The 288358-nt window shown below is 43.3% G+C and overlaps 5 protein-coding genes and 2 long non-coding RNA genes across 12 annotated transcripts in view; 2 read left to right on the top strand and 5 right to left on the bottom strand.

Moving 5' to 3' along the window:
• The first annotated feature begins 62966 nt into the window (after window positions 1–62966).
• On the top strand, window positions 62967–255111 carry tenm1 (teneurin transmembrane protein 1). Of its 2 annotated transcripts, XM_037076300.1 has the most exons (38): window positions 62968–63362; window positions 77434–77705; window positions 81551–81880; window positions 119056–119299; window positions 128129–128367; window positions 149722–149895; window positions 162941–163143; window positions 166234–166441; window positions 171492–171593; window positions 174523–174717; window positions 176794–176994; window positions 178867–179052; window positions 179222–179251; window positions 179396–179542; window positions 184650–184884; window positions 186130–186249; window positions 186348–186609; window positions 187736–188021; window positions 198529–198672; window positions 200354–200606; window positions 201376–201396; window positions 208250–208482; window positions 228622–228776; window positions 231631–231714; window positions 232131–232325; window positions 235262–235349; window positions 236976–237172; window positions 238989–239302; window positions 240184–240356; window positions 242014–242258; window positions 243040–243333; window positions 244618–244862; window positions 245609–245751; window positions 247458–247669; window positions 248621–248922; window positions 249870–250576; window positions 251298–251440; window positions 253529–255111. In XM_037076300.1, the coding sequence occupies exons 2-38, from the start codon at window positions 77489–77491 to the stop codon at window positions 254282–254284; spliced, it is 8283 nt and encodes a 2760-aa protein (XP_036932195.1). In that variant the 5' UTR covers window positions 62968–63362; window positions 77434–77488; the 3' UTR covers window positions 254285–255111. The 2 variants fall into 2 exon arrangements, with proteins under 2 accessions (XP_036932196.1, XP_036932195.1); XM_037076301.1 differs by lacking the exon at window positions 201376–201396 and having other exon boundaries at window positions 62967–63362.
• LOC119007036 lies at window positions 196966–208073 on the bottom strand. The gene is made up of 4 exons (XR_005070987.1): window positions 208005–208073; window positions 202752–202827; window positions 201331–201430; window positions 196966–197601 (listed from the first exon to the last, which is right to left on the bottom strand). It is a non-coding gene; the product is annotated as an uncharacterized LOC119007036 (long non-coding RNA).
• Window positions 255112–256398: 1287 nt separating the features above from the next.
• Window positions 256399–259865, bottom strand: LOC119007032 (SH2 domain-containing protein 1A-like). Its single transcript, XM_037076327.1, has 3 exons — window positions 259191–259865; window positions 258644–258707; window positions 256399–257064 (listed from the first exon to the last, which is right to left on the bottom strand). Exons 1-3 carry the CDS (start codon window positions 259325–259327, stop codon window positions 256789–256791), a joined length of 477 nt encoding a protein of 158 aa, XP_036932222.1. The 5' UTR covers window positions 259328–259865; the 3' UTR covers window positions 256399–256788.
• A 2514-nt stretch (window positions 259866–262379) lies between these two features.
• agtr2 (angiotensin II receptor, type 2) lies at window positions 262380–267715 on the bottom strand. Its single transcript, XM_037076325.1, has 2 exons — window positions 265741–267715; window positions 262380–265148 (listed from the first exon to the last, which is right to left on the bottom strand). Exon 2 carries the CDS (start codon window positions 265080–265082, stop codon window positions 263829–263831), a length of 1254 nt encoding a protein of 417 aa, XP_036932220.1. The 5' UTR covers window positions 265083–265148; window positions 265741–267715; the 3' UTR covers window positions 262380–263828.
• A 697-nt stretch (window positions 267716–268412) lies between these two features.
• Window positions 268413–270218, top strand: LOC119007035. Its single transcript, XR_005070986.1, has 2 exons — window positions 268413–269399; window positions 270005–270218. It is a non-coding gene; the product is annotated as an uncharacterized LOC119007035 (long non-coding RNA).
• A 3350-nt stretch (window positions 270219–273568) lies between these two features.
• Window positions 273569–282457, bottom strand: apool (apolipoprotein O-like). The gene is made up of 11 exons (XM_037076324.1): window positions 282328–282457; window positions 281285–281383; window positions 281059–281184; window positions 280505–280559; window positions 279699–279797; window positions 278191–278282; window positions 278000–278113; window positions 277209–277410; window positions 276375–277100; window positions 275835–275966; window positions 273569–274234 (listed from the first exon to the last, which is right to left on the bottom strand). The coding sequence occupies exons 1-11, from the start codon at window positions 282337–282339 to the stop codon at window positions 274146–274148; spliced, it is 1746 nt and encodes a 581-aa protein (XP_036932219.1). The 5' UTR covers window positions 282340–282457; the 3' UTR covers window positions 273569–274145.
• A 2192-nt stretch (window positions 282458–284649) lies between these two features.
• The window catches only part of si:ch211-26b3.4 (connector enhancer of kinase suppressor of ras 2), an 82671-nt gene continuing 78962 nt past the window's right edge, over window positions 284650–288358 (bottom strand). For 3 of the 5 annotated variants that reach the window (XM_037076314.1, XM_037076316.1, XM_037076315.1), the window contains one exon: window positions 287834–288043. In XM_037076314.1, the coding sequence (XP_036932209.1) occupies window positions 287834–288043 (210 nt within the window). Of the gene's footprint in view, window positions 288044–288358 lie in introns of all 5 variants that reach the window. The other 2 variants (XM_037076313.1, XM_037076317.1) reach the window with 1 other exon arrangement.

The raw sequence follows: 288358 nt of genomic DNA, 5'->3' as shown, positions 1-288358 counted from the left end.
TCACGTATCGGGTCTATTGATGACAAGTTTTTGATTTTCCATGTAAACGTTGTGTTCTGAAACCAGAATAGACTTAAAAACAGGATACTGATGTGAATGCAAATGTAGAGATGTGTGTGGACTTTCGCATGAATTACACATGTGAGTCAGAAGAAGATATTTTATCACAGCAAGCAGTAAAAGTATTGAAAACAGACTTAATGTGCTGAAAGTGAAAGTTATCATTATGCAGAATGGCCAATTTCAGAATAAACTGTGTTATTATATTATAATTATTGACACATTAATTTAATGGTAATCACTGCCATATTGCAGCTGGTAAATGTGCAGCGAATGTTCATTTATTCATAAACTTCAGTATTATTCTTTTTGTAGATACTGCCGGGTTTGTGATTTTGCCCTTGGGCGTCAGTAATGTTCTGATACAATAATATCATATGTCACCTGTACATATCTGCACATTAACTAAAGCTGGAGTAAAAACTACAATATTCCCCTGTAAACTGTTGTGGAGTCTAGTAGGTATAATTTTGCGGAATGGATCTTTACTTTTACTTAAGTGCAGTTCTTCATAAATGTACTTTCCTGTACTGCACAGGTGTAATTAAACCAGCGCTTCACCAGGCGTCACAAGATAAATGTGATTAGTGTTGACATGAGTAACAACAACAACAACAACAACAACAACAACAATAATAATAATAATAATAATAATAATAATAATAATAATAATAATAGGGAAAACGAGTATTTCTGTGACTGAGTAACCTAAATAAAGCAAAAATACAAAAATACCAAGAACACCTTAATTTTATTATTATTCTTCAGTAGACCTGGTTATAATCTGTAGACATGCGCAAATGTTAATGATGGATCACAAAAAGACGTTTAATCAGTTTCCGTGCTGTGAAGTTCATGTGTCACTGCCTTAAACTGACTTCAGTCGCTGGGAGAAAAATCAATGAGGATGGACAATGCGGAGAAGACCTAGATGTATCGTCTGTGGGATCTATCAGGCAGGCAAAACAGAATCAACCGAGCTTCAGGATACATTTATATCAAGAGTTTCTCCCTAAGATAAATTTTTATGCTAATATATCAAAATCATTCTAATGGCCAAAATGTAAATGTTCTCTGAGAGAAGCTGAACAGCTTTCGCCCGGGGCAACACGCTGTACTGTATTTTGCAGCAACAGCAGAAATCACACCTCTAACTTTTTAATTACACCCTTGAGAAGCGCAGTTGACCTGCACGGTGATGTCTGCCCGTCTCCGCGTGGGCTCCCCAAGCCAACCTCGGGTCATCCTGTCCAGCCCAGACCCTTGAGATCTTCTCCTCAATGAGGCCTGGAGTGCTGATGGAGTCTAGAGGTGTGACCCATGAAGTGGTCCACCATTCCCTTTTCCTCGCAACAGAGGACCCACTCCTCCTCTAATTTAATCCTCTGAGCTTTGAGACTGAAGTGGACGCATTACACACACACACACACACACACGTGCGCACACACACACTGCTTTTTTTGCGGCATTGAGTGAACCGTAAAGTGTATATAGATGTTTTTGCGCTCATTTGAATTTGAAAAATCATCTGGTACTCATTTTTCTGTATCTTTTCATCGCCATGTCTCGGATACGAAATGTAATATTTTCGAGGTTAAGGTGTGAATTTACGTGATGTGTCATACTTGAATAAGAAACAGGCTGTTTTTCCCCTCAATATCCTGTTCCTGTCGGTATTCATCTCTTGTAAATGATCGTGAGGGCGACTGTGCATGGATTTACAATATGCAGAGTTATATGGGTGTTTGTGTATGCCTGCATGCATTAGCATTACTTTTGTATCGGGAGGATAAATCCAGGCGCTCACCTTTGTCTATGCGTGCCATGTCATGCATGCGACCGTGTGTTTATGTATCAGACCAAGCCTATTAGCATCCAACTTTTACTGCCATTCAAATCATTTATTCACCTCCCGGCCTACAGCACGGCTCCTGGCCCGCAGCTTTGTACCAGCAGCTGGGTAGCACAGCCTTCCCCAGGCTTCCCCCGCAATCTCTCGCTCTTTATCATGCATGGCACACCGCTGGACTACTGCAGGCACAGAACACTTCATCACCACAGCCTGCAGAGAGAAGCAGAGACAGACAGGAAGATGGGCTCAGGGTTCAAGAAGACCCCTATTAGGATGGGATATCCCATAGGCTGGCTCAGCTCGGAGCTATGTTGTTTTTTTTTTTTTTTTGCCCCACTTTCAAATATAAGTATGGGGTAAAATAGAATGTCAGTGTTTTAAGATTATCGGCAAATTGCTTGGTGATAAGGTTACAGATCAACTTCATTTTAATTCACTCAAACCAGCAGGCGTTTCCCTCCTTAAATTCCAGCCCGAGGGTATATCTGCAGCTAACAGCCTTGTGGAGTGGTTTCAGCGCACAAATCTGTCAGAGGACATCTCCGCTGAGGAAAAAAAAAAATGTTGAGTTGAGACAGAGGGGAGCGGAGGAGGGAGACTGTTTCCTGGTGTCAGCTCTAACTGGGCTGGGACTATTCAAGCTTCTCTCAGGTACACTGATATCATCCCTGACTGCCTGCTGTGGAGAGAAACAGTTGCTCCGAGGTGTCAGCTTTAAGTGGGTAGGGGAGTTTTGTCACCGATCAGCTATCAGCATCTCACTGTGACTCTTCACTGAGGTGTTCTCTGAGCCCACTGGATGTGGATTCCTGCCACCCCTCCCTCCCTCGATTTTTATTTCTCCTCCTTTCATCGCCGTCTCCCTCTCTGCCTTTATTTCCTCCCTTTTCAGTGTTTCCTCTCCTCTCTCAGGAGAGTGAATAATCTCTTTCAGTATCATGGATAATGGCCGCCCTCCATAACAGAGCTGTCTCTCCAATTCATCAGGTCTGACCTTCAGAGTGCATCTTGATGAGTGCTGGAGGTAATGACACCGCTCTTCTCCGCGGCACCCCGTATAAGAAAAACACCCCGAGTGGTAAAAGGCTATAATCAAATCAACTTTGCATCTAGTGTGATTGTTTATCTGATATGATTTTGTCTGTGATGTATTGACTATTTCTTTATTAGGAGTTATGATATGATGCCACGTACTCTCGGGCCTCTCATCGAATTTTTATGGCATCGTTTCCACCGCAAAGTCCTTGAGACCGCTTTGAAATCTAACAAAGCAGCAAAATTAATTTGTCCGTGTTTTTCAAGATGTATATGTTAAAGGGTTACTGCGTCCCTGCAGGCATGGAGACCGGAGAGAGAAGTGTCGGCTGTGTCGCAGTGAAGGCTGATCTCTATAGAGACGGCTCTATTGTCTGTCTGTACGTCTGTTCTGCTCTCTGCCAAGCCGGCACAGAGACAGAAGCATGAGCAGAGTCGCTGCCTCATAAAGGACATTCTCTATCCGCTCCTGGTTCTGGGCTGCCGTTCAACCGTAGGCAGACTGCTTCCTGCATGTGTGGGCAGAACAACTCTATATCATCTGTTGGTTTGAATAGACAGCTCTTTGTAGAGCGGCTTAGTGTATGTTTGTCACAGACCCAGCCAACACATGTTTGACAGTGATCAAATATTTGTGGTGTGTGTGTGGAACCTCCTACTCAACGCAGTGAAGGGCAGCTCCGTCAAATCAATAGGTATCAGCTTTAAGGGATGAAGATGATGATAAATGGGTGAGGAGAAATTGATGAGAGATGGCCTGTTGTCTCACGGCTGTGTTCACCACTTTTCTCGTGGGGGTGCGCACACACACACACACACACACACACACACACACACACACACACACACACACACACACACACTGGTGCAGCAACACATTCACCTTTTAGAATTTCAAATTGTTTAAATCCTGATTAGCTGGGGCCTTAATTACTGAGGCAGGATTATTCTGGTGCATAAGTAAGCAGGCTTAATAGTAAGCAGCATTTAGTTTGTCACTGTGTTAGTGCACATGTCCATCTCTGGCAGTGAAGAATCATCTCTTCCCCCAGAATGATCGCTGATGGTGCAGACAGCAGTCTTCTATCTCTGAGCTAATGAAACCATCCTGACACATCATTCTCCCAACACTAACTTTTATCTCCTGTCCTCCTGCAGACTGCAGTAAAATCACCATTATTCTTTCTATGAGTGCGGCTCTCTGTGCGCGCGTGTTTGTGTGTGTTTATGCCCATTGCCTATGTATGCGTGAACAGCCCCCGCTATTCATCAAGATGTCACCTGTAATGGCTGCTAAATTAACCATGTGTTTCGGGGAGCAAAGCTGGCTTGATAAATCTCTCTGTGGCAGGAGGTGTGTGTGGTCCACTCCCATCCACCTCTACGGTGACCTTTCTCAGGTGAGGAATCCTCTGCTAACTGGATTTCCTATACAGCATCTTCCACAGAAAAGATGTTTTAACGGATGGCCAGTTGATAAACTGCACGGATCCGGGGAGCCAAAGAGAAAACCGATCTTCCTGGTTCTCTCCCAGAAGTAAGACAAACTAATTCCAAATTTCACCTGCGCTTGTAAATAACTAAAAATGGAGCCCTACAACTTGGCCTCGTTCAACAACGCTTTCTACTGTTTTAGTTTGGGTGACATTTTGAGAAGGATGACATTAATCACAGTCAGTGACACAAATGTCCAAGACTATTTCTGTCATGGTACTCTGTGACCAGGCAATGTCATTCTGGTATTTCTCTTGCTTTATCTAAACAGGGATGGTACATAAACATAAAAAAAAATTAGTATCAGTTATTTAAAGAAGTCACATCATGCTCAAATAATTTTATTTTGTGCATCTATTTGAATAGGTTTGCACACATGTTCTCAAACTCAGCAGTGCTGCAGTCCTGCATGTTCCAAACACTGTTTTAGCTCCTGTATCTTTAAGGCCCACCCTCCTGACCGCCCAGTCTGCTCTGATTGGTCAGCTCACACACACCTGGGCCAGCAACGCTAACAACAACAGAGCAGCTGCCTTAAATAGATATTCATTTGTACGTGTCTAACAACCTGCTAGCTACAAATGAGGCAAATGTGTGACATGGTGACATAGTGCTGCCATAGTAGTGCTATCACTGTAAAATTAAAATGATAACTAAAAAGAATTTACATGGACAGTATTTTTGTAAAGTTTAAGACTATTGATAAACATCTCCAGATTGACAGACTGAGGCCAGTTGTGCAGCCAGCTGTGGACCGAGGGACGTAGATGCTGTTTTTAGACATTTTTACATTTTCAGAAATCACACAAATTTGTTTCACATGATTAACATGATTTCACAATTCAAAGTGGTTTTACCAGCGTGGGACACATACATTTACATTGCTGAAGCAAGTTTGACATAAAAACAAACAACAGCAAAAAAGCAGATAAACAGAATAAATGTGAGTCCCAGTCGCTCTCAGCACTGTCGAGCATTTTAGCACCTTTCAGCTTACTGTTATGATTTCATGGCTCGCGGTTTTAAAATCTGTTGAAGTTGTGATGAATGCTTGAGCATGATCCCGTGACATCACACGTTTTCTAAGCTAATCACGGTCCAATATTTAAATCACACACAAGTGTGATGTGGTAACTCGAGTGCACACATACTGAGCATGAACTCACACACACACACAGTTGCAGTTATTCATAGTCATAGATTCTGGGTTTTCAGTGGGGGAAAAGGAGCAGATATAATTTAAAGACTTGTTAACTAGTTAGAACCACGGTTTCAGAGAAAACTGGGACGCGGTATAAAACATAAATGAAACAGATTGTGATGAAATGCTAACCCTTCCTGACATATTCTCAATTGAAAACAGTTAGAAAAACAAAATATTTAATGTGTCACCTCATAAACCTCATTGATTTTTGTAAATATATGCTGATTCTGAATTTGATGCCAGCAACACATTTCAAACAAGTTGGGACAGGAGCAGCAAAACACTGGGAGAGAACATTTGACAGGTAAACAGGTTCTCTTGTGACAGGTGATGGTGCTACGACTGAGAATGAAAGGGGGCATCCTCAAAAGGCTCAGATGCTCGCGGGGCTCAACACTCGCAACAACACGTGACTGTAAAGGAGACATTATTATATGGGCCTGAGAACACTGTAAAACTGTTATCATTTAACAGTTTGAATGCAAATGACTGCATCCTGTGTTCATTACATTTTTGCACAGTGTCCCAACCTTTTTGGAATCAGCCATTTTAACTGGACTGAAAAAAAAAAAAAAAATAGAATTGAAACATTACTCCAGAGTACTTTCATACGACATAAAAGCAATTCCATATCCAGCAGCACAGGCAGCTGTTTTCAGAGAAAAGGCTCCGATAAACTGACTGCATGCCACCTGTCCAGCAAAATAATGATGCTTTAAAGCAACATTATGTTACTATTTTACTAATATATTACTTTTTTTTTTTTTTAAATAACAGCTTCAAAATCAGTTTAAAGGCCATATTAGTAAGAATTTTTGAGTGTCATTCCCAACCTGTCAAATAATGACGCTCTAGGTTTCCCAACCTGTCAAAAACTTTGAGATTGTAGGACAGGCCAGCTGCCATAAACGAGATTGTCCACATGTCACCACCACATCTCCAGAACGACCATGCCCCATTTTGGCTGCAAACAAACGCTGTGAAAGCGCTGGCGCAAGGTTTAAAACTGCTAGCAGTGACAGGTCAAAATTTGTTGCATTTTTCACATTAAACAATAAAAAAAATCCCAAAAGGTTATGATTTTATTACTACCCCAAAGAATGAAGGGCAGTGAAGGAGGAGATTTGAGGCGTCCACAGAGAGGATGAAAATTGTAAACCATGACACCTGGGGCTAGCCTATAGGCATCTGTCTATGTCAAACCCTTTATCACAGGTTAGTTAATGATGTCACTGAGTGACTGACATGTTTGCCCACTGTGTCTGTAGTTTGACGTGAATCAAAAATGCGCCTTTGTAAAGTTGCAACTACAGTTTTTACTGTGAAAAAAAAACAAGGCTTAACCTTAAAACACCAGCTTTTAGAATGGAGCTTGGTTTACAGCAGCAGAGGGTATTTTAATGTTAATAATACACATAAATGGAGTTGACCTACCTTCCGATATTGAACCTTTTAAAAAGCATAAAGTGGCACTGGGAGTGGAAACAAACCAACCTGTTTTCACCAGCGATGTTATTACTTTATCAGGTCCAGCTTAAACACTCTGGTCTGCTCTCCGCTCGCTGCCAGATTGTTTTTCGACTCCATAACGTGGTGGATGGCTGACTTACTTGTATCTCTCTCTGTGACTTTTTCGCCTGCATGTGCTTTCGCTCTTTGTTTGTTCTAACCTCAGTTCTTCGCATCCTCTCCAGTGTTGCTTTACCTCCGAGCCCTTGCTCCACAAGCCACCCTGCCACCCAGCCTCTACTCAGCCTTCGGACCTTCGTACCACAGCCCAAAGCCAGCGACGACTACCTCTGCACTCCACTTGAGTTTGTTTCATAAATTCCTTTAAACATTTCCCCAGTCTGGTTGTCTGCTTTTGGGTCCTGCTACAAACACCTTATCATCACATCGAACAGATTATAAAACAGCAACTTAAAGAGTCTTAATGACAGAAAAGATTAAAGATGACCTTTAATAATAATAATAATAATAATAATAATAATAATGTAGTTGTGTGCGTCAGGTTCGTCCTCTTTGACGGAGACTGGGACTGAAAGGACACTCATCATCCACTTTTACTTTATTTTCTACATAACGCCGCTGATCATAGATCATATAATCAATATAAGATAATATAATTGCATACCTGACTGATCATAGCGATTTAGATCCCGGGACCTTAAAAGACATGGTTTTCTCTCTTTATGCTGTTAGTTTAGCAGAGTTGTTAGAATTTGTATTGATTGTCATTCAAAAAAGTTGGCCATTCTGCGTGCTGACTCGGCTCAGACCACTGCTGGGGCTCAGCTGCCTCTACGGACGTCACGACAGAGGGGAAGAAACCAAAGAGGACATTGATGAAAGAAGCTAAGAGGAGAATAAGAGACCGTGACCAAACAAGGGGCAAGCAAAAAGAGAAAATTTCAGACTTGCTTTTTCTTTCTGTTGTTGACAGCTTTGCTAAACTTCAGTTCAATGCAGTTTCAGGGCTGCAGTTCTGGGACCCTTTTATGATGTGACCCAAGGCAGCGAAACAATGTAAAACTGATTCGGGTCGGGTGGCTGACAGTTAATGTGCGGTAACGTCAAACAGTCAACACAGTTGAAATAACATGATTATTTTAATCGCAAGAAGTGTGAAACAGGCATTTACACAGAACAGCAGGCTGCTGCTGAAACAATGTAGGCGACAAACATATTTTGTCAGCTAGAAGGAAAAATCACAGTCATTCAGTCAACTCTTATCTAATAGATGCGCGGTTCGGCTGGCTGAAATTGCGCTGTGGTTTTATTAACACTGAACGAGAAGGTTAACTAACTTTTTAATTTGAATTAATTTGTAATTAGAATAGCTACGTACTAGGTAGGTGGACAAACTGAGGGTCCTTGAACTGCGATTCTGAACCTGCCGCCTCCTCTTCTGCAGGAAGCTTCAAGGTAATATATTCAGCATTATACAACACAGGGGTGAATAAGGAAATGGAAGTTTACAAACTTCATGCTACACACATTTCAGAACATATAAGCATTTATATACATATTCACATAGTGCATCTTTTGAATCTGCGTCAGGGAGTATGAAGTGAAGTGAAGTGATGATGTTGTGGTCGAATCTTCATATCAAGAGTTCTGGGAACCACCACATCGACTGTGTGTGAGCACCTCTATGTTCATACACCTCTCCTTTTCCAGCTGCAGTCCTGCGCTCTGTCAACTCCCAGCATGAGTCCCACTTTGGTAATGTCCTTTTCCTGTGACCAGACATTAGCCAGGAGCAGCCTTAATCCAAGACGGACTAGCATGGCTCTTATCTAAACTCTCTTCCTCCCCGGGGCGGTCCGAACAGTCAGGTTGGATGTAAAAGAAGACACCGCAGGCCGCGATGCTCTCAAGGTCTGCTGCTCTTAATCCCAAACAATGGATCAAAACAATCCTCTCAAATGATGATGACAGTCTTTCTGCAATACTTATAATAATGAGTTTCAACAATAAAGCGGAACATTTTTTGCATAGTTTAAAGGAGCTACCGACTGCTGTATCTTCATGTGTTACAGTTGCCACTTGCCAAGAACATGGTATCGTAGTGTTTGGTTGTTAACTAAGTTGTCAACTTGCTATTTTTTGTTCATAAGGCATGTCAGCCCTTTTCTATAGAGGTTTAGATGGTAACATGTTGTAGCCAGGTGCTACTGACCGTGGTTGAGGTGAGTTTTGCGCGGCGTCACTGTTACTGATTTGAATGCCACGCATTTGCAAAGTGTGACAGCTGAGCATGCATGTTTTCTTCAAGACATTTGAGATTTAAATAACAGTTGTGCTGCAGCCAGAAACTCTCACAAAATACAATTTACCAGATAATGTTGCTTCAAGACAACATGGGGGGAACATTACGGACGAGGGAAGAGCGACTAATGTGTTACAGTCTATGTGTCTACTGGTACCGCGACGTGAGCTGCAGTGTTGTGAATGCGACCAAATTGTTCGGCGAAAGAATAAATCATTGCTTTTAACTTTGTTTATATTACACAAGCAAGTGCTGTGCAGGAAATTTGAAAACATGACTTCCTCCCCCTTATCTTCCAGCCAATTTCATTTAATATCTGAACGAACAGATAGCCATTTATCTGTGAATATGGATAATAAATCAGAGGAACATGTTCATTTTGGAAAAGCAGATGTACGAAACCATTAATGCGAGATTGCATTGAGTTGCAGAGGCTAGTAAAACAGCTGCTAGCCTGGAGATGACGTCGAGACGCCGGGGCTCTTTGCTGGTTTCCAAGCTGTTTTTGTCTGCTCGCATGTGAAGTATGAGTGATAGGTCCGACATGTTGCGAGCGTCTTTACAGAGCACCCGGTGGTGTATGCTGAATAAAATATGGCAGAGAAAACACACCATTCAAATGTTGTAAGAGGAGTAAAAAGGGGTCGAGGGAGTGCGCCGTAATGATTTTTTGGCATTGCCTCAGAAAAAAAAAAAAATGGCGAGGATTTTCAGTCAAAGGAAAAATAAAACAACAGAGAGGGCCTGTAACAGAGAGGAAAAAACACAACAAAAGGAGCGGTATCCTGGGGTGCAGATTGATTCCTATCAGCTGGTACATAGACAGTGACCTGCGGGGAGAGCTTATCTTGGCTCATGCTCTATCTCCCCTACATTTTGATCCCGCTGCTGTAGGGTCTGGACTGGGTTGGGAGGAACCGGGGACGAGGAGTTGGCCGGACGGATAGATGCATGATGAATGGATAGCTTTGTGAGGGAGATGGAGGGAGATGGATGAAAGAAGTGGAGTGAGGTTGAAGGAAAGGAAAACAGGGTGAGGGAGGCAGTCGGGAGAAAGGGGGAAAAAAAGTCTGATTGATAGGCAACGGAGTGGGGGAACATCAGGAGAGAGGGACGGTGCGAAGGGGGGGGGGGGGGAAGAGCGTCCCTCCGCAGAGTTATCAGGGCATGATCAGCAGATGGGAGGGCAGGCAGAGAGGAACGAGAGGGACAGCTGGAGAGATGGAGGAGATAAAGCAGAGATAGGGATGGGGGGGGAAAGCAAAACAGAAGCATGGAGTCCGGCCAGCACATAAAAAGGGAAATAAAAGATGAAAACAGGAGAGCAGGGATGTGGAGAAACAAAGACAGTGGATGCTGACAGAGGAGAGGATGATAAAGTGTTCATGTAAACAAGGCTGGTGCGGTCACTGCAGCGTGGTGGGAAGCTCAGGCACGCACTGTATCTTCACATGACCGGTCGAATGGACAGAGGGATGAGTAGATGGAGTAGACGGATGAAACGGCGTTTTAGCGTGTCTAAAAAGGGAACATTTTATGCCACAGGCACCCGATAGTGGCAGTTTTTCCCCTGCCTCTTGACAAGTTGACTGGAATTTTCCGGCTTTTCCCTTTATAGTAATTAGCACGATCGAGATCAGCGCTGATTCACTCATCCTGACCTTCCCTCCCAGCTCATTACTCCTTCACAAGTAGATCCAGTTCACTGTCAATTAACCAACTTTTAATGAAGGGAAGGGCTGTTGAGCAAGACCTACAACAGTTCTGGCGGCAATGTAACACGCCACTACCTTTTAATGACTACCTGCAAGCTTAGCCCAAGAATACAGTTTCAAGAAGAAGGCAGTAAGAGTTGGGAAGGGCAGTCCTGGCACAAGAAAAAGAAAGCTCCTGGGTGTCATAGACTGATGGCGTAACGAGCAGAGGACAATGCCATGAAGGTATCCCATGCATTTTGTCGCTTACTTTTCAGACTGGAGACACCCAGTCCGTGACCTTTCTGCGTGCATGTTCCTTTCGTTCCTGTGTCGTTTGTTGCTCTTGTACTTTTTGTGAGATCACACCACACGTTTAATTATCCATTTAATTGGCCAGAACCTGCAAACTTCTAATGCTCATGCTGTACTGAATAAATGACTGCCCACAACTTGGCTGCTCACAGCGAACACGGAGCGTGAACAACCAAGTTGGTTTTGTCGGACTTTATTGAAACAAGACGACCGCGTCCCTAACGATGTTGAAAAGAGAGAGAGAGTGAGAGGCAGCGTTCGAATACAATAGTGAGTTTGTCAGATGTTGAGATAGACAGAGGCACCCTTCAGCGTCTGTGTGCGACGCCCCGCCGGCAGCCTTTTATGCCAGAAAGCCTCTGAACCATGTGGTAAATATTGTGAAACCGTCAGGTTTAGTTAGATTTAGTTTAGCAGGCACAAAACCTACTTGGATAGGTTCACGGGAAGCTCACTGATGTTATGTTTTAGTGGGAATTGAACCCTTAGTCACGTGGGTGAAGGTTCTTTGTGCAACTCCACCACAGCTGAGAATTTGTCACTCTGTAATGGGAGTGTCATATTGCCATGAATGGGTTTACACTGCAGTTATAGAAAGCCCTTAGCGTGTCATTCAGGCGATAAAGCACAAGGAAACCTTTTTCTGTATGATTGGTATTTGATGACCCGGGCCAGCAATTCTACTCTGAATGGAGAGAAAGTAAAAAAAACCACAAAAAAACAAAAAAAACAAAACAAAAAGTTTTAACAAGAAAAAACGATGGATCCGCAGATGGCTGAAAGACATACAGCATGGTCTGTTTTTATATCACAGCACAGTCTCAAGACTACAGTTTGAGCTACAGCAAATATTATTAAAACACGCTCACCGCAGTTTACAAAATTTTGACAGCGGCCATATGGAATCGGACTGTGGAACCGCTCAAATGGCAAAGACAGCGGACCAAATTTTTTTTTTTTTGACGTGCCAGAAATCCAGCAGACCGGCTGAAAGCCAGATTGTGTATCGCTCGAGAAATTTAATCAGCTGTTAACCCCTCAGCGTGCGCGACAAATGACGAGAGATCGTGCAGAAATTCCTCATGAATCTAAAATGAGTCGGTGACGACAAATATGGGGTTAAAATCAGTCTTCCCTGCTAAATCAACATCACCAGAGAAGGACGACAGTACTGGACATTTCTACGAACTAGTGTTGGTCAAGATTGGTTTTGGTCTCATGACCACTTTTTTGAGGGTCTCATCTTCATATTGGACTCATTTTACTTGATACATTTTTACTCTGCCTTGTTTCGCTCTTGGAAAAGAGGATTTTAGTTCAAGACCAGTCAAGACCATGACTGCAGGGATATCACTGTATTAATTGATGCAAAAATGCAAAAATAATTGATGCATTCTGTAGAGGTATGTTTGAATGTATGAGTTAGTGTTGAATAAAAAATGTTAAGTTAATCCCAGCTATGACTAGCGATGGATATTGTTAGGATTTTATCGATACCGATACTGATACCGATACTCCTTATTGGTACTGATACTAATCGATACTCTTATTATCGATAATACAACATGTAATTTTGTGTAAAAAAATAAAGACTTTACAAGATGTTAAGAATATTCAACCTTATTATTATTATTACAAAATAATGATAACGCTTCAACATAACAGAAACTATGCGATTACAAATACTCCTGAACACATTACCAGGACCAGGACCAGATATAAAAATCTGGCACAACGCAGCAAGTCAGCTGAATTTAGCACCGAGCAGACAGGAAGTCAAGCACAGAAATAACAATATAACATCCGGTTACATTTCAAAATAAAACATTCTGTGTTGACACCAGCACACAAATCTCAAAAAAGAGACAAACACAAGTTCTTCTGATGTCCTTCGGTTGGGAACACTTAATGTTGTTGTTTTTATAACATATACCTATAACCGCGGTCGACAGTGATTATGTGATTATCACGGAAACTCCTCGGCCTCGCGACACCAGCTGCCTACCGTACTGCGCGTGGCGGAGTAACGTTGATGCAGCCGGTGAGGGTGACGGACGGCGGGCGGCAGAGCAAAACCGGATCAGAGCCGTAATGCAGCTGACAGTATCCAGTGCAAATTCCGGGTAAGCAACATCGCCAAACACTTCGAGTGTGCGCCAAGTACGAAGCTATAGGAGTGCAGTGTGTTTGCTGAAACAAAGTAAAGTTAGCAGCCCGGCCAACGCTAAAGACTGCTGCGCCTGGCAGCAGCACCCGGTTTCGTTTCTGCAAAGTCAAGTCACAGAGTTTGTTGTTAGGTTTGTAGTCATTACCGTTGGCTAGACGTTCAGAAACCATCCATGTCAAAAGCCGTTAATGAATGATCAAAAAAAAGTTTAAAACAAAAAAAAAAAAGTACCGATAACAGTACCGTTTGTCCAGAATTTTAATAGTACCAGGATGTACCAGAAAGTACAGGTCTTCGGTACACATCCCTACCTATGACGCAGTTTAGGCGCCAACACCTACAAACCTGGACGAGGGTTACTAGTGTATACTAGAGGCATTTTACTGTGTGTTATATTTGTTGAAAATCTCTTAATATCCTGATAGCAATCAGTGAATGCTGGGTGAAAGTCTGACCACCTACAAGCCTAACACTGGAATTATATCTAAATCATGACACGCAGAATTGATCCAGTATGGCTGTAATTCATTGGGATACTGGGCTGGACTCAGTGTGACCGGCTGTCAGCTCAGTGACATACTGGTTGCAGAGTATTCATGGCAGTTTTGCTACAGAGCCGTAGAGGTCGTGATGTAGTAGCAGAAGCAGTCGAATCACTTGCAGATGTTGAAAATCAGGTTTCGAAAAAAGGTGTTCGCCAGTGTATATAAAAACAATATTTTATGCTTGTACTGCTTGGTTTCCATCTGCCATCCCAAATTGAATCAGCGGAGCTTGTGTATTCTTTTTTTTTTTTTTTTACATCTTACCTAGAAACAAACTCTATAAACATTGTTTTCATACAGATATCCCACTGGAGGGGTAGAATTGCTGTGAAGGGGAAGCTTAAAGTATTTTCTTCTTTCTTGCATTGCATGCAATTTGTCATTAAACTATCTGTGCCCACACAGTTGTTTCTTGAACTGTTCAATCATTAAGATGGTCCCCGTAATGATGTAGAGCTGTATCTTCTAGTGGGGCCTCATTATGCTGTTCATCAAGTCGTTTTAGCTGTTTTGACAGTAAAGTCTGAAGCTTACTTGGTTAACAGCGAGCACAGAGTGAAGAAAAAAAAAAAGAAAAAAAAAGCGACCTCGATCTTGCATACTTGAGCTCGAATGCTTCTCCCGTCATCAGTGGAGATAGTGGATGTACTGTTGGGAGAACACTTAGATTGGTTGGCTGGTCTTCTTGGCTGGTATTTTGCTCAAAATCCATTACCCATTTGGTGGAGGCAGACGAGTAGAACAAGGACAGGAGGCAAGCTCGAGTGAGTCAGACACCCAAGGCTTTTTGCCGTAACTAGTTAAAGCAGTGTGTGTTATTTGTTGCAAGACACATAATCTGAGAGCAAAGTGAACACATTTCATTTAATGGACACTCATTCGAAGAGTCTGCGTGAACGCAATTCATACATTCTTGACGCGTCAGTCCCAGCGGGAAGCAAGTGCTCGCATCTCACTTAATTACACAAAACCAAACACTATGTTCTTTTTGGAATTACAAGTTGACCCTGGGCTTTGAGAAGAACTTCTTAAGGGCTTGTTGATTTGTTGTTGCTTTTCCAAAGACCGAATTGGAGACACTATCGGAACATTAAAAAAAAAATGAATACAAAATTGCTTTACGAATAAGCAGTGAAATCTAATCTTTCGGAGATGATGCACGCCTTTCACCCATTATAATTGCAAAGTTCATTAAAGGTTTGTGAGCGATGAAGAGAAACTCTGTTAACGTTATTAGTTGAATAGGCAGAGAGAAAAACTTCGCACAACACGTGACACAACCTGCAAAGAACATCTGGTGCTGCTAAAAGTTTAATCTTTTCTGGCTTTTCTCAGCCTCACTGCATAGTATGAAACTGGATTGGAGGGAGCCCAGTTTACCTAAGAGATTAAAGAATAATGTTTATATTCCAGGCAATTCACTCCATTGGCAAACTAACAAACAATGCATAAATCATCTCAGTTATCCTCATGCAGAGCAGATGGCAGCCAAGAGGCTGGACTGAGGTCATCTTAGGATAAATATGATGAGGTAAATGTTTAATAGACTGCTGTACTGTATATCTGTGCTCACTGAGAATTTAGGTTAAATTCTTCTTACAATGAGATTTGGGATCCGATAGTGTCGCTCTGCGCCTGCTGCGCAGGTAGACAATTATTTCCGTGCTCACATGAAGGAGAGATTGTCTGCTCCGTTTGAAGGGTTGGTGGAGGGCAAAAAAATCATCAGCATGCACGCAGAGTAAAATATGTTTGCCAAGATTTGTTGTTTTTTTTTTTCTTTTGTCTGCCTCCATTACACCCTTAACCTTGACCTCTCAGCTCTTCATCTTTCTTTCAGCAATTTCCAAACTTTTGAAGCTTTGACCTTTGTAAATATTCATAAACAAAATAAAATATTTGGACGGCGCAGAGAGTTAGCAACAAGCAAGTTTGGGGGCAGTGTGTTGTGAGGCAAGGTTGTTGTGCGCCGCTCTCAAACTCTCTGCCTCGGCTGACGCGCCTGTTTCTGTGCGAGCGCCGCTTGCCTTGAGTTTCTGTGCCGCTGTATTATCTCTGCATGTTGGATGGGAGAGGTCGCAGCTGAAGGCTAAGCTCTGCTATTCCATGTGAAGAGGCTGCTTGTTGTGGACCTCAGCTTGCTGCTCTAATGAACTCTTTCACCTGCTACAGCCTTTACTCTTTTGCCATGAGCTGAGGGGCAAACCAGACCGGAGCAGCATGATACTGCATGAAACTGTATTAAGTGAGTAATCAGCCACAGAGGCGGCAGCAGCTGCAGCGCTATTTTCTGTGATATATTTTTTTCTTCCACGTTATGACCCACGGTGATACAGAGATATTTGGATTTTTATTTATTTCACAGTAACTGTCTTCACCAGAAAAACAACAGAATTGCCTGTTCAAACACCTGAAATGACCTATGGTTATTGTTTCCCTGACAAGCGGCCTCTCGCGGTTTTTTGGCGAATAATGATTGTCCTCTCTCAGTAGCAGAGGCAGAAGTAGCGCAGGGCTGTTTTAAAACTGCAGAAGCGCTTCAGGAGGAGGTCGGGTGGCTTTCTCGGAGTTCAAAGTGTGTAACTTCAACACTAGAGCCTGTGTTCTCGTCGCGTTTTCTTACTTAAAGTCCACAACCATTTCTTTTAATCATGAAGAAAATGTTTCCCTAACCTCAGCTATGGAGTTTTGCTTTCTCAAACTTTTGATGAAAGGCGAGGCCACTGATATTCTATTTCTTTTGTTAGTGTTAACAAATCCCATGATAAGACCAAACCCGCTAATGTGGAAGACATCTCAGCCTGTCTGTAGCACTACCCTGAAAACATAAATTGTTGAAGGTCCTATTTGTGGGAAAAGTTGATTTTCGCATCTCATTCCCAACTTGTCAGATAATGTCGCCTCGAGATTGTGGATGGTTCGACGTTGGCAGTAAGGCTCAAAAATCAATATTATGGCCTTTAAAGACAGGTCACAAACATATACATCTGCATTTTAACTTTTTTGAAAGACTAAAGTATTTGCTCACACAACCGGGTCATTGGAGGATTGACTAAGAATTAACTACAGTGCTTACATCCTTTGTAATAAAGGAACATGTAACACATTGCCTTCCTTCTACACGTACAATATTTCTTCAGTTTGACTGAAATCATTCTGATTAGAGATTACAACTTGACTGTTTACGTGAATGCGAAAAAAGCAATCTGATAAAGATGTGTGTTTCCATGCCACAGGCATCCAATCAGAATATAACTTAGTGGTTCCGCTGGCTGTGAGGTGTCTAATCTGCCAGAAATATAACAGAAGAAGTTCCAACAGTATTGAGAACAGTAGGTTTATTCATTCATTTGTGCTGTCTTTCAGTACACTCAGTGGATTCAGGCTTTTTCTTAATTTATTCAAACACTTGTTTGAACAAGTTGTTGTTTCGAGGCTTTCAACTTAACTCCTTTAAGGACTCCAGCATATAAGTTTATCTGCAACAGACCAGTAGTTTTATTATTAGGAGAGAAACGATCGGAATGAGTGCTTATTATATGTGGCAAATATTTTCCAATTAATCAATCGCTATCAAACAATACCAAAGGTTTTCAGATTATCCCACTTGATCTGATTGAAAGTTAATTCAGATTTTAGGCCAGATCACATCAGCGTCTTCCAATGGAGGTGTTAACATGAGGCATTTTTATTCCGATTATTAGAGGAATATGAGGGTCCATGTAACGCAGCTTGTGTGTCTCATTTACGTGGCTCAGAATCAGTGACAGTACATCCATCCAATTCAACTGTGTTAATGTTAACATTGCACATTTTCTACAAAACACAGACATTTTGAATTTCTGTGTTTCAGTCTTGATGTTGTGGCAACGCTAATGTCCAGTAATATAATGATTCGGTTCGGAAAAATTCATTATTTGGATGAGGTTTTACTTGGTTTTGTCACCAGAAAGACACGAGTGCGAGACCAACAAAACTGTTCTTTCCAGGATCTTTCCAGGACCCAAAACATGATGTTTTCCTGACCCCTACCAAGTGTTTTTTGCACCTACACCTAACCAGACCATATGCACAGTGTTGTCACAACATAAAATTTAGAATTTAACCTTAAGAAACATCAGGTTGCAACACGAAGAAGTGTAAAGTTTTAGCATATCTGTGGTTTACAGAAATGTACATTGCCAACCTTTCTGGTGATTGAGGGGGTGCAGCCACATTACATGCCTTCCTCCTCTAAATGAAGACATCAGCTCACATGTCATCGGAGCTACTTTCCTTCAATACAAGTAAAGTACTAGAGAAAGGGTAAAATGATATGCATGAGTCAAAGACATTGAATGTGTCCGTTGTTTGCTGAAATAACAATGCCACCATTTTTTTCTTGCGAATCAGACTCTCTAACCCTTGGTACAGCACTTCTTACAAGATAGTGGTCTTGTATATTTCAGCAACTCTAAATATAATTCCCATTAGAGTGAATCATTTGGCAAACTAAGTTGTATTATTATTATTTTTTTCAGAAGTTTGACTGAATTGTTTTTCTGGCTGTTCGAGCCATCTATTGTTTTCCAATTATGAGATGAAATTCTGTAGGCAGACTCTCGAAACTTGTGAAGTTATGTGACGCACCACATTGAAACACTGAATGTAAAATCCAAGGTTTTTCTTGTCGTTTTTATTTATTTATTTATTTTCTTCAAGTTGTTACTGTAGAGTAACTCGGTGCAAACTTTCCAAGTCAGTCTACTCAATCATACAACCACAACCACAACCATACTGTGTACTACGAGAGGAATTACTTTATCTCTTTTGTCAAACTGTTAAATGTAATGAGTCAGAGGATGATTAGTCTTCTAAATTAAAGCTGGTGAGTGACTATTGTGATGTTATTTTAACCACCGATGACTGGGTTGGACGATGATGGCTTCTTCTGTATATTGTTTCCTGTGAGCTTGTGCAGGAGGTTTTATATATTTCTATTGTAGGTGTTGTGCATTGTGCTGTGTGTTATGTTCGGGCCTGTGTATTCTGTATTTTACACACAACTAAGGACGTTTCAGGAGTCTACTTATCGATAAATAAGAGCAAACCAATGGGCTCCTGGAAAAAATACAGGTGCTAAAGCTATATAGCTGTATGGGATCACACAAGCCATGTCAGCATGTTGACATTCCAACCCAAGAGTGCTCATTGGTCGTTGCAATGTTATTCACTAAATAATCAGTATAATTGATTAGTTCACACCTGTAATATTTAGTGACTGAATGCTAGATCACCTCAACCGAGACCAAGTCATGGTCGAGACCAGAGTGTATCGAGACCATAACAAGAGCAACAGTCTGAGCGTTAAAATCAAGTTCAAGTCTAAAGCTATGCAGTCTCCTGCTGCATTACACACTAATGCTAAAATGAGCTAAACATCCAAATCACAGTCAGTCTTCAAATTGATCCAAAGCAGCCACATTCTGTTCTAGCATATTTTGATAAATCACCCACGTGAAGATAGAAATTTTTTGTGCATTCATTCTTATCTTTCAATAGAAAACATCATTAATTATAGAATGAATAAAAATAAGATGTAGAAAAAGCGGCATCCCTGAAGCTGTGGACTGGTTTGAAATAAAATCTAGAGTCCTCCATGTCTGTGACCAAGACAAGACTGAGTAAAAATGCATTCGAGTCTGCCATCTTGAGTACTACAGCACCACAGGATACAGTGGGTCTTGGTGCATCTCAGCACCGGCAGATTAAGTCTGTCCTCTCACTCCTTCAGAAGCATCACCGATATTCCCCATTGTCTGAAAATAGATGTTAAACCAAAGAAGACGGCCCCATCGGCGCTGCTAGATCTGACAAATCCATGGAAGTCAATAGGTGTCAATGAGGTGCCGAAACTCAATTGAACTTCTCAACTAGCCAGGTTGTCTCTCACATATCAATAGGTGTTTGTAGCTCGACATCAACTTTAATGAAGTCTGTCCCTTTCTCTGCTCGCGCCTTTTAATCTTGTATTGACGTTTCTTTCCGGCCTTGTGATAACAGCTTATAAGTCACCTTTATGGAGGCAGCAAATAAAGTGGTAACTACAGCTGTTGAGAGGCCATCAGAGACAACAGAGCTAGTAAAAAAGAAGAAATATGTAATGGGATTCTCTTTATTCTTGATGGAGGAGAAGTACTTCGCAGACAACTTTTGAGGGAAAATTGAGGCGAGATTGAAATAGTTTTTGATGTCTTTCTTTCCCATCTCTGATGGGGGGGAGGCTTTTTTTTCCTTTTTTTCTCCTTTTTTTTTTTTTTTTTGCCGGGCTCATTGCGAGTACATACTGTCTGGCTGTTTTTTTTGTTTTTTTTTATGGTTGGCAAAGCAGGAGCTGGGCTGGAAGTGCAGGTGCAGCACAATACAAAACATCTGCATCTGTGTCTCGGCAGAAAAGCGCCGGCATTAAAACTGAAAAGCCAAAGCAAAATGGAACGGCATCTGTCCTCTGTGTTTAATGCGGTCCGACCCATCCATTGTGATGTAGATAAGCGTCACCCCGGCAGCACCTCAGGTGATTAACCGCACAGTGTTTGTGAAAGATTGTATAAACAAACAGGTGTCCTCCACTCCCTCTGCAGCTCATTATAACTCTGCTCGCTTTGTTTATGCTTTATTTTTAATGCATCTTTATCAACTGTATGGTGACTATTTTGAAGCCACAGCACGCCTGCTTTGTGACTAACTATGTGATGTATGTGGGTGTAAGTGCACCTGGTCGAGAGAGAGAGAGAGAGTATGAGTGTGCATTCGGTCCCTGGCTTACTGGAGCTCTTTCCTGGTCTCTAATGGGGTGTGGAGAGAACAGTTCTACATCCTCCTCTCTGTAAAAATGCGACTCAGGCAGATGGGGCCATGTTGGCTAATGGCAGGTGAGAGATTGAAATGCTTCATGAAAGGGACAAAAGCAGGACACTCCTTTGTGCTAATGTCAGCTTTTAACATACACCGAACAAAAGACGGCTGGCAAGAGAAATGATACGGAAGGCGAGGAGCAAAATGATGTCCAATGTGTCTCACGGTGAGCTGAGGCAGAACAGAGCATTGTTAAGCAAGCGAGGTACAGGGGCTGTGTCAGACTCGCGCGTGTGTGTGTGTCTGTGTGTGTTTGTGTGTGCGCGCGTTTGTGTCTGTTTTCTAAGTGTGCACGCTGGCCTCGGAGCTTTTGTGCGAGTCATCGAGTGGGTGGCTTTGCAGCAGCCTGCAAAAACCACCGCATCAGCATCTTCTCTCTAGCGACCAATTAGCTCAGACGTTCGGAATTTTTTTTTTTTTTCTCCCTTTCTTTTTTCCAAATAACTTTTCTCCATTTGCATCTTTTTCATTTGCTTATCTCTCATTCAACCGGCAGCACTTTCTCTGCCTCCCAGGCTTTCTTCAGCTTCAGTGATGTCACACCTGCGAGATAATTGGATAAACTCAATTCAAAGCGAAAGCCCATGGATACCAAGACAGCGAGGCACCGTTTAAACCGCCGCAGAAATGGGGCATCGTCGAGTGCGTTCGGGATTGGAAATGTGAATGCTTGTTGTGATTTGGGGAATTGCAAAATGCATCATCATTATTTAATGATCCCATTTATTCTGATATTAAAGTGTAGTTGTTCAGCCTTTAAAAGCTCGGTGCGACTCACATGTTGCGGCGCCGACGTGTTTCGTGCCACCTCCTCTCGTGTGTGAGCAGGTGTGCGTGTGCGCGTCTAAATGCAAAAGAGGTGTGAGTGTGCACGAGCGAGCAATTCTCCAACCCCTCCAATCCCAGCCGTCAAGACGCTGCCATCTCTGCGGATCAATTCCCTCTGAATCTAGATGAATTATTAATGCCCACATTCTGTTTTTTACTGATGGGGAAATCATTCGGGATGGATTTCTTTCTTCTTTTTTTTTTAGCCTACCAATGAATTCATCAGTTGTTTAAGGTGTCAATATTATTTCCCAGATATTGCCCCGGCGCAGAGAAGCGCTGATCAGGATTCTTGACACAGTGACATTGTCACTCTGACCTTGAGGTGGATACTTCACCCAGGACGCGTCGATACATATTCATCGACGCCACGCCGCCGGGCTGCCATGTTTACACAGAACTGCCAAGTGTTACATAACGGCGGCATGCTTTTGTGGCCGCAGATGTTTAAATCTTATACGGCTGAGCGGAACTGCAGCTACAGGAGAGTTAACATTGCTTCCACTCCCAGTTTCATTATGACTTAATTAAAATTTAAATTTAATTCCGCATCTTTAGAGGCTCAATGAAAAGAGGATTCCCCTGCGAGCGCCCCTATAATTCTGCGGAAAACTGACTTAAGAGACAAATGATATTGTTAGCTTAATGTCAAGGGTGGTGCCAATGCCGCTGCGAGGCAGTGATTGACGGCTCTGTTTGTGCGAGACCTCAGCCAGAACAGGATGAATAGAGCTCAGTTAGTGTTGCCAGCTGAGATCAATAGGCTACAGTCTCAGGTAAGCACTGTGGCTTCACCCTTTGGGCATTTCCTGAAACGATGATAAATGCGAGGTGCTGCTTGCTTTGAAACGTGATATTTTTCATTTGTCACATTATATCATGTCATATCAGTGATTATACAGGAAAAGAAATGAGGAACGGGGGCTACCGTGAGACATTATTCCATTATCTCATAGAATAGTGTTTTGCAAAGCCTCGGTGGACCTCGATAACGGTGAGGCAATATCAACACCAGGATATTAGAAATCCATGTGAAAAGTTTCTTCTGGTGGAATATCAAAGTAAACCAGTCACGCTCACTCGGCATCAGCTGCACATTCTGGTTGGTCCCACAAGGTTTTAAGTGTTTTGTGCAGACTTAATAAGATGCCATGGTAAGACACGCATTGCATGTGGAAAGGAGATGAGAAACCGGGGGGGGGGGGGAGGAATCTCATTGCAACATGACCGCCCTGCCGGAGCAGTGAGCCAACCACACCGGCTCCCGGGGGAACTATCAGGATCTTCGGCGGACAACAAATGGCTTTACAGCCCCGGTCCCGTATAGCGACCGCAGAGGGAGAGGGGCTCTGGGAACGACCTGTAAACCAAACACATCACCACATTCAATCTGTTGCCTTATTAATCTAATCAACGGCTCATTCAATGCCCCTCAGAGACGGCCATCACAGTACTGCAGAGAAACCAAATCCGACAATGGCAGTCTGGTCCGTTGCAAACAGTTTCGAGGATGACTTCCATTTTCAATTAAAGTGTGAAACAGTGATGTGAGGGATTTAGAAAGTCAGCCTCGCTTCGGCGAAAACATGTTTTATGAGATTAAACACTGAACGTATTGCGTGTTTGCCAATATCCCCATCACCTCATATTTTCATCAGCTGGAACAATGCAGCAGCAGACACCTTGAACAACTTCTCAGCTTGTTTTTTTTTAATACGTCGCCAACAGAAATCAAAGAGGAGATATGACAAGTCTGCATTTGCAAATTATTTAACAGCAACTAAGATTGATTGGAGGCATTTAATATTGGCTTGATTAATGAACATATTTCCTTTTTGTTTAGGTTTTTGTGTTGACTATCATTCATGCAGAGGACAAATTAATATTTTTATCAAAGTCATAGTTTGTTTCTTCCAACACGCTTCTCAAAAAAAGAAAAAAAAGAAGAAAAGTAGTTTAACAGATATTTTCAAATTTCAAAGATACTGTTGCTGTGGCAGAAATATTACTTATGGGTGCACAATGTATTGCCATTGATAGCTGACCCTGGCCTGTGCAAGGATGTTCAGACAGTCTAGTCGGGGAAGATAATAAGCCCTTCGGGTGTCGCAATATTTTGATATGCTGGAGGGGGAATGTATTCTTTCGTTCAGACTGAATAGCTAAGAAAAACCATACACGGCTCCATTTGTGACCTTGTTTTCTTCGGCACAACACGGCTGTTGGAAAAAAATCTTTGGCAAGCGAGTTCCTTGCCACCAGTGTTGTGCGGGGTCCGTTTCCTGGTAACAGAGTAGTAAATAAAAACATTCTTTAAGACAATGGAGACTGCCCAGAGGGCCTTTATTTATTCATCAAAATAGAGCCTGACCTGAGGGTGCAATTGCATTCAACAGCATAATGTCCTTCATCCAATGGGAATGAGAGGGAAGAGCAGCAACTCTCGATTTAAACAGTATAGCTCGTCCGGGAAGGAGGAGCGAGGAGGTGAAAGTTACCGTGCCTTGTTTTGCTTTGGGCAAGAGCGGTTCTTGAATGGGAATATGAGGGATGGCAGGACTGGACTTAGTGCAACACAGTAAAAACTAAAAACTAAACTGGATAATAATTAGCGGTGTAGGAAGAAATTTTGAAAATTTGAGCTAGTAAAGTCAGAACAATCATCTTCTATGTATGAATGAATAGGAAAGGAGATGATCTAAAGGTACTTGTGATGACTAAGATAAAACCAATAATTTGAGCTAATAGCCCCCACCCAAAAAACAGATAACAGATCAGGCACATTAAGGAGGATGTTATCTATGAGTGAGTACGATTTGATGTGGATCCAGACAAAAAATCTGGATCTAGCGGATTTAATTATGTGCAATTTGATATTGGATTAGGCTTGCTTGAATTAAAGGGAACTGTTGGGCCTTGGCAGAGGTGTGCGCTCAGAGCTCCGGGAGAACTCCTGATGGCCTGGCATGCTGATGGGCCAGGACTGTCAAAGCAGTGTTAAATGCACTAAATTAAAATTGGGTAAAGTCTGTCAGTTTTGAACCTAATCATATGATCTCTGTCTGCCCTGTACACATAAATGAGATAAAAACAAAAAGTCGGGAATGAGATGCCTCGGATAATAAGTTACCTGTTGATGGTTCATTGCGTTTCCCATTTCCCGTCCCTCTCTATTGCATTTTTCACATTTGCACATTGGCACTAATTTGCTGCTGCTTCTTCATGCCCACCCCAACCTACCGCAAAACAAACACTCCAAACATGCACTACAAATATATATACCGCATGTGAATTTCTATCGCCTTAATTATGGTGCAACTGACTGAAATGTTGTTGCAAATCTAAAAGTAAAAGATGTGTTACTGGCGGTAAACAGTGAACGAGTGAATGAAGACATTGGCCTGGACCGATGTTAGATCCCCAGCCTGAATTATCATCCCAGTGCGCCCCTGTATGCACTACATTGTGTTTCAATACAGTTTTGTTTTGGACATACAAGTGGATTTTTTTTTTTTTTTGTAATGATCAGTAAGTCTTGAAAAAAAAAAAGAAAAATTGTGAAAAATGCTCTTTGCAATTTCCCAGATTATAAAAGATATTCCACCAACAATGACATGAAACCAGGAAAAAACCCTGCAAATCCTCATACTTTAAGAACAGGAAACAGTGGAACTCTGTAAGGACATGGCAAGTGCACTGTAGAAAGAGCACTGATCATCCTTTAAGAGTGGGTTTTATATTGCACAAGACCTGAGGCATGAGGCGCTCTGGAAAAGAAATGCCTGATTTGAATTTTGAGTATCTTAAAGCGTATCTGTAAAAACACATCAGTGAGCCAAACACACACAGAGAGATGAAGACAAACCTTACGATGAACAAGGGAACTGTCGTTTTATTTGGAGTCGATCCACATCCACATTGCCTGGTGCTGCAAATATTCATCCACAGCTGCAAATAGTCCCAGAGAAACGCGCTATTCAGTTCTGTTTGAATGTTTAAGGAGTTTTCTTTTTTTTAAAGATGAAACTAGACATTTGTGACCTGCTCCTTCCTCAGACACTGAATGTGTTGAGATATGGACTAACACACTCAATGTTTTGATGTTTTCCTGAAAATAATTGGCATTATAAACTGCTAAAATAACACAATAAAGTAATACAGGGCTAACTGAGGACATAGAGCAAATATGAGAAATAAGCATCCGCATGTTAATTAAAAATATTACAACTGATTCAAAACATTTAAAAGTTGCTGGGTTAACCATATGTCATTTGTAATGCAAAACAATTACTAAAAAGGTTAATAAAACATTCACATTTTTTATCATGCAAGATTTGGTCTGAGCGATCAAGGTGGAATGAAGGGGGGGGCTAGAATCTGACTGCTGACTGGGTGACCTTCGTCATGTTAAAAGCGCATGTGTAAAGTGTGGCGCCGCACGTAAATTGGCCGGCAAACGGGTTCCGTATCCTCCATAGTAGCCTCGGGGTGGACGCTGGAGATTCATGGCACTAATGCATCCAGCTGGAAGAGCAACAGGTGTATTCAGCCCAGCCATAAAATTGGAAGCTTTGGTTTCTGAAGGCGATTTAGTTATTTATTTATTTATTTATTTGTCATTGCGAATGAGGATTTTCCCTCCAAACACATGGTGACATGTTCATTTGTTTTCTGCTCAGGACGGACAATTAAAACTGGCAAAACTATGCAGTTGCATTTGTCGCTTCGACTGACGTCCTCTCTGATCATGTATTAAAATGCAGATGCTAACTATCCGTCAGCTCGCTGTGGCGTTCGCTAAATCCCTAAATTCACCAGCTGCTCTCACTGTTTTATCCCACAACTAAATAATGGCTCTGGCTCAGGCTGTATTTACAGGATAATGAAAGGGTGCGGTGCTCGCTTTCCCGTGCTCACACACGAAAACAGCCCAGAGTCACATTCAGGCCACGCTCAAACAAATATGGCGCGCACACACTCGCTTGTAATCGCGGACGCACACCTGTTCAAGCGATGATCACAGTTTGTCTGTCTGCGCTCGCAGGGTTCATGTTTGTCTCATTTAGCCACTATTGTTGTGGGGATAGACACTGTAGGTAAACACATTCGAGAGCCGAACACGAAGTCAGACAAGTCAGACGAGGTGTTTGACGTCCGGAATTGAAATACAAAACAACAGCAAATTAGATGTTAGCTTGTCTTTATGACAAGCTTAGTCCTTTGAGATTTTATTTGCTCAAACCCGACCACTGTCTTTAGTTTTACCTAATTAAGTTGTTTGTTTAGTGAACAGTGCTCGAATTTTCCACAAAACTGAGCTCTGCAAATAGTGGAGGTAATCGGGAAATGAGTTTGATTCGAAATCAGTAAACAGTTTAAATATAAAACACAAGCACTCCGCTTTGTGTTTTAATTACTGTGATTTTTGTTGCGATCTGAAATTGATTTTTCCTCAAACTAATCAGAAACGTAGCGCCTGACCAAAGTGAAACAAGGCAAAACATTTTAATCAGAAGAATACTTTTCACTGAGAAGTCTCTCTCAGTCAAAACACTGAGGCGATTTCTCCTGTGAACATGTACTATTACAGCATCCTCGTAGTGACCTGTAGTGACCTCTTAAATGAAACCTGATAAAAACATGGATGAGCGTTCGGGGCCGATTGTTTATAAGACAAGACAACTAATGAAAACGGGCAGAAGAAACCGAGAAGGACGAACAGGAAATATATCGATTCCAAAAAGAACATTTAAGAGCAGCATTCATAACAAATATGAAACGCTTACACAAAAATGCCATAAAGATTAGATAATATTAAGTATTCAGCAACACCCTTTGGCTATACAGAGCTCCTGTTGGAAATAAATGATACAAAATACATTTCCACACAAGAGGTGTTTGCAGTCATTTTTTTCACGCTGTACATACAGTACAGCAACATAGAATATGAGTAGGACGTGCAACTAGTGTACACACTGCGAGGGCACTTACTGTATATTTTAACATAATTTGTAACTGGCATGATAACTGAGAGACGTGACTCACAGAGAAGCTTCCAATGTCAAATTTGTTGATGAAAGAAAACACCCAAGTCTGGTGATATTCTGTTTTTTTTCGTTCTTTTTTTATTATTTATTTTCAACAAATCACATGAAAGGACAAAAAAAAAAAAAAAAGAGTGAACAGATCCTCAGAATTGCCAAAGTCTTACTGGCCGAGCCTGCACGTTAAGGAAGGTGGCGTAGTTACGTGTGTGTGTGTGTGTGTGTGTGTGTGTGTGTGTGTGTGAGAGAGAGAGAGAGAGAGACCGGCAGATTTGTTGTAGAAAGTGAGTCTCCCCCAGCGTGTGAGAGAGGTATCAGCGGGTTGCCACTCTAACAGAAAAAGTCCATGCTATCATTACTGTAGTCGGCCATAAGGTGTGTGGGTAAGCTCAGTTTGCAGTTTAATAGTCAGCCTATTGAAAGTCTGTGCACTGTGTGTGCTGCCACAAAAGAGAATTTAAAAAGTCCCTGTTTATGCACCATGTCTGCCGAGTCTTCCTGTGTTCTCCTCAGCAGAGCTAGTGACCGGCTATGAGACTATAATGACAATAGAGCGGCAGATCTGGGATATGGAGGACTGAAACTGCTGAAACCAGGGATACATAAATAAATAGCTATTGGTATTTGAATAAATGCATCAAAAATAATATTGAAAATACATGTAGGTATTATACAACTTACATGAAGTGGAAAAGTAAATGGGAAATAAAGCAGTTGAATTAATGCAAAGGTGAATGACTTAAGGTGGAAATATCCATTTATGTCTTAGTTCATATATTAAATAGTGGCTTATTAAATCATTTATTTATATAGTTATTTATTTATGATTTTGGCGGTTTCAGTGCTCCATACTGGAAAGCTAACATGTGCAATCATGTTAATCAGTGGATCAGTTTGATCAGTTGTGGAATTCTTTGTTGTCTCTGGCGATTTCATTTTGCTCTCGGTACGAATCATTACCGGCGGAGACACTCATCCCTCCTCTGCACCTGCAGGCTATCACAGCCACGAGGAAACCACCCAAACTCCACTGGATTCGTGGTTTCCTCACGACGCCGTCAAACATTACCTACCTTGTCTGTTCCTTTGCATCCATTGCTTCCACCCTGTTGCAGTGGAGGGCTTGTTGCTTCCTTTACGATGAACTGCAGCTCCAGTCAGTCTGCATACTCTGGCTGCGAATATTCTCTGCAGGCTTGTATATTAATCCACAGCTGAAAGTAGTCCCAAAGAAATGCACCGTTAACTCTTCTTTTAATACTGTGTGCTAAAAAACTACAGCGCCCAGCTGTTTTATAAAATTACCGAGCCCCTTTTCAAAAGATGAAACAAGACATTTGTGAACCGTTTTCATGGATTTATTTCTTCAGCGGGCTTGCGGCTGCCACAGACAGCATGGGAGGACTCTAAATGTGTTTAGAGACAGACTAACTTATTGTTTGTTTTGGTCTTTTCATTGGATTTGTTGACAGTCTTTAAAACATATAAAACTCCTCCGCTCAAAAAGGATTGAAAAGGATTTTTCTAATACGCCGGCGCTCTCTATCACGGTCCCACTGCACTCTGTGTGGGCTCGGAAGCATTTCGGGAGACAGAGACGAACAAAGGGTCAGCAGGGTCACCCAAGGTCACAGCACCTGTCCAACAGACCAATAATGCATGTGACAAATGTCAGAGTGTCTGGTGTTACTGTGAACCTGCATCGATTTATCGATTCCTCCTCTTTTTGTTTCCGTTCGGTCCGACGCAGCTCCAAAGAGTTTTATGCCCGCTGTGAGTCATAAATATTTCCTCGAGTCAGCAGCATCCCTCCATCTTTTACACCGTCGCTCACCTCTTCCTTTTTGTGCGACTGGCCTCTTCCTTTTGACTGGATTTGTTTTGTCCCCCTTGTTTCCGGCGGGGCTAATCTCCCTCATCGGCGCAGCTCTGGCCTGCTCTTTCACCCTCCCACTCTTGGAAGGACTGTTTGTAGTAAAGATTGTAATCTAACTGCTAATCTTTATGGCTTTCTCCAGGGCAGGGCACTGAGCTTCGCTCAACGATTTTGCCATGAGATGCAGAGACTCTCTGGAGTCTTGAAAGTTCTGTGCAAAGCTGAGTTTGAAGGGAGAAGTTTTTAAGCTGTCACCAGCGCTCTCACATGCGAAGCCAAAAGGTGTGTCAGGTTGTATTTGTTTAATGATGATGCTCATTACTTATAGCTTCTCACAGTGTTCCGTTTTCCTCACCGCATAGTGAGCCAATTATTTAAAAAAAAAAAAAAACGCTCAGGAAGACGCGTGTGTGTGAAACCTTCCTCTCCCGCTGCTCCGCCACTTCTGGCTAGCAAAGCAACATATATCTGTCATAATGAGGAGCAAGCAGTGCTTTACCACCAAGCTGCCTCTCATCGCTAACATAACACACAAAGAGATTTACTAATGCAGGCTGTTAACACTGCCAGTTTTATACACGGCCTGGTTTTATACAGCAGTACAGCAAGCAGTCCCTGGACAGCATGCATTATACACATCTAATTAAGTCTTCACATGTCTATAATAAACCACATTATGCCTTTGGGGCTAGAGGGCAGGTCAGGAGCTGGCGTTGAGTTTGTGCGAGACAGCCAGTTGTCAGTGCGGTTGTGTGCGTGCGCCGCGTCTCCGCGCACACGCCTGTTTGTGGAATCATGCCTGTGATAGCTATTTAACTTTCACTAATTAACCCAGAATAAATCAGGGCAGCACAGTAAATATTTGTCGCCGGGGAGGGAGTAAGGAGACGGAGATTGTCTCTATAGTACCATCGCGCGGCGGGCCCAACGCGGGGACTGCCTGTTTGAGTGAGAGATGCACAGAGGAAGGGGGGACAGATTGAGGCGGAGAGACACAGGGAGGGAGATGGAGAGCGAGCAAGGCTGAGGAGGGCAGCCAGCCAGCTGTTGGTATAGTTTGATTGGCCTGCGGAGAGCTGCCTCTGTCTTTTCATGGCACCAGTAAAGTGCAGTGCTCCCAGTGGCAGGTGGCTGCTGCCCATCGTCCTCCTCCCCCGGGGGGGACGACAGAGGCAAAGATCATCAGCAGCCCTGCTCTTTTTTTTATTAAACACCTTCATGGTCTGCAGCTCCGTAGCTACACACAAGGAAAAAAAAAAAAAAAAAAAAAGAAAAGGAATTTCACACAGAATACCTAATCAGCACATAAAAGTCTAGAAAACAATTTTTAATGGTACAGCTCCAGTGCGCTCACTTTCTGCTTTTCTGTAACATCTAAGGCTCAGAAGACTTGACGCTACAAATCAGAGGCCCTTCAAACAGCCCACACAGATTTACACAGGTCGCCTCAGACGGGGCATAAAAGTACGCCGCGCTCGTCTGTCCTTCACCAAGCCGGAGTTTGGCAGCTGGACGGATAAGGGTACAGTAAACCGAGGGAAGAGAATAGGCCTGTAAGTGCTCTGAGTGCTTTTCCCCAAGCAGCTTGACAGCCAGGTCTCGGTGACCGTGTTTGTGACAATCAGGCTACCTCACAATCGTCAGTCGGTTTAGCTGTTGCCATGGCGACATACGGTACAGTAGCTCCTGCTTAGGTGCCAGCCTGGGCTCCATCCGAGTTGATGGTCCCGGTGTTTGCTCTGTGCGGCGCCAGAAAAACTGTACCTCCAAATTGCTAGCCTCACACGGCAAAGCAAACTCCATTTTTTCTCTCTGTCTCTGTCTCCATGTCTCCTTTTTTTTTTTTTTTTCACTCTCTCTTCTATCCTCTGTCTCTCTCCAGAGGGGTGTAATTCAATTCTCTGAATACACTTCAGGGAGGAGGAGTGTGAAGACTCATTTAAGCCTCCATAACACTTGTGAGTTTTTTGTACCAAATGTTACTTATTTTCATTGGCATTGAGTCCTGGAAGTCTCACATTTTTTTTTTCTCTCTGCCTTTTGCACAGTAATTCTAATATTCTGAAGATTATTTTTCTTGGAATCGAAGATGGAATTCGAGCAAAGAAAAAGTACAAACTTGGTCCCTTATTTGAATATTAGCGGAGAGAAATGTCATTTATTGCTGGAACAACTTGTCTGATTTGTCCTCAAGTGGCCCATTCTTTCAAACAAGAGTTTTTTCCAATGACAAACAGTTGCCTTCTAAGTGTTTGCGCAGCAGCCTGACCTCTGCTGCCATGCAAATATGTGTTGTTTTCAAAAATTAAACGTATAGTGGGAAGAAAAAAAAAGGGGGGGGGTTGAGCAATAAATGAATGATAGTTGCTGTATCAGGCTGTGTGGCTATTATCCTCAGAAAATGAGTGTGTGGTTCACTCCTTAAACGATTCTCTTTGTTATTCAAATTCCTTCCTTTGTACAACCTTGGCGCCGTGAAGGCAGAGCAAAGAATCAAAAGTTGTCCAGTGAATTACGCAAAGGTGAGACAGACTGACGGGACAAAAGCTCTGAAAGGCATATTGTAACACTGCCGCTCCTCAGAAAAGGTTATCTCCCTCGCCTGTCCTTGAGCGGTTTTCGAGCAAGTCAGCGGACATTTTCCGGAGCAAGGTCCATTCCTGTAGATATATACGCTTATATATAGCAAGTGGGCAAGCTCTTACCGAGCGGCTGTCCATACGTAATTAGGATTATAGTCACATTCAAATGGAGTGCTTACTTGGCTCTGCGTCACGAGCTGTGGCGCTGAGAGCTTTCTGCTTGTGGATATGAGCTGGCAAGGAGGGCAGGATGTGGGCTGGCAAGAAGGGCACCGTGTCACTCCGACCTCTCCGAGGGGTTTCGCTGCGAGCGGGGAGCGATGACATGCGTCATGCTCCGCCAAGTCCGGCTCCGACACTGTAATAACATCCAATTATAACCTGGGCTAATTGTGACGGCGCTTTGTTTTTCTTTTCTGTTATTTCAGAAAGCTGACAGCAACAACTCATGGAGGGGATCGATGGCGGATTACGAGGCTCATGGAGCTGCATAGAGAGGAGGGCTCAGGCTGAGGCTTCAGCTCTCATTAAAAACGCGGCCTGATCTCAGCCAAGCCCTGGGAAAGGAGGGGTGAAAGAAGCAAGAAAACCCAGAAAGACAGGGGAGAAGGAACTGGGAAGCTAGAGGAGCGGAGAAAAAAAAAAAAAAAAAGCACAGAGAGAAAGTTTACCGTCCCCTTTGGACATGGCCTCTGCTGGACTCTTATAAATGGGTATTGTTCCCCATGAAGCACACAGCGAGTGTTTACAGTTTCCCATAAAGGAGGGCTTTATTCCTGCTCAGGGATGCATTGTGACAAGATAATTTGAATAGCCGAGGTCTTACCACAAAGCCATAAACATTTACGGGCAGTTGACACGGAGAATAAAGAATGAGCCACGTAACCTCTGCAGGACGCTCCCTGACTTCCTGATGACACAACCGACGCTCAGATCCCGACCATCATCATCATCAACGCTCTGAGGAGATGGAGTGGGGGAGTGTGGGGGGGGGGGGGGGGGAGGGCAGGGACGGACGGGGAGGGAATGCAAACAAGTTGAAAAACAGACGCAAAAAGGAAAAGACAGATAGAGCGAGCGATAGCTAAAGAGAGGCGACGCGGGTCTTTGATGTCCCCTCTGAGTCGCTCCACAATGAAATGGCGGTGTCTTGTTTTTATGTTTTATCACAGGAGTCGACCGCCAGAGCAGACCCGCGGGAGCAGCCAGACATGAGGCTGAATTCGATTAGACAGTAATCGGAGATGGACAGGCAGCCGTGCAGTCAGTGTCAGCGAGCCGAAGGGACTCCGTAAGCAAACTATCGGCACGACTTCCCATTCCTCAGAAATTCATGGCGGTTGGCCGTTAAGTGTGTTTGTAATTCACGCTCCGTGTCCCAGAGCCGGGCTGCTGTTTCAGGGTTTGTTTTTAATTCGGCCGGCCTCTGGAGTGCAAGCAGTAATAATATCAGGTGATAAGGAGGGGGGGACTCGGAGTCATTAATGAATTACCTTTGCAGGCCCGGTCTCAGTGCTGCATGTGCCGTCTCCTTGGGCGAGGGAGCAGAGCCTGAGATCTCGGGGAGTCGCTCGCATTGTGCTGCATTTTTTTCCCCGAGACTTCCACATCCACACGCGCTCTCTCTCTCCCCCCCTTTCTCGACGGAACCGAGCTGTTGTTTTCCCCTCGCCTTGCTTGGCATTCTGTTCATTCTCCAAGATGTTTCCAGCGTAACCAATGATTAACAATTATGCCAGTGCATCTAATTAATGCCGGCTAATTATGAGGTTGAGATGCTGACAGGGAAATGGGGGGTAGGACGGGGAAGATTGCAGCATCAGAAATAATCAGGAGAGAGGAAGAAGAGGTTGTGAAAAGAAAGGGACGGAGAAAGAGAGAAGATTGCGAGTGAGTGTCTTAATTGGCACGCTCAGGACCCTGAGCTTATTACGTAAAAAATATGGATAACTTGTGCATAAAATTATGGATGGTGCACTCACTCATCTAATTTGTAGGCCATGTGGATCACATTGAAGAAAAGAAAGAAAGCAGGATGTCTTTTTTTTTTTTTTTTTTTTCCTCTCCTCTCGCTAGATATTCAAACCACACGAGGTCCCTGGAGTGGCAGGGAAACTCAAGCCATAATTACGTCCATAAAATGCCCACAGATTTTTTTTTTTTAAATCTTAAACTAATTTGCCGTTCGTCTGTCGCCAACTGGTAAACCGAAATGGTGAACACAAACACCCTGCAGGAGACGCAAACGGAGACCTTTTAATATATATCAACCGCATGAGCTAATGATAGCTCTCTCTCCGCTCTCTCAAGGTTTTTCCTTGCTTTTACAATCCTCTGAAGAGGCGTGCCACAGACCTCAACCCACTTCCCCACCTCCAGCAATACTTCATCGGGAAAATAGCCAAGAAAAACGACCTCTCTCCACGGCTCGTAATGAGGCTGCGTGGAGCATTCATTAGCATAGTCAGTGTCTGCAGCCCTACGGTATGTCGGAGCTTTATGTTCTGTGACGTTTTTATTCCTACAACCATTCTGTACGGGGCTCCATAATAACGTCCAAGGAAGAAAACACATCATATATTAAAGGAACGGTATTTTTTATTTATTATTATCTTTTTTTTTGCTTCCTATTCAAATGAGCACATCTGAAGAGAGCGGAGGCAGAGGAACAAAAGGGTTTGGGGAATTACCCAGGGAATAGTAATTATATTCAGAGGAGCCTGTGATTTAGAGTGCATGTTTGTTGTTCTCGTCTTCCTGTGCGGAGCAGAGGTAGGAGGCTGTGGCAGCTCCAGAGCGGTGACACCGGTCGTCCCTGGTCTTCCGAAGTGCATTAAACTAAATGATTGACAATGATTGAAACCACACGGAGCCTGAGGCAAATTACCAGGGCTGGGGCTCACTTCTGCCGATCCGCCGTCGCTCTCTGCTTTTACAACCCCCTTTGAAGCTTTTTGAAAAGGATATTTGTTTTTTGTTTTTTTTTCTTGTTCATACTAGCGCATGGTACGAGAGTGACAAGAGAGGACGGCACAGGGAAGCCCTTTTTACACCCTGTGAGGCAGGACAGCACCCGATGATTCCCGTGCGAGAGGCTGAGCCCGACTCCAGTGATGTTTGTCAATATGGTGTTGAACACGAGGAGGGTTATGTTTAGCAGTTCCAAGGCAGCTATTTGTGTTCGAGATGTTGGATTCAATAGTGCTTCCGCCAGGCAGGCAGACTTCAGCCTGAGTGGATTCCCATCTGTTCTCCAAGTCCTCGCCCTTTTAGTGTCAAGGTAGGGAGCATTAAGTTCGATGAGGAACTTAAATAGCGAATCGATGGCGCCGCATTTTTATTCCAGAAGTCGCATCTTGGTCAATATTCTACATCATTCATTCTCACCTCTGTCTTTCACCAGTGGCATTAGCCCCGCATTCATTTTCTGACCTTGTTAACGCCAAATAAAAATGGACAAAATAACACCCGGCTGTCATCAAAGCCGAAAACCGAAAGACATATTTCTTGTGCACTTCAAGATCACGTCTGAAATAAGACTAAAAATTCAAGCATTGTGCGCGAGCCTTTTCTAAGACCGTCTTTACTTAAAAGTCCATTAAGCTGAAGCGAGCTCTGAATGGTGCAAATTTAAATGCAAGCAGAAGCGCATATTAAAGCCTTCCCTTTCATAAATGACATTTTTGTTAACCGCAGCTTAAGAATGATTTCTTTTGGAGTTGTGGGAAGCTGAACTTTGGGCGTTTAGTTGCAGGCTTCCGACAGAACTAAATGTCCAGTTAATTAGTTTCCAGCGTGCAGGGGTGGCTGCAAATGGGAGGCGAAAAAAATAACGTCAGCCACGAGCTGCTTTTCAAATTTGCGCAGCGGACGCCTTTGGGGGCAGCCAGATGTAGTTGTCAGAGGACAATAGATGAAAAATTCCTCTAATATCATTCCTCTTCTAAAGCATTACATTACAACTGTCGTGCCATGAGGCTCTCTGGCAATTCGGCCTCCTGTGAGACAAACATTTTTATCTTGAGCAATAAGCAGCAACAGCTCCGCTCATGTAGGTACAGCACATTTCATTTATTGTGTATGATGTAATAGGCATAGCCAGTGTGGTAAACATTAGAGGGGAATAGCTCACTGAATACAGTTATGAAAGTCAATAGGGCTGCAATAACATAAATCAATGGCGGACAACAGCCCAAAGCTCATGCAGCGTTCTACTAAATTAGGCATGTAACAATTACAGTGGTGCGTTTTTTTTGTTTTTTTTTCCCCTCCCTCATGTGTGACCTTTGATTAAGGCTCTGACAGTCGCGGGGTAGAACACTTCACGCATGGCCGGTGCGATTACCGCAGGTAGAACGAGGTTTGAAATTTACAAGCTGAACGTGTGTATATGTTCAGTTTTGCGTGCACAGGCATACATTTATGAGGTAGGTTTTGAGCAAGTTTGTGCAGCAAGGCAAAAGGGGGGGATGGCTGGAAGGGGAAGGGTGGATTAGTGTTGTGTTACCTGATGTCATTAAGACGGGGCCCTGCACAAATAATTTCACGGGTATTTGCTGTTTACAATCTTCTCTTCCGGCCGGGCTTAAACTGCGCCGCGAATTGCAGACATACCTCATATTCTCCTCCAAAATGTAGCCCGGGGGAGACAGATATTCTTTTCCCAAAGCCTTAAATAATGTGCTCCATAACATTTTTCATGTAGTGACCCTCTGTTCAAGGCAGCATGTTGAATATTTTAATACAGCGAGATCTTAAAACCTTTTCTTTTTCACGGCACTTTCCCTCCGCGTTTTTATTCCCCGGCCCCGGCTAAAATCGCAAAAGAGTAGTGTATCAAAACAAAAGGAATTGTCTTTAATCCCTCCGCCCGGCGTTTACAAGGGTCATTATGGTTACTTTTGAAGACTTTATGCAAAATGATGAGCTAGGTAAAGCACCTTCAGAGGGGAACCCTTGGTAATTGACCTTGCTGTCTTGAGCCTAGTCAGCAAGCAATAAAGAATGGTTAAATGTTAAGGCAGAAACTAAAGTGCTTGAAGGGCTACACGTACTCTGCATTAACGAAATAATGGCCCAACTTATTTCATATTCTGTGTGAAACCAAGGTCACCATTCTCTGTTGTTTAATAGGCGTGTGAGGGTGCAACGCTCCGGCTCAAGCAAGTGTGTGTCTGTGTATGTTTGCCTGTTTGAGGGAGAAAGAAGCAGGAATGTGTGTGTGTGTGTGTGTGTGTGTGTGTGTGTGTGTGCGTGCGCGCATGTGTGTGTGTGCTCATGCGTGCATATCTAAGTATCTGGGAGGCTTTTCATGCCAGGGAGAAAATGAATATTGGAATGATTACCAGTTGATTAACGATCCGGTTTAACAGGTATATGAAGTCTCTGATTTAACAATGCAGATATATCAGCTCAGTGATTAAAACTAAAATTAGAAATGCTGTGACAGGGCACCTGAAGCATTTAAATGATAGTCTCTTTGGGGAAGGGGGGGGTGGCGGCGGGCTAACATTTGGTTGGTGTCACATGCCGAAGATGAATTCAGTCACAGCCCAAACTCTTTTATTTCAACTCAAATCACAAGGATATCCATTTATTTATAATACTCCCCCCTGCAATCACAAATAAATGTGACAGACTCTAAAAGGGATAAATGGGCTTATATTGCCAAGAGCCACTTATTCCACCAGTGTATTTAACTGCAGATGGAATGAATCAGCATTTGATTGTTTCAAAATCCAAATCAAATTGTTGCTAATGGAGCAATCCAGCTGTCAAAACTCCTCAGCGCGTCCCTTTGGCCAGCCCTGACATAAACGGAGCATGTGATTGGCCTAATTGAGATGACATTTCCCTGTTTCTATGGAGAAGGTCACCTCGGAGTCAGTCTGAGTAGGTGCTGATGTCGCTGCCACTTTTACTTGTCCCGTTGTACAAACAGACACATCCATCTGAAGCTATTAAAATCGTGTCGAACCACCCTCCTACGCCCCTATGTGATTATCATCTATTAAGGCCCAGCACCACTGTGAAGGATCCACTGTAAAGACATCCTGCTGACGAGTTAACGGGGGCGCGCTATAGGTTACACCTGCAAGTGTTAATGCAGTCGGTGACACATGAGAGACACCGGCAGGATCCCCTCGGGGAAACGCATGGAAACCTGCACTGACACCGCAAAATGTTTTGCTTTATGTTTGCAGCAGTCTCCTAGGACTTAAACAGGGGGAATACAGATGATGAGGCTGGAATCAGTAAACACACATTTTAACTACTCCTGTCAGGGAGGCAGCAGCACAGGATGCATGTAATTCACTTGTAAAAAAATATTTAAATTAAAAAAAAAAGTTTTGGTTTTATTTTTTAGTTTAAAACCCTTCAAATGTTTATGAAAATTAACAGAATGTCAAAAAAGTAACCATATTTTTTCAGTCCTCCACAGCAAGGACTTAAGTATGCAATGGAAAGATAAATTCATAATGTAAAGATTTAGGAACATGGCTAGACAACGCAAACCAAGACCGAGTCACTCTGGTCTCAGCAAAACAAGACCTTAAACTTTTCCACCTAACGATAATTCATGTCATCTTAAAAATAAGCCATCTGTCCTTTTCCAAGTTATTTAATATCATCAAAGAAATAAGGAAAAAGCAAACCTGACCAACACTGTTGATCTGACATTACACTAATGCATGTTGATGTATAACGTCAGCCAGTCGTTATATGTTAGCCAGCTAGTTGGACAGCGTTCTGCTAACATTAGCTAACATAAGACGTGTAATATAAAATGTGATGTGTCCGTGAAGATCACGGCATCAATATGATGTGACTTTTCATCGTTACGTCATCTTTGAAAAGGTTTCGATATTCAGCTGATGGTGTGTGCTGCCGCATGCTCACCCGCTCTTTACCACGGCCAACATTCCTCTATGAACAAAAACTGTTCGCAGCTAGTTGCACATCGTAGTGCATAGTGTGCGTAGTGCATCGTAGTACTGTGGACGGCAATGAAAAGAAATGTTGGTGCTTCAGTTTGTTTTTTAAGCAATTCTTTCATATATCTCAGGAGCAGATATCCGTCTGTGTTTTTGTCATTTGGGTGAATCAGCCCTTTAAAACCTGCACTGAACCACGACCCTCTCTGTTTCATTAATCTCACCACTGAAAGACAAAGAGTTACACGTACAGGACTTGACAAATAACAAGTTCAAGCCTCTCGTGTTGTGTCATTTGGCTGCTCATTGTTTTTCTCCGCCTGTCCCCCCTTGACGCAGTGTTTGTCTCTGCAGTTTTTTCGTGCTGTCTTCATTCTACGTCCCATTGATATGTTGCGATCAATAGGACACAATTCAATTTACAAGTCTGTCACTAGGCAAAACAAAACTCTGAAAATGAATCATTGGGTGGCACTCATTGTTTGCTTTGTCCAATTATAACTGATTCTCCACCTGTCATAGTGTCTTCTCCCTCAATACTGTTTTACACACACACACACACACACACGCGCGCGTAAACACACCAAAAACAAGCTGATCCCGGCATACCGCGGGCACTTCATTCATTATTTCATGAGCAAAGCAGGGATCAGCCCCGCAGGACCGTCAGCCGGTGTCATGTGAGAGGCAGATCACCGTGAATCCCGCAAAGAGAAAATTACAGCGATGCATTCAGGTGTCCCCTCAGCCGTGCGCTCGGAGTGCTTCTGGGGGCTGAGGGGGAGGCAAAGTGGATGTGACAGGCTTAGATTAAATGCCAGAGACGGGGCGTTTCTCACACACACTACAGCCTCCTGGACAGCAGCCTAATTAGGCACTTCCATGCTCTGCCATCAGCTCTTCCAACGAAATGCTTCCTCCAAAAACACATTTGTTAATGTACCAAAATGGAAAGAGTGCAGCACAGTGCCGCTCTGCACAGGAGAGACAAATCCTCAGCGCTTTTAATGGTCCAATCAGCTTTTTGAGATTCATTAATTGCGGATTGATTTTGCAATTTTCCCCTCTTTTACACCTGTTGACCAGCATCATCTCCTCCTTTTTCCATCTTCACGAGCCCATTTGCTTCAGTAATCTAGTAAGCGAGCGATCAGCTGCTCTGTGACACCCTGCAAGATTAAACGTGAGGCGTTTTTTTTTTTTTGTTGTTGTTGCTATCAGTGCCCATATTTCTCGAAGAACTTGTCAGTCTGTATCACCAAGAGAAGGTCAGGTGTTTTTCTCAAGCACAACAAACGTAAATACCGTCTCTCCCTCTCAGATAAAGTGTTCTCTCCGTGGATATTATCACGCCGAGTATCAGACGGAATACTCTCCTTTATATCTACTCTGATATCTTCTCGTATGCCTCGGCGCAGACATGCTGGACAGGAAATAAATCTGATTATGGAGTGCATGGGGTAATGTTCAATAATAAAAAGTATTATTTGCCAAGATCAATGTGTGTCGCCATGGCGATAAAGCACAATGAATGGAAAGTGCTGGAAGCCTGCAGTAAATTTTGATGCGTTGTGATATTGAACACATTGTGACAACATACTGCTCACCAGGGCTGTAAAACATCTTCCAACAGGCTGTTGAACATCAGCCCCGTTACATTCTTACACACCGTGACTGCCATACATCACGCCTGGGCCATGGCATGCAAAGGCTAAGTGTGTGAGGGATTACATGGCAAGAAGCAAAATAGGACGCCGCCACATATTCATCAGAGGAGAGTGGGCCTCCGAGTGTGTGTGTGTGTGCGTGAGAATGAGTGGTGTGCCGTGTTTGTGTGTGAAAGGAGGAGGGAAAGTTCAATCAATCACTCAATTAAAGCCGCGTGTGACAGTGACATGAAACCGTATGACTGATGGATGGACCAAATCTCCTCAAGTCGGCGGCTTAGAGCGCACTGCGGCTCGGCGACATTCACGTGAAACGATCAGCAAAACCCCGGTCACGTCGAGCGCGACGGACACGCGCGCAGGAACTTCTGCAGCACCCCCCCGTCTACCTCCCGTTGCCCTGGACTGTGCGAGCCACGCTGCCCTCAAAGCCTCCACTGTTGGGAGGCTCAGGGTATTTAAGAATGTTATCTCTAATGCACAGATGTCTTAAAGGTCCCGGTGGAATGGGCTTGCAATTTTCCCTCCTAATTAAAAATTAATTAAATCGGCTGTGGCTCTAGCCAGGCATAAAGCTGAAGGCCGCGGCAACCGCCACTGGAAACGTAATCATTTATTTAACTCAATTACAGGAAGCCACAGCAGGCTCCTCTGCCACCGAGTCACCTGGAGAGTCGGGGGTGGCTTTACCGAGCACGCCTAGCACTTGACCAACCCGTCCTCGCACGCACACACACAAACACACACACACTCCTCTGTAAGGTTTGATGCAACTTGCCATCGCTTGAGGATTCAGCGAGAAAACTCGAGCCAGACGCTGTTTGTGATGCTGAGCGCATCACCCCCCCCCCCCCCCCCCCAGTTGTGATTAATACATACATAGTCATAGAGATATCCTTTGTCACCTGTTTTCCTTCCCTTCTCCCTGGGGGCTGATTTGGGGTGATTGATCAGAGATTCAGACACAGGATCAATAAGGCTTTCACCTCTCCGTTGGCAAGAGCAAGGGGCTCAGTGATGGCCCACTATGCTGTCTAATTATTCAGTAATGGAATACTGGAACCTGCCCAAGACTATTAACACACTGGACACTGGGGACAACAAGTAGCAGTGCTAATTGTTGGGTTATATTGTAAACTGTGACAACGGTGCACTGCCCTAATTCCCACTTTTTGTGTCTTTAGCTGCTGACACAGAAGTGCATACGAAAGCACTTCTCTGTTAGACCTGAATATTCCTGGAAAGCAGACACAATTATTGCACTGCAGCCACTGTCTGTGCACAGCAGTTTGCGACCCTTGCACTCGTTACGTGCCCAGTCGTCTGCAGTATTGACAGTCAGGGAATTTAAGCCCACAATGAGCTTACACTAATTGTCATTCGCAGACGTGCCTCAAATGTGAATGAATTCAGGTTAAAAACTGTTCATTAATTAAAGTCAACACGTCTCGTCCATAGGTAAATTCAGTTTGAGCTCTGCTCAAGAACTTCGCACAAAATCAACATGAATGTGAAATGTCTTGCGCGCCGTGACCTCACTTGTGGAGTTTGCAAATGTCATTAGCAGAGGAAACAAAGGAAATCAAGTTTAAAGCGATGTTGTAGGCCCTATTTGAAAAGGGATAAAGATCTCGCTCCTAGGCTTAATCCTTCTCTTGAAGGAGACCCATTATGCATATTTTCTCTTCCCTCTATAAAACACTTAGTATGTTATAGAAAATTATAAAATCATGTTTTCCAATTATGAAATTATACATTATATAAAATATATAAAACACTTAAAGTATAAAAGCATAAAAGCTTCTGTTGGTGTAGGCTTGGACTTTTTTACATGCACAGAAAACACTCGTTCTTAAACGTCTCATCAGTGGTCCCGTCTTTAATTCTGTGACTTCTTGACATCACACATCTTCGCCATCAGCGGTACAGAGCTATATGTTAAAGTACCAGAGTGCACCTGACATGTGCATGCAAAGGGCGTCGATCTGCTGAGGTTTTTAATCATTATTTCTTAACAACAGCATTGTGAAGTTTTACATTTTTAGCTGTTCGAAAAATAAAAGAACGTTTGCTCAGACATGTGTGAACTGACCAATCAGAGCTGACTGAATATTTGGGAGGGGGGACCTTGAAGAGACAGGGAGCTAAAACAGTTTTTCAGACAGAGGGGGGGTTAGAGTGCTGCTGTAGGAGCCCAAAATAAAAATTATGAACCTGAAAACGAGCATAATCTGTCTCCTTTAAAACTTGATTTGACTTACATTTTTTCTAAATGTGTCACAGCCTGGTGTGAATGAAATCAGACTCCACGGTTGAAGACTTGTACAACAGAGCTCCTGGCTATATTGACGGGGCAGCACTACGATCGTAAGAAGCCTAGCTTAGTCGGACTCACCGCATCATCTGGTTGTTTCACTGCTCATTGGTTTGTTTGATTATTAGTTAGCCTGGAGTGAATTCATGTTTTTTTCAGACGTACATTTGTATGTATGAATTAGTTCTGCTACATCAGGACTCAGTGAGATGTCAGTAATCATGGCTCTTAGTGTGATATGCTACACCCTTTCTCATTATGAGCAAATCACATTATTCTGTTCTGGTGATCAACACTGTTTACAGATTCCTTTTATTTTTCTTCCCTCCTCTGCTTTCAGGTTGCACCACGGCGGAGCTCAAACAACCAAAGACCACCTTCTACTACACTTGGTAATGCTCGATTTATTCAAGTTATCTTTGAGGCACAACACAAACCTCCAACAGATACGTTGCTGTTTCATACTCCCAGTATTGTAATGCAATATGTTCGGGCTTTGTTGAAGAGAAAGCGGTGCTCCGCTGGGAATCCGAGCGTTTGGATGTTTCAGTACCCAGTGTTACAGAGCTCACGATGATGTACACCAGCTCCAGACAGATACGAGCGTGTGATGTAGCTGCCTGCAGATATGCCTTTGGTTGCCTGCAAAGCAGCCTCTGTGGTTCAGGGACCTCGGGTGCTCTGTGCTCCCTGAGTTTTCTGCTACATATCATCATATCATCGGGGCAGACCTTTCAGACTGAATGCTGTACTCTATCTCATATGCAGTACATGAGAATAATGGAGGGAGTGTTTGTGTGTGTGAGTACGGTGTCACCTCAGAAACATACCTTTATACGTTGAGATGCAGCCAGTCCTGCCGATGTATGTATGCACTATCTGTATGTGTTTTGTCTTTCCCTCTGCCTGTTCAACCTGCACACAACCTTTCAAAAACAAAGCAACAAATGAGCAGAAAAAAACCCACAAGCAATAACATGGATATTGCTGTTATGAATCAACAAAATGTTCTTCGTCATCCTTTATTCAGCGTGTGTAAAAGAAACAAGAAAAAAATAGACACGTCAAGCAGTCATGCTGTACTATTTTTGTGGTTAGCCAAGTGATTCAGTGTGTTTCGTAACCTGCTGTTTTCAACATAGCCACACACACAGATAGTGCGTAGTGTTGTTGTTCATACCGACTGGTTATACTCTTCTCCAAAAGATAAAAAATAAAAATAAAAAAAAACTTCAGCTTTTCACCACCTTGCTTGAAGCCACTGAATCAAAAATGCCATCACCAGTCTGTGTCAGTCTGTCTCATCCAGCCAGACTGGCCCTTGGGGTCCAGAATCAAAAGGCAGGCACTGCGAGGTGGCCAGTCAATGCTGCTTTTGTGTGGCGCCCAGTTCTGATCTTTGCTTTTTCTCGAGTAATGTGGGTGATCATCCAATCATCTACCATGGATAAGGCAACACAGATGGGTGGCAAATTGAACGTAAAAGCATCATTAAGTGTCTGTGTCAGGTGTTGGGCCACCAGTCTGTAAGCCTTGGCTTCGATTCTCATAGAGTGATTGAACTCCCTGCAGAGATGATCGCCGATCTTCCAAACATTACTCTGTGTTTTGATGGTGCAAAGACACTGTAACTCCCAATCTTTCATAGACTCTGTGCTGGAAAATAACACGATGCATTTACACTACGATCCACATTCTGATGTCCATTTATTAAGAATAAGTACCATTACAAATTTCAATCTTTATATTACGCAGAAATACTGAAAGTCTACTCCCCTTATGTGATGGCCATTAGTTACTTTGTAGATCTCATGTGTAGTTTTTACATCACATTTTATCAGCTGACATGATTCTGTGTAATAGATTCAAATAACCGCAAGAATTAAACCGGCTCCCTCTCAGCCAGCTACAGTGTTGAGTGCTGCTTAGCATTTGACATGAGTTACGCATCAGTTATGATAATCGAACACAGCGTCATACCAAAATGACCGAATAGCTTAATTGTGAGCGACTCCCAAAACAACATATATCACCATTCCCCAAAACAACATGAACGTGACAGATGTGCTGGACCTTCCTGGTTTGGATAGGGTTTAAGGAAAAAAAACTTGGTAATTTAATATGATCACATAACTGGGGCTCACAGCTGTCTCCTGAATAAAAAAGTCCTGTGTTTGTTTAACCCAACCATCCATCCCCAACCTACGTGGGCTTTACACTCTCTGGTCTGCTTCTTCTCACTTTCTCCTTTGCAGCTGTGATAATCGCTGCAGCCGCTAGAGGTCACAACACGCATGAATACGGCCCGTAATAAGCTTCTTCCTTAGTCGACCTAGAGACTGAATCAAAATGTTTTGGTGACAAGAACTTCCTGGGTCACACATTATCTTACATACTGTTCAATGTGTCATTGTTCACGTGAAGTCTAAAGGTGATGTCTTAAGGTTAAATGTTTGAAATATTGTCTCTGTACTATTTCAACTGGGTCAAAAAGGACTTGGATGGAGGATGGGTCTTGGCCCAGATGAGACCCCATTCTGATCCACATAAAGGGATAGATCCAATAATTTTTTCTCACTTTCTTTAACATTAAGACAGAAAGACATCAGCTGGTTTTAGACATTTCAATTATTTCTCAGGGAAACAACCATGAACCTTGATGAAAAAACCCAAAAAGCAGGGTGCAGGTATGCGCTTTACTGAGTGCCATTCTAGTTTATATCGGGTTTATCGCTACGACTCTCTAACGTGCACATTGTAATTTGATGTATTGTGGAAAAGATTAGCAGCTTTCAGTAACCTTTTCACTCGTACTCTGAAACTGAAGCACCTAATGGAATTCAGCCATCACTCATGTCGTTATTTAGACCTGCTGTTTTCCTACTGTGACAAATGATCATGCAGTACACCTGTATTGAAGCAACAACATATTTTATGTGCCTCCACTCATTCATTTAATGGCAGTGTGGAGCTGTGGAGCTGTGGAGCTGTGGAGCCTTAAATACTGGACAGCTCTGCTGTGGTTTAATGCAGGTTTACATTAAAAGCAATAATTAGATTCTGTTTTTCATTATGGGAATTGTAATCAAGAAATCAAAGCTTTCAGGCTTTTCTAGTTCCACAACACATCAGACTTTAAATGGACCCATTCTAAGTGTTCACCTCCGGTCAAATAAGAATCACTTGGGGACTTTGAACAAAAAGGTTGGATAAAAAATTGTAATGTTTCTGCTCATGGAATAAACTGTCTAAATGTTGGCTCCCCGACGCCTGATAACAAAGTGTCATTTCATGACTTTTGGCCGAAGGCAAAGTCATTGGATTGACTAGAGAGTAAGGGATCCCAGCAGCATAGTTTGTCATCACTGCCCTTTGAGTCTCATTGGTTCATAAGTTTACTGCCCAAGGCCTTTTATTGTGTGACGCAGTTTTTTTTTTTTCAATCAATGAATAATTTTGATGCCTAATATTACAGGCTGTGAGCTCTTCAAGCTGAGCTCGTACATGTGGGAAATTGGTTCTGGAAATGACTTTTTTTTTTTTTTTTGTATTTATGTAAATGTCACATTTCTCCTATTCAAAGTCCCAACCACTTCTGAAAAGTAATATTCAAACAAAATGCTGTTTTAAATCTCACACAATTGCTTTATTACAGACCTCTCGCACACTGTACACACAAAGAAATGTCACCGTGCGTGTGTGTGTGTTGGGTTTTGAATTGCTTTGATTTCCCTTTTTTAAAAAAAAAAAAAAAAAAAGCACTTCCACTGCTCCATGGGGCTCACGGTCAGAAAAAGGACACAGGAGCAAATCTGTAAATTCAATGCAGCTTTTTAAGTGAGATTTTTTTCACCAGCTGAATGAATTTTTTCTCCATTTCCCGTGAATGTTTCTGTTATGGGTCCCAGGATTAGCACTGAAATAACAAAATAGTTGTTGACTCCTGTTTTAGAGGCTCATAGGGTTGAGGTCAGGACATGCCCTGGTACCAACCTGTCAATCACAAAGTAGCCACACCCTCAAGAGTGCCCTGATTCATCAGCTGTTTTACTCTAAAACAGATCATCCTTTACAAAATGAACGTAGCACTGTATTGAAGAAGACTTAAACGACTTAGACTGAAACTATAAACTCATTGGAGAACTGTTGACTGAGGTTATGAATAAAGTAAGCAGCCAGGTCATTTTCTCATAAGATAACATACAATATGACTTTTTATTCTTAAACCAGGATAGTTGGCCCCTGCAGGCCACTAGAAAGAAAGAAGGTTTGAAGCAGTTCCGTAGTGGGAGGACGCAACGCATGTTAACCGTTCGTCATCCAGATTGCATCTGGGAATTTATTCCTCAGTAACACAGTCAAAACACAGTTTCCTGAGTGCTAGCTTCTGTTTCAGTCCATGTTTATCTCAAGTGCATATAAAGTACATATAACAATATTATTCAAGTCAAATCTAAATTACCTCACAATATGTGAACCTTTCCCACATTTCTAGTGAGAAAATTACAGTTTCAAGCATGTCAGGTAGCGTGCAAATATAGTCTCATGCATTTTAATGTGAATCAAGGCTTCTATATCGCTATAGTGCAAATTACAGTAATCCTTAATTGTCTTTAAAACGAACAACACTTATTCTAAAGTAACTCTGGGCCTAGGCACTTACTTTCCACATAACTATCACTCATGAGAAAATATAAATCATTTCAAAGAACTAAACATCACATCAAGGTTTCACATTTATACAACTGCATCCTGTAAATTCTCATTTTAACCTTTTCCACAAATGAATACAGTTCTGTTAACTGTTCGCTGAAGTTAGTACTTGTGCAGGAGCCCAAATAAAGTCTTTGCACTGTAAACATAAAAACTAGCAACCTGCCTGCGAGACTTTGCACAGGTGAAACAAACCCACTAAACCGTGTGCAGCAGCGGTGTCTACCTGCCGCGAGACAAAGGCAGAAACTTCGGTTCATAAAGTTCGACAGAAGTATCCGAAACGATCTCAAAATATCTTCGCAACACTTGCTTACATAGAGTTAAGCTTATAGAAGTTGATATTATTATTCTTTTATCAATTACCGACCTGTAAAATACAGATAAAGATCATCAGCAGTTAAGACACATATGTTAACCTTCGTCATCCAGGTTGCCCCTAGAATACCGGCAAAATTTCCCCCCAAAACAACCTGGGACACAATAGTTCCTGTGTCACGTATTCCAGCTGTGTGCTGCTCACATTTTCCACCATATTATTAGGCAAAATTTTAGGCCCAAGACATTAAAGGAAATTACATTTTATCAAATTAAATACCGAAAGTGGTTACTATATTTTTGGGGTGCACCACATTTCCATCCATCTGGAAAAACAGCATGCTGTTTTTTCCCAGCAGGGCCGTGTGCGACACAGTAATGGTAAAGATATCAGGTGTTATCTTGAATCCACTGGAAAGGTCAGGTGGTGAATTAATAAAAACATGCTGCAGTCGCTTTTGGCTTTAATAATGTCAGCGTCTTAATTAGCTCACCTATCACATGTCAGGCAGAAAATCCGTCTCCACTCAGAAAAATATCCGTGAAACAATTTAACAAGGTTAAATCCAAGTGACAGAAGAGTTTACGGTATGTGTGCGCGCGTGTGTGTGCGTGTCCATCACTGCCTTGGCTTGTAGGCTTTCATTACACTGACAGGCTGCGTGTGAAAGTGTTAACGGAGAAGTGTTTCACACCTTCCAAACTGATGCCTCATCACAGGGCCACAGCACCGTACTCTCACCCCTCTGCGATCGTTGATGCCTTCTGCATCAAAGTGATGGTCTCAACATTGACACATTCATTCAAATCCAGTCCAGAGCGTTATCAATTGATGTGTTTTGAAGTTACCATCCGCACAAGCAAACACACACAGACACACACACACCCTCTCACTGTGTGGATGCAACTCAATACCGCGGACTTTCGAGCCGGACGTGCCCCTTCACTTCTTGTTCCCATCAAACTTGGCATGAGGCTGCAGGGTTTTTTGTGCCACAGAAGAGAAACGCTCCATGAATAAAATACCACGTCTGTTATTTTTAATTTGACACACTTTTAAAAGAAACTGAAAACTTGATTTTGAACTTCAAGAGACACGGTCACATGGAAGTTTATAAGAGCGTCCGTTAGGTGGCGTGTTTCCGTGTGAAACAGAATATATTTACAGAATGAATATGAACATTTTAATTGGATCACTCACACGTCTAAACACACTGTGACATCACCCACTGGTTTGTTGACTCCTGTTTTAGAGGCTCATAGGGTTGAGGTCAGGACATGCCCTGGTACCAACCTGTCAATCACAAAGTAGCCACACCCTCAAGAGTGCCCTGATTCATCAGCTGTTTTACTCTAAAACAGATCATCCTTTACAAAATGAACGTAGCGCTGTATTGAAGAAGACTTAAACGACTTAGACTGAAACTATAAACTCATTGGAGAACTGTTGACTGAGGTTATGAATAAAGTAAGCAGCCAGGTCATTTTCTCATAAGATAACATACAATATGACTTTTTATTCTTAAACCAGGATAGTTGGCCCCTGCAGGCCACTAGAAAGAAAGAAGGTTTGAAGCAGTTCCGTAGTGGGAGGACGCAACGCAACTCCTGGTCCAAGCTCCGGTCGTCTCCCGACTGGATGACTGCAACTCGCTCTTGGCTGGACTCCCAGCCTCCGCGACTAAACCGTTGCAGTGTATCCAGAATGCTGCAGTGTGCCGCGTTTTCAATCTACCCAAATTTTCCCATGTAACCTCCCTTCCCCTGCGACCTTCACTGGCTTTCCTGTTACAGCCCGCATCTGATTCAAGACAATGTTGCCTCAAGGCCATTAACAGAACTGCACCTGTCTACCTTCAAACACCAGTACATGTGTAAGTATGTGCACTTGTATGTTATTACACTTAGCACTTAAAGCATGGCACGTATGCACTTGAGGTATCCTTGATAAATAGCTACGATGCTCAGATGAGGGCTTGGAAATTGTTTAGATTTTTTTCTTTTTTACGTTATTGCAGTGATATGTCGTGGTTTCTTTCTTGTGACAAATGTACTCATTTTAAATCTCTTTGGACAAACGCTTCTGCTAAATTCACTAAATGTAAATGTTTCACATTTCATCCAAATTCTCTGTGCATATTTTATGCAGTGACAGCGATCACTCAGAAATGGGCCGTAGCTATACATCCCTCGGACTCTTCGGACGCTCCCAACAGTGATAGATCAGGGGACGGAAGAAGTATGAGACAGTCTGCTTGCTACTATGACTGCCGAGCTAACAGTCAAGTGTTCAATCCAAAACATATTTACAGGATAAATGTACAGGAAGGCCACTGATTTCAGAATGAGGATATCGAACAAACAAGCTAAAAAAAATGATCTTTTGAGTCTGCCTCGAAACCACAGTCAGGTGCCCTTGTGAAGGTCGCATCAGGTTGTGTCGCAGTTCAAAAACAAAAAAGGAACCTGAGAGCACGACTCATCAGGCAGATGTAAGACGTTAAGAGAGAGGAAGGAAAGTTCAAGGATACTAGAAATCCCTGCTGTCAAACAAAGTACAAAGGGGGTCAGGCCAGGGCAGAATCCGAAATACACAGGCTGGGTCAAAAACTAGCTCAGGATCAAAAAACAGGCAGGTAATAATCAGAGTGCTGAAAGCTAAGGCACAAAGACAGTCTGGCAGAGAGTGGAAAAGGACTGGTAATTATATAAGGGAGCCAATGAGGGAATGAGAAACAGGTGAGGTCAGAGCAGGTGAGGTGATTCTACCGGCGCGAAGGGCAGGATCAGAAATGAACATGGATGTACTGACAGCCACACTGAATAACTGAATGATGAAGGAGCAGATTAAAAACCATGGCTGCTGAAATCATTCCTCCTATTCCTTCATGTGTCCTTTCATAATGCACTTCCACTGTAAGTGACAGGGGACAAATCCACCGTCCTTATGTAATAATAATATAATGTAATGTGGGTCTTTTTGTGTTATTCGTGTTTTCAAAAGTTGCAGACTGTATTGTACAAAATTCTCCCTTTGTGCCGACGTCCTTCCACTGGAGTTCAAGAACCATTCTCCAGGGGAACACAAAGGAAATTCTGTACTAAAAAGACAATAATGGGGGACTTCCGGCAGGCTTAGACCAGGATGGCGGAGAGACCACTGGTAACACGGCACTCCTACAAGCTGTTCAGATTCAGCTTCTTTCATTACGTAATGAAAGGAGTCATTTTCATAGGCCAGCCCCCTCTCCGCAGTGATAGGAGATATCAGAGAGGGGGGCGTTCATCCCCGAGGTGAAGTTTGGTGTGTCCAGCAGTAAGATAGCAGTGTTTTGCAATGCCGTTGCTCAGAGCTCGACACGCAAATGATTTTGTTGTTGGTTGTAAAAATCAATATAAGCGCCTATGTTCTGTCCCAGCTACAGAACAACAGAAGAGACAGTGGTTGTGTTTCATTTTTAACGACAACATGCCGGCTACGGTTTCTGTTAGTTTGTATGTGTGTGCCAACCACTACTCATCGGACTGCTTCAGTAACGAAGGTCAGTATAAAGCTGGCTTTGCCTCGACACTGACCCTCGTAAAAGGATCAGTCCCAACCACACCAGACCCAGCAACTGTACCCGAGCCACAGGTAAGTGCCGCCATGTTTTGATAGTATTTACAGTTGCCTACCAGTATGAAGTCACCTTGAAATTAGCTAACTAGTTATCTCCGCTTCGGACGGCTATGAGCTAGTGAGTTTACTGTTAATAATATTACCAGTGAGCTTGGTTGTCACAGTAAAAAGTCTGGAGACACGTGCAGTCCAACAAATATTCCCCCAAATTTCCACTGGATATGTGTCTGCTGCGTTACGGCTCCGATCTGGTTTTGCTCCACCGTCCGCCATCCGGCAATCCCCGCAGGTTGCGTTTTGAGCCCGTCACGGCGCAGTACGGGAGACAACTGGCGTTGCGAGGCCAAGGAGTCCCCGCAATAATCACATGATCACTCACGACCGCAGTTACAGGTCTGTGTTATTAAAAACAACCACACAATGTGTTCCCGACTGAAGGATCAGCAGAAGAGCTTGTGTTTGTCTCGGAGGTTTGACACGGAGTGTTTTATTAAATAACCGGAAGTTGTTTGTTATTTCGGCGCTTGACTTCCGGTCTGCTCCGTGTTAAATTCAGCTGAATTGCTGCGTCGTGCATATCTGCTCTGGAGGGCTCCGGACTGCCAGAGCTGGGACGGAGCAGATAAGCAGCGCTCCGGACCTGGTGGAAATTAACACACAGACTATCTGCTCTGCTGGCGTGGCGGAGACGTAACGCAGTGGACACGTATCCAGTGGAAATTAGGGGCTACAGGTTTTGGAGGGAGATGGGGGGTGGGGGGGATTAGAAGGGTTCAAGGGTGCACATTGTTGTGGGAGGTTGTTGTTAAAGTGTCCTCAGGTATGTACATGTTTTTTTTGTTTGTTTATTTTTGTCGCTCTTTTTTTCTCTTGTATAAATACGTATGCATCATGACTGCAATTCCTCTAACATTAAAATCACAAGCTGGAATGTTATTAAATGTCAGAAAATAACTAAATTAAAGCAAGTTATGAGTAGGATTAGACATCTCAAATCTAAAATCATATTTTAGTCACCTGACAATTTCAGACTTGAATAGCATACATAGCAGATGGTCTGGCCAAGTAATATATGCATGGTATGATAATTATGCAAGGGGAGTGCTTATCTTTATTCACCGGACGATACCATTGCAGATTGTTAAAACTATTCAAGACCTAAGTCGAAGATACGTCATCATCCAATGCAATGAGGATAACCCCAGTTTCTTTAGGAACATCTTTCTTGACTTGTCGACCATGAATGGATTTTTCATTTTAGGAGGGGACTTCAGCTGTGCTTTAAATCCGACAATAGATCACTCAGTGGGCAAAACTCAAATTACTGAACCAGTTTATAGCAGACCTTAATCTAGTGGATGTTTGGAGAGAATGGAATCCTGATGAATAGGACAGTAACTTCAGAAGATATCCAGTTGATCTGTATGACTTAGACTGCTGAAACCTTTTGTTAGCTTCTGTGGACCACAGTCATCTTCACATACGTCGTAAAACGCGAACAATGTGACCAGAAGGACTGTTTATATGATTCACATGGCAAAGACGTGCACAGGTCTTTAAAGGAGACTTGCGGTATTTTTAAACCTGGGCCCTGTACTTATATGTTTTGGTGTGTGAGTGATTCTGCCAAAAGTTTTTGGAATCGGTCCAGCAGATCGCCTCGGTCGGCGAGCGAGGTGAGCATTTACAGCTGTTGCCTCATCTAGATTGTCAAAATCAGTTAAATATCTAGCCATGAATTTGGAAACAAAGTCTTTCTGGCAGTTCCTGTAAGTAAACGCCAAACTCCGCTCTCAAACTCGCTGACTCACGTTTCCAGAGCTGCATCGCTGCAGCAACTCACTCCTCTGGTGAGATTTCAGAACGAGACTTCTCCTTGATCCTTGATCTCATTAGTTCACAGAAAGGGACTCCCTCTGTAGGACCTGTTCCTGTCCGCCTTTCAGTGGACGTGACTTTGAAAAGTCGCGGTTGCCCCAAAGGATTGCATTGCAGCTCTGGCAGGTTTGTCACGACTGCCAGCTGAGGCGATCTGCTGGAGTGAACACTTGGGGTGAATATGAATCCTTTCCACACCAAAGCATGAAAATAGAAGTGCCAAGGTTACAAAAATCCAGAGTTATTTTTTTCTATTAATGAATACTCATAATTGAATAAGAAACAAAAGCTCAATTAAATAAACAGAGACGTTATAACACTTCAAAACTTTGGTGTGTGCGGTTGTGGTTCAATTAGGTTCCGTGGCCCTGCAGCATCAGCAGACAACCCAACGGCTGTCAGCAGATTCTCATCCAAATGTTGCCAAATTTTGATTGATGTACAGAAGTGCCTACCCACTTCAATCCATAGATAAGAGCACAAATAAATACACACTTACACAAATCTCAAAGTTTAGACAACCTAATGTGCTCCTCACCAAGTTTATGAAAAAATAAAATAAGCTGTCTGAGGGAAATGTGTTTCCGGGACCTTTAAGCAGGAACTCAAAACTGTTTTGGCTCATAGCCCTCTTCGTGAAAGGGATGAAAACATTTGAGCAGACGCATTTATCTTTAATATATGAAGAAATTTTAAACACAAAGAGAGAGAGAAAAAGAAATCCTCCGTCTCAAGGCTTTGTAAGCAGTGGGAACATGATCATTCAGAGCTGAATTGATAAGTCACGTAAGTCAAGAAACTATTGTTGTTCTCTAACCCATCCACACTCTTCTCAGTTCATCTGAGTAATTCGGAGCCAAAGGCAGTCACAGCTGAATTCTCTTTGTGATACATTTAAATAGACAAACAGTGCAAAAATAACTTATTGAGAGTCTGGCCCAGAGACCAAGGCACAGCTAGAATTTTATAAAACTACATGAATTGTGACTTTCTGGTCAATACATTATTAATCTGCTTGAATAACTTGATCCCTTGGAAAGACAGAAATTGCAGTCTGAGTCATAGAGCTTCTTTCAAGGACCGGTGGTTTATCTGATATCACTGAAAATCCACCTTACATGCAATTGGTGGTCTTTAAAAAACAGGTTAAGGAGTTGATGATAGCCATACCTGTCACTCTCAAGATCATCTTCTCTATTCACCTTTTAAAATGTTGATATGTAAAAGGAGGCATATTTTCCTTATTTTCAGTTTCCTTTATTTGAATAGGGTTACTACTACAATAGGTATACACAGGCGCATCGCTAGGAGTGCAAAACATCCGGAGACAGTGTTGCCCCAGTTACCTTGAAAGAGTAATCTGATTGCTGATTACTCCTTTAAAAATGTAACTTTACTGATTACTTGTTTTTAAAAGTAACTAAGTTAGATTACAAGTTACTTTATCAGTTACATTCAGCAACTGCCGACTACCCCCACCAGTTTTGCCAATAGTCACTTTACTGGAAGTGCATTTTTAACAATAACGCTTAACTGTCCTGCGACTCCAAATGTTCCTTCACATTTGATGTCTTGTTTTTGAAGCTTGATAGTACTTTGTTGCCTGCACAGAGTGTACAGCGAACCTTAATGTTCTCATCTTTAGCTGACACGAACTCAAAAAAATAATGACTGTATTTCCAGCTATAAAACGCGCATCTCTCTCCTCCCTCCATTGTTGTTTGTGTGTGTGTCACTGCGTGGTGTAGCAAAACTAGAAGAAGAAAGCAAAACTATATATTTTTACTGAGGAAAATTACAAAAATATTAGTAACACACAGCGACCTGAAAAATTAACATTAATCTGGTCACTGGTTTGGAAATACTGTTAGATTACATGTTACTGAAAAAAGTGGTCAGATTAGGTAACACAACCCGGCATCACTGCCCACAGATAGAGTCTTTTTTTTGACGGAGGTCTGGGGGTTTTAGCCGCAAGACAGAAAAAGGGCCAATGTGTCATAATGTGATGTCACAGAATGAAAAGGCGGGACCACTGTTGAGGTGTTTCAGGCACTTCAGGAGCAGTGTTCTCTGTGGGAGAGACGAGCTCCCATTAGTGTCGTCATCGACTTTTTGAAGTCCTTTTACATGCCCAAAAAACAATATAACACACTGAAAGGAAGAAAGCAAAAAGAAAAAAAAACGCTGCCTTTAAGAATTGTTAAGTATCATATAGTCACAAATAAAGTACTTAATTGCTTTGTCCTAATTCCACACCCAATACCCATAGTGTACAGTATTTGACTAGTGGAGTTTCATAGTGGTTTTGATGGTGGTATACAGGAAAATCACATTGTTAAGAGGTCTGAACAAACAAGAGATTCACATCAATCAGTCATCAGTCAAACTGAGACCAAACAACCATCATCAAATATAACACAAAAAACATTTAACTTAAAAAATGGCACCTACTGATTTTTATGTCACTTCCATAGAGCTTGTGAGAGGAGCATTTTTATAAAAGATCTGTAAAAACTGAAACAGCAAGACTGAGATATCTTGACTTTTTGCCCCGAGTAAGAGTCAAGCTCAAGAAAGGCTGGATGCTAAATATCCCATAATGCAACTCAACAGCCTTTTTCATTAAACCCCCCTCTGCTTCCTAAATTCCCAGATCTTTCACACTCCACACTAATAAATTCTTACATCTCAAGCCCGAGCCAAGATAACCCCGATGGCATCATAAAGGTTACTTTTTCTAAATGTGGAAAGCTATTCCTCCTGAGCCATAGAGCGATTATTCAACTATTTTCACACTCTCACTCCTCGTGATGAGTAAACTGAACTTCATGTGTAAAAATCGATGAAGTGCCCATTTAAAAAACACGTGCTTTTCTGGGATCCTCTTGCAGCTCTACCACAAATTGTTTTAATTTTATTCCGACCGCAAACAGCTCCTCCAATTCATTTGTGCAGTGCATTGTGGGATAATGGTGTCCATCAACAGCACACTCGAACACAAGTGAGTTTAGTATGCATTCTGTTATCTTTGAGTATGCTTAATTTCAGCACTTTATCAGTGCGAATGCTCTGCATACTGAGAACCATTTGCACTCAAGAGTGTGAAATGGAGCGAGATGCAGCATATGTCTGGATTCCTGCCGTTGGATATCAGCACCACGGACAGAGCTCTCAGAGTGCGGCTGCTCCTGCTGGAGCTCCGGTTCCTGGAGGAGAGAAATTCATGTTCCACTTGCCTCCACACGGAGCACAGGTTAGCACCACAACAGCGCCCCTAGAGCAGGTGGGGATTAAGCAAAATGCTCAAGGACACTTAAGCACGGTAAATGCTTGCTGTCACTGGGGCTCGAGCTAAAGCTCTCCGGTTGAAAGATGGCTACTTTACTCAGAATGCAATGACTGCTTTATTAGATCATGTAGAAAACTGGCGGAAAATGGGCTGTGGAATTACAGTATTTGTTGTGGGATAGATTTAAATCAACAGCATTACCAGACCATGCTTGATATGTGTCTTCAGGACACCCCAAGGACAGCACCCGCTGACCAGTAATACCATTAATATTTTTTATCTTTTATGTGCTCTCATGTAATTACCCTTCTCCCCGCAGGCGAAAAACCTCCCTCCTTGGCATTACCCTTCTGTTGCTCCTCTTCCCTTTTGATTCAAACGCGCAGAGTCACACACATACACAAATAAAGACCCCTTCTAACAGCTGGGCTACTGCCAGCCCGTGTTTGTGTTGCTGCTGATAATGTGCCACTGGTATATTTGTCACCCCCCCCCCACACACCCCCCAACACCACCCGCTTCCCTACTCCGAGGGGAAACGGCTGTGCCAGCATCTACACACCAGCGCAGCACGCACACATGTGGGATACCACATGCAATTGCAACCTTATCCACATGCAGGTACATCCACAAGCACACCCCGTGGATGCTTAAATGTGAATGTAGACACACACACAAACGCACGCTCTCTCTCTCTCTCTCTCTCTGCCTGGCGCCGCACACACATGCACTCGAGAGCACCTGTTGAGAGCCGAAAAAACAAAGAGAAGAGTAAATATTGAGTACAGCTGGAATAAATTGCCAGATGGACGTGCTGCAACTCTCACTTGTGCATGCCAGCCTAATTTCCCATTCAAATTTTACATTCATGTCTAATTAGGAATAGCTCTTTCTGTCTACTCATTATCAGTGTTTGACCTTTCGCTTTGGCTGTTTGAGAAGCTGAGCAGCAGTCGATGGGTGGTCGGTGATAATGGCTCGTCGTTCAGCGCGACGCATGCTGATTAAATAAGATAGGGCCCGGCGCGTATGGCAGCCTGTTGTTCGCGCGGCGCTCAGTCAATATGGGCCGCCTAAAGATACTTGGACAACAATGTGGTTTCCAAGAGCAGAGCAGGAACAAGACGACGCAACAAGATCAAACACTCCCTCTGCTTACTGGGACATTTTACTCCCTTTCAAAATTTTTTCCCCTGTCTCCCTGTTGCAAAGTCTCATTGGCATGAATTAATAATACCACTTCAAACAGATGCAAATTCATTGTACTGTGTCCTCTCCTGCTCTGACAAATGCTTAGGTATGTAGGCAGAATCCGTTCGACTCTGTTGCTGCGATTAATTCTCTCGAGATCGGGTTGCCTATGCCAAAACTAGACTCCTCTGGCCTTTTGTACCCCTAAGTTTTATAGAGAGCGTATTTACATAATGCATATTGATCCCTCAGACACAGCAAAACAAGCTACGTGCTATGCGTTCTTGCACTGAAATACAAGAGCAGCATTTAAGTCTATCTTAATTTAGCATATAAAAAACGAGCCGCACACAAATGTACGTGGAGAGAGAGAGAGAGAGAGAGACATGCACGACACGCACACAAACGTTGGCAGGGAAGTAGGTTCGGTATGTCTTTCATAAGCTGTATCTGTGTGTGGGCTGCTGTGGCATGCATAAAATATTATTTTCTCAACAACTCGAGGTTGTGGAGGAGTTAGTTCAGGAAGGGGTGGGAGAGAAGGCCAGGGGATATACAATATTTGGGCAGCTGACAGCTGCGTGCGTGTACGTGTGTGTGGGAGTCTTAGAAACGGGAGTGGGAGTCACTGGCGTTTGAAATGCAATGAGGTGCGTTTGAAAGGCGCTCCTGTCACAGGTAAGCAGGGGAGCAAGAGCAAGAAGTGTACGGTGATAAAAGGAGAAGAGGAGAAGTGCCCATGCCTTAGGGTGGCATGCGGTATCTGAAGGCTTTTTGCACAGACTGAGGAAAGCACTCAGCGCTACACACACCTAAATACAAAAGCCACTGAAACATACACATACACTTTGATCCTTACAGGAACAATCCTCAGATTTTAGGGGTCCAAAGGAAAAAGCTTTTTTTTTTTTTTTTTTAGCCCTGATTTGGGGACCAAAGAGCATGTGTGTGAGTGTGTGTTGGTGCTTTGTTAAAGCTCAGAACAAAGACTTGATTCCATTGTTCAAGGTGATCGAGTGGTGCTCTTGATGTTCTCTTCACTTTCATGCATACTGTAAGGATAAAGATATGCCTTATAAATCAATAATTCCTGCATCACGTGCTCGCTGCCTGTCTTTGGTGCAGTGATGTCCTCTCCCTGTATCGCTCTGTGTCCTCTGTAGTGCAATCTCCACCTGCTCTTCACTAGCTATTGAATGTCACAGCGCTGCTGGTTAAAAATATTGCTTTCCTTCAAATCCCCCTCAGTTTATACATGTGGTTTGAATGCAGAATTTATTAATGTCATGCCCTTTCAGGGATATGACTAATTACAAGAGAAAGGCTTGAAGGGGAATGTGTCACGGGGTTTAGGTTATATAGCTGTTTCATCTGTCAACACACTGAAACTGGTTCACATCGCTCGCACATCAGGGCTCTTACCGTTAGCGATTAATCAATAGATACCTCTCCATGCTCGCTTCTTTTCTTCCCTTTCCTCTTTCATATGGGAAACTGATGACAGGCTTAGAAAAGGACAGCCTTTGAAACTGCTGTCAAAATGTGTGTGTTTTCCGGGACAGATTATACCACCCTTTTTAGAACTTCCAAAACACTTATCTGCCTCCAAAAGTGCCATCTGAAAGTAAAAAAAAGTCATAATTGAAGATGGAAATACTGGATCCTCGCCCGTAGGTTGAAGGCTGTGGAGGTGTAATTTGGTTGCGAATGCTTTGGAGGAAATGTAAAATGAAATCTGCGAGAATTTATGGCTGAGGAGTGCGTGCATCGGAAAGGTCATAGCTTTGTCATTTAAAAAAAGATTTCAATAAATGGTCGGTTCCGTCTCCTGTGAGACACTTGCGAGCTGTTCGGCTGACTGGGTGGAGCCGGAGCGCTGGTGGAGAACAGAGGGAGAGAGAGTGATGGAGCACATCCCTAACACCCTTCCAGTGGAAGAATACCCTAGTTAACTCTTAACACCCCTGGAGATCAGGCATCCACTGCGAGGGCAGAATAATACTGTAATGCTGGAGCTGCATCTGGTGAGCACTGTTGACAGCATTGATCCAAGATCCCTCATTACAGAATGAGAGAAACCCCTTCAGCAACGTCACCCTGGAGAGGGATGGAGCTAGGCAAGGCAAGGCGGAGGGGGGGGGTTAGAGAGAACGAAATGAAAAAAAACGAGGACTGGCAAAAGATAGAGGGAGTCTTTTAGAGGAGGAGGCGAGGGACGGAGGAGGAAATAAAGAGGGAGATGGCAAGAAAACTCGGCAAAGACGAGCGCAGCAGACGAGAGGAGACGATGATTGTTAGTTTGTAGTTACAGAAATGCAACGTTCACCTTGTGTTCCATGGCGGAGGGATTGATCAGCGTCCAATCGATTACAGCCTACGAGGAACGCAGAGTTCCGTGGAGACAAAAAAAAAAAAAAAAAAATCTGTGTTGGCTTTGCAGTTTGCGTGTACCAGACTAAATGATGCTCAGCGAAAACTGCCTCCAGCTGTGAGGTGAAGTAGTGCAGGGATACTTAAAATCCGATATTACTGCGAAGGCTCCAAGTGGCATTAAGGTGCGGGTGCATCGCTGATCTGTCTCCCAAGGTCTGATACATCCCAATCAGTCGGGGCCTTAACAGACGTGTCACACGGAACAGGCGTGGGTTGTTCGCAATCGGGGAAGAAGGAAGGGATATCCGGTCGGCTTCCCGTCAAACTTATTCTCACCTGACTCCGTTTTAGCATTCACAGCAGCAACAGCAGCTTTCCCCTCACTCTCGCGCCGCTTTTATGGAGTACCGGCTCTAAATCCACCTCTGTGCTCCCCATTCCTCCCAACACGCTCAAGCTGTGCTTCCATGTCATCCAAATAGGGCAGGAATAATTGGATCAGCGAACGTGGTCTTATTATATGGTCTCCTATTTGTTTCCTCTGACTAGATGGGATACTGTTTACTTAGGTTATGGCATTTTAATGCAATTTACATTCTAATCTGATGACATCAGATATAATGCAGCTGACATTACGTCTGCAATGCACTCTAAGAGCATCTGCAGCTCTAATGATGCTTATTATCCAATAAAATGTTGACTGGTTCTACTCCGCAAACTTTCCCTCCCCGCCATGGGAGCTCCGTGCTGGGTGTCTCACATGCGCTCCCATGATGCAAAACGTCACTTTCGCTTTCCATTTGTCACGTTTCCTCAAAATAATATGCAAGGTCTATGTCTATCTCACAGCAAGGCCGCCGCTCTTCCCCCTCTCCACATCTATTATCTCTCCTCTACAGACCACGATGATAAAAAAGAATTACAGTAAAAACTGTGACATTTCAAATCCCTGTATTGAGCCGGTTGTCAAGGAGATGTCTCAGTGAGATGTGTCGAGGCAGAGAGAGGAGCCGCTCTTTTAAAACAGCGTTTACCCGGCTGCTGGAGGTGTAATGTGCCTGCCATTAGGACTCTGCAGGCAAACATGGAGTCGCAGGAACACGCGGCTCTCCACCGTGGGGCTACGCTCTCAGGAACTCGGGAGGTCTTTGAACTCCTGATCAAAATCCATTACAATCTTCCTCGCAGTCATCGTTCCAAGGAGCAGTCTGGCAGTATTGACAACCCACATCCACATGACAAATACACTGGTAACACTGTATGTCAGAGGAGCTCTAGAAGGCCCTTTCTCTCTCGCTGTGCTCCCCTCTTTCATGAACCGCTGGACTCGCAGCCCACATTAAAGAGACCCAGTGATGAAACTGATGGAAAGTGCCAAAACCCATTGTTGGTTAGGAGATGCACGCTGCCGTGTTGTGTTGGGGATATAGCGAGACAGGCGGAGAGGCAGATAGACTGAAGCAGCTGTCAAAATGGTTGTTTGTAGCCCCGCGCGTGCTATGCTTTGGGGAAATAATAAACTGCATCATTAGAACCCCTGTCATTCACAAGTTGTTTGTACCAGCCACAGACTGGCTGTAAATACCCCAAACGGATGCAGGCGCACACATATAGAGAGCACGGGTCAGAGTCATTAGGCGGCTAATTTAGCAAAGGAAAATAGATATGATGAGATGATCTGCAGGTGCAATCACCAACCGGGCCCACCGCAGCAATAAATTACTGTCAAACTCCATCTTCTATCAGCTGTGAACACCATCTTTTGCCTCGCTTTTTCATCATCCCGGCCTATATGTGCTTCAGCAGCCTCAGCCCTGCCCGCCCGCCTCACATTTTATCACCTGGATGGTGGTTTGGCGATGGAGATGCCACTTGAGAAAGCTCTCAGGCCCTGTTGCCGGTTGACATGAATTTGCTTCCGATACATCTAAAAGGTTTTCCAAAAGCAGTGAAAAAAAAACCCCAAACCAAACCAAAACAAAACAAAAAAAAAAACTTTCCCCCCCTTTGAAGCCATATTAATGAGTCAGCATTCCGGCGCGGGACCACGGCGCGGCCATATGGCATCACCTGAATGAGTCTAACGAGCGATCCAGACGACCTCCCGACGAGAGGGAGCCTGTGCGCGTTTTGTGTCTGCGGCCGGTCTGTGCCACACCCCCTTTCTCCTCGGTGCGGTGGTATGATCCGGGGATGCTGTTATAGCGGCACCGAGCCTCACCAGCAACAGCATCACCCCGTCAGCGTCCTCGGGTTCAACTGCGGCTAAACGCAGCGCGCCGGGCTCCCTGTCACACGGCGCAGCGGAGCTGGCTCGCGTACAGCCCCTGCAAGGAGAGCGCTCTCTCCCCCCCCCCCCCCCTCCACCTCCAGCCCCCCTCTTCTTCCTCCCCGCGCAACCAAATCGTTTCGTCGTCCTCCATCGGCATTTCGAGAGCGAGCATCATCAGCATCAGCACCGCCGCCTCGGAAAAAAAAAAACACCCCAGACCAGCAGGCACAGAGAGGTGTCTCGTTCACATTTCCTCCTCCTCTCCCCCCTCAGCACCACCACCACCTCCCTCTTCTTTACAGCAGGAGCACCGCGTCTCAAGCCTCATTTCTTACCGGCGGGGATTGGCACAGTCAAGTCAGTTCAGCGTTTCCGCAGGCTTCACATAGCATGGAATCGGACTAAAGGAATGGCTCTACGTCGGGAAGGTAAGCGACACGTTCAGTTCTGGCCTGTTTTTTTTTTTCTTCTTCTTCTTCTTTAGCTGGGCTCACTCCGGGCTGAGATCGGCCACTATCTTGCCGGGCTAAACGAGCCTCAGACAACGTGAGTTCACAGGATACGGTTATTATCAGCTGTTCGGATGTGCCCGTGCGGTGTTACGGCCCCCCCGCGCGCGCGCGTGTGTGTGTATGTTTGCGTGACCGTGTGTGTATGCGGGTTTTTATTTATTTATTTATTTTAATGATAACGATTGCGCCTCCTTTTTTATGAAGTGTGGGGATTGCGGACTTTTCGTGCGAGTGCCAAACAGTGACGGTCCCCAGGGTGCTGGAAGCGCTCATGTGTGTGCTGCAAGTGTCGTGTCCGGTTCGCGGGAGCTCGGCGGACGCTTTTCCCTCTCGCAGCCTCGCAGAGTTGCTGTTGCTCCAGTTGTGGCTCGCACACTCCATCTCGATCAGCTAGAAGGTAGCCTAATGATGCCAGCAGGCCACCGGAGATCCAGTGGGGTATAGATCTCTCTGACGCGCGCCTTCTGTCTTCCAACATTGAACGCAGCCTGCCGGGGCCCGGGCCAGACACTGCTGCTGCTGCCCACCAGCAGCACCAGCAGCACCACCACCAGCAGCAGCAGCAGCAGCACAGGTCCAACAGGCACGTCAGGGCAGCACACATGTCAACACTGTGACCTGCTTCACCCCAACACCCGCCTCCTCCTCCTCTTCTTCTGCTTCTTCTCCTCGCACGCCTTCATGCTGCTGAGGCTGAAGCCATCTCCCTCCACTAGATCATTTGAACTGCGTGGTATTCCTCTCCTAGGGGTAAATAATTAACACCAGCCAATGCATTTTGATAAATCATAATTATTGTGAAGGCAAGGGAAAATTGCACCGGGATGGATATGCTCCGATAGATTTAAATTAGACCCCCCTCACTCCTCTCCTTCACACTAGATTATAAATAATTGCTCAGGGGTAAAGCACTGAAGGCACATTTCCAATAAATAAATATTACATAAGCAAAACAAATAAATAAATATCCACATAAATCACATCTCTGAGTAATTGACCGAGCCTGTTTTTCTTCCATTAAGGACAAACTCTCCAAAAAAAAAAAGCAATCCCAGACTTTCTCTTGCCTGTGGTAATGTAAAGGGAGAGGCATGAAGGTGTATTTGAAAATGCAAACGCATTGTAACCAGAAGCTGCATTTGCCAGTATGTCACATACATGCATCTGATGCACCGTGCTGCACTCCAGCCATCTCTCAGAGGCTATATTGATGTTTGGATTGTTTCACCAGACATCAGACATGCTTGCTTTCTGCCCTCTCCCGCCCTCCCTTACTATATAAGATCCACAATAAAATAAGAAAAGAAAAAAAAAGAAAAAAGAAGCCGCTTTAATCACCACACACTTGAATGTTGTGTCAGTGTGGCATTGTGTGTCGCTGCCCTACCTCACAATGACGCGGGGCGCCGGGCTCAGTTCCTCCACGGCTCGCGCGTTATTGATAGTGATGATAAAAATGAGGCAGTTTCTCTCTTTGCTCTTTGTGATTAATAGAGAGCATCTGTGTATGGAGGTTAGATAATACACACACACACACACACACACACACACACACACACACTCTCTCTCTCTCCTTCTGTGTCATCCCCACACACAAACACTCACAGACACATGCACACAGGAGCAGGAGAAGGGGATGATGTATGGGAGCCAGGGAGGTTGATGATTGTAATCCCACATTCATTTCTCCCACTGTATTGCTACTGTAGCGTTGATGAGCTGTGTGTCATAGCTGGGGGCCGCTCGTGCTATTGTCTGCTGAAGTGTGTGCGTGCGTGTGTGTGTGTGTGTGTGTTGTCATTGTCCGCGTGTTGGATTGGTGCTTTTCCGGGGGCCCTGCAGGGCCGCTGCACCGACTGGAGGTGGTGATGAGCGGCGATTAAGTGCATTTTTTTTTTTTTTGAAATGGCACACGCATTATGGCAACGCCTTCACAACGAGAGGAGAGGGGCTTTGAATTGAAATGTCAATCCACCAATTATGTTCTGCACCCGCACATGCCGCTGATAAGGCACTGGCATTTGTGTCAGTCAGCCCACCGAGCACATGACTAATCAATCAGTCAGATATTCGGAGTTTTACATGCTCTCCCGTGCCAGAACACTCTGGATTCATCATTCAGTGGTCAGCGGTCCCAGCTATGCTAATTATCTCTTTCAGCTGTTGCAGACTCACTTTTTAATTTTCAGACTTGTTGTTGTTAAGCGTCTGCTGCATATGGCGCCCGGGAGATCCAAAAAGAAGCCGCCGAGCTGCTTGGCGTGGAGTCCCATCATTATTTCAGCGTCAACTTCCTGACAATCGAAAAGGCCCAGAGTGCCAACTGTGAGGAAGCTGCCGTTTTGCTGTCAGCTGCTTCCATTGTCCTGAGTCAAGAAACCACTAGCGAGAGAAAACGAAAAAAAGAAATACAAAATCTTCGCTTGTGTCTAATAATTTGTGTTTTTCTGAGATTTGAGTGATATTGCATGGCCTTTGGATAGCGCAGAGCTGTGCGAGACAGCGGGGGAGTTTCTTTTTGTTATCCAGGCCTGCATTATTTATGAATTTTCATTCCAGGAATGCAGTAGCCCCTGGCACTGTAATGCTCCCTTCTCCCATGGAAGCGCTCACCACACTTCCCTCATGCCCTGCAAGTTTCTTCGACAAAACTAAATTTCCTTAATAAAATTGGGGTCATGAATTAGTGAGAGGACAATGTGAAATGCATCAGAAGGTTGTTTATAATATTGAGTACAGCGCTTAGTGCTGCAGTCAGAGTTTAAGCTCGCAGGCACCATGAGGCCCAGTGGGAGTTTTTATCCCTCGCTCTCTCCCTCTCTCTCCCTCTCCCCCTTCCCTCTCTTTCCCTCCCTTTCTCTGCATGTCCATCATATGGTTAGAGTGTAATTGCTGGAAAAGCATAAAATGTGTCAGAGCGGTGGCCACCCCGCTGATAATTTCAAAGTAAAAGAGCCCGTGCCAGTCGGGGTAATCAGGCTGCTTGGACCGCCAGACTTGCAAACACACGCGCACGCTGACGCACGCGCGCTCGCAGACACTCGGAGATGTAACCATTGTACAACTTCAAATATTTACCTTCTTGCTGCAATAGTGCTCCATCCTCAAGAGGAATTGTTTAACAAATCCTGCAGTGCTAATTAGGGTTCCCTTCCATTCATCCGTCTGTGGCCGGCCTCTTCTTCTGCAGTGAGGAAATTGCCAGGGCTGCGAGTACCAAAAAATACACAGGCAATATAATATCACCAAATGACCCTGTACAAATCTCATATGGCTGTATAGGCAGTGTTTACAGTTGTGTCTACAATTAGTGCACTTAGCAGAGCGTTTTTTGGCGATGTGACATTTCTTGCTGATAAGCAAGCAGTGAATGTCAGAAAGCTTTGGTCCGAAGTATAGTCATTATTTTTCATGTGTTGACTGCAAATTATAAACGAAAGTCTTGATATTGTTTGAATATGTGTTTCATGGTGTATCTAATGCATTTCCAAAGAACTCGTTTTTAAGACATGAATTCTTTGCCATAGACTCCACTTGTCTGAAACAGTTGGCTCAGTTTTTGGTGCCCTGTTCACCACATATAGCTCTCAGTTTATAAAACATATGTCTCCATCAAATTATGCAGGCCTCCTTTAGGTTTCTTTTTTTTCTGTGATGGAGTATCCAAACACACTGTTTATTTTAGCTTTTGGAAAAACAAAAGCAGAACCAACAGCAACAGACAGAGGGACAGAAATAGTATCAAAACCCAAATCACCGTCAGTCACCAATGTTGCGCACACACACACACACACACACACACACACACACACACACACACACACACGCACACACGCACAAGCAGTATATGCCCGAGGCGTTCTTCTTTAAAGCATTTGGCTATGTCTCAACTGGCATCTCCAGCTCTCTATTCTCTCTTGTCTTCTTCCATTGGGCTATGGGCAAGAGTCAGGAACTATATATACGGTTTAGAAAGAAAGCGAAATGTTATGTGAGATTTGTATTGTGAAAATTCACAGCCACAGCCTCCCCTCTCTCTTCTTCGCTAACTTCAAACTCTACTACCAGCGCGGCCCCCTCCACCCCCCCCGTCCTTTGATATTCCAGTCAGAAGACAGAAGGATCAGAGCCTCAAGAGGCTTACTGGTCAAGCCCACTCTACCTCTCTTTAAAAAATATGAGATTAATTTGTCAAGAGGGGTGTGTGGGTGTGTGTGTGTGTGTGTGCGTGCGTGCGTGCGCATGTCTTTATGTGCGAACAGCAGTGCTGATGGGACACACCTAGCTAAAGGGCTGATACGGGAGACTGATAGCAATTTAAACACACGTTAATTTTTGAGGACTTCATTTGTGTTGTTTGTGTCGGACTGTTTAATTCGTGGGGCTGCAACAAACAATTATTTCCCATTATGGATTCCTCTCCCTGATATTTTCCCAGTCAATCGTTTAACTGCTCGGCCTAAAATGTCAGCGAATTGCGAAAAGATGCCCAGCGAACGTTCCCATTGTCTAAGATGATGTCGTCAGATCTCTTTGTGCAACCAGCTGCCCAAAAACCAAGGATCGTTCGGTTTACTGTCGCAGAAGGCTCGGGTAGTATTCACTGTAGAGTAGCTTGAACTTGTGAATGAATGCTGTTTTTGCTTGAAGTGTGACTTAATTTTTAATCAGCTATCAAAACTGTAACAGAAGGGCTGGGCATAAAATATTGATATTGTGCTGTTGTCGTGATATGAGACGATTTATCATCCTAGAAGTGTTCCTGGTTTTGAACGCTGCGGTACAGTTTGGTTATTGAGAGTGACTCACCAGTCGGTTGTACATCTGTTCTGCTATATTCATTTCATTGTGTCCATGTCTTGTCAAGGTACCAATAGTCATCCCTGCACTGTGGTTGCAGTATCGATATCCAGGCATTTGGTGAAAGAAAATATGGTGATGTTTGATTTTTGTCATCCAGATATCCTTTTTTTTGTGTTTTGCGATACAGCCCTAAAATACTGCAGTGTTATTTTAAAAGTGCATTATGTGGGTTTGGGTTTGGTCACCACTGAATAAACAAGCTGTCCTCAAAGGACAACATAGTTTCATGCTGATTTTTTAGTTTCTTTTTCATGTGCAGGACCTTTGTGTTCAGTGTAGCTGCTTTTTTAAAATTTTTTTGCTTTAAACAATGCTTTTGGGACCTTGTTCCTGTTGAGGACAGCTCATTTGTATGGAGAGAAATCAAATTGCTATTTGAGTTTGTATTATTACTTCATTAATATTGCAAGTGAACTTTCTGATATTGAATTTTTAGCCATTTTTTTTCTAAATAGTGCGCTTTTAAGGCCACATCGCTGAATCATTGCGTCGCAGTTAATGGACAAATTGTTGCTGCTCGAAAATTGCAAGATGTTTCTTTCATCAGGTCCGCCATCTCTATAAATATTCCACACCCACATCAATGTTATTCTTATTCTGTTGTTTTATTCATGCTGCACTGGCGTTCATTTTGTTTTGTCCAACCTCTTGTTTTATAATACACACATGTGTACAACAAAGTGGGGCGCCGCCAGCTCAGTACGCAGTGTGCCCATCGTGGACCGTCGGATACAGAGGTGGACAGGTACATGAGGAGGTGCCAGTTCACTACTGCAATGCCACTGAGCAACAACCCATCACTCTTATATCTCCATAACAGTTGTGCGCAGGCGTGTAGGTTTCTGTGTGTGTTCGCTGTTAAAACACCCTAATATGAGTGAAAAGATTAATCTCCCCAAGGGGACGAAAAGAGTAATAATTATCATTAAAACCTGTGTGCACTAATATCCAAGCAGACACACACACACACACACACACACACACACACACACACACACACACACACACATATACACACAGGTTCGGGTACGAATGCACACACACACTCTTGGCACAGTATCTCTCTCAGACACACACGGAGAAAGCCGAAGCACACCTACAGGGACACATTTCTCACCGTGAAATTTTTATTAATCAGGACAGTGGACAACTTAAGAAGAAGAAAAATCAATTTTTGTTTCTTCCCCAATTTATTACCACATAAATTGTCCTTCACTTGAAAGTGCACGCCTTGGCTCCGCTGTCAAAATAATTAAGTTAAAATCCATTATATTTGCGTTGATTTTATCCCGCTCCTGTTGACACGGAGGACAAAAGGGATGTCGACGCTGGCCGGCGCTTACTGACAAAGACGTACGGCAGCTTTTCACCTTTAGCCGAATCAATGCGGGAGAATGGCTGGGGAAGGGTTCTGTCGAAGTCACACCTGAGAATATTGAGAAAAACTTTGCACATCATCAACATTTAGACAGCTGGCAATTAGACTCCTTTAGTAGCTTCTGTAGCAAGGTGATTGATCTGGGGGCAACTTGACCGTACACCTGCTGCGCATGAGCTCCAGGCGAAACATCACTGCACACCTCAAGACCGTGATTAATACCTCGCCATGAATAAGTCGCATCTGCAGCTTTGTTGAACGCCTATGAAGTGATTTATTTCGCAACATAAAAAACAGTGACGGTGTACTGTACATCTCTCCTCTAAACGAGTTCATCTGTTTCCTGCTGACTGGTAAATAGCCTCATGTGTATCATCAGTAATATTCATAGCTCTACTTTCTAGATGATCATGAATTATTAACTCATTTAAAAGACGAATAGCTCCAAAACGGTGTTTGATGCATCTCTGCTGGAAGCCATGCACACAATACAATACAGTACAGTAGAGTACAGTACAGTACAATCCAGCTCAACGTGTTGTTTTTTTTTTTGTGTGTATTTGCAGGGGGAGCTGTTTTGTTGTCGGGGTTTAATTTCAGAATGAGTCTTGATCCAGCGTGAACTCTGGGATGTATTTCAAGTGTGCGTATCACTGCCCAAATTGACTTCTGACTGCAGAGACACATATTCTCCGCTGTTTGCCAGCCAAGACGCCAAGGCAAACTGCACAAAAGAAAAAGTGGTTCGAGCAAAGAAACACCCCAAATCTACTCCGGGAAAATCAGTCGCAGCAGTGTGCAGCCGTTTCTCAAGTAAAGCACACCGAATATATGTTGTCTCCAGATGTAACAATCCTGAAATCTGTATTTTGCAGCATTCGCTGCATGTCATCCCGGCCCGATGTGCCTGGAAAAGGAATTGTTTGGAAAATTCACATTTTGTTCTCTTTAATGTGCTCAGACGACACAATGATTCGTCTGACAAGCAACAAAATGAGGAATGCAAATTGTTGAGGAACATGCCCGACGCGGTTCCGCTGAGGCAAATTTTAAGAAAGAAAAAAGGCTGCAGTGAAAATAAGATACGGGGGGGGGGGGATACAAACACATATTGAAGAGAAAAGTGCTTCAACAGACTCACCGCCATTTCTTAACTGCAAATACATTTTACAGTATGTGCTATTGATTTCAAGCTTAAATGATTTGTTTATCTGGAAAACTGCGGCTCCTCTCCTCGCTGTTATGCATCTCACACATGCAGAAGGCGAAAGGCTCCGGGGCTGAAATCACCATTTCGATTTCTAACCGCTAACAACTTGTGTGAATTAGCCATATTTTTCCGCCAACATAGTTAACTAAACTTTACAGCACAACCTTGAGTTGCATTTACCTGCGTCTATACACTGCACAGGCGAGTGGAGAGAATGTATTCAGCCCCCACACATCTCCGTCTCATCATCTCACAAAAGAGCACGATAGTTTGTTCCCGACTGAGTCCTGTGGCCTTTGTGAGGGCTGCTACTCTCTTTGTAGAGAAGCCTTTTCCTGAGCGAGGCTGCTGAATGCCGCCTGTGTCCTCAAACTGCAAGAGGCCAGGAGAATCAGAGAGGAGGTGAGGACTGAGAACAGATCTAAGGGAAGGGAGGAGCCGCTGCAGGGAGCGCTCGGGAGACTTTTTTTTTTTTTTTCGCAGTGGGAACATCCCCCCCCAAATCCTCCCCCCTCTCGTGCACTTCTGAGTTTTTCCAGATGACAAGCGTCTCATCGTAGTGGTGTAGATGGGAGATTAGCCCACTTAGCATTCAGAAATCAATCTGCAATGCTACTCAACAGCTACTAGTAGATCTTTTCAGCTACTCCTCTGCAGGGCTAATGCTCTTTACTCATTCATTTCCCTGTAATCAACAACTTCATAAAGGAGGTGCGCAGGAAATGCTGTCGAAATCGCTAATCACCAAATCCAATTTCTCGAATCAATGCCATTGATTCATCAATTAATTCTGCATCTGCAGCGCTGCGACTCAGCTTTGCTTCGGGTGTCGGAGGTTTTAGCGGTCAAATGCATTATTGAAAGAGGCTTTTTACCAAGCAGTGGCTGATGCAGAGAGCTTAGGAGGTTGTCAGTCTTGATGTAAAGCTTTATTTGCAAAGCGAGTTAGTGTGAACAGCCTTTTAGTCCTGCTAGGAGGACAGTGACATGAATTTATCTTGCGAGAGAAGGAGGAATATCAGATGTGTTGAACGAGGCTTTGCCTTGTCAGGAATATTGATTAAGTGGTTTTGGGTGGTGTCCCTTGCTCCGTGTGTTTGTCTTCGTGTCTGCGGTCAAGCGCGCAAGTGAACATGTGAACGCACGCGTGGTTCATTCTCGTCCCTTTTTGCGCCTTTTGTTTGCTCCTCTGCCCTCTGTGGAGCGATTCAGCTTCAGATCAGAGAGAGGGAGCAGAAGTGGATATTATGAAAAGAAAGTGGTCGTCTGAATGGGAAAAAAAATCCATACCTTAGTCAAGATCTAAAAGAAAGAGGAACAGTTTTTGCTGAGGCCGAGATACAAAAACGGCCTTTGAAAAGTTAAAGCTGTGCAACTCCCTCACTACAGGCCACAGTCACAGGGCATGAATAGTGTAGGACCTTATGGATTTCTCCACACGGCTCAGACATGCTGTGCCCATGTGGGATTTGACCCATGTCCACTATAAATAGTCAAATGGTCCAGGATGGCGTCCGGGCTCCTGACAGCTCCTAACAAGAGCCGATCTGGCTTCTGCGGAAGGACACACACGCGCGCACACTTTTTTTTTTTTTTTTTTTTTTTTCCTTCCGCTCCTTGGTCACGCTTTCATTCTGACTCCAGTGGGCACACACTGAGTCTCGCTGGGCTTTTGTGTCACCTATATGATTTGATTTGTGCATACAAGCATTAACCTGAGGTGCTGCTGTGTGAGGAATAATGGAGGTAGGCAGTGCACTGGAGGCTGAATGGTAAAGACACTGCCGCGGCGCATAGAAACAACGTGCAAGGGCACGCTTTGCCGAAAAAGGCCAGGAAAACTGTGTTGATTCTCTATGGCGTGTGGGTGTTCGAGTGTGTTGTTTGTCGATTAGTGTGAAACGCTGTAAGTGTGTGTGGGCGCAGGGCCTTTGAGTGTGTGTTTGTCTGTGGATGATTGTCAGTATGTGTTTCATCTTTGAATCTTACCAGGGATGCTGTATGTATGGTAAACTTCCAGGCTTGTGTGTGTGTGTGTGTGTGTGTGTGTGTGTGTGTGTGGGGGAATACACTACATTATGTGTTCTGCCGGTAAACTCGGCATTAGCAGCAAGAGATTTCAGGCTTGGTCAGCTATGAAAGCACAACTACGTGACGAGAGTGCTGCCGCTGCCGCCGCCCACAGATAGCTAGCCCTTATCCACTAATTAAAACCCTCTATCACTCCATGTCTCACTTGGCAATCTCTCTATCCTTCAATTCCCCCCATTTTCACTGTGAAATCTCTCCATCTCTCATTATCTATCCATCACTCTCTTTATCCTCATTCTCCATTCATCCCTCCCTCCCTCCTCTCTGCAGGCACTGAGGGCTCCCAGTGGGCACCGTGCTGTTTTGTTGTCTTTCAGGTCGTTTAGGTATAACCCGGTCCTGTGGGTCCTTCAGGACCTCTGCTTTGAGGTGCCCCTGTCATATGCCTGAGGAGCCGTGGTGGCGCTAACGAATAGAACAGATAGATTATTTTTAAGCCCCATCCCTGCATCACACACACCCTGACTCGAGGAGAGGCATCCCTCTCTGACAGCTCACTGTTTACTCCCCCAGGACCTGTAGCCTGGATCTGCATTTGCAGCAGCAGACTGCACACAACCTCGATTCCGTCTGATGATTAAGCCGTCATAATGGTAGACAAAATGAAAACCTGCAAACAACAGCGGTGTTGTCATGACTTCACTTTCGTGGCATCTGCAGCGGTGACGGGTTGATGCTGTATATATCTCTCAAGGTTCCTCATCGACATTCCTGCGGTTTCCAAGGCGTGTTTAGTGAGCGGGATTAGCTCAACCCTGTGCAAACAACCTTCTCGGAAATGTGTAAAGGCCAGAGCTAACTACGATAGTAGCTTCCTACTCACTGGGGGTCTACAGGCAGTTATGAAAATAAGACCTTCTCTGCATGGCAGAAATGCATTTGTAATCCTGGAACTATACTGTATCAATAATCGGAGAAGCTAATATTGTTGGATGGCACTCTGCTGTCCCAGTGCTCCTTGTTTATTTACCAATGTGAAACTCAATTTCTCTGCCACTGCCTGGCCCCAATCCTCTCCCAGCCTTTCTCTTTTCTTTCCCATTTTGCATGCTCTCGCTCCTCCCGTTCGTCATGATTTTTCGCCACATTCGTTTGAGATTGAAAAGTGTAAATCGCTTTCGACGTGTCCTCATGGTCCTTGCCTTTTACACATGCCGATCTCCGCCTCGCCGATTTTGCCATTGTTGTTATTGTTGGACATCTGAGGGACTCCACCCCTCTGGAGATGACTGGGAGCGTAAATCCTGTTTTAAAGCAACTGTGTATGTGAGCCTCTATCACTTCTCTAAGCAGATTTGCAAAAAAAAAAAAAAAGAAAAAACACAGGCAACTGGTCTGCGGTTGCAGTGTTTGAGCAAATGGATGGATAGGAGGGGATCAAGTGAGTGATGAGTCCCATTAGATATTATTGTTACTGTGTAGCCATGGATTATCACTCCCTGTGTGTTTGTGCGAGAGAGAAAGTGATAAGAGACTGAAAGAACGGGGTTAGGAAGGGAGGAGGAGGGTAACAATGTAATGCGATGCATGTGTTTCACTCAGTGTTGTCACTTTGTATTAATTTTAAACCGAGCGGTGAAGAGTTCATTACACACTGATGAATTATAGATTAGAATTAGATTAGAAATAAAATCACACAATAACATATACATACATTGTCACCGCATGCAGGCTGCTCACCGCTAATCCATTCGAAGCGCAAACACACCGACATCAGATGCATCTCAAATTTTTCAAACAGGTTTTTTTTTTCCCTTTTTTTTTTTTTTTGTACTTTGCTGCATTTTGTCACAGCAGTCTATCAATAAATAACAGCCTCACTGAGACATGTACAGTACAGTGCCGTGCTGTTAATACAGTAGGTAGGACATGCATAAATCATCGCAGTCTATGAATTTTACATACTTTGGTCTTGCGTGGAGATGATTAAGATCAGTTGTTAGTATATAGTGATGCAATCAGTTAAGCACTTAGTTTCATTCAGGGATCCCTCAGAGCGCCGTGCGGTCCTCTGCTCCACGCCTATACATAAAAAAATGATGAGAGAAATGATACAAAATCTTGTAGCGAAGGTTTTGAAGAAATAGTTTGAAGAAATATCCCCTGGCATGGTGCTAATTATTTCAACATCCTCAGAACCTTCCAGGGCCGTCTTTGTGTGTTTTTTATGCCTAGCGACCCGCAGCTAGATTTTCGTGCCCGCCATGCCCCGAGGTGGCGATTCCTCAATTACAAATCTAGGCTGGTGTTGCGCTCAGGTGGCGCATGCTGACTTGTCCTACAGAACGCCCATGTGTTTTGTTTGAAGTGAGCTTGGCTCTAGGAAACAACCTCCAGGTTTTGACATCAAACCCAAGAATCAAACCCCCTAATGGGCACCCCACTGTGGGCTAGAATTAGCGCGAATAACCCCCGCCAGCAGGCTTACTTCTCTAAATGCGGGGGCCTCGAAGGACGAGGTGGAGGAAGGGGGAGAGCATGTAAGGTAGGGGAGGATGAGAGGAAAAGAGGAGAGAGAGCAGAGGTGGACGGATGGTGAAAGAGGAGTGAAAGATGGGGAAGGGATTAACCAGGAGAGAGGTGTGTTTTTAAAGGAGGGCCAGGCGGTTTTTCACATCGCAAACGTCGATTTACAAGCAGGACTACATTCACGAAGCGAAATGTTCACAAGACAGTCGGCGTGTGTGCAGGGAACAAGATGGTGCTCCCGTGTGCAGGATCGCATGCTTTCATTCTCGCATGTAAGCGAGTGACAGACATAAAACGGGACAGAGAGCCTCTGTAGAGGCAGACAGTAGTCAGTGCCTGCAGCAAGCTCAGAGCTCACAGGGTAATGTATACTTGCTCCTCGCCGTACCAGAGAGAAGGTGACACCAGTCAATCCCATTCTGACAGGGCAGCTGAGATAATAGCGGGCTTTGATTCCCAGCAATAACTCCTGCCAATCAAAATGAAAGGCATCGTGATTGCAGGGGAACCACGTGTGTGTGTGTGTGTGTGTGTGTGTGTGTGTGTGTGTGTGTGTGTGTTTGTGTGCATGCGTGCGAGTCGTAGGGGCTTACAGTATGCCGGCTGCGCCACAACTAAGATGATTGGATGCAAAATGTGGTCGTGTATTTTAGACGCATTGTTGCGCTCTGTGGGATCATTGAGGAGAAAACACAAGAAATGGATGGGAAGGGAGACAAGCGAGGATTGTTACAGATCATCTGCGCTATGATAATGTCTGCAGGGGACGAGGGCGTGTGTGGGATGAGCGTGCGAGCAACTTGGCCCACTTTTTGACTGCGCGCCGTCAGGGGTCGGCCGGCGGTCCGCGTGTGAGCGCGTACGCCGGCCCGTGCGTGTGCATGCGTGCGGGGGAATGAGGCGGGTGAACGCCAGGCCAGGGGAAAGAGTCTTTCAGGTGGAATAAAAGCATTACCGCGGTGGTAGAAAGGTCAGCTGTAAACTTGTATCAGACTAGTGGTGATCACCCTGTGCTGCAGATCTCTGAGGTATTGAGCAGGCACGCTCTAATGGCTTTGATATATGGACTACAGGACTCCCTGAAGAGGTCAATACCATAGCACTTTGTCTCTATGAGCAATGACCCTCTCAAGCTCCATTTAGAAGCTTTATATCTGCAGGAAATAGGCTGGAAAGGCCTCGGGCAGGGCACGTTGAAAGAGAACTAATATGAATGAAGTATTTTCTAATCACTTCTTCTGTGCTCTAATCGTTGTCCCAATCAATCATCGGTTATGGCGGTATAAGCATATTCGCGCCGGACGTTATCAGAAGTAGATTTTGATGTGGATGAGAGAAGAACAAGGGGAATCGGAGCTGAATAGGGCTGAGAGAGCTGATTTATCACGTCTCCGTTTGGAACAAGTGACACTGGGAAGACTTGTGTCTAACAGTGTTTCATCGGTACTTTAGAATCTGGTGAGTCACAGTGTTTAATGAGAGTGACAGACGTGGGGCCCGGCTACAAATTTGTTGATTCATCCGCAACTTGTCACTTGTTGTCTGTAAAAGGCAGATAAAGACTACAGTAGCGGGGGAAAAAAAACAAAAACAACAAGTGACAGAACAGAGAGCTGTGCTTGATTTTGGCCAATTTCTCTTGAAACGCGATTGGACATAATGGCCACCATCGCGGTCCCTTCTGAGTGTATTGATTTGGAACTAACCTTTGGTGTGAAATATGAAAGGAGCCAAATACTGTTTATGAATGTCTGCTGTAATTGGAATGAGCAGATGTTGCAATATTGTTCCACTGTGTTCAATAACAGACTTTCTTGTGCTATTTTTCTTCCCTACCCTGTCTGTTCAATCCCCCGTTTCCTTTCATTTTCCTCTGCTGGCTCATCCCTCCACCTCCTCCTCGTCCTCCTCGTCCTCCCCGCTGTCTTTGCCTCCCTCCCTTGCTATGCCTCCCCCTCCATCTCTCTCACCCCCAGACTCTGTGCTCTGTGCTGTGGCTGTGCTGAGTGACTAAGCGGAGCCCTACGAGCCATGGAGGAGATGGACAGTAAACCCTACCAGCCGTTGTCGAAGGGGCGCCATGAGATGGAGATGTCCTACACCAGCTCGTCTGACGAGAGCGAGGACGGCCGCGCCCATCACCGCTCCTACACCTCACGCGAAACCCTGCCTGACTACACGCACGAGCTACGCCTCACCCTCGGCTCCCACCGGGAAAGACAAAGCAGCTACAGCCAGCCGCAGCCAGGTAGCACACTCGGGCCATGCCTAGGCTGGATGTATTTAACTGAATCTGAACAAATGTCAGTGTGTATGCACAGAGATGATACTGGCACACATATGGTGGACACACAATCATGCACACACAAACACGCGCACACCGAGGTCTTTAAAAGGACCTATGTGAATTACCTATTACAGTCCACAATGAGCCAGAAGGACAGTCGGAGGCAGCCAATTACCTCTTCTCCACGGAGGTGATATTTCTCTCCCACAGCTAAACTAGGTCAACCCCAAACCTCTCTGGCCTCACCTGGGGTGGAAAACCACCCTTCATTACACACACACTCGCCGACACAGTCGTGGGCGGACATAGGCACACATGGAGTCGTACGCTGACACATACACACCGAAAAATTCTTCCCTGCCGGTGACAGGAGGAGAAATGGGCCAGCGCGTGCTGTGATGGATGGCCTTTATGCGGGTCATGTGTGGTGTTAAGAGAGAAGCCGCACCTCATCAGGAGGACGCCGCTGTGCAGGGTTCACAGTGATCAATAGATACTTTTTCTGCTACCCCAACCTCCTGCTACTCTGCAAGACCGACCCACCATGCTAACAAGCGGCATTATCCATTCATAACAGTTACAACTCCTGACAACCCGGCCGCTCCGGGGATTTCATGCTTTGAATGCCACCTTCTATGGATTTTGTCGTATTGTTTCGCCACGCAGCAGCCCGTCAGTGACCATGAGCTATCGTCATGCATCTTCAGTGGCTCGCGCGACGACGTGGTGTCAAAGAGCACTTCCTTTTTTTAACGGTTACGCTGGCTCTCTGTTTCCATAACAAACAACATCGCCTGCCATCAGTGTCATATGGTGAGGTGCAGAAAGACCCCCCAAAGCAGCCTTTGAAATGTCAATGGCAGCCGGTTCTGCGAAGCACATCTGTTCATCTTTGGGCACCAGAGTTATATATAGTATACCCTACCTAAGTAACCAACTGTTAAGGGGGGACATTGCCTCAAGTGACATTTTTTAATGGATTACGCTGTTCTTGACAAAGATCAGCCAATTTGTTACTCCTCTAATTCCCCTCCCATGTTCTTCGCATTTCCCTTCATCTTTTAAAGCGGCCCATCTCGCCCTCTCCTCCCTTCTTTCCCCTCCCTTCCCGACTCCCATCTGTTTATTTTTCCCGATATTACAAATTCCTCACCATCCATTTAGTCCCACGCCAACTCGTTGCTCTACGGCGCATGAGAGAGCTGACCACAATAATTACGTTTTTGTTTGCCTTATTAATTAACTCAAATGAATTGCTTCACGCCTTTCAACATTTTGATTACAAAAAAAAAAAAATCACAACTGAGTCGCGGCATAAATGTTTGAATCATTCGAAAGTAGAAGCCTGACACGAGGCTGATCATTTGAATATGTATGGACATTTTTTTACCACCTAATGCATGAAGTAGAATTATATTTACATAAATGGTTACATGTGGCCAAAAACAAGGATGTTGGTTTGGTTCCAGTTGTGGTTGTGACACTGTAATAATAATAATAATAATAATAATAATAATAATAATAATAATAATAATAATAAAAGTAATAATTTGATGTCAGTGTAAAATAACAACTTAAAATAAATTGTATTGCATGTTTGAATAGACTTTTCAAAAAATTAGAACTTATTTAATTAGTAGATGATTAGTAGGATGTTTTATCAGCACCAATTAATGTATGGCACCCTAAATGTAGCCTGAGAGACAGAGCTCGGGGCAATTAATACTGATCATAAAGCTTATTGCTAAGAGCAGGAGGATAATTAAAGTCGCCTCAAATGAGCGTGTCAACCACTCACAGCCACGCTCATATGGATTATGGTGGTTGGACAGTAAAATTACAATGTTTATAGATATAATATCAACTCAATCTGTTAGTGGAAATAGATTACTAAATGTGACGCGCCACCCAGGAGTGCAGAAATAAGTCAGTTTTATTCATTTAGGACAGAGGTTCCCAAACTTTTTAGACTGTGTACCACTAATTTCACTAACTACCAACAACTGTACACACCAAGGAAAACACTGAAAGAGCTACCTTACGTATGATAGCTACAGCTAGCCTCGCAAAGTCTTCTTACTTTTTATGCTAGAAGCAGCGGCGCCCAGCCCCAGCGGCTCGTCTGTTGACTCCAGCTTATCTTCGGCATCAAAGTCATCTGAGCTGTCCGGGCCAGTGCTGGCGTTGCACTCAACCTACAGTTGATTTTATTTTGAAATTTAAGATATTTGATGTATAACTTTTGTCTGTAACAAAATCAAATCAAATGACGGATATGGTCTTTTGGAGTCCAGTTTAAGCAAGGCTCTCGTGTACCACCAGTCGGTACTTGCGTGCCACAGTTAGGGAATCTCTTAGGAATAATCAACCTGTTGGACAAAAAAGAAATTATATTAGTCTATAATAAAAAGGACCCTCCTCAGTGCTAGGCAATACTATTAAGCCTGTTTTGCCTGCTTAGCTGCTCACTTTGTGATTACAAATCAATCAGGCAATCAAAATTACACCACTGGGTGAACTGAATTTATATGTGTTTATCCTCGATCACATCCAGTGCTGCTGACAGAGAAATTATAACCCAGACTGTGTTACCAGCATCTGATTTCTTGTTTATGACAAATGCTAGCAACACTGGGTGGAAGTGGTGTTAACTATATACATTTTTCTGTAGCGGCTGACAATAATGGCAGGAGATTGGCTGTTATTTAAAAAAGAAAACAATGTTTTTCCCTCTAATCACTTCAAAATCTCCACTCTGCTCTTCAGCGTACAGTCAATTCATGTTTGTTGCTATGGGGAAATAGCCTATTTGCTCCTGCCTTGCCCTCTTGCAGCCAATTTGAGCTAAACAGTGGTGGATGGTGCTGACCAATCTTGCGCCGGTTTAATTCCAGTGGAACAGTGTGTGAGCCGCAGTTGGTCTTGACCCCATCAAACAGGCACAGCAGGACACATCGCTGGTCAATGGAGTGGTCAACGGGACTGTGGCTTTTATTGAAACACTGCGGTTTGTGTTCAAAGGACCTGACCTAACACACATATTAACTGCACTAAGTGAGAAGAGGAAGTCTTTTTCTTTTCTCTCCTCAGCGAGATCTGTAGAGTTCCAGGCTACAGTGGTGTCTGTATAGATTTCAATTTATTCCATCAGCTCCCTTCACTTCCACTCGCACATTCTAAACAGAGAAGTCAGGTGGTGAGGAAGAAAATTTACTCAACTGCCTCTGTAGAAAAAAAAAAAAAAAAAAAAATGGAGCTCAATTGAATTGAATTGAATTGAAGTGTAACCAGAGGACTAACACAGTATATCTGATGTTCTCAGATAACAGGTTGATGCCTCGGATTGGAGGGCGTTCTAATACCTGAAAGCATATGAGGCTCAATTTTTCCCTCAGTCTGAGTCAATATTAATAAGGTTTGATCTTTATCTGATCTCTTCACCCCACCAAGGAGAATATAGATGAGATCAGTGCTCTGTTTGAGCAGCAGTTCAATACATCTCGAGCTCGATAACACACGTCAGGCAGCCTGAACAGGATATAGCTCCACTGCAAATGGTTAAGAAAAATCGAGGGTGGCATTTTGATGTGGAGGTGCGCTGCGAAACTTAATATATGCTTGCTCAAATAACAGCCTGTCTCTTGACATAATTTGGGAAGTGTTCGGTGTTTGGCTTGTAAATGCCTGCCTCTGACAAACACCTGGTCAGCTTAGTTGCCGAAGCAAATAAAAACACATGCCGGCATTAGAGGATTTACAGCTCCTGAGTCCGCATGATCTCAATCTGCATGTCTCTCCTCTTCTAGAATTAGACTTCTGTAAGGCTGGGCAGATGAGGAGCCCAGACTACCACATCCACCAACAGCAGCAGCAGCAGCAGCAGCAGCATCAGGAGGAGGAGGAGGAAGCGTTGTGCTCCGGGCCCGCCGCTCACATCCACGGCCGCGGCTACTCCCTGGGGGTCAGCTCGGACGTGGACACCGAGCCGGAGGTGGACCCGTCTCCGAATCACGGCCTGCAGCACATGTGGATGCGCGGCCTGAAGTCGGAGCAGAGCTCGTGCCTCACGAGCCGCGCCAACTCTGCCCTCTCCCTCACCGACACGGAGCACGACAGGAAGTCAGAGCCTGACAATGGTGAGTCAAGTGTTCTTCGTTGTCCATCGGTATGCAAAATGCCCAGTGGATAATAGTGCACCTTTGATGATTCGTTTGTGTGCACGTGTGCAGAAGGCGGGCCGCTCGTGCATTTATTCACTCCGACTGTGCTTTCACATTCCATCCTTGCAGTCTCATATTATTAAGTGGATAAAGTTTCCACCAACTAATGCAAAGAAAAACAACATACAAATTATAACTCTTCTCAAGTTTTAAGTTACAGCCTTGGGCATTTACATGATTGAAAGTCTCAGGTTTTTTTTTTTAACTAATGCTAATGCTCAAGTTCCTCTCTCTTTGAAAGCTCTTTGATGTGACTAAATACAGAAGCTGTGCTATTGGTTATTTGCTCTCTGAAGTGAGCTCGTGTGGGAGGTGAACCTGAGGTTGACTGGGGATGGAGCCCGAGAATAGTCCGGCGATGAACATCCACAGCATACGGCTTGGAAAGGATTGAATATCCATCGGAAGCTAGGGCAGATTTTGGTTTAAAGCTTCGAGGAAAAGGAATTGTCAGGTCGGACATCTATAGCACCTGACTGGCTGCCTGAGGGCAGCTGACACCCTCCTCTGTGGGAGAACTGCAGCCTGGGAGGAAGGAAGAAGTTGAGAGGCGGGGGTGAAGATATGGGGCCAACTAGAGAAGAGTCTGGGATGGTGCCAGCTATCTGTCTTGCACTGCTGGGCTTGGCTTGGCTCCCCGCAGATGGAGAGTTAGTTAGAGGTGCACACAAACAAAGACAGAGCTCTCCAACCCATCCCCAAGGGCACTGTCTGTTTATGTGCCGCAAAAAAGGTGGAACGCGTTCAGCAGCTGGGAAGTGGAAGGGTGATAGAGGAAGCGGGAGAGGGTGAAAAAAAGAGAATGAGAGAGGGGAAGAATAAGAGACAGGGAGAGCGAAAATGCTAATGAGAGAATAGAAATGGTAATGTAATGGTATAATTAGAATGAGAATAAAAGGGAATGAGTGGTTGAGGGTAAAACAGGTGAAGGAGAAGCTGGTTTCGAGTGAGTGTTAGACAAAGACGGTGGGAGAAGGCGAGGGCTCAGTCAGAGGAGGAGAGGGATCATGCGGGGAAGGCTTCAGGGTGTGCTTGTTTACGTCCGGGTTGCACCCAGGGGCGCCGTTTAATGACGGACGGATTGGACATGGACTCAGCCTCATGCAAAATCACAAGATTGGAAGAAGCGAGCGTGAGAGGCAGAGAGAGAGTGAGAGAGAGGGAAGAGAGAGAGAGGGAGGGAGTGCTTGCAGCATTACACAGTAATCAATTTGTGATGGCTGTGTGCATATGGACCAAAGTTATTACCATTTGAGATGAGGGACTCCATCTCTATCCGGGGTCAGAATGAGCGCTGCAAAAAAAGTGGAGAGGCAGATGGGCATGCAGCAGAGGAAACAGAAGCGAAATGAGGATGGATGAAGTCGCAGAAGTGAGAGGAAAGGATTTTGAATGTTCAAAGCATTTGGCTTCTCCGCTACAATGCACCAGGAAAGCTGGTTTATGTGCAGATTTCACATGTCACATGAAGAGCCGTACAGTGCGTTCTATGGCTCTCCAAACCCCCGACACAATCTCTCTCAAGAACATGTTCTTCCCTTCCGCTCAAGCATCACCCCTCGCAGCTCTCCCTGTCTCCACTCGCATTGGTATAATTTACTTGGCAACCTCTTTCTCCCTCTCCACCGCCAACACCCCATTTATTCTCATCCTCTTCCTGTCCATCTCTTCTCTGACACGTGGCCAGGTGTGTCCATGCGTGGCATCCTCTAATAGGAAATGCATTATGGATGTCACATTTCTCTCCATCAGCACAACAAAGTCTCACACGCCCCTCTGTTCCCAGTGATAATGAAAGTTAGAGCCACTCGCTAAAAGACGTCGGCGTAAAGGGGCTGAAATCAAAAAACTAACGTCCCTGCCAAAATGAAAGTGCATTTTAAGTCGGCCCGACCTTGCTCTCCCTTTGTCTTCGGAGCTCGCCCCCTCCCAAACCCATTAATGATGTCAGCTTCAAACTGGCAGGAATCCTTTTGTTCCTGGTCTGATTGAAGCTGACAAGTCAATTTAGTCGGTGTGTGTGTGTGTGTTTGTGTGCGTGTGTGGATTTGAGTGTGAGAAAAATAGAGGGAGGGCAGGGACAGATTAAGAAAGAGTAAAGCAGGGAGCAGATTTCGGTTTGTGTGTTAAGCCACGTCTGTCCAGATTCTGTCTTTATTCCCCTTTCATGTGTGTGTGAGCGAGTGTCTGTGATGGGTTGGTGGGGGGTGCATGTCCAACTGTGACACCTCCCCTGAGGAGGGCTGTAGGCATTCTCAAGCACCAGTCAGACCTGCTGACAAACTCCGGAAAACATCAACACCCTGAGCTGACGACAGTGCACCGTTAGAGCAGAGGAGATTGGCAGTAGAAAGACAAAATGTAGTTCAGCTAGAGTTTACTGCTGACACACACACACACACACACACACACACACACATCACTTTAACTCCGACAAAAGTATGTGGACAATCATGCGCATCTGCATGACAATTCAACAGCATGTGCGGGGATATGAGTCTATGCAGGGGAAGCTTTTACGAGGCTTCGAGCCTGCTCGCTGCAGGGACTTGCTCCCATTCACACAAAAGATCATTTTAGTGAGAGGTCGCATTGCATTCAGCCTTCCTGTTCTTTATGGAGGTGTGGAGTGTGGAGGAGGTCAGGGCTCTGTGGAAATCGGTCAATTTCATCCAAACCAAATTTGGACCACCATTCCTTTATGGACCTGGGCCTCAGCTAAACTGTCTGAAAAATCATTTTATTTTCAGCAATGAGAACTGATTGTGGCACACAGGCCCCAATAAAAAAGAAAAAAAAAAAAAAGAAAAAAAAAATAGACCCAAGCATTAAAAAGAAGAAAAACATTAAAGAGCTACGTGACACATAGTGGATATAAGTGGAGGAATAAACGTATACACTTTGGCAAGAATTAGATAAGAGGATCGATACCACTCTCTTGTTTGTCCATCCGTCTGTATGGTGCAGGAGCTGGGCGGCAATTAGCTCATTAATCTGAAACAAGGAGGGAGGGAGAAACAAGTTAGCTTTACTAGCTACTTCTCGTTTGTAAGTGCACAGCACACAAGCAGAAAATGTGAACGTAAACTAAATGTGTTGCATTGTGTGTATAAATGAGCTTTAGAGAGGTTACTATAAATATTTTTTAGGGATCGACTGATATTCATTTTTAAATGATCAATACCAATACTGATTATTGTAATCAGGAGACCAATTAACTTATATTTGGAACCTATACAGTTGCAGTTGTCAACTACAGTTGCCCCCGATACTATCCTAGTTTATTTATTTATTTATTTTTTAAACTATGGCTAGAGCCTGGGTGATTGTGTCACCTGTGCTAGAGTAATAATGATTAACTCTCACAAAGAAAGCAAAGAAGCAGATTTTTACTCCTGGTGCCTGTAAAAGATCTTGAGAGTTAAAATGGTCAAAGTCCACACCAACAGAGGCTCCTTTCTCCCAGAGAAAACACTGCTCCTGAAACGCCTCGTGAGGAGTTAACGCCACGTCACACTTAGTTACCATGTCACATATTTGCATAATTTATGCCAAGCGGCTAGTATGGCACATGAGAACTAATGTAGCACAGCTGCTCTGTTGCTCTGTTAGCGGTGTGGGTTAGGCATGTGTGAGCTGACCAATCAGAGCATACCTGGTTATCCGGGGGGCGGGGGGACCCTACAGATGCAGGAGCTATAACGAGTGTTTGAGGAATCCAGAGCTGCTGCACCGGACAGTATGTGAAAACTGATGTGTTTGTGAGCGTCAAAGAATATAAACCTATTCTAGCAGTAACCCAAACTATAAGCATGAACCTGAAAATTAGCATAGTATGTCTCCTTTAATAATGAACTATACCTATGATCACTGCGAAGATCTTTCATTTCATTTTTCATTTCAATTACACTGAAACAGAATGAATCGGTGAAAACTGAATTGAACAATTGATTGCTGGAATAAAAGCTCTGAGAAAAGAGAGGAGGAGGGCTGATGAGAGGGAGAGCAGATAGATGCGGTGTCAGTCCTCTGAATTACTGCAGTGTGGAACAATTAAAAAAAAAAACTACATTAGCTTTATTATCTGGGTTACAGCACTGTCTTACAATGAGATGCTAATTAATTGACCACTTTTCATTAGTTTAATCAGTTGCAGATTTACTCTAGGCTTTTGTCTATCTTTTCCGCTTATCTCCTTTGCCTCCACTTTGGGGATTGACACATTGGCACAGAGCGGACGGCCTCCTGGTTTTACATCAGTGCACTTCTCATACATTGTCGTCCGAGCAAAAAAGGGTTCCGAGGCGAATGCAAACAGCGGTCCGATGACAGGCTCTATCACTCATTATGGCAGATAACGCTCTGCGCTAAAATGCAAATATCTGTGTAATTACCATGGCCTGAGTAAGCTCTTGATTCCCACTGGCCGCGGGATGTCCATTATTTTTTAAAAACTTGACAACTCCCTTATAACTGTCTGATCACGGCGCTAAATTAATACACTAGAAAGGTTTGAGTGTTCCATTTCCGCCATACACTGCAGATAATGGTATGAAGAAGATGGGTTTTCAAATTGCCTCAAACATTTAGAGTCGCCGAGTTAGCGATCAAGCCTTATGAAAGCAGTAATACTGAAAAACACCCCTCAGTATGGATGTGATCCCTCTGCAACGAGACATGTCAGGGCACATCTGCTGATGTGACTGGGCGGTGACACTGCGTCAATGCTAGGGTCCAACAAACAGGAAACAATGGCATGAAACATCATATAAATGAAATAAATAAACAGTATGTGCATTAGTGTTAAGTATTTATTTGCTATTATCTCTATTCCCCGTTAAGCAGGCGGACAGTAGATGAATATTTCACAGCATCCTGTTGCTATATGAATATTAAAACCCGAGGACCATGTGATCTAACACTCGGCGGGGACAAAGCAATTTGAAGAGAAAAGCGAGTCCCTTCCCTGTTAATTGTCATCAAGCATGAATTTATTTACACTTGACAGCTTGTGCCTCTTGAATTCATTTTTGAGCACATTTTTCAAACTACACTTCTTCCAAGTATTGATTCGTTTGTTCATGTGTAAAATATTCATTTTTTCCGACTGTGGAATCATCCAAGATGGGCGTCAGAACTGCCAACAGTTAACTCGGCTTTTCAAACTTCAAAAACTTTGCTTGCTTTTTCACTTTTTGCATTATCTTTGTGAATCGTACATTTGGGACTCGGAGCGTTGATTGGACTACACAAGCATGTGGAAGACATCGCAAAGAGCTGTGGATAATTGAAATGTACTGATTTTTGTCTGATAATGAAAATAGCCAAATTAAAAAGATGTATACGGTACATAAGGGGATGGCAGTCTCGTCAAATCCCCATTTGTTGGAATTATTTCCGTGCAATGTTTTCCAGACACGTTTCTAACTAAAAATGTACCGTTATTGCTACAGAAAGAAGGCTCCAGAAGGCTCTTTTCATATCTATCCTCACTCATTTACATTTCTTATAAAGTGCTTGTGCAATGCGTGTAGAATAAGCAAAACGAAGGCTCTCTGCTGTGAATGAGGGTGTAAAAGTTACACTATGAAAGGGTAGTCGATGCCTGCCAGGTCCATGCTAACCAACACTAAATGAGTCATATTGCCCCAAAATAGATTGCTGCCATTAGACCTTCAAATAAAGTCATCTAAAATATATATATATTTTGTGTTCACAGTGTAGCTGTTGTCCTTGCCTTGAAATTAGACAAGCATGAATGTTACCTTAAACATAAATGTTACATCCCGGCTATAAACTAGGTTGTGTGAGGGCCTGGGGGACTGCGCAATGTCACAGAGGTTCTTCATATCCTTTATAAACATGGTCCATTATTTTTATAATGATGTGCCAAAGTTTTGCAGTCAAGTTTGGCCAAGTTGTGTTCAAGTAAGTGTGGCAGAAGGTTAGCAAGGGCGTGGAAACAAAGGGTGGTAGAGTGGAGTGAAACGCTGACCTTACGGTTTAATGAGCAAGCATACGGCACGGAGAAAGACAAAGGGAGGGCACGGAGAAGATAGGAAGGCAGAGAGGCTCGCTGGCAAGTAAAGACACTGCGCAGGATCAGAAAAAATCCTGGCGAGGTTCAGCTTCAATACCTGTTTTAATTTTTATCCAGCAGTCACTCGATGTGTGCCTCATTTAGGCGGAGTGATGGAACCTGGTGAAATAGCAACAGGTGTTAACGCAGGATCAGATTCAGATTTCAGATGGGAATCAGAATTTCAGGACTTCTCCACTTTATGATGCAACTCTGACATTTATTAGGCAATCTGGACGTTTAATTAGAAAGTGAGGGAATTACGAATGTTTCATGCGAGCTCCCACTACTCAAAAGTGTCGGCGAGGAGCATTTAAGCGCTGTGAATGAAATGGGTTTTACGTGTTTCTGCTCCTGCTGGTGTCAGAAGACACAAATCTCCTTTTGGCAGCTCCGCAGCTGTGATAACCTCGGAGGAATCGGGAGACTACAATACCCGCAGAAACAGAGACATCCGCATAAGTGCCAATGCAACCACAGCCATATGGACCTGGACAGGCACGCAAGCGGCATCCGAGTGTCTCCACTCGCCTCCCTTGTGGGCTCGCGTGTGTGCGTGCAGGCAAGAGGTCTAAGAGGCAACACCAGGCAAAGAAGCCATGCTCTCTAACTTCCTTCTTGCCTTCCCAAGGCCCGAGGGGGTTTGCAGGAATGGATTTGTCTATTAGCTCGTAAAGAACATTGCTCAGTGCCATATCGATCATCTGAGCTGTAACGTTTAGGGTCTTTAAGTTGTAGAGTTGATCTAGTGGTACACGGACTCCCCTGGCTATTTTACCAGAGTGAGAGATGATCAACTTAACCCTGGTGCTGCGCTTGGCCAGAGGAAACGCTATAAACACGTCCGCTGGAGCCAGAAACCGTTTTTATTGAACCGGCCGCTCAGCCGCCCCGCAGAGGCTGAAGAGCTACCATGAATCCGCCAGGTGCCTCGTTGTAGCAGCAGCGCAGTTGTGTGGTTTCAGTCTCTTTAATAGCAGTCTCATCACGTAGTTAGCCATGCTTCTGCTCTTGACAAGCTGTCAGAACATCAGACCCCACCCTGTTGTCCTAATGATGGACCTTTACAGTTCACTGATCCAAAGAAAGACCAACCGGACTGTACTACTGTTCGATGGGGGGGGGGCTTTGGGATGTTTGTTCGTGTGTGTGTGTGTGTGTGTGAGAGAGAGAGAGAGAAAGAAAGAGATAATTTTGTATTCCGTCTCTCTGTGAACGCTTACGCCCCTCCTCCATCCTCATCTCGCTTCCATGGCAACACAGTCATCAAATCGGAACATCAGCGGTAGCTTTCATCTCGCGCTGTCCACCGGCTGCCTACAGGCTGCCTGTGTACATAAACGGCGTGATGGAAACATCACAGAGTCCGGCCTCTACTTGCCATTTTAATAAGCGGTCACATCCAGCATGATTCCACGATCACCTACACAGTAGAGAGGGCGAGAGGCAAGCAGATGTTTTTTTTTTTTTTTGTAATAAACAGCAGAATAAGCACGCTTAAAACTGTTTTCAGTTCCCAGCGCTGTTGGAGTATTGAAATGAGAGGAGAGGCATGGTGAGTGGCACATGAATAAGCTCACAGCAGAAGGGAACAATAGCCGCGAGAGTGTACCGAGAGATTAGTGCAAATCAGAGTGTTCTGCACTGGGGGAGAAGGGCTGAGAGGGGGCGGAGGACACAGAGGTGCCGGTACTGTATGGACACACACTCAGATGCCCACACATGCTCACGCTGTTCAGTTTTTAGTTAGTGTGAGGGGTCTGTGGTGGAAGATGCAGCCACAACACAGCCGGAATGACAAGGAAATGTCTTAAAAATAGATTTTTTCTACCTGAGATGCGGCTGTACAGGGATAAAGAAAAGGCTTCGATAAATGGGCAGCCGAAAGTGTACTTGAACAATGATGGAAAAAGGAAAGGAAAAGTAAGCACATCGGGACCGTAACATCCGGCACAATACGGTCCTCAGTGCGGATGAATGTGACCTACAGGTTCATTGTTATTCCGATAATCGGAATTTTCACCTGAGCCCTCGCAGGGATTCAAATGCATTTACCAAGAGGATGAGTGATGGTAATGACAGCGCAGTGGTTTCCCCGCCATTAACAATTGCTGCCATTTTAGTTTAACTGCATGTAGTAATAGCTGTTCCTCCGTCGCAGCCGCCGTGTTACTGCCAGCGACGCTTCTGCCATAGCTGCGCCATTGCCAGTGTTAAAGGCTGCCATCACAGCCGTGGTGCCAGTAGTAAAGGCTGTTGTTACATGGCACTGTGCCCTGAGCCTGTCAGACCTCCAGGGTGTGTACACCACCTGTCATTATCAGCTCTCAGCCCTGGCAGCTTCGGACAGCTAATGGTCCACTGGGTCTCACCCAACAATCTGCTGACCAGTACGAGCGCTGCTGGTTGGATGGCTGGACACCTACGCGCACACATGCCCACGAACACGCTGACATGCACGTGCACAGTGCAAACTGGCCACAGCTATTATGAGAAGAATAACTTTTAAAGTAATGAAATTAAACGATACACAAGCTAATTTCACTGGGACTGGCTTCTTTAGTCGCTGGAGAATTGTCTCTGTGATTGATAGTATTGGCTTGCAACCTCGTCACACACAGCTTTAATTGAAAAAGCCACAATAGGACTTTGGACAGCCATTAATTGTTACGGTTAATTAAGGTAAACATTAAATGAAGAGAGTTTTAATTGGTTTCTCGTGATGAGGGTAGGGATCTGGGGTGACCAGAATCTGCATATGTAAATAACCGAAAACTCCTCCCGGCCTCGACTATACTCTCTCTGCCTCCCTCCCTCTCTCTCTTTCTATTTATTTTCCTGTGTTTCTGTCACTGTCTTCCTCTCTCGCTCTCCTTTTTTTTTCTGCATGCAGGCAAACCCCCACCACGCACACACACACACACACACACACACACACACACACACACACACACACACACACACAAACTGATCCACACACCTTGGCCTCAACCAAGCTGTCAGCAATACAAATGGGGCGCTTCTGTCAAGTGACATTGATGTGATGTATGTACATGCTAAATGCTAAACTGGCTCTCCCTGAAGAGATGCATCAGTTAAGATGAGACATGACAGATTGGCATAAGACATCACCTTCATATTTACAATCCATGGAATTATCCCAAGGCCCACAACATTCAAGCCGGGCACTGTTTGTTTCTGGCATTTTGTGTTTTGAGAGGATGTTGTGTGCGTGTGCCCACTGGTGCTCATCACAGCACGTATGATTGACCACTTTCTCCTTGCGCTAAAGGTTCATTTATATGCTGTCAGACTGTGGCAGGGATTGCGATGTGTACATATGGAAAATATCACAGATACATCAAAATGTAGTCTTTTCTTTCCCATTTTTTTTTTTTTTTTGTCCTCTGAACAGCTGCCACCTGTGCCGGAGGAGAGGGCGTTAATAGCACACCCAATCACTTTGCCAGATAGATCACCCTAACACTGGTTAGATAATCATGCTGTTAAATAAATAGCTTCTTAAAATGCTTCAGAATCCTGCTAAAAGCATGAGCATTTTATGGGCAACTTGGGAAAAGAGAGTGGTGGTGTCAGGGGGAGGGGACGGCACTGAATATGCATTGCAGTGTCTGCGGTTGAAAGTGTGTGTACGGGTGTATATTAAAGTGTGTGTGTGTATGGATGAGGCTGGCAGACAACTGGACGGCTGCTCGGTCACCCGGTCACACTGCTGCTGTGGAGCAGCTTCTCATGGCCAATGCATGGCTCTTGCCAGTGTTTCGCAAAAAAAAAAACTGAATGTGCTAGCGCTGTCCAAACAGATGCTCAATGCCATTTCCAGATAGTGTTTATGTGTGTGCAAGTGCGGTGGGCGTTGTGAGCGAGCGTGGGCGTGTAAATGGACGTGCACGGACTGTTTCCTGTGCGCCCGTGTGCCTCCGATAGTGAGTGTGCGCGCTGTATTCGTGTCTGTGTGCGAGTGTGTTTAGTTCCAAACAGATGTTTTCTCCAATGTGTGCGTACTAGCTGAATCAGATCAGCACCAGCCGGTGCAGTGAGTCTGGCCAAGGTGGATAATATTCAGTGCATCCTGTGGCCAGTGCTACAAACACACACAGGCACGCAAGTTGAAGAGACTACGTAGAGCAAGATGTAGAGAGAGCCCATGCAGGCAAAACCTTAATATTGAACATGAGCATTAGCTGACTTCTTTGTGCAAACAGCAGGTAAACTCAACATGAATCATCAAGTTTCGAGTAACAGCAATAAGGACATTTTAAGCTGTCATTAAGAAAAGGAAATAAAAGTGCACGATCAAATAAAAGTGAAAAGGTGGTGGAAGTGTTTGTGTACTTCATCCTTTGTAATGGACCTGTGCCGCAACACTCCCTTTTGTTAGCTTCTACACCTGTCAGGCTTTTTGTTCTAGCACGGAACATAATAGTCCTTAATAAAAATCTATATTTGTACGAGTCTTGGTTGAGAATGCTGTCACCAGTTGACTTTTCAGTGTTTCTAGCTGACTTGTTTCACAGCAAGAACCCTTGAATCTTAAGTATGCCTTGATGGCTCCGTGATGTGGTGGTGAAACACTGTAGCTAAAGCTACATGTCAGGTAAAAGGTCAACATCCTCAACAGCTTATAATTGGTGTAGAGGATATGGAAATAAAATAGGATTATTCTTGCATTGCAGCTTGGAACTAGTTAGTCCTCAAGTTAAGATATAAGGATGTCAGTTTTAAAAATCATGTGGAAAAGGTCAGATTAATGGATCATTGTTGAGGTACTTTCAAACCGTGTGTTTCGCCTTTTACAGTTAGAAAGAAGAAGCTTTCATGAGGAGAACTAACCAACATATATTGGAGAACACGCTTGGATGTGGTTCTGTGTTAATTCGCTGACGATCGCGGCCCTTATTTAGTTGAAACAGTAACGTATGTGCTGCAACGAGCCCCAGATGCCCTGCACTGTGTTTATAGCAAAATGCCAATTTACAACAGCTCTCCACGGGAGGCTTTTTAAAAGTTAAAGTGACAAAGGAAAAAATGAAAGAAAAAAAAAAAAAAACCTTTAGAAAATTAAATGAAATACAAAAAATGAGCGTTCATCAAACATGCCTATGCTTGTTGTAATCACCAGTATGTAATGAGGATAGATAAATCCTACTTGATCAAAAAAAAAAAACGGTTTTGTTGGACAGGACTTTTATGTGCCCAATAATGGCTTTCATGCGTTAAGTTTCTCACTTCAACATAAGACCCAAATCATGTGCACTCATTACACACACATCTTTGTGGACATAATGCTGATAAATGAGGGCCCAAGAGTGTGCCTTTAACTGAGCCTGTATTCTGACATACAGATCAGATCAGAACCGGCTGGACAGTGAATGTTCTTGTCCTTTTTCTGATGCGACCTTAACCTTATGAAATTAAGTCTGCTGATGAAAAGCTCCTTGGCCGATGCAGTAAAGCTGGGTCAGGCTACTGCTGCAGGTAATAAGCTAGCCAGAAATGCTAACATTTGAATCTTCCATTAGAGCAGACGAACCTTTTGAGGTGTACTTGTTAACATTTGCAAAAACGTGAGGACACAAAAGCAGACACACAGGCAGGCAGGTTTAAAAAAAACAATATACGAGCTTCATTAGCAAAGCTGCGATCCAAAAATCAAAGTGCAGGAAGTAAAAATCAGGCAACAAAACCAATGCTAACGAGAATCCAAGAATGAAATAAGGAAAAGGTACAGACCAGAAAGCCATAGGGAACAAAAGCTGGAACACAGAGGACACGCAAGGAGCAAGCGCAGCCAAACCAACACCGGGACAAAAAACGACTTGAACACACAAGAACTAATTAACAAATGAAACACAGGGGAACAGGGCAGAAGGCAGGAAAAAAGACAAAGACAAGAAGTGAAAAGAAAAGAAAAAAAAACATGACACATGGGAAGAGAACCTACAAAATAAAACAGGAAATAACTGAACCAGAAACCCCAAACGTGCCAATTATTTACTATAGAATATTTTTTGTGGTTTTGGTTGCGGCTATAGCCCCACAAATACTTAGATTCACTTGTATCACAGCCACGTGTACTTGACTTCAGGATGTGGAGCCCTGATGTGCCTGCTGCTTCACTGTCATTGGGCATTTGCTGCTAGTGGGGAGGGTTGAGCAAGTGCTGATGGCAGATCTAATTTGTTAATTTAGGGTAAAAATATGAAGCAGCACTCGCGATGAAGCATAAATGTGACCAACGCTGACTGACACTGTAAGCTCTTTGTGTCTGTCTGGAGCCTCAGGGTGTATTATAATCAGTCTGAGAAACAACACACCTATACATTTTAGACCAAGTGGATGTGTTCTGCCAACTCCCGAGGTCTCCTCGTTCCCCGGAGGAACTGGTGTTACATTCGAGTTACATTCATCTATTGTTTTTTTCCCGTCCGTCGCGGAGTAAAGGGAAGGACTGCGGCCCCTGCCCGAGCAGGGAAGATCCCTGCGCGATTTGCCAACAAGCTGAAATGAGTCTAGCACGCAAGACGTGTTGAGAGATGATCACCTCGAGGGGAGGCACGAGGCGAGCCCCTGGCGCAGCCGCAGAGCGAGCGAGAGATAATGGGGTGCGCGTCTGACAATAGGCGGCTGCTGTTCTTCTCTCCAGTCTTTTTGGGTCAGCACCAGAGACGGGTCAGCTCACATACGGGAGTGGAGGAAACCGAGGGTGGCAGAATGAATGAGAGTAATATCTCACATGTCTGTCCTTGCCCCTGGTTGCCCTCAGTCAAATTCTCACCATTATGCTTTCACGGCTGATTTATGTGATGTGGGTGATGCGGCAGTATCTTCTCTGTCTGCTTTACAAGGTAGGAAACATAAGGGGGGCAACAACTATAAACCAGTCTGGAGCTGTATTTCTACCTGCGCAACACAGAATGATCCAAATAGCAACTAAATATAAATCTTTTTTTTTTTTTCGGTTTGGACTAACTGCATTCTCCCAGGGCAATGCTGCCTCTTTTCCTCTGGTGTGATCTTGAGTGGGCCGGGCTTATGCAAGTGCTATTTAGATTCGGACCATGTTAGCTGAATGGATTTTCCCTGATATCAAGCATGGGGAGTTAAAGAAGGAGCGAGATGGGCCAGCGGGTGAGAAGTGCAATATATCAAATGCAGATCTACAGTTGTGTGCTACATTAGCGGAATTAATGCAGGATGATGTGTGATTTTTTTTTTTTTTTTTTTTGGCCAGAGGCAGAGAGGGAAGACAAGGAGAGAGAGAGGGAAATCTATAGATTAATATGCCTGTGACTGTTGTACGGCCATGAGAGGCAGCACTGTGTGGGAGGGTTTATCGCAGATGAAGGTTATGATTGTGCGGATGCAACACGGGCTGTAATCGCTGCTGGAATAAACACGGCTGGTTGGTGGTGCTGCAATCATCGGTTAATACTTTAATGAAGACGTGATGGCTCGAAGATCAAAACCTCTCCAGCTGAGATCGCTGCTCGAGCTAATTTTACGTACGCAAGCACAGCACAGAGTGGCTTTACACTCCGGCACATAGAGCTGAAATATGTCTTTTGTGGAGCCAAATCTTTCACGCTGCAGTTTGCAAGTCGCAATTTTCGTAGAATTTATTTAGTCCAATTATTTACCCAGTGCAGCCGGGGGGGCCGGCTTGTTAAGCGAGTCCCAGGGAGTCATAGGTATAGTTGTACTTTAAACTTTGCTTTGCCCGTGGTTGACATCAGGGATCATCCCCACACATAGCTTTTGTTCATTTGTCAAAGTCTCCTTCTCCTCTGTCCCTCCATTTCTCAACACCTAGCGGTATCATCAGCCAGACTCAAACCCCCCGCGGCGAATGTGAATTAACAGACGGCATGCTGCTCGCAGCACCTTGCTTCCCACTGAAACAGATTCATCACAAAGACCTAGATAGAGGCTTTTCGCACTAATACACACATACACACACTTTCACCCTCGAATAGCACCTCGCATATCATACATCCATGGTGTAACACTCCTCACACTTACACACTGTACTTTGTGATCAAAACAACAATAACATCAGAGGCAGACTCTTCGTCTAGGGTTTCTTTAGGAAGACTCAATTCTTTTTAGGCTGTGAGTTATAGCTGTGTCTGACAAAATATCCGTCTCTGCTTTCTCATCGGCTCGAAGCCCCTGATCCGTACTCAGAATACGTCCCTGTTCACATCTCAATTGCCACATTTATGTATGAGTGGGAGTTGCTGGAAAATCAATGTCCATCGGAAGTTGAAAAGAAGCGCGAGGCAGGTTTGCCCACAGGTCAGAGGTGCGTGGTGGCGTATTGACTGGTCCCCGGTGCTGCAGCAAGGCGTTTTGAGGTGACACATCTACACAAATATAATTGACACAGTCAGTACAGCCCTGCACAGACACTTTATTATCGTCTGAGAGGAAATTCGTTTTCGCAGTCAATACATGAAACCACTCTCATCAGCGGTGTACAGGAGGGGTTTAATGTATGTACCCACCTCTGTACGGCAATGTAGTAATTTGATGCTGAGGTTTTCGCTGTGTTAATATAAAGCTTAAGAGCATTATTGGACTATTAATGGTGTCAAACAGCTACCTTGTGTAGAGATGATATTTCCTCCAGTGACAATGCTTGTTCGTTTCTGATAAGCCCACTTTGAACATGTAATGTAATTTTAAGTCACACAGACAGAAATCAATAGCCAGTCGCTGCAGGAGTGAGTTTGGAATCACAACACAACTTACAATCCTATTTGATTCTGATTGAGATGACTACCAACGATTTCTGATGTTGGTTTCATCTCTATCCATGATTTATTTTTTTTCTCACTGTGTGACTTCTTTTCAAACACAGCGTACATCCAGTGAGCCGTAATTAAAGTAACCACCTCAATTTACCTCCACTGTCTCATGTAACACAGATGTTCGCCCAAATGTTGCTACAATCTAAATCTTAAACTTTAATGCATTTCTAAGTGGTACAAACCAAAGAACATGACTACTAGGCTTTTGACACACACCGAGGCTAACACAGTCGCTTAGAAGGTAAATGGCATGTGTCTTACTTCTGTTACGGTTTAAGTAAGGATTGACCCAATTGTACAGAAACATGACAGGAAATCGTAATGTTGACAATGTCTTTTAAATGTCTTGACCATCCATTTCCCGAAGCAGGGCTTAGTATTTCACGAGAGAATCACGATGCATCTAAGATCAATATTTCCTCCTACCTGTAGTGACATGCACGGAAGCATAAAGCACTTGCCCACAAAGGCGGCTGAAGAGCTACTGGCTTGGTTGAACGCACCATCAAGCATAAAGGACAGTTCCTGTCAGCAGCCTCGGCTATAGGGTCACCTGAACGGTGGGGTTGGGGAAAGTACCTCCACCAACATGATTAAAAGAAGCAGCATATCAATGAGAAGCGCATTGGTTTGTCAGCACCCTCCTAAAGTCATCAGGGAAAATGTCCAATGAAAATTGGAAAAAGGGGATCATCCTAATATCTTTCACTTTTGCCTAATTCAACATGTTTTTCAGAAAGTTAATGTTGTTCACCTGGGTACACAATTGTACCTTTGGAGGTAGCGAACATTGACTCACAGGAAAAAAGCAAAGTATTGTAACTGTACAGTGCACTGCCCCCGGGAGAAGCTTTTGTGCTCCAGTTCTTTTTTCTGCGAGCGGCAGGCAGTCATGAGGAGATATGAGGAGAGACCGAGGTGTGGGTCAATGTTGGCCAAAGCATAGGCTCAACTCCTCGGAGATAATATCTTGTCCAGCAGAAAAATACTGTAGAAATAATGGCTGGATAAAGTTTGCTTGGGAAATATACAGTAGATACACATCACAGCTTCGCTTGGTGTAGAATGCCAGATTCTGCATGGCCTTGAGATATTAATTAAAGAGAATAAAAGTGCTGGACAGAATGGATAACGTGACGCAAAGGGCTTTCAAAGTTCAGCCGAATCATTGTCCTAATTATTTAACTCCTAATGCCGCTATAAATCCCTTAAATGAATGTGAGGCAGCTCCAGTTTAACTGTCTAGCTGATGTCGCCGTCTGAAGTGTTCACTAGTGGAGCATGTCGGGAACATGGTACAGCTGATAGAGCTCACAGCTCTGCCTTAAAGCAGAAGTCTTACACCTCATATGCGTTTAACTGGGTTGCATTGATCTTCCATTGGGTCAGCTCGGAAACGAGAGAGATTACACAATTGTACAAATTCTACACAACCTACACACTAATGTCTTTAAAAAAGACCAGATGCTCATATACAGTAGGTTCTTTTGCATGTAAAAGATGAGAGTTAAAAAAGTCTGCACAAACAGGAGCTCCTCTCTCCCACAGAACACTCCTTTAACACATCGGCAGCAGCCCCGCCTTTAATTCTGCGCCTTTGTGACAACAAACTACATCACCATGTGACATATTCGCATAGTTAATGCAGAGCGGCTAGTATGGCACGTAAGAATTGATTCAGTGCAGCTACTCCGTTGTTGTTAGCGGTGCTGGCTCAGGCGTGTGTGAGCTGACCAATCAGAGCAGACGGTATTTGGGAGCGGGGCCTGAAAGAGACAGAGGAGGGATACAGAGCTGCAGCACTGGACATTATGAGAAAACCGGTGTGTTTTTTAAGCAATAAAGCCTGTAAACATATTCTAGTAGTAAATCAAGATCAATGAATGAACCTGAAAATGAGGATGAGAAGTCTTCTTTAGGAGAAGACAGAATTGAATTCTGCATCTATATTTTTTATAGGTCGCACATTACATTAATTCTTCATCGAAAGAAATTTAATTGTGATTTTATGATTTATTTTATTGATTTTCTTTGACATTTGCTGTAATGTTACCATAAAATACACGTTCGGTTCGACTGTATACCTCCTCTGTTTGATGTGCAGTAATGTTTGACCTTCTTTATATGTCTTTGTTTTCTCTGTTTGATTGTGATTTAACTATCATTGCCATTTATGTTCCACAATCCGTTGTGTTAATGGTATTTTTCTAAAACGACCTAGTCATTAAAGGTAAAAAAAAAAAAAAAAAAAAAAACCTCATTTAATGCACTTTATGAACTTTCACAAAGTTGTAAAATCACAACTGAAAATCCTTCTCTCGTTTATGTTCATGTAGGAGCTGAAACCGATGATTCAGCCGACATTTATCACGAAGCATTTAGAGACTCGAGGATCACAGACATGCAAACTTAATGTAACTATTAGTGTACAAATGCATTAAAGCAATAAGTAATTGCTTTGCAAATGACCCAAAGCCTCTGCCAAAGCAAAGGGCTTTTTTTTCCGAGAAGTTCTAATGTGCGACCGGATGGTGGATGAAACACACTGAGGGGGTGTTCAGGGTTGTGCGCAATAATGAACTATATATAGCAAAGCTAACATTCTGCTAGCATTCTTCACTCTCCCTCTCGAAATAGAGACTATTCAGGCTTGTTAGGCTTCTAAGAGCTGCCTAGAAGCCTGTCATTTCGCATTAAAGTAGCCTAGCATTGCTGCTTTCATGGATTTAGTCCTCACTGGACTGCAAATGATATATTTATGTATAGATTTGAGATGGGAGGCAGACAAGGTTGCCTACTCATCCCGCATTAGCTTCTATGTGCGTGTGTGTGTATGGATCCATGTGTGCCCTTGTGCGTGTATGTTTGTCCCTCCCTGGTACAATGCATTTCCATTATAAGGCATATGCCACCTTGTGTTACGGTGAGCTGAGCTGTTAGCTGTTACTGTGACTGTCACATCTATAGAGGGGAAGGGAAGGGGATATTTCCTGTTTATATGCCACCAATTTCCTCTTCATGCATGGCGCGCACACACATGAGACACACGCACGCACACACCCACACACAATTGATAGATTTATTATAGCGTGTCAGGAAAGTGCAGGCTTCACATTTCAGCAAAATGGACCCATTTGGCGGGCGAACGACTGCACCCCTTCCCCCCCCCCTCCACCGCCTAACTCTTCTCAACCCCACTTCCTCCCACCCCACCCCACCCAGCCCCATCCAGCCGGCGTGCCAGCCCACTCAGCCGAATCCGGAACGGCACCAAATACATGTTTCTGTCACAAGCTTCGTGTCAGCTTTTTTTTTACATGAGCAGGAGAAATGGGGAAAGAACGGGTCATTCTGACAGTCGGAATCACTCTGTGTGGATCTTAAATGTTTTACGGCCTTAATGGGCCTCCAGAAATAGATGCAGTGCTAATGTCCTCTGACTCTAAGAAAAAAGGGGGAGAATGTGTCTGTGCTAAGTGTGTGCACTGGTGTGCCTGGGAATTCGTGTGAGCCGCGCGCATGTCCGTTTGTGTCTGCGGCTGCTCGCGTGTGCGATTCAAATGGGCTTAAGTGAGGGATTCACGCATGCAAATGAAGCCACTTAAATCTGGGTCCTTTTCCCCCTCTATCTCAGAGGACACCCTATTCTCTATTTAGAGCACCACTTTGACATCTGCCCTATGGATGCAAGGCCCTGTGGGGGTTTTGGGCTTGAGTGGTGCACTATAGACTATAAGGAATCATCTAGATTTGCCTTATATAATCTCTCATCCTCAGAGATATCCACAACAAATCTTCAACAAGCCCCTCGCCTGATGTAGACACTCAACATAAACCAGCGCCCAGCTTGAGTATTAAGCATTACCTTTTGAAGAAGTGTTCAATATTGTGGGATTCCTGGCATTGGGTGCTTCCAGACAGCATCACTGCTTCAGCACAGTTAACCATCTCCCAGCATGGTTCCTCTTCTCCAGACAGACTCTGACTTAGAATATTGATCCCTCCGCTCCGCTGTATCCTTAGCCCTCAGACAATCCATACTAAATATATTAGCTGTGGAGAGAGCTACAATGTCCTCTGAAGCTAATCATATTTAGCCGCAGAGAGAGGTATCTTTAAAGAAGCAGCCTATTTTCAGTGAATTGTCCAGACCAGAGGATGGTGCTGCAGTGTGCAACATCAAAAGATGGGCTTCAGAGACCGCGCTTGTTAGAGGACCCATACGGTTCATTTGGAGACATTAACGTCTAATGCGGGTGTGTTGTTTTTTTGTTTTGTTTTGTTTTTACGCAAGCAAATGCACAAATGTTCTTGCATATTCAGGAGCCATTTTTGATGCGAATTGTAGGATTTCTTTTTTTTATGATTTCTCCTCTCTGTCTCACACACACGGCAAAGTGCACGCACGCACGCACGCACACACACACACACTTTTATGCATCACAGCAGGCATCATACAGGAGAGCAGCACTGATTGTTGAGTGGGGCAATCAAAGGCTTTGATGCTAATCAGAGCTCTCTGTCCTGCCAGTTTGGGATGATGGTGGAGATATACAATTCTGAAAAGGTTTTATAGCAGATGCCCAGTGTCGGGCTGATGTGATTGCTCTCTGCCTTATTCACCAGGTAGCGGGGGATAGAAATCAGCCCGGGGCTGGGGGATAGGGCTGCACAGAGGCTTGTGTGAGCTCCTAATGCGGTGCCACATGTAATGAGCTTTGGATTTGGGCCCCCATCATGTATGGAGTTGTCCGCCTAATCTGCTAAATACTTTGTGAACCTTTCATTACATTTGTTTGCGTCGATTTCCATGCTGCTACTTCCGTCGAGATGACAGTGGTACTTTGTTTGGCGGGATCTCCTGCAAGCCGCTCTGATAACACCTGTGCCTCTTGATGCAGCGAGCGTTTTCCTGGCACTCATCTCCTCACTTGGTAGGGGGGCTGCCGGTGATGTGTGTTTTTCTAACCGTTGATTTCTGAATGTGCTCGGAGCGCTTCTGTGTTCATCTCCGCCTGTCTCAGCTCTTGCCAGAACCTTTTTGGACATATGTGCTTTTGTTTTTTGTTTTTTATTTTATGCGTCTGTGAGTGTGTGCGTGTGTGTGTCTGTGCGTGTGAGGGAGTAAGAGAGAAAGAGATGGGGGAGAATTTCTGACAGTCTGTCTCCATTGTGTTTTTGACTGTGCTCGTGAGTGTGTATGTGTGTATGTTACCTCCGCTTGTTGGCTGACAGGCTGTTGTTCGGCCTTCTGACAGACAGTTCCATTAAATCATGCTGCAGTGGTAACCCGCGGTGACAGGACGCCATCGCCCCCCCCAGATTCCTCCATCAGGGTCTCTCATGCGCTTAACGAGGAAGTAAACATGCTAAATTGTCTGTTGTAGATGAAGTGAAGAGGCTGTCTCAATGCTGCGCGTCACGTGCGATGCCCGCGCACATCTTGGTTTCCTCCCTGGAAGCGGTGCGCACAGCACAGCGAGCATGCACGGCTAAGAGCGATCTTTGTTCCTTTAATAGAAAAAAACATACTGTGCCTTAGCATTATGAGAAAACACAACATTAAAGTTAATGTTGTGTGCTGCCAACAAAAGAGAATGGACTCAGATGTGTGGGCTATTTGCAAACACAAAAGGCTTAATTGTGGTTGGAATGGTTAGAAACGGCCGATTCCTCGGAGGATCGTGAGGTATAATACGGCAAACACCTTACAATCTGAAAATGGTGCGACTCACATATGCAGTGATATTTTATGCGTTGAATACTGTGCCTCTGAAATAACCGGCTGCTCCTCAGACCACAGCCACACTGACAGTTCTTCCAGAAGCCTCTTTGTGGTTTTTTTTTTCTGATGGTTGCAAACACTTCGGCACACAATTATTTTCAAGCGCGGAGTGACGGTGCTGCAGTGCTATTGTTGCAGGGAGACCTTGCAATAATAAATGCAGCTCGTTTGATGGCTCCCCTAATAAACGGGTGCTGCATTTGAAGATGCTGTTTGTTGTCGCGAATCTTCCTGCGGATTGAGGCAGAGTCTGCCTGGGAGCTGCCTGGTGAGAAAACACTGAGTGGATTTTGAAGAGGTGTTGAGTGCAGGGGATGATGGCTCTGCTTGTTCCTTTTAAGGTTATTTTAAGCTGCAGACCTGCGGGGTGTGTGTGCGCGTGTGTGGTGCACGAGTGTGCAGTGTGTGTGTGTGTGTGTGTGTGTGTGTGTCAGGGTTGTGTTTTAATTAGAGAGACAGGAGTGTGTCCTTGGGCTGCCGCAGAGGGTCAGGAGAACCTGGTAGTCTGGGAGAGCAGTGGCTGGGACAAGTCTGGCAGGCCCGCTAAACACCCATTACCCAGGCGTGTAGATGCACTCAAGAGCGCGCGCTCACACCCACACCCGTACACACCCGTGCACACACAAGCGCACATACGCGTCCCGGACTTGGCGCCATTCCTGTTGGCTGGTGATACCATGGTAACTGAGCAGCCTGCATCTCCATGTGTTCCATGGCCTTCTCGCGTCTCTGAAAGCAAAATTACCACTGGCACTACTCTGGGGAGACAGAGAAGAGGCAAGGGAGAGGTGGGCAGATTGAGAAGGGCAGCAGGAGGTGGAGTGGAAGGAGCAGGGGGAGGTTGAGAGGGAAGGTGAGGGAGATTGAAAGAAGAAAAAGGTTGAGAGGGGAGAGGGAGGACGCATCTGACATTTATGTTCCTGGCCGACAGAAAAATGCCACTCCGGCCTGGCATCTTTCCTTCATTCTCCGTTGCTCTCCGCAGCCTCCCTCTGACCCCGGGCTTGACTCCCACACCTTCCAGCGGGTCTCCCCTGCACTCATTTCCCTGCATCAACATCTTCCCGTTTTCATACGTCCACCAGGTGACCTCTGGCTTTCATCCAGCCATTTCTTCATCTCCCTGTAGTCATTTCCATATCACAGGCCCTCACCTATGCCACATCGTGCCCATCTTTCGTCAGCTTTCCTCTTTGATTCTTTTTTTCGCCGCGGGATCCTCTTTAGCTCTCCCTCTTTTCCCCTCCCTACCTGTATTTGCATCTCCTCCTTTCTCTCCTTCTCTCCCCAGCTAATCCCCATCCTCGCCCCCTCCTCACACACCTCTGGTGTGCCTCGCCTGAGTCCCGGCCGATGATGGGACTCATAAAGCCTCCCAGATGAGGCGATAGCTAATGGCTGTTGAATAATGCATGGCAGGCAGGATTTAGAGAGCCCAGTCTATTAGCCTGACCAAATACTCTGGGCTTTTATTAAAGACCAACACTTACAATTACAAACTACATTAAGGCCGGGGTCCTGTCTCAGCTCCCCCTCTCTCGCCATTCGTCGCTGTCTCCACAGTCATCACTAAGGCAGAATATTATCCTTTGCTTTTTAAGATTTTATAGCCCTGAGCAGCTGACCCTTTTAGAAGGGGTCACTGAGAGTCTTTTCTGGTTGTTGTGTCTTTTTTCTTTTTACGTCTCAAGTGTCAGAGGTTAGTGGCCCTTTTAGTCACAGTTGTAGAAGCGAAGGAGATGCGGGTGAGGCGGATTGCAGTAGTGTCATATTTTCTCTGTAGCTGCTTGGTATGAAAATGTAGACGCATATACATATACTTTTTGCGTCTCCCCAAGCTGTGGATTGTCGGGTACAGCAGTTGTGTTCGTGACAGTGTGTGCTTGTGTCTATGTCAGATGGAGGCACACTGGTGTTTGCATGCGTCGTGTACACACCTGTAATGTGCCCCGTGCTCCTCTGCTGCAGAATTGTCATCGTCTCGTAGATGGACTTTACATTTTCTCCAAGCTGCCTGTTGCTGCTGCTGCCGATGAGGCTCCCTCGCACATAATTCCACATGATTATACACAAATGTTAATGGCTGCTAATGGTTGTAAGTGTCTGGAAGTGTGTGTCCTGTAAGTGGCTTCTGAATAGTCATTAAGTGTTGTTAGCTAATGGCTATCTAAACATCCCTCTACCTGGCTATGATTAAGTGCGCACTTGGCTATCGTTCCGTATCGACTGAGTATTGACCGATCTCCCAATTTCAGATTTCTATGCATGGTTTAATCTTGCATTTGCATATCACGTTGAGACACGTCCGCATATTCTTGACAAGTTTGCAGAGTAAGGCCTTCCTGTGCCCCGCAGTCTGCTGTGGTATTTTAAGAGTGAGAACGTTGTGAAAGGGGTCTCATGGTCAGCGGGCCACTGCACTCTTGTCAGCCCAAGGGTTAGCTTTTCATACGCTGACAGATCTTTACTCATGTAATTCGGGAAACCTAAGGGAAATCCGGGGCCATGTAAAATACAGAGCAGACACCATATGACATGATAGATTGATGTCAGTCAGTTCAACGCAGAGAGCGTCAACCCTAAACCCTTTGATCCATCTCCATATCCCCAGCGCCGGTCCCTCGTCTGGAGAGCTAAGTGATTACATGTCTGATCCACCAACGATCAGATGAAAAGCTGCCGCTCAATTTGTGGCCTAAAACATCAACCTCATGAGCTACCATTTCCTGTTTATCTGTGTGTATGTGTATTTGTGTGTGTGCGATTGTGTGTGTGTGTGTGTGTGTGTGTGTGTGTGGGTCTCTGTGTGTTTCTGTCTCACTGATGTTTATTTAATCTGATCTCCTGGCTGACCCTGTGGCCAGCCAGTTCTCCTCAATAGACTCCACTCTATATATAGTATTCCCTAAATGTCACAGACTTTGATACCGTGCACCAACCGTCCTGTGCATCAAAGCGTGCACATATGAGGCTTTATTTAAATAGATATGGTCTGAACTGTCGTGTATGAATATTCCCAGTTTTCCTTTGTTAGAATATATTTCAGAATTAGCTGTTTGATATTGGGGGAAAAAATGATGCAACAGTTGGAGATAAATCTACATTTTTCACTTTAATCAGAAATCAAATACAATAAAATTTTGAGTCCTGTCTCCAAAGATGCGTGCCCCTCCCCTTAGCTGCTAACTGCTACATTTCTTCAATCATGCAGTGTCTATGAGCAGTCACCTTCCAACATAAGCATAAAATTCAAGGGACAAAAACATCCAGCAGAACACAATGCCTCTGGAAACTCAGGAAGACCTATAAAAAACTACACTATTCAAAATTATGCAAACTGAAATATGTCAAGTTAAAATAGATTCAATAAATAAATAAATAAATAGATTCTGCAACTAGATTCTTCAAAAACACATTTAGCTGTTGTTTTAGCCGACTTAAAAGCACGAATGAACAAACGAAACAAAGGTGCACCCAGAGAAAAGGGCCGGAAAATACAAAGGCAGGAAGTGGAAAGTAACAAATGACTTATAAGGGATATGATCTACAAAATTAAACAGGAAATTACAAAACAAAATAACAAATCTTGACAGATAATATGGCACAAAGTTAAGTTACAGACAGCAGCAGTCAAGCAAATATTGTGCCAATGTCTACTGACACCAAAGTACCCTGGTTAAATGCAGTAACTGAATCCACAAGCATAGTGTTGTATAAAATATACATTTTGATATGTGAGTGAAATGGAAACTGAGGGGAATGGCACTTAGTTGATTGGTTTTAAGAGAAATCTTCTTTGGGGCTCGCTGAGCGGAGCACATCGTATCACCTCCTCAGTGACTATAGTGTGTCAGTAGACTTCATTTCTGAGCCCGTGCTTGCACATAAAATGAATAAATATTGATCTTTTTTTTTTCCTAATCAAAATTAAAACCTTTTCAGTTCTCGAATCTGGGCCAAATCAATAATGAATCACAGCTGAATCAAATCATATTGTGTTGCCTTTGTATTGTAGTGGTGTAGTGTTGTATCAGATTTAACTGTGTAATTTTTGTATTGGATACATAACAAACTGTCTGCAAGGGAGACACGTGCGCACCTTTACCTTGACCGGCAGCAAAAAAGCGTGTTTTCAGCCTCAGCTGAATGTGTGAGTACAGGCGGGTGACTAACTGTCTTGTTTTCCTCTTCACCTATCAAAGAAGCTAATTGGGTTTAATAAGTGAGTGGTGTGCCTGAATGGAGGGAAAGAGGAAGAATAAAGATGTATTGGCCTTAAGTGTTTTTTGCTGAAAGACGGGCGACGTGGTCGGGAGGAGGGGTGAGCACATGCGGCAGTTCGTACAGATATTCTGATCGCATCGCTACAGCTTTGCACTGATATGGACATTAATAAATAACTCAAAAACGTGCGAGTGTGTGTGTGTGTGTGTGTGTGTGAGTGTGCGTTCACCGTCGGCATGTGTCGAGACAGCAGAGGACTGCGGTGTCTTATCTTCGTTAACGGTACTCCTCTGTCTCTCTAGAGGCGAGCGGGGAGCAGAGGGCAACTGCAGTCTGATGTGGGGCATCTGTTCCCACATTTGTTAAGCTTCTCCCGGTTTGTGTGTGTGTGTGTGTGTGCGCACGGGTCAGTGTGTGCGCGATTTTTAAAGAGAGAGGAAAAAAAAGAGAGAGGCAGACGGCGAGCGCTGGAAGGGTGCGAAAAGCGTATGCGTGCGTGCGCGCTGTGATCGGTGTGATATGTGCGGTCGGTGGAGTGGAACGGCAAGGTGTTGTTGCAATAGAGGGCAAGTGCCGACTTGTCATTGGTCTGTGTTAATGCTGACCCGGGGGCGGTGGCTGCGCTCACCTCATTGACCGCAAGATGGCCGCCAGTCGAGGCTGCAGGTGGTGCTGAAGACACATCTCTTTCCTCCTGCTCTCTCCCTCTCTCCTCTGCGCGCTCTTTGTATCTCTATCTCCCTCCACCATCTATTATACGTCCCAGTCGGAATACCAAGCAGCCCCTCACCCTTTCTCCTGTCCCCCCCCCCGTCTTCCCATCTTCACGCAGACCTGTCCTCCCGTGCGCCGTGCATACATGTACGCCCATCTCTGAACGCTTTCGCCTTCCATACTGTAATCTCGAAGGGGACATTACACGCATAATCTACTCTATAATAAGACTCTAGTTGGCCCCTGATGCCTGGTTAGGATACGAAGGGAGATGTGTTAATTAGACTCATTTACAGCACTAGCTGGTAAAGAGCAGGACCCCTTCACAGACGACCCGCTTCTCCTTGAGAAGAGCCACAGAGTTGCCGATCAGAGTTTCACATGGCAAACCACCAGGGAACAGGAGGTGAGCCGAGGTGGTGCCAGTGGACTTCTTTAAGTCGAGAGCATCGGCGGTGGATGTAATGGGAATAGGAATTATTGACTGGAGCAGCGTGGTATGGAAATAGTGTCTCTGGTGTGCCATCATCGAGACGGAAAGCTTATAGTACCCTGATTTATGGCTGCTGTGGAGAATTGAGTGCTTCATAAAGATTTGCCGCTGGCTGAGATGGAGTAATCAGTGAAGTGATCTGACTTTGGTGGATTACAGTTCCAACGAGTTGTAAAGTCAGTTACAATGCCTTGACTTTGTCCGTCGGACAATGCGTATGGAAAGAGTTAGAGTCTAACTCTGGCCCTCCGTCAAGGTCATATGGATTAGAAATGATTGGGTTTCCAATACTCTACTGGGGAGTTCTGCATGATGAATCATCACTTCATTCCAAATCGACACCAATTAAGAAGGGTTTGTTTATTCCGCTGTGGGACGTACTGTGGATGTTCGCTTGGAACGAGCGTTTTCACCCCCGTTCTCTTTTCACAAGCAACACTCTGGCATTTGCAGGGATTAGTGCAATGTGTGTGTGTGTATGTGTTTTGTATCTGTGCGTGCATCCTTGTGCACTGCAGGCTTTGTATTTTCTTTCAGGCTCGCAAATTCACATTTTATTTGCACACGCTCACACGCGTATGTTTGTGCCCGCGTGCTGGCACGAGCACGTCCGCAGTCATGTCACTCAGTGTTTACAGTGTATCCCTGCTCTGTTTGTGCCAGTGGCTTCATGTCGGTAAGGCATGCTATATAAAAAAGTGAGGTTGTGGAGCCTTGTGCCGGAGCCAGTGAATTCATTTGCATTCATTCCACTGCCTGTCTCTCCTCAGAGCCCATTCTAATTACCAGCAGCTCAGGTCTGCTACAACACTGCGCATACTCTCTCCCTCAGTGAAAAAATGGGCTGCTGGTGGTGCATTCTTGTAGCTTTGATTCTACTCTCTCTTTAGCCTGCCAGGAATCTCTTCATGTTGGTTTGTTTGCTGTCAGGCCCAGGCACTTTCTCGTGTTTTAGTGTTGGAGTCAGAGGAAATATAGTGTATGCATGTGTGTGCAAGCGAAGCTCCACCATACTCTGTGTGCTTGTTGAGATTGTTTTGGGATGGAGGGAGATGCAGTGTGTGTGTTCATATATCGGAGAGCGAGCGAGGGGGGAAGGAGGGAGAGAATCATGAGCCTTGTAAAAGATGAATGTGCGCACTAATCACCGTAATGGCCATTGTGGCGTTTCACCTCCTGAGTCTCAAACACCTTGTCACGCCCTCTTCCTGATGATGCAAATTGCAAATTCCTACCAAGGCTAATAACTCATATGACATCACACAAATACTGCGCATGCTCAAGTGCTTTGGTGGACAGTCATAGTGCATTTTTAATGCATGCATGTATGCACACACATGGACCTATGACATGCGCCATTGCATATGCACACACACACAGACACACACACGCCTGCATAGCTTCGTGGCAGGTGGCAATGACCGTGCACCCTGCAGCTCTGACAAGGTCAGGAGGGATCAGGACACTGCTGTGCTCTCAGGAGAGATGAGCTGAGCTCATCTAGCTGCTATCCCACTAAAGGCTACACCCAGGCAAAACCTGCAGCAACCTCCACAGCAAAGCAGCCAAAATTCATTAACATCAAAAGTTTGGTCGGGTAGATCATGTCGGCGAAACGTCGGCTGATTAATTACAAGTTTTAAACAGATCATTTAAATAGCGCAACACCGAAGGAGGGTGCTCTTCTGAAAATGTAATTTGAGCGCAGGCCCCTGCAGTGAAGTGTTTGAGTGATGGTAAGCCTCTCGCTGTAGAGCAGAGGAGCTAGACTCAGGAGGTTCCATGCCCTCTCCAGGGAAATGCAACTTTCAGAATCACCTGCAGCCTAAACATGATTGTGGGGCTGCTCCAGAGTTGTTTTTGAAGACGGGTTACAAATAAGCAATTACACAAATATGCATATAAACACACACGTTCATGTAGACGCATGCGCGCGTTACCGATAGACACACGGGGCTGCATGCACACCGAGTCTGTCCTCCGGTACGAAAAAGTCAGATGATGCATGACTGCTAATTATCAGGCTCTGTATGAAAATCGACTGGGTTCTGTATGAGAGGGAAAAGCTCTTAGAGCATTCAGTTTCTTCATTTGTATTTTCTTGCTTTTAATTGGACAACATGATTGTGTCACTTTGTTAAATGGAGATCCCACCGTTTATCCCTGCGTCTGCACAGATGAATCAATGGCTGTTTTTATTCTAATTGCCGTCTCAGAGCCCACAGTCATCAACGTAATTACCGATGTTTCTGTCGCCATCGCTGCTGTTTTCATCATCATTGTTACCACTGTTATTACCGATGTTATCGCCATTATCTTTCTATTTTCATCACAGGCACCATCGCTGTAATGAGTAGAGATTATCCTCATCAACGTCACCATCATCCCCATGATCATTAGCAATATTAGTCCCAGTTATCATACATAGGCCATTGTTGCTATCGATATTACCATCGTTCACACCAACTTTCATCAGCAGCCAACCAATGAAGGGAGTCATTTTGGAACTTATAACGTCTGATGAGATAATGTGTTATCTCTGGTCAGGAGCTCCGTTAAGACAAAGACAAATTGTTACAGAGCGTCAGATGGTCAGCGAGGGCAGGATCCCATCTCATTACCACAGGAAAAAAAGAACCAAAACCAGTGAGTTCTAATTTCAGTTGTCTGACCTTTTTATAGGGTTAATTATTTATTTCATCGAAGCACAGCAGTGGAATAAACTTTGCGGCAATTTAATGCAAGTCAATTAAGAAGCGAGATAGATGAAAAGCTATCCTGGGGGAAATTATTAAGCTTTTATTTTTAGAGTGGGGCGGATGATGTGTTTTTTTTTTTTTGCTGGGCTTGGTCCAACAATAGCGTTAAATGTTCTCTAAAGTGATCGCATGCCTCTGTCAGACAGGCAGGTTTGATATTGTTGAGGTCAGGCTCTATGGATTTTATAAGGCTTTCCTGTAATAAGTGAAATTAACTCAGCACTAGAGCGCCAGGCACAATAATGTAGAGAGAGAGCGGAGGAGAAAGGGGGCGTGAGCAAACACAGGGAGGGAAGACGAGGAGAAAACCTGGTTAAATATCAGGCTTTAATATCAATGTGGCTCGTGTTTTTCATGGTCTGCCACACACCAAACCTGGTGGTCTCTTCTTATTAAGGAAGCTATACATTCTCTGTGTGTTGTTTTGGCTGCAGAAACTAAACATCTCTGAATTATGCACAGTTTATTGCAAATTTAAGTAAACTGTCACAACGATGATGGAGAGTGGCAACAGGGAAAAGACTCAAGACAGTCAGGCAGACGGAATGATTTCAATTATTTATGATTCGCAAGGCTAACAGGCAGGTCCAGGTAGGCAGGTATTGACACAGGTTAAAGGTCAGGTTACACAAGCTTTGAAGCAAGGCGGGTCAAAGCCAACATCGCGTCTGGGATAAGCTGTCGAGGGGTGAATGAAAACAGGCCTGTTAAATAGCTGCAGGATTTATGAGGGAAGAAGAGAACAGGAGCGGTTTGAGGAAGTGCGAACACGGCTGTAGGAAGGGACAGAGAAGCAGAATGTGACACAAAATGGCGACAATACAGCCATTCTTCTACGTGGGATGGAGAGCTGTTAAAAAAATTGCCACTGAATGAGTGGACAGAACAACAGGTTTTGAGAAAATGTTCTCGCAATAGCTGTCATTTTCTTTGATGCAGCTATTTAATCATTTTCATACAATAAACTGTTTCATTTTTCCTCAGTTGAACAGGGACATTGCACACACACACATACAAATCATTATCCCCGTACGAAATGGCCGAAAAAAGAAATGCAAAATTCTCTGAAAATGACTTGCCCGAAAATGAATGGAGTATTTCACTGCAACTGCAAGGTCTATATGAAGGAGGATGAATGAAAGGTTTGATTTGCCGCCCACCGAAATGTAGCATTTTTAGAGTGAAAATCCCCTCGGAAGGATGCACTTGCAGCCCAAAACCTTTTAATGAGATTTCACGAGACATATTTATATTAATATCATTGTCAAAAATGAACCAAAATTATGTGAGTGTGGCGTTTTTCATCATTGAAGTTAAAATGCTGACCAGCTCCCGGCCTGAGAGACCTCCTCCTTTGAGTGGTCTGAAGCTCCTGTGCTAGCGGTCAAAAAACCCAAGCATTCCCCTTCCAGACTCCAGTCAGCTAAAAAGGATCGCTAGCTGCACTGCTAACTGAGCTAAGTAGCTAAGAGCAGCTATAGTTATCAGCAGTACAGGGTTACTGTTGTGTTAAGCTGCCCCCTATTTATTAGGAGTTGAAATTTATTAGGAATTATTATAAATTGTGTGACGGTGATCCATTCTTAAATTTTGCACCTAACCCCAACAACAGATGTGATGTGATGAATTGCTATTTTCTACACGTATTCCCTGGGCATGTGGATGTTGTAATTAACTAGGGACAGAATTCGGCTTTAAATTGTACAAAACACATCGATAGTTGAAGAAAGAACACAAACACAATCGTCATCACGTTACAAAACCTTAAGAACAGACGAAGAACTAAACCCAACCACCTCCATCACACTGCTGCACAAAATGTTTTGTCTGTCAGCAGAAAGAATGCCAATTTGTGAATGTTTTGGATGATTGCTCCATTGTTTTATAGCCATGAAAGTGAAAGATCTCATGTCTTGAGTCCGGCGTTCCCTCCGAGAGGATGACCTGGTGGCTCGCGTTGCTTTTTCCTGTGCTAAGTGTGGCACAGTTCCTCAAGGCAGCAGATGCTGCATTATGGATGATGTTAAAAAAATAAATAAATAAGCAAACATTTAATGCATTGTCAAAATGCATTAGGCGCTTGAAATAAAATCTAAAAAGAGAAAAGATTAGACTCCCTCCTGCTCTCCAAAAAAAAAAAAGCCCCACAACTCTCCCTTCGGCAGAAAGGAAAAGAACACAACCTTCCACCTCTTCTGACCCCTTTCCCGTCTAATCATTCTCGCACAGTCCTGCGTTGTTGCTAAATTTCAAACTGTTCCGTTTTTCTTTCTTCTTCCTCTTCTTTTTTTTTTTTTTTTTTCCCTGAACATTTCCCTCGGCAGCGCCTCAATTCTTCTCTGCCCAATTACTAAAACGCCATGTACAGGTACAGCCGAACATCTGGCAGGCACATCCAGACTGGTAGTGGAACATTTTCATGATGAGCATGACGAGCGTTCATGAACACGATTATTTTTGCGCACGTGATTCATCTTTCGTTCAGTTTTATACCTGCTTGTTAATATCCCTCCCAAAGAGAATTGCGCCATCATGACAGCTAACTCATTACACAGGCGACTATTAATGCGTGTGTGTTTATGCCTGAGTCATTTTTTTTTACTACGCTCCCCCTCTCGTTTCATTAGTAAGACTTGGCTTTAAACGCCTGAATTGTCATAAATACTTAATGTCTGTGCTACTTTAGGTCCATCTCACCTACAGTAATGCATTTTTAATACCTGTTCCAAATACCTGTTACCTGTTACATTCCCCAGTAAATCCCCCCAGATCTTCCCTCCGCCTGCTATAAAACGCTTTCCCTCACATCTCGCTTATGTAACCAAAAAGCTGATGATTCCAGGAAAAATATCTCATAAGCGACTTTCCAAAAGTGTCTTTTCTAGAGGGCTAAGTCCCAGGGGAACCTCGGGGCAGGGGCTGTTTGACACTGTCACGACTGTCATCTGGAGCCGTAACGGCCCCTCCCCTGGCCTCTATCTGCTCCCCACAGAGTTGATTTGATGTTTTTGAACTCCTGGCATGCCGGCCAAATTGCACGGCCCCTGCCCTACATCTCCAGGCCTATTTAGGTTACATCTACAATTTAACACAACATCACAGCGTGTGTGTTTGATGCGACTTTGTGTGAACGGTGAGAGATAAAGAACGACTTAGCAAGTGTTTCTCTGCCATTTGAGCATCCTGCGCGCGACGGGAGGAATCGAGTCAGTTTGTGGATCTTTGGGAGCGGAGACCCAAAGCCGCCTTCGCTAAGCCTTCTAAAGCACCATCTGGCTGCCCGGGCCTCTGTGTCACCCTTCTAACCAAGATTACATTCTCCCCCTGGCCCCTCTATCGCCGTTCGCTCTCTCCTCCCCTCCTGTCCACTTTACACCCTTTCTCCTTTTCCTTTGCCAGCAAACACTGACACGGCTGTATACCCAGAGCTGTTATAACTGGGTTTTTTTTTTGTTTTTTTTTTTCTAAAAAAAAAATCTAAATTAATAATAAACTAGAATCCATTCGAGACTTTCAAGGCAGAAATAATTTGGATTTATTATTTTGGTTTCAAAGCATTTGTGAGCCGTTTGGGGTGAAAAGCTCTTTTTCATTTTTCTCAACTCGCCCCCGTTGTAGGAATGTTTGGAATTGACAGAAATATTGTGCGAGCCTGAGCAGAATATTATTGCAATATCATGTATCATAGTAATACGTATCTCATGCTATTGCTGCAAATGTCCCTGCGCATTAACTACATCCCATACGTACAGAATTGGCAATGGAAAAATACAAAATACATTTCACTTATCACACATACAGATCAGTTTACTCTTCTTGAAGATTACTGCTCAGCCTTAGCGAAACATTATGTAATGTCTTCTGTGGCTCATAAGGAGCTTTATAGAAGTCTGAGGAAATAATGATGTCACCGGGGTTATCTTGGCCTGGAGCCTCCATTAACAACTGGGACATGTAAGTTTGAAAGATGTTGAAAGTTATCAAACGGGGCGTCTAAAAAAAAGATGCTGCAGAGAGGCATTATGGGAAGTGTGGCTTTCATTACCTAAAGAGCCAGTGGCGGCTCAAAATAGTTATTGTTCTAAAATCGTTCACAGCTTTTGAACCATTGATCCTATCTGTAAAAAAAAAAAAAAAAAAAAACTAATTTAAAGCAGAGTTTCTCAGCTTTTCATTGGTATCAGACATGTCTTGTTTGGACATCGTGGAGCTCCACAGTGAAGTGATTACGCCATCATGTTCCCCTGTAATGATTCTTCCAGGAAACCCACTAGGTTTCTTCCTCTGGGCCAGCGGGCGATGGTTGTAGCTAAGGTACTTTTTATTGTTCGTGTTCAGAGGATATATTTCTTTGCAGTGTGCTCTCATGTGATAACAACCATTTCTATTTACTCTCTGACCTTTATTGGTAAAGGAAATATAGGATTATAAGCTGTTTTCCAAGGCACGGTGATAATAGACTGAATGGATGTGACTCTCTGATGAATAACAACAGATAAAATAAGCTTCCTGAGGTTCACAGTAAAAAAAAAATAACACATTTTTGACAGCTCTTTTTATAATTATTCTGGGAAATTCACCCATTCTCAGACTGAGTAAATGTCAAATTGCAACTTAAAATGAGCCAGACTGAAACTTAATGTTCTCCTGATGCTGACCGATGGAACAGGGTAGGAAAAAAAAAAAAAAAAAGGAAATAAATACAGGAAAAGTCAGGCACCCCCAAAAATTGTGCTAATTGTTTGAGGGTTGAAAGTACAATGCTAAATTGATGGAGTGCCCCTATCATTTTCAAATGGAGAGTGGTAACCTTGAAGTAATCATTGTTATTCCAGCACGTTCTTTGTTCTTGTTCGCTCAAGTTGTTTCAAAGCAGCCAATTGGCATGTAAATGTAAATGAAATATGTAAATTAATTGGCTTGTTTTTGCTTTGTATACATAGTTTCTATCAGATCCACACAAAGCCCAGCACAGATTTTGGCATGCAAATCCCCACAGTGATATCCCACATATACAAATTAGCACATGACATCATTTCAGTACCATCTGTGGAAAGGAACTGAAACTCTTGACAGGACAGGAAAAGATTAATTTATAAAGTGCATTTTAAAATATGCTTTATGTAGCGCAGTTCAGTTTATTTCCACCTTTACCAGCTCTATAATTAAAATGCTGCTTGAATGTAAACCCCTCAGTAATAATCTAATCTCAGTGCCATAATATAACAAGGTTTTGCATAATGAGTACTTTAACTTTCCTTGTACTTGAAGGACATTTTGCTGATAATATTTTCAAACAGGTCTTTATCTTATAATGAAATATTTCTATACTTGCGTCTGGCAACATTTAGCACAAGCCCGAGCATTTGTAATAAACCCAAGTTGGCAACACTGTCGACGTGTTTTGATTCACACCTGTGGCTGGCATCCTCGCACTGTGATGTGTAAGAGAATCTGGCAGCGTTGTTGAAATTAAAACTTTTATTTTGGCAGAATCGTTCACAGCGGCTTTTACAGTTTTTGCATGCCTTGCATCAAGTCATTCAGCACAATGAAAGAGAGTCCTCAAGTCATCATATTCAAGTCAGATCTAAAGTTGTTCAGCGCCTCAAGCGTGACCGAATCTTGTTTTGCCTTTTGTTTTGGTTTTTAAGAAAATATGTGAGATAGATTTTAGCGCACCCTCGAAACATCTCCCTCCAGAAAAAAAAGCCAGAAGCAAACGAGGGATTTCTTGATGGACTCAAAGGACTCCCAGTTGCTGAAGAATCAAGCTGAAAACTGAGGCACCACTTTAAAGCTCCCGGTGTATTACAGTGACACGATGCAGCGCTGCTCTAAAAATGTTCCAGCAGTTTTCCCTAAGCATGTAATTTTTAATACTCAGAGGTGGTTCAGACCAAAATAACTTTCATTTTCCACATCCATTAGATTAGACTAAACAGCACCTCCAGGTGATGACACAAATACATTTCCTGTCATTTTACCAGGTCTCATATGGAGTCAGTTCCAGCACAGTCTGATTAGCTTTTCAAATCTCCCAGTGATTTACTGCGGTGATAACAAGCAGCCTGTGTGTCTATATGGGACGATGCAATATTATATACTGTCTCAGGAGGAAATCAGTTATTAAGGTTTGGATGGAGCGGTGTGTATTACAGATGTGTGAGTAGAAATGTGACAAATCCACCAGTTAAGAAGATTCCCAAACCACAAGTTGACACACAAACAGTGTCAGCTGTTGTTATTCAACAGGACGACATGTAAAACATGCTAAAAATATCACGTTTTATGTGCGGGTGTGAAATGTGCATCATCCCAGATGGCCCAGAGCAATAAACAACAAAGCAGGGAGGACAATGTTCAGTTGTGTTTTCCATGAAACCAGGAAAAACATTTGTGAGTAATGGCTTGTCACGGGTAAGGGAGACATTATTGCATTGTGACAGTATGCAGAGAGTGGAGACAAATATTTTGTCACATGCTTTGGATGACGATCCGGCTATGTTGGAAGATCAATAAGCAGCGATGTGTTTTGGATCATGTGTTCAGAGAGCTTAGAGTTTACACTATGATTTTGGAAATACTTGCGTCAAACATGCAGATATATGTACACAAGCAGAGAGAAACTTCATAACCGCCGCTGGAGCAGCGTTCAGACTAGCTTTTTTTCATCTGGACAGATGGCATGACGGAAACATCACCATGGAAACGTTTATAGACCATTAAGAGAGCTGTTCCTGTCCTGTCGTCGCAATACAACAACACTGCAACAATATATAGATCTTGTAAATGTGAATTTCAAACAACTGAGACAGTCGTAAAAACCTGATATGATGTGTCAGTGAACATTGGTGGATACGACACGCACATGTGAAAAGATCAAACCAATATTTTGCTTTTTTTTTTTTTTTGCATTGCTTAAAATGCGTGTGATTCAGATTCAGATTCAGTTATTATGGAAATGTTGATGACGACTCGCTCCATAACCGTTCCCCTGCAATATTTAGAAAAAGGATGTCGCCACAGTTTCAGACATAACGGTAGGTGAAGTGCAGATACCGGTAACATGGAAGATTTCATGCCAGCAATAGGCACTAAAAAAAAACCCAAAAGATAATTCAGTGCTTCACTTTTTTGCAGTTTTCATCTGGCAGGGATCATAAAATCTGTTGTTGCTTTTGTCTGTGTAATACTTACACTTGAATAGGGAAGACCGTGGTATTCTCCCAGGTGAGCTACATTTCCAGATACTAAATTATTGCTGACATTTTGGCAGCATAATAGAGTTGTGGGCCAATACGGCCTGTCTACCAGATTCTGCACTCCTTTTGTCCCGTACAGCGGGTTCGAGGCTAATGTTACATTCATTGTCAATACAGCTGGACAGAGTTGGTCTTTTGGGATGAGGGATTTGCCGTGTTCACAGAGCCATGCGGCAACCATATGGCATGAGCTGTCCCCCTAAACACTCATAACTAATGTCCCAGGACGCTTGACGCACACTCATGAATACATACCGACACGACGCGCACGCACGGAGACGCGCGCCAGGCGGCTTCGTCTGCAGTCGCACGCGCGTACACACATTAAACAAACATTTTTCTTTTTGGCAAAGCCGTAATTATTCTATGCTTACTTTCAGAAAACAGACTGAAAATAGGAGAGAGCGCAGCGGGTGGGGGGAGAAGAGGAGATGGGGGGAGGGGGAGTGAAAGAGAATGATAAATGATGAATTGGGAGAGCTCTAGCTAGACCCCCAGGTTACCAGTGTGAGGGAGTTACAGCTGGCTAGCTCATTCCGTCGAGCTACAGATCTCATAATAAACATCACATGGGTAGTTTGGGCTGGCGGGTGCAGATTAAGCCGGAGCTGTTAGCTCTTTAAAGACTGCTCAATGCTGCAGCCAGCCAAGAACCTATTTATAGGGCAGCTGGAAGTGTATCAAAGCAGGTAGGAAGGGAAGACACTGGACAGGCACAGTTTCCAAGCTGATTTATGCCCTTCAATCAGTGTAATAACAATAAACTGTCAACTAACACGCCACTTTTATTTGTAATTTATGGGACAGCGCTCCTAATAAACCTATGTTTATTTCTCCCCTGTCTCTCTCTCTCTCTCTTTCTCTATCACTCCCTCCTCCTCCTCCTCCTCCTCCTCCTCCTCCTCCTCTGCGGCTCCTCTCATTCTCTCTCTGCGCAGAGCTGCCCAGCAGTCCAGGTGGTCAGTTCACGTTCCGCCCGCTGCCCCCTCCTCCCCCTCCGCCCCACGCCTGCACTTGTGCCCGCCCGGCGCCCTACACTCAAGTCAGCCTGCAGAGGAAGACCATGCCGACGCGGTGCCAGGCCAGCCAGGGCAGCCAGGGGGCAGACACAAGCTCGAGCACAGACCAGGCGCAGCTTCACAACAGCTGGGTGCTCAACAGCAACATTCCCCTAGAGACCAGGTAAGGGAATGCAACAAATGAAGAAGTCCCACTGACGGTGCCCTTATAGGTTATTTTTACACTGGTGGTTTTTTTTTTTTTTTTTTTTTAAGAACTACCATCTGTGCATTGAAATTGTGTGTATACGCAGGGTTTTTTTTTTTTAATGCGGGCTAACAGGTGATTGACTCCCTTGGCTTTAGCAGTAGGAAGTTTTTTTTTGTGTCACGTTCAACATCAACAACATGCAGGAAAACAGGGAGCGGTAGGAAGCAGCAGACGGTACACATCAGCCTGCATCCAGAGGACGTTAAAACGCTGCTCCTGGAACGCCTGAAAACACCTCGTCGGTTGCCCCCTGTGACTTTTGTTGCATCACGCACGTATGCAGGGAGAGCGGTGCTGGCTCAGGTGTTTGTGAGCTGGCCAATCAGAAGAGACTGGGAATTTGGTTGAGGGGGCGATGTGTTTTTTGAGCATTAAAGCCTGTAAACCTAAAGCTAAATTATGAACCCGAAAATTAGCACAGCATGTCTCCATTAAACATTCTGAGTTCCAGAGCAGATGATGGAGGTAGCTTAGGAGTGCGACATCTCGCCTCTTTCTCAGCTCTGCTGAGAGGTGTACACGCTCCATGTGTCAAGAGGTCCCCGCCCACTGGGGACTGACATAGAGTCTGCAGATTATATCACAGAGGATCATTTCTTAATATCTCCCCTTCAGGCTCTTTCAAGCTCAGCGCAGTCTAAAGGACTTCAACAGGCATCACACCATCGCACCAGAAAATTAGCCGACACTGAATAATACAGTACAAACGACACCTGCAGAGTCATTTGACGCAGGAACGAGCGCTGATTTTACCCTGCGCTGAAGACAAAAGCCAGATGCGTTGGCTTCGTTTCAAAACGGTAGTTATGTAATTTTGCAATTAAATCTTTTACCCGATGAAGGTCTAAGAACCAAAATGTTGCATCTAAAATAAAGTTTATTGCAAGTAAAAAAAAAAAAGGGAGAGTTCAGGCACTCTCTCTGCTCTTGCCTATGGATATTTCCTCCTACGCACCTGTCTGCAAGAAACTGAAGGTGCGTGTGAGCCTTTACAGTCGAGCTAAGGAAACCCTTAAAAATGAAAATATCTTCAAGGCAAATTGCCCTACTTCAACATAATGTCACTTGATTAAAGACATTTCTTTAATCTCACAAATGAGGATCATTAGATTAAAGGAAATTCTTTCATCAGGACTGTGAGTTGGCAGACTTTCTTAGAGAAGTCGGAGTGGAATGATTAAGAATGAATGTTGGACTAAAGGATTTGGACATGTTTTGCACGTGTAGAAAGGAGAAAGTGGAACACCATGCAGGCCTCAGGGGTATTATTACATGACTTTGCACACCATCAAAGTCAGAGCCAATCTATCAGGCTTTTTTTTTTTTTTTTTTTTTTAAGGATTCTTTTCATTCTCTTACCCCCAATTGCAGACAGTTTTACCAGGGGAGCAGTATCTGAGTTAGACTACCTGAAGTAGGAATGAAATTTGATATTTTGTAGAAATCATCTTTTCAGGAACACATTGTGATTCAACTTCCAGGTAGCAGACATTTCCCGAGCGCCGGAATCTGGCGCCGTCAAACGGAATTAAGCATTTGCTTGCTGCATAAGTAACAATTGATCAGAGAATTATTTAGGAGATCCTCGTTTCTGAGGCTGCTTTTCGAGAGGAAGCAGCAAGGTGCAAAAGAATATGTTTGCATGTTTAATGAGGGATCGGTGCTGCAGCTGAATTCCGGTATTATGAGTGAGGGTGAGATTGGCAGGCTGCCACACCAGAAGAAGAGATTTTTAATAAGTTATGCATTAGGACCATAATTAGATCTTACCTCATTTAAAGGAAAGGGAGAATAAAATTAGATCCAGCGACAATTTAAATTAATCATCGGCCAGACATGAGTACTAATGCAGAGGACTTGTCAGAAGTGCATTGTAATTACATTATCGGTGTGTGTCTGTGTGTGTCTGATTTCAATGAAAATCCAACAAAAACATCACGCTCTCTGTTTTTCAAATCGCTCAAATCAATATTTGCTGAATGTAAAGAACTGTCTCCCAAAGAGAGATGTGATTATAAAACACAATATCCGCAGTGGCTCAGTATATTGGATGGCGCCTTTTTGCAGTAATACATTTTTGCATTTGGGAGTTTATAGTCAAATAAGTTTCATTTGATAGTGCTCTATTAGTTCTGAGCCATAAAATGTAATCATATTCATAGTCAATAGAATAGTGCCCCTTCATGATATAATTCAGATATTATTGGCTCTTTTCTATCTAGCTTTTGGTGGGGGGCACATGGAAAAAAAAAAAAATGACTAAGTCTTCACTGCTTAACTGTTTTTGGGTTGGATTTAATATTCCGGCTCCCTGCTCACTCCCCTCTCTCACATCCACAGATTCACTACTAATCTAATGATTTCATATTTTAGCGCTTGCCGTGATGCTGCCGCCGCTGCCGCTATCGGCTCAATCTCAGGCATGAGATTAAAGATTTATCAAGTATTTACAATCTTGACACGGGGGCTCATGCCAATGGAATTATAAGTGATGCAAAGACCTTAATAAATGGCAAAAAAAAAATGCTATAATATCTCTTGTTGTCAAGTGCACTTCCCTTTTCCTTGATGCGCATTTGATGAATCTGTATTGAAAAGTATTGACGTTGCGTCAGCAGAGATTAAGATTGTTTGAAGTGTGCATAGATTTCCTTTTCAGCAGCATATCCGTTATGTTTCTGGAGAGGGCAGCTTGTGTAAGTGGAAGGATGCAGATATGGATATTCAATATATCTGACTGGGTCTCACACTGGGTGTGTTAAGAGGCATAACAAATGTTGGGACTGTAATAAATTGACTGTTGCCCTGCCTTCCCTCCTTCCTCTTATAGCTGATAGTGCGACTCCTGGAATCACACACAGTGCATGTGCAGATACACATCCATATCTGGTTTAATACACACACACACACTCACACACACACATCTGCATATACCTGCAACCCGTGAGCCTCCACCCACACACACAGTCATTCCCACATATCCAGGTAGAAGCAGCCCTTGGGCCGTAGACTCCGACCTCCCGAAGAGCTGGAGCTCTCATTTTCTTCCCGTCTCAGGGGAAATCTGCCCTCTGATATGAATTCGGAGCTTCCTGGGCGTCGCCTCTGGATATTGTCTGAGAAGATCAAAGGCAGGGAGCCAGGAAGAACAGTGAAGTATTTTTAAAAGCACTGCACAAGAAGACTAGAGTTTCACATGCGTTGACAAATGCAATTTCTTCAGCTGGATTCTGATCCCCTTTTGCTCGAATCCGGCTTCAGCAGAGCAATAAAAGCACCACAGTGGACTCGACCTGTGTACTGGCCTCAAAAATGTGAAAATGCCCACCTGTGTTTGGCATCTTTTTGTGTGTGCTTGTCATCGCGTGGGCACCTCTGAGCCGGGCCCTGTTTCTGTGTGTCTTTGTGCGTGTATGTTGGTCCTAAATTTATCTCTGGCCTTTCAGAACTGAACTACCACTGACCCTCAGGTGTGTGGTTGCTCCATGTGCAGCCTCCTGTGTCCCCCCCCATCGGACTCACAGCCTTCAGCAGACAACCCTGGATGGGTAGATTGAGAGCGGAGCGGAGGCAGACAGTGAAGGATGGGTGTCATCTGTCTCTCATGTTGAACACAGCCACAGGGCCACATTATAGAGGGAGACGGAGACGAAGGATGACTGGCAAATTGAAAAAAAAAAAAAAAGAGAGAGAAAAAAAGAGAGGTTTTGAGCAAATGAAAAGATTGAAACAGACAGATGGACAACAACAGTATTTTCAGGCTATATTGTGATACACAAGATATCTCAATATTTTGAAATCTACTCAGAAGTACCACATGAGTGCTCAGGATGACTGCTGGTAGGTTCTCAAAATATTAACACAATAAGAGTTTTATTTTTTAATGATTCTGGGTAAAGGCGAGCGTTATGACAAGTCGACCAGTCAGGCAAGTTCACATGAGATTAGTTAAGGGGACATTTTTATCCAGATCACATATTTTAAGAAATTAAAAAACATAATATTTGATGGTGATTTATAATAGCTTTATGGCACAGCCCTCTTGATTAATTTATTTTTTGGCTGAAAACAGAATTGCTAATATTTCAAATAGCAAACGACTTAAAATCTAACACATAGAACCAAAAAAAAAAAACTGAATTAATATCTAAATCACTGCAACACAATTATTCAACAACAGTGACTTGTGCTTTTCTTTTGCACATTTCACAGTACAGTCATCAGATGCCCAGTTGTTCCATCTAATGTAATGGTGGCACTGCAGTAACAAAAGATTAAGAGAAAGTAAAAACGTACAGTCAGAACTCCTCCCTGCCTTCTCGTTGGGTTCATTTGTTCCTTCCGTACCTTTACTTTTAATCTCTTTCTCCCTGTCCCTTTTTGATCACGTTTGCCATCCTCCTTTCCTATTTCCTGTCACGTTTCCCTTCTTCCTACCTACTGTACTCTCTTTGATCAGGGCTTTTTCTGTGGGGAAAGTGTTTGAGACACATCCACTCAGCTGCCTGGCATTCCGGCATCGATCACTAGTTACTATGAGTGGTGTGGTTGTGGTTTGGGTTTTTTTTTCCATCCATGTGGGAATTTTCCCCGAATGAATTTGACAAGAGCCGAATGTGTGGACCAATGCATTTTGGATCCCACCATTAGAAGCTGGAAAAGACAACATGGACAAATGCATACTTGTATCACAGTAACAATATAATATTGCTATATTGGCCGGCCCCAGTCCATCTAAATGAAATTAAGTACATTATTGACTCCTAAATAAAGAAAGATCAACAGTAAATTCAAAAACTCTCGGCACTATTTTTTTTGTTTTGTTTTATTTTGTTTTTTACCTTTTTTTGATAACATTTTATTTTTAACCCGTTTTTTTGCGATGCACATTTTTCCTCCTGTAATGAACTCTAAATAACCTCTACAAATCAGGTCCTATCGAAATTAACTTGCCTTGAGATAAAGCCGCTAGTTTCCATTGCAAATCATTGTGCAAAGCGAACATTCCTGAATTTCTAATGGCAATGGAATTACCGCGACTCAGGGTTTATGATCTGAGTTATTCCGCAGTCATACATCGTGATACCTTAACTGAAGTCTGGAAGAAATATTGGTAACCGCTCGGCCTGCCATACTCACCGTCCCGCTTTTAAGGCATATCATAGGCACATCCATCTTCAAGGCTGAATATGAGACTAAAAATCACTTGAGAAGATGGATGTGTTTTTGCCGTGTATGAGGGCAAATGGACGAGCGGGTGCAGCCTGGTGTCCAACGATGCTGTCAGTCTGCTGTCTGGCCCCACTTTAATGGCCTGTCCTCCGAGGGCCCTTCAGAGACCGCGGTCCTACCAGCAGCCACTGACCTCACACCCCGCGCTGCACGGACAGAATAACAGTCTGGCAGGGCTGCATGTCTGCCCCAACATATCACACTCACAGCCGGTATTAACCCTCGGAAAGGAACAAGGTAACCTGGGGCAGTCATTGCTGTTGGAGGATTCCAGGAGCTCCGGGATATTTTTTTTTTTTGCTATGGAAAACACACACACACTGCAGAGAGGAAAATAATGAGTCATGCCTGTGTTTTTTTTTTTGTTTTTTTTTTGCCTCTGATGTTTTCCCCAACACAGCCATTCATTGTTTGCCCACACCAGCAGCCTTAGTTTATTTTTTGATGGAAGTCAATATGGCCGCAGCAAGCTGGAACTGCCTATAATTGCCTGCTCGCCAGATTCACGTTTCTCAAATTGCATAATTTCCTTGCCCCCAAATTTTTGCTTCCTCGTCTGACACCCTCCAACCCCTCGCCCTCCATTATCCAAACACAATATAGATGAAATGCTACCTCATTTAATTGCCCTTCAGCTTAGCTTCCTATCATCATCTGCCATCTAACGCGCTCTCTCTTCATAATGAAAATGAACTTCATCTTCGTTTAACTAATACGGCGGCATAACTTAAGTAGTTGCTTTGATGACTCAAAAAAGGAATAGGTAAGTCATTGATCCTTGGCTGCCAGGGCTTTTTTTTATTCTCTTTCATATCAGTGCTGCTCTGCATCACAGTAGCTGCTCATAATGTTGCACCGGAGAGGCACTTTGTCGAATTTGGGTTCATCTCTGATGAAAGACCTGGACGGGAAAAGAGCATATACTTTAACATTCTGTCACATATATGGTATCTGTAGTGTACTGTGGGTGTGTAACAGTGCAGCCAACACTGTTTAATATTAATTCAAGGAGAAATATTGTCCTCATTTTTGGGTTCATGATATTAATCGGGGTTTCTGCTAGAATAGTTTTACAGGTATTTGTGCTCATAAAACACATCAGGTTTTCTCATACTGTCCAGTGCTGTAGCCCTGAATCCCCTCTCTTGCACTTTTACCGTTTCTAACTTATAACTTTTCTACTGATCTCTAACATGAACAGGAACATGTATAAAACACCGAAGGAAAGGGGGAAAAAAAAAAAAAAAAGCATAATAGGTCTCATTTAACAGGTTATAGCACACTAAATGTGAATAATGACCATGTTTTACATTCATCATGTCTATCGCTCACCTTCCACAGGTTATGTTAGAACATAATGTAAATTGCAGGAGGAATTGCAGCGCTTAGGCACTTAGACTACTTATCTTCCTTGATTTTAGTTTTCTGGATGAATCTTTGATGATGCATTACTTGCGAGTTTAGGAAACCACTTAAATTGAAAGCACACAAATGCAGCCAAACTACTGGGGCAGTAAGGATGAGACTGAATGACTTTATTCTAGAAGGTACATTGAAAGCTTTTGAGATGGGTGAGGCTTAGGACGACTGCGGCTCCGTGCGGTGGCAAATTAGAGCAATCCGCCCTGCGTGTGATATCTGAATCCTGAATCCATCATTTAAAAAATAGCAGGAGAGGGGTCTCTAAAATCTCCCACCTTGGGGGCCCTTTAAATGAGTTTCAGTCAGGCATGGTTCAGAGTTAGTCTGAATTCCTCTGAGTGCATATTTGCATAAATAGAATCAGAATACCTAAGAAAAGATGATGTCTGTGCGGTGCTAAACTAATTGGTGAACGACGAAACTCCTGTCCTAGATAGGCCTTCGATTGTTTTCCAAATTCATGCTATAATCTACTTTCGAAAGACAAAAACAGTGGTCCCAGGGGTGGCAGGTAGTTTGTGGGACACACAATGCAGAACAGCTCCCCTCTCATAAGATTAGGGCAGCAATTAATTGTATGGTTGCCAGAACCCCTCCCTCAGAATTTAGCATCCGAGCATTAGATCTGCCCAGTGTGGTGTGGACACGGGTGTGGTTAGAGGGGTACTTTGCATTCAGAGAGTTTGGTGGTGGTTGAAACCCACAAAGAAGTAAGAAACGGTGTAAGGAATGGATTAAACAGTGTTCGTCTGCTCTGATGCCAGCAGCAATCGTTAGCATGTCTCTCTAACTAGCTTATTACCCACAGTAGTAATCGAGTGTTGCTCCTGAGGCCAAGGAGAGCCTTATTGAATAACTGCTTCAGCTTGTGTAGTTACAGGTTTTTGTTGTTCACATTTAGCACATCCACTCTGCAGTATTTGTTGAGGGTGATATTAGCAGCGCTGTCCTGCTCTTTATTGGATTCAGGAAAGTTTAAACTCCAGTGAACCCAGATAAAATTATGTTAGCAAAGCACATCATCAACAACTGAGGTAAAAAGTGCAAGCACATTTCCTGAATAAGATGGCAAAAGCTAAGCAGCCTGATGGTCTCACAGTTTTCCTCATATTTATCGTACTGTCTGAAAAATAATACACTTATTTATTTTCCGTGTCTTCTACCTGGCTCGTCAGCTGGCGAGGATGCTGACTTTTTGTCCGCATCTTTAGCCTTCGCCTTTGAGAACAACAACAGCGTAATGTATGTATTGCAGCCATCAAGTCAGAGGGGTATAAGGCTGAAACGCGGTATGACTTTTGACTTTAAGGTCATAATTCGATTCGAATGTAGACTTTTCAGCGCTGACTTGGCAGCAGTTACGTTCTGGAATCCTTTTAAAAACAACAGCTTGACTGTATCATGGTTGCTTTTTGTGGGTTGGCAGTTCAAGTTCAGATTTTATTTACCAAAAATAATGATTCCGGAGGTCAACAAAATACCACCGTTCGGGATTTTTCAACAATAAACAAACAAACAGATAGAAATTTGAAGTTTGTTGCAAAGTTTTCGTTTTTCAGATCTGTCCGGAGTAAACCCTCCTCTCAAAGAAATCAATAGAGGATCTCTGTCGTTGTGCACATAAGCGTGCGCGTGGAAGTTCATCTGCAGGCTACCGGTCGGCCAGCTGCGTCGTGTTGTTTTGTTTGTTTGTCCGTGGTGGGGAGGTCATCACTGATGCCGCCTTTAAATTCCATGATTGAAAGTGAAAGCTCATCTCAACTTACTTTTCATTTATAATTGAAATCACCATACCTCCGCCATCACTTGCATATTCAAGACCATTGTTGTAAGACTGCCCTTTTAACATCACTCAGCCCATTGGAGCCTCTGTTTTCAACTCTGTCAGCCTCTCTCTGAAAAATCAAGACCCATTGTTTCCAATAGTCGCCCACTCAGATTTGGAGTGGTAAATCTGCCACAATTACCTTTTTTTTTTTCCTTTTTTTTTTTTTAATGTGCCGTGCGCCGGTTACTGAGGGGTGAACAGTCAATTGCAGGTTAGAATGAAATTTCTAACCTCTGTGTTTCTTTGTTTTCCTCCAACAGACACTTCCTGTTCAAGCAGGGCTCTGGTTCATCGGCTCTGCTGTCAGGAGCCGGGCAGGGTTACCCCCTGACGTCTGGAACTGTGTACTCGCCTCCGCCCCGGCCTCTCCCTCGCAGCAGCGTGACCAGACCACTGTTTACCTTCAACAAGCCTCATCGCTGCTGCAACTGGAAGTGTACAGCCCTGTCCGCGTCGCTCCTCACCCTCACCCTGGCCCTGCTGCTCACATACGTCATCGGTGAGTTCCGGCGCGCACACTGGCCATCGCGCGCCGCACGTCTGTCCCGTCCGGCTGCACAAGACGGTTTGCCCTTGTTTGTTTTGATTATATTTTTGAGAATCAACACTCTCAAAAACAGATCGCTGGAGGGGCCAGGAAATTGGGAGGCTTGTCAAGAGACTGCCTAATTAATTCAAAAAAAGGATCGATAAAGCATACAGAAACAAACCCAGACACTGGTTGGAATACACACCAAATGTTGCAGGCATCAAAGGGTAAAAAAAAAATACAGGAACCAAAAAAAAAATAAATAAAAAAAAGCAAAAGAAGCGGAGGAGAAAATCGATGGGGATCAAAGCAGGACTGCTGAAAATGTTCGCACTCTTACTTTGAAGGAGCTGGCTTTAAAAACAGCAGGTAGTGCGTTTCAAAACGTGACCCTCTGTAGGATGCTCTAAATTGTAAATTAGCTGCGCGGAAACCGACGCACACAAAACCGGTAATTATTCTGTGATGAATACACACATTATGCACTAACTTATGCACTGTTTTTCTTTCTCTCTCCCTCACACACACGCAGCAACACACACAGACACTCACACCTTATTACTTCGCTGACTTTTTTTAGACTTGTTGTTATGATACAAATCAATCCAGGTTTGTTTTGCTGATGACCTCATTGTCTGTGGCCCTGTTCCAGTGGTTTATGTATTTTTTAAGGAGTTTATTTGTATTTGTTTGTTTTGAGGTGATATGTTAATTACTTAACACCCCCCCCCCCCCACACCCCCACCCCCACCACCACCACCACCCCCACCCCCACCCCCTTTCCTTTTTTTCACCTTACTTGTCGCAGGATGTGCCTGTGCTTAAGTGAATCGGAACGCTTTAACTGCAGATGAACGAGGATTAACCCCCGGACTTTGTGATTGATACTAATTATGAAATGATTAGTAAGTCCCGGTTGCTGTTTTTAAGTCTCGGAGAGATAATCAGCAGAGTTTGTCAAAGTCACATACCGAATTTAGTCATCGATCCCCGTCCGGTTGCACCAAACTCCCAGTTCACGCTCAACCTTGGCTCGGCTCTCCACCTCAGCACATCGTCTCCACCTCAGCCCTCCCCAAGTGCAGATATCGCAACCCTCCACCCAGCCGGTTCATTTCCCTCCTGTGGTGGTGCTCAAGGTCACACCGGAGCAAGCGGGGGTTCGCATTAATCACACACACACATATATAGACACACACACACACACACACATCACAGACAGACATCATACACACACATACCCTGGTGAATCCATGCAGATTAATCCCCAGGCTGAACCATGCTATTCCATTAATGTCCCGGCCCCGGTAATTAGTGCATTAGTGAGGAGTGTGAGTGATGACTTGGAGACGACATCACCTTTTAATTGGTGTCATGCTCCACTCCTGCTTGGCAATGATCGATCTCAATGTTGACGTCGCCATGGCAACGGCGCAAAAGACGTACGGGGAAGCAGGCGCAGACGACATGTTAGCCTGTGCATCAAAGATATTCAAACAGGAAGATTAAAGTGGCCATGGGCTTAATGTCTTTGTCTAGGGGGAGAGGTTGAGACACAGGCCACCAGATGATTAGGTTCTCTCATTACATAATGCTTCAGTAATTTTAATGAATTAATTACCAGCCACTGACAGGAAGAGGGAAAAAAGTTCTCCCCCATTAATTCTTTTTTTTTACGCTTTTTCATCTTCACAGAATAATAGCCATGTTGACTTTTGCTGTATTTATTGATTTGGAGTTGGTCGCTCATTAAGTCAAGTTCTTATTGATGATTCATTCTTATTATCATAAATATTAGAATACAAAACAGAATAAATAATATGCACTGTTTAAAATATGTTAATGAGTCATGCTTTATTCCAAATTTAATCAGCTCCTGCCGGCTATTGTACTGAACTAAGCCGGGCAGTTGTTATGTTTCGCATATTTATTTATATTTATTTTTCATGCTGGTGAGATGCATGTAAGGCTGAAACCTTTAGTTTAATTAGTTGATGAGAGAGTCAAGAAAACATTTTGAATTATCAAGCAAATGTGCCAATTGTTCCTATGTTTCCAGCCTCTCGATTTTGAGAATGTGCGACTTCTCTTTGTCGTATGTGTTAGGTGTCAGGGTTAATTCAAAAACGGAGCCCAAACGTGAGTAACGAGGAGGCAGGCAGGTAAACGAACAAAAGGCGAGCTTAATAACAAAGCCAGAGCCCAGACATCAAATCCAAAAATCCAAAATGCGAGTATGAAAGAGAGTTGACAAAAGTCTTGCAACGAAGTGAAACAAAAATGGAGGAAGCAGGCGAATCCAAGAATCAAGAAGTCCAAAAACTTACAGCCTTATAACAAACCTTATGAAAAGGCACACACCAAAGAGGAAATAGATAAAGAACCATAGACAGCGACTAATTGATAGATAAACACAGGCGAACTGGGAAAATGGCAGGAAAAGAACAAAGGGAGGACACATGAGGAGAGAGCTAACTAAACCAAAAACTTCCATCTTAAAAACACAATCACATTGCCTCAACATCCCCTTTCCTTAGACCTAAGATTCAAGTGAGGAAAACCCCCCCAGAATAGACCCAAAAACTGACTGGAATAATTAAGCTCATTATGGAGGCACGAATGCCAGTATTTCATGTATTACCAGCATGATACTGCAGATACTGCTAACTGAATCAAGACATTTGCAACATTTAAAAAAAATACGACATATTCCTTTGCAGTCGTGCCAAGCTGGAGTCCAACATTTCAGGACGCTGGAGACGCTTCCCCCTCAAAATCATCTTGACGCAGCTGCTACATTTGGCCGGATCTTCGTGTTTTCTCATGATGCTCGGCCAAACTTGTACACCGCTCGCCGCAGTCGTCCGTGGTTTCGGCATGAAACTGAGCCGGTGTCTGATCTCACTCGCTAGGCGAAGGGGGAGGCGCAGAGTGACCGGCGGTGTAACGGCGAACACCTCGGTTGCGGTGGATCGCGAGCACTTGATGTGGCTCAATGATTCACCGTCCGACACTGATGGTTTGTCACCGATCCTCGCTTTTGACAGTTCGGTATCCTAATACCCACCTCGAATTAAATCCTTAAAGCTCTTTGTGCAAATGATGCGACTTGTTTATTAATTTGGGGAAAAGTAACCCGGCGAATAATGAGGTAATAATACTATGTCTCAAATTAAGGTTTCCAATTAGCTCAACAATGGGACGATGCATGATTGCGGAGATAACGCCGTGCCTGAGTGATTGCGGCGGATGCCCCCCTGCTGTGATTCGCTGAGGCAGTCCTCGTCTCTTTCTTTACTGCCCTCTTTCCTCTCCTCCCATACCCCCTGGTGTTGCAGGGGCCGCGAATAGCTTTGTTAATTTGTTTATCTCCCAACGTACCCCTCCCTCCTGCAGTCGTAGCTTGTTATTAAGCACAACACGGCCATCAGATATGAGGAGCAAGGCATTATGATAGCGAACGGGGCATTTAAGGAGAGATAGAGGACAGATTAAGATTGCATCTGTAATCTTGAGGAATATTGCTGCTGACAACACTGCCAGTAACTCATTTTCTATTCTAAGCCTCATTTAAGTTCTGCCTCCATTAAAAAAAAAAAACAGAAAAACCCTACGTACTATTGCTCCATCACGCTGTCAAAAAAAGAAAAGAAAAAGGAAAAGCTAATTAGAGTATTTTCTGCATTAATGAATGTCTTGCTGATTTAAACATTTACAATCCTCAGTTGTTGAACCGAATATGTGGAGAGGGCGTTGTGTGTCAGTTATGAGAGATAATCATCTCTATGGCAACGGGGAGAAGCTTCTGACGTAAATGACAAGAGCAAGTCAGCAGCACCCTGCAATCAAATAATCACCTCCGCATTTCGGTCGCAGCGCCACAGACACGGAGGCTGTCTTTATGGCTCTGTTGTGCGATACGCGCTGCTCCAGGGGACCTGCTGGTTCCATAAAGAACCAAATGACTCGTTAGCGGCTTTAAGTTCATTACTTTCACGCCGTTTCTTTCAGTAAATCTACTCGCACAGTTTGGCGGCAATTCGGAGCATCTGCCTCGAAAAACTGGGGCATCACTCACAGAGGTCAAACTCAGTGCACTCTCCGGATGAACCCATGAGAAAAAAAAAAAAAAAAAAAAAGATCACGCGATTGTGTGTCTGCGATTATTTCCGCAGATTATACTCTTGATTTGGTTTCCCTGCAAGCCGAAGGGGATGCATTTGAACGTCTCGATTCATGCCAGCAATCAGTCCACAAGACAGTTCAGGATTTAAGTCAAGAAAGCGAGAGATAAGAAGCGATATTTAGGAAACTGGACCAGCAGATCTTTGGTACTTTTGCTTGAAAATGACACCATAGCCGACCCACTAATCAACTGACTAATTGTTTGATTTTGTTTAACCATGATGTGAGCGTACTTAATAAGCAAGAATGTCACACATTTTCTTCTTTCACATTCTCAAAGGTGCTAATTTATTGTTTTATGTCATTTTTAAATTGAGCATCTTTCGGCTTTGCTCTGCTGGTTGCACAAAACAAGCAAATTTGAAGATGTCACCTTGGGGTCTGGCATGCATTTTTCACACTGTAGACATCGCAGCTCTACTTACCAAATAACAAATGATGTGCTTGGTGGCTAGAACTCAATAAGAGGCCTTAAGTCGCTCCCTCTTGATCTGGATTTCTCCTCCAAACGTCCTAGCAGGCCCTGTCTGTCTCAGCGCCAGGCTGATTACAGCTTATCATGAATGAAGTGCTTGTTCTGTTCTATGTTGTTGACCACCCTGGATACCAAGTAAAGAAATTACAACTGGGAACTGAGTAAGACATTATGCCAGCCATTCCCAATCACGCCAAGAAGATATCACACACATCATTTGGAACATTATTATTAGAAAGGATTCCTTAGTTTTGTTTTTTTTGTTTTGTTTAGTCCTCCATTTCTTGCCAGACACTTCAAAAAAACAGGAGCATAAAAAGACACACAAACCTCGTCTTATTCTCTGCTCATAGACATTAAACCACAATATGCAGACAGAAATGCAAGCAACGGGAAATGCTCAAGCTAACACGAGCAGATATTATCGCATAAGCTACCTACTGCTGCTGTAACCAATTTCTTTGTAAGAGTCACAATGTGTGACCACAGATGCCGAAAACACAACCCGATGGGAAACGTAATCATTTCGTCACTCTTTCTGCCACCGCATCTGCTATCACATACTGACGGTCTCAGAAGAGGTTATGGTGTAAACACTGGCAATGCCATGTTTGCTGCAGCCTGCTGTCACTGTTGCTGTTAATGTGATCCAAATGGAGTGGACCTATTGGCAGGGGTGGACTGAGAGTGGTAACCCAGATGACTAAAAAGTATAATCCTATTTATACCGAAGGTCTCATTAATCCTTGATGCTTTTCTACAATGTTATTAATATAATCATTGTCACTGTCATCATCATCATCATTACTATTATTATTATTATCATCATTATTATCATTATTGTTGTTATATTTTTTGTTATATTTACATGAAAGAGTGTGAAGAAGGAATGTGACTTTTAAATAATCCTGCCTAAGTTTGTTGCATTCATTGGATTTATTCTTAAACAGCCTATTCAAAATATAGACACTAAAGGACGTAGCATAGCCCACTAGCTTCAGCACCGTAGTGCTTGGTCCCCTAATGACGGGTTCCTGGACGTCAAGCCTGGGTATTGGAATGTAAGGTTTGAAAATGTCTACCAATATTCCAGGACTCATTTAATCAGGCACTCAAAGGAAGCTTGTAAAGCGCAACAATACACATTAAATAGTATGCTAATACCATCTTGTCCGTCAGTGGGGTCCTTTTGAACGTTATTGATCAAAATCCCTATTTGATCCATTCGATCCAATGATATAAGATGTTTAGCCTTTTTTAGCTTCATGCAGTAGCGTCAGTTGGCAATGAAAGCATCGAACAGGGCTCCTCATCTGATTTCCAGATTTTTTAAAGGGCTAGTTTCTTAGTAACTCCGTATTCCAGAGAACTCTGTCTTGGAAAATCGTGCAAGGAATCGTGCAAGTGTGGTGACGTAGAGAGGAGGCCCGTAAACAGACATTAGCATAAGTATTAGCATTAGCGTGTCAGCACAGTAAAGAAAAGGGAAACGGATGGGGAAACCACATTTCTGTCGGGGCAAGGGTGAGCTGCTAGCCACATACTGTATACTGTAGTATTGTAGTGTGCTTTAAGCTAGCACTGCTCAACAGTTCCAGAGTGTGCGTTTTGCTGACTGCAGAAATCTGCCTGAATCAATTAGCGGCAAATTTACAACAATTAGCTTTAATTATTTGTAAATATAGCTGAGAAAGCACTTCAGTCTTTAGCTGGTGGCAGTGAGGGAGGAAATCAGTTGTGAGCAGTGATTGGCGGATCATCACGCTGGCTCCCACAAATGCAGATGTAATGCGGAGACACACTGCTGGCCGGTCGACTGAGCCTGCAGCTCCCAACTTGCATAACTAGCAGCTGTTACAGTATGTGAATTGGGGCTGTAGCTGATGAAAGCACCTGAGGTAAAAAGTAGCTGATGCCTGCTCAAAAAGTTGGCACATCTGTTGCTAGGGCTGGTTGAAAGAGTGCTCCGTCTATTGACAAAGCTGTTAAGTTAGGAAGTCAGGGAGAGGAGTGGAGAAGGGTTGAGGAGAGGATGTTTATCCACAAAGTGTGCGGTGTGAAAAAGTTTGACACGGCAGCAGGTGCTCTACAATTCGACATAGTCTGACTCTTTGGTTGCGAAGCTCATGGGAGATGCAGACTCATGGCTCCCAAAGGTTAAATAACATGTGTGCCTGTTCAGACAAGCCAGTTGACCTTTTATGAGGTAAAACAATAAGCCAACACTTTCTCCTGTCATCCTGTCTACAGCTGAGGTACTGTCCAAAGTTTAGAAAAAAAAATATAGACTGGGAATCTAAATCACTCAATAGAATCCTTCAATTATGATAATTATGATAATGATAATCACTATTATCATTATTATTAGTGTTATTATTATTTAGCGGCTTCACTTTCAGGGTGTTGCTCATTGTCACTCTGTCATGGCTTCCTGCGATGCTTGAATAGAGCTGAGCCATTGTTATTGTTAATAGTAACACCTGTGCCTTCCCTACTATGACAAGTCAAACTGTCTGCTTTGAAAAAGGCCTATTGTCTTGGTGACGAACGAACAAAGACGTCACATCACTTATCAGCTTCAGATGATGTGTCCTGTTGACAACACTGTGTCCTCGCTCAACAGATTGGAAATAATATTCTGGGCTATTTTGGGTCCCTAATATTACTTTTGTGCGTATTGTGGCTGTGGTGCAGGAGGGAACTGTGTTCTCAGCAGGAGACATGAACTTACGTCACAGTATAGCGTGTGTGTGTGTGTGTGTGTGTGTGTGTGTGTTTCTCATTTTTTTTTTGTATTGATGAAAAAAGTAATACCCAATTTATGGGTAATGCAGCAAATTAAAGTTGTTAAGATGGTTACCATTGCATCATGTCACAACACGGCTGACCTGACCCTTCGAGTCGTTGCCAGTTTGTTGTGCCACCTAACTTTGCTGAAGCTAGCTGCCAATGCTAGCTAACTGACATCAACATTGCCTATGCTGATAAAGCTAACGTTAACATTGCTAACACTAACTAGCTAATGTCCAAAACGCTAGCTAGCTAATGTCCGGGCAGTACAAGGTGGGCACATTCTGTCAAACAAAGTCATTGTTAAGTTTTTGTTTGTTTGTTTGTTTGTTTTTTCTCCACAAACTGGCAACGAAACAGATATACCACCTGATACCTACTGGGCTATACTGACTACCATCAGAATTCTCACATGGAGACAAACTAAACAGTCATTTTGGACCAGACACAATTTTTCAAATTATGAATTCACAATCATGATGTCTTTTATTCTGCATTATTTTTTTTTTTTTAAATGAGTGTCTACACAAAATGATCTTTAAACAAATGAAAAATCCAAGCATTACCATCAAGCAGTGATGCTCATTGACTTGCAGTATTTTCCACAGTATTGTTATATGGAACAGCTTCCCCGATATAAATGGTCTGGTTTAATCCTGCAGACTGCAGACAAATGTGTATTGTCTCACAGTACATATTATCATATTTCTCACACATACTGTCTGGAGAGATAGCCGACTCGGCTCTATCTATTGCCTGCACCACTGCTCCTTATTCCCACTGAGGTAACAGTTACCGGTATATCTGAAATAGTGCATTTGTGTTGTGTATTTTATAAAACACGTCGTAAGTTTGAGATTCAGTCTTAACGTGCAAAGTAATTAAGGGAATGTCCCAACAGAAAGATAACGTGTACAGCTCCCTTGCCAAATATATATCAACGAACCAATGAAGAAAAGGACAAAGAATCAGAAGGATAGTCTGACTCTTAACTGGAAAAGCTCAAATAGGCTTTTTCACTCTGGTGAAGATCTGCTTCTGTTATTCACTGTGAACTGTGTCTCACATGCAATCAGACAGCACAATCTGAAGGCCGTTGCCCACATCCTGTACATTCTCATGGTTGTACTGAGGAGGAAATGCTTCATAAAAGTTTCGAACACTTAGTAATAAAAGTTCCTGAAGCTGGATGTTGGCAGCGTATAGCACGAGTCCAGACAGTATGAGGAATTACAATTTGTAAAAAAAAAAAAAAAAAAATCACAAAAGACACATGATCGTATATGTTAAATGCAGTGCATTCATTAGCTTGTATCAAGTTTGTATTGTAGCAAGAACCTCACTGGAATAATAAAAATCTGTGAATTGGTGACGGCAGTCTGTTCTGATAGCAGGTGTCGGGCAGGAGGCCAGAGAGTGTGTACAGAGGTAAAGTCAGGGGGGTCAGTTGAGTCCGGTGACGGCTGTCGGGATGAAGCTGTTGAGGTGTTGAGTCGGTCTGGCCCTAATGAAATGTTACCTTCTCCCGGAGGAAAGTTTCTGAACAGGTGGTCACCAGTTTGTCCAGGGCAGCGACGATCCTCTTCATTGTGCGGCTCTGTCAAGGAGGGCAACTGGCAACCAATTATCTGCTCAGCAATGCTGAGTGGGTGAGATTGGCCTGCTACAGCTTGTTTCCAGTAGGGCCCGGAAACAAGGAGCATTTGTATTAGGAGTGTACTGGCTCAGCAGAGTTTAGTCGGACACAAAAAAGCTGTCACACGCAGTGACTCAATCGCAGTATACAGCAATTCTGCTGTGCTATTGGCCTTATTGTCTTTGTCTCAACAGATGTTTGTAATCTGCTCCATAATTATAGCTCACACTGAGAGGGCTTTTATCTTTGAGTCACTATGTTTGCCTGCATTAGTGCCTATATTGGAGTGTATGTGTTTACATATGTAGAATATACTATACTCATTTTCATTTTCAAAGAAATTCTGGTTTATGGGTTTATTCACTGTTACACCGGAATCTAAAGGTGCAATATGTATATCACCGTGTAATGTCACCAAAGTAAGACTGCTGCTAACTGTAGCTACCGTGGTAGCTGTGGCTAGCTGGTTAGCATGCTAACTTCAGCAGATATCTCTGTAACATAATGAATTGTTTATTAGCTTTCCTTAAATCATTCTAGTTAATTTTCACTTCAACTTAGATTTAAACATAAACCTAAATTCTTAAATACTGCACCTTTAAAAATCAGCAACACAAATTTCAGGTAAAAAAAAAAAAAAAAAAATTATTTTATTTATTTATTGTATCTTTTCAAATTCAATCACTCAGGGGGGAAAAACAATAACAATGAGCCTCACACCTGAGCTCGAATATGTGTGTGCGCAAGCATGTGCATGTATGTGAGACTATGTGTGTGAGACTGTGTGCGTGTGTGTGTGTGTGTGTTTGTGTGCGCTCCTCACCCCCAGCTTCTTTCAGCCAGCTGCTTCATGCCTCATTGGGGTCTGTATTGATTGGTCCAGTTTCTCTTTGTTTTCAGTCCTCTATTTTGGTCGTCTGATGCAGACTCTAAGAAACCCACTGGCCTTTGCTAAAACTGCCCTAACAGCTCCAGAAGCCTTTGGTAAAATTGCTTTAAATGGCTAGACACACTCTGGTCAGAAGGCTCTGAATGGCAAGAGAGCCCTTTTGGTAAAATGTCTCCAGAAGGTCAGAGAGGCTGCAATGAAGCCGCCTCAATAGCTCCGATAGTTCACCGAGCAAGTGCACGCACACACACACACCCGCGTGCGTGGCAACTCACACCTTCTTTTTCTCTCTCTCTCTCTCTCTCTCTCTCTCCGTCATCCTCTCTGTGACGCTCGCACACACACAAACGCAGTCGCGCACCCACGCACAGACACACAGGGACCGAGCTGCGTGTGACTGCGAGCGGCGGTTGTGAGTCGCTGTTTGTCTGCAGTGTTTCAGCTCTCAGTAGTGGTTGATGGTGGCTGCCAGAGGGGGAATGTAACATGGCGCCGATTCCCTTCTCGTTTAACACTATTCTGTCTGTTGCAACATGACTCAGCCTTTCAGAAAAAAAAGACCACATCAGTAAGACAGCGAGTGGGAGACAGACGGGGAGAATGGGGGACTCTGACAGAAAGGGAGAGGGGGCGTGATTAGAAATGAAAGAACAACGGAGAGACGCGCGAAGCGGGGAGCTGTGATCTGTTGGACTTGGTGTACCGTCGCTACCGTGACTAACTAGATGACGGCGACAGCCGAGTCCTGCTGGTAAATAAACACCAGGATATACGGCAAAATCAACCTCCGCTCTTCCTTTACCCCTCTTCCCACCATTTTTATCCCGTTTATCCAAACAGGACTCCCCAATCCAGATATGCAAGGTCACACTGATCATGACTGCCGAGGGGTACACACCAGCGAAGACGTCCCGCCCTTACTCACACACACACTCGTGTGCACAAGCAAATGTCAGCAGACGAACGTTCACACACGCAAACATACACTCTTAAACGGTCATGACAGTGGTATTAGTGGCTTTCAAGGGGGCGGCAGAGGGGAGTAAGAAAAACACTTTAGCACCTCTTGTCTGTCAGAGTGGCGCGAGGGGCCGACAGGCGCGAGAGCAGGCGGACCCCCAGGCTCTCAGTCTTTACTCTAACGTTGACTTAGACGCAGATGGCTCTGAAGTCCCTCTCCTTCACTCTCCTTCACACTTGTTTTCCCCATTTGTCTCTTTCCCTCCTTCTGACGCCTCTCTCCCCCCTCCGCCTGTGTCTTTCATCTCCCTCCTCTCCCTCTTTCTCTCCCCTTGCCTTTCTTTCTCCCATCCCTCAGAAGTTGTGGCTTAGCTAGAGGCTGACACAGCCATGCAGAACTCGGATGAGAAATTGCTTTTACTGTACATGCTAAACTACACACTAAATCGAATGACTGATGCTCTTGAAAGTGTTTGCTGCAGGGCAAAGCCAGCTGTAGTCTTTGGTTGTCAGATGGAATATGGTTGGCGGTTAGCTATGTGTATGAGCGAGAAGAACTTGGCAATAAGGCCCGGGTGTGTTTCCGCTTGTGTGAGAGTATTGATAAATCATTTTTAACCGACTGCAGCGCTACCTTGGCTGTAATGGGTATCGATAAGACAGTATATTCACAGTCAATCTCGCCCATTGTGTCCCGCAGCCCAGCCCAGCACTGTTACGAACAGCAGATAGCCGCATGTAGTGTAACACAGGCATTAAAACAGGAATGCGTGCACACACACACACACACACACACACACACACAATTTTCTTTTCTCCATCTCCCACTCTTTCTCCCACCACGAGTGTGAAATCTAATCATCACTGGAGCCCACAATCATTTCTATCTAATCTCGAGACACACACATGCCTGACAACAACAATAGCAGCAACTGCAAGCTCGCATTATCTCTGCTCCTTCCAGCTCCAATAGTCTCCCTTTTAAAAGCTGCCTATCCGGAGAGAATGGTAGAGAGAATTTAGTGGCTCAGGGTCGCCATCTACTCCAATCACAGTAAGGATGTGCCGCCTGTGCGTCTTTGCATTTCAAGCTATTAATGGAGGGTTTTTTTTTTGGTTTTTTTTTGTCACGGCAGCCATGCTAACTTTAGCCACAAGTTTCCACCAGCTTGGATTGTTCTGCTCTCTTTATTTCCTCTCTGTGGTAGCTTAAGTACACCTGAAAAAGCCACATCAAGGACCGCTTTCTCTTACTACTGAACTGTCTCAGTCGCTCCGTGCCGTTCTCTCCAGCCTGCCACATCCTCGCACATCTCGGCGGGGTAGCCGACAGCGAGGGTACTGCACAGAACCCCCTCACAGCAGTGCCGTCCTATTACCTCTGGCAGTCATCTCACTGTCACACTGATCAATGATTCATGTGTGCGAGGGCCTCGGCCTGTTAGCTCGCTGCACTGCTGCTCGCTGTCGCCACTGTGCAGCCCACCGCCGCTGCCTCTCCTGTTATAATGACTGGACTCACTCAGAGTGTCTCTCTAACGTGTGACGGTTATGTGAGTTCTTGCAGGAGTGCTAGAGAGAGAGAGAGAGAGAGAGAGAGAGAGAGATGGACACTGAGAGCGAGATGGATAGACAGACAGGAGAAAAAGAGAGTGAGAGTGAAGGATCATGCTGAGCACATGCTGCTCACATAACTGACTACATGCTGTGTCTAAGTGTGTGTGTGTGTGTGTGTGTGTGTGTGTGTGTGTGTGTGTGTGTGTGTGTGTGTGTGTGTGTGTGTGTGTGTGTGTGTGTATTTTGTGTCCACACATAGGATCAAAAAATGTGTCAAATCCTATAAGCAATACAGTTAAGGAGTGAAGAGAACTGCTGATTCCTGGGGCATTTTTTCTTTCTTTTTACTACTGTGCATTCACATTTGAAATGTTCTTTTAACGACGTTCTAAGTGTTCGCTGACATAGACACGGAGCACACTGATGGACGGGTGCTTAGGAGAACACATTAAAACTAAAACGTCCCCAGTTTGATTTCATCTTTGGACCGCTGATTATTTTTCTCCTTCAGCTTCCTGTCTGTATCTGTACCGTGAGCTTTCTAAACTATTTAAGATTCAAAATTCTGACTTTAAACATAGAATTCTGAGAAATAAAAAGAAGAAAAAAAAACATTGCCTTACGTGGCCCTCATCCTCTTTTTTCCATAATTTTTGGGTATAGCGTATAGTTTTAGATGCAATACATTAAACAGGATCCTCGGCTGGCATTTCTTTGGGGGAAAATAAGTTACTCATTCACGATGTTGCTGCTTTGGGGAATTTCAACCCAAAATGTGATGGTGCATTTATTTAAAGAAATTTGACTTTTGGAGAAATATGAATATTTGGTTTCTCAACAAGAGGAGGATGCGAAGATTGTGTGACCTTTAAACAGAGCCAGGCTACAGCCATTCCTCCTGTTTCTAGCCTTTTTGCTAAGCTAAGCTAACCTGCTGCTGGCGGTGGCTTTATAATTACTATACAAACATGCACGCAGTATTGTTCTTCTCCTCTAACTCCTTGCAACAAAGGAAAAACTTCATACATAATGCATGAAAAAGACGTAGTTTCCTAATGTCAAACCATTTCTCTAAACAGCCGAAAGTGCAGGTTTTCATGAAGCATAATGCCCGGCACGGACTACATACCTGAGCAGGGTGTGTGATTTCAGATGAAGTATTTGTCTGGTGAAATGAAAATCTTGTCATCTTTATTACTGATAGCCATTATCAAAGACAAACCCAATGTAAAACTAGGTAGCATGCATGTTGACGTTCTGTGCCATGAGTGCTCAGTAGTCATTACCATATCATTATGTGAGTGACCACAGCCATCTTCAAACTTTAACCACCCTATAAACTATGTGACTGTATCTGCAAAGTGGAGTGAGTATCACCTTGAAACAATCTGGAAAAAAAAAAACAAACAAAAAAAACAGAAATTCAACTCTGTGGTGGTTATAGTGTGTTCAAGACCACAATTTTCCACAGTGACACACACACACACACACACACACACACCACTCTCTCTCTCACCAGGTGAAAACAATACCACCTCTGCTGTCGCAGCCGGTAAACATAGGGCTGGCAGTAGCAACACTGCAGCAGCAGCAACACCGCAGCAGCAAAGCTGTGTGGATCCCACACATGTGCGAGCTGAAGTAGTTCAGCAACACAGCTGTCAAGCAGAGGTAGAGGTAGGCAGTGCACACTGTGTGTAAGCCTTTTACAGGCTGACACGCTGGATGCCTGTGTGCTGCGCGGCGGCGGCTGCGCTGCTGAGCTGCCGCTGCTCACTCCTGTGTTTCTGTTGACACAAGCTGCGTTGCTGCTGCAGCGCGGCTCCTGTCTGCCCTATGCGTTCACGTGGAGTTTGCCTCTGATAATTATCAATAATAATAATATGATGATGTGATTTTCATTCATCCCCTTTGAATAAGTGAGAAAGCATGAGGGGGAAAGAGAGGGAGGGAGGGAGGGAAAGTGGAAGAAATGTGAAAGTGAATGAAAGATGCACAGGAAGGAAACTGACCTGCAACCTTTGCGTGTACTCTCTTCATGTCGGTGAAAAACACCTAGACATACAGACATTAAAACTGCTGGTATGATGTCCATGTGACTGTCTATAAGTCATTTTCAGCTCAATTTTGATGTTGGTGTGTTGTGGTGGAAATAGACTCGAAAAATTGGTTGTGCCCCTGTGAAATGCTTTAGGAGAAAAGCTAGGTTACAAGCTGAATAAACAGTACAGTGCAATATAGACTGGTTCGAATCTTATTTATGAAGCAGAACTTATTCAGCGATGGTCATCTGACCTGTTGTGTTCCCCAAGGCTCAATCCTTGTCCCACTGTCTTTCTGCAAAAACGTGCCTCCACAAAGACATGTGGTGCATAAAAACACATTTTAGTACTATTGTTATGCAGGAGCCATGCAAATTTATGTCCCATCAAAAACTAGTGAAGAAGGTCATTTTCGTCACTTATTATCTTTCGGATTGTCTGTCAGACAGAAAGAAAGTGCTGAATGTCCCAAAGTTTCTCCAGCTGAATGAAAACAAATCAAAAAATAATCATGTTGGGTCCTCTAACGTCTGTCCCATTTTTACAAGAACATTTTGTCTCCCTGTCTGGAACTGTCAAACCTTCAGAAAAAGACCCTGGTGGAATATTTGACACTGATCATTCATTTGCGAAACAACAAGTTACAAAGGTCGTTCAAATGGTTTTATCATTATTTCATATTTGGAAAAAAAATATAGCTTTTGTCATTTGGATTGCATTTAATTGTGACAGTAGGGGCCCAGGCAGGAAACATGAATCACTCGGAAAGGGAGAAAGAGGGGGATGGAGTGAAACAGTAGTGGATGAAAAAAAAGGGGGAGTCCCACCGACGTGCAGAAGGTTATGATGCATTTATGGCAACACTTCTCCATTCTAGCGCGTAGCGCAGCCTGTATGGCACGGCATCACATTTTCTCCTCTGGAAGGATCCTAGAAGGCACCTTATCACATTCTCTTGCGTCACAGAGGCACCCAAGATGAAACTTTTTCTGTGCCAGTGAGATGCAACTAAGATTGCTAAACCGGGGATGCTGCAGCTGCATTGTATGAATTGCAACCACCACTGGGTCCTCCATATTTCCCTTTTTACTGTGGTTTTAAATGATATTTTTTGCACTTACCTTGGTGATTCGTTGCACACACGCTTGCCTTACACAGAATTGCACTCAGATAATTACCAACGATTGAGAATCTGTCACGTCGATGCTCTTATTTTCTCTGATGAATGTTGACTAAATGACATTATGTGAAATGGTGTATTAATGCTAGTCAAAATTTGTCCCGAATGTATAAAAGCCAATATGTTTCCTGACACCATACTGGAGCGGTGAGGTCGATGCTGTAGAGGACATTTAGACAGCTGAAAGGAGCCTCCTGTTTTGAACGAGGAGGGCTCCTCTTACTTCTGTGTGGGCGGGTGAGACATATCTTTAAATCAAAGCGTGTGCATGTAGAGGCATTTGAAAGTATAAATGTTTAAACTAGGCACAATTTAGGAGAACACAACAGCACAACAACATTTTACATTTAATGAATTTTGTAATAGACATAGCTTAATGAGCCCCTGGACTACGGCGCTCCTGTTGCCGTAAACAGGGCTCCTTTCCGTCCTTGCAGAGTTTGAGTTGGCAGTGATCACGAGTCTGTCTGTTCTCCTGTTGTCTGACACTGACCATCAGTTCCTCTACACGTAGTTGAGCAGAAACAGTAAAAGGTTGCTCAGTAACAAACAGAGAGTGCACCTCCTTCTGCCTGTGCTTCTGCCTTCCCCTCGTCTTCTTTTTTGTTCTGTCCACTTGATGTCTTTTTCTCCACTTGGACAGAAATGTGGTCTCAATGCATGTACAAGAAAGTTTTTTTCCCCCCAAATCTTCAGTTTTAATTTAATTTTCTGCAGAATTTATTTCTTTTTAAATACCCGAGGTGTGTTGCTACTACAAAACCTGCGTTTATCCACCTCATTTTGTTTTGGACCAAAAAGCAAGGATGAGTTGTTTTTCCCTCTGATGGACAGGTTAGCAATTAGGGCTGTGAGCCTCTTCACATCCTCCCTTTTGACTTTAAAATGTTGAAACACAGAATATTTGGACAACCGGTTACTTTGGATACGACTTCTTTCAAATAGAACGTGCTGTCTTTTTATGTTTCTTTCCTGTTCACGACTGACGAAAGTGCCATTATGCATTAATTTATTTTCTCACTTGACGATATATGAGCATCAAGGAGGCATCTGCTGTCTCTGTTGACTTGCGTGTCTGTTTAATTTCAGCCATACAAAACGTTTCTGTGTTTCTGCCGTTACGCTTGATTTCAGCAGGTCAGTGGGTTTACATAATATCAAGATGTGACATTTAAAAAGATATATATGTTTTAACATTTTCCTTTGAAAGCTCATATATTTATCACATTTAGTGAAGTTACTTTGCGCTTTCTTTGTCTCTGTGACATTTTCTGGCCTGTTATCAACATGTAGACGATCTAGCATTTTTTTTTTTTTTTTTCATGCTGCATACATTGAGATGAATAAAAATAGAAATGATGAACACCGTTTCTGCAGTTATGCTGTCAAAATGCACAACGGAGATACAGTAAGGCTTTTTTTTTTTTTTTTACCATTTATCTGTTATTCTTAGGTAGATCTATTTTGACTATCCATCCATTACTTTTGATAGTGTTTCAAACATTTATTCAGTACTTCTAGCAAACAATATCAGCCAGAGTCATTGTCATAGCTAATAGCTGTCATAGCTTAACTACTCATTCATTACATTGAGCTAGGCATTTCTGCCAGTTATTTATTACTTTTAGTAACTATTTGCTGTTATAGTGAAGATAGCAAGGAGTTTCTACCACTTATTTATAACTGTAACTATCAATCATTTTATTCTGTAAGCTTGCCTAATTTTAGCTAACTATTTTAGCTTTTTGTTTCTATTTTAACACAAGCGAATTTAACCATCTAGTCTATCCATTACAAGGGGTGTCACGATTCTCCAAATCCTCGATTCGATTACATTTTTGATTCTAAGGTCACGGTTCGATTCGATTCTCGATTCTTGAATCCGTTACTTAAAGCTATTCTAACTAGGTGTTTCAGTCATCTGTTTTTTGCTGCATATTCTTATTAACATTATGTTTTAGGCAAATAACCAGTACCTGACAGGGCAAACCTGCAGGGGGATTGTATACCAGCATAGAAATAATTGGCTTCTTGGCAATTTTATGTCATAATATAGACTTGATATCTACCTGCTTTATTTTAGAGCACATATGACACATGACAACAATCTTATGACATGAGCTGTCACAGTTTTTCAAAAAGGACCCAGACTCACAGACACGGAGGCGGCAGGTTGAACAACAAAAAGCAAGTTTTCATAACGACAGCTCAGGTCCAAAACTCAAAAAGTCCAAAATGCAAGTAACAACGAGGCAGGCAACAAAAAAAAGCAGAATCCAGAAAGCAGTGCTCCAAAAACAGAGGGGAAACCCATAAAGCCATGGGGAACATACGAGGAACACAGGGAACACGCAAAGACTTGGGAACAGACGCAGGAGACTCAGCGTGAAAACAGATGAACCAGCAAAGAGTAAAGGAAAAACACAGACTTAAACACACGAGAGCTAATGAACAAATGAAACAGGTGTACGGGAGAGAAAAGGAGAGGAAAACCAGACAAAGACAGAGGGGGAGGACAAACTTTCAACTTAAAACTGGAACGCGACAGAATTTAAACTGAGGACCATGACGGCAACATGTCTCCAAGACAACTGAGCAAACTGTATCCTCTCTTCTAGTCAGTAGACCCTGGATTGGACTATTTCTCAAGAATTTTCTCAAGGTCAAGAATGAGCCTTTGCCCATAGCAGTAGCTCATTTTTTGTACTGATTCAATCTGTGGAGATTCATGTCCACGATTCAAGCCTTTGAAGACCCCCACCTGCAGCAAAATAATCAGACTTGCTCGGCAAAATAAACAACTCCCTCTTCGACTGTATCCCCGATTTTAAACCAAAATGCGAGCCCTGGTCCTATCCTCGCCTGTGGCCTCATGAGTGCTTAATTAAATACCCAGAATAAACCTGGTCAAGTGAAGAACAAGTCTTAACAGGCTGCTGTCATCACTGCTCTTCATAATGCTGTGAGGACCCCAGGTACTCAAAAAGTACAAGAGAGCAGACTTGCACCCTCAAACACCGTCCTCTCCTCATCATGCTCCCAGGTTCTTATCTCCCAGCTTGAGCCCGTGTGTTGTTTGTGTGTGTGTGTGTGTGTGTGTGTCCTCGCGCTCTCTGACTCTAGATGCTAAGTGTTCAGGCAAAAGGTCAACAGCCATAAAACAAGAGAGCGAGAGAGTTGGAGAGAGAGAGGCTGATGAGCAGGACCAGGAGAAGTAGGGTCTGAGGGTCTTTCGAGGATGGACCGAGTGGTGAAGAGGAGGAGATAGGAGAGCCGGTGAGGACTGTCGCTGCAGAGTCATTACTGGAGTGGGTAACACTTGGCGAATGGAGGTGTGTGTTGTGCGAGGGTGAGTCGGGGGGTGGGGGGGGGGGGGGGGGGTGCAGGGCATCGGGGGAACAAGGAGAGAAAGAAAAGCAATTCAGATGAGAGGAAGTGAGGAGAGAATGAAGTATGAGAGACTGAATGGTGGAAATGCTAAATGTATCAGTTTGGGAATAACTTGTCATCCCTCACTGAGCACTCTTACAGTCTAATTTATGAAACTGTGATAGGTTGTTCCACTCCGCTGCGTAATATAATGCAGTACAAACAGTGATGATGCATACAAACTTACATTTGTAGGTGCAACACCATATTTCATGTCGAATTCCAATGGAAGAGAGTTGATAATGGGCTCCAGCTCAAAAGAGATCTCTGCAGGATCGTCTCTTAATGTATCATTGTTAAATACAATGTTATTCTGACAATCATCAGTGTGTTTTTCTGCCGCCCGTCTGCTAAAGATGGAGTACTTACAGTACCAGACAAGCAGAGGGGGGATTTTGCTGGCAACTAAACCCATGAAATTGAATGTACAAGGCAGATCATTTGGGTTACTGTTTATCATGCTTTTTTTTTTTTTTTTTTTGCAGCATCAGAATGAGCCATCACAACTTATTTCACACTGATGTGTTAATGAGAAAATCCCCCACATTGCATGTTTTAAAAATGAAAACTGCGTTGAAGACGAGGGGTGGGGGGGATGAATTAAAATGAGTAACTGGTACCCACACTGATGTGAGGAATCTGTGCGTGTCCATGTCTGGTCTCGTCACAGGCTGACAGTTCAATTAGTCTGAACTAAATGATGCATGACGTCTCCCTCATGGCCCTAGTAATCGTCAGTGTTCTGCTTTGAAGAGCTCATATTGTGCATGAGTAGATAGCAAAACCAACAGTGGCTAGGGCTAGTCACAAGTTGAAATGTTGGAATGTGTGATTTGCTGATCCCCCATAGATGCCAAAGTGGAGCATGGGACCAAATTGGCTTCAGCTCTCAGAGCTCATCATGGATTTGCTGTAGTTTTTCAGAGAAAATAGTTCCTTTTTTTTTTCTCCCTCTGCTTCTGCAACAGAAAGTGACTGCAAATGGCTTTGAACTATCTGGAGTTTTAATTAGGTATTCCTCATCACCTGGGGATCAAGCGTGGGCTAGCGTGTAGGCGTGTGTGCGCAGGCGTGTGCATTCGAGCATACATGAAAGTAGCGGGCGCGTTGGCGGCACTTGTGCGAGCGCACGCTCTACCTGTGTGCATGCGTTGGTCACGCTGTATAATTGTGGATTTGTTTTTCTAAGCAGCCATTTTGTGCGAGCGTTTGCAGGCGCGTGTCAAGTGCCTTTTCTGGGTGTCGGCAATCAGCAGACAGAAGACAGACAGCGAAGATGTTTGAAGTCGTTAGAAGTTCCTTACCTTGATCTGCACGCAGCAGCCGTCCTCTGACTGCCACCAGCGCAGAGTAACTTTGTGATTTGAGTCTTTGCTTTTGTTTGATGTTCCGAATGTGTCAGAGGAAAAAAAAAAAAAAAAAGAAAGGATCCTGCAATGATTTATTTCATTTGCTTTGTTCTTCGTATCAGCAAAGGGACGTTACCTTTTCAGATTCTTTAAAAGTGGAAAACTAAAGCGGTTCTTGGCGTACAATCTCACATGAATGGAACCTGATGATTTGGTCAGAGGAAGGTGAATGTTCTCGCTGAACGCTTTATTGACAGCCTTGCAAGACGCTAATTAATTTCCTTAATGGGCAGGTGTTAGTTGTTTTTATTTAACAGCGCGCTGGATTGTTGTCCTAGTAAACAGTTTTATGAGTGGGAGGGGGAAACCAGTATCCTCCCATACCCTTTGTTGTTTAAAAGGCCCATATGGATTGTGAATCGGCAGCAGCTTTCAAAGCATCATTAGTCATGCATAAAAGACTGTGTTAGCGCTTTAATACCAGCCCTGGGCACAGGCTCTGAAGATCTGTCTTAATTGCCCACCTCTGCCACATTCTATGTTCTTCTATGCGTGTGTACGTGCATAGGCTGACGTGTGTGCGCGCGCGTGTGTGTGTGTGTAAGAGCATGTGCATTTTTTGTGTATTTGCTAATTGTCCGCTGCCTTGCCGGGCACTAATAAGCACACAAAATGAGTGAGCGCTCTAAGACGGGCATTAAAGAAGACTCAGACACACCCCTCTGCATGCCTTGAATAATGATCTTTTCTCTCTCTTCTTTTCCTCCCGCCTTTGACTGTGTGTGTGTGTGTGTGTGTGTATGTGTGTGTGCACGCGTGTGTGTGTTTTTAGCCGTCCACCTGTTAGGTCTGACCTGGCATCTGCGGCACGGCGAGAGCCAGCTGTATGAGAACGGCCTGAGCTCGGCGGACCATCAACAGGAGGACCGCAGCAAAACCAGACCCACCAGTTCCATCCACCTGCTGGACACACTCAACCCTGAAAACACACACGCCGGTGACAGAGGTGAGCTGACACCCGCAGCACACACTATAATAACAGATGTTCGGCACTCCACTAATGACGGGATTTGCCTGTCAGTAACAACAAAGCAAGCGTACTATGGTAATTTGTTGTTTTTCAGATAATGAATGTATTGAAAGAATGCTGGCTTAGAGCATTTCTCTTCAATTCACTTTAACGGTGATTGGCTGCTTGTATTTTGCAGTTCGGTGACATTTAAAAAGCAAAAAAGGTGAAATCAGCAGGGTGTTTAGTAAAGCAGGATTGCTTATTAAACCACGCTAATTTCAATAGACAGGCTTATTTTGAGGAGATTCTGTTACTAGAGGGCACAGTAAACCCACAGTGATGTCACCAGTCGTATCGCTGTTACGCCTCTTACTTAATTTTTTTGGTGTATTTACTTTAGATAGGACCATACTTTACAAAATGAATGTCATGCTGTATCGAAGAAGACCTGAGATTTGCAATTGGCGATATAAACTCATGAGGAAATAATCTGCTGGGGTAAAAAAAAATCAAGTGAGAAGTAGGGTCCTTTTCTCATAAGCTTGCTTTTATTTTGAAACCAGTAGAGTTTTTTCCCTGCTGGTTATTAGAAAGATACGGGTTTGTGGTTGCACTTCCATGTTGGTTTTGCTTTTCAGACCAGGAGTCAAATATTTCATGCAGCCATTAGTCCGACCTAAGTTATCCTCAAAACACATCTCTCCACATTATGTTTTCAGGCAAAGCTTTAGGCTTGTTACAGTCAATCTGGCAGACATAATTTCTGTCTATTTCAATGTTCCTACATGAGGGTTCTTTTTTTTCTTTTTTGCTGCTGCTGCTGCTGCTGCTGCATTGAGAACATGAGTTACTTTGTAGTGTCAGTTTTATCCCATTTATTTTTATGCCGTTTTCAGTCCTAAAGGGGAACCCTTCTGTATTTTGTGGCACCAGAATAATTTGTACAGATTCTGATTGCCTCGAGTGATGCCACTCAAGTCAGGTTCATTTGTGTGTGAAGACTACAAGTTTGAAAGTACTAAAGTCTGAGGATATGGAGTTAGAAAGAAATGAGCTTCTCAAGACATCTGCAGCTCCCTCCTCATCTCTGCTCATCCCAGTCACTAGAATAAATGTTAGCCAATAATGTTTCTGCTAAACCACAGATAGAGTGAAACTCAACGTTTCTTTATGCTGCAGCTTAAGTTTGTTTAGGCTGAATTTTCTATTTCTCTCATGTCACAATTCTCTGCCTATAGCCTGTTTATGTTTAGGCACAAAAAATCACTTGGTTAGGGTTAGGAAAGCATCATGGTTTGTCTTATTTCACCAACATCACTGTTTGAGATAGTCAGACTTTTGAGTTGCCACCAAAACGGTCAGAAATGTCTGCACGTCTCTTTAAAAAAAACACCTGGCTTTGAAGGCTAAAAAGTGTTGGGAAATGTCCCCAGGTGTCCTTAAAAATATTCACTGGTGTGACACAGCTGTTTGGCTACCTTGTTAGCTGGTGAAACTGAATAGCAAAATTAGCATAACACACACAAATGTCTGTGTGAGCAGTTGCCAGTCAAGTTCCACCTACTGGCTCTGCTGCGCTGATTTTGATCCTTTGTCTCGAAACTCTCCGTTTTTCACATCTGACAGTGTTTTATAGGGGTGCTATATCAGTGGCGGGGTCTTTGGAGGATCTGCACAGTGCTCCATTCCATTTCCATGAGCATATGTGTTTGTAAATGCCCTGAAATTATTATAAAGCCAATGAATTTGAAATGCTGGTAACATGTTCCCTCTCTGTGAAGGAAATTAGTCCTTCTCTGATATGCCAAGCCGTTAAATGGTGCATGTAATACCATATCATTTTCAGCACTTCTTATCCAAACAAAGTTTACATGACAAACGCGCATCACAAAGTCTGCGAGCGAGGTTACTGAGCTAACACTGACTTATAGAAGCGATGACGTCATCTGTACTTTTGTTTGACATTCTGCTGAAAGTTCTCCTCTTCTTTGATCAGTGGATTTGATTGCTGCAGCATTTGAGTATTAGCGTGCCATACGTTACGTGCTGCTCTGTGATTTTCTTCGCTGCAAATTGATGTGGTCGGTGCAGTGATGTCTTTCTCTGCTCATGCAAGCTAGAAATAGACTTAGTGAAACAGGCTGTATAGATAAGTCCACGCTCGCACACACGTGCGTGGCAAAGGTCAGCTCAAATACATATATGTGAAGACAGCTCATGTGTTATCCTCTCTTCTATAGCTGAGTATTTATGTCATTGTTCTCCTGTCTTCATGTCTGCACATTTAATGAAATAAAAATCCTGCCAACACACTCTTGGCTACAGGATGTAATGGAGGCACAATTATGGGACTGCTGGTAAGAACAGAAAATCCTCTTGAAATGTAAATATGAACATTTAAACGTTGCGACTGGAACATGTTGAGGCTGACTATATATCCACTGGCATGAATTCCAATCAGCTTCCCTTGCATTGGGGCTCTGGCTTGCATGCAAAACAAACTCGGCACAATGAATGTGCCAATGCGATAGACAGACATCAGTCCAGAGATCAGGCTTGAACTGATTACTCATTTATTAGAAAGGCAAGGTAATTGGTTAATCATGTTCCCTCTTAGCCAGTCCGTGACTGGAATAGCTTCTCTCCACTCGGCCGTCTCTCAACTAGCCAGAGGAATTACTAACACCGATTTAACCCCATGACATGGGACATTAATTGTGAGTGTTCCAGGTCATGAAGTCAGGCAGGACACAGCAACCTTCACGCTTACACTGACTCTGATGGATATTACATTGGATGCTGTTGGAGCCCATGTTCAGCACTTATCCGGGGAATGTGCGAGCCAAACTGCAACCCGCTGCAATTTGGGCAACCTGAGACATCCCTGAAGCAACTATTCTTGATGAATCCTCACATTCTGAGGATTAACGCACTCATCAGTAGCTAAATCCTCCGATAGAGCGCGCAGGGGTCATGGAATTCACTTCCGAGTGTTGCGTCACAACAATCTATTGTTTCAATTCCTATTGCTTTATATGCTTGATGTAAGCTGGGGAAATCAAAATGGGCAAAGCTAAGCCGTTGATGCAGGGGGCTCAGATTAATAAAATTGGCACGGTGGAAGGTGGTCCCCGGACAGGGGAGGGCCAGAGAGATTAGAGATTAGACTGTAATCCAGTGTGGCAGATTATCACGCTCATCCTGCTGTACCCATCACCTCTCACACCAAGAGACCACACAATCCCCTAGATTACACAGCGAAGGATGGCGAGAGGAGGCTGCGGGGAATGGAAATGACAAAAACATGACACGGCAGGGAGAGTGAGAGTGATGGGAGGAGAGAGGAGTGATTGATGGATATGAATCTACGTGAAGGATGTGTGAGAGATCTGAAATAATGGTGGCGCAAGCTGAGTAATTGCTGGCATTATAATGCAATTTTCATGAGACAGCTTATTAGCCGTTTCCATGGTTTTTGTCTACAAACAAAGAAAACAAGCAGGAAAACGCTCCTTCCTTTATTTTGGAATAAATTCATATATTGTTGATGCGCTGCTCCAGACACGAGTAACAACATAACCGTGGGAGCATGACGATAGCTGAGGAGAGTGATTGGAGGATAGTTATCAGTTTCTGCTTGTTTTGATATAAACTGATGACACAGTGGGGAGAGATGAAACGAGCTCGGCGAGATGATTGGGAGCTAGTAATCTTTTTTGTGTTCTCGTTCGTGTATTTTCAGTGTTGTTGTTTTTATGTCAACTTCAATGCCATAAAGACAGGCTCTCTGTTTGATTTGTCGGCTCTACCCCCAAATCAAGATCCGGCGCCGCGGAATTCTAATCTACCTTACGAAGCAGCTTGCAGCGAGGCGCGCTATACTAATTGACATGTTGTGTCATCTGCGTATGGCTAGTGTGTTGTCAAGCTGTGCGTGCTGTGTTTTATGTTCTCGGTGCTATCTCGCCTGCAGTTTGCAGAGATCACCAGGAGCCCTTCTTAGTCCTCCACACATAAAAGCCTCTCTAATTAGTGCTACATTAATTGCCACTCACCCCGTGATAATCAACCTCGGGCTGATGTGCATGCGTGAAAGTGCGCGCACTAACACTACATCTTTCCCCCTTTTTTTTCTTTAGCTTTATCTGACATGCACACTCACTCTCTCTCCCTCTCTCTCTCTTACACACACACACACACACACACACACACACAGATTCCTCTGGTGCAGATGAAAGCAGAAGTGCCCAGAGAAGAAAATTTTCTGTCAGTGGATTCCCTTCCCTTAATGAAGTACATTGAAGTTTGAGAGTAATATTTCAGTGTACGTTGAATGTCGGATATATTAATGATATGAAATGATACAAACTGACACACACTGGAGCGGCGTAATGCCTCATTATAATGCAGGGATGATGAAATGTGGAGTTCGTGGAATGCCATCTGAGCCTGTGCAAAGATTGTATTGAGTTAGTGCCGAATTGTTTTCACTCTATCCGACGGTGTGGTCGGAAATGGTGTGTGGATGGATGGAATGTGACACAGACGGAGAAGAGGGCTCTTAAAGAGCACATCAATATTCTAGACTGTGTGCAGAGAGAGTGGAGTGAGGCTGAGCAGTGTGTAACAAAGTGTGTGCATATTGCCCGCATGTATGTGGCTGAGAGGGCGATGTGTCTGTGGGAGGGATGAGTGTGTGCTGCATGTGTGCAAATGCTGATGGACTGGTCCATGTTACACTGGTCTCATTGATTTTCTCACGCTGGGATACAGTCTCAGGATGTAACACACACGCCCACGTACGCGCAGACACACGCGCGGAGACAGTATAGATCATTTAGTGAACCCCCTGCTCGAGCGCCTCAAGTCGAGAAAGCCTCACAGCGGCAACATGTCAGTCTGTTACTCAGCCCGCATTCAAAACATCGCAGCCAAATATAGCTGAAGAAATTGAACATAATTCCAAGCCGCAGTCGGTATTTACAGTGTCAGTGACACACTTGGGTTGAGGGGGTTGTAGTACTCCCGCTTGACATTTGAGGGAAGAAGATTGATGTCTTAGTTTCTGACATTAAAGGCAAAAAAAAAAAAGTCAAAGTTGATTTATATCTTCTTGATAAACAGACTGGCACTTCCTGTTTGATAAAATGATACACTTTTGCCAAAAGGAGTTAAAAAAAAAAGAAAGAATCAGGGTTATTGCATCAAAAACACATGATTATAGAAAATAAATCTACTGTTACAGATTTAACTTTCTATAATCTATCTTAATGTGATATAATCTTTATAATGTATCGCTGCCATTGTAAAGGAGTAAAACAAGTCTGATATTCATATATTGGCCGAGATTCTTTTCACATAAATATTTCTCAACATATATTTTGCAATTATCCCTCAAAGGTGGTCATCAAGCGCTTGTGACAAAGAGATATGTACTGAGGCAGGATCATTAACAGGTTTACAACAAACTTTATTCCAACACACATTCCAAATGCATCATCTAGCCGTCCAAACTGACATCAGTGCACTGAAATAACGCACTTCACACAGAATTTAGTTTTCATACGTAATCCCCTGCATCTTTTTCTGCAATAAGATATTTGAAAAGAATAAACAAATAAAAGAATACCAAAGCCAATATCTGTGATAAATATAGTGGTCTGGTTCTAGAAATGTATTCCACTTTAAAGAAGGACTATGTAAGCTCTTGCAAACTGCTAGTCCTTGATCCAAAGCTTTGTCTCTGTTTGTTCGTCGGCCCAAACAGAAGTTGCATCGTGCTATGACATTAAAGTGTTGTCTACATATTGATGTGTCAGTATTAACAATCTGATAATGTAGCATAATATTATGCTTAGCAGTTCAAAGTGGCATTAATGTTGGTGCCACTGTTGCAAAAACAAGTGTTTTCCTGGGAGTATCAACTACCAGCAAAACAGGACAGACATGAGTTCATTCATCCACTGTTTCTACTTTAGTCTCTGTTGGAAACATGCAAGCAGATAGAAACGGTGCCAGTCTGCCAGCCTGACCGGGTCGCCTACCCAGCCTTCAATTCTCCAGGAGATTACGTGCCTGATGGCGGATTAAATTGTTTCTCGGAAACCAATCCATACACCACTGGTCATTATTCCATAGCCGTTACATTGTGCAGTCAACATTTTCTACATAATTATACGCTAAAAAAAAACATGTATAGCACTGTATTGATACTTTTACTTAAAGTGATAATTTGGATCTTTTGATGAGGGGTTGTATGGATTGCTTCTCTGTCAGTGTGTTACCTGCAGTAGTTATATTTTTGTTCAACATTCATGACTAAGCAACAGTTAAGTCAACATAAACATCTTCGTGAGTTGTAACACTGCTACTGTGCGTCATCAGGACCGTGTCAATGTGCTTAGCCCAGACTTGACTGACTGTGTCCAAATAACCCGACAACTGTCATCACATTCGGATTTGAATGTTTGGATATTGGATTTGTTGGATGTTTTTCTCACTGAGCTCCGCCCATTCAAGACCAGTAAGGAAGTTAACTGAAAAAAAAGAAACAACCGAAGGTTTGTTAAAACCTAGGAGACTTATAACAGACGGATTTAAACTCAAATTGTAAAATGAGCAGCATGGATATGTAGTGAGCTGGGGTTTGCTCCTTCTAGGCCTCTGACCCACTAGAGTAGTATGAGCTTAACAGAGGAGCAATAAAAAAAATACACAAGTGTTTTATGATGTTTCAATTTTTACAACACGTATTACATGTGCTGCGATGTAAGTGCACTCCGACTGTCATGGAGTGAATGAGTTTATGAACGGGCAGACTTGCCTGTCACAGACATAGCCTGAGGCTATGATGGTGGAAGGTGAGGACAAGAGAGTAATGGAGGGCCCTAAGGCCAAGAGCATTATCTTCTCCTGACTCTGACTGACACTCATTAGGCTGCACAGTGGAGAGAGGAGGCTGAAAGCTTATTAAGCCAACTGCTCAAAAGGCCCTTAATTGAATCCAAGTAATTATAGAGACCTTGCCCATTGTGATATTTTTATTCGTCCTGCGGCAAACTCAATCTCTCTTGCATTTGGAACACTATTAATGTTGTCTGCACCAATGTGTGTGAGATCCGCACACAAGGCCTACGCCTCAATATCGACTAAAACTCGCGCGCATATGCTCACACTGTTCCGGTCCCCCCAGACACGTTCTGTCACCAAGACCCCGGCTGCACTTTTAGTCTGTTCTCTGCTTCATTAGTATCTGAGCGATAATAACATTAATTGCAAAGACAGTTTAGTTCCTTTGAAAATAGATTACAGGTGTAATTGTTTTACCTGAATAACCCGTAGGCAAGAGAAATTAATTAGACCTTGTGTCCCAAGTCCTAATGTAGCTCATCTCTTTTGTCGGCCTGCCTGCCTGCCTGCGCACACACCCGACACACAAAACTCTCAGAGCCACATAAAGGACAGACAGATGAAAGGATGGGCAAACCCACACTGACTCTGAGAAACACATGTGTTCTAAGAAAATATGCCAATGAGGAGACTGAAACAAGTCCAGTTGCCTGCAATATACGTTATCTAAAACCATCCCAATCCAGATGTTTGTAGCAAAGGAACCTTCCAAGGGCTAATTTAGGAGAAACCTGTGCAATGTGCACACGTGTTAGCATATTCTAGGTGAGCAGTGTCATTAGCCCTGTTTTGTGCTCTACCAGTATAATTGGCTGAGGCAGCATCATTATTATACAGAACAGTATGTTGGTTGTGACCACTAACCCTTCATCATTGCCATCAAGGGCACGCTGTGCTTGATGGCAAACATGAATGCAACACTTTCATTGCCCCTTTAAACAGGCTCAACATTTTGAAATAAACCGTGATACATTTTTTGCTTACAACTTGCTTCGGCTGCCAACTAATGATGAAAAGCATAACAGCAGATTTATGCGACGCTATTTATTTTCATCTTTGTTCTCAGAAACCGATAGCAAGTGTGAATTTCAAGCTGCTTCTTGCTTATTAAAGCCACATGGTGGCAAGGTGTGAAGAATTTTTTACCTTGCCGCCTGCGTATTGGCTTGTTTAAGCATGTGTCCTTTTTGCCTGCCAAGTAGGAATAAAGAAGGAGGTCTGCTGTTGTGAAAGGTATTTTACAAAGAATGGTCCCGAGTTTTGTGCTGAGGTACGCGGGGTTACGGAGCGGGTGGAACGCATTGAGTGATGGCAGTAATGTGAGCAGCTGCTGAGGCCTGGAGGAGCCCCCGTCACCGCGAGATCCGCCCAGTTTCTGCGGGGCTCCCAAAATGCCTCGATCCCCCCCTCTTTTTCCTGGGGCAGCACTGTTATTCTCTTCTGCTGAGACAGAAAGAGAAAAGAGATGCAAGGGAGTTTTTTTTTTTATTTATTTTTTTCTTCCCTCTTGCATCAGCAGCTGTAACTTGACACCGGCAAGCCTTCTTTTTGGGCATGGTCCTTCTCTTTCCCCCCCTCCTCTTTTTTTATTTTTATTTTTGCTCTCTCCCTTCCACTCCTCCGTCCCTGCGTGTCTCAGAGCCCACCACCCATCTTCGCGGCTGACCTGAGCGCAGCTTTCTGTCCCCGTGTTGCATCAGACTCTGAGAGGCGCTATACAGTAATTAGCATCAGAAGGACCTGCCTGCTCATCTGCCCGCCGGCCTGCCAGTCAGCCTGCGCGCCGGCTCGCCTGCGCCTGTCTGCCTGCCAGTGCTCTGCCAACTGCCATGCCCTATTCATGTCCTATTCATCTGCTGTTGAATAAAAGGCTGCTTTCCTCGGGACATCCATCCCTTTGCTGGCCTTTATTTTTTCAGTATATTTATTTATTTATTTTTGTGGCGAGGCACAGGAGTGAGGATTAGCATTAAAAGGAATAGACTGCTGAGGTGGACTCAGCAGGAATGCATGAATGCATACCTCAGTTCTGCCAAGCCGCTTTTTATTCTGTTCGGTAGAGATTTCAGCACAGGGACAATTTATGCTCCGTACGGGACACCTGTCCCTTTTTTCCCTTTCATTACAAACCCTTTTTGAACTCTCCTTTTGTTCTCATCCCCCGCTCATTTTTTTTCTCCCTTTGTCTTACTTCCTCTCTCTCCCTATCCTCCAGCTCTCTTGTCACAGCTCAGTCAAGTCCAATCAATTATCCAATTAATCAATTTACGTTTTCCAATCCCATAGTCCACAGAAGAAGAAGATAAAGGAGATAGAAGATAAAAAGACAAATCCAATCCACTGTCATTTATTAGCATGATACTTGACATTGTGCCAGAGTTGGTCTCAAGAGTTAGAATTTCCCACAGCCATGCTAGCAGCTCTGTGATGCTAGGTTAGCAATGGCCATATTTACATGATGCCATTTTGCAAGCATGTTTACCATGTTCATCATTTGGCTTTTGAGCATGAACACATTTGAATATAAGTGATGGAATATGTCTTGAATGTGTGTTATTGATGAAGAAATTAAGAAAGCAACGGAGTGAGAGTCAAGCAAACAGCATGCTGGCTCTGCTGGCTCGTTAAAGACTTCAAAATGAGAAATACTTTATTGATCTCTGAGGGGAAATTGGTACATTAGAGTAGCTCCTTCTAGAATAGAAATGTAACTATAGCGAGATTTAATGAAATATGATGACAGAAGACATTAAGAAATGAGAGGAAGCATGAATGAAAATAAAACATACAAGTAGTAAAACATAAAATAACTAAAACTAAAATAAAAAATAGTAAACTGTATGTGATGGGTATGTATGTATTTATATTTATACTAGAAATATAGATGTAAGATATGTGCCTAGTGCCACAATTTAATTACAGTGTAAATTATATTGACTAATATTACAGGATGTAATGTTTGATATTCGTTAACAATATAAATAAATGCTCCAGAAATGCTACAAATAACAGCAGAATATTCCACCTGATACTGCATACATGAGTCCATGTCCTCTGCTTTGTAATGTAATGAATGTGTCTTTAAGCAGGTACAGCAGTACTCAACACTAATTTATACCATCAGTGTGCTCACACTTTCTTAGTGTCAGTGCCAACAAGCTGCTGTATAACAGATGAAATGATATCCATGTTTACCATTTCAGTTTGATAAGCCAATGTACCAGGTGGAATTTTGTGTGTAATAAAGACGACACAGGCCAAGGTTCCCCATTGAGTGTATTTAGTCTGGTAATACTGCTGTTTCTGGGCTGTTTTCATCAAAGGTGTCAGCGTCTAGTTTGCTAATAGAAGAGTCTGCGGAGGCAAGGCTGGGTGGAATGATAGAGAAATCTTTACTGAAACAGATCTCGAGCCTGTGTCCGAACCAGTGTGGCTGCACTCTAGTGTTCATAAATCTACAGCAAAGTTATGCCCAATGCTTTGCCCTCTGCACTACCAGAAATCCCCTTTGAACCTTTGATCTCAGAAATCTACAAGTAACCACCTCCTTTCTCTGCTTGTGCAGGCCTTTTTAAAGTCCATTCGCCCGCACCTACCTGCTTCTAATTGGTTGCTTTGGTGGATTGGGGGTCCATCTATCCAATGGGAGAAAAGGAGTTGGTCTGAATCCACTCCCTATGGTATAACTCATCCTCTGTGCGTTATCTAACACTGCTGATGTCATGTCTGAGAGCTTACAGCCTAAAGTGGACCGGATGGTCTCTCTGTACTTATATGGAAATGCATACATTAAATCAGCTCCGAAACTCTGGAGTGAGAGCCAAACTCAGTTTAAAACCCTGTATGTGCCTCGTCCTCTAGCTAACTTTTAACGCACACACAGAGCTGATTAATGGCTCTGGGGGCCCCGGGACATGTAAACCCAAACATCGCCACAGTCCCACACTCACCTGAGCACAAGCATCATGTCACCGTTAAGTCATAGCTCATGTGGAGCTGAACAGACAGGTTTTTTCTTCTGAAACATGTATTTTCAGCAATGAGCAAATCACGAGACAAACGTGGACAAAACCTCATCAAATTTTATGGCTGGAACTTTATTTCTGAAAATGTATTCTAAATAACATGTAGATTGTAGATTGATGAGATCAGATAAAATGTGATACATTTTGGTGGTAGTAAGAACCCATGATGGATGTAGATGGAAGGTACTCATTTGAGTACACTGGGATTTTTATTGTCATTCATGCAAAGTGAAAGTGAACACCGGTGACAATGAACAGCTTCATACTTTGTTGCACACTTGTAATGCTTACGATCCACACGCATCTGTTTTTGCAGCATTTCAGACAGGCCAATAGATGTGACAGATATTCCTGTGACATTCCTAGTTTAGAGTAAGAAGCAAGGAAAATTCAAATGACGCATGTTCAGGGAAATTAACAGTTAAATACTTTGTTGCACATTGGTGACTTTATAGTGTTAAACAGTAGAATAAAGCTGTCATCCCCTTATGAGGACATCATTTTTTTAATAAAAAAGTACTTCCTATTCAAGGATGATGCTGTGTTTCTGTAATTATCCAGTTCTACTAATCCCATACAGCTTGGAGAAATTAAAAATGCATACTAAACAAGAGCTCAGGTCTCAAGAGATTAAAGGCACTGCTTATGTATTTAGAGTGACACTAGGCCGACATACACATATCAGGTATAGTAGCAAGTGAAAGCATCAACCATGTTACACTAGCATGCACATATTTGCTAGTTAGTTTTAACCATACTGCACAGGTGAGGCTGATAAGAGTGTCAGAATTTATGCAGGTATTTGGTCATGAAGCAAAAGAAAATGACCTGAATTTGTTCCAAATGAAGAGTTATTGTAGCTCCTTCCCAAAATGAATCCAATATATCCTGAGGGGGGCATTTATGTGTGTCCCAAATGTTTTTGAAAATCCATCCAATTATTGTCATTTGACATTTTCACATCTCACTCTAAGCCCAAAATGTCAACCTCATGTGAGTGCCAGATTAAAAGTCAGGTAAAGGACCGAAGTCATTAGGATTCATCCTCTAGGCACCGTGACTGTCTGTACAAGCTCACTGCAACCCATTCAGTAGCTGCTGAGACCTTTCAATCTGAAAGGGTTGGACTGACCAACCGATAGAACAAAAGACCAACACTGCCCTCCCTGTAGCCACGCCGTTAGCGCGACTCAAGAGGAACAGCGTCAGTCGAAACAGGAGCTAATCACAGGCCTGCACTCTCTACCTCCCTATCTGTGTGACAGCACATGTGATATATTCGGGCTGGCCTGTGGGTGGGCATGGTGTCCCCATAATGGAGTGGTAAAGCTGCGAGGATTATGGATTGAGAGCGAGCGGCCTCGTCCATGAATCTGCCCCTAACTGTTCCTCTGCCTTTGTGGCCGTAACGATCGGCTGGCTCCCTTCTGTCACCGTATTTCCTCCATCTTAGTTTAGAAGCTGAGATATATCTCTCCATAAAGGCCGACACAAAGAGGGCTGGAGAGCCTCGCCTGCTCCGCCACACAAAAGACTCAGGCCTGGTGGTTGATAAAGGCTTATGGAGAGGAGAGGCGCTGATGGCCAGGGGACCGTTGGAAAGACCTATTCTCTTCACACACAAAACCACGCTCTCACTCAAGACACTATCTTTGTGCCGTGACGCTGTTTGTGAATGCGTGCGTGCACGTGTGCGTGCCCCTCGTTTTCTCTCCTCCACCTCTCCGTCTCTTTCCCTTTCACACACATGCTAACACACGCACTCTTTCTCTCTTGTTAGAAGATGCTAATATAGCACACGGCAAAGCCCCAGTAGACAGCTCTCAGACAAAACACTTCCTTTCTAAAGCAGTTCATCTTTATGCAGAGCCTATCCGAAACGGTTGCCAAAGCAAGGTCTCTTGAAAAGCAGGATTTTCACCAGCGCTAAGTCATTCCCGACGTCTGTTCGCTCTCACTTCATTAGTATGGCCGCTGATCACACTGATGGTTGAGGACATCAGGTCAGTTATTAATTGCTCCCTCTGATACTGAACAGAACGCTCTGTCTGCCTTGACAAATCTGTGACTGAACAATATCACGTGTCTGTGGTTTTTATCTGCAGAGAAATGGGTGCGAGGCCGGGCCATCGACCGTGGCGAGGTCGATGTTGGAACCCAACAGAGCCAGGCAATCCCACCTGGACTATTCTGGAGGTTTCATATGACTGTGCATCATCCAACCTACATCAAGTTCAACCTGTCTCTGTCACACAATGCGCTGCTGGGGGTCTACGGACGCAGGAACATACCGCCTACACACACTCAGGTAATGGAGGATCCTGTTGGAGCATGCTGTTCACCCAGATGGGCTTGTTTGCCGAGGCACCACAGTAACACATCCACACTAATACATCCCCTTTTTTTTCTTTTGGCCTTTCATCTACACTAAGCCAGCATTTATGTCTGAGCTAACACAAATGTGCGATAAGAAGTTCTTCTTTTAAGCTGGTTGTGTATATAGCATTCTAGTTTTTGTCTTGGTCCTGATTGTGTAATTATATAGTTTAAACACATAACAAATGTTTAGGTGGAACATGAACTACAGTTGTAGAGAAAATACCATCTTGCAGGAGATATTATGTATCAGTCCAGACTGTGTTACAGTCAGCCAATCAGGAAATCTGAGTATTTTATTCCCAATTATTTTATTTTTTTTTCCAATTGGATTACTTTGCAACATTTTCTGTAAACATAGAGGTGAAAACTGCAACCACTTTTCCGGTGAAATAATTTCCTTCTAACCAAACATGCCAGATGGTTTGTTACACATAACCATCTTGAAAGGTGGCACCAGAAACTTGTTGATAAAAGGCAGACACTTTAATGAAATGCTTGGCATGTGATTGGAAGTACCATCTGTCTATCACCCTCTATCACAGGCTACTTTCAACCAATCAGATCAACAGAAGGAGAGTGCAACCACCAACAGAGCCAGTTGCTAAATCAAATTATTACTGAAGTTTGTCAAGAGAAGAGTGAAAACATATTTTCCATCGAGAAAAGTCCTTAGTCCCATTATCACTCTTCTCTCAATGAAGTATAATCTCCCAGTTGTTCGCTTGTAGATCATGGATAGCATATACACAAGAAATACTAAAATGGGATGAAGTTGATGTGTGGGAAACACTGCTCTTTTGAACAGTTGCTTTTCTCACTGTTACTCACGCCCATAGCTGCCATCTCTAGCTGCCAGTAGTTTCATCAAAGAACACGGATTGGTTCACCTCTTTTGTTTGTTCACAGCACATAGCTTTAAGCTATGGCAAGATGGATTTGTGAAATTATATAATCATGAATCCAGCTGTCTTTGCACACTGAATTTTATTCAGTTCAGCCCAAAGATTTACATTCACTGACCTTGCAGTTTGTTTTTTTTTTCTTTTTGAAACTCAAGTGCTCCACAATTCAAGTGCATTAAAGCACATGAAGCAGTAAGTGAGCGTATCTCTGTTCAAACAGGATGACTTTTTGGGATTCCGAATGTCTCAAGTCCAGTTGTGAGTTTAGAATGTGGCTGGTTTAAGCTGTCCCGTTCAGATCATTTCTACATATGCACTGTTTCCAATTGTTTCTGTGACAGGGAGAACTTTTGGTGATGTACTTGACTTTTCAGAGAATGTGTGACTGGCAATTGTAGATGGAAGGCAGATCGCCGCTTGTTAATCGACTGCTGATGCCGCTGTTCTATTGGATGGATGAAAAAGAAAAGTAAAAAAATCCTAAAATGGGAGCAAAGTCTATGTGTGTGAATAACTGCTATTAACACAGCTGAGCAGCCCCTAGCTTACATCACAGTCAGAACATTATGTTTCTGTGGTTCTCATACTATCTGTAAGCTGTTACCAGGAAGAAACCTTATGTATCAAGGCTGAGCTGGCAGCTGTGCTAAAGAATATTGATTCAATCAGTGACAATGTTAGATTCAGTATAGCACATTCTGTACTGTTCGTGTTCAAGACTTGGTCTCTCGCTGCAGGAGAAGTGCGTAAGCACTGGGAAAATGAAAAATAAGCATGCCGCAGTCACACATCTCTACCTTGCTATCATAGCTAGTTAACTTCCTCAGCCAGAGGTGTAGCACACATTTAACTCGGTAGACATATGCCTGCTCACACAAGTCAGGGATTGTGCAGCAGTGAGTGATGAAGAAAACAACTTCCGGTCACCTCTAACCTCATATGTGATCACGCATTTTAAATGTCATTTATGTCTGCCACACAACACAGGTGTCAATAAACTGCATTTATGATTGTTTGTCAAGCCTGCTAGCATAATATATTTAATCAGTATATTTGTGTCGCAAAGCAGAAGTTGCTGTTTGCCTGTGTAGCAGGTAGCATCTAATGAGCCATGAGCAATTCACTCTTTTATACTTAGAATATGTAAAGGAGTAATTAAATTGTGAGCTTAGCTGTACTAAAACACAGTCAAAGAGATGATGGAAAACAGAAGTTTCTCTTGTTGAGGCTCTGAAGAGTATTCAGGCCTTTTCTCTCGCACTCCTACCAGATGTCTGACTGTGATGCAAAGTTTTGTTGTTTATGGGCTAGAAGAACAGGTGGAGATTTTGCTATGTTCCCCGTGTGGCCAGAGATCTCCACATATACATCTTCAAAAATGTGGATGCATTTCATTTTCACAAGTAAAACAGCATTTCTGATTTAGTCAGCTCAGTGTGGATAGAATCTGTCTGAGACACATCTCCAGAGGCAACACAGGCATACGTTGCACGCGGTGTCGAACAGCACTGTGCCATGCGAGAGGCACGTATACATACAGAAATACAACACACACTGAGTCATCTGCTTTTTAACATCAGTGCGCCCCTGCTCTTGCCTGCATGAAGAGGTCTAATTAGCTGTTTTTGACACTAGCGTGACACATAGCCCTCAGGGGGAATAAGACTCAGCGAGCGCTCGCTAGTTCAAGGAGGTTTTAGGATGGAGAGGAGAGGGAGGGAGAGAGGACGTGGTGGGGGAAGTTAAAGAGATAGAGATAGAAGCATGGAGAGGTTTAGACAAATGAAATAATAGTTTGTTCCATGTGAGAACCTGGGTGGGAACATCTACCCGTGTGTTTAGCAGCATGTGAAGTTGTTGAACTGATTGACGAGGGACATGAGCTGCCATGGATGGCATGGATTTCCTTTTTTTTCCCCTGTTCCTATTTCGCAATTCACATCTGACATCTAATGCTAATGCTAACTTATGTATGCAGGCAGCTTTCCAATAGCACTCAATTGGCCCACCCAACAACAGCCACTCACTACACAAGTCGTATTTATGCAGGTTTTTTGTGAATTCCTGTCTTGCTCATCCAAATTGGATGTTGTTTGTTGTTGTCTGGTATTGTCTAGTTCGACTTTGTGAAACTGCTGGACGGGAAAGCGCTGCCCAGGTCCTTGACTGATCCCGTCTCAACCGCCAAAGCTCCAAAAGGCCTGCTGCTGAGCGGCCTCCAAGAAACAGGCTTCATTGAGTACATGGACCCCGGCACCTGGCACCTCGCTCTCTACAACGACGGACGCAACCTGGAGCAAGTGTTACTGCACAGCACTCCCATAGGTGAGAGGAATAAGCACACTGGTAGCTTTTCTTTGCCATGTTGGGAAGGATTTTAGGCTTGGTAGCACCAACATGGATTTATTTAATCTAAGATTAACTCTGATTGGAGTTAAGCAACGCAAGTTAAATGCAAGTTAAAATGAGTTTATTGGAATTTAAAATAGCAGAGTTCTGTTCCCTCAATAAAATCCAGAACTAGTCGGTGTAAGATAGGGTGAAAACTTTCAGCTGCTCTGGATTCCTTAATGCTGCTAGCTAGCTAAATAGTTACACCGTGTACATTTTAAGATGTTTCGGGGGTCGGGTTAAGTTACCGCTTGTGAAACCCAACATTTCCAGATTTTGCTATTTCACAGCAGAAGCTTTGAACTGACAAAATGACAGGGGACTTTTATATGAAGACTTTAAAGGAAATGAAACATTAGTGGAGCTAACTGAGTTACTGTTTATTCTCATTTTATAGATAGAAAAAATTGCATTTAGTTGTTGACATGCCAGGGTTGCTTCACTATTTTGTCCCCTCTCCTTTTTCATACGTTGATATGCAAAAAAAAAAAACAAAACACGAGAACACGACGGCCTCGAGTGATTTGGAACTCATTGACATTTAAAGGAAACTTTTCCTGTTATAAGAGTGAGTTTGGCATGGCAAGAGACAGCCGTTAGAAAGGGGAGGACAGCTGCAGTAGTAATGACAGGGCTTGCTAACTGCAGCTCATTGCTATGACACACACGGATGGCAGTGTAAATTGAAGGATGTGAATAATGCAAGACTACGTGGCTGAATATAGACAAGTGGATAATTACAAGGGCAGTTTCTTCACTCCCACTTTGCCCAGTGCTCCTTAAGAGAATGCAGTGTTGAAATAACAAAAAAATAAAAGTGTTGGGAAATGTAGTGGCACAGTGGCATCACAAAGGGGGACTTTATAATTTATATGTAGCAGACAGGTAATAGAGCAATTACAAAGCGTGCAGTATGTGATGAATAAATATAATGAGAAGCACTCCATGACACCGACTTTATTTTGGGATTTTTGTCCCGTTGATCTTTAACTGCCCGTGCATTATTTAGTTTTGAAGTTATTCAGTAAATCATCTGGAAGACTGCACGGAGCGTTTGATACTAAATGCGAGTATCAGCGACCTCTTCAAAGCCCGAGTTGTAAGCCAGTGGTTAAACAGCTCCCTAGCACCAAAACATTGCACTGAAGACATCTTTCATCTCATATTGACGGAGTTCTTTATACAATGACTGACAGCATGCGACGGCTAAACACAGATTTTATTTCAGAGCTGTCAAACATTTGTTGACTCGTGTGCTGTCTGTAAAGTCGGGAATACACCAGACCTTTCTTTGAGTCACATATTTCGTGCTAAACAGGAAACAGCAGCGCTTGCAAAGAGTTAACGTTCCCTTTTCCTCTTCAATAATCAAAACAAATATAGACACAACAGATGGGCTCAGAATAGCAGCCTTTAGTCCACTCAGGTTTTTCAGATAATTCATCAAGTGATTCAGCTTGAAAGAGGAAAATAATATTAATGGATTGATGTCAGAGTTCATTTCACTGCCCATTTGCACCTCTAACGAGGGGTTACAGAAGCACGCTACATTGTTTTGGAGGCAGAAAATCAAAACTACTGAGCATCAGTACGATAAATTCTAATAAGAGAAACAGTACGCCGAGGCCCAGAGTGGAGCTTTATGGGGAGATGAGGGAGAAATGAGATGATCTCTGTCGGGAAATTGAGCTTTTCCGCAGCCACTCGTAACCAGATACAACAGAGAAACAGTGAGTATAAATAAGGAAAAGACTGTTGTAGAAATGAAGAAATAAAATAAAATCAATACAGTGAGTGAGTATGACAAGAAGTAAAATATGAGAAGATGAAGAATATGAAGCAATACATGTAATAAGACTGGTGTGCACGAATAAGCTTATTTTCACAGAAACAAGGAGACGTACATATGTAATGTGTGTTTTTACACATTTCCAGGACTAATGAGGAATGTGACAACATGAGACAGAAGGCACAAAAATATATAGTCACTTTAATCATCGTCTTCTGAAAGGTACAAGGAAGAAAGAAGTAATTTGTGGCGGAACAATTGAAGCCACACGTGTTTGGTCAGCTGATAGCTTATGTTGTTTTTCCATCTCACTGATTGACACAGACACACACACCCCTACATCACCAGCAGTGGACTCTCGTTCTAATCCCACCAAGTGTTGACCTCCGTTTCCTGTTCTTTAAAGAAAAAAATTAAAGTAGATTGGAAAAAATGTATTTCAAGGTGTTTTTCCGTAATATTACTGAAAATGTGTTATTTGAAATGTTTTCAACAAATTGCCAAGAGGGTACTCACATTCCTGAGCAAATTCTACCTATCAAAGACGTGACTTCGGTCCACAGCACTGGCACTGTCTATAGCCATTCTTTCACTTAAGGTTTATTTACTGCGAAGGCATTCTTTGTTTCTTTCAAAAGTTAATCATTTAACTTTGCTGTCAATACTGATGAATGCACACGCACAGACACACACACAGCATCCAGGTACGTCTTATCTCGGTGCTGCTGCTGAGTAGGACAGAAAATTGACGCAACAATATATATATATATATATATATATATGTATGTGCGTGAATGTATATATATATATATATATATATATATATATATATATATATATATATATATATATATATATATATATATATATATGCTGATATGTGTATACACTGCAGTCTCAGTGATTCTCACTGTCAAGCATAGATGTTGAAAAAAAAAAGAAAGAGAATAAAAGGTGGGAGAACATCCTCTGATTTCAAATGGACTCCATTATCTGGATTCAGATTGAATTTCCAAACACATTTTCTCCATTTCGTGCTGAAAAAAAAAGGCAGCAGCAGATGCAGAGAAAACCTTTTTTCCCTCCTCCTCCACTGTTATTGACATTTACATGTGACCCACGAAAGCTCCAGCTTAATGGTTTCTGCCATTTTGCCACCTCCACTCCATCCCCATCTTCTTTAATTCTACTCAGCCCGTGCCCAGGCAGAGAGTGGCGCATCCTGCGGGGCTATTAATTATGCATAATTGCTATACTTCAGCTGTCATCTCACTCTTGAATATTATATCTTTTACACAATGGCTATCAAAGTGTGAGGAAAAAGTTTCATCAATAACTTTTGAACAAAATAGATGATAAACAAAAAGAAAAAAAGTGGTGTAGCCAACTACTGGATACTTCTAGTTAGCTGAGCAGCCATTTAATTTTTTCATAAAATTCATAAAGCCCAAGGGTCATAAAGCATGGCTGAAACTTTACAGGCTCATAAAGTACAATTGGAATGCTTATTTGACCAATCAGATCACTTGGCTGGAAGCACCTATTTTATAATAGCATTTAATTGCAATAACTTATGGCATGAGTGACTTCTAACTGGAAAGGTTTAGTCGGTGGAAAGAAGTGAGTGGGTGTCTCACGGATGCGTACACACAGGGCACACACACAGGCGCTATATACTGTAACAATTAAACACACGGCTCACCATACATTACCTGGTAATTGCCTGGATATTTTTATAGTAGAGACATTGACCTGAAAGATACAGAGCCTACATCACTGTGACAGCCCTGTACCTTACAGCCTCACGAGGCTCCCTGACTCGGCTCCTCTGGATTAAAAGGAACTTTGTGACCTTGCAGAAGAGTTTTTGTTCATTGCATGTGTCAGGTGCCAGATACAATATAGGAATTTGTGTATGTAGAAGCTTTTTTTATTTCAAGAGTGGGAGAAAGAAATGGGGTTTGTGAGTCGTCCTGGCTGTGTGGGAGAAAAGATGATTGCCACTCCCTCTCTCCATCAGGGTGACGATGACAGGTGATGGAGGTGAAAATGACTTTGGTTTCTGTAGTGATGCGCCGCTGTGGAGGATAACGCTGTGCTGTCGGCTACTGGCAGGGCCTGTCTCATTAGCATGTGTCACATGTACCTCGAGGCGGGTGTCACATAATAACTTTGTGTGTGCATGTGTTTGTAAATGTGTGCGCGTGCCCACGCGAGAGGGAGGCCATGCCAATGAAGGATTTGTCGTGCATGCTCCCTGAGCAGAGCGAGCCAGGGGAGCGCAGCGCTTTGACTCTGGAGTCGACGTCCGTTCAGAGGAGACGTGCAGGACGGCGCAGGGTCAAATAAAGGATGACACCCAGAACACCCATTTTAATTACTTTATCTGGCTTCAGCAGAGCTCGCCTGGCGCAAGACAACCGACAGCACAGTTCAGATCCTCTGGCTACCACCAGAATGTGCCATGTCGAGTAGAGCTGACACAGCTTCTATAACGCTCTAAAAGCATAGGAGTGTTCTCCCTCTTTATCTGTCTTTGCCACGCAGTCTGAAGAATGAGATCTGACATGATGGACATATCAATGGGAGAGAAGGAGAACCGTAAAAGGAAGGCAGCTAATTGAAGTGTGATGGAGGGATATGATGAAACCTATAAAGCCCACAGAAAGGATATGATGAAACACGCGTATCCAGATGAGACGAAGCACTCGTCGGAACAAGCAACACATTGATCTTCGCGACGCAGAGAGCCTAGCTACCATGGCGACGCGGTGTTATGCATTCCCCCACTAAGTTGTGCGCTCACAATGTCAGATTTTATGTTGCTCCGTCTCGTTCCAAAATGTGCCCCTTGTAAACAGTTTGTTGATTAAGCCCTGATGTTTGTAAATTTGCGTGCAGTGTGTTTCCAACCTGTAATGCAGTATAATGTGCTTAGTGCTACTGAGTGTAAGTGAGTGCTTGGCCATTCCCCAGAGAGTGATAGCAGCTGGATCAGACTAATCTAATGTAGCCCCTGAGTCTGGGGAGCCATCCATTGCTTATCAGATCTCTCATTCAATAACAGAGAGCGATGCCAGCTTATGGAGTTACATGTGGAATATTTTCAAGTTTGTTCTTCTGGGTTTGGTTTCCCCTCTGCCTTTTCACATCTGATCAGTGAATGTGCGTAAATGTCTGTGTGTGGTTGTGCAGACTCAATGGATGGTTGCTCCACCGACTGCAATGGGAACGGAGAGTGCGTGGCCGGACACTGCCACTGCTTCGCTGGATTCTTGGGTCCGGACTGTGCCAAAGGTAAGATATCAAGATCACTGTCAAGATATCGGATAAGTCAAGTCATAATACTTTTATTGATACAGTGCATTTGAAAACAGGAGTCGGCCCTAAGGCTCGGTAATTTAATATAGCTTAAACAGTACATCTGCAAGGGACTATTTTCAGCCGTTAATACACTTCTGGTTCACTGGAACTATTTACTGCACCAGAACATTGTAAAGCAGACTCTTAAATTATGTTGGGACCTTTCTTCACCTTAACTACGGAAGGAATCGAGCCTTTATTCAATAAAACTGGCCTATAAAATAAACAAGGCCCTTTTCTTTGTTTCCCCTGTCTATATTTTTTTTTTTGTTCACATTTTAGTCAGACTGCCTTCCTGTTTTCTAATGTGCTTCCATTATAGTCTAATGTTGATGCTGTTTTCTGTTAATGAAAATTCAACACTTCCTCCATGTTGACCTGTGGTCCTAATGAATTCAGTGTAATGCACATCTCTGCAGTAGCAATTCCATTAGTCCACCGACGGACCGGGCACACTCAACAGTAATTCTTTCTCTATTTCCCGCCGCTTCCATTCTGCTGTTTTGTTTTCAAGCGCTGTCAATAAAACTTCCCACACATACGTTTTTTGTTTTGTTTTTTTAACACTAAACGACTTCTATCGACTCAGAGGGCAGCCCACCTCCCCTGCTGCAGATGTTGATTTGAAACAACTGAAACAACTTGAAACAATTTGAGCAACTGAAATTTATTAGAGAATGAAAATTGTATTTTTGCTAAAATAACATATACTTTAAGAGGGAGCAATAGATCCTGCTGATATATTATGCTGAATTTATCACGTAAGCTAACAGACAACAGGGTAACGCCTTGTGGTAAGTCCTTGTCTTGCCCATAATTCTAGCGTTAGTTTGTAGGTAGTGTGTTACGACAGCAAGTTGTTGCACCACGCTACTCTCCATTTTGTTTATGTCTGCTTCCCCATAAGATAATGTGTGAGCCTCAGTCCAGCCTCAGTCTGTAGAGCCAGAAGCCATAGTGCTGATGCCACGGCCCCCCGCTGCTGCACAGAGCCGTGTTCACTCTTTATAAAAAACTAAATATTGAATGTGTTGCACTCCAAAATTATATTGTCTCATTAATGTAAATAACTTAATGTTATTACCATTGCACAATGTGTATCATGTGCACCCTAATGATGCAAAATTTAAGAATTTCAGTTGAAAACAATCAAAACTAAATCATCAACAGAATGTGAGTAACATTTCTGGCCCTATGACATCTAAAGGCTTTTGCGTTACGATATTGAAGTTAGCATGCTAACCAGCTAGCCTGACCTGTCCCACTTTATAGCTTCTGTGCTAATGGTTTAAAAACACTCCCTTGGTTAGCAGTTAAGGTTTACTCTAGGGATGTGCTGACACCTTTTTATTTTGAGTATGAATTTCACAGGTGATCAATTTTTACACATTGCACCTTTATTATGAAGTGTTACAGGGTATAGGTAATGTTAGAGGACCTTTGTTTGTTTGTGTTGTTTGCACCCCTGGTTATTCTGGAAGACAAAGCTATTCGTTTAATAATAGCTAAGATAATTTACAGTATGACTCACAATAAACTACAGTGTCCATGTTCGTCACAGAGAACACATCACTCAGTGCTCATGTGGTACACTGATGTTTTAAAATGTTTTTAGACTATAATGGCTTTCAATGGCACAGAAGAATGAGATAGATTATCTCTAACATCTATGGCTTCACCATCTTTTAACTGCGACCGTTCCATATCATCTGCACAGCTCTGTCTCTTTTGCCGTCTCACCTCTCTGTCACTTGTTTCCCTTTCTGCCTCTTGCTTGCTCCCTGCCTCAGTTCACCACTCCCTCTCTCTCTCTCTCTCTCTCTCTCTCTCTCTCTCTCTCTCTATATATATATATATATATATATATATATATATATATATATATATATCCCGCTGTCCTTCTTTGTAAAATTATTGTAGTTGTATCTGTCTCATTGTGTAGAAACAGCTGATGTGATATCACACTCTATGATTTATTTACGCTCATCATTTATTCATTTCATTCCTCTCATCTTTGCTCATTTGCTGGCGTTATAATATTCTCTGTTTGAAAAGTTAGACAGCAAGTTTTGGCAAGACTTGTAAAAAGTGAAGTGTGAATTTATTACTGTGGGGTACAGAGTGTTAGATTTAACAAAGGATCAAACAAACACATAACACATGCCCGCACGCATGAACGCACAGGGCCTTCATTGCAAATTATCCCGGAAAAAAAGCTGTTGGTTCCGGATCGTCTTCCTAATCCATTTGAAGTCTGGAGCTGCCATACCTCCTCCAGCTGCAGTGGGGTGGAGGCTTGTGCGTTTGCGCGTGTAACTGTCAGCGCGTCATCATCAGACACTCGCTGACTTTATTCTACCTGGCTGTCATTACATTAGCCACACAGCTCTCCATCTCTGCATGGAGATAGCTCTGCTTTCCACCCTCATTCTATAAACCCCTAATGCTCTCCCTCCTAATCTTCCGTTTTCACGATTGTTTTCACGGCCTGTTCAGAGCGAGTGAGGTGACGTTGGGGGGGATTTTCTACAATTCCTGGGTTGCCGTGGTAGCCGGGCTCAGGTGGTGCTTGAGTAAATTGAAACAGCGTGAGGGATAAGCTGGAGTGTGTGTGTATGTGTGTGTAGACGTGCCCATGAGTGTGTATGTGTATGTGTCTCTGCGAGAGAGAGAAAGAGAGGGAGACAGGGGCTGCTTGAGGATTTGCTGAATCCGCGCACTTGCTGAGATAAGAGAGCGTAGCCCCACTCACCGTAGGTTACTGCGGTCCCCCAGCTAATATACTGCAGCACCGCATGTGTGTGTGTTTGCATGTGTGTACTACCAAGTACATGGGTGTAATCTGCGTTTGTCCCGTTTGCAGATTCGTGCCCCGTGTTGTGCAGCGGTAACGGCATGTACGAGAAAGGACGGTGTGTGTGCCTAGCAGGGTGGAAGGGGGCCGAGTGTAACGTGGAGGAAGGTCAGTGCATCGACCCCACCTGCTCCAACCACGGCTCCTGCATCCAGGGAATCTGCATATGTAGTCCAGCCTACAAAGGGGTTAACTGTGAACAAGGTAAGGAGTTTCACCCTCTCCAAAGCACATATACGCCATGATATGTCACCATATATATGTTTAAATGAATGACTTGTTGATATAGAATAGAATTATAAATATAGAATTATCACGACTTATTGAAGTCAGGCAAAATCAGTCGAGTAAATGTTTATCCATATAGCCCCAAATCACAAATTTACCTCAAAGGGCTTTGCAATCTGCAAAGCATATGGTATCATTAATCCTCAGATCATCAGTCCAACCAACTCTCCAAAATAAACCTTTAATTGGGAAAACAGTCATCATTGTTTTGATTTTCCAGCCAGCAACTCTGCCCACATCGACCCACTTTCCAGCTGCAGCAGGCAGCTGTTTACAGCCTGCCCAGCACCAACTGGCAGGCAGACAGAAGTTAGCAGCTAGCTAGAGAACATAGAACATGTGGCTCAAAGAGAGGCAGATACCATTCCTCAGGAGTTGGTTAAGACCAAAACAGACAGAGACAGAGACATGACCCACAGCCCATGAAAAATGCTAGTGTTGATTTGTGTCCACAGGATATGTAAATAGTCAAAGGTGTGCTAACGCTGCCACCCAAAAAAATAGATATGTCAGTTGTGTTTTCAGCTTCTTCGATTGGCCTCTGCTGCATTGTACTCTTTTCAGGAATGGCTCTTGATGTCCATCAAAGATTAATGTCCATAAATTCACTTAGAATCACAAAGAAGAAAACACAAAATCACTATGAAAACAAAAAAAAAACAGAGTATATAGGTGGAGGTACAAAAAAGCAAAATTATAAAATCTGTGAAAATCTAGTTAAGTTAATGTCCTATCAACATGGTTCTTTTAAGCTTATCTTGTAATCCTGAAACATACACGAAGACACCACAAACAATTTTGAATAAAACATTTTTTTCCCCATGAATTAGATATACACATGCATATATAGACATACAAACACAAAAAGATTGTGATTGCTCCTTTACAGGAAATTATTTACTTACTGAAATATAACACATCAATAATCATCTAAACTTAAGCACAAAGAAGTAGAAATAGGTTATTAAAATACCAAAAAAGAAAGGCTTCAAAAATATGTAAATATATGACAGAATACCAAGTGTACAAGGTGCACAAATCTACCTGTATTATCTTGAATTTTACCAATAACATCTAACACCTATAGACATGAATGTTTACAAAATTGCATCTATGCATATCTTATACACAATATTATACTGTTGTTGCACAGGAAACAGTCTGGTGGCAGTTCTGGCAATAAATACGAATAATAAAAGATCTAAATATATGTTACATTTCTGTTGTACACTGCTGCTACTGTTATATTGTAGCCAAAACGTTGAGCATTAAGTAAAGAAAGTAAAAAAAAACAAAAAAACAAAACAACAGTCTGTGGTTCAAATGACACATTAATGATCGAGTAGCTCAGGTCGCTCTTTACAGTTGTACTGGAAACCAGCCGTGGCCCTTTTGTCACATCCTCCACCTGCAGCTGTCCACTGTAAAACCACCCAATAAATTAGCCAAAACAAACAAAGCTGCGATATTTAAAACAATTACGATGTTACATTGATCATAACCGGATGGCGCAGCTGTCCCGAAACACCGCCCTGCTGTCGGCGCCACTTCCTCGGCCTGTGGAGACCGAGTCAGGTGTTTGACCTTGAGCGGCGGAGCTGAGCTGAGCTGAGCTGAACTGAACTGTGCTGAGCTTTGGCTGGGCGCTCAGAGCTGTAATTACACACACTAACACAGCCGAGCACAGACCACCATGACACACACACACACATACACACACACACACACACAAACCAACCCATTTCACCCCTTATCAAAGCCTCAGTTCTAAGTGTCCTATGAAGTGTAATGTTGTGGAACAGATACAGGGATTGTAGCTGGGGTGGTTAACTCCTGGATGGGATGCAAAGAACACTGCTTTCATACTCGGTGAACTGGTGATTATAATGAGGCAGGCGCCCTCCCACCCCTCCTCCCCTTCACTCCCTCCCCTCACCCTTGACTCATTCTTGCTTTTTTTTTTTTCCTTTTGTCCTCTCTTTCTCTCTCTAGTGGACTGCGTGGACCCTCAGTGCGGTGGGCACGGCGTGTGCGTGCGCGGCGAGTGCGTGTGCTCGGCAGGCTGGGCAGGAGTGAGCTGTGATGACCCGCTGCCAGCCTGTCAGGAGCAGTGCTCAGGACATGGCACCTATCTCCCTGAGTCAGACACCTGCGCCTGCCAGCCCAACTGGACGGGACCAGACTGCTACACTGGTAAGACCTGCGGATTATTGTTCAGCCGCGGAAAAAAACACGGGAAAATTGCAGCTGCACATCACTAGTTTGCCAGTGTTCTTGTAGTATGCACGGTCATGCCAGATACTATTTTCTGGGGATTTGATAGACATGAGAGAGAAATGTGGATCGGAGCCACTCTGTGAAATGGCTCTGTGGGTGTGTGTGTGTGTGTGTGTGCGTGCGCGTGTTTGCATGCACGTGTGCTTCTTTGCACTCTCTTCATGCCGGTCGTAAATGAGATTTCCCCTCATGACTCTCTGACGGCAGCACTCTGGTGCCCCCCCGCCCCCCCCCCCCAGTCCGCCCTCCACACTTTACTGTGCATTTCCAGTCTAACACACACATGCAGTGTACTAACGCACATATTCCCTACAGCCAAATGAGGGGGGGCGGAAGAGTCAGGCGAGGAAAAAGAAAAAGACCTCCATTCTCACTTTGCTGCAAGGCCTTTCACAGACTGCTACTCTGAGGGATGCTCCAGCTTGGCATTTAAAAAGCTTGCTGATGTTTATTGCAATAAAAACCTTTTACCTTTATGTTACATATGCGTAAATTCGTGCTTTTTAAATATGCCTTCTGAAAGATTTCTTACATCTACCTTGGTTACCCTCTGCACTCTGTAAGGTTTTCCGGGGTGAAGTAGGCAGACGTGCTGCACAGATATGTGAAGAAAAGGCAGCCGTTGTCACGGGAAAGCTAAAGCATGAGTGCCGTGGTGTTGAAAAATATAGAATGCAGCACCCTGTGCTAAGCAGTGTCCTTGCAGTTTAAACTGACTGAGAGGAAAATAGGCATTATAGCACTGCCACTCCTGTTTCCACCACACTTACTTAACGCCGGCGTTGGGAAGGATCCGCTTTGCCATGCACGTCAGTGATTTGCGGGCAATTGGCATTAGCTTCCCGTGCTCAGGTGCATGCATGCCTTAATATAGTGATATAGCCCACGATAATGACAAACCGTGGCTGAATATCTGAGATATGAGTGGCCTCTCGCTACCTGCCGGGCTTTTAATCAAAAGGGCCCGGCAATTCTACGTCCTGGCCTTGTTGAAGCATAGCTAAGCTAATGTAATTCTAATAGAGAGCTGAAAAACTCTCCAACTTTAATCCACTTTTTCCTCCCTCTCCATGCTATGTATATTTAAATTGAAATAACTTTTTACTGCAGCTGGATAAGTAGTCTTTGTGTGCCTCCAGCACTTTGCTCTCTTTACTGATGGATGAGGCTTTGCTTCTGCAGAGAAAGAGAGCGAGAGAGAGGGAGAAAGAGGTGGAGAGTTAGATGGTGAGCAGTGCGGAGAAAAGGAGATTTTAAGGGGATGTTGCGGGAGAGAGGAAGGCCGAGGGACAGTGAAAAGGAAAGCATGACGGGGACGATGGAGAGGTGAAGGAAAAGAGAGGGTATTAACATACCCATCAAATCTGATCAAAATGTCAGAAAGAATAATAGAGCTGACTTGGAGTCCCTGTAGTTTAAATATGCAGTGCAAATACAAATCATTTGGCTGTTATTACGAGTCTATTCACTCTTCCCCTCCTTCAGGGAGTTTGGCTATTAGAGGTGGGAAGATTGTGTATTGTGAGAAAGTAGACTTTTTAGTCTCAGAGGTTATCCTCTTCTATCGCTTGTTTTTTTTTTTCCTTCACCTACCTCCAATGTCTCACCCCCAGCTCTGAATTTTTCTCTACTCTTTTTCTCTCTTCTTGTCCCGTGTGTGCTTTTTTTTTTTTTAAACTTTATTCTTTCCACCGCTCGATTCCTTCGTTTCTCACTCTCTCTTCCTCTCACACTCCCGCGCTTTTTTTTTTCTTTTCTCACACGTGTCCCCACCCACCTATCCGGCAGAGCTGTGCCCGGTGCCATGTGGCAGCCACGGTGTCTGCTCGGAGGGCCAGTGCCAGTGCGAGGAAGGTTGGATTGGCGCTGCGTGCGACCAGAGAGCGTGCCATCCTCGCTGCGAAGAACACGGCCAGTGCCACGATGGGACCTGCATCTGTCAGCCTGGCTGGGAGGGAGAGCACTGTAACATTGGTGAGCTGCGTGTGTGTGCATGTGGGAGTGTTTAATTATTCTTTGTGATATTGTGATTAGTATGATTAATGGGCACAAAAGAAAAAAAGAAAAGGTGTCGCCTTCATTGGGAAAATTAGCATTTACAACTGATTCCTCATACCCATTTCTCACTTTGTTCTCCCCACAGTTACACATGATTTGGACGTTGTTGTGAAAGGTAATTTATCTTTATTTGAGATTTGAATTTCCTATGTGCTCCTCCAACATGCTCATGAGAGCCAAAAATGTGTTTGTGTGTGTGCATGTGCTCATGTGTCACACCTTTTTTATTTTTTATTTTTATTTATTTATTTTTTTTCAGACGGCTGCCCGGGGTTGTGCAGCGGGCATGGGCGTTGTACCCTGGAGCAGAGCGGCTGGCGCTGCGTCTGCCAGACTGGATGGAGTGGGCCTGGATGCAGCGTTGTCATGGAAACTGACTGCAGTGATGGAACCGACAACGACGGAGGTGACATTCGAAACATCATCTATCATTTTCTATCTCTTTTTCTCTTCCTTACCTCTTTCATTTCTGTCTCTCTGGCAGATTGTCCATTCCATTCCATTACTTCCGCTCCTGTTTCCCCTGCCGAGAAATCTTCCTCATTGTTCCTCCCCTTCATCCCTCCGTGCTGTCCCAGTCGTGCTGAGACTCCTGTAGAGTCCTGCTGGTCATTATTACTTTGAATATGTATTTGTGTGTGTGTGCGCGAATGTGTATGTCTGTTTTGTTTTTTCTTATCATAGCTAAATGTCTAATATGCATACCACCTGCTAAGATAAAAGGCACTTAGAGCAATTTTCAGAAGTCTAAATACAGCAAACCGTGCAGAATGGATTTCTGCCTCTTTGCTGTTGACGTGTTTGCTGACAAGTGAGAGGTGTGTGTCGCTCAGTCTCCTGGCTGTGTCGTTCTCTCCTCAGGTGAAGAGACGGGAAAAGATTGTTTCCCGTGTAGCAGAAGTTTCGCTTATTACAATCATTTCCTCATCGCTTCCGTCCCAGCTAAGGCTGTTTTCCAGCACGTTTTTTTAAGAATGTAGTGCAATATTACATTGTTTTCGACTGTGCCCATTCACTGAACTCCATCAAATATCCATTATGGACATGCCCGTTTAGCCGCTGCTGTAATCCATCATTGCAAACAAGGTGGTGTTGCTTTTGTGTTGAGTAAAAGCTTCCTCGCTTTTTTTTTTTTTTTTTTTTTGCTTTTGTTTATTTCATGTGGTTCCACATTTTGTGGTGAGTGTCCAACAGCGGGAAGCCTCAAACACACACACATACACATTTTTTGAAGTCCTTTATCCAGGTGGTGCGGGCTGCTGATAGCTGCGGCATAACCTTTCTTTTCCCCTGCACATTGTTTACCAAAGGTGCCTGACTGACTAAGCCAGCACTTCAGAAAGTCGGAGTAAATGACTGCTCAAAACATGAATCGTAGGTCCTTAGCCAGGATTATGACCACAGAGCTGTACAATGAAAAATGTCTGGTGAACAATAAAAGAAAACAAGTCTTAGCTGGATCGTGGCTCTGCTGGCGCTTAGGATGGTTTCTGTATCGCATGAATGGATTATGTTCAATCTTATAGTTCTCATTATGTTTTGTGATTACTGGATTGGTCATCTGTGATGTTTAAGAAGTAAAGGAACGTCACACTCTGTGGCTATTACATTAACACATTGAGTGTATTAACTGCTAATTTATACTCCTTTTAATAAACCGAACCATTGCTTACTTTGGCTCTTTAAAGGGGCAATCCAAAGACATTACACAGAGATCAGCTGTGTTAAACAGTTGAAACAAATAACCTAAATCAGGGGAGAGTTTAGCTTGGACATGAAAACTACTCTTTTATATTAAAAAAATGTAATAAAAGAATAATTCTTAGGGCCAGGAATCACTTTTTGCACACAATCATAGGTACCAATCAAGAGCCACGCATTAATTGAAGTTAAAGTAATCTTGGGCCAAGACCCATCCTCCAACAAAGGGACACTGATGAAAAGACAACATCCTTGGTAGAGGTAACAAACTAAATATGCAGCGTTTAAAGGAATTGATTCAGCATTAAGGAAATATACTCTGCTGCAGACAGTCAGATGAGAAGACTGAAACAATCCTATCTGCCCTTTCAGTGGCAGGTGCATTAAGTCTGAGGAAGATTCCAGGAAGTATTTGTGCTCAGCCAAAATGTAGTCATATAACTCCCAACCATTAAGCCACAAATTGTCATTGTGGTTTTGTATTGATTAAACAAATTAGGTGTTTAATCAGTGAGCTGTAGAGAACCTTGTAAGTGGATTTAGTTGCCTTTGAATGAAAGCCAGGCTCGCTGTTTTCCCCTGATTCCAGTCTTTACGCTACGCTAAGCTAACTGGCTGCTGATGTTACACCAGTGGAGTGATCGCTGACTCAGGGGGTGACATTTTAGAGATGAATTATTCTGTAAGAATAACAGAAACGAGTTGAGATTCAGCCGATCATCAGTGGCTTTACTCTTTAGATGTAACTGCCAACTCTGAATTGGAAATACAAATGACACCGTGACGTCTCGATTCAAACTATTCAACAAGCTAATAAATTCACAGCAACAGAGTAACATGTGGTATATCAAAATGTCAGGATTCAAAATGCAGTACAACCATGTATTCACCAGACATTTACATTTAGAATCAATACGCTAGTAGATACAATAACAACTTAAAAGATATACTTAATAAAAGTAGGCTTTTATTGACACTCCTCATTCTGTATCTTTCTTTTATTTACAATTCTTATCATTAACCGAAGAACAAAATCCCTAATCTTCTTCTCTTCTACTTTCAGTTACTAAGCAATTGATTCATACTAAAATTTGTCTCAATCTTCCTCTTTGTTTATGGGTGATGTATCACACGCTGTAAGCCACCTGGTTGCCTTGACAACAGTCAACAACCCACAGGCTCAGGATTTAATGGCTGCAGTTTGACCAGTTACATTCAGTGAGCCGTCTTACCCATACACGCATACATGCATATCAGTCGAGTCAGGCAACATTACTTGTAACTCCAGGTGATTTTACGATAAACGTTCATAAGCGGCAGGCTAGGACCCACTCGTCCTTAGCGCAAATATCCATATCAAACAGCAGTAGACTACACCTCTACAATATGTAACCCTGCACACAAGAGAAGGTGTACACTTCTGACAACTGTATTAATATCTTTTTGACATTTACCCCCCCATAAGAATAAACGTAAACAAGATGTGAGTCGGCTGATCTTCGGTGGCTTTAGTCTTCGTCTGCCAACCGAAGAAAGCAACGCAGGCCCACAGCTGATACTGCCCGAGGCGGTCTCGTGGCTTTAATACTCCCGATAGAAATGCTTAAGGGGGGTGTCTGTAAACATGCAATAAATATCCTATGTGCATGAATATCCTATGTGCCAGACTGGCTGTAGTCTTAATTTGAGCAGGCACATGTGAGAGCAGCATGCCTGACTGTTTCATTCGTTGGGAATTGGCAGGGATTATGGGTCGACCAGAAAAGTGCCATTAGTTGCATTATGGGAAGTGTAGGATCCTGTATTTATACGACTCACATTTGCACTAAAAGTCAGGAGGGATCTGCTGCCTCTGCTGCCTTCAATATAACTATAAACTATTCATTACTTTTAAAACCCATCTCTTATGAGTTCCCCATGCGGAAGGACGCACAGTACTGAACTGCCGCACTGCCCCTTTAATATATACAGTATCCGTGTTGATTTGATTTAATATGACTTTTTCCTTCTCTCTGTTCTAGTAGGTATAAGCACGGTGGGAGTTGAGGTGGTGAGTGGGTGGAAGAAGAGACAGGTTTCTCTCTACATTACAGTCAAACAAAAAATGCATTTGAATATATACTATAAGGCACTACATGGAAAGAAGAATATACGTCGCATTATGTGGTATTTTAATGTCATATGAATATTGATGGAAGTGTCTGTGCTGCAGGTTTCAAACCCCTTCAGCTGAGGCATTGTTATGCCAGGGAGAAAGACTCACTAACAAAGCCTCATGGAGACCATTTACACTTTTCTTATCTTTCCATCCTTCCACGTCTCTGCACAGCTTTTCAAATGCCATAATTTTCGACCACACAATGCAGCCATCTCCCTTAATTGGCAGATATATACTACTGTAGGCTCTCATGGCTCCCTCTCGTCGCAATCTTTTTTGTCTCTGAAGATAGACAGAGATGGAAAGATGCTATCACAGGTAATCAGAGAATAAAGAGGAACTTTGAAGAGAGAGTTTCAATTATTCCGCCTGGATGGGAGAGAAGAGCGTGCGCATTGTTCTTCCAGTGAAAAAAATAACTGTGTTTCCTCTTCTCTGCTCGCGACGCAGCGAAATGACATGCACATTTAGATTTACGTGTGGAGCAAATGTTCAAAATCATTTTCTACTCTTCTTCTTTGTGGGTAACAGCTAACAAGCGCGCCGACATAACAATCGGCAAACCGGTGCGGCCTATTAACTGACAGCGATATTAGAAATTCAATTAATAAATGTGCTTTCAAGTTGAAGTAGTGAATCTTATGGAAATCGACCATTGTGCTATGCTACCTTTGTAGGAGGAGGTTATAATAGAATATTGTTGGCCTTTAGCTCTCTGCTCTGGGGTCAGATGCATTTAAATGTCAGCACTGTTTCCTGCCTTTTCAGAAACAGGCTTGAAATAGGAAGCACAAATGCCAGCCTGGCTCCTATTACCTGCCACCTCGCTTTGTATCGCACTGTTTACACCGGACTTCAATGGATCACATTTAAATAGTGCCGGTGATTCAGGCCTGATTTATAGTAATAGACGCTATAATTGCATGCTAATGTCCCCTAATGAATCTCATTTGATTGATACTCGTGATAATGATGATACATGTGGAGTTAATTGTTGTCGATTAGATTACTCCAGTTGAGTTTCTCAGTGTTTAAAAATGATTTGAAATGATTTCCTGGCAGTCCCGAGGTTTTTATGAGGTCTGCTTCGTGTCTTTTGCACTTCTAACGTATACAGTACATTGGACATAAAAGGAGACACATTGTGCAATTTTCTTTTTTATTTTGGGTTACTGCTGTAATGACTTTACATGATTTAATGCGCAAACACATTCGTTTTGTCAGAACGTCCAGTGCTGCAGTACTTTAGTCCCCCTCTGTCTGAAATGCTGTTTTAGCTCCTGTCTTTTTTTATAAAGACTCAAAAAACTCCACAAAGTAAACACTGTTTGGATTATGAATTAAAAAGCTGACCCATTCTTACACATAGAGATATTTCACTTGCACAAGAACTTAAATAAAACACTGAGGGAAAGGAAGAAAACTAAAAAGCACAATAGGTCTCCTTTAAGGTTTTTGTTCTCGGCGTCTTAGTCACTTAAATTTATTAAAACCTTTGTTAATGGTGCATTATAAAGATGTTAATGTCCATCTTATATTAACTGTGTAAATTCAAGCACCCTCTCAAGAGCCAACTCCTCTCATAAAACAGCATGTGTGCGTCTTGTGTTTAACTGTTTCATTTGATACATTTCGAACTTCCTGTCCCTTTCAGACGGCCTGATCGACTGCGTGGACCCGGACTGCTGCGAGCAGCTGAGCTGCGGCTCCGACCCTCTGTGCCACGGCTCGGCCGACCCCTTGGCCCTGCTGCAGCAGAGCCCGCTGCCCTCCACCGCACCCCCCTCGCCTGCCAGCACACACACTCACAGCTTCTACAGGCGCATACGCTTCCTCCTTGGCAAAGCGGCTACACACACTCTCCCCGGAGACGTGCCCTTTGATACCAGGTATGTGCTTGTTTACTCTTTGTGTGCTCTGTGTCTGCGTGTGCATGCCAATACCTTTATGTGTTTGTTTCCCGACTGTGTCCTTGAGTCGGTATGGTATGGTATGTTGAAAGACGGGAAGAGCAGATAATGGAGTAAATACATCTGTATTCATGCTTTAAATCGTCCATTACCCATTATTTGTTTAATGAGTGTGTGCTTCTGCATGTGAATGAAGCTTTTCATGTGCTGACATGCCTGCGGACTCTTCTTATTGATTTGTGTTGCCCTGGAGATCGGTCACATGACAGTGCATTGTCCTATCATTGTCAGTGTCAGGCTACAGCTGCAGAGTATTTGTTTGTTACATATTAATTCTCAATGTATCATTCAGTTACACCAGTCTTGAGGGTGTCACCATTAATTTTTCAGTGGCCTCTCACCGCCGTCTAAGAGGGGAAATACATCTCACCGTCTTGATGATGACCTAGAAAGTTTGGCTTGGGAAAACAAGAAGTGATGCCTCTCTGAAAAATAGCAACGTGCATTTTTTTCTCTCTCTCTCCCCTCCCCTGGTTCAACTTGTAGAATAAACAAATAAATTAATTATGTGGCTGTTTTTTTCAGAGGGGAAAATCGATTGCAGCTTTCAGGACCAGAGTAACAAACGGGGCAATGCAGCCACCCGGGGAAACCTCACCATCGTTCATTTATCCCTCTTCTGGAGTAACAGATAGGCTCCATCAGTGTGTGTGTGTGTGTGTGTGTGTGTGTGTGTGCGTGTGCGTGTGTGTCTGAATCCGTCTTCATTTGACCAGTTCAGCGATTATTCCAGATTTAAGCAGTGTATTTCACACTTTACCTGCAAATATAAAGATGGATTTTTTTTGAACCAGTCGCGATTTGACTGATGGTTTAAGAGCTATTTAAAGAACAACACGGCCACTTTTGCTGCAGGTACCGCTGTCTCTGTAATATAAACATGATGTGCGGACTTTTGTTTTTTTATATGACAGGGTGTTGAAAGGTTTTACTGTGGGTGAAGCTATATTTACGGTCCCTGTATCCTGGCAATCTGTGGCAGATTTCTATGCCTATAGGAGGGGGAATTGTAGAGAGCAGAATAAATGCATTCGCTTTTTGTCTTTATGCAAGGTCGTTCGGCGAGTGCGTCACAATGTGCCTCTCTCTTCAAGCAATGATTATGTTCTCCATCATTGTAAAGCTGTCAGCGCTCAGCTTCCTCTCCTCTCTCTGCGTTTCCAGTCGGGTGGCTGTGATCCGAGGCAGCGTCGTGCTGCAGGATGGCTCTCCTCTGGTTGGAGTCAACATCACCTTCCCGCAGCATCCAGAGTACGGTTACACCATCAGCAGGCAGGATGGAAGGTAGAGACACCCTCAGGAGGAATATTTAAAGGGCTGAGCGCCTCTTTTTGCCACTCGCCCTACAATAACATACCACTTTTTGTGATTTGAACCTTTAGTTTTGACTTGGTGACCCTGGGTGCGATGTCTATGACCCTGATGTTCCAGCGCCCGCCCTTCCTGCAGCAGACGCGCACCATCTGGACGCCTAACAACAACTTCCTGGTCCTGGATCAGGTTACCATGTCCAGGGAGGAAGCTCAACCTCCTAAATGTGACATCAGGAGCGTTTTGAGTCCGTACCCGCTGGTGCTGCCCTACCCGCTCCCCAGATACACGGGAGCTTGTGCAGAGAAGGGGCCGGCTGTGCCCGAGCTACAGGTGCAGAAACCACCTCCTATTTAAATTGCAGCAACGCGCTGCTGTGCGTCTACAGATGACAGGCGGGAAGAATGAAGCTCAATTTGTAACAGCTCAGCAACAAACCAACCTGGTCTCGCAGGGGCTTTTGCAAATTTAGCTCATATTTGCATCATGCAAATAAGGAACGAGCCCAAATGCAAATTTGTGCTCCATCCATATACTTCCCCACCGCAAAAGCAAATTAGGTGGCTGAAAGTCAGGTGTGGAGGTCAGACTGGTGATCATGTATTTACCCTCCAATGTGACTCCAAAGATTTTTTTTTTATACAGTGACCAAAACCTCACCCCGACACCATTTTAGTTCCAACTTACTAAATGCAAAGGTACTTTGGTGTCAGCTGGACGCACGGTGATGTGATGCTTTTCGCTCATTAATGCACTCCAGAGTTTAAACTCACAAAATCAGATGAGATTGCTGGGAGCAGATTGTCAACACGCAGGAACATCTTATCCTCGCCACAAATAGCACCTCAGGACAAACAAGCAGCAAGCGAGTGAAACGGAGGGAACAGTACTTTCTGTTCAGCAGCAACTGCTGTGCTCACCTGTGTTTATAAATGGAATAAAATCAAAGCCTCTAAAATGTGTCAGAGATATTCGTCTCATAGATCGTTTGATTGAAGCTAATAACCGATTCGAGCGGCATCTACATTAGAACGCATGAATAACTGTGAGTACTTTTCACTGGCTTACGTACAACTCACTGAGTTTTTTGCCACGTGAAAACGTAAACACGGGCTTGTCCAGTGTTCACATGGACCTGCTAACAGCCGTTAAGAAAAACTAAATAGCAATAGTTCATCTTCTTGCTGATGGTTCTAATCTGCTTATGTAAGTTACAGTATTAAATTGAGAATGTTTCAGTTGAAAACTTCTTGTGACAGCTTTGTGGCTCGCACATATACGGTGGACTATTTCTTCCTGTACTTGTCACCAGTACTTATTACATGAGCTCATTACAGAAATACAAGGTAATAATAAAACACCTTTCTTTTTTATGTGATTCCCTCCGTCTCACTTCTCATTAATCCACTTCTTCCGTCACCTGTTTTTCACACTCCGCTCTCCATCTTCTTCTCCCTAGGCGGTGCAGGACGAAGTTTCAATCCCAGGAGCCTTTGTGAAGCTGAACTACTTGAGCACCCGAGCTGCAGGCTACCTCTCTCTGCTGCGGATCCTCCTCACGCCTCCCTCCCCGCTGTCGCCCATCTCCCCACTGGGCGGCCTGTCCAAGGTGCACGTCCGTGCGTCGGTCCAGGGCAGGTTGTACCAGCGCTGGTATCCCGCAGGGCCCGGTCTGGTCCACAGGCTGGTCTGGAATAAGACGGATGTGTATGGCCAGGAGGTCTGGGGCCTCACACACGCAACTGGTAAGCACAGTGTAAAATACAAATCTGAGTTTCTTTCTATCTCGATTGAGAGAGGAATGATAATTATTCCAGGTTTTGCATGTACAGCAATAGCCCTGGTCCCCATGAGATCCATCCTCTCATCTTGTTTCTCTACTCTTTATTGTTGAACTAAGGCAAGGATGCCTGGTGAAATGCTTGCAAACATCTGAGTCATTAAAAGTGCATATACTTGCACATATGGATAGCTGATTGACTAAGACAGGACCATAGACTGGATTCAAAGAGGGAATCTGTCAAACCCGAATGTAAACATCCAGATAATCCTGCATATATTAGCAGTCTGTGAACAAGAACAAGAGAGACTGTTGATGGTAGTAATTATTAGTCCTCTTAGTTCTCTTTCATAGGAATGCTGTCTTTTAACGACTGAATAACAATTACAGTAAAAGCAGTTGTGTATTTATCTACATGTCAGTGTGTGAATAAAGTTAGTTTGAGTCATGCCGAGAATGTTTGATATTTAGTTACTTATTTCATTGATGTAAACTAGTGAGTTGAATAGTTGAATAGTTTGAAATTTTGGTAAATACCCTTATTTGCTTTCTGCCTGTGCTGGACGAGTAGATCGATACCACTCCCATTCCTGTGTGTTTAATATGGAGGAGCCGGCCGTTGGTTAGCTTCGATTAGCATAAAAAACCTTTAGCAAAGGGAAACAGCTTGCCTGGCTCCTCCATCTGTGTGTTACTGTTTTCAGAATCCCCATCTCTGTGGGAAACAACAACCAGAGCCGCGCGTGTTCGCACTTCACAAGAGGCAGTTCAAAGTTCAGTTCACACAGACTAAAATTAAAGAGAATGTTCTGTTTTTGTTTTTGTTAGGATTTGGTTCTGTAAATGAGCTTCCTGCGAGCTATTCTCTTTCTTTTCAAAGGAGCCTCTTACCCGGCCCCCGATAGTTTTGGGGGTAACGCGTTATAAAAGTAGCACACTACAGAAATGTGTCACAGTAAGAAAGTAATATTAAGTCACTACGGTGTTACCTTCCGACACCGTCTCTGTCAATGTGAAACCCAACATCAAAATATGTCATAAAGGACTTATTAAATACCTCTAGTGGCTTACTTGTTTTTACCCAAACCACCGTGGGCTCCAGTGCCATCGTGTGCTTTTGTGCTTCCAACTGAGAGCCTTGGCCGGCGGCGGGCGATACTTTCTTTGTTCATGCACAACATCGACAAAAACAGCAGCGACTTGCCAGCTTGCAACCGACACGCTGAAAATGACACGTCGCCTCAACCCTAACCTGGTCTCTAACAGCGGGAACCTAAACAAGCTAGCATTACTTCCATATTTTTGTGGGATTTTAGCCATTTAAATGTGGCGGCTCACTTCCTCGCATGCAAAAACAAGGCCCCCCCCCCCCAACACTGTTTTGCAGCCGCACAATCACTTCATCCTGGGCTTTGTGTCAATCGAGACAATTGTCATTGGTTTTAAAAAAAATAATAACCAGCAAGAGCATTATTTCCCTTACAGTAGAATGATCGTGGGTGCAGCCAGACCTTTCGCAAGCGCTGACACAATCGATTAACATTTTTTGTTTGTTTGTTTATTTTTTAATCCGAACAAAACAGGTGTTGTTGTTTAAGCAGGCGTTATGTGCTGTCACTGTCTCCTGCCAGGCGACCGCTGGTCACTGCTTCTAAATGCTGTTCACCAAGATCCTGTAAGAGAAGGTGACTCGAACCAAAAAACGTAATAGTTTTAACGTTTCTGGGTGTGTACTGATTTTAATTAGAGAGCTTTACAGGTGTTGCCAGGCAGATTTGTCAGTTTTGAGGAGAGCCAGGTTTCCCCGCTGAAAATCACTGGGTTTTCTCAGTGGGTGCAGGATGAAATTAGCCCAGTACTGCGTCAGCACTGTCATCGGCTGATGCTGGGTCAGTTATCAACCCTGTGATATTAGGTGTGTCGGCGTCCCCCCCCGCCCCCCTTTTTTACAGTCTTGAAGCTATGCTATGCCCCCTTGCTCTGGATGCACACTTAATTTGCAGCTATGAAAGCGGTATCGATCTTCTCATCGAATTCTTGGCACAAAAATGGAGAAAAACATGCGTCCCAAAATACTCAAAACTAAGCTCAGGTTTGTATGGAGTCTCACTGGCTTCGTGTTTTCAGGCATAAAATTCCTGAGATGCCATAAACAGTCTTCCCTCCAGAAAGGAAATAAATAGAGAAAAAGGTCCAACACCTCTCAGCACTTTGAAATAGGATGTTTTGATCATCCGTCTCAGACAGCGCTCAAATCCAACAAGACCAGAACACAAATTTTCTCATCATACCTATTAAATCTCAGTGGTTGTTTCAGCACTGGTTCTGCACAAAGGCCTGTTTGGAAGTGTGAATGATTGACCATTCAGTAGGTAATCTGCTGACAGCCTGCTGGGAAATAAGAGCCTGAAGATTGCCTGATAGTGAGTCATTATTATGATATCTAGGTTCGGTTGCTTTACTAGCGGCCGGAACCTGCAGATTTGCCCAAATTCATGGAAGTTCACGCCGGAGTTACACTCTCATCAGTCATTCAAAACATGAAATGAATGCGGTGGGAGGCAGGCTGTCCTGACAAGCGAGCTGCGAGCGGTTTCGGCTCACCTTTCCAAGACCTCGACCACTGACTGGAGTTGAATCGAGAGGACAGAATGGAGAGATGGATGGCTCGACAAATATACTGCAGAGTAACTGGCAGTAAAGATATCATCAGCAGTGGCGGGGAGATAGCGCTCTTGGACAGAGCCGACTCTATGGAGAAAAATGTGTGTATGCCAGGAGCAAAATACGAATCTGTGAATGGAAAGTTCCCCATTTTCCCTGATGTCCTCTCTCACCTGTGCAAAAGAAAAGATATACTGGACGTGTTACTGTTACTGTTATTGCACTTTCGGTGCGTGATGGCAAAAACAGACGCTTTAAAGGCGCCGTAAAGGCTTAAATCTTTGAACTTTCTATTGGTCATTTCAGAGATGATGTCCCCGTGCCATATCTGCCTTGACGACTTTTTCTTTGTGGACGGCTGTAGACAAACAGAGGAGCCGCGTCAGGGAGAGAGCTTTCCATAAGCACTGAGATATCGCAGGCAGACCAGAAGCTTTGTCCACTCGAGTGTATGGTCTCGTTCAGAGATTGGATCTCTCCATCCTCGGGCTTTCTCTCTCCGCCTGATCCATCCCCTCCTGTCCTTATCTGTTAGAGCTGCATTTCATCTGCTCCAGATCCCTCCTGATCTATCACCTTTTTTCTCGACGCCGATGATCCTGTTTTTTTATTTGCCCTGCTTTGCTGAGCTCACTCTCCCCCCTGCCCTTTTTCTAGCGCCCTTCCCTCGCCTCCCGTCTCCCTCCGCCCTCGCTGTGTTTCCCGTGTTTGTGTCCTTTCCTGAACCCTTCTCTTTTCTTCTCTTTACTGCTTGTTATTTCCTCACTTCTCTCTGATCTCCCCTGTTACCTCTCTACTGTTTCCCTCTACCCCCCCCCCCCCTCGTTCTTTGCTCTCTACTTGTGTTTTCCACTCATCCTTCCCTCTCTATAATTCTCCTAGCATTTGCAGGAGTGTATTTTGAGGAGGGGTGACGGGGGTTGCCGCCCTAGATACGTGCACGCCCGTTTCAGCTTAAGTGCGCACGCGTGTTATTGTTTGGAAAAGACAACCGACAGATGTTGTAGATTCTCTCCCATTTAGTCTGATATTTGCGTGGAAATAGAATAACAGCGGGAGGAATTTGTTGTAGATTCATTATGTGACTCAGTCCTCATGTTTCAGATACTCTAGATGTCCTAAGAATTAGGAGCTGTCAGTGCATTATCCGTGCAGCCGGTTGGTTTTTATCTCCTCACCGCCATAGTGTGTTAGCTGTTGCTCTATGCGCACATCAAACGCTCCATTTTTTTGATCCCCTCACTGCGGCCAGATCACAGTCAAGTGAGCCCTGCCCAGTGCATCAGAGTGTGCCAAACACACTTATGTTGATTCTGTGGCCAGGTTCTGCTGGCACACCTGTTGCACATACACGCACCAGGTGGGATCAGAAAGAATACATTTCCATACATCAAAGGTGGCTACTTTAGAGTCTCTGACGATCACGGACGATCACATTACCTGATTTCATCCTGTCTAAACACAGGTCTCTGTCACTCTGACTGTGCTGTTAAGGGTTTTCCTCAGAGAGAGCTCACTGTTTATTGGGACCCCACAGAGTTTTCAAGTTGAATCCCATTTGCGGCATGTTGAAGATCTAGTGGTCACAATGACCCATGGGGCGCAGGGCAGCGAGGACGACGCGTCTTCAGCCAACTTTGGGTCCCATATTGAAAAGTTAAATCGTGCATGAAAATGTTAAATGTTAAAACTATGGGAGTCGGTCCCATGCTTTGCTGTAATTTGCGGCCATGCTTCTTCCTTTCCTCTGCTTTCCGTCTGCGTGTGACGACCTTTGACACATTCACAGATCCAGGGACATCATTGTGCATGCCCTGTCCACAAGTACGGGTGTTTATTCAAATAAATGTGTTTTGGCCTTTTGTACACTAAGTAAATAACTTGTTTTACATCTCTGAAAACTGACCTTCTGTTTACAAATGGCACATAAATGCCCAGTGTATGTGAACTGCGATGGGTTATGTACGATATCAGTAGGGTAAGTTTGGACAGACAAAAATACTTGCGTACACGAGGACTGGATCTAAAACTCTGAAATCTGTATCGCTTTGTATGGCAACACGCACAGCAGAAACTTCACGCCTTTGCTTTCTTTTTCTTTCACTACACTATTTTTAAGAATTACATCCTCGTTCTCATCAAATAATGATAGTAACAGTATAAAGTACCTCCCTGATCATTTTCACCCTGCTGAGACCCAACATTTCAAATCCCAATTTCACCCCTGCATAGAATAACCGTCTGTTCTTAAATTCCACAACAGCTCAACAAATTAAATGGAAGTCAAATTTAAATGTTTTCTCTTTTTTTTGCATGTTGTTTTTGAGAAAGTTCAATTTAATTCAGTCAGATATGACTATTCTTCTTGCGAATAAGTAATTGCTTACGATCTGGGAACAAAGTAGTCGCCATGTTAATCCTGGTAATGAACCGCAATTCAATTCTTTTGTCAGAGTCTCTTGTTTCTGGGAAAAGCGCTATAAGACTGAACCCCAGCCACCTCTATCACATCATGTTGCTCATCAAAGCTGCGTGTCTGCCGGTATTTTAATTAAGAATGTATCATGGCGTCACATTGGCCAGACTCGTTTAAACCGAGATGACGTGCGCAGCCGTTTACCGCGGATACCTGGTGTTTTGGATGGAGGCACAGACAGACTCAGCCGGGCGGGAACAGACAGTCCTTTTAGCCAGAGAGAGAGAAAAACTTTGAAAGAAGAGTGTGCACTGTTAGCAACGAGTCTGTTGATTTGCAGAAGAAACTTCGAATAATTAATCCAAAGGAGGCAATTTATTTTGTGACAGGAATAAAACTATTGAAAATAGTTAAAAAGTGGAAGCATGAAAGAAAAATAAGAAGTTGGGGGTGTTATCACCAAACAAAGTGTCCGAGCTATGATGGCGCTCCGGTGCGCTGAGCTGTCAACCTGCCTGAGCAGGCGGACAAACGAACGACTGCATCAGACACATTTACCACCAGCATCGAGATTATGTATGGCACCAGACTGGCATTGCCACACCTTCTGCCATGCCTCTCCGCCGGCTGTGGTGCACAGTGTGCCATCAAGATACCAAAGCAGCACAAGTGAGAGAATAACCTCAGTCGACACCAAATAAAGCCTGTTTCAACAAAACAGGAAAACAGTGGATTTAGGAGGATAAAATCCAGCAGGCAGCATAAAAAACGGTGTGAATTCTGCATAAACGTGCCTGTGGGTATACAGAGAACATCTCAGCCTCGGACTCACTACACCACTTTTCATCAAAGAGCCTAATTTTTAGTTGGTTTTGAAATATTTAAATTGAAATATGCTAATGTTGTGTTATTTTTCATCTGTACCACAAATGTATTATGGACAGTTATGTTGAGCAGCTCGTGTAAACTTGGGGAAAAGGCGCGCAGAGATGGTTAAGATACCAGATATGTTTATCCTTCAAACGTACCTTCTTTTCATTGTTTTTGGGGGCTTTTTTCGTGCCATTATTTGAAAAGAGAGCTGAAGAGAGACACAGCCGTGGTACAGGAGGCACACGAGGCATACACTGGCCCCTCAAATGTACCATATTTTTGATATTCTACAACAACAGAATAATGCATGCAACGCTTCAACAAAAAATGTTTAAAGTGTTTGTATTATTAATATTTTGTATAAAGGTAAAATTAGGTTTTCAGTGTTTCGCTTCTGTTAGAATTGGAGGACTCCAGCATCGTGCAGCCTCCCCTCTGTCTGGCATTAATGGTTCCCACACGCGGTCACACACACACACACACACACACGCCCCATGTGCTCACACATAGCCGGAGCGAGCAGGAGGAAGGGAGATCATGCTCTGTTTGCTGGGGTGAACACATCGCCCGAGGCTTCAGCAGAGGGGAATGAAAGCTTTCACCTGTGAGATATTGAGTGTGCGTTTATGTGCGACGGCGCGCATGTATTGTTTGTGAGGGAGTGTGTATACGTGTGTCGTTCCTTGTAATATAGCTACAGTGATATTCGGGTTCAGAGCAGTTCTCAAAACACTTCCCCTTTGAGATTGCTTTGCCCGTTTTGTCCTGGAAAAAGCCTTGTTCCTCAAATAAAGTCATTTTCATTGTAGAATATCTTGTTTTTTTGTTTTTTTTCAATGGGACGGTGTCCCACGGTAATGTATTTATGGCAACTTCTGGTGCATTTTCATGAGGACGGATTGGTTTCCAGGTTGTGAAACGGGTTCTTCGAGGGGTCGCAATGTGATTACACAAATTACAAAACACTTCATGTTTTTTTTTTTGTTTTTTTCTTCTATAAATCAGCGCGTCTCACTTCGGTTTCTGTCCTTCAGAAACGCATTCATGGCTTAAGACACACAAAACTGAAACAAATGAACCTTTTGAATGAACTTAAGAGATAGTTCCCAGAGTAAGAACTTTTGTCCAGCACTATGTGGTTTCTTTTTCTCTTTTACAATCCCCGGTGTCCCAAATTACCCATTATTTTCCCTCCCCAGTCACTTTATTGATTGTAGCCATTGAGCTGCAGATTTAAGTCGGCCCTGTGTGCCTGCTGAGAGTTTCTCTCCGTGTTAAAGGGAATCTCCTGAGTTGGTACATAATGTGAGCTCTTACTACTTATGTATTCCGCCATCTCTACTGATCTTTTTGCTGATTCTGTTGCCCAGTTCCCCTTGAGTGCCCGTCGATTCACAGGCACGTTGGTTTACAATGAACCAAGTTAAGAGAGAGATCAGTGCCAACTGTGATTGACGGCGACAAGTTTTCTTCCAGCACGTTCATCTCAGACGCGTCAAGCTGTCCTCACTGTACAGCCTATTAACTTCATTTGAGCGAGAGTGTGTGATTAATATGTTAAGTTGGCTCTGTTTAACTCCCACTGCTTTGATTACACAGTACATTTGCTCTAACTTATTATGAAGTACAGTAAATGTTGATCGCACAACATAATGGCTATAGAATAATGACACCATCAGTGTTTAGATTGGTTGCCTTAGAAACATCGGTTTCATTGTGCAATGTTGTCCGCCACCGGCCATTAAATCTCCTGGGAGAAATGAAGGCTGAGTGGCAATCCAGTCAGTCTGGCAGCCCTGGCACCATTTCTGTCGGCGTTCACGTCTCCATTATTGATCAAATGAATGAATAAACTCACATTTTGTCCTTTGCTGATGTTAGTTGCAGCTCCAAGGAAAAACTGAAATTGATGCAGCTGGTGCATCAGCGGCAACAATACTACTTGGAAACGCTGCGAGAGAGATGTAATGACCTCTTATTTTACTTGCCGACATTAAAAATAACTTTTTAACGAAGCCCTCGCCCACAAGCCACTCAAAGCAATCTAAAACTGTGCTTGTGTTTACCACTAAATGTTTAAGCGCTAATAAAGCTCTGATAGAGCCGCTTCCGCCGTCTCCTCGTGCAGCAAAAATCAGATGTTACGTAGCAGCTCTGTGAGGGTAGCATTTAGTTGTTAAGGAGCCAAAGCAGATCAAAAATTGTACTTGCAGTCATCAATTGGCTAGAAATACAACTCCACCGAACGCTAATATTGCTGTTTGTTGCATGTGTAGGTATGCTACCTAACAAGTTCACCATAACAACTTAAGGTGGAAAATCAGTGTTGTGTTAGCAAATTGTTCCGCTGGCCCCATTTGGTCCAAAAATTATAAATAAATACACCTTTAAAAACACATAGAAATTCCACTGCATACACACATTAAAACACTCCATTTGGAGAAAAACAATCACTAGACAAAAATATCACACTGAATTATCTCTGATGAAATGAATTAGAAGTTGCTCTTAAAATCTTTTATTACCTAAATGATTATTACTGTTGTTCATTCAAACATGTATTTGATCGTATCACAAGCATGACAATGTTAATGTTTATTAAAGGGCTCAGTTTAACAAGTGTACTCTTGGTAATGATTTTTAATTATTGCGACCATAGTCACTCAGCGGCCATTTTCCTCTAAACGTCACCTTCAGGATGGGAGGCTCAAATGTTGGTTGTTGTTGCTCTGTTCCATGTGTTGAGTCATATAAATGAAGGGAATCTGCCCTGCTTCCTGATTGATCAGCAACTGAAGAGACAGTCAAAATCCAGAGGGAGCATTTCAAGGTAAAAACAACATGTCTGATAACAACTAATGTTAGCATTCAGCCACTTCCTAGCAAACGTTTTATTGTGCTACACAACTCTGTCAGGCCTGGGCTATAAAGAGGACTCAGATGCAGAGTAGGAGCAGTTAAGACAGGATTTATTCTGAAAAACTCTTCTCTTAGAGTGACAAAACAGGCTATGAAAATATTCTATTCTCGGCATACAGTGAACTACTAGGAGACAAAAACACACAAACCAAAACATGGAGGCAAAAGACCTCAAGGCAAAATTAAGTAAACAAAAAAATCACTCCACAGGAGGCAAAGAAAAAGGCTATGAACTAAACTACTCTATGAGACTAGGCTCTGAAAAATTACAGCAAAAAACACTCTACTGGAGGAAGACAAATCAGCTACAAACTCAATCTACGCTACACGGCTGAGCTGTAAAACTTATGAAACAAAAGATCACTCCAACAGAGGCAAACAAAACGCCTATAAACTTAACACATCTACAAACTGAGCTGAGAAAATTACCAGCAAAAAAAAAAAAAAATCTCTCTTCAAAGAGGAAGAAAGGATTCAGAAATACAAACGTGGCTTGGGACAAGACGAGGGCTGCGAGACTGGCTGAGGCGCACGACTAAAACGAAACACTCAGGCAACAAGACAATGGGAGACGCAGACTATAAGACACATGAGGGTGACGGGGAACAGGTGGACACAATCAGGGAGTCAGGGGAGACGTCAGACCAGTGACACATGAGGAAGGGCAAGTGACCTGAAACGAGAGGAGAGTTACTTTTCAAAATAAAACAGGAAGTCACGAAACGAAAACCCAGAACGAGACAACCCTCACGGCGGTGTGACACGTTAACTAGGAGGGCCACCAGTCTATCCGGGCTTGAAATCCGACATGCAAATACATCTTAATGACTTATTTTGCATTGTCCCTGGCAAATAACGGATTACGTAAATAATACGTCATATAGTATCTAATAAGGTTTTCATGCGTTTTGTTTACATCTGTAGTAATTAATAAGGAAATAAATTTAGAAAGTAGCATCAATAGAAGTACACCAATCCTTTCAAATGTTACTAAGTCAAGTACTTCAGTAAATGTTGTCATTTTCCACCTTTGACATGTTAAAGGCATTTCTGTCTTCTTATGTGTGGTTGTGTGTTTCAGAATGACATGTATGCAAGCGTGTTTCTGTTTACATGTCTTCGAGGGCTGCTACGGCTCTGTCACCTGCCTGGTAAATGGTAAATGTCTGAAGTGGTAAATTACGTTTGAAACATATTTAATTCTGCCAAGCCAAAAAAAAGAGAGAAAAAGGAAAAAAAAAAGCTGTTGATAGTTGTTAGTTGTAGTGGGAAGCTGCACAGCGTATCATTACAACTAAGAGGCCAAGCAGCTAATTCTAGGGCTCCTTCATGAAGACGGGCTCCTCCTGATTACGCCTCCACTTCTCACTGATCTCTCTCAGCCACACAACACTGATGAGGTCTCACTGCAGGCCTTTCATGTGCCTCGCCACTCAATACAGTATGGTTTGGAGAGAGATGGGGAGGGAGTGCGCTTGTGTGTTAGGCCTGGCTGTCAAGTTCTGCTGTATGTATTACCGTGTCGGACGCAGCAGGTCAGCGGGCACGCAGCTGTTACTGTGCGCGACTCTTATGGGTGAGTGTGTTTGCTTTTTTTCAGTTTCCGTCGGCTACGAGTACGAGTCATGCCCTGGCGTCATCCAGTGGGAGAGGAGGACGGCTCTGATGCAGGGATTTGAACTGGTCCCCTCGAACCTGGGAGGCTGGTCTCTGGACAAACACCATGCCCTCAACATACGCAGTGGTGAGAGCACACAGTGCACTGCTTTTGTTAGCGTGTGTGATTATTTTGTATTGCATACTGTGTAACCCAAATAAATGAGGATCAGAATGCTACAACAAAACACGTTTTTATATTTTTAGGTAATATATATGGTCAGATTCACCTCATGTAGACTGTTAGTATTAACCTGCCATTGGGCTCCTGCAAGCTAGCAGCCCATGCCTTTACTTTTGTAGGGATTGACCCGTTTTGATGCCCGGGCTTACAGGCACATGCAAAATCAGTGGTCTTTGCAATCTAAAAGCACAAAATAAGAATACTGTATTGCTTTTTAGCTATGATAAGCCCATATTTAATGGCCAGGCAGGCAATTATGTTGTGTTGTTTTCAGTCTAATCTGTTTTTATTATTATTATTATTATTTTTTTTTTTGCTGTTTTATAATTTGTCCAGTGGGACATTACTGTTAACTAATCACATCACCGTGGTGAAGCAGAACCGCTGTCTACATTCTGATACATGTGCTAATTACATGACCTTTCACTACAGGCCGAGAGCAGTAGAAAACAGGTCTGTTTTAGCACTACTTCCGGTGTTGCTCTATGCTGTTTACAAGGTCCATTATTAGAGGGTAGGTCAGCCTAATTTATGTAAACTATTAACATTAAAATACCCTCTCCTCCCGGCGGTCCTTTGAGGTGAGACAACCAACCTCCATTCTGAAGACAGGAGTTTTATGGCCTGGCCGCATTTTTTCACAATAAAAAACTGTCGTTACATCATCACAAAGGCACAATCAGCATTTACCAACCTGTGATAAAGTATTTGCCACAGACAGACACCTATTGAAAGGCCAGGTCCCACAATTTTCATCTTCTCTGCAGATGGCCTAAAGCTACAGATCTCTGTCTTTCCCTGTGCTGTTCTTCTGAGAACTCAAGAAAATCATAACCTCTCGGAATTTTTTTTTTTTATTGTTTGACGTGCAAAACGCAACGCAGCATTGTGCTACTAGCTTTTTTTTCAATTCGGCACCAGCACTCTCACAGCACTTGATTTAACCCAAAAGTGGGCGTTAGTGTTGTGGGGACAGAAAAGTGACGTATGCCTGTTCTCTTCTAGAGAATCGGTGCAGCCAGACCTTTCTCTAGTGCTGACACAACGTTGTGGCAGAATACTTTATTTGACACTGACAAAGCACATAAAACCGCGATCAACTTTCAAAACGTCCCGCCTAACACAACAAAGCTCATTTCTCCATAATGTTAAGTATTCGCTACTTAATTTGAGTCTGACTCAACGGATGTAGACTTTTGATATAAGACTGTCACTGACTGACTATACACAATTTTCCTGCCTTTTTCATCTGTATGTTAGTGTTTTTGAAATCCCCATCTACAGTAAACAACAACAACCTCCGAGCATAGGAAGCCTCCCTAATCTTAATCTGGTTGCCAATTTTATGAATTTAACAATATAGCATATGTCTTCTTTTCTTTCTCGAAGATTTAGCTATTTTAATTCACAGGTTCGCACAGAGACACGAGTTCTTACAAAGAAAATGATACAGAAATAACCAAAACGGTTCAAACATTGGCAGAAATCGTGTGTTCATGTAAGATCCTGTCACCCGTAGTCAGAACCTAATGAGAAAATGTGTTTGAGGGCCTGCAGGGTATTTACTGCTCTCCTCCCTCCCCAGGAATCCTTCATAAGGGAAATGGGGAAAACGTCTTCCTCTCCCAGCAGCCCCCTGTCATCAGCACTGTGATGGGGAATGGTTTTTATCGGAGCGTCCCCTGCGGTCCAAGCTGTAGCGGCGCCGCTCGGGACATGATGCTGTTTGCCCCCGTGGCACTGGCCAGCGGCCCCGACGGCTCTCTCTACGTGGGGGACTTCAACTTCATCCGCAGGGTGCACCCGGACGGATACACCAGAACCATACTGGAACTCAAGTGAGACTCATGATCTCGTTTTAGTATGCATGCGATAAAAGCAGGCTGATCTCGGTGGGGATCTCCCGCAGTGGGACGCGATGGGATTTTGAGCACTGGATTGACTTGAGCACAATTAAAACAAAATGAGCTTGGCTGCTATGGGTTAGAGTGGCATTAGCTCTGGTTGGCATCTGCGCGTGTGATCTGTTTGATCTCAACGAAGAAGTTTGTCTTCATGCAAACGCAGAGTGTGTACGAGGTTCAGACAGCACAGACTTTAATCTACCTCTTTAGAATGTATGAGAGGCTCAAAGTCTTTGCTGTGAAACAAAGATTTTTTTTTTTCTCCGGATTATGACGATGATATCTCCTGCCGTGCTGCAGGCACTACATTCTCTATTTCTGTATTTTCTCAAGCGTGGAATCTCGATGGGATTGCACAGTCATTTGTCCTGTAAAGTGTTCGCCTTATGTAACTTTACTCTATCATTCCCTGTTATTATTGTATCTCTGACTAATATTTCTGGTTCAGACGGAGGTTTCATGGTGTCTGTATTTGATACTTCCCCATCCTTTGGGAGGAAATGCCGGGAAACTTCCTGTTTAGTTTAATATTTAATGTGAAACAATACGGCGGTCTAAATCAACCCTAATCTCACTTTATGAGGTGAAAATTGAGTCATTGTAGCCTATGAAACTCTGAGTGACTCTCGTTCGCATTATAAATGATTGTTTTTTTTACCTTCTCTTTTCTCCTTTGAAATGCTCTTCTACGGCTTATTATCAGGAACCGGGACACCAGACACAGGTGAGCACTGGTGATTAACACCTCCTTTATACACCTGCATGAAACAAAAGTGAACATGTGTCTAGAGACAAAGACCGGCCGTGTTGCTAAATGCCTCACAGCACTTTATTTTGGTCCGCTTGCTGTAGATTATATAATTGCATCGACCTGACTTTCCCACTTCCCCCAAACACAAACAAAGGCACCACAAATCTGCACATAGAATACTTAGGTTGCATCAAATCCTCATTTAAATTTCACTCGACGATATTAAATTTATAAATTGGAAATCTGCCAAAATGTCAAGGATTTCATGTTTTTAGAGGATTACTGGAAGTCTGTTTGGAGGATGCAGCGGTTCACTCACTTTCTGAGCCGGACTAAAAGCCCGAGGCCTCATATGGCCTCGACATCGTCCCTGGCCCGGAGCCTTGATAGCGGTGTGAGCCCCATACACCATGTTCGACAGAAGATTAGACAGATGTTTAGAGAGTTTGTGTGTGTGTGTGTGTGTGTGTGTGTGTATGTGTGTGTGTATATGTGGATGATTGTGTGTCTGTCTGCGTGTGTGCGCCACTATCAGGGGTTACATCGAGTCGATTCTGTGAGAGTGCTCGTGGGTGTTTGCGAGAGAGACAGAGAGGGTTTATCCGATTTGAAAAGAGAGAGGATTTTTTTTTTTTCAAGATGCCATATCTCCAGCGTGCCAAAGTTTCCAACCATGCAAAAGGGATAACCTGGCTGTGTGTCTGTGCCTGTACCGTATGGGTGGGTGTGTACATGTGTCTGCAAGTGTGAAAACGTAGATGTGCCTGCGATGCACAAACCGTGATAAATTTCCTCTGTATAGCCTAAGCCAGTGATTCCCAACCAGGAGTGCTTGCACCCCAGGGGCTACTTCTGCAGTTGCAAGCAGCTAAGTGCAAAGATTGTGGCGTAGCTTAACTAATTAGATCAAATAGCAACCAGGCTCGGAAAATAAACCACACATTGAGTTAATAACAACTGGAGACTGCATGTTGCTTATACAGAGGCGAGGTCCCTCCCCTTCTTGTGTGTCCAGTGGGATCTTATTTTAGGATAAATATGTAAGTTAACTGTGAACAATAATTTAGCAAGACATGGAAGATGGTTTAATCTGAAACCCTTCAGTGAACTACACATCTCCTCTTGCACAATGTACGTTGAGAGCTGCCGCTATGCAAAAGGAGAGTTTCAGTCCCAAAGAGGTAGCATGCGGGACCGGCCCCAAATGGTTTCAGCGACTTCAAAAGTTTTCAGACTGCAACTTGTTGACAAGTAAAATCATCTTATAAATTGATCATATTTGTAATTCATGGCACAACTCAAGCCGGACCAAGTTGTTTGTCTCTCACCATTCGCTTCTGTGAATATTTCCTTCTGAAATAAGGTCCCATGGTGGTCTTCTGGAAGGGGAGAATCTTCTCCTCTCTGTAAGAATGCATAAAGCTAGTTAGCATACACACACACACACTACTGCGATCACATATACACTCTTGAGGGGCAGACGTACAAGTGGAGATAGACTCACACAAACACAAGCATTTCTATATTTATGAATCTGCTCATTATTTTCTTCCCCCCTCCCTTTATTTATCCATTTTTATTTCCTGCTGACCGTGTTTTTGCTTTTTATCTATCAAAACCACCGCCACAATCATATTCAGAGCGTTTGTGTGAGCTCTAGTACCCTGGTTATGATCAGGTTCTTGAAGTATCACTCAAACAACCATCCATCACACATCATCAATATGAACATCTACAATTACTGCTGTATTTCAAAATCCTACTTGTAACCTTGTTGACATGGATCCCTCCATACCTTCCCACCTGTTAGCATTTCTGTCTGTGTTGTCGCAGATACTGTGAAATACATTTTTAAAAATATCGCTAAAATTATTGAACTGTTGAGCCAGTTATCTAAAGTAATTGATTAACTGTTATAATAGCTGAATGTATTACAGTTGTTATAGGCCAAAGTCAGCCCACTTTAGTTTAGCTAGAAATGCTAACCTCATCAAGTTCAACTTAATGAAAAAGAAAAAAAATGCTTTTTAATAGTTCGTTATTTTATTTGAAAGCTAGAGAGACATTCTCTTCACTCAGAGAACCAAGGTGACAGTATAACCATATGTTCCCTATCATCCTGAAACCAGTTCTACAGCTCTTAAAATCACAGCACCACACAGATGAAATATGGGATGGATGAAGAGAGTCCCTTCACTCAGAGAACCAAGGTTGTAACGTAACCACACAATATCCCAGTTTAAAATCAATAAGAAGACACTAGAACATTACAGCTGGTTGATGGTGGGTTATTTTAGGTAATCCAGTAGAGCTGTGGCTGTATGTCAGGAACAGAATAAAAGGGTCGGGAACCACCTACAGCTACTGGATTCTTCAGAAGGCACTTTGGCTACCCTCTCCTCACCCTGGAGGTTTCTCCTTTATTTCCTGCTTCCTCTTTTTCCTGCGGAGCAGCTTTTTACTGTTAGCGGCATGTTAGTGTTTCTCTTTTATTCTATACTATTGTTCTCCCAAGTCAAATACATTAATTATTCATCCATATTCAGCTTTCAAAGCTTTCACTGCACATTCTTCCCAGCAAAGTGCCTATCAGCCAACAGGGCTTCAAAACAAGGTGCTCTCCAAGGGGAGACACTATGGGATGTGCTCACCGTAAAAACATCTCCTATTCTTTCCCTTCAAGAGTTTCGGAGTAAAGCAAATAGGGGAGGAAGTCCTCTACAATAGTATCTGAGAGCCCAGACGGTCGATTCAGAGAGACAGTCAGGAACAGCAAGATCACTGTGTCTATCATCTCTGATCATTGTTTTGTTATTATGTGTGGAGGGAACTGGGGATTGTTTGTGCCGTGGTTGTTATTGCTGTTCGTTTCCCTTCCACTGGATAAATGGATGAATGTATTCAGAGCTGTGAGCACCTAATTGAGAAGAAGACAGGTGAAATGATCTGTAATCAGTTATATGCGCCGTGCAATGCTCGTGGTAGCTTCAAGAGGGCCCACAAATATGATATGCTGCGCAGAGCAGTGGCACGCTTTGAAACCCGGCGAATAACTCTCTTAGGATCAACTTTAAATTATGTATGTGCAGTTCAGTGCAGAGCTCTGTAAACAGTTATGCACTTAATGGACTAGATGACTGACAGTACCCGTGCCTATGTTGCAGTGTGTGTGGGTTTTTTTTCTGGGTTTCAAGAAGGAACAGAAGGAAGTTTCCTCTTTAGAGAGTAAGGGTTTGTACGAGCAGAATAATCTCACAGCATGGCACTGCTTTCCCAAGCAAACACAAGATTTTGGGAAGCCATTAGTAACCTGTGAGAGTAACTTTCGGGGTCTTTAAAAAAGTAGAAATGCACTGTAATTGAGCAAGAATGCGCAAAAGCGTGACATTGGCAATGTTTTCCATGACATTGTAATTTCTCTCTCAAGACTTTTCTCTGTGGGAAAAAGCACTTACAGGGTGTCTTTGAGTTTAATTGGCAGGACGCCTTTGACCAGACCCGGCTGACATTGGATTTTCACGCTACAAAGTAATTGCTTGGATAGCAGTTAGTTACAGCGTCCAAAGTTCAGCATTCAAATACTCCATCACATTTTTTGTAACCAGTGTGTTTTAGTCTCAGTAATGTGGCACAACAACCTGACATTGCCAGAGGTTCTCTATAATGTCTGAACTGCCGACTATATGTACAGAAGCGAGTCAAGTCCTCTCTGCGCAGCGACGTACCCACAGCGCTGGCACTCCTCCTACACACAGTACAGTATACAGCTCACAGTCAATATGAGGGTAAATGAAGTCAGTGCTCGCGGTGTGCTAAAGCTAAGCCTGAGGCTTAGGCTGAGGACAAAAGACAGTTTCATTAAAACAGTATGAAAAGTACATAATATCATGGTCCTCCACACGGTGCTCTGTATTTTTTAACCTTTCGCTGAACAAACTTCCAGTCTTTTGTCCACTCTTATGTCTCATCAACTAACAATAACAACCAGAACAATAGACAATTACGTGTCCACGCGGCTCATTTGGCTGAGGCCAGATTTAGCTATATGCACGTTCCGGGTTTAATTTTGGTCTCAGACCTTTGTTGCATGTTATCCCCGCTCCCTGTTATTGTCTCGCCTATTTTCCTGTTGCTCTCACTCTAGTTTGCTGCATTCTGGTGCATGTTTCGGGAGCAATAAAAGATCAAATTAACCACTCGAGACCACATTCCCAGCTATCACATATAATGTAGGAGACATAAAATCATCAACACAAACACGCATAAAATACAAGCAGAAACCATTCTCAAAATGCACCCGTGGACCATGGCAACAAGGGTGCCATATAACAGAAATATTGTATAAGAATGCAGCTTGTGTTAGGATTTGTAGATGCACGACTTATGCTGCTCTCCACCTTATCCAGGCTGCACATACATTTATACATAAGGTTCCTTATCTCTGCCCGACATGTGGGTTCATTTAAGCTGACGAACAGATGACTAGAACTCTAAAATCTCACACGTGAACATATACCTGGCCTCACTGTAAGCTACTGAGCAGGCATACAGCTGATACCACAGGTGAGCATTAAATAACATATGCATGTAAAACCCTGAGCCAAGAGGCCTTAATGTCAGGTCTTCTTTGCACTGATCAAATGAAGCAAAAGTGGGTGAGCGTGATATTAGGGTTAGGGTTAAGTATGTTCCTGCACTGTAGTTTTGACATGTGTTTTCGTTCCTGCAGAGTTCTAGAAATAATGTGTCTGCTTATGATGTTAAAGTAAATACATTTATCATTTTCAACAGGAAAATAACACGTATGACACGCTAACAGTCTATGCTATATGTTAAAGCAAGGCTGTCTAAAGTAGGCCTGGAAGTTGGAACATCATTAGGTTTCATTTGGTCCGCCAGATGTTTTTAGCGAAAATAATTCAAATTACCTTAAAAATAAATAAATAAATACATGTGAATAAATACATACATCACTGTTTTTGCTCGGGAAGTCACTTTAAGAAATACTAATAAGTCCTAATTATTTTTCATAATGTGAGCGCTGCAGGCAGAGTCATTGTCTTTCAGAATTGTAGCTTCTCAGATCTCCATACAGCTTTTTTGCATTCTAACAATATACTACAATACAATAGATGCCTGCTTTTGCCCCGTGTTCCATCGTTAGGTTTCAGTTTTGGCCCTCCAAGGGGAAAAGGTTGTGGACCCCTGCGTCAAATAGTAATGTTATAAAAGGCCTTGCACATTAGCACGATCCTTATCTGGCCTCTGGATCCAGGGTTAGTTCCAGGGGGAATGGTGCTGTTAAAGTGCCAAATGTTTTTTTCATCTAGTTTGAATGTAGTATTTTAAAGCTATGTTGAGATTAGCTCGGGTTTACTTCCCTGCATGGGATTGTAAGTTAGTAGTCAAGTCAAGTTTATTTTATATGACAGGTGTAGACTCAATATGCTTAGAAATGATACTGAAAAAATATGATAACACAATATATGACTAAAACACATACAATCAAAACAATGATGATATTGATAATAAAGAGGCTTGAATAAACTGCTGCCTGTTAAGGACCTAGCCAAAAGCTTTCATTAGGTAATTTATCATTTTTAACCTGCAACGTACAAGGAACATATTGATCCCATTCATAAGCCTAGTCACATATTTTCTTAACACACTTGCCGATTCAGAATCCTAAAAAGGAGATTAAAACGTACCGCTGCTATCGAGCCACTGTGGCTGTGGGCATCTGTACCATTTAACTTGGAGCACATTAATCTTGTTGTAGCAGCACAGGCACAAGTTTACTCCTGGACTCTCTCATACTGAAGCTATTCACTGGGACACCCTGATTGCCTCTTAATTCCCTTTACTTCAACTGACGGTACTGTCTCGTCAGGAATACTGAGTAACATTATCATTCAAAAACTAGTCTAATCTCACTGACTAAGTAAGTAAGAAAAATAGGAACATCTTCTAGAACTCAAAATAAAAACTCTTTGGAACTGTTAGTGGCCACTTGCTCAAGTCGTGATTGGATAATGTACGTGTAGCTCTACCATCTAAATATAAAACCGTCTCAGTTTAATACTGATGCCTCCTTATGGCCTGCACAAGCAAATAAAACCGTCAGCTTGAAGACTGGCAAGTTATGTAGTTATTCTCAATGACTGTCACCGGGTCAAATTCAAAGTGTGATGCCATGATTTCCATGTCAGCAGCTGGCTTATAACGTAGCATTTTGTTAGCTTTGCTACTGAGCTAAAAGTAAAGGATCCTTGATTAAAATGAGTAGCTAACAGAAAACATGCAACTAGTAAATACTCCAAAAATATTGCTTAAATGAACGGATAAACATTTGGAATAGTTGGCTGAAAGCAGTGGCTACATTCATGAGATAGGCTAGCTAAAAGTAGCCTGATAGATGGATACAGTTGAAAGAGCTAGCTGAAAGTAATGATACCTGATAGCTAACAGTCATCAAAATCAGCTTTAAATGTAATGTAACTTTTTTGTTATAGCCTTGTAGCCTTTCTACTGAACTATATCTTACTGTTGACTACTACCATAAAGACATAACATTACATTACCTCTGTTTAGCTTTTGGATTACATGTAACCCAAGTGTATGAGCTGCACTAGTAAATCACCACCTGTCCATCCAACATTTCCAACAATATGTCACCTTTCATTCTTGCCAAATCTTGGCCTTTACAAGTCTTTTTTACGAGGCCGTGGAAGCACCGCTGCTTTGATCCACAGGAGCTGCCAGAATCATTGAAAAAAAATTGAAATTCCTCATAGCCGTTTTAACTTTATTCACTTTCTCTCACTAGCACCAGCCCTGCTCACAAGTACTACCTGGCCATGGATCCGATGGGGGAGGTTCTCTACGTGTCTGACACCAGCAGTCGCCGGGTGTACCGGGTGAGGAACCTTGGGCAGCCAAAAGATCCATCTCGCAACCTGGAGGTGGTAGCCGGTACAGGGGAGCAGTGCCTTCCTTTCGACCAGAGCCACTGCGGAGAGGGCAGGAAGGCCACTGAGGCTGCGCTGAATAACCCTCGAGGTAGGAAAATACACACTACATCTAAAGAAGACACTTTCTCAGTCAAGGCACGGCTACCACACACTGTTGCCGTGAGCATGAATTACATTTATCATCCCTCCAGGCTAATATACAGGGATTTGGGGTCAGTCCTCATAGATCAGTGTTCCGTAATATTTGGTACAACTAGCTGGAGGACTGCGCTTCCACTGGGTTTCTGAAGGTCAGTACTTTTGTATTGAAGCAGCTCATTACACTGACGTCTTGAATAATTTAATATGTGCCTGATTTCATGACAAGACAATCTGGCAGTCTGCATGTATGTCATCGCAGCTCACCATCCCAGAGAGCACAATATGTTCAGGATCAGCGCTGAGGTTGTCACGGCACACACAGAAATCATAATCTCATGAGAAGTCGCTCCGATAACCCCGCAACTATCTTTGACACACCGTGGGCTTTGATCATCATCCACCTGGAAGCATATTATTTGAAAATGAGTCCATGTGGGAGAATGAAATGATTTTTTTTTTTTATAAGGCAATATTGTGATCAAATTTTGCATGTTTTATACTGGCTTCATCGTCATTTTTTTCAATCCAAGTTGTTCATCTATCAATAGATTCATCACTATCCATGAATTCATCCTTCTTCTTTTCTTTAGTTATTTCCTTTTTATAGTCAGGAACCTACTCGTTTCTTGCGTTGTTCCTGCACGCAGGCCTGACTCTCCACATCTTCGCCAATATAATTGTGGACTGTGAGTGAACCAATGTTCTATATTCATCAAACAGAAGATAATTACTGTACAACTCCACCGTGATTAGATTTATTCTATAAATTATAGTGCTGACATTGTTCTCCTTTAAAATGCAAATATGTTTGTATAGGATATCAATTTTCTGAAGCGTAATCCCTACACAAGTATTAATGTTATGACTGATCCCTGTGTTGTGTTTTGACTAAAGAGACAATCATTCGGAGCTTTGCTTCTCATTTAATTTGTAAAATGGCGCTTTCCCTCTAAGCCCCTCGAAAATTTAGATATGCTGTGGCATTTAAAATAATGCTTAATTGGTTCAAGGACCATACTGTGTTCTGCCACAAAAACACCCTGCACTTCTCCACCAGCAGCCTGTAGTGTTGACACCAGCTGGGATGGATTGATGGAGTCACGCTGGTTGTGCCTTTTTCTCAGCGCTGCCTTCCAACATTTTTAAACATAAATCGATCTAACCAGGCAACCAGGTTTTTTTTTTTTTTTTTTTTTTCACTTTTAGTGTTTGCCTTTCGCTGGTCAAAGTTATTTTATTTTGATGATTTTCCTTAAAAATAAATGATGTTTTTTTTGTAAAAGGGAAATCATCGGCCGAGTTTTGCTGAAATACTGCCCTACCTTTTACACAGCATTTGACATTTGGCCATGTCGCAGCAGGAAAACGCAGGTGTGACCAATAAAATTCATAATCATGGCGGCAGTCCATTCAGGTGTTCCAGTTACAGGACTCTACTATTGTGCCTGCTGGGTCACTGTCATGGCTTACTGGGACACTTGAATGGAATGAGGACATCATCAACATTATTAGAGGCACCTGTGCTATTCTTACTATAACAACTCAAAATGCCTGCTTTGTGTAGACGCCTGTTCTCTGTTCCAGTTTATTCTGGACCACAAGCAAATTTCGCCACAAACTGCTCTGGCAGCTTTGGGTGACGTCGCTCTCACGTCAGCCCAGTTGTCATCATTCAGCCTCCCTCCAGTTGCCATAGGTAGCGAGGTTGTTGTCAGGGGGAGAACAGGGGCAGAACTTTCCTCAGAACACGGAGGTACCACACAACGAAATAAGCGGAAGCCGTCACATCAAGCCTCCGGCAGGATAATTGTGGAATCAATGACACAGCAAGAGTGGGCAATGGAGGCTTCACTCAGAGCATGACAAACACGGGAGGCCCTCCTCAGACACTGAATTAATAAAAGAGTGTATGAGTGATGTGACAGAGTCATGCTAGAAGGAAGGGAAAAGGATGAAATGAAAGGGAAAATGAATCAGATACCACTCTCGGATCCCTCTGCAGCAAGACGAACTGCAATTCTTACTGAGGATTTGCTCCAGGAACTCTGTGATGACATAAAAAAGGCACAATTCATCATACCTCCCATGGATGAATCAACGTGGATGACCAGCCATGACAGAGGGAGAGAGGGGATCGGCGTAACACTTTAAAACCTGGCACCCTGGTCTGATGTATCACTGCATAATCCACCAAACAGCTGTGTGTGCGGGTCTGGGTGAAATGCGCTCAGTAATGGCAGCTGTGATGAGACTTGTGAACTATTTGAAGGCCTCATCTGCACTGCAGCGTTGCATACGACTCCCTGCAAAGTGAAGTGGAAATGGAGGTTGTTGCGTTCGTGACAGATATTACATCCAACCTCAATGACCTTAATGTGGAGCTTCAGGGCAGAAACAATGAGTGACCTCGTGTCTGCAGTGTGTGTTGGTGTTAAAACTTGACATACAGGAGGACACACTGCACTTTCCTAAACTTTTTGAGCAAAACAGTTGAAAAGAAAATCACCATCGGAACCAGCTGAGTTCCGAGAAGGGCTGATATGAAATTCACACAGCCGCCTTCTACTTCTACTGTACATTGAAAATCCATTTCTTGTCAAAAATGTCACAAAATGCTCGACGGAAGCACAGAGAATCGGCCACAGGGTCAATGCACTTTCTCTGCAAACTGAGTTGATGGAGCTCCGCGAAAACCCATCTCTGCAGGACGCTCACTGTGATCCTGTCACTTTCTGGACAAAAAAGGTCTCTGCTGAAGATGCCCGTTGCCTGCAGAAGACGAAACCTCCGCACCCTCACCACGTTTTGCTCCAACTTACCGCTGTGAGTCAGCGTTTTTTCGACAATGAGTACAGTGAAGAACTAACACTGCAGCAGGCTCATTAGTGAACACTCACATCAGTGTCTCCTTCTGGACATCACACAGTTGGAGTCCAAGAAAGACATTGTCGCTTCTTCTTCCATTAAAAGAGAAATGCTGTTACAAAATAAAGTGTTGACAAGAAATTGATTTTCAATGTACAGTTGAACTTACATATTGTTTGATGCACTCTTCCTATATCCATGATGTGGTGGAAATTTGGCATCAGACCTCTAATCCTGTGAGTCGGAGATTGGAATTTCCCACTTAAAATGCCCAACTTCCGACTGAAAAGTGAACAAAAAAATGCTGATCGCAACAAATAATGTTTCCTTGGTATTATTTGGTAATTTTTCAGCGCTTATATACTTGCGTAGGGTTGGGACAATTTAAAAACATTTCAAACCCGTTTGATATGATTTTTAGAACCGGACTGGATACAGATTTTCACCTCTAGCTTTCATAAGTGACTCCGAAAGGAACATATTGAGAGCCCACGAATGACGGCAGCATTACAATCCATCATGTCAACTGTGACATGTCATGTTTCTATTTCTCACAAAAACAATTTAACTGAATTTAGCAATTCTGAAGTTCATCATAAAAAGACTACTATAAAATAAGACATACCAACTAACCATGTGCTACAACTCTACACCTTACAAATGCTGTTCATTCAGTTGGCACAATATCAGACCAGTTGAGGCTCATTCACTGGACAAGACCAGCAAAACTAGAAACCTAAACGTCCTTAGGCTTGAGCGATCGCAGCTTCGTAAGACAATAGTACATACTGTATGCTCATGCCACGTTCATGCCATATTTGATTTACTGTAATTGTCAGTTTTTTACTCAAAAATGCATCTCAACATCAAGGCCGCACGAACACATTAATTATTGTGTTCAATGATAACATAGAGGTGCCAGGAAAAAATGAAAAAACATGGACACCTCATGTTGCGCTTGTCATTCCAAGTCATTTCTATTTGATGAATATAATTCTATGTTGTCAGTTCACTCTCTGACTCTGCAATCATACAGTACCACCCCCTTGAGTTGTCAGGTAAAATGAATACTCCTCACGTTATAAACATGTGAGTCTTTCCCATTACAACCACCCATCCCTCATGATGTAAAAGTGGCACGGGGCTGAAGGTGGATGGAGCTGCCGAGTGCGGTCAACACGCTTCATAAACCATTAAGACCGAGAAGGGTATCATTTATACCCTGATAGCCGAGAGAGTCTGGGAGATGTCACTCAAGCACAAGTCTGCACACACCCACACAATCCTACCAGTTTCACTTGCTCCTCTTTAACAGATATAAATGCCTATGTGGCAGCAACTCGGTATGCTTCTGCACCACAAAAAAACTGGCCGATGATTTCACTATTTGCAATCCAGAGAGATGCTGTTTCTGTAATTTGGAGAAATTGTCAGTAAAAAGTGGTATTAGCTGGCCATGAGATATACAGAATTTGTCACATGACAAGAGAAACTATTTTATCTTTTTATTAGAATGACAATAATAGCCTGACTAAAAATTGTAAGCATGGCTTCCCTTGGCTTACAGGAAAAAATGGCACTTTTAGGCGCTGAACTTAAGCCAAAATACGCCTGTCGTATTAGGTTCCTTAATACAGAAAAGTCTGCAGATTCAGCTCTGATTCCCTCCTAGCTTTAGCCCAGTTCAGGCTATTTGAATTAATGCACGTATATTTCAGACATTAAGCCTGGAGTGTCGATTTGAATTGGTTAATCATTATACCCTTAGTTACTGGCTGACAGGAGGGGATTCCAGCGATGTGTCTTCTCTGCAGTTGTACCACATTTTATTTCTTTTCCTTTGCCCTGCCTGTTAGCTGGAACAAGCATTACTAGTTTCCTCTGACTTGTGTCATCAATAAGGCATGGTCACCCACAAAAAGCCGGGGCTAGGGAGGTTTTATGTCCATCGCAGGGGTCTGTAGTTGTAAAATGTAGACACCCAAGTGTGTCTACACAAAGAGCAGTTTGGATGAAAGTCTGAAACACTGAAACCATCATAAGTTTTGTGCTGAGACATAAACAGCCTTCAATTTAGCTGCTACTAAGCTGCATTAAGCTGTATCTTTATTTTATATGGTTGAAATAATTAATGAGTTTGAACTTGAACTTGCACTAATTATGAATTATAGCACTGATTATGTCTTGCACTAAAGATCGCACCAATTAAACTACCTAAACTATACCAACACTTTGACTGCAACCTTGAATGTATGTGGCTAATTATCATCAATGACGACAGTACAAAACAGATTGCATGCAAGTTGCATGTTGTGGATTTTTTATGTTGCTGCTTTGAGATAAAACACAATGTAATTTTTTTCTTTAACAGCTTTTATATCATTTTGGTGTTACAGTGTCTTGTAACAGTGTAATGGTGTCTCAGTCTCAGTCTCTGCCACACTTGTTTCTACACTATGTAACTTCAGTGAGAGGGGATGATCACAGCATTACATACATGGTTACTTCAACATGTCAGTTTTCAATAAAGAGTGTTGCTTGTGGTTAGCACCTACATTATGCCTGACAGCTTGTCACAAACTTGACAATTTTGGGGCGGGGTGGGGCGGGGGACAGCGATATAGGTCATTCATCAATGTCATCACGGTGTCCATAAGTTAGTTAGTACGTTCTCGACTGCAAAACGTGAGCCTGGATTTGCTTCTCTGCAACGAGACTGAATGAAAACATACACATAGTAGCACTAGCAGTTTTAAGTGCTCCGATTCCTCAGTGTCATTAAACTCATTGTGGATGTAATCAATCTCACGTCAAAAAGCTAAAGGTAAACAAAACATCTTGAAAGGTTGCGCAATGTAGTTTTGGGAAGGAAATTTCAGTCAGAGCAAACTAAATGAACAAACTCTTTGTTTTCAGAACTGAACAAACGGACCATAATCACAACCCAATTTCATACTGTTTAACTTTGTTTATATTTGGCGGACCCTGCCACCTTTCTAGCTTCAAACAGTGTTCTGGGGACCTTATTTTCCTCTGAACAGATTGTTTATTCAGTTATGGAAAAAGTAAATATCGCTGCGCTTGTATTAGTACCTCATTAATATTGTAAATATTAAAATTCAGAGTTTGAATTTCTTCTCCAAGTGTTTATAGTGTCTGTTTAAATACGAGTTCACATATGAGTTGTGATGTTTCTCATATGCTGCGCCGCCTGTCTTTTGACATGTCACACCACAGAGGTGAGAACTGCAGCTCGTTATGTTTATTTTTTTCATTGTATTACAGTCTTCGAAGGCCGTTATAGGCCTAATTTGGGCTTGCGGGGGCTGTGTTTGCCGAAAAAGCAGTCGCTTCCAGGAAGCAGAAATAATCTCTTAACTGCCCACACCAATCACACCCACACACCTGACCAGCTCTCGGTCCCCAGGTCGCACAGGAGATTTAGCCGCCGGCCTGTCACTCAGGCTGCACCCACAGTCCTGCCCGGCCCCCTCTGTCACTCACTCTCAGCTGGTGCGTGCGATGCAGTCTGATGCTGCAGGCAGACAGCCAGTCGATATGGAGAACAGTAAACAAATGTTGTGTAGAAGTGCCTCCGTGCTTCAAATGTCACCGGTTCTTAATACAAAGAAGCTCTGAATTTGAGAGCAGAACTTTTTTATTTATTTATTTATTTTTATTACCCCCAACTTCCTAAGTTCATACAGACAGAAGAGGGAACAGATGATGAAAAGGGAAAGAAGAAGATAAGAGAAAAACATCATTGGAGCTGATGCCTGCTACAATTTGACAGATGATCTGAAGACTGTTATCCTCAGTGTACGTGCCCCTTATACCTCAGAACATGCTCCATCTCTGCCTTTGTACAGTAATAGAATATTCTGTCCCAAGACTCCTCCTTTTCACGCACGGTCAGGTATTTTATACTCTGACTCACTGCACTCCACACACACACTTCTGTGGCCATTGTGCTCCGACTAACCAGCTCTTATAAAGGCTCTGGAGACTTCTGCCTGGAGCCCCATGGCTCCCTGTCATCCATCTGCCACAGCCAACACTCATCCTCCTCCCTGCACCCTCTTACCAATGGTAATGAGTGGTAGACTTCACAGGGAAATATCTGTCCGTTTCTTTTTTGAAGCCGTGGCTGTGTGATTTTGCAGCATTGATCTTGTCTTGTGTCCTCTGGTGAGCTGCTCGCTCCAAATTAGAGCCTTCCTTCATTTTTCTCCGCTCCCCTCCACCTCTGCTTCTATCCCTCCTGCTTTCCCCATCGATGAATCATCCCCGTGCCCCTGGTGTTGCCACAGCTGCAGTGGGCCCAGTGTGACACATAATATTGTTACAACACGGCAAACAGTTGTTAAATAGTAATCCATGGTTTTAATTTAGCCAACAATGTTGCAGCACTATTGAGCGACCGGCCACTGCACAAGTTTATAGTCTATCCATAGCGTAAGCTGCACAGATTATCTTGTGTCCTTCAAACACTCACTTATGAATACAAGATCTGGGGCATTGTTTAGAGTTGGCTACACATGCGCCTCTGCAGTCAATTAGCTCGGTAAATAAAAGGCCTTGCTCCATTTAGGATGGATCCCATGTCTGACATGAAAGAGGCGGCAGTCCCACAGGACCCAACAGCCTTGGCTCGCATTTCTGGACTCCTTCTGTTCCCAACATGAAGGGGAACTTTTTCTATTCACGTTTGGTGAATAATAGTTGTGTTTATCTTAAGATAGCAGTTTGTGTTTCATCTGTAGGTTTGGACAGCGGAGTGACTCCAGTGATTGAGAGTTTAGTTGCTGGTGTTTGCCTTGCACAGGTCTTATCTATTATTTGTCGACTGGTCCCAGACAGCAAAGCCGATATCCACAGAGAGAGGTGTGTGTGCGTGTGTGTGAGAGCTTGCAGTGTCAGTCTCTCGCTCCGGCCCACAGGGGGCAGACTAATGCCCTTATCAGAAGCTGACATGCTGCCATCACATTTCTCCGTCTTGCCCCCTCGGCCTCTCTCTCGCTCTGTCTCTCTCTCTCTCTCACCCTTCTTCCTTTCTCTCCTCCTCTTCTCTCCTGCTGTCTCTTCTTTTCTAAGTCTCTCTATTCCCCACACAGACAAACACATTTGTCCCAAGCTCACTCAGCTGCGAGGCACGCCATCGGAGCTGAGATAGCGGAGGGCCGGGGTGACGGATGAAGCGGTGGGGTTTAAAGCCGGTCGCGGTTATTAGCATGTTGAGCAGCCAGGGCGTTTAAAAAAGAGAAAGAGCCACAAGCCAGGGGTGAATGTGCATCACGTGGCACATCGCTGCCTGGCCACCGACACCAGGCCAGGATCGGCCGGGCTCGATGCTGGTGTACAGTGTCTGTCTTGGCTGGTGGGTTGACATATAAGCAGCTTAGCTGAATGAATATCTTCGCACATTGGGCACGAGTCTCATTTACAGAAATGGCTGAACATGTGGCAGTGTGCATAGGAGCGTTTCCCAGTTTGTCTCATCAGTGTGAATCAAGCTTTCGATGCTGTCAGCAAGCCCATGCCCAAACCATTAACTCAGCAAACACCGTCCCTGTGCTTCTCCTCCAGCAGCACACTCGCATGAGCCGCGGTGTCCCTTAAATGCACAGCTCTAATCACTGCAGTCCGCATTTCACTCATTCCAAATCTACCACTTCCCCAAACTGTATTCTTTGGCTGCAGCAGTGAAGTTAGAGGATCTCCTAGGGCTGTGTAGCCCCTGTGCCAGCTGCTCTGTGTTATAACTTTGGAATGAATATGCCATTGTTATTCTACCTCTGGCTCCCATAGCATTTAGTGCAGAGTGATTGTTGCGCCTCACAAAATCGAGGGAGTGGGAGAGAGAGAGGGGGGGGGGGGGGCAGATTAAATTGATAGAGAAAAAGATGGAGCTCAGAACCGAGAGAGCGAAGGCAGAGAGTGAACGTGGCAGAGAATAAAAAAATAATAATAAATTAATAGAGGAAAATGGAGAATGGGGGGGAGAGAGGGAGAACGAGAGAGTGAATGAAATGGATGAAGTGTGAGAGGGACAGAGAGAACTCAGTGTTTTGCGTCTAAATCCTGCAGCGTGCAGCAGTCCCACACCTCATCTGCATATTAAACTGGCCCTGTGGCTGCCTCCCCTCTCTGAGGGTCAACTATCATTGTTTCTGTTGGTTTAAACAGAGCACTAGTTCTCAAAACAAGGGCATCAGATAAGTCACACTGTGTTTTAAGCTCCAAGATTCAGTCTGCGTGTGAGCGGGTGCATATGTGTGCGCAATTTTTAACAGCCTGCTCCCGTGTTTCATTTCACATTGACCGAGCTTTTGTCTTTGCCCCTGGACATTCCTGCATTAATGATACACACATGAATTAATCACACAGCAAGGCAAACAGCAGCATACTCTATGATAATGCAAATTAGAGAGACGCCATTGGGTCATGCTATTTCTACCACAGCTTGTTTTCTCGCTGTGGCATCCATGATAATTAGACGATCGGCGATGGTTTGTGCAACAGACATGCATCACTGAGCAGCCACAATGAGAAGTTCTGCCAGAGACTCGTTTCCTCCCAAAACTAATACTGAAAATGTTGCTGCCAGAGGCAAATCCAGAGGGCCAGGCAAAAGAGCACCAAGCAAAGCGCACAGCACAGAGGTGCATCCAGGACTCGTCTTGCCAGTGAGCCATTTTTACATGAAGGAAGGGATTGCAGAGATGTGTCCTGTTTGTATCCAATTTCCTGTCGCCTATTCAGCTGGATTGCATTGTTACACATGAGAAACTCTGTTTTGGTCAATAATACATACTGCACACCTTTTTTGCAATGATCCTGTTAACTCGCAGTCGAGAAGTATAAAGGTCTTTACTTAGTGTATAAACAACAAAAGTCATACTGTGTGTAGGTTAAAATGTCCTTAATGAAACACAAGTGCTAATATGTATAACTGCCCTGTTTTGGAAATGAAACATGCAAATACTGCATGTCTAAACACTGGAATTTGTGATATGTGTGGTACTTTCCATACTGACGTGATGGGAGTTCAAAGATTGCTGAGTAAGACAATTATATAACAAGTAGTTCCAACGAAGCAATCTGACTGGTCAACTAGACATCAGCAAGACAGCACATCTTGGTCATCCCTAACAGTGTTATCAATACCATCTCCATGGCAACGTCATCCCTGCCTGGAGCAAAAGCCAATAGATTAATTGTCACACACACATTTAGATTTGTGAAAATATCTGAGCGTGGGACGTTTTTAGCCGATGTCAGTTATGACCTCCTGTTTGGCCGTTTTTTTGTTTTGTTTTTTTTTAGCCATTAAAGTAATAACAATCAAGAATTTTGATAAAATTGTTTCGGAACTTTGACCTAACCACTGCACTTGCAAAGCTCTAGAAGAAACTTAAGAGTTCATCGGATTTGATGATTTAGTTTTATTGTTTTGTTAAATGAGCAGCTTTCTTTAATGAATATAACTTATGATGCTGTAAGAGTGTCCCTTGGGTGCCCCATTGATTCGGGTCTGTGCCTCCCTTGTGTGCAGAAAATGTTGTTTTTGATACCAGAATTATGGAATATCTTGTTAGCTTTATGTTGCGAATTTTGGAAATTATTACATTTCTTAATACATTTTGACTCATACGGTGTTGATATTTATTTATATTTAAGCAAACTCTGTGTAAACAGACAGGAGCCATGCAGCAGCAGCAACGCAGCTGCCAGGCAGCACACAAGTATCAGGTGAGTCCAGACTGTGACACAGGAAGTTTGCAGAGCTGCTAATTTTATCTGCAGAATAAACACATTTTCTAAGCAGATATCTTAGTTATAAGGCTGAGCTAGCTGAGCAGTCTTTGGTTTAAATGTAAGGTGTGTTCCAAGACCATCAGAAAGCACTGATGACAGCTCAGAAATGACTCAGAAACTCTCTTTCTTGGTTGTAACTACGAGTCAGCCTACTTACTGGAGTAGTAAACGCTGATGAGAGTCTACTGACGTGAGTCCCAGTTATTAGTCAGACCCCATGTAACCATGGAGACAAAGATAATACCAGCAAAATGTCTGTTTGTTTTTTAATGCTGAGAGCTCATTGCCACACAACATGAATACATTGATGATATCTTTTGTTTTGTTTGTCAAAGTTATATAATCACGATATTACACTCCAGGTTGAGCTCTGCCATCATTTGTGGCACTTCAGCGATGCGGTCGGGACTGAGGTGCTTTGTTTCACACCCTCTTGCGTTGTAGTGTTCAAATGATAAAAGAAGCTGTATGTCATTACCTTCCAAAATGATTCATATCAGAATGTTCTGATCTGGCTGCACTATTAACAGGACGTCAGGCCCTCAAGTACCCATACATCAACATAATCAACCAGCACTAAATCCTACAAAGCAGCTATCTGTAGGATGCTACAGACTACGTCGGGATAAAAACATCATTAATTTTCTAGCCTGGTAACTCTGCCCAGTCTGATATTTTCTGCCATGTGTGGGCTTTCCTACACCAGAGTCATTAGTACAGCATTAGAGTTACATAACTCTTTGAATTAACAGATGCATAAAAGTTAACTCCCTCTTGTTTTTTTTCCTGATATAAAAGTATTACCATTCCAACTTTTGCATATTTGCGGAGAAGGTTCAGTTTAGTTGAAATGTGGAAACGCACTGCAAAAAAAAAAAAAAAAAAACAAGGCACCAAAAATAATGTTGTTTAATAATTGCTGTGTCCTGCGCAACGTCGAACTTACAGTTGTCTTGTGTGACGGATCCGTCAAAGGTTTTTTTTCTGTCATAGTACCTCAGAGGTTGTTTGTCAGGAAATGTTGACATAAGCAATTTGAGCATTACAATACAATGTTGTTTTTCTGGTGAGAGACGTTCTTGAATATGACAAGACGGCTTCTCGCGAACAAACAAATGAAGACTTGGCTGTCAAACAGCAAAAATATTTTCAACCACACTCAAAATAGCGTCTTGTTTTGCTGGATAAAGTTGATTAAACTAAAATCTCATTGGGTTTTCTCCTAATCTATTGGGTGTCACAGCCAAATATGTGATCTTGGTGGCCTGAGGACACACTTGGAAAAGTAGCTGAATTGTACCACCAGTGACAGGAACTTTAAAACTTCTCAGTTCCATAGTTAAGAGCACCACAGTTCTAAAAGGGTAAAGTGCAGCATTCCTAACGTTTGCATGTATTAAGGACCAAAGAAGTAGGAGGAACATTTTTTTCATGGCACAAAGATCTATTTGAAAAGGCCTTTTGAACCATAAAGCAAAAACATTTTCTGATGATATGTTAGAACACGACTTCTGATGGCAGTGCTGGATACATCACCTCACTGAACCCTCTGACATTCATTGTCATGTGGGCAGAACTTTATTGGTCACTAGGTAAGGGATCCGTCTCAGTAAGTATCTTATGTGGGTCCTCATCACCCTGATAGTTAGATAATCTGAGAGGAAATAGTCAGCCTACTGCCGTGTTTTTCTAAGTGCCCAAAAAATATAGTCGATGGACTTCGGTGAGACAAATTTATGCTGACTTAAACGAGGCGCTACCTGTAAAGCGCGGCTTGCTGCTCAAGTAATGTATTAGGTAGAACACTACACAGACTGACAGCTACCCTGTTTGTAGTCGGACTGTGTAGGGTAGCTTCTGAGAGATTACTGAAGCTCACTGTGTGTGTAATGAAGCCCTGAGTCAATAAGAGATGCAGGCTTAAGGCCAAAGGCAGAGCCCGTGCATCTTAGGTGCAATGCTTGTGTGCATGCCTGTTTTGATTGACAGCCTCTGGCTCCCCGGACCCACTCTGCCTGTCCCAGTGAAGGGACACAGAGTTAGTTATGGGTGCCTTGTTAAAGGTATGTCAGGTTGACAACGTCAGCGTGATCATGGGAAATGTGACACGCGTGTCCCTTTAACTGGTCGAGATGGCCGCTGCTGGCAGCTGGCCTGTCAACCTCCACTGGGGGCCTGGCAGGCTGACAGGAGGAGTGCAGCTTTGCCACTGTGGGGGAATAAATTGCATTTACTCAAGCTGAATGCCCGACACAAGCACACATACAGATGGAAGCATTTGTCTTGGTTGGGAGGGAGAAAGGGGGGAGGGGGGGTCCTTTGATGAGGAGAAAGATGAACTTGCCCGAGCAGGTTGTTTCTTCCTTGATTCTTTAAACACACTGACAGAAAGATGAATAAGTGGAGTGATGGTGGCAGGCACAGTTCAGCTTGGCAGGCCAATTGAACCTGTGAGAATGGGGAGGAGGGGGAGGGGGTCAGCTGCTGTTATAGGGATGGGACAACAGAGCCAGTAAATGTTTGCACCTGGGTACCATTATCACATGCAGCTCTTCAAGAGAGCAGTGGCGAGACCTCCCTCCCAAGAAGCACTCGCACAGTTGTTCTGGGAAACTGTGGAAGGAAAATCCGAGCTGCTGCAATTCCAACTATCTCTGATAACGACTGTGCTGGAGTTGCCGCTGGCTCAGTTACTGTGATGTCTTTGTATGAGGGGGAAACTTTGGGTGGAAGCTGTGCATACAGATTTGCAATCTATAGTAGTTTAGTGCCTCATTTCCACTTTTTCAGTCATGAAAACATTTGTTTCCTCCCATCTGATCCCATTTCCTCCTTCCACCATCGCAGAGCCTCAGTGGCTTGTTGTCGTGATGGTATGTTTGGTAAAAGAGCGTCTATTGATAGACCTCCTTGTGTTTGTTTGATGTTCTAAACAGCACGACATAATCTGCAGACGCTCCGCACTGATCCAAACCCCTCAGCCTTTCATGGAGCTTTCTAGTCCAAAGCATTTCAATTGCTTTTATAATTGAGTTTGTCTGCTGCCTCTGTGATTGCTTTGGATCTCTTTTTTTTTTTCGCTATCAAACAAGGCAATTACTGCCAAGTCGCATATTTTTCACCCAAAAAATGTTTATTCGCTAAAAATTAGCATGCGACTGTTGCAAAATCTCCCCCCTAGTTCTCTGCGGGCTCGCAATGTCTTGCCTCGCCATACATGTGTAGTCGCAGGCTAACAGCTAAAAAAAAAAAAAAAAAAAAAGGCGGCTATCAATAATTAATTAATGCGGGTTAATATGTTAACAAACTTATAGCGGTTGATAATTAGATGAGCCACAGTGTCTGATTCAGACTTAATTACTAAGCCACTGTCTGTTCTGTGGGGCTTTAATGAATAATTAATTACAAGAAGCATGAATTATTTCTGCTTACCAAAGATCTACCAGAAATACACGCCGTCCTCGTTTATGGTGCTATCTTGTATTGATTGATGATAAGTGTTTGATTGGGCAAAAATAAGAGCAGCACTTTCACTACAGTACTGCGGTTCACAGAATCCGAGCGGTGTTTGATGGCAGCGTAAACAAGTCACACTCGTGACTGTCATTTTTTTCTTCCATACAGGTGTGGAATTCTACACTCGTTGAGACACAAACACGCACGCACACTCGAACCTGTGTGCACACAACATCAGTATGGTGCAGTGCCATTTCCCAGTGCTGAGACTGAGTGAACAGGTTTATTTTCCCCCCTTTAGTGCACATGGGCAACCTCAGTGTCTTCACCAAAGTTGTGTGTGTGTGGGAGTGTGAATTCCTCATCTGCAGAAGCTCTGATTTATCCGCTCTATATTTGCATATGCGCACAATGTGATTAACTGCCATGCCTTATCTTTTTTGCCTTGCTACTTCACTGCACGCATGCACGCACACACGCATGCAAAAGCGCCACGAGACCGGAGCTTGCACACGTTGTCCCGAGCACGCACATATATTCACACGTTAACATACAACTAAGAAAAAAAAAGAGGAAGAAAGAAACAGCATTGTGGCGTTCTCAAGGAGAAATGATGAAAGGGAACAGTGAAGCCACACAGCCAGCTAAAGACTCCTTGTAACAATGTGTTCCCCTGGCTTCACAGAGAGCCGGACTGGAGCAGTTAGCGGACCCTCCAGGCTTTAATTTGGTTGACTTTATTTATGGCCGGAGTCCCTCGCTGGGGCCGGTTGTGCAGGTGAAAGTGTCCATCCGTCTACATTCGCTTGTCAGTCACACACAGCTACTTTGTACAGAAGCGCCATGAGCCATAATCAGCAGCAGCTAGCATCATTTAGATGCTATAATAATATGTCAGTCCATATCATTAACACCCCCTGAGCCTGGGGATATGGGAGGGCCTACTGAATGACTTACTCCTGATGCTGCTGGCAGTTTGTGAGTGTGTGTGTGTGTGTGTGTGTGTGTGTGTGTGTGTGTGTGTGTGTGTGTGTGTGTGTGTGTGTGTGTGTGTGTGTGTGTGTGTGTGTGTGTGTGCGTGTCACCCCTGCATGCTCACATGCTGCAGTTGCGTGGGTGGGTGACAGTCTTCAGGTATAAATGGGACTTCTACACACGCACACATTATGCTTTCTCCTTCATAAACAGATCCTTTAAATAGGCTCCCTTTGCAGAATATGTGCTTATTTTGCTCTAAGGTGGTTGTTCCTCCGGCTGACAGACAATGGCGTGTTTGTTTTTCGATACAATTTTACAATTCCTCTTGCTTTTCATCCATAGAGGCAGCTCTTTTGGCAGCTTTGCTGTCAACGTTTCAAGGGTGAAAGTACTGTAGAAGGGGAAACTTGAACAACACCAGTAGGCTGACTTCCTGCACTCTTGAGGGCTCAAGTGTTAGCATTCAGTATGCACCCCACACACACACACACGCGCGCACACACACACACACGCACGTGCACACAACACATCCTGATGTTTCTGTTTGCCAACTGGGCGTTCTATCACTGCTGCTAGATAGGATACATAAACCACAATTTTTGATATAATTAGTCTTTCTCACCTCATCTCATTTCTCACCTTACAAATTTCCTCACCTCTCCCTCGCTCTGGGAAAAATCCCTGGTGGCTCCTTCTCTTCAAATAGCTGTAATCAACACTGATGCTCTCATAGACCCCTCTCCAAGGCATTAATCAGATTGGATTGTATCGCGTTGCCACGGGGGGCCTTTATAACTGATATTCTTTTGACAAGGACAGAGAACAAAGAGATTCTTTGATTGAGAGTGATTGGCCTGTAATGGTTAATTGAAGCAATTCCTCATCATGTCCCTTTGTCTCATCACCACCTCTCTCGTCTTTCACACCTCTTTTGGCGCTGTCTGTCTTTTTCTCTTTGGCTGCATTTTCTCCCTAAATCTGAGCTAAATGTGAAAAGCATCATTCTATCATCCTGCTCTTCTCTCCTCTGCCTCTGTTTTTTTTCTTTTTCAAGGTCGATGCAAGTCAGTCTAATTCACTTTCCTTTGATGATAAAATCCAGTCCCAACTTTAGCCAAATGTCCGTCTCCCTCCGGAGCTGAGATTTATCTCAATTATTTCTCCACCTGCGTGTGTGCCAGATTCTAAACATGAGCATCAGAGTGCCAGTCCACCCTGGGAGAAACGGTAAATCCTTTGATGTCCTGCGAGTATCCATCGGCTATACGGAGGGGCTGTAAATTCCCTTAACGCAGTGCACAGCTTTACCCACAACAGCGGGAAATCCAGCCCCTGACAAGGAGAATGTGGACTAATCTGCTGCCTTTTCAATAAACATGGCAGAATACTCTTAAACAACACATAAACTGGCGTAAATCCTTTTGCCAATGCCCAGCAATAATGGCAGACGTTCCCCATTGTTGTGCTTGTATGAGGATGAATAAGTCGGCCGTGTCCCGTATTTATTGTTGATGATAGATTGGCAGCTATTTAGAAGCCGCTTGCGCAGACGTAAGACTTGCAGATCCTCAGCATGCATACTGGGGGTGTCAGAGAAGCACAGACAAAGGCGAGAGAGAATAAAGGGAATTTAGGATGGAAGTAAATGGAACCAAAGGAAGCGAGAAGAAAGAGTAATATCCAGGGGCAGAGAGGGAGAGAAGAGGAATCAGTATTGAGAGAGAGAGAGTCCTGGCTGCCTCATCATGTCCTTGTGCAGGATTTATGAGCTCTAGGATCAGGGACAGGTTTAGGGTGCTGGGAGGAGGGATGGGTGCAAAAAAGTGAAAGGAAAGTGAGAAGGATCCGAGGATGGGAGAAAGTGAAGACTTTCATACATAAGCAGGCTCAGGTGGTGCAGTGGGTTGAGACGTCCCTCCTGCATAATGCCAGGTGACGGGAGGAGAAATGGCAAGGCCGAAAGCAAGAAATGAAAAAAAAAAAAAAAAAAAAATGGGCTGAACAGTGGAAAACAGAGCGCAGACATTATCGAGGGGTCAAAGGGGGGGTGATTTGATTAGCGCTTATAGCACACGGGGCAAGATAGTGGGAGTGAAAGAACAGAAACAAGGCGAGCAAAGGGCAACCATGAAAAACAAGTGGAGGGAAGGGGAGCAAAGGGAGTGCAGAAGGAGATCAAGTTAGGGTGGATTGAGAGCAGGGCAAACTGGGAGAGGAGAGGAAAGGTGTTGGCGGGGTGGTGGTGGGGGGGTTGAGGCTGCGTGTGTGGTGTAATCTGTCTGTGTCAGAGGGATGATGAAGGGGCCAGGAGGGAGAGCTCTGCAGTTCACCTTCTGGCCTCTGGAGGAAACACGCTGACCCTGGCCCTCCCCCTCTCCACCTCCACTCCACCTGCACGATTTATGACTCCCAGGGTCGGCCCAGGGTTGCGCGGTCTGAGGACATTCGTGAATCTCGTTGTGGTGGCGGCATGCTGTGTTAGCATGTGTGGGCGGGTGTGTGTGTGTGTGTGTGTGTGTGTGTGTGTGTGTGTTTGTCTGTACACATGTTGAATGAAATCAAGAGTAAAGAAAGCTATTGTATGTCAAGGAGGATGAGACCTTAGTGCTGCCTGGGGAAAAAGACAGTGGTGATTTCTATCCCGGGCTCAGGAAGTGAGCGCAGGCACATCCCCGTGTAATCCACTATGACAGAGTTTGGGAGGGGAAAGACTGACAGAACCAGAATAAAAATCAAGGCAAAATGGGACGAGATGACTGAATGAGGGATGAGTAGCCGGAGCGGCGCTGCATACCGATGGTGTCGCTCCTTTGTCCGTCTATGCTATGATGTACCGGCCTTTGTGTGAGGTTAGATCCCCCTTTTGAATCTGTTTTAGATAGCCTTGGGTTCTGGAAAGCTAAACGGGTCAATAAGCCCATTATATTGAGATCCAAGTAGTTTGTTGATTGGCAGAAAAGTAACATAATCAAGAACACATTTTTTTTTTTCGTTTATAAGGAAATGTCAAACATCAGCTTGATCCAGCTCATCTTCTGCTGACTTTATTTGTAAAAAAAAAAAAAAAAAAGGAGAAGTAAAAAGTAATTTGAAAGCATAACCCTGCCGTCTGGAAAATATGACAGGCATTTTCCATTTTTTCTGACATTTCAAAGCTGCATTAATCAGCGTTTTTGTATAAACAATGTTTTAAATGACAATGTGTAATGTGAAGGGGGGCGCTGATAGTGATAAAAACCTACAGAGAGTTATCTCCCAACTGCAGTTCACCTCCGCTGTCCAGAGTTTTGTTTCCAAGAGTCATGACTTGCAGCTTTAAAGTTCTCCACACACAGCAGGCAGCTGCTTCCAGTGAAAGTGCACTGATAAACTTACTCTGAGATGTCCGCCAAGCACCCAATGGAAGATTAAGAGTTAGTTAGTGACTTGCTTGTGAGCACAGTCGAGCGCGTAGCAGCTAGGAGGCAGATATTTCCATCAGGAGTTGGTGGAGACCAAAAACATGTCAAGGAGGATGAGCAGGATATAGGACAAAATTTACACCACTGAGAAGCTGGCAGAGGGTATACTGTTGCCGAAAGCCAGCTTGTGCTCTGGCCACTGATAAGCCAGGGCTGGTAACTTAGAAGTGGCAGTGGGAAATGAAGATCCAGTGGCGTAGCACTACTGCCACCAACTGCAGAAAAGTAGGATTATCCAATAAAATACCAAAAAAAAGAAAAAGTACGCCCAAGCAGTAGCTAATGAAGTTAGCCCAAGAATGCTAGTTACCAGCCACTGAAAGGTAATGTCCAGCTGAGTAGCTGATCCAGAGGGTTGCCAGCCCAGGACTGCTAATGTCCAATCAGGGCAGTAGCTAATCCTTGACTCAAATTAAAATTAATTGACTGATAAATCAGGAATGAAAATAATCCTTTCTTGGAGGTCATTTAATGTGTCATGTGTTTTTTCTATGGCTTTACTTTAGTGATTGATTGTGGCTTAGTTGGACATAAGTAGGCTTTGTCTCCATGCAATGCTTTGAGGCATGCTTAAGATAAAGGGATATATACATAAACTTGACATGACTTTGTGCAAAACCATAAACAAAGTGTTGTTTTAAATGGCATGACAGTAAGCCGCGTAGCATTGGAGGCGGCAGGTAGGAATACTGAAAAATGGCTTATTGTCGCGGATGCTAAGTGAAAGCAATCAAGGACAGTCGTCAGCATACGGTACGAGAGGCGAGGGTTGAGTTGTGGTACATTATTGCTGAGAAGTTGAGTCAAAGGGCAGTTCTCTGTATGGAGATGAGACCGCGATGAAGGTTGCCCCTCGTCCATAACAGATGATTCACAGTCTGCCCTGACCTTTAATACCTGGACTTGCCTCTCCGCCGCTCTCTCTCTCTCTGCTCACTGCCGCCTGCTGCAGAGCCTCGCTGCGAGGAGAGATCGAGTACATAATGTCCGCGGCAAAAAAAAACAAAAAAACACGAAGCATGTTCACATGTGCTGTCAAGTACAGGGCGAGCGTATGCACACATTCATACGTGCACATGTGCGCTTGATCCGCGGATGCACATTTATAATGCACGTTTGCCGGTGCAAAATGTCAAAAGTTCACTGCGGCACCCTGCTCACATCTAATGTGACAAATAACTTCTTCCTCCAGTTGCATTGTTCTAATCCCTTTAGTGGGCTCTGGAATGGAAATATAATTACATTTCTGTGGTGCAGTGCCTTTGATAAGACAGCCGCTCGCTGAGCTGAATGTCTAACTGAGTTGGATGCCTCTCCGAAGCCCTCTCCTCTCTCCACTTTACTTCTCTCCCGTACTCACTCCTCTCCATCTCTGCTCTCTCTCTCGCTCTCATACTCTCTTTCACGTTTTTCTCCTTTTTTTTCCCCCCTTTTGTTCTCTCACCCCCGCTCGCTCCCTCTGTCATCTCCAAAAGCTCATTCCGCCTCTCTCTCTCTCGCCCGCCCAGGTATCGCAGTGGATAAAAGAGGTGTTGTCTACTTCGTTGATGGCACCACCATTCAGAAGATTAATGAGAGGGGTCTGCTCTCCACTGTGATTGGCTCAAACGGACTGATGTCGACGCAGCCGCTGAGCTGTGATGCGCGCATGGACATCAGCCAGGTAAGCTAATAACGCAGTCGAGTTCAAATGCCTGGTGGGAAAAGTGGCGCCGCACGCTTTGCTCCGAAAACAGGCTTCATTCTCAACCTTTTTCCTTTGAATGTTGTTTAGATGTCCCGTAGGAATATAAGACTCTGCATGTGTTTTCTTGAATTAAAGCAGTAATCAGTGACTGCTCTGTGGATCTATACTGCCCAGCCTCTCCCGCAGAAACTCTTTCGTCTTGAAAGTGGGCGCTGTGTTTCTGAGAGAAAGAGAGAGACGGCGTGCTAGAGACCAAAGACAGTCACCGCACAGGTTTGATCAGCCAGCCTTCAGATCACACTGCTGACTTATATCAGGCCTATTAGAGCAGAAGATGAATTATAGATGAAGTGCTGGCTCTATAGAGGGATCTCTGCCCACACATAGGGCTGAACGAAGCCGGTGTATTTGCGTGTCTGTGTGTGTGAATATGGGTGTTCGGCCCAGGTGTTTTCCCAGAGGTGCTCTTATGTGTCTTTAAAGGGGCCCGTGTTACTTCACAGTGATCGGCCTCCGCCGCACGTCTGACTTTGTCCAGTCGCATTCATCCTCCATCTGTGTTTGTTCTTATAAACCGCTGTGACCTCAATGTGTCATCGGTATTGATGGAAACCTCTGTAGCTATACGCCGCCGAGACAAACATTGCTGCAGTAATTAATGCAGACCGAGCAACCCAGAGCCATCGCATTGCAATTGTTTAGAGTAAAAGTTGTACAAGGCAATGTAAACTATAATAAATCTACTATTGCTATTGCTGCTTCTAAGTTTTAACTTTATCTGTACACGACTGACCTGAGCACGTGCTGTGGATCCTGTGCATGTTGATACAAGACCTTTCAAGATCTGTCACCGCTGTGTTGGTGTTGATCCTGGAGCAAAATATTCAATGTTGTTCCATCATCGCAACCGACCAGTCATCTGTTTGTGATGTCATAGCTTAGCAACTCAGGGTGAAAGACGTGGTGGAAGGGTTTTTATTGCCTTAACCTAACCGAACAGCATCAGAAAACTGTTGGCTGGCTAACATTAGGGCGGTGCAGTATGCTGGGCCCAAACTGATGAACACGCGAGACACAGATACCAACCATATTATACTATAGGCTGACAAACCTCGTTAGAAGGAGCTTGCTGTTACAATTCTTACACAGAGACAAACAAAACAATTCAGTTTTTGACCTGAAAAACTTTTTTGAATTATTGATTGACAACAAAAATAATGTTTTTTTTTAGGAAAAAGAGATACTTTTATTCTGCTCCGGTCTAAAAGCTCTGTAGATTCGTCAATATTAAAATGTTCAGCCCCGACAGCTTGCTCCTAACTTGAGATGAACAACAACATTAATCATGATGTTCTCAGAACAACAACACAGCTATATCAGAAACACAATCCACTTTTAGCGATTTTAGCCATCTCTTCTTTTTTCATACATGGGGCGGCTGTGGCTCAGGGGTAGAGCCAGAGTCTTGTTATCAGAAGGTCGCTGGTTAAATTCCCCGGGTCTGCGTGTCGAAGTGTCCTTGGGCAAGATGCTGAACCCCAAACTGCTTCTGATGTGCTGGTCGGCACCTTGCATGGTAGCCGCCACCATCAGCGTATGAATGTATGAGTCTCTGTGATGTGAAATGTTTAAGTCTACGCAGAAAGTGGAAGCTAACAAGCTAGGCTAACCTAAGCGTCTCTAGGAAAGTGCCTTAGCCTTGTTTGTTAACATTAGCACTAAGTCCCTTAAGTTACTTCTATCTCATATTATTTCGACAGCTGCTGAGTCATCTTTCGCTCGTGCACAGTCCTGTGCATAGGGTGACTTTAAAGTGTCTGGTTTTCGGTGCTAAATGACCAGGCAGTCAAAGTTTACAGCGACTGGGAGACACAGAGTACCAAATGTCTGGGGTGATATGCTATTTTTTGTAGCTGCCCACACAGATATTGCACCAATACTGACAAAAGAACCAAAAAAATTCACGCCTCCTCCATTCTTAAGGTGCGGAGGAGGCACACTGACCAAGTCACTACATAAGTTGAAAACAAATACCAAGAAAATTTCTATTGATTTCTAAGCAAAATTGTGTTTTTCATTCCAGTTTGACTTTAATTCGCCAGGCCCAGCTCTGTGTACAGCTCCACTTAACTTGTGAAAGTGATGGGCTGACATCCCTTCAAAGTTCAATATCATGAGCAGGAGAGATTTGATGCGTGTCCTCTTTGGCAGAGGACAGAGTGAGTCCTGCTTGATGAATCTCTCTACCTCTTAAAATGGGATTTCAAAGTGAACCCTCTCCTCTCTCATTTGACAGAGCCTATAATTGGACATGTCAGTGGCAATTTAACATGATCCATTTATTTACCAATCCATCGTCAGAGTCATCAATCATCGCACCGATCCCTCAGATGCGCCGCCTCGACTCTGCAGCTCACAGTTTGAGTGTTTGTTTGTGCGAGATAGCCGCGAAGCGATGTGGGTGGCTGTGCGCTATAGTGTGGGTTTGTCTCTCTTTGACCCCCACAGCGTTAGCGGGCAGGGTGTGCTATTTGAGCAGGCGGCGATCATGGTTATTGGCTGACATTTGGAACAGTGCCGAGGCGAGCCGGTGTGAGTCTTGAATAAACACTGGGAAGGCTCCCTGCCCGCCACTGACCTTTGCATGCGCAGGCAGGGTCAGGAAGCCCAATGCTATGTTATTAAGGAGATATTATTTGTATCACCTGTAGCTGACTATGGCAGTTGATTCCCTCCGAGGCCTTCATGTTCTTTTGTTCTAAATTATGAAATGAATATAGTTGCTGACGTACAGTCCGTGTTCTTGCACGGGTGCGTGTCACTCCCACAGGTGCGTCTGGAGTGGCCAACAGACCTGGCCATCAACCCCCTGGACAACTCCCTCTACATCCTGGACAACAACATTGTGCTGCAGGTAAAGGCACGAATTCCAAAGCTGTTTCCTTGAAAGACAGCTATATGTAGCGGTGATAGATAGAGTCATGAAGTATTTCTCTCAAATTGCAGGGCTGTCACTTTAAGGTGTATTTAGTGTGAGTGAAGCCGCGAACATAAATGACAAGAAAAGAGCACCTTGTTAAAATAAATAACATGCTATCATTGCTCTCTGTGGAAGTTGTTTTTTAAGAAACTGTCCGTCAAGTTTTGCTTATTACCCAAACACTTGTTATCTTTGATTTAATGAATCCTCTGTGTGTCTTGTAAAAAGACTTAATGAGTCATTAGATGAAGCAGGTTTCCGTTTGCTTATATTCAATGCACTGAATTAACAAAGATATATTGTCAGCGCCTTGTTACTTTTACATTGTGGGGCATTTGTTTCTATATCAGGTATCTGAAAGTCTTCAGGTGCGTATTGTAGCCGGCCGCCCCATCCACTGCCAGGTTCCAGGGATTGACCACCACCTGGTGAGGTGGGCGGCTGTGCGAGCCACCCTGGAGGCTGCGAAGGCCATCGCCTTGTCCCACCTGGGTACACTGTTCATCGCTGAGACCGACGAGAGGCGCATCAACCGCATCCAACAGGTCACCCAGTCACCATAAACACACTTACTTTTATCGTGTATTTAGCTTGAGATGGTCAGATTGGGTCTTTAGGGCAAAAGAAACACATTTTGACATTTTTACATAAATCTCTCAAAGACCCTAACTTTCCTCTTGAAGAAGATTTACGTATCCAAAGTGTTAGTATATTGCTCTATACTCCTAGTCACTACTGTCAAATGGAATTAGCTGTTCTTGCTGTTTTACTTGCACCTTATAATCGGAGGTGTTCTGTCAGGGAAGGCAAGCCAGGCAAATGTTTGTGACCCTCTGAATAGACAATATAAAACTTATTGACATCTCTTTAAGGTTTTATGTGTTGATCATCACTGGTCTTATAATGTGGGGTTATTTACAATACGGCAATGTTGAAGTTCGTTATTAATTTAAGTTAAAATTTTTCTGGATTTTTCTGGTGTAAACCTGGGAATTAAAAACAGAAAGGCTTTGATTTCATGCATTAGTTATGAAATAATGGCATTACACCCTCCAGTAGCCACCATCTTAACTGAATTCAGAGGATGTGCTAAAACATTGCATGCCTCTGTGCATGATCACAGAACAAACCTGCAAGAATGTCTGTTAGATCTCGAGCACAGCTGACAAACAGGAAAAGACAGGTGCAATCGACACCAGTAATCAATTCGTCTATATGGTTCTAATTTAGCCTCACACTCGATGCGTGACATACCACGTCATACCGACCCGCTGCGGTCTGGTTGTCTGCCGCGCTCACATACGCTGCGCGGCGACAGGAGTGTTCATATTCTGCCTCTTGCATAATGACAAACGAAACTCTGATACACTCAGATACATCTAAAAGCCTGTGTTTTTTTGCTTTTTTTCATTTAAGGAACAAACATATTCTTCTCCATTAGGTCCATTAGCTAGCAGCATGCTACCAAAGGCCCACAGCATTTGGGCACCGGCGCTACAAAGATATTGCCTGCTGGACTCAATCAATAGTCCCTTTGTGGTCAGCAGTACCACGCTGAGTCCATGTGGAGGCAGACAGGAACATAAAATGCCTTTTTGATGGAGACCGGCCAGCCATGTTTGATGGGGCAATGAAAATGCTGTCTTATTTTTCTTTCTGTGTTTGTCACACCTCTTTTATGTCGGACTCATATATATCTTGAATCCCCGAATCTTTCAAACGGAAAGTCAAATGAGAAAAAAAAAAATGAAGGGTGCTGGACTCGCAGCGACAGGTAGAAGCGGTCCTCTTAGGATAAACAGAACCGTTTTATGACACTGAACGGCAAAACAAAATTAATGATGATGTGTTGCAGATTTTCTCCGCAGTTCTGACGCGCAATCAACTCATTCAAGAAATTAAATTAGATGCAGGGGATTGTGTCACTTGTGAGACAGACTGGCTGCACACAGGTACAGACTGACAATACATATTAAAAATGACACAAAGATTAAATGCTACATTTAATCTCAAATGGCGGCGCTTCATCTTTCACTGTTTTTAACCAGTCAGTCAAATGTTTTGACATTTGGATTGGAACGTGCCTTGGTAACAGTAAAGGATTCGGGCATCGCTTTGGTCCCTGCAGTTGGTCTGCTCTCACGGTCCGGGCACGTCTGGCTGTCACATACACACACACACTCAAGACATTTGGCTGTGACATCAAGCCCCACACACGCATAACCAATATGTGTTGAATTGTATTTTTATCTAGCACTTTAGGTGGGAAAAATGTATTGAAAATGCACGGTACTGAATTATCAAAATAATCACGTCCCGAATCAGCTCTGTTGTGCCTGTTGTTTTAGTTTGTTTTTTTTGTTTTGTTTTGTTTTTTTCATTTAAGCACAATTAATCATATGCGCTTGTTTTCTGTGAAGTGGGCATGCTTTTTGAAGACGGAGCCTTTGCATAATCCCAAGCAGTGATGGACTCTGGATGTTTGAGGGGCCAGGGCGAACAGAATAAAAAGAGGCACCAGTGCGCGGAAAATCGTGCTCGTTATGGGGCACTTTCTCACATTTTAGCCCACCTGTGATCATAAAACTTTAAAATCCTGTCATTGTCTCTAAAGGATTTGGTCTATAATTTAAAACAAAATCTCCTTCTGCTATATGCTTCTGAATACAGAGTTAAGTCATCAAACTCTGGGAAAAATTTAGGTTTTTGTTGGATTTCTGTCGGGTTAAATAGCTAGCAAGCGAAGTATACAAAAACCCTCCTACCTTCACGGCTACACAGAAGTCTAATCAACAAGTTACGACTTGTTTTCACACTTTTTTTTAATGCATTATATGGAGAAAATCTGAGATGTTAATTAATGAGCTTTGGAGGTGCTACACAGTCATGAGAGTGTTATTATCATGTAACTCCGTCTGCTGGATAGCTTTATTAAATGCTCCCAACAGTCTCCAAAGGATAATAAAGTTGATTGAAAAAGAAGAAATCCAAATCAGGCATATCTTCCTCAATCTTCCTCCAATCGCCCATGCTCCCCGAGGACCAGTTAAGACACATCACCCCTCCAAGATGCATCAGAATCAAGCTGTTGGTGGAGCAGTTTTCCACCCTCTTTTACGGCACTTTCCATCAGGACCATCAGTTTAATATCCAACAAAGCCCCATTTAGGTCAAACACTGAAGATTTTCTTTTTTCTGCACTTCAGAGAAATCATCTTGGATTGTTGGATTTGAAGTGTTAAGGTGCCCGTCGACTCTCGCAGCTGTCGTTTCTCTCTTATTTCATTTTGAAGTTATTAATTTGTATTTCCAGCTAAGGTGTTTGTGAAATGCCATCATTATCTTGTCTGTGGTAGAGATTAGATGTAACAAAGGCTGTTGTCGAACATTATCTTCTCTAGAGCAATAATCTCCCGGAGCATGTTGGAGCCGCGTGTGACTATTTTTTTTTTTTTTTTTTTTTTTTCTGAACACTTCACAGGTGTCGACCAACGGGGAGATATCTGTTATCTCCGGAGCCCCCACGGACTGCGACTGTAAGATAGACCCCAACTGTGACTGCTTCTCTGGTGGGTCATCAGGCAGACACACACACACACACACACACACACACACACACACACACACACACACACACACACACTATGTGAGTGCAGGATTAAGTAATGTGAGAGTATTAGATTATGTGTAATAGGATTACAGTACAAAAATCTTAAATATCTTTCTTGGCCCGGAAGGAAACAAAACAGGAACATTTTCAAAGGCTTTGACGTAACTTAAACGAACTGGAGAAGTCAGAGTGTCTCGATATTGAGTGATTAAATCTTTCTGCCCGTGTGTCCCTGCTGGCCACTGATTTTATTAGCAGTGCCTGAGACGAAGGTTTTCTCTCATCTGTCTCCTCCGCTGTTTTCTTCTCTTCCTGAATGTGTCTAAATTATTTAATTCAGATGGAATTTTAATAACTAAGAAGGGGCTGTTATGACTCTCCTTGACAAATAATAGAAAATAAAAGAATTATGAAAACAGCATTTACGGAAACAAGGACAATATACATCAAAAGAAACGACTATCGACAGTGTCACAATGGGAAAGTAAGTGAGCGTAATATGATGTATAAATGTGTGTGTGTGTGTTTGTGTGTGTGTATATTTGTATTGGTATTCATGGAGAGGCTCCTTCTTGGCAAAAACCTCCAGCTAAATTTCAGCAAGCACCAGCTTGAGAGGAACCTTTCAAATCCATTCAAATGACAGGCGAAAGAGAAAGCTCTCGTCTCGTTTTAACTGGTTGGTGTATCATGGAAGGGCACCTGAAATGTAATAAAGGGAAGAGGGAAAGGACCAAACAAATAAGCAGATGTTCTTTTGACAGTTAGGCCATGCTTTCATTGTAAGTGTCAGAGGATGTGATTTTATCATTTAATTCTGCTCATGAAAATCAGTCGCTTTTCTATTCAAAATGGAGGGAAGTGTCTCTCCCATGCCACAAGCCAATGGGCTGTAACCATCCCTATTTCTTGGGTTGTACTTTGCATATTTTCAATCATGTCTTGCTGTTAACAGATGATTACTCTCTTCAGAGGCTTTCCGTTTCCATCCCTTCACCGTAGACACTCACGCAGTGTCTTTGAACATGCGCACACGTGTGACGCACACTTGCAAATACAAACAGGCACGGGCATACACACACACACACACACACACACACACACACACACACACACACACACACACATACAAACACACACATAATGTGCATGCTGTCAAGAGATAAACTGCCACCCTGCTGCCTGCACAGACCCATCAGAGGCCCGGGGCCTACTGCTGACAGCATCTAAAGGGCTTCACCCGGCTATTATCCTGCTGTGCTACCAAAGACATCTGAATGCATTCAGTCACCCACTACCAACGTCTGATAAGACTGAGGTCACTATCAAGGTGGTCGTACCAACTCCATCAGGAAGCTATGGTGTCCCAACAAGTCAAAGTCCTGAGCCAAACTGATAAACGCTGAAGCGGCACCATGGGATCTCATATTTTGCGACGCTTGTGTATGCCGGTTGTGACTTCTCTCTTTCCCTAAAGAATCATTTGTCATTCTCAATGTGTCTGTAACTGTGGGCGCCTTCTCTCATGTCATTTTGTTGATAAAGAGTTCTCACTGAAATGATGCCTTCTTGTTTCTCTTATCAGGAGATGGAGGCTACGCCCGCGACGCTCGTCTCAAAGCCCCCTCCTCTCTGGCCGTGGCCCCCAATGGCACCCTGTATATTGCTGATCTAGGCAACATCCGGATCAGAGCTGTCAGCCCCAACCAGCCTCAGCCCAGCCCTGCTGGACTGGTGGAGATCAGCTCCCCGCTGGACCAGGAGCTCTATCTCTTCAGCCAGGTAGCCTACACAGTGCCTAAGCTGTGTCTGTGGGACATGTGTTTTAGCATGTGAAATATAACATGAATTTTCCTTAATTTTGTGTAATTTTGACCTGTTAGTAAGTTAACTTCACTACGATTAACATATTACTAAATTAAAACTGGTTGAGCCACACAGACTAGTCCATACAGAGAGATTTACTGTTACTAAATATAGTAATTGCCTTGTGTAGGCTAGTGCTAACTGCTAAGAAGCTAACCAAACAAACAAACAAACAGAGCTAACCTTAGCTTGCTGATGTGACTCGTTTGGAGGGAAAAAAAGATAACATGGTCAACTTATCTGACCTGAGACTTAATTTAAAGTTGGATGATTTTACATTGAATGTAACAAAAATAACACAACATAACCCTTATTAAAAAAGTGTAATGCAGAGACTGAACGACAAAATCATGTCAGCTAAGTTAGCATGATCACATTGGCTTTTCTCATTCCCAACCCTACTACTAACTCTGCAACACTTATTTCTCCATGCATGAAATATAGGAGTCAAATACAATAAACTAGATTTAGAAAAGACTTGCAGTTAAGCTATATTGTTTTCCCTAAAGGTGGCAGTTTTGGAAGTGATGCTAGGCTACACCTTCTGATGCTATGATGACATCATGTTTATATCAGTACATACCTACGTTTGTGGTCCAACACAATTTAATCATTTTTTGTTTAAAACTATGGCACCTAGTACTAAGAATATTGTACACTCAAACATAGTTTGAGAAACATAGTTTAAGAAAGCATTAGCAATGTTTTAGGTTGATGTCGAATTGGTATCTAATGACATTATAGACAATTAAAGTAATACATTCTTCAGTCCATGCTTTACTGACTGAGAAAATAAAATCTGAATAAGGCAAAAAACTGTCAAATGTGTCCCGTCCACATCTTCTGCACTATTCTCTGCCAGCGGGGTTATTATTTCACCCGTGTCCATTTTTTTGTTGGTTTGGTGGTTGGTTTGTCAGCAGAATTACCCAAAAACTACTGAACGGACTTCTGCGAAACTTTGATGGAGGATGGGTCTTGGGCCAGAATAAACCCCAGTAACTTTTAGTGCAAATCAGGGTAAAGGGACAGGTCCAGGAATTGTTCTTTAACATTGTGAGATGAGGCATTGATCTGGATTCTTCTACTTTATTCATCTATAGAGTTTAGAGTTACAGGGACTTTGCATGTTCATAACATTTCTGTAAATGTGCCAGTTTAGATATTCTGGCAAAGTTTTCAACTGCTGTCCCAGGAGGAGGTAAATTAAACTGGCTGATATCTATGATGCAGATCCAAATAAAAATCTTGATCTAGTAAATTTAAATGTTTTTAATGTTATTTCTTGAACTAGGCTTGATTGAAGTCAAAGGGAATGTGGCATTGGCGGATGTATGCGCGCTACTGAGTGTCATTCTAGTTTGGGGTTTGATTTTTGCTATTGGAGTGGCTAGTTTACAATAAAATCAAAGGCAACAAACTTTTTTTTTTGAGTGGCAGGCTGCACAGAACAGAAGTCCAAGTTTAAATAGCCTTTTGTTCATCTTTGACACTAACTACGTCAGTGAACATGTGAATTGAGGGTGCTGGGGGAAAAAAAAAAACAGATTTCTGAGAACAGAGCTTTCTCTGTCAATACAGCACACACTGAGGATTTTACTGCTTAAAGTGACTGCATTTACCATCAACACTGACATCCACAAGTGGCGAATTTTCACTCTCGTGGAGTTAGAATAGTGATTACCAGCAGCACACGACCATGACAACTCTCTTCTCTTCTTCTCCATGACAGAACGGTTCCCACATGTACACCAAACACCTGATCACGGGCCACTACCTGTACAACTTCTCTTACGGCACGGACGGCCAGCTGTCTGGACTGACGAGTCGTGACGACCGCGGGCTCCAGGTGAGGAGGGATGCTCACGGAGTGCCTCTCTGGCTGGCACTACCTGGCGGACAGGTGTACTGGTTGTCTCTTAGCAACAGCGGAACACTGAGAAAGGTGTCAGCCCAAGGCCACGACATCGCCCACATCACTTACCATGGCAACACTGGTCTCCTAGCAACCAAGAGTGATGAGAACAGTTGGACCACTGTTTATGAGTAAGACTGTTTTTTCTGCTTATTGTTCTCTCATCTTTCTTTCTCCTTTGTGTGTCTTCTGTTCATCTGTCTTTTTCTCTTTTTTGTACATTCAAGTATTTTTTGTCCTGTCTTTTTCTTTTTATTTGTTTATTTCATTGTCTTGATTTTTTCTTTCTGTCTTTTATCTTTTATTTCTCTTTGTGTCTGTCATTTTTTTATAGTTATTTCTTCTGTCTGTCTTTTTGTTTTCTTCTTTCTTTTTGTCTTTTTATATTTAGTCTTTCTTTCTAACCTTCTCTTTATTTTTTATGTTCTTTCTGTCTTTTGTTGTTATTTTTCTTCCTTTCTGCCTTTTTTCTTTCCGTCTCACTTTTATTCAGTTGTGGTTGGTTGCTCGTCTCTGCATGTGCCTGTATGTACAAACAGGCAGGGTGCTTGTGCGTTAATGTGAGACAGGGTTTGTGTTAGCGGTGTGAAATGTGAGTGCCATCTGGTGGTAAGTAGAGCATCACCGTAGAAAAGCTGGACAGACTTCTCCCTTCAGTTGAGTCTTTCTTGAAATGACTGATTAGCTGAAGAATGACTCTGCAACACTTTGATCACACGCAGTCAGTATCACACATATAGCAGGCGCGCACAAAAACACATCTGTCTGAATTATTCACCACTACCGACCGAGCCTCTGTCTCAAATTCCACAGCTGGATAATTACACATATAAATCATAGCTGACACTTACTCTGTGCCGACGTTTGTGTATGAGGGGCGGGAACGGAGCGATAGGGAGAATGCGTGCACGCGTCCATGTACAAATGTATAGCTGCGTTCATTTGTCCGGGAGCGGCAGTTATCTGCGTGTGTTTGTGCTTGTACATCATCTCTCTGCTGTTTCTCCCCAAGGTACAACAGCGAGGGCCGTGTGACCAACATCACCCTCCCCACTGGCGAGGTTAGCGGTTTCCACGGCAACCTGGAGCGCTGGTCTCGGGTGGAGGTTGAGGCGTCCAACCGTGAGAACTTTGTCACCAGCACCAACCTGTCTGCCAGTGACACCATCTACACATTCAGACAAGGTACAGCATCATGGGGCATTTTTCCGACCTCAGAGGTGAGGTCTGGACTTTGGTTGAATGTGGGAGGACAGTGGAGTTTACACAGTGTCAAAGCATGGGGGCACTGGAGTGACGTGGCCATGTATTGGCAGGGTTGACAAGCAGGAAAGATTGTAGCTTCCCCATGATGCGTCTACCCCCCTCTAGTCTACCGCAAACACAAGGCCAGGCCGCTTATGACTCATCTGGGGGGAACTAAACTAAGGCAGCATTGTAAGGATGTATATGGAGGACAGACTGTAAGGTTATAGTGATGTTTAAACATTTATGACTGGCAAACTGCAATAGCGTGGCTGTTATTCTGGTCAGGTCAGACAAACTGACCTGTGCTCCTCCTTCTCCATCGTGTGCACAGAAGATTCACAGCTTTGAAAAGGGGTTTAGACTTTTTATTTGCCATGCATAATTCACAGATAGATCTGATATGACCTCCTTACATAACCAGACTACTGGTTAGTGTGAAAAAAGAGTTTTTTATTTATTTGCAAAAAAAAAAAAAAAAAAAACGCAAAAGATTCCAATCTGACTGACGTGTGAAACGTCTTAACGACCACGGCGAAGAAATGGAGGAGAGGGCAGAGATGAGAGGAGGAGAAAATGAGAGTGGAGTGGAGGAGCCGCTCATGGGAGCAGTTTCTTCTCATGTCATCCCTTTAATTGCTTTCTAGCAGTTGTCACAATGACAGGACTGCAGGGAGAGGGGAGCTGCTCCAACACACACAAATGCCCTCGCGCACACGCCAGCGCTACAGTGTGACAGAGCTGCCAGGGAAGCGTCGAAATGACCCCCCTATTTTAGAGCGGCCCCTCCTTTTACTCCCAACGCCCACAAATTCACTGTGTCTATTCCTGCCTCTGAGGCAACAATAACCATATGTACAGAGAGAAGTTTTATAGCGGTGGAGGGAATAGAAGTTACTACCCACTTTATTGGGTGCATTAAGTTTTATGATTAATATATAGTTTTATGATTATTTTTGCATTTTCTTTTATTAATTGTGTTTTAGAAATGATAGAGGCGTGTGACAAAGTGATGTTGGGGTGTGCACACCTATTCAGCGAACATAGAAATGAAAGAACAGTTTCAGAGAAACCTTTGCAATGTGTGAAATGCTCTGATGCGCAAACACCTCTCCTCTGCTACTTCTTTTCTCTCACTCTCTCTTCCTCTTTTATTGCTCTCTTTCTTTCTCTCTCTCTCTCTCTCTCTCTCTCTCTCTCTCTCTCTCTCTCTCTCTCTCTCTCTCTCTCTCTCTCTCTCTCTCTTTTGCTTTCTATCCATCTGCCTCTCTTTTTCAATAGAACTCAGTTTTTCTGAAGGACAATAGCAGATGCAGTACAGTGCTAATGTTGCAGAGAACATTTAAATAAAAAGATATAATAAGCGCAGAGAATAAGCAATTAATTCCAACAAAGCACCTTCACACGAAGCCAGACTTGTATTCATTGCATTCACGCCGTCTGCCTCTCAGTGATTCTTCTCAAGACAGTTTTCATGAGACAGTAGCTGATGTTTTTTCACCTTTTTTTTTCACTTGCTGCATTTTGCATCCTTGTGTGAATGTGTGGTTTTCTTTGCTTTCGCTCGTCTGTACATGTGTGACCCACCCATACAAAGACCACGCTCAGAGTTCATACAGAGTCAGCGCCGACGGCTCGTTCCTTGTGTCGCTGGCGAGCGGGATGGAACTGTCGCTCAGCACGGAGCCTCTCCTCCCCGGCGGTGTCGGGGGCGGAGTCAGTCCCACGGCCAGCCGCTGTAACATCAGCCTGCCCGGAGACCATGCCCCAAGCCTGATCGAGTGGAGGCAAAGGAAGGAGCAGAGCAAGACTAACTACAGCACTTATGAACGCAGGCTGAGGGTAAAACACTAAATCACTAAATTATTCTTCAGCAATCTCAGATAATATATAGAACCCAGTGCTTTAAGACAGCGTGCATTATCAACCTGATACACTGGTAAACAGGAAACATCACAACACCAGCTAAATACCAAGAAAACATGTGTGAATAGGTCAAATTACATCACCTCAGCCACATCTTAGAAATGTGAATTGTTGTGCAACCTGACCTGCCTACACTCCTCCAGAAAGGACCTTTCTCAGTGCACTCCTTCCATTTAGTTTCTGAGCCAAACTGAACAGTGGTACTGTCTGGTGTTACTCAACATGTAAGATGTTTTGACTGATTAGCAACGTCATGGCGAGCGAGCCGATAGGTCAAATGACTCGGAACCCGTCAGCTGTACTTTCCACATATCACACGCCAACTGCAACACCTCTTCTCATCCTCCTTGGCAAGGAAAGCACGCCGTGGAAAAAGAGCATATTTCAAATTTCAAGAGAAGAGGACATTTTATCTGATATGTGCTAATTAATTAGCAATCCCCAGGACTCAGCTCTTCACTTGTTCACAAGGCAATTTGTTGTTATTATGCAGGTCCGGTTTGCTGTAAATGTCACAATTAATTTATCTAAACTAATAAAATCTCTGCCTCTCTCAGACATGCCACTTCATTCACATTTGCATGTCTGAGGCCTTATTTAAAATGTGTGATTATTATGAAGCAGTCAAATTAAAAAGTTTTCTTTCGCTCTCCATCTTGTTGACATTTCACTGATTTTTTTTTTTCCTCCTTTTCAGGCACATAACAGGAACCTGCTGTCCATAGACTTCGATCAGAGCACCAGAGTAGGAAAGATCTACGATGACCACAGAAAGTTCACCCTCCACATCCAGTACGACTCGCTTGGACGGCCCGTGGTCTGGTCCCCCAGCAGCAAATACACTGAAGTAAACATCAGCTATTCAGGTGGAGGACTGCTGTCCACCATCCACCGCGGAGATTGGTCTGAACGGCTGGAGTATGAGAACGACAGGGTGGTGTCCAGAGCCTGGATCAACGGCAAGATCTGGAGCTACACATACGCAGACAAAGTAAGAGGTGTACTTAAAGAAAAAAAAAAAACAAAACGTGCACAGGTGGTGATGTGAGAGACAGTTTCTATCTGTATCATGCTGAGATTTGTTTGATGGATTCACATCATCTTGTTTTTGTCTTTGCTGTTAACAGAAAAATCTAACACATCTGCTCTTCCTTTGTTTGCTGCTTCAAGGTGATCGCAGTTATCTGAAACCAAAACTAACACTTAGAGCCTGAGAAGCGCTGCAGTTATGTGAGATGAAACGAACAAAATGAAAACAAAAAAGAAAAGATTTAAATCACTTAACCATAGCATAACAGTACTCATTTATGAACGTGTTCTTCATCTCCCTTTGAGGCAGCCATTGATCTCCATTCATTTGACTTAACTGTGAAAATCAATCTGCAGAGAGAAGAACACGTCTGCCTTAGGGTTTTTGTGTAGATTTTTTTTTTTGGTAATCTGCGCTGATGGCTGCATGGCCACACAACAGTACAGTGAGAGTGGCAAGCAGACAAGACATTCATTGTGATGGATTCTGTCACTCAAGCAAGTTTCAAGGCTCTTGTTTAAGTGTTCTTGAATGGTGAAAAGAAAGGAAATCAGTGATATCCCAAAAGTGGGCTTTACAGTCAACGGTCGCCATGCTTTACAGAGAAGAGCGATGCTGAGGTGTGTTCCTCCAAGTGTGTGAAGAACCTAAAAGCTACCAGAAGCCATAATTTCCGTCCTTAGAATTAATTGAAATATTTAATTACATGATATTCAGCCTGAAATACATTTAGTGTCATCTTTTGGTCCCACTAAAGTGTAAATGAGCTCATATAACAGAGCCATCGAAGAATTAATAATACCTGCATGTATTATTCACACATTAATATTACACCTTACAGTTAGATAGAAAAGTATTTTTACAACACATTATTTTACTGTAGCTCAAACAGTTAAAATCACTACAGGTTCGAACGCTTCCTGTGATGTGAAATCAAAGTCGAACAGTTCACGAAAATCTTCAGCAGTCGTCTGAAAAACCAAGAGCTCTACTTGTGGTGACTTTGTTCATTTTCATTTTCACTTTTTCAGGATTAAAAAGCCTTCAGTGATTAAGTGAAAAAAAGGTCCTCAAGGTAGAACCAAGGTTGCCTCTGAAGTGCAGACCCTTTTTGGTGATGCAAAGTTTTCGCCGAATGACAGTGAAACATAAAAAATACACCAGACAGAGAGAAGAAAAAGCTCCTCAAACCAAAGTGCTACAGTGTTATCACTCTGCTCTGCATCTGTCTTGTGTTTCCTGCAGTCTATTATGCTGCTCCTGCATAGCCAGCGGCGCTACGTCTTTGAATACGACCAAACGGACCGTCTGGTAGCCGTAACCATGCCCAGCATGGTGAAGCACGCCCTGCAGTCGCTCCTGTCCATCGGTTACTACAGGAACGTATACACTCCTCCCGACAGCCAGTCCTCCTTCATGCAGGACTACACCCTGGACGGGCGGCTGATGAGGACTCAGTACTTGGGAACAGGACGCAGTGTCATCTACAGGTACTGAGCGTTGCTGGCTGTTGGTTTAATCAGTCCATTTGCGGAGGCAATGCAGTGTGGAAGAGGTGACATTGGCGACGGCCACCGGTCTGATTTTTGATGAAACTTGGAGGCATTATGCATCTTGGCACTATAGTCAGCCCTATAAAAACATAACACTGATTGGCTTGAGGAAGGCGCCGTAATTAAAGGCTAATCCCAGAAATTTAAAAGCCCCTTTACAGCTCTGACACAATACTTGCCACACACACACACACACACACACACACGCATGCAGCTGTCCTAACAAATTACACTGATTGGACTAATGGGGAGACTGATTAAAGGTCAAATTTTTTATCATCATACTATGTCAGACTGCACTGATCTGATTTTGATGAAAGTTGGAGGACTGATTCGGGCTGCGTCCTGGCATTTAACATTTTTAATAATCATTGGCTGGATGGGGACACTACAGTATAATAAACGGTCCCGTTTTCACGATTTGAAAGGCCATAACTGCCACAGCAGCCGGTCTGAATTTGATGAAATGTTGAAGGATGCTGCAACTTGTTCCCTAATGGCCCAAGGGATCTTTTTATTATTCATGAGGTATAGCATGTTTACTTTATATTGCAGTTCAAACGTTTTACTTTAGCTTTTATTTATTATTATTTAAATACCACCTCTGACACTTACTTATTTGTCAGCTATTATATAAATTGTTCCATTCTTTACTCGTTTTTTTTGTTTTTTTTTGTTTCAAGGTACACACCAGCAGCCCGGCTCTCAGAGGTGGTTTATGACTCCACCCTGGTGACCTTCACTTACGACGACGCCTCCGGCACTGTCAAGACCATTCATCTCACCCATAACGGCTTCATAAGCTCCATACGATACAGACAGACAGGTACAACGCACGCATGCACGCTAAACACACCAGCGGCCGCACGTTTTGAATAGTCGCAATGTGTCATCTGTGAGTGAGTGTTTTAAAACAGCACCGAGCATCTGCTTTGCGATGGCACAGTCATGCATCTCAAACCAGATATTCATGAGTGGTTCAAACTCTGTAGTCTGGCTTTGAGTCAGCCCTGATGCGATTTCATCTGAGAATGAGGCGGCCACAGTTAGAGGTGTGAATAGGACTGAGCAGCGTTCGAGTGGAAGAGACTGTGGTCAACCACAGCTGTACGAGACCACCCCCTAGGCTCTGAGCTGAGCCGTCTCTTCCCCACCTCCGCAACCCAGGCTGGCTGATCAAAGAGAAAAAGACAATGTACAAATATAGGGTTATATGTGGTAGGCTAAGTGTGGGTACACTACACTACATCTTGCCTGCCTGTCTGTGAATTTTTCTGTGTTCGTACACATCTGCACGGGGTAGGAAAATCTTACTAGAGGGCGTCAATTATAACCCTAATGACCTGACAGTTGTTTCACTTATGATTGGGAAAATGAGTTCGAAAGACACTGTACTTCATTAAGGACGGTGTTATCCGGTAATAGCGTGACCATCGGTGGGTCCCTGTAGCTGTGGCTCCTGATATGTTCATATTCCTTCATTCTTAACACAGTTCACCAATTCCCTCAAGTTACAGAGTCCTTTCCAGGGTCGCTGACAGTGCTCTCATCTCTGCTGCTGGTTCACTTCACACTGCTTTGTGATTGGCTCGCCGCGATCAGGTGTCACTAATCTGCGGGGCACAGCTGTATGTGTGTGTGCGAGCGTGTGTGTGTTTATCGCTTTGCCCTCACTGTGAATAGACTCTCACCTTCCTTTAACTGATCTCATTTCAGCAGAACAAACGGAGCCTTGGAAAGAGGAGAGATAGTGGTAATTGTCCCTTGAGAGGAGACAAGGAAGAGTAGGGACCCAAAAAAGAAAAAAGAAGGAGAGACAGGGATATAGAGAGAGGTAGGTGAGAGAGGAGAAAAGAAACAGAAAAGGAAGAGGGAAAGACGACAGCTTGGGGAAGTGACAGCTAGAGAAGCGAGACGAACAGACTGCGAGTTCCCCAGGGCTCTAGAAAAGCCTCCACATCCCTCTTAGTACTTCTGCCATTTTCCCATTAGCGCAGGTTTTAGAATCAACATTCCACAGAAAATAAAAATAGAAGATGTAATGCTGATCCAGCTCTCTACAGTCTCCAAAGCCAGACACTTAGTCATTTTAACTGCAATCAGAGTCATCTCAAATAGCACCATAATGGTGTTTCATTAGCAGGCCCGTTTTTTTTTTTTTCTTCCAAATGGAGGATGAGCTGTAGTAGCTAGCAGCAGAGGTGATGATGAATGGTGTTGTTAAAGTTGATGTTCTGACATTAAGGAGCACATTGGCCCATCATGGCTATTGTCTTTAGATTTCATTATCTCTCCATATTAAAGGTCACCACTGGAAATGCCATAGAGGTGTGGGGATAGTTAAGATTGAATGGACTGCGCTGCGTGTGTCTCTGTTAATGATGTTGAATTAGGCCTTGATTTGAATTAATTGGGCAGGCTTGTACAGATAGCATGATGGCCGACTGTGAGGGCAGTGTGTAAAAATGCACGTGTGGTGCGAGTCCATGTACATGCAAATGTTGCTTCTGAAACTTGAATAACTCTGCGCAGGCCCCCTGACAAGTCGGCAAATCTTCCGCTTCAGCGAAGAAGGTTTGGTCAACGCCAGGTTTGACTACAGCTACAACAATTTCAGAGTAACGAGCATGCAGGCGGTCATCAACGAGACCCCTCTTCCCATTGACCTGTATCGTTACGTCGACGTGTCGGGACGAGTCGAGCAGTTTGGCAAGTTCAGCGTCATCTTTTATGACCTCAACCAGGTAGGTAGAGAAAATTGTCAACTGAAATATAACACACATAAATATAATTTGTGTTGAATAAGTTCAGTCATCAGTTGTTCCTTGGGTTAGGGTTGGGTGTAGATGTTGTATTAAAGCTGCACCAGTCAATGTTTCTATATTAACAATGGATCAGTGTGTATCTATGTTGAAGCATTCCCTCATGGTGATGAATCTACAGAGAATTATAACTATTTAGTGTCTTTAATTTAATTGTTTTGGTCATACGGCCCAAGATTTTACCGTTTTGGTTTATTCCCACAGCTCCCATCAACCACAACACACCTCAAACTCATAACGTTTACAGGATGTTAGAAAAAGTTGGTGTTAGTCTGACTGAACCAGGACATTTAAAGTTCATTTAAACACATTAGTTCAGCTGAAATCGTACTAAATCCAATTTCTCAAAGTCTGAGAATATTTTCACCATTTACTGTGCATTCCAGTTGCCGCTCCTTAACACGTTTTTGCTATGTGACATAATAGACATCCAGATGAAGGTCCACTAGCAACTAGCTGAAACGGTGCATATCGCCATTTGTAGTGGTGGAGTTCCTCTGTCACTAAATTGATTCTCCCCTGGCGCTTGTGTACTGGGACAATGGTGGTAGTCCAATTAAATGGCGAAATCAAATTATGACTATAAATTAAATTATGTAGCTTGACTTAAGTGTGCATGAAAACGTACTGACTGTACCTTAGCTACACAGCACTAAAAAAGCAGACAGCAACAAGCTACTGAAAATGGTGGACTAGCAGGTAGGCTACAGATATTTCACTCAGGAGTCAAGCTAAAGAGAGTAAATTTTGGACTTAAATGCGAGCACCACTCCGAATAACAGCCCAATTAAGTTACTACATGTCTACTAGATACAAATCTTCCACTGCATGCTGACTTCTTCGACATAACCCGTCTGATCCACATTTGTTTAGGTGATCACCACCCATCTGATGAAGCACACCAAAGTATTCAACTCCTACGGCCAGGTGGTTGAGGTCCAGTACGAGATCCTTAAATCCATCGCCTACTGGATGACCATCCAGTATGACTCTGCAGGGCGCACAACCACCTGTGACATCAGAGTGGGCGTGGACAACAACGTGACGCGCTACACTTATGAGTACGACGCAGACAGCCAGCTACAAAGTGCCTCGGTTAATGAGCGGCCACAGTGGCGCTACAGCTACGACCTCAACGGGAACATTAACCTGCTCAGCCATGGGACCAGTGCTAGGTAAGCCACCAGAAATGAATAGATTAGATTAGATTAGATTTTTTTACGATTGCTTTTTTTGAATTATATTACATGTGTTACGACAAGATTTCTTGGTAGCAGCAAGGCAATGGTGTTGGCAAAGTCCCTTATCTCAGCTATAAGATGGATTACCATGGAGTATAAAAAATCATAGTCATTCATTGTCCCCAGATGATGATTTCTTAAGATTTAAGTAATTCCCTGACTCAGTCTCTCTTAGAATTAATGCTTATTACTTGAATGAACCCTTAACTTTTCTTCTGGCATGTACATCAGGTCAAGTTGAACTTGATGAATATCTGTTTATGACCAAGAATTAGAAAAATCTGGCATAAACATCGCCGTCAGCATGCATTGTCACTGTGACCATGTTAGCATGCGGATGTTAGCACTTATCTCAAAGCACAGGTGTTGCTAGCATGGCCGTAGACTCACAGATCGCAAACATGGTCGGCGCAAAAATGTGAATGCAAATAACAGTGCCTGGCCCAGATGGCACGAACACACGTCTCGCACGGGTGAAGGTAACGAACGGCAATTGTCAATTGGCTGTGTAGAGCTAATGCTTCCTTGACCACAGCAGCAAAGACACTTATGTCTGTGGAGGAATGTGCACTGCCTGACTGAGGGCACAGAAGGAAGAGGCAAAGAAGTAGTCAAGCAGAGAAGAGTAGCGGTGACGAAGCGGGCATACAGACATGTTCACCAAGAGCTTCATCAAATGGTTAACTGTGGTTGGTTTTAGCAGTAATTGACCCAGTCAGAAGGTCTTAAGCTTCCTCTTGTTTCATGCCATAGCGCCTGAAGGCTGTAGTGATCAGACTGCAGCCCACACTTGCATTGCATCCCTTAGTCGTGTTGGTATATTGACATTTAACACAGTTCATAGAAATATTACCATACATATGTTTTTGGTTAAATTCCAGGCTGACGCCACTGCGTTACGACCAAAGAGACCGCATCACACACCTCGGCGAGCTACAGTACAGCGTGGATGACGACGGCTTCCTCCGCCAGCGAGCAAACGATCTCTTCGACTACAACTCCAACGGCCTGCTGACTCGGGTCTTCAACAGAGTGACTGAGCGTGCCGTGTGGTATCGCTACGACGGGCTGGGTCGGCGCGTCGCCATCAAGAGCAGCCAGGGCGAGCAGCTGCAGTTCTTTTACGCTGATCTGTCGCATCCCACCAGGGTCAGCCACTTGTATAACCACAGCAGCAATCTGATCACATCGCTGTACTACGACCTGCAGGGCCATCTCATTGCCATGGAGCTGAGCAGTGGGGAGGAGTACTACGTCGCCTGCGACAGCACGGGGAGTCCGAGGGCGGTTTTCTCTAGCAAGGGGCGGCTTGTCAAGGAGATTCTCTACACCCCTTACGGAGAGGTCTACCAGGACACCAACCCTGACTTCCAGCTTGTCATCGGCTTCCACGGGGGCTTGTACGATCCTCTCACGCGGCTGGTCCATCTGGGCAGGAGGGATTACGACACACTAGCCGGTCGATGGACTTCGCCCAATCACGAACTGTGGGGGGAGCTGAGCAAGGAGCCGAAGCCTTTCAACTTGTACGCTTTCAAGGATAACTGCCCAGTCGGGAGAGTGGAGGAGGTGACGAAGTTTACGACAGGTGAGCTCCACACATGCGCCATACACGGGCACGCACTCACTCTGTAACTCAATTCTGTATCAGTGGCTCACATTACGGCCCCTCTCATAGAGACAGATAGATATTTTGCTCAGCTGCACCCACTCCCACACACTCCTACGCCCGCACTGGAAACATCTGCCATAAAGAGAGAGTGAAAGGGGCTCGCAGCTAACCACAGGTGAGCCGCGTGTCAGAGAGAGAAGATGAGACAGACAGAATGTACCGGCAACAGAAAGGACAGCCATGCCTCTGATCAGCGTGTTTTTGGTTTTTTTTTGTTTTTTTTAACACAGGCTGTTATGTCTTGTTCCCTCTGTCTGTCAAGAACATACTGTTTCCCCGAGAGACAAAACAGAAATTCAAGCGAGGGAAAGAGATGGAATAGGAGAGTAGGAGAATGAATACAGGATGTCGGTGGGAGCCGTGCGTCCTTCTGGTTAATGGAACATTCATTTGGCCAGTCACGTTTTCCTGCAGCCGGATTGTTTATTACAGGAGGAATCTGTTTGTCGGGGAAACACCAGCCGAACCATCCTGGCCACATATTATGCTTATATATTGTGTGATTTCCTGTCTGAGATACTGTTTTCCCTGGCCTTATGACTTTTTGTTTGCTTCACAGTATACACATTATATTCTGACTTTCTCCCCCCTGTGCACTTTTTTCTCTCTTTCTGTGTGTGTGTGTGGGTATGTCCAGACATCGGTAGCTGGCTGCAGCTATTTGGCTTCCAGCTTCATAATGTTGTCCCGGGCTTCCCGAAGCCTGATGTGGGCAGAATGGAACAAACATACGAACTGATGAAGACACAGACCAAGACACAGAACTGGGACTCCAGCAAGGTGAGCTTCCCTCCACTACAATCCCCAGCCAACTGCAGCGGCAAGCTCTAATAATGCGCCTGTATTGCCAGAGTATCAGTTAATCAGTATTTTTATCTCTGTAGAACATTTAAATACTTTTGGTGACTCATATGAGAAACGTGACACCGATAAATGAAATGTGACATATAATTAAAGTGTCACTAAGATGCCATTTTTAGATGAGAACAGTTTTTTGGAAAAGGAGCGTGTGAAATAAAAATGGATCTATTATGAAATGAGAAATGATTCAATTCCCACCAGGCACTGGGTGTTTTGACATGCGTCTGCCACTTTGTTGCATGAATACGTACATCAAATTGAGTGCATAACATAGCCGAATTTACAGAAAGGCCCAAATGACTAAGAATTTGTATAGAAAGTGTTACGAAAAGTTCATCAAGTTTCACCAAACTCATCAGCTATCAAAACTGAGCAGTTTTATAAAGGAGTCTGGGGAATTTTTCTCCCTCTTCATCTCCTTCATTTGACCTTCAGTATGTTGGTGTTAAGGTTTGCCATCTGCTGCTGCGCAAAACAGTTTCAAATTGTTTCACATTTTTTGTCAATTTATCCTGTCATGTTATCCCAGCCATTTAAATGAATATAAAAAACGCAAATGTCGACCACATTAAATTTTGACTTGATTTAATAAACTGACCCCTCGGTTCCCCCCAACTGTAACTACCTGCCATTGTCCCGGTAAAAATCTCTCCAATTAAAGAGAAACTCTCGCCAAAATGTAACTATATATAATGTAGACTTTTCATGTGAATGTACCCGAGTCAGCAGGCTCGACACAACATGAAACTGTGCTCATAGTATCGCCATGGTCTCTAAGCATGAACACCGAGAAATATAGATCTCCAAATTAAATGTAACATGGGCAAGAGTTAAGGTGGAACACTACTGTCCACCGGCAGCTGTCCACGCGATATCTCACGTGACTTTTCTGGCTTTTGATTTTAGTATTGTTTCTTATATGAGGCTCTATTTTCACTTTCAAGGTTAATATTGTTTTGCGCTGACAACAAAACAACACATTATCCATGCATTTATATGGCACTAAACTTTAGGAGCGGACTACCTTGACTGTCCTCCGTGTTAAGTCGTATTCGGAAATCAATACTTCTGGCTTGCAGGACGGCTGCTAGTGGAACAAGTTACTGCTAAAGTGAGTTGCTCAAAAACCTTCTTTTTAGTAAACTCTATACGTCGACGTGTAGAGATCCTGGTGATACTACATGCAAAGTTTCATGTTATGTCGAGCCTTCTTCGTGTTTTAAAAATAGCGGATTTGATGCTAATTTACCCGTAGCACTCCCATTTAAAAAGAGTTTGACCCGAAAACGAAAATACAGCAAATCTTAAAAGTTCCTCTTTCGTCGTAATTATGCTTTTACAGGAAGGTTTGACTCAGGTACATTCACAAAAAAAAGCCTCGGCTGCATTTTGGCGAGAGTTTTGCTTTAGATGAAAATGAACCGCGATTAAACTTTTATAAGTTAGGATGTGTTTTAAGTTACTTTTCCATTTTTGTGATTTTAATTAATTCTTCCAAATGGGCATTAATGCTAAAATCAACAACACATTAATTTTAAGAATGTATTCCAAACCACATGATAATATAATCACAGTACATCTACAGAGAGAATAGGCCCAGCCTTAAATAGACACTCGATGTTGAACGGATGTTTTGACATGTCATATCAGTGTGAGGAGGAGCATTAATTATATGTCTCCATTACACTTATGTTTGCACCGCTCAGGGCCCTGCTACATGTATAGGGCCGTTATCACAGCACATTAGAAGAACATAGTGGGAAGAGCACACGTGTTAGCGATAACACTATCAATGTTGCCAAGTTTCCCAGTAAACCATGATTGTGTGCCAAAAAGCGAGCATGAGCAACTCTGGGACGCTCAGACTAAAGCAGCTAAATGGAATCAGTTCAACCATAATTCATTTTATCACCACACCTGTGCTGTTCCTACTGTGACACGCCAACAATAACCAACAGTAATAATTCTGTTCTGTCCTGTCCTGTTCTGTTCTGTTCTGTTCCGCAGGTGGTTTTGGGGATCCAGTGTGAGCTGCGGAGACAGCTGAGGAGTTTCATCTCTCTGGAGAGGTTACCTCTAGTCTCCGAGCCCGTAGGCTCAACCTGCCACAGGCCGACACGCCCTCCTCCCTTTGGCTCCCGACCTTCCATTCTCGGCCCCAGCATCCGGTTCGCTGTCTCCCACGGTCGTGTCAGCGCCGAAGTCATTGGTGTGGCCAGTGAGGACAGCCGCCGCGTGGCGGCCATTTTAAACGGCGCCGTCCACCTGAGCGGGCTGAGCTTCACCGTGCACGGCTGTGACACCCATCACTTCCTCCAGTCCCGGCCCATCGAGGAAGACCTCGCTCTGGGGTTAGGAGTCGGGGGGCGTGTCCTCGAAAGCGGGGTGAACGTGAGCGTGTCTCAGATGAGCGCCATGGTGAACGGCAGGACACGACGATTCGCTGATATCACTCTTCAGCAGGGGGCGCTGTGTCTGTGCGTGCGCTACGGCGGGAGCGAGGAGGAGGAGAGGGCGCGGGTGAGGGAGGAGGCGAGGAAGCGAGCGGTGGAAGGGGCGTGGGAGAAGGAGAGGAAGAAGGTGGATTTAGGGGATGCAGGGAGCAGGGCGTGGAGCGAGGTGGAGAAGCAGCAGCTGCTGTCCGAAGGACTTGTTCAGGGTTACGACGGCTACTACTCCCTGCCTATAGAGCAGCAGCCGGAGCTGTCCGACTGCCCCTCCAACATCCACTTCATGACACTTAGCGAGGTGGGGGGCAGGTAACAGAGACACGTGAGCAGCCCCCCACCCCACCAAAGACTGCCTGTTTCTACTCTACTCTGATTTGTTCTACTGTTTCTATACTGTATGAAAAAAAGAAGACAACGACAGAAGAAGAACAAGAAGAGATATCGGGGGAAAAAAAAGATTTCCAAATGCCTTTAATTGTGACAAAATGATGGTATTTTATTATTATCGTCTAGTTTCTCCAATTTCTAACAGTGGCACAAGCAGTGTGGTTTGGCTGTGGCTTTGCTTTTTGTATCCCGACTGGCCTGCGACTGACCGACCGACCGACCTGACAGACCGACTGACGGACGGACTGACTGTCTGTCATTTGCTGTTTCAACACTGTTCATCATTTTTGGACTCACTGAACTGTAGAGATGAAGACTTTAGGATTGCCGGTGAATAATCCTCTTCATGACTCAAAAAACAAGAGCTCTCTGGTTGCCATTTGATTTCCTACATGGTTTACCTCGGATATACTATCGTTTACATATTGTGTAAGAGAGGCCTTGTCGACTCTGACACTTCCCCTTTAGAGACGGAACAGCCTCTCCCCGGTTCTCCGCCTCTGGTGTGCTCCAACAGTAGTTTGTATGAGTGTGTATACTAAAAATCAAGAATGTACATAGCCAGTGCTTTCACACTGAAAAAAGTGCTCAACTGGAAATTCTGTTGTTCATAAGTAAGTGTCAGTATTGTTAATCAATAGAAAAACAGTTACATTTTTGCAAAGAATTATACATGGCTATAGTAAATATTCTCGCTGAAAAATCTGACTTTATTGGGTTACAATGCTGATTAAAGTTATTATGTGTGAATTACCAGATTGCTCCCTGGGATTTTCGTAGGCATTGTTGCTTATTATATCTCTCTCACTCTTTCTCTGCATCTGTTCTCTCTCTCTCTGTCTCTCTTTCTTTCTCTCTCTCTCTGTCTCTCTTTCTTTCTCTCTCTCTCTTTCTCTCTCCCGCTCACTCGCTCGTCCGCTCAGTGTCGGCGCCTTCCCCTTCGCACATTTGTTGTGCGCTCTTTGTTCTTGTTTCTGGGAGTTTGTAACTTTTTCAAATCTGTGCTGTCATTATCACCCATCATTATGGCTCAAACTGAGATATGCACGAGGAACCTGCGTCTGTCGGAAGAAGCGGAAGAAGGGGGAGGAGGAGGAGGAGAGGGAGAAGAAGAAGAAGAAGAAGGAGGTGGAGGAGGAGGAGGAGGAGGAGGAGGGGAGAGAGAGAGAAAAGGCACAGAGGAAGGGAAAAAGAAATGTGACAGCTGAGGCTCAGTGAGTGGGTGGTGAGTGCAGAAGGGGCAGGACCTGGAGTTGGCTGTGCTGTTCTCTACAGCTTGTCTCCTCTCATTAGGAAATGCCAATCAGACTACATGTGAACCACTTCCAAGCCTCTTTCTCTCTCTCTCCCCACCAAAAAAGTTAAAAAAGAAAGTAAAGAAGTTTGTTTGTTTTCTTTTTTTTTTTTTTTTTTAATCTTGCTACCACTAATCCACCTCCCCGTCCGTCTGCCTATCTACCCCCCCCTTCCCCACTCGCCTCCCTCCCACCGTCACTCCACCATCTGCCCACCATTAATTGTTTGTGTTTCTCTCCTGGGCTGCGGATGACAGAGCCACACAATGCATATGTTCCGACTGCGAGCAGGTGATATACGTTCCCGACTAGCACTCCGCTGATCGGCTGCGATGCACCTTCCCTTCTAAACCATATGCTCCGCGAGATACTGTCCAACCTCATCTCGCCAATGAAAAGATGGAGGGTCCGGTTGCTAGGCGACCGGCGCACTGAAGAATAGGCTGGGTTGAATGGATCTCCTCTCTCTCTCTTTCTCTCTCTTCCTCCTTCCCTCACTCACTCATTTTTTTTATTTATTTATTTATTTATATATATATATATATTTTTTCCACGAGGAGCCAGTAATGTCAATCAGATGAATGACAGATTTTTGTCCCCCTCTCTCCAGCAGTCAGCATTCTCTCCATGGAAATCAGTACTTCAATATGTCAAATTGAATTTTTGTTCCACATTATATGTTAGGCGGTGGCTCGGGTGTGTGTGTGTGTGTGTGTGTGTGCATGACCTCATTTAAAAGAGTTTATTTCAGCCAATATCATTTATTTTCTTTGCCATTCACACAGCTGAATTGCATTAAGAAAACAGCGCACAATATTTGTTGTCAGCTTATGTATGCGGTAATGGATATTAATGTCTTGGCGGTTGAATATTTTACATCACATGTCTGAAAGTTATGAGGCCCTCTCTGAGCTGCATGCGCGGGAAGAAAGAAAAAAAAAGAAAAAGAGATACTGGAAGGAGATCTGAGTCACTGCTAGAACCTAAATGACTTGGAAGTAACAAACAGGTGCTGGCTAATGGGAAAGAAAATGACATTAACATCAAAAGCAGCAGGCGAAATGCAACAATAAGCATCATGGAAAGATGATTTTTTTGTACATAATTAGGCCAACATCGAGCTTAGGGTTTGCCCCTAACCGAGAGCTTGCTGCACCTCCCTCTTGTTCCTGTTTTTCTGTCCCTTTGCAGCATGCGGCGGCTGCTGCTGCCGCTGGAGGTAAGCGCTCGGGCTGCTGTGTGTCGACGACAGGCTATTACTGGGCGCCTGCGGCTCTGTGTGTGTCTGTGCCCGGCTCTGAGCGGTGACAGGGTAGCGCAGAGGCACGGCAAGTCCTTGTCCGGGCTTCTGGAAAGCTGCTATCAAGTTCTTGATTTGCCGAAAATATCGTTTCTGCACACCAGGAGTGGTCTGAAACACAGGGAAGAATGATAGTTTCAAAAAAGAAAAAAAAAAAAGAAAGCTAAAGAATTCTGCTTCTCCGTCTCCACATAAAACCTCACGGAGAAAGGAAAGACGACGGGACAGACGAGCTCCCATAGGTTCACCTCATAAAAGACATCAGACACGCTAAAAGTAGATGGGATGGGCTGGGAGGCACATCAGTTATATTTTCATGCGCCTGGTCCACTGATCCGCACTGAGCTTGTGTTCGAGAAAATAAAAGGGCACAACAATAAATAAGACGACGCAAAAGAAATCTATAATTGCTTTAAAAACGACTGCATCAGGATGGAGAAGATACTCAAGGGCTTTAAAAGCTAAATTAGGAAAATACTGGTTGCTGTTGCCTCTGAAAGCATTCACTCCCCTGGGCTTTTTAATATTTTGTTAGTCAACAAAAAAGCATTTATTTTGGGATTCATGTGTGACTTCTTAGATACTTCAAGTGTAGCATTATCTCAGCAGCTTTCCTTGTCACTGAATACAACTGGAGTAAGAAAAAAAAGGATCATTTTTTAGAAACGATCCATGGCTTAAATCAAAACAGAAGAACTTGTTAAAGTTTCAGCAAAGGTTTAGTGTAACTTATCGGACGCTTTTTCAATCATCTTTAACTTTATTGAGGGTTTCAGGGCGGCTTGGCAATATTTCCCAATTTTTAAGCAATTGTCCAATTGGCCCGCAGCTGCCAGTTTAAAATTCAATATCTCTAAACTATGACGCATTAAGGCTTTCAAACTAGTACCATTTTGTCAACTAAGGACTTTTTCAACAGACGCATTGTGTTTGCCATTTGTTGCAATCAATCACGCTGCAAGAAATGGTGAAAAATCTTGCTCTGTGAATGCATTTTCGAAATCATTTAATCAAACGAGCGCTTTTCCCACAGCGAAGCACTTTGGGTGTTTCTGTCTCCGGTCACAAGTGTTACCTCTGCTCCCCGAGAACGTTTATATTAAAGTGATTGATTCTGCACATGAATAATATAAACTGTTTTTGAGCTTGTGGTGAAATTCGTGTAATTTGAGTCCCCCCCTTGTCTGTTCGCCTGGTGCTGTCAGTAAAAATGAGCAAGCGTGAAATGTAGTTACAACAGCATCTAGCTGAGACACAGCCTTCAGATGTCTCTATACATTCACATCTCTGGGTGTTTGCCAGCCCTCAGCGCTCAATTACATATCTCATCAGAAATGCTGTCAAATGCAATCCTATGTTTTCCCCTCCGTCTCTGGAGTATATGCTGATGCTGTGGCGTCTTTAAATTTGAGTTATGGGGAGAGGTCTATCTCACAGGGATGGTATTGCTAAAGGAACCGAAGAGCAGCCATCTCTCAGCGCTGTCATGAAAAAAAACAAAAACAAAAAAAACAAACAAAACACATGTTTGCCTTTAAGTCACGGCTCCCTGATATTAAACTGCAACCAAAACAACCTCCAGAGCCAATAAACAGCAGCCGCAGCCGGGCGGATGTGCATCTGAGTTTTTTAGGCTGCGGAAAGAGTCGGCACAGGATGAGAGCAAGAGAAACAAGATAAAATGTCTCACTTCTGCAGCCCATGAGCCTGCGTCATCCTTGTGCAGTCTGTAAGTGTAGACGTATCCACAGCTCCTGCACACAGACACACAGAAAAAAACTTTGACTCCGGGTTCCTCTTTAAAGGAGGCGCCGTGCAGTTTTGGAGGAGAAACTCAAACTCAAGATTTTACAATATAAATGACAAAAGCAAAAAAAAACAAAGTCAGAAATATTTATTGCTGTCCATGACTGAACAAACAAGCTGCTCTCGGAGGAAAACAAGGTCCTCAGAACACTGTTTGAAGCTAGAGAGGTGGCGGGGTCCACCACATACAAACAAACCTAACAGTATAGAGTATACAGTTTGTGTTTATTTAGTCATAAGAATAAATCTGTAAATGACGATCTTTCTCTTCCTATTAAAAGATTCTTCTCCAAAACTACGTAGTTCTCCTTTAGGTTTCATGAACGGCTCGCATTTCACACTTCATAGGCCGCCACGTGTAGTTGGGGTGATGCCATCGATGAAGTCTCAAAAAAGAAGAGAAATTTTGCACAATCTGGGTTGGTACTCACAGCACACACAGGCAGAAGACGCCCGGCACGGTGTCACTGTTTCGGAGCAGGTAGCACCCATCCCGCCCGTCCTGGCCCAGCCGCCTCTCGCCCTCCTCTTTGCCGATGGGCCCGTGGTAGACAGGCAGGTTTTCCATCTGAGCTCCTCTCCAGACCTCCTTTTTATTCTGCTCCCAAGTGCCAGCTCTCCTTTTGCTCTCGCCTTAAACTCCTCACTGCAGGCGAGCCTTTTGGTCTTCTCTGTGTATCTCGGCTGGGAGCTCAGCTAAGGCAGATGTCCAGCCTCTCATTTGATATTCGCCTCTTGCCGCTTCAGATGTTTGTCAGGGAGCCTGAGCCTTGGCAAGCCAACTCTCTGAAATTTCCACTTTCTCAACCCAGACTGATAGCTGCTCGCTCTAACCTCTAACCTTTATGGCACGCTGTTCAGCTTTCCTCTCTCACTCTACAACACACGCATGTGAACAAAGACACACACACATGCGCGCGTGCGTGCGTGCACAATGTGGGTTTGTGTATCTCTCAGGAAATGATTGTATTTTTCGACAGGAAATAACTTCAAAGATTCTAACTGAATATTTTCACAACAATAGAAAGCACTAGAGAGGTATATAAAAAAAAAAAGCAATATCACCTTTTTTCAACTGGAAAATGTACATTGTGCAAATGCAGTGACTTGCACGGTTTGAAGCTCAATCATCTGGAGGCTTTGTTTTGTTTTATTAATAACAACTTTGCTTAGTGTGTCTGTTTCCACCACTGTTTCCATTAATTGTTGAACAGTTTACGGTGCAGAGATCAGTGATGGAACATGTATTCAGATCCTTTGCATACAGTGAGTCAAAGTGCCAGTGCAGTACTCTATACATTACAAGTAACAGTGCTGCAATCAAAATACGTTTTTTTTAACTTAAGTGCAGTGCAAATGTTTTAACAGCAGCTTGTACTTAAAGTTCATGACATTATCAGATTGGTAGTATCAGTACATAAGTATGCATCACTATCTGACTGTATACAAGTAGGTAACACTTTACCTACTTAGTTTTTAATTATTATATTATATTATATTATATTATATTATATTATATTATATTATATTATATTATATTATATTATTTTAAAAGTTGGTTAATGTACTGCACTGCAGATGTCAAATAAATGTGAATATAGTGGAATAAGGGGTATTGCAATATTCATATCAGAACGTTTTTTGAAATATTGATATTGTGTCAATATAACACATATAATTATATCGTCTGGATAATCCGGATGTTCCTTGTGTATATTTATGAGCTCATCCGGTTTCCTTTTCACTCATAATTGAGAAACTGATAGTAATTGTTTTTTTTGTTTTGTTTTTTTGTATACTTCTGTTATGGTTGCTGAATCTCCTTCCACCTCCCTACTCTTTACATTGTGAGGGTAATGTGAGGGTTAATTTGCGATAAATTAGGGACAAAACACACAGTTAACAACATTACAGATGGGTTTGATTGCCATCCCTTATCTTTTTCAAATGTATATAAATGTTTGCATTATTATTTAAATTGCTAATGTGTTAAATCTGACATTTTTAAATCCCCAAGTGGAATAAAAAGTATTTTCCACTGACATGTAGTGGAATTAGAGTTGTGCAGCGGTACAGCATTTGATAAAACATCTGCAATGCTTCTCATATTTCTACTTGGGTTAAAAAAAAAAAAAAAAAAATTTAAAAAGTTGGATTTACAGGCAAAACACCTGTCGCCTGCTGTTTAAAAGAGTTCCTCGTACTCCTCAGCTCATGTCTTCTCCTCACACTTCCTAACACATGTTCTCAGTCGAGTCACTGATCTGTCTTCCATTAAAAGATGTGTCAAGGACACTCACACCTGCTCTGTGGAGGGATGAGCTAACGAAGCTGTGTGTGTGAACATACTGCGGAGATGCTACAAACCCATCCGGCAATCTGTCCTGTCAGTCGGAAAGTTCTGTTGTGTCAAATTAAGAATCTGGTGATTAAAATATTGAGTGTTTTGCGGCAGTGGCATGCCATTCACATTTTTATCTAGCTGATGGCACCGCGTCTGCTATTTGAAGCTCATCAGTCATGTTGAGATGTATATTATTCATGGATTTTGAGGCTCTTCATTCACACCATGGTCACGATTACATGGAGTCCTTCAGACTGCCAGCTGCACCAGCAAAAGGCCCTTCAGGAAGGCAAACTGTACGATGTTCCCCATTCAGTACATTCTTTGAGCCGGTAGCTCTCTTTAATGCAGAATTTGTGGAGGATTTCTGTTTTTATACATCCCGAACTGTATCCTACATGAGTCATCAGTCTGTGTCAGAGCCATCTTTCCCTTGGCTCGGAAAGATCATGAGCGGTGGGACTTTGGGGCTCTGTCTGGGTAAGTAGCCAGTGGCATATTATCCACTGCTTCTACAGCACGTTAGCGCCACCCAGTGGCAAGTTTTTTAAAGCTTAATGAGGAACGATGTACCACTGCAAGCAGCCTTCCTTTTGGGTAGCATTTTAAAATACAAAAACATTCATGCTTTCTTGTTTGTGAGTCTAAACTACAAAATAGCAGGAACAAACGAGGCATTTAGGCAGATATAAAAGCCCCCACCAGTGCAAAACATAGTTACCTCATACTCCACTGGCTGTCAGCCCTCACGCAGGCCAGGGTCAATGCAGAATGCAGCAGATCCATACTGGACACAAATAGCAGACGGAGATATATCATTGATTAGCTGGCTGCTCCCTCAACCAGCACAACTGGCTGGACTGGAATGCATCATAAGAACATTAGTATGAGATTACGATATCTGGCCTTGATATGTACGGAATCCATGAGAGGCATTCTGGGAGGGCAGTAAAAGGGGGGAGACTGAGTGTCCATCTGCCAGGCCCACAGTATTCCCAGCACTCGCACTCCCAGGTGGGGGAAGCTCTCGGTCACAGCTGGTGGAGGGTAAGATTTGGAAAAAGGGGAAGTAAGAAATTGCAAATTGAGTCAGTTTCATGAAATCAGTGTGTGTGTGTGTGTGTGTGTGTGTGTGTGTGTGTGTGTGTGTGTGTGTGTGTGTGTGTGGTACTGGACAGAAATCAACCTGACATCCTCCCATTTTTAGCAAAAGAACAGTCGAAGTTATTTTGCACATACATCTTGTCAATCAGAGAGAAAAGCCTTTTAGTGAATTATTGACCACTTTATTTCTTATTATGTCAAAGAAATGCATTTTTTAAATCTCCTTTTTTAGCAAAATTTAACACAAATGTTACACGTGATTACATGATGAATACGTTGGTCCCACAGAAGAACAGTGAAAGTTGCAGTTGATAATTATCCTTATGCATCAGTACTTCATTATTATATATTTGCTGCCCTGTGAAACTAAAATACAGTAGGCCTTTATCTACCATATAACACATTATCATGCCATAGGAGTGTAAAATATTAGACAAAACATAGAATTTTGCAAAATTGTGAATGTTGAATAGAAATCATACAAGTGCACCTTTAAATTAAAGCTTGCTAGTGAGATATTCAGTTAGCCTTACCCTTAGCAAAAAGTAGTATACGTGAAGTTCATTTTATTAAGTATTAAAGTGTAAGTCTAAGTATTACTGTACTTAGTCTTAGACTATTCTTTATACTTTTCAGTATAAGCCAAGTATACTTCACTATACTTTTCTTAAGTATATAAAATATAGTATATAAAAAGTACACTTCAAGTATACTGCCTCAGTTTTAGTATAAAATAAGGATACCTTTAGTACACTTGTATAAACTACTTTTTGCTATGGGTGGCCTCAAATTTATTCACCTGTCTTACCTGTTTCCTGTCATTGAGAACTTGATCCTGTAACTTTTTTTTTTAGTAAATAAATGTATCATTCCATATAAATGACACAGTAGCTTAAACAAACCATGATGAAGAAAAACAAAAAATGGTAGCTAAGCTAGTCTTGCTAAAATGGCACAAGCCTAGCTTAGTTAGCACAGCAGCTGTAACTCTCCACAGTTTTAAAAATCTACAAAAAAACTGGAACTGTGTGGCCTTTTGGGGGACAGATGAAGCAAGTTGTGGTCACTAAACCGACAAATCATCCAGATATGGTGAACTTGTTAGCAAGCAGATACACAACTACTTAAGACTACTCAGCATTTCCAAAGCAATATAAGCATTAATTCGGAGACGTGTTCGCGTCCACCTGGTCCAATATTCACACTCCTTTAGCTTACTGCCTCTTCAGCTGCTAAATGCTTCATTAGCCTGGTTGCTAGCTGTCTCACCAGCTGTGTGCTGTGAGGTGCTGAGCAGGTAGAAAACAGTGGGCTTTTGCTGCTTTTTCACTGAAAAAGGCTGCCTGTTGCAGCATTTGAGGCATTACATTTAAAATGTATCTGTCCATTGTACATTTTGGCTAACCCTAAAACCAAAATCAAATTCTTTTTTATCTCTGTTTCATCTGTTGATTTTTTTCCTGTCTTTGTAGGGCAGCATTGACGTCTGCCGGAATTTGACTCAGTCAGTCTCACACATCTGTGCTTATTGGAGTTCAGCAGTCATTTGACGTTGGTAGTTATGACTCTTTGGGGTGTGAAGCCAGTGGAGGGAAAGAAAAGTCTCCTCTCTGGAGGCCAGCTAGGCAGGACCAGAGGGCTCCACGATCGCCAGATCCTTCAGGTCGCTGAGTTTTCGAGAGAAGGAGCTCAGCCGGGTGCTGAAGGAGCCCCTCTTTTGGCTGTGATCTTCCCTGCGCGTCTTCAAACGAGAACACAGGCCCTTGCAGAGGCCCCCGAGACGACCCCGGAAATGATTTCCGATAAAGCAGTAGAGCACGGGGTTGATGGCCGAGCTGGAGAAGCCCAGGCAGAGGGTGAGAGGGGTGAGGTTTTCGATGGTCCAGTTTACCCAGCAGCCGTTCACCCAGCCCTCGCTTCTCAGCACGTCCAGGAAGGTCACGCAGTGGAAAGGGAACCAGCAGAGAAAGAAGGCAATGACCACAGCAGCTACTGTCCACAACACCCGCTCCAGCCCCCTGCCCTCCAGGGGTCTGCCTCCACTGGAGCCGGAGCTCACGCCCGGGGTCGGAGGCCTCTCTGGTTTGCCGCAGCTCTCCTGGGATGTAAAAGAGGGCGCACTGTTAAAGTGTGACGGATTCTGCATTCTCGCCAGCCACGTGTCGCCCATCAAATGGTTAGCAATGGCGCCGTAGCAACAAGAGATGACAAGCAGCGGCAGCAGGAAGCCCAGGAGAATCTTCATCCACACCAGGGTCATATACCAGGTGTGATCAGGATAGTTTATCACACAGGCCTCCACGCCGAGCACCTCAAAGCGGTAAGTGTCCCTCAGATACAAGATGGGGCCTGTGCAGGCGAGTGCCAAGAGCCACACCACGACGCACGTGAGCCGGGCACGCCTGGTGTTTCGAGCACTCTGGGAGCGGAGCGGTCGCACAATGGCCAGGTAGCGGTCCATGCTCATGCACGTGATGAAGAAGATAGAGGCGTAAAGGTTGAGGTTGTGGAGTGCTCCGCAGATTTTGCAGGCGACCCAGCCGAAGGGCCAGTTGTACCCCTGGGAGTAATAGACGGCCCACAGTGGGAGGGACAGCAGGAACAGCAGGTCGGACACACACAGGTTCAGCATGAAGGTGTTTGCTACAGTTCTCCTTGAGGCACTGGCGTGGGCCAAGACACACACCGCCAGGGCATTGGCTATAGTTCCAAAGACGCAGACGACGGTGTAGATGGCGGGGATGACTGTGTGCATGGGCACTGGGGTCCAGTCTGTGCAGGCCATGTCAGGGGGGGTCAGAGACGTGTTCAGATGACTTGTTGAATAGGGGGAGGAGGTTGAGTTGGAAAGGGAGAGGTCATTTGGGATCGCCATTATGAAACTGGATGTGCTGTTGCGTCAAACAATCTGACTCCCCTCCTTTGAGTTGTCCAAGGTCAGCTGGAAATAAAACAAAACACGAGAGAATTAACAATCCCACCGCCTTTTACGGACAAAAAAAAAAGAAAGGTGTTGCTACACAGTGATCTTTAGCTGGCTCCGGTGTTTATTAGCTGTCCCACTTGATAACTAATCACAGCAAAAATACATTACACCATTCCTGACGTTGGGCAGTAATGAAATACAGATGGAGAGCTTGTAATAATGACGAGGCTCAATGGATTCCTTGGAAAATTCTATTTGGTATTAATGACTATTAATGATTTAGACGAAGAAAAAAAAACTGTCAGCTTCATTTTAGATTTAACAGTTTTTCAGGGGTCTTAAAAATAACTAAAACTGACCCTATTATGGTCACCATGCACCGGGGGAATTCATTATTAATAGCAACAAAGGAGAAAAGGCAATCAGTAACAGACGGGAAATTACTCCTTCGAATAACTTTGACTTCGACTGGTAATTACGCCAAGATGAGTTGAATTAGTGAAAGGGAAACTAGAAAATGAATCATCAAATAGAAACTCTCATTCAGATCAAACCAGACTCACATAGAACTATAGAATTTCTACTTATTTAAAAGAATTAATTTTACCTCGAGTGATCGAACGTCCAGTCCAAGCAGTCAAGTGGGTTTTTCAGTGCTTCTTTTGGCTGAAGTCCATGTCTCTACACAACTGCTCCTCGACCCCTCTAAGAGAAATAGCACAGCTGAGCATCCCAGACCATATCATGCCTCTGTGTGTGCGCGTGAATGTGTGTGTATGTGTGTCTATGTGTGAAGAAAGCAGACCGGAGTCTCTGAGAAACCAGATGAGGCTGGGGGTCTTATAGGCCCCAAGAGCCTCTTGACGATTGCGCAACAGGGTAGCGGCTTACACGTCACACCTTCATCATGACCAAAGGGGGCCGAACTGTACCTGGACACCGGCCAGCCTGCAGAAGAGGGAGGGAGACAGAGAGAAACTTGCTCCCTCTGTTTTTCATTCAATCGATCCTTTTTTCCCCTCTGTCTCGGAGACCTGACTAGAAAAGTCCAAAAATGAGCAAATCGAGTCAAGATGTGTGTCAGAGTAATAGCTGCTTCCCCAGTGACTGCAGACACATAACCACGTGTCATACCTTATCATAATGAATAGGACACCAGTGTGTTCCAGGTGCCAGACTTAAGGCTCAAACTGTCCCCGCTGAGGCCTCTGACCTGAGGAACGGAGGCTGTGTGTTAATTAGTGGAGCCTCGCACTTTGTGTCATATTCGTCCTGCTGGCGGTCAGATAAGCCATGGGAAATATTTACCCTGTCTCAGCGGAAGTCAAGCCAGCCCTGCACTGGGGCAGATGTGGAATGGGGGAGGAGGGAGGCGAGGCACAGTGCGGAAGATGAATGAGGAGGAGGACGAGCAGATACTGCAGGGAGTGAGCGAGGAGATGAGAGGGAGAGATGGAGACAAGGAGGGAGGGAAAGAAGGAGAGAAAGCGGAGATTCCCTCCAGTGGTTTTTCATTAAAGCCTCCGGTGAAAGTTAATGAGGGATGCGTACAAAGCCCCGAGACTGATTACATCACAGCTCCTTTGATCAACGGTCTGAGCATGCATCTCTCCCCGTGTGTGTGTGTGTGTGTGTGTTCATGTGTGCGTCTGCGCTTCGATACTTGTGCAACTGGGTGCGCTTAATCACAGCCTGGCATGCAAGCATCGACGCAACGCGCTCGCCTCGGTTTACACATGCGTGTTCAGACGTGTGCGAGCTCACTCCGCTCCATTGAGTATCTATCAGGATGTGACATGTTCTAATAGCCGTGGGAAAGCTGACGGCGAGGATGACGGATGAAGGCAAATCGGAAAGCGGCAGGTTTTGAAGGGGCCCCAAATGAAGAGCTCCGTCCTTGCCTTCTCGCAAAATATGAGCAAACTGGCAATGCACTGTTTAAGGCAGAAATGTTAAAATGGGACAGTTGTGCTTTCCAAAACAGAAACTTCATGATGTTATGTTCTTCCACTGGCATGCCGGGTATGCACAGTTGTTCGCACACACACACACACACACACACACACAGAGGGAGAAGCCAAGGGCCCTTAGTCATGACAAGCAACAACTTAAAACAGAAATTTATGGTGTCACGCCGGCCAACGCAAACAGAAGATGACAGAAAAAAAACAAAACTACGTCTCTGCCTCCCTACATGCTCTGTAATCCATTGGTGCCAACTAACTAAGAACATTTACGCAACTGTACTCTAGCAAAATTTTGAGGTAACATTTTCTGCTAAAAAAGGTAAAAATACTTCTCTTCAGCATATACTTTTTCGTCGAGGAGTAACGAGGAGATCAGTACAAGGTCGGAGCGGATCGTTACGGCAAGAAAAAACATATAACGATGCATCAAAGTGGAATAGCCTGGAGTGTTACAGAGCCAACAATCCTAAACTACTAAGCATAAAACACGACTATAGAAAGAACCAGTCAGCCGTTTTCATTTGTTAATTAAAAATTCTTTGTCAAAGATCTTTTTCAGAACATTCTTTTGACAGATTATATTCTTAAAAAGTGTTGGGGACAAAACCTACCCCTCAGAAAAGTGGCGACGACAGGTTCCTTGCGTCCCCAGTGTTGATTACACATTCGGCTAAAGTTATAAGTTGTCTCACACATTAACTTTTTTCATGCAATGCAAAATGAGTTTATAAATGAATCCTCACATGTTGAATAACCCAACAGTGGCCAGTTTTACCAGCTACCTACAATATTTAAATCTATGCTTACATCTATGTTAGGGCTACTTAAGTAACATTTTAGCTATACTAGTAGCAATGTCAGTCACTTGCCATCATCAGGTTGAACATTTAATTTGACAAATACTTTAGGTTATGATGTTATACTTAGGAAAAAATTCCCAGCGTCAGCTGTAGGCCTACGTCATTACAACTTCATGCTTGTTAGCATGCTAACATTCTAAGATATTCAGGCCAAGAGCTGACCCTGGGATAACTTTGCCTCTTTTCATGCACACAGTGTAAACCCGGGGTTAACCTAAACCCAAGGCTATATGATTCACACAGCACCTCTGCAAGTGCTGGGTTAACTGGGGTTAGCCTACTTAAAATGAGTCAGGATTGTGCCGGTGGGAATGCTCTCTGAGCTCGGGGCTAACAGCTCCCTCAGAGCCTGGAGTCAAGGAGCTGCTGAGCCTTCAGCTAAGTGCAGTGTGAAAAGGCCTATGGTAAACATTATACCTTCTGTACTCAGCATCAGCATGTTAGCATTCTCAATTTGAGCATTTTAGCACACTGGCGTTGGACTCACACAGCTGCTAGCAGGGCTGCATGCACTTAATCCTCATAACATGACATGTTTTCAAGGCAAGGAGCTGACTGCTTTTCAGTAACTCTAACTTTCACTTGTTTTATCTCAGAGCTACTAGTGGTTTGACCTTTGTTAGGTTGGAGGAGGAGCAACACTTCATGCTATCTTCAGACAATCAATTGAATGGGCCTGTAATGCACATGTTTCGCTTTCCATGGCATTCCTGGCATGCAAAGTCATGCTAGTGTTAATTCTGCTACCAAATTCCCTTCTTGGGGGAAGTTGGATCCACAAATCGAGAGGCTGATTGATTAACATTTTGAGAATGTGTGGGAGTGTGTGTCTGTGTGTGCCTAATGATCCAAACACAGGGCTTTAGTTAAAGCGTCTGTACAAGCAGCAGATAAGGAGACCGATGGTGCAGAGAGCAACAAGCCTTAACTTACATCACTGGACATCAGCCTCTCAGCCAATTATTTTTCACAGTTTGTCCATTCCTGGATTAAAAAAAACAAAAACAAAAACAAAAAAAAACATTAAAAGCTGCATATTTATTTGCAACTTTAGTTTGTTAAGGTTTCTTCTCCTTTTCCTCTGCACTCTTTACAAGATATGTAGATTTGCTGTACATCTCTGTGGATGTTGCTACAACCAAAAAGTAATAGCTACAGCTAAAATGCAGGGTCTGAGTAATTTTTAAAATCAGTAATTTTACTTTTACTTAAGTACATATTGTTGGAAGTAATTTACTGTTACATTTTAAATACCTTCCGTGACAGAGTAAAAATAAAATAAAATAAAATAAAATAGATGAACTCGCACTGCGTCTGCGTGGCAGTAACTGTCCATCTGATTGGCTCTGAACAACTGCAACACCAGAAGGTCAGAAACATCCAGATGTTATTGCCACTGAGGAGCTAGCTAAAAGATGATGAAGATGAAGCATGTACAGGTAAGATTAATAACTTTACTCAGTCATGGTACGCTAACGTCAGTGTTAGCAGTCAGCTTTATAGTGCTAGTTAACGTTAGCTAACTTGGTAGCAAGCTAGCAAGCCTCATTTTAAACAATCAAATTTGACTCGTTCCTTAATTTCACACAAAATTATGCTAATATTGCTATGATATGCATTGAAGATTTCTTATGAGTGTATTAACACATTGAAAAATGCACCAAACAGTTTTTAAGTTTTGGCTAATAAAAATCTTTTGGTGTTGTTCTAATATTGGGTCTAGACCTGCTCTATGTGTAAAGTGCCTTGAGATGACGTTTTGTGATTTGGCGCTATAAGGATAAAGATTGATTGATTGATTGATTGATTGATTGATATATTGGTGAATGTTTTTCATTTGGTAGTCTTATATGCAGGATAAAACCAGGTGATCTGGGACCACACTTAAAGTCTGCCAGTGACCCATCCACGATATAGTCGATTCTTTCTACATGACAAAAATATGAGTTAATCTATTAATATAAAAAATATTTTAACTGTATGTTTAATGAAAACATGGTATTGATGATTTATATGATGATGTTTGTTGGTTTTTTGTTCACAGAGGAAACATCCATCAAAGATTAAAGTCTACACTGACTTCATGGCAGCACGGAAGTGAACCCTGTAACCAGAAAAACCCCCCAAGCAAGCAGAGTCCTGAAAACCAGCTCCTGTTCAAACTAAATAGCAAGTTCATTGAGTAATTAAGGAGGAACTGTAATCTAGATCTATCTGTGATCTATGTGTTTTTGTCAATATAAATCTTTGTGTATGTTTTTGTACTTGTTTTATTTATAAGTAAATAAGTAACTTTTACTCTGGGTAAATTTTAAATGAGCTACTTTTTACTTTTACTTGAGAAGATTTTTACACCAGTACTTCTACTTAAGTGAAATTTCATCAAGTAATGGTACTTTTACTCGAGTAGATTTTTTTTGGCACTCTTTCCACCCCTGCTAAAATGTCAGTAGTTTACAAAAACCCCAAATGAAGTCATTCAAATTTAATAAGCGTGTGCGCATAATGTGCATGATGTGCAGTGCGTCTCTACTGGATGGAGTGAACTGATGACGTCTGATTGTATCTAAATTCCCAAGGGAAAAAAAAGGGAAACTGTGTACACAAGTTCATGCATGTACACACACTGACCCACACAAGTAAAGGAGAGGGGGATGTGTGAAAATATACTGTACTCATAAACCCCCTTAAATTACTTACGTAATAATGTTTACATTTTCTTGCTGATAAATGTGCTGTGTGTTTATTTGATGGTGGGGGTCTCCCTCGGTGGCTGGACCCTGGGAAGATAACCACCGAAAACCATAACCCTCGCAAGGTCCACTGTGGAAAATCCGGCTCATGGGGGTTGAAAGGTGAGAGGTCAGGGTTGTGAGCACCGCTTCCTCTCTGCTGGTCAGGACGTATCTGAGAGCGAGCGAGCGAGCTCGGGACTGCATGACAGACTCCAGTCGAAGCATTAGTTCTCAGAATTTAATCATAGCTGCTGCCTGTGTGGGATGCTGTAAGGAAGGGGGCCCCATATGTGTAGGGGACTCTTGAGAGAAGTGACATGAGGCTATACTTAGCGTCACATCTTGCTATGGGGGAGTGGGGGCCCTGAAACCTCTCACACAGGCCGTCATCTTATAGAGACAAAATGTCCATGAGAGAGGAAAAGGGTTGCAGATTTCCAGCATCCCCACTCTCTCTGCTCTGTTCTATTTTGAACTGAGTCAATATGTTCCATGTGCTTTCATTAATGTTGGTGGATAACAACTGCAGGATACATGGTGGATTTTGAGGATTTTTTTTGTTTTTTCACAACATTTGGTGGTGCTTTGCGAGTCCCTTAACCCCTTGACTCAAACCAAGAGCACCAACTGTGGCTCCGATGCCACAGGAAGTCTGGTTCCCATATGTGTTTTTCTCCATGTATAACAGGAAGAAGGATGAGAAAGTATTGACATCCAATAGATCTGACAATTCCCTCTCTTATACACATATGTGAGCATGAACACACGCACACACAGAGCCCAGAGGGGTCGTGACTCTGGTCAGCCTCATGCGGAGTTTATGAGGTCCAGGCAGCTCCGGTTCCTCTGAGGAGCAATAAAGAAGCTATAAAGATGTTCACAGATAGCACGGTCCAACGGCAACTGTGTGCTCGCAGATAAGCAAAAACATGTAGCATCCAAAATGCTTAAACAAACAGATGACATTCCCAGGTTTGTTGCTCAAAATAATAATTTCCGTAATAAATACTGGTCCATGTGTACTTGTTCTTTTGTTTCAGGAAACCACAATAAGTGCATCACTGGGGATCAGATTTCCAGGCAGACAATCTGTACTTTACCCGCCAAGGAAGCTGTTTCTCATTGAACTTTTTTAGTCAATATCTGACTTGCTGCAACTTGGTTCAGCCAAATGGGTTAAAATTATACCGTCACATGTGACAAAACTGTGAGTCTACAGCACCGCTAGCAGCTTGGTGAGGCTGAGTTTAATGCTCACATCAGTAAACATGCTTAAAAAATGTTAACATGCTTATGTGATGTTTGGCAAGTAATGTGTTACCCTGTTCAACGTCACAGTTTAGTGTGTTAACAAGCTAACATTTGCATATTAGCACCACAAATACAACTGAGCCTGTAGGTGATGATGAATGTCTGAGGAAAATTGTGAGAGGATCAATCTGGCCGATGTTGAGCTATTTCACAGAATAAGTGAAAACGTTAACCTGCCGATGGTACAGCAGGGAATGTCGAGGTACTGCTAAAGTCAGGATTCATCCCCTGGGAACCATGCATGTCTACCAAATTTCACGACAATCCATCCAAATGTAATCTAGACTTCCAACTCAAAACCACAAGCCAACTTCATGGTGGCACTGGAGGAGATATCGGGGCATTATCAATCCCAGGGATTCATCATCTGGGAACAATGAATGTCTGTGCAAAATGTTGAGCAGTCAATCTACAATCCTGTAGGAAGTTGAGATATTTCACAGAATAAGTGAAAACTCTGACCTGCTGGTGGCACAACAGGAAATGTCAGGGTATCACTAAAGTCGAGGGATTCATCCCCTGGGAACCATGAATGTCTCCACCAAACTTAATGGCAATCCGTCAAAGGAGTGTTTAACTATAAACCTTATGTAGGCACTAGAGGAAAGGTCAGGGAAGTCAGTAGGACAGACAAACCAACATATTTAGAGCAATGCCGCCTGCAGGGAACACAAAATTTCAAATTTCAATAATATACATTTATTTTTTGATACACAACAATTATTTTAGGTTTGTGCAATTATATACTTGTAAACCCTACAATATGTTAAGCAACTGCATATAATACAGTACTTCCAATTGTACAACAGTACAACAGTACTGGGTGTTTTAGTTTACTCCAGTTTTGGAAAAGAGACCACCAAATATGAGATAAAAAGAGCCTTGTGAATATGTCTGAACAGCAGCTCACCAGACATTTTAACTGGGACATTTTGAAGGACATCTATTTGTGAAGTGCAATTTTTCATTTGGATGATTCATTTACTTTTGAATTTGCAGAAGAGGCAGTGTACTGTAATACTGTAATATTCATGATGCTGAGAACACACTGTGTAGAAAGAAAGACGGTCTGCTGATGTTTGGTGCAAACCTAAATTAAAAACATTATATGGAAAGGAAAAGACAGCGACAACTCTTTTGTGCACAGTTTTGTTCTGGTTACCATTAGCTACGGAAAGAAGCGGGGTGAAAAGTTTCCCTGAGGAGAAAAGAGTTTGTTTATTTGCTTTTGGTGTGATGGAAGATTAAATCCAGCTCAAGATTAGCTGCTCATTATATGATGACTGAAGACCTTTCATTTCAGTAAAATGTCCTTCACTCTAATGACTTTTCTTTTGGTTGGATGATTATTAAAAACGTTGTTGAAAGAATCTTTTTTTGTGTCAGGTTTGTTTTGCAGAGCTTTGGCAGAGAAGACAATGTCAAGCTATCTGTAAGAAGTGACAAATGTTTCACCCGTTAACTATCTCGAGTTCATGCGTTATAAGCACTTGTGTATGATCCAGAATAACACAACTAACTAATATTGTCAAGTAAGCATTTAGTGTTTGATAGACGCAACATGAAATTGTGAAAAATATATTTATTTTTGGTTCTGAACATCCAAAGACTTTGAATTTTTGATGTTACAAAATGGAGCAGTACCAGTCCATCTTATAATAATCACCAGCACGTGCAGTATTTTGAGTCTCCCAACGCAATGGGCTAAATTACAATAAATAAAAAGCACTGCGTAGTCATGACGATGAAAGCTGAAGCACAAAAGCCAGTCATTTTCAAATGACACACACACACAGAGAACATTTCACAATCTGCCATCTGTGAATTAACAATCACTGTTGTGGGTGTATTTTTTTCCAGGTTTCCTTCCTGCTACGCAAACAGACAGTTCTGTGAACTCAAAGTCGCCTCATTGCTGCATCAATGCAAACATACTTGGACCTTTTTCCGTGGAAATATTAATGGTGTGGGCTGACAAAATGAGAATGGAAATGTTGATTAAAGACTTTTTCTGACTCTGCATGTTCGCAAAATGGCCTATTTACACTGCATAATGACACTAAGTAGTGTTTGTTATCTGAGTGAGATGTGCGATGGCAGTGTGGGAATGAGCTCTCTCCTGCAGCCGGCTGTGATGTCTCAGCTGCGTGTGCTGTACAGGTCTTCATCCTCGGGGTTGGACTGCCCGAAGTCCATTAGAGTGGGGTCTGGCTTGAAACTAGAGCCACCTGGAGGACAACAAGAGGAATGCAACAACATCTCAGACACAAGCACAGAAAACATTAAATGCTACACTTTAAGGGAATTAAGCTGGTTTAGAATAAATTAAAAGATGAGATAATGTCCACTGGCACCAAACTACAATAAACAGTGTCATGGTCAAAGCCACTGTGTTCTGTGACCATTCAATACTAGTTGAATTGATGGTGATTGTTACAAGCATACAGACCTACACACACACACACACACACACACACACACAATACATCTCTTCCTAGAATTCATGAATACCAAATAATGTAGGCTAAATGTTGCTGGGTCTCATGTGTGTGGTTTACCCGATCCAGATAAGATTTATTTATTTCACAATTCATCAAATTTGCATGAAATGTATCTTGTACAACAGAAAAAAAAATGGTACAAAAATGAAAACATGGAATTCCATGTGAGTAGACTGCTAAACTGAGCATGAGCCAGTTTATAAATCAAATTGATTAATAAATATTCTGTCATTTTACCACTTTGTGCACACAGTGGACAGATATGGAACTCTGACCTTCAAAAACATTAAATAAAAGCACACATTGATAATGTGTTTGAAATTCAGAACACGTGTTACATGGAGCTGCATAAGCTGCACACAATAGAGTGATAAACATTCCCCTAAAGCCTTGTGTAAACAAGTGATTGTGATTGTTTGTGCATATTTTATATATGAAGATTAAGTAGAGGTTATTATCTTCATACACGTCAGTCTAGGACACGCTCAACTCCAATGTCTCATTTCATGCCCTAGTGGAGAACTGATCAAGTAGTGTTATTAAGAAAAACATATCAAAATCAGTAAAGTCAAAAAATAATGTTGGTAGTATTCACCACTTACTATCCACACATCAAACTTTGTATAAATATTTATAAATGTATCTGGATGCTTCCTCGTCTTGGGAGTTCTCATAGAGCTGACATCTGCAGTAAGGTGAAACAGGAAATGTATTCTCCTTGGAGATTGAGGTTATTTGTAGCCAACAGGCAGATTGTGTTATTATTTTTCCAATGTAAAATTGGTGTTAGGCAATATGCGATCACTGCATTATAACATTATATTTGTGTTAAAGCAAGGCTGTCTAGACAATTTCCAAACTGTGGGTCCAGTGCATGGCTTAAAAGTTTTCAAACTGCACAAATCCAAATGTTATCTCTAGCACTACTTTATTTGGTGGATATTAATTTTTGCTATCTAACAGAAGAATCTAACAAGAGAAAGTCTGTAGATCTCATTTACTTCTCAGTCTGTCAAACTGTTGGATATACAATGTAGATTGGTGGTCCACAGGCCAAAGGTTGTTTGTGCCTGGCGAAATATGAGATGTTACACTGTTGTAACACTGGCAATATTAAATCATGCATGTCACACTGGATATTAAGGATGCACTGCAGCTGTTTGTTTATTGCTGTGCTTTACTTGATTGTTTTCACACCACACGCACACACCAACAAGAACAAGACCCATCACCTTTAGGTGCCTTGGAAATTCAGCTAATTCGCAGATGAGATGCAGTCTGTGCATGTGTACTGTAGTGGAGTGAGTGCAGCAGGTGTTCAAATTACCTTTGCTGTTTTCTGCAGCAGGTTCCTGAGGAAGTGGTGGTGTGAGTGTTGGTGACTCCTCCACAGCGGCAACTTGTGGTGGGTCAGCTGACTCAGGTTGAGGGGCAGGTTCAGCTGATTCAACAATGGGCACTGTAGAAAAGTCAAAATGCAACACAAAGCACAAAAAGCTTTAGTACCATCAAACTATTATTTTGAATGTTAATTACATTCAGGAAGTATTTCTTCGTCAGTGTGAAACAAATCAGTAAGAGTACTGTACAGATACAGTTCTAATAAGTAGTAAGAAGAGACATACAAAAGCTTAAAAAAAAACTAACAATTATCTCAGTACAGCCCGACAGACATATTGGTCGGCTGTTATTGGGCTATCACAGATGTTTTGGTATCAAAATGTGTTGGGGTCTAAATGTCATTTTTAAAGAGCTTTCAAGGTTACGGTCTTTAATTTTCATAATTGTGTACACTTTCAGGATTGACATAATATAAATAAATGCACTTCCTGCTCATCTGTATTGTGCAGCAGAATATTTCTGGTACCTGGTTCTTCAGATGAAGGAACTGATTTGACTTCCTCCTCTGGAGAGGCCTCCACTGGAGCAACCTCAACTGGAGCGACCTCAACTGGAGCGACCTCTACTACAGCAGCCTCTATAGAAGCAGCCTCCACTGGAGCAGCTTCCATTGGAGCAGCCTCTGCAGCGGCCTCTACTGTAGCGGCCTCTACTGAAGCGGCCTCCACTGAAGCGGCCTCCACTGGAGCGGCCTCCACTGGAGCGGCCTCCACTGCTGCGGCCTCCACTGGAGCGGCCTCTACTGAAGCGGCCTCCACTGAAGCGGCCTCCACTGGAGCGGCCTCCACTGAAGCGGCCTCCACTGGAGCGGCCTCCACTGAAGCGGCCTCCACTGGAGCGGCCTCCACTGGAGCGGCCTCCACTGGAGCGGCCTCCACTGCTGCGGCCTCCACTGCTGCGGCCTCCACTGCTGCGGCCTCCACTGCTGCTACTGGAGCAGACTCATCTGGTGCAGGTGCTACTGGAGTAGACTCTACTGGTGCAGCTTCCACAGGAGCAGACTCAGCTGTAGCAGCCTCCACTGAAGCGACTGGCTCTATGCTCGGTGTGGACTCAGCTGGGCTGGTATCAATAGAGCCATTCTCTGCTGCTTGTTTTGTGTCTGAAGGCTCCTCACTTTCAGCAGGTGCAGGTATTTCCTCTGAGGCTGTGGTGGTCTTTGTCTCTGCTGGCACTGACTCTGCCACTGGATCTGGACAGGAGAGGAAACATAGAAAATCATCAGAAGAAGCCTTTGTGTGATTGAAACAAAAAGAGACTGAGACAGTGAAGGAAACAGACGGATCAACATCTTTACTACCTGTGTTGGTGTCTGGAGAGGTCTGGTCGGTAGATATCTCTGCGAGTGTTAACGATGAAACCTCCTCTGATACGCTGGGGACAACGGGCTCATCAGAGACATGAACAGACTCGGCTGATTCCACCTCTGTTTCTGTGATTGTAGAGCTCTGGGCTGAGGCTTCCTCGGTTACTGCAGACTCTAGATTTGGCACTTTAGCTGCCTAACAACATAACAACATGTGGATAAAGAGCACTGATTTTAATCTGTTCAACCGAGACTTGCACTCATTCGTCTACACAAAATGGTGATTAATAAGAATTTCACCATTTGATTAATCACACTCAAAATGTATGTGCCAGGTACAGAAGTAACACCTTTCATCTATAAACAGAATAAAGCACTAGTTTTACAATTATCTGGAAAGTTTCAGTTCTAATAGGTCAGATTTATTCCACTGGAGGGGGAAGGTGAGGAGACATTCAAGGAGAAATGCAATCGCTTACATTAGCATTTAACATTTTAGACATTTAGCTGACATTATGGGGTGACTAATAGTGAGTTATATGCTTTAATTTCTAAATCACAGACAACTCCAAGTGCACAGTTACAGTTCAACCACAGTCATTATTAAAGAGATGGGAGGGACTTTTTGAGCAAGTCAAATGTAAAGAGGGAAAATCATTCAGTAGGAAGGGCGTTTTGGTTTTAGTCACAAACAGCTTTACAGCACCTCCTGTTTAATATGTGCCGGTTTCACACCTATAAAAGATCATAATAAATCTGTTGTGTAACTCAAAATGACTGTTAACCTGTGGTTCTGAAGCAACAGTCTCTGTGGCAGGCTCCTGGGGCTTTGGGGTGAGCAGTGAAGACACTGTGGCACTGCTCCACTTTCCTGCCGCATACACCTTTTTACCCGTCACCTTGTGAAAAAAAAAGTAAACAACTGTGTTAAACTCTGAAAATTATAATATAATATAATATAAAAAAGTAGTTTTACCTTTACAACGGCCACTGCCTGGGCTGGGTAGCAGACTGAAGTACCTACACTCATCAGGCCTATTGGAACTGCTACCCTCTTGAAACGAGAGCCTAAAATAAAGTTTACAATAAAGAATGGCAAACAGATGTATATATTAGGTATGATTTCATTGTCATTTCATTATTATATCGATGCTTAAATGTTATTCAACTTCCTCCACCACAGAGAGAGAAAGCGACAAGAAGTAAGAGTGCTGAGAAAACCGAAACTGAACTCCACTTTTTTTTTTGGGACTTTCTTAGTAACTTTGTGGTTCAAGTGGCAAACTGTGGTCTGCCAATGCTGATAATCTGTGACATGTGTCTCCTATGACAGGGTCAAATGCAGGTAAATGTGCTTTAAGTAAAAGGGCATCAAAGGTGATATCCTACAATCCAAAGATAACCTGTGCACAGCAGCGCTACTCTCCTGCGAGACAGCTAGTGTGAAGTGATCCACACTTCACAATACTTATTTCCCAGTGATGCAAAAGTAAATATATGTTGCTTTCAGAGGAAAGGAAACAAACTTCTTTGAACACTACAAATGTTCTACATACAGGGTGCAGGGGGTGAGGGTGTCAAACCTCAATACTCTGTTAACCCAATTTTGCAGTACAGTATTTAAGTACTTACTTTGTTTCGGCTTTAACTGTGTTACTATGACACTGAACACTAACGCAATTGATGAATTGGTTTTAATTCTCTCAAATGAAAACATGAACAACTCTAAAGTGTTTCCGACACATATGGATGACTTGGGGAGGTATATTTGGCGACCCATTTTTCCATCTGCTGTCTGGTTTTACATCCCTCCTGCTGATTGTGTGCTTCCCCCATTTAATGTAAGCCCACCTATGCCGTTTGCTTTGTACAAAACTCGTAAGTACACAGGTTGCTGCAATGTTGTTTGTTTAATTGTGGTTTATTTTTATATATTGATTTATATAATAATACAACCTCCATTCCAAAAAAAGTTGGGACGTAGAAGTAGAACATGATAATTTGCAAACCACTTTTGACAACTTCATGAAAACCTTATCTTTGTCAGTATACACCTATTCTGGATTTGATGTCTGCAACACATTTCAAACAAGTTGGGACAGGCGCAACAACAGACTGGGAAAGTTGTGAATGCTTAAAAATGCCTGAACATTCCACATTAAACAGGTTCATTGGTGACAGGTCAAAGTATCATGATTGGGTAAGAAAGCAGCATAATGTTCAGCTGTTCAGAAGCAAGAATTGGGTGAGGTTCAGCACTTTGGTTGATTAAAAGTATATTACTACATGGGCTCAGAAACACTTCACTAACCTGCTGTCAGTAAACAGAGTTTGTTTGTAAATGATTCCATCTGTTTTTTCTCACGTTTTAAACAACACCCCATCTTTTTGGGAATCATTGTTGAAATACATTAACAGATGACAAGATAACTGTTCCCAGCAGGCCTAAATTGCTTGTGATGTATTGACTGTGGAGCAGGCTACCTTTCCGTGCCAAGAACATGCCAAGCAGGCCAGCCATGGTGATGGTACCAAATCTGGGTAGAAACTCTGGGGGTGGGTCTTTCAAGTAATAGAACACATCTGGGAAACAGAAACACAGGAAACATGATGACAAATACTTTAAATGTTCTCAATTCTGAGGTGATGTTTGACCTGCTCAGACTATGACATTATTTATTACGCTAACAGCAGTGGCAGTGAGGATGGTGACATAAACGTCAGGAATAATAACCTTAATGTTATGTACAGTGGTCTAACTTCTGAATAGTAAAATGCAAAAAACGCAATCTTGCGTATTTTTCCCCACAAAAAGGGGCTTGTTTTGAAATGTAAAAAAACAAAACAAAACAAAACAAAACAAAACAATGAAATACTTCCATACAGTTGGTGCAGCATAATCCACATCTCTGGACGCCTCGGGATACCAAATTGATTAAGCTAAAAGCAAACCATCAGGAGTGGATGCGTGGGCTCTACTGAGTGTCAAGGGAGTAAATACCATCTTTTCATATCAATTTGGGATTTCGCAGCTTATGGAGGAATAGATTATACCAGTTTTTGCCTTGTTTTTTAATGTTTCAAACAATCCCAAGCTACATAAGCTGCAGAATGCTGCAATGCTGATTTTGTTTAAAGCTCCAGAAATGTTCTGTGGACTACGGAACTTCACCTGGTGAGTGGATAAAAACTGAATTTTCTTTTTTGGGTTAATTTATCCTTAAATTTTTGAGTTTCAGGGAGGAATATTAGTTATATATGTCAGCTTAAGATCCCTACTGTTGACTCACCCTCCCCTGCATGGTAGAGATTTACACTTCCCCTTTTCACAGAGAGACAGGCACCCTGCCGGGAACAAAGGACAGAACTGAAATCAACCATTACAGCAGGCCAGCAAGAACACAACTACCTAGACAATACTGAAACAGATACATGTGAGTCACTGTAAAGTGTGTTTTCCCCATCTTCCACAGTATCAAGCTGTCAAATCTCCTTGCAGCAAGCCATACTGTTGTGGGCGATGTTAACTGTGTGAACACTGCTTCCTGTCTGACTCCTGAACACTGCTGTTTGCAAAATTGTACCTGCGGAGAGCATTTGCAAAAATCAGGCTTGGAAAACTAACCCTGCAGGTGCAAGATAAGACATCTAGACTGTGTTTTAAGTCATGTTCCATTCATGTCACACTTATGTCACTACACCTGTCAGAGGGTTGTTGATACTTTGGGGGTTTTAAGTGTGAAAGAGGATGTGAGAGTGTGAGCTCACTCTGCGGCAGATGGTGTCTCTGAACTTTAAACTATGCTGATGTGCCGCTGTAGAAACACACAGCAAAACTAAATACCTTAACAGCCTGGAAAAATGGTAGTATGCTCTCTCTCGTTGTGGTTATCCCACTCTGAAGAAGCCCCGGACTCTCTGGAACAAACTGAGCCTGGGCAGACGATGGCACTGGGGTGTAGATGTTCAGCTGGGGGCAGAGGCAGATTATAATTATGACGTGAAACTGTTCAGTTAATGGAAATAAGTTCTCTCATACCAGCTCTGCTGACGTTTTGCAACAGTCATACCTCTCCTCGAGGAACCAGCCCATCAGTGGGCACCTCCCTCACAGTATACACTCGGATGGAGGCTATGCTCAGCACCGTCGGGACGGCCACTATCGCCACCTAGAATACAGGGCAGAAGTACAATGCAAACTTTGGACAGATGACAACTGTGGTGAAAGAAGGAGATGCTTTACATGTGTAAATGTAAAAAACAAAAAAACAAAACAAAACCCAGACTAATACTGAAAAGCGTACAGTCATAACTTCACTTAAGTAAAAGTGTGACAATATTGAATTCTTTGTGCGATAGAACTGTATATATGGTAGCTATATGCCAATATATAATCACAATGTACACCAGCTTTATCACATATTAAGTATAATTATTGAAACATTAACACCTAAGCTGAATTTGAACGACGAAAGGGGCTCAGCTGGAGCTCAAATTAGTGGCTTTGTATACTGCTTGGTACTTTATATGTTTATTGTATGTTTGGTATGTATAACATTCAGTGAAAGTTACAGTAGCTTGTCATTAATTAAATATAACGTAAACAGTAGCATAACAGCCACCGTATCTATAACTTACAGTTTTTAATTTTTAGGTTATAGCTAAATTTCACAACCATGTCACAACCAGCTCAAACTAAGCTAACTACCGTTAACTGTGGTGTCTCCAACTGTGTTCACATGGTTGCAAATGTATTAAAACAGTCTCGGTGAGCCACACTTGACACATAACTATATCGTATCGGCTATATTACACATGCTTAGCAGACAAAACATTGTGAGAGTAACGTTTCTGCTCAAACTGCTGTCAGCTAACATAGCAAAACACTGTGTACTTTAGCATCGACTCATTCAGTGAGGCTAACACAGCAGACGTGGTTAGCACAGCTCTTCTCATGCAGCGTAGGGCTAAACGTCTGCGAAGTGACAGCAGCGTCAGGTCTGCGCTAACAGCTCGGGGACGCTGGACGTCAACAGCACACCAGCGCATCCATTGACATTACACACATAAAAGTCAACAAAACTTTGCCGAAGAGGAAATGTCAAGCATTCACCTTGGCCGCCATGACAGCGCTCCTCCTTCTTCTTCTGTGGGCTCTCAGCCGCGGCTCCGCGCGCTCCAAACCGCGGTCAGCTACTGCCACCTAACGGTCAGACGAGGCACCTGCAGCCGCCAGGTGTTGAAGGGAGCTCGTATAAATGTGCACTACGGAGCCCCAGACATGACATGCGCACGAAATACTAACAAAATATTAATTAGTGGCCATAAAATACTATTTTGTGGCCACGAAGTAGGTGTAATGTGCGCACGAAATACTTGATTGATAAACTGATAATATTAATATAATTCCCGGACAGCTGGGTGGCAGCTCCCGCACACACAAATGAGTTTATGAGTTTATTACAGAATAAGAAAAGACACTCACCTTAATGACATCACGTAGGATATTGTAGTTTCTAGTGAAGGCGAGCTCGATTTGCTTACCCAGCTGTCCAGGAATTATATTAATATCATAAATTAGAATTCCGTGCGCACATTACAGCTATGTTGTGGCCACAATTGATTTTTTTTTTTTTTTTTTTTTGCAATATTAAACATAACATTTCGTTTGATTTGATATTTCAAGTCATGTCAAAAATGATTCAACTGTGGTCCAATGTTAAAGCAACTGTTCACTGCAGTGATTTATTGGGAGCAAGGCAAGGTGAGCAGCAGACCGCCAGACCACAAGGCTCCACTGAAGCTTATGGTTCAATGCAAGTCTGATGTCACTGGTAATTTTAAATTATTTGCAAATCTAATCAAGAACTTGCACAGTTGAAATACAATATGAACAGTGCTTACTCTGGTATGACTGCCTATAATGTTGTGGGCTGGTCTTGTAGAGGAACTCTAATCTAATTAAAACTCTAACTAAAATCTAATTTTAAGAGTTTTATCATTCTGACTTCTGTTGTGCTCACGTTGCATGTTCCTACATTTGACATACTCAGCTTTCCACAGGGATTTTTTTATGCCTCAACAGACCCTCTTTGTTTTCGTATCTGAATGAACTGAATAAACAAAATGACCTTAAAGGACAACACAGTTTCTTACGGTTTTACTTTGTTTAGATGTGGTCACCGGCCTATCAGAGGGCTGACACATAGAAGCATTCACACTCGTGAATGTTTGCAATTTAGACTTTTCACTTCACCGAACATTCATGTAGGAATGGGATGATATTACCCAATTCAACGTAATTGCATTTACACTATACTCCTTATAATTTCAAAATAAAATCATCATTTATTATTATGATTAAAATTGCACAACATACTGCCCTTTGTGCTACCCTATCACCTCCAAGTTCCTGAAAAGTCCATTGGAAAGGGTAATCTGCTATGTTGGAATGATACTTTAAGGGGCACTTTGGAGGTTTGGAGATGAAATCAAACTTACAAGATTAATGAGGCAATGATACAAATATTAATCTTTTCCAAAAACAGAACAAACAAGCTGTTCTCAGATGAAAATAAGATCCACAGAACACTCTTAGAAGCTGAAAAGGTGGCAGGGTCCGCCACATATAAACAAAGTAAAACCATTTGAAATTTTGTTGTCTTTTCGAGTTCGTTTGTTCACTCAGTTTAAGTCACGAAAACAAAGATAGAGTTTATTTAGTTTGTTTAGGTAAACAAATAAAATCAGTCAATGAAGATTTTTCTCCTCTGATTAAAATGTCTAATGACAGCATGCACTCCAGTTGGCATACATAGCAGCTGAAGGTCTTGTAAAACCCACTGACTCATCTTATACCAGCATGATGTGTAAGTGCTCCACAAAACATCTGATTGTCTCACATAATGTTGATTTTTTTCAGTCATCAAGTGCCAACATAATGTCCATGACAGTCAGGACTCTTTTTGTTTTTTGTTGTTTTTTCCAGTAGTTCTTGCAAAGCTTTGAGGTGTGTTTGGGGTCATTATCCTGCTGCAGAAGGACTCCATGAGACACGACAAGAAACTTAGACAAATACCCTCAAATTATGCACGGATAACGACTCGTCACGTTTTGAATAAACTTGTTGAGTCCATGCCAGCTGGAGTGCATGCTGCCATTAACTTCACTTAAATTATAAGGCTGACATTATCGCTTATTATTGAAGAAAATTAGAATGACATTCAATACAAATTCAGAACAGTAGAATTTTGACTAATGGTCTGAGACTTTTTGATGCTACTGTTCACATTAACTTAGAAATAGAAAAAAATCCCTGTGGCCTTTTAGGATGACCCCTGCCAATCTGAAAATCTGAACTCTAGCCATCTTCATCCTGTCAGCATAAGCATAGAACAATCCAGGAAAAGGGTACACATATACAAAACATAGCATATAGTGCAGAGGATTCAGTTTATTGAAGTCAAAGTTTAACAACTTAAGTTTACAATCTGTATTTTTTGTAATATATATTCATATATATGAAACCAAAAAAGGCTACTTTAGGAAGAATAAATGTCATTTTCTTTCTTTTTTCATTTCATCTTTAGTCAGTTTAATGTACAGAATAACAGTAAGCTAATATTATCCTTGAAAAAGAGCAATATGTTCCTTTTTTAATGTCGCAGTGCAACTTACATCTTACACACCTGTGCAATGTACCATGAGGTGTACACCCCTGAAAGAACACACAGTGGAATCTCCCTTTTCGGCCTGTTTCTGCAGGTCTACACACACAAAGATCTGGGAGGGATTAACACAGTCTGTGCCTACAAATCCTAACGCGCACTCCTTATTCTACAGTATGTCGCCTGCTCAGCGGAGCAGCGGTTGGAAAAAAGAAGACCAACAGTACGGATGAGAAACGCAGAGAGAGGTCTGCAGACTAAAACTGTATCGTAACTCTTCTACAGCTGTGTGTGTGTGTGTGTGTGTGTGTGTGTGCGTGTGTGTGTGTAGGATCGCCGGTATGGTCAGTCCGTCGTTGCCAAAAGAGAGGGTTTGGGAGGCACAGGGAAAGTGCTTGCATCATTTAGTTTCTTTGTGGTACTCTCAAATTAACTGTTCAAAAAACATGAGCTATATCTCTGGGGGTGTGTCCTTGATATTTTTCACGACAGTGTGACATGATGAGAAAACCTGAACCTACACTCAAAGGATTACAGTTAAGTATGAAGAATAAGTACAGATAGTGCTGGTTGCAGCAGGTGCTACGCATGTCTCTCAGAGTCCTCGACACTGGGGGGCACCGTTGAGTCCTTGGCCTGATATTGCAGATGAAATGATTCATCCGAGTTTCACAGACATTGCAGACCATTCAGTGTACAGGTCTTTGACTGCCCAGTATCAACCATATGCTAGGAGGGAATGTCGAAATACCTTTCGTTTTTAGAAGTTAGACTGTACTGTTGTCTGTCAGGTAAGATTCCTGAAGCCTTTGGACACGCGTCAAAGGCTTTCTATATAAACCAAAAAAAACAACAAAAAACATCAAATTGAAACCTCCTGGTAGCATGCTAAAGGAGGATCTGCATGAGACAACTGAGCAGGGGAAAAAAATGCCTCCCTCAGTCATTGTACAGTGTGTGTCTTCAAACACTATCTAATGACAAAAAAGAACATCAAATCTATGAACATATAAATAAAAAGTCATTCTTCAACAGTACTTTTGCATGTATCATGCGCTACAAGTCTAATTTGTCTTGCAATCGTGAGAGGAAGTAAATTAATAAAAAAAAAGAGCAGGAGGAAAAAAAAGAAGAACACAAATGATCCACAATATTTTACCCCGTCCAATCAAATCAGTCCCAGGCCTTTTCTCATGCAACACATCACCAGGAGAAGGGTCAGCCGTGATGTAAACCAGTAAAAACCATCTGTCAACCTGTCGTCGTCTGCCTCCTAGTTATTCAACTGAAAAACACCCTGCGTCTACAGAGTGAAGAGGGGGACACTGCAAAACCTTGGCATAGAATACATCATACTTTACATTATATCTATGACACAAAACGTAAATAGATTTTTATATATTCTTCTATGTTTAAATATATTTGTAGACTGTACACAAATCTTTAGAAAATGAGACGGCAAATGCTTTTACCTGATATTTTGAACAGCAATGGTAAAGAGGCCAATGAGACATAGACCCTGTGATGCAGCCAATGAGATATAGAGATATAGAAAGTGCATTCTTTGTAGTGAGTGACTCCGTTTGAAAAGAACTCTCTAGCTCTTGCATTCGCTGTTTAAAAAAAAACTTAAATAAAAAGACAAAAAAGAGAAAATTAAAAAAAAAAATCTGTTTTGCACCCACGCAAATACATACTCTCTGTCTTCCCTCCGCTACCTCTAGAAGCATATCACAGTGGTAGTGGAACGCAAACATTTACATCAGTATACACAGCAGTATACACATATACACAAGTCTTTGAGGACTAGAGAGAGAAGGAGAGAGAGAGAGAGAGAGAGAGAGAGAGAGAGAGAAAGAGAGAGAAGGAGAGAGAGAGAGACAGAGAGAAAGAGAGAGAGAGGAAACGAAGGAACAATTAAGAAAAAAGAGAAGGAGGAGACGGACAGAAACACAGAGAGAGATGAAGAGAAAGAAAAGAGAGGGAGAGGATGGATCGTAGAAGTGCACACTACCAGAGGAGCCTCCTTCTGCGGATAAAATTGTGTGTGTGTGTGTGGTTTTTTTAAATTTTTTTTTAACAGTTCACAGTTTGAAATAGTGTGCATCTAGCCGGCACAATGGTTCCTTCAACGCTGGCGACGCTCGTTTTCATCTAAAGCGAGATAAACCAGCATTGACGGCTACCTTTCACAGTCTTAAACGCTTAAAGTCACATTTCCACCACTGTCCCGTCAGTCAGTCAGTCAGATCAGCCTGGAATAACAAGTGAGGTCCCTGTAAATCAACGAGCTATGCAGTGAGAGAATGAAAGACAAAAGAAAAAAAGAAAAAGAAACGATAGAGAGAGAAAGGGGGAGAACTGGTGGCTCTGGGTGCAAAGTTCATCAGTACAAAATTAGTACAGTGCTGTGGTGAAAAGGATTCTCCTCTGTATTGCTGCTACATAGCTCCCCCTGCCCCCTTGAAATTAAGAGGAAAAACAAAAAAAAATATATATAGCAAAACTGAGAGAATACAAAGGAACCAACGTGTTAAAAAGTCTCCTTTTTTCCCATTTTGCTCGACAAGCGTGTGGAGTTTATGCTTCAGTTCCATAGACAAAGGAAGATTAATGCTTTCTGTTCAGGCATGCAATAGGCACCCTGTGGGGTCCTCAGGATTATCAAAAGTTCATACACGCAGGTCTCAGACTGTTCTCTCTATGATATTTACACATCTTACAATGTGTGTTCCTGTGTGTGTGTGTGTGTGTGTGTGTGTGTGTGTATCTGTGTGTGTTTTTGTGTGAATGCGTGCTCAGGGTCGTGATCAGAATTCAGCTAATGTAAAGCTCTGTGTGTTTCTGTCTGTGTGTGTGTGTGTGTTTTAGATGTGTGTGTGCGTGTGTGTGTTTGTGGAACTAAGTGTGTGTGTGTGTGTGTCAGTTCAGTCTTTGTTTCTCTTCTCTTTCTCACACATGTGTCTCGATGAAGGAGTGTGTGTGGGTCATGAGAGGTGCGGCCAGCGGGGAGAGGTCGTCCTGGCCGTTGGTGCCCGGGCTGAGCTGGCAGATGTCCGAGTAGAGCTCGCTGTGCCACTGCTTCCACTCTCTGAAGGTCTGGGAGCACAGGCCAGGGTCCTCCAGGAGGGCGCAGATTACCGCCAGCTCCGACTCTTTGGCCTGGAGGGAGCAAAGAGGGGATTACCACAGCGAATGCTCACACATCTAATTCTTCTTTAAAGGGCTACTCCACCAACTTTACACATTAAAGTGTGTTTACAGGTTGTGTGGCACATATGTGAAAAAGTAGAATAAAGCATTTTGTGGCTTCTGAGGCATGCTGCATGAAATCCGACAAATTGCCTCCAGTGATGTCACTCAGTGGCTACTTGCATTGCGGGTTACACCAAAAAAATGTTGATGTATACGCAGCGTTACAGGTAAGGGGGAAATTTTAATTTTGGAGTCAGACGTCCCTTTAAATCCTCTGTTCAC

This window comes from Acanthopagrus latus, chromosome 18 (assembly GCF_904848185.1).
Source record: "Acanthopagrus latus isolate v.2019 chromosome 18, fAcaLat1.1, whole genome shotgun sequence".
Classification (NCBI taxonomy): Eukaryota; Metazoa; Chordata; class Actinopteri; order Spariformes; family Sparidae; genus Acanthopagrus; species Acanthopagrus latus.
Note: the sequence above shows the minus strand (reverse complement) of the source record. Positions and strands in the feature narration are given on the sequence as shown.

Excerpts from the sequence above, each read along its gene's own strand:
- tenm1 (XM_037076300.1), top strand. The coding sequence starts at position 77,489 with ATGGAGGAGATGGACAGTAAACCCTACCAGCCGTTGTCGAAGGGGCGC. Across the intron at positions 186,250-186,347 it reads ATCAGCAGGCAGGATGGAAG|TTTTGACTTGGTGACCCTGG; the intron begins GTAGAGACACCC and ends TTGAACCTTTAG. Across the intron at positions 228,777-231,630 it reads CGCGCATGGACATCAGCCAG|GTGCGTCTGGAGTGGCCAAC; the intron begins GTAAGCTAATAA and ends TCACTCCCACAG.
- LOC119007032 (XM_037076327.1), bottom strand. The coding sequence starts at position 259,327 with ATGGAAAACCTGCCTGTCTACCACGGGCCCATCGGCAAAGAGGAGGGC. Across the intron at positions 258,708-259,190 it reads GTCTTCTGCCTGTGTGTGCT|GAGCTGTGGATACGTCTACA; the intron begins GTGAGTACCAAC and ends GTCTGTGTGCAG. Across the intron at positions 257,065-258,643 it reads CAGGCTCATGGGCTGCAGAA|ACCACTCCTGGTGTGCAGAA; the intron begins GTGAGACATTTT and ends CCTGTGTTTCAG.
- agtr2 (XM_037076325.1), bottom strand. The coding sequence starts at position 265,082 with ATGGCGATCCCAAATGACCTCTCCCTTTCCAACTCAACCTCCTCCCCC.
- apool (XM_037076324.1), bottom strand. Across the intron at positions 278,283-279,698 it reads CATGTTCTTGGCACGGAAAG|GCTCTCGTTTCAAGAGGGTA; the intron begins GTAGCCTGCTCC and ends ACTTTATTTTAG. Across the intron at positions 277,101-277,208 it reads CTCTCCAGACACCAACACAG|ATCCAGTGGCAGAGTCAGTG; the intron begins GTAGTAAAGATG and ends TCTCCTGTCCAG.